Source organism: Ceratotherium simum, chromosome 19 (genome assembly GCF_057802395.1).
Source record: "Ceratotherium simum simum isolate JZ-2026a chromosome 19, ASM5780239v1, whole genome shotgun sequence".
Lineage (NCBI taxonomy): Eukaryota > Metazoa > Chordata > Mammalia > Perissodactyla > Rhinocerotidae > Ceratotherium > Ceratotherium simum.
Genome location: NC_141918.1, coordinates 12,308,119 through 12,596,476, shown reverse-complemented (window position 1 = coordinate 12,596,476; position 288,358 = coordinate 12,308,119). Strand labels below are relative to the sequence as shown.

At 38.1% G+C, this 288,358-nt stretch overlaps 5 protein-coding genes across 11 annotated transcripts; 2 read left to right on the top strand and 3 right to left on the bottom strand.

The window, feature by feature from the left end:
- The first annotated feature begins 52,369 nt into the window (after positions 1-52,369).
- AKIRIN2 (akirin 2) lies at positions 52,370-71,772 on the top strand. Its single transcript, XM_004422107.3, has 5 exons — positions 52,370-53,150; positions 67,351-67,494; positions 69,388-69,537; positions 70,754-70,825; positions 71,083-71,772. The coding sequence occupies exons 1-5, from the start codon at positions 52,916-52,918 to the stop codon at positions 71,091-71,093; spliced, it is 612 nt and encodes a 203-aa protein (XP_004422164.1). The 5' UTR covers positions 52,370-52,915; the 3' UTR covers positions 71,094-71,772.
- Positions 71,773-78,190: 6,418 nt separating this feature from the next.
- On the bottom strand, positions 78,191-137,103 carry ORC3 (origin recognition complex subunit 3). 5 transcript variants are annotated; one of them, XM_087443863.1, is made up of 21 exons: positions 137,030-137,066; positions 135,393-135,519; positions 133,677-133,731; positions 129,651-129,748; positions 127,826-127,970; positions 125,353-125,457; positions 124,283-124,434; positions 122,827-122,957; positions 120,745-120,904; positions 119,417-119,530; positions 114,892-115,025; positions 114,342-114,405; positions 103,296-103,412; positions 102,345-102,424; positions 89,584-89,717; positions 86,865-86,944; positions 85,847-85,947; positions 81,990-82,131; positions 80,411-80,527; positions 79,419-79,498; positions 78,191-78,649 (listed from the first exon to the last, which is right to left on the bottom strand). In XM_087443863.1, the coding sequence occupies exons 4-21, from the start codon at positions 129,666-129,668 to the stop codon at positions 78,544-78,546; spliced, it is 1,980 nt and encodes a 659-aa protein (XP_087299989.1). In that variant the 5' UTR covers positions 129,669-129,748; positions 133,677-133,731; positions 135,393-135,519; positions 137,030-137,066; the 3' UTR covers positions 78,191-78,543. The 5 variants fall into 5 exon arrangements, with proteins under 5 accessions (XP_087299989.1, XP_087299988.1, XP_087299985.1 ...); XM_087443862.1 differs by lacking the exon at positions 135,393-135,519 and having other exon boundaries at positions 78,191-78,656; positions 137,030-137,103; XM_087443859.1 differs by lacking the exon at positions 135,393-135,519 and having other exon boundaries at positions 137,030-137,103.
- Positions 137,104-137,199: 96 nt separating this feature from the next.
- RARS2 (arginyl-tRNA synthetase 2, mitochondrial) lies at positions 137,200-197,337 on the top strand. Of its 3 annotated transcripts, XM_087443865.1 has the most exons (21): positions 137,229-137,302; positions 143,641-143,715; positions 152,790-152,863; positions 157,741-157,843; positions 159,309-159,392; positions 163,226-163,323; positions 169,149-169,204; positions 170,667-170,750; positions 173,549-173,625; positions 184,859-185,017; positions 186,024-186,130; positions 187,325-187,420; positions 190,274-190,334; positions 192,117-192,193; positions 192,695-192,819; positions 193,421-193,488; positions 193,572-193,681; positions 194,133-194,228; positions 195,214-195,288; positions 196,688-196,751; positions 197,220-197,337. In XM_087443865.1, the coding sequence occupies exons 4-21, from the start codon at positions 157,811-157,813 to the stop codon at positions 197,304-197,306; spliced, it is 1,557 nt and encodes a 518-aa protein (XP_087299991.1). In that variant the 5' UTR covers positions 137,229-137,302; positions 143,641-143,715; positions 152,790-152,863; positions 157,741-157,810; the 3' UTR covers positions 197,307-197,337. The 3 variants fall into 3 exon arrangements, with proteins under 3 accessions (XP_004422161.2, XP_087299990.1, XP_087299991.1); XM_004422104.3 differs by lacking the exon at positions 143,641-143,715 and having other exon boundaries at positions 137,200-137,302; XM_087443864.1 differs by lacking the exons at positions 143,641-143,715; positions 195,214-195,288 and having other exon boundaries at positions 137,200-137,302.
- Positions 197,338-198,760: 1,423 nt separating this feature from the next.
- SLC35A1 (solute carrier family 35 member A1) lies at positions 198,761-230,127 on the bottom strand. The gene is made up of 8 exons (XM_004422105.3): positions 230,066-230,127; positions 225,289-225,466; positions 210,559-210,718; positions 210,215-210,367; positions 205,293-205,359; positions 202,845-203,021; positions 202,266-202,400; positions 198,761-199,683 (listed from the first exon to the last, which is right to left on the bottom strand). Exons 1-8 carry the CDS (start codon positions 230,079-230,081, stop codon positions 199,559-199,561), a joined length of 1,011 nt encoding a protein of 336 aa, XP_004422162.1. The 5' UTR covers positions 230,082-230,127; the 3' UTR covers positions 198,761-199,558.
- A 7,143-nt stretch (positions 230,128-237,270) lies between these two features.
- Positions 237,271-269,340, bottom strand: CFAP206 (cilia and flagella associated protein 206). The gene is made up of 13 exons (XM_087443739.1): positions 269,076-269,340; positions 267,796-267,987; positions 267,091-267,174; positions 263,786-263,876; positions 262,134-262,322; positions 261,204-261,362; positions 259,909-260,117; positions 253,022-253,141; positions 251,730-251,928; positions 250,026-250,166; positions 247,856-248,049; positions 241,808-241,951; positions 237,271-237,658 (listed from the first exon to the last, which is right to left on the bottom strand). Exons 2-13 carry the CDS (start codon positions 267,901-267,903, stop codon positions 237,428-237,430), a joined length of 1,869 nt encoding a protein of 622 aa, XP_087299865.1. The 5' UTR covers positions 267,904-267,987; positions 269,076-269,340; the 3' UTR covers positions 237,271-237,427.
- Positions 269,341-288,358: the final 19,018 nt, after the last annotated feature.

Genomic DNA, 288,358 nt, shown 5'->3' with positions numbered 1-288,358 from the left:
ACAGATTGGCCCAAGGCACACTTTCCAGAGCTCCAGATGGACTGAGGAATCCCTGGACTTATAGGAGATTTCCATCCACATCCAACCAGAAATTTTATCTTGAGAGAGAGCGTGCAAAGAGCAAAGCCCCACACTAATGTCTCAACTCTAATTTTCCTTTTCAAATGCTCTGAACTCCTCCAGCTAGCCCAGAAAGGTATCCTATCTCCTCTCCATCTGACTGGAAACATCTGACATCATTATGTATGTTTCCTTATACGATATGTAAATGGTATACCTTAAATAAAAATCAGGGTGGTGGGGGGACATCCCTCCCAACAAAACCTGGCTCTTGCAAACCAAAAAGATCTTTAGTTCTCAGGCTATCATCTCTGTTATAGACCTTTCATTAAATTTGGAAAGTTTTCAGAGTTTTCATCAAGTATTTTTTCTGCCCATCTCTCTCCTCTCCTTCTGGGATTCCATTATATGTATGTATTCTTGATGATATTCCACAGGTCTCTGAGGCTCTGCTAATTTTTCTTCATTCTTTTTTTCTTTCTGTCCCTCAAACCAGATAATCTCAATTGATTTATCTTCCAGTTTGCTGATTCTTTCTTCTACTTGCTCAAATCTGTTGTTGAGTCCCTCTAGTGAATTTTTCATTTCAGTTATACTTTTAAAACCCAGAATTTCTATTTAGTTCCTTTTCATAATTTTTACCTCTTTATTCATATTCTCTACTTGGTGAGCCATCATTATCCTCCTTTCCTTTAGTTCTTCAGACATGATCCCCAATAGTTCTCTGAATATATTTAAAATAGCTGATTTAATGTCTTTATCTAGTAAGCTCAATGTCTGAGCTTCTTCCGGGACAGTTTCTATTGATTTTTTTCCTATGTATGTGCCACACTTTCTTTTTATTTGAAAGTCTAGAATTCTTGTTGAAAACTAGACATTTAAAATAATATAATGTGGCAACTCTGGAAATCAAATTCTGCCCCCTGCTCAGGGTTTGTTGTTGCTGCTATTTGTTGTTGTTTGGTTGGTGACTTTTCTGAACTAATTTTGAAAAGTCTATATTATTTTCATGTGTGGCTCTGCTCAGTTAGCTTAGTGGTCAGCTAGTGATTGGACATCAGGAACCTTATATATTGAGAACCAATAAGTTTCCTAGTTTTTGCTGAAGGGCTCTGTGTGTGTGTTGGGGCATGCCTTCGATACTTAGCCAGACAACCGACAAATTTTCCTTAGCCTTCACTTTTTGTAGAGCCACAAAATTAGTCAGAGGTGAGAGCTTAAGACTTTTGTTCAGGTCTTTCCCAACTATATACACAGGTCGTGGCGTGCACAGAGCCCTACACACGCACATGGCCTTCTAAATTCCCAGGAATATGTCAGAGCTTTTCAAAGCCCCTGTAGACCTCTCATCTCTCAGTTTTTCCTTTTAACCTTTTTGGTTTGCCTATTGTTTGCCCCAAAAGTTATCTACCACCTCAGGCAGCCACAAAGTTAAACAATTGCCTCTAAATGTTTTCAACAAACACCCCGTCTCAGGGGAAAGGACCCTTTGCAGTGGCAGTGGGTAAGCTCCAAGTTAAATAAAGACAGTCTTGAAATGAGTCCTCCAGAGAACCATCATATAGTCAAATAACAGCAGTTCTCTGGGAATGAGGCTTTGAAGGAGTTACAACCCTGTTCAGCCCTCTCCAGTGGCTACTACACTGCTGGTTTTCACCTTGATTGTGGGCCACTGATTTTCAGCCTACCATGGAGCTGGAGAGTGGGGCATGGGAATAAGGCAAGTTAAAATGCCACAATGCTCAGTGTTCTTTTTGAGATTCAGCTGCTTTCTTAAATAAATACTCCCTGGAGTGCTGCAAGCCTTTGATTAATTTCCAGAGTTCTGAAAAAAGTTCATTCTGACCATCTTTTGCCAGTTTTCTTGATGCTTTCATGGAATTTTTGGAGGTCCTTGCTCTGCCATTTTTGCTGATGTCATTTTATTACAGATTTTTAAAAGCATTTTAAAATGCAAGGCTAAGCAATGACCATTTTGTTTTCAGCTGTGCCTGCTCTCTCTCGGCATGATAATAATAATAATAACATAACATTTATTGAGAACTATGTGCCAAACATCATTCTAATAATGTTACATGTTTTATCTCAATATTCAAAATAATCCTATTAAATAGGTACTATTATTATCCCAGTTTACAGACTAAGAAATTAGGGCACAGAAAGTTTAAGTAACTTGCCTAAAATCAATAAGAACTAAGTGGCGGAAACTGGATTTGACCCCAGGCCATCTGGCTCTAGAATCAAGGGCTGTGAGGCAACATGGAACAACTAGGAATTACCAGGATGAAAAATATTTCAGTATTTCAAAAACATTAACCCACTACATAGGCTTTTATTTTATTGAACTCTAGATTACTTTAGGTGTAAGAAGCTTTAATACCAGATGTTTCTTGATCGTCATAACGTCAAGTAATTTTAGTATTTTTGATAAAGACAAATTATTAAATATACAACTAAAGATTCTTTAATTTTCAGTTTTGTTATAATTTTCCTATAAGCAATTTAACAAATCAAAAACAAAATCTTTTACCAGACACAATTTTTTGCCTTTTGTTTGAGAAAATATGATCACTATACCTTTGAGGTCACTTTGGATGCTGAAATCTTTTGAGCCATTGGTTTAGTTTGTTCACTTTCAATTCAAGGAAAATTTTGGAATGTTTACTTTGTGCCAGACACTGAGGATGTGATGGTGAACAAAGCAGATTCTGCCATCCCGAGGCTCATCATGTAGTGGGAAAGAGTCATGATGTAATAACAGGTGTGATTAGTATCATGAAAGAGGAAGCACAGATACTATGGGATCATACAGTGAGAGACCCGAGCTACTCTGGAAGTTTGGAAAAGGCATCTTTGAGGATGTGACATTTAAAACGAGACAGAAAGTCTGGGGTGGGGTGATGGGAAGTCTAGGCAGAGGAAACAGACATGTGAAAGCTAGAGGTCCAGAAGGAATGTGGTTTATTCAAGAACTAAGAACAACTTAGGGTGGCCAGAAAACAGAAACTATGGGGAGTGGCAGTCATGGAGATAAAAGGACTTGGCTGAAGGATCTTGTTTGTTCGAAAGTATTTGTTTAGATGGACTAAAAGTCCCCAAAGATCAACACACTATATTTATATGTAAATATTCTTTTAGCACATCATTAAGAAGTTGCCCAACGGCAGCATATGTGGCAGGATTCTGCTTTCTGGCTAATAGTTTTCAATGAGGAATTGCCTGCATTCTCCAATAGAGCTAAAATCTATCTGAAGGTAGTGCCAGAATAGAGGGATAAAAGGTTCATGAGCAAACGGGTAAAAGAAAGCCAAAATATAAAACTTGAAAAAGAGAGAGAGAGACAAGAACAAAACATGCCTGGAGGCAGCAATACAACTGAAGTTATTTCAATGTTCTGTCTAACCAGACTGTCTTCTCTGTTTAGGTGTTTTACAATACATCATCCATTATCTTCACGACAACCCTTTGAGGTATTACGTTTCCTTCTTTAATATTAGGAAACCAAGATTCAGAAATGCAAATGAGTTCATTCAGTTAGCAAATACTTATTGAGTGCCTACTACATGCTGGTTTATCAGTGAACCTGAGCTAATAGCTCTATTGAGCTAACAGAACTTATATTCTAGCAGGAGCTTGTTTGAGTTCACACAGCTAATAAACTTAAACCAAGATTTTTCTAACTAGAAAGATTAGACTCTCCTTCTATTACACCACACTGAACAAAAAAAGGCTAATTTTTTTTCTTAAAAATGATCCTGAAGGCCCTTCAGCGGTTCGCTCACAATAAATTGTATTTTAATGTCAATTCGACTAATCTCTTCATTATTCGCTGGTAATTACAACAGGTACCTTGATTTCTAGCTGTAGAAAAAGATATTTAATGGGAGACTGATTCACCCCCTTCATCAGGTAGTTAGAACCATTCAGACCCACAAAGACTGAGAAAAATGGGCACGTCCCAGCTGTGAAGTGATGATGCAGGATTCTCCGGGCTCTACCTCGCATTTGCCTTCAGTATCTCTTATCTCCTGTTCTATTTGGAGCCCTCAAGAAAGAGACTTCAAAACCCAGGCCCTGTATCTCTTGCAAGGACATTCAACATTCCCTAGGGCCCTGTTCATCATTCTGATGTGTTCACTTTTGTGTCCTAGTTCCAGATCCCTGACTGCAGTCTCCAAAAGACAAAGCAGAGATATTTGTCTTTCCTAGTTTTTTAGAATTCCTCCCACTGCCTGGCTGCTGCCATCCCAACGCTCTGAAATAGTGAAGTATGAAATGTTATCACATAGAGCATAGCCAGAGAGACTCCCACAGAACTGCTCCTCTAGCAGTGTCTTTCTTTGAAGACATCAATTCTTTGAGAGACAGAGAAGGCATCAGGAGGAGAAAGAGAAGGTAGCCCTCTCTCCTTCTCTTCCTTTTGAAATGTTTTCCTGGATTGTAGATGGGTGAGGGAGAGGTGATTAGGAAAAAAAGGTATTTTGTTGTTGTTGCTTTATACTTTATCTACATTCTCAAAATACAGCCTCGACACAAACACATTTATAACAGAAGATTTCACCCATGAGACTTCTCTGTCCAAGTTTAACAAATTGAAATTCTTTATAGATCTCTCTTCTGTGTCTTCATTTTTAGACCCTTTAAAATCTAAGACCATCTATATATTTGTATTATTATGTTATTGTTAGCTAAATTTTGAAATAAATACCAGTAAGCTACTTTGCCAGAAAGAAAGAGTATTTTTCTAAGGAGATGCTCTTCTCAAAACACAAGTAGATTCATGCAGCATCAAGCAATCCTGGGGGGAGTACAGCCTCTGTCTGCCCTGTGCTATGTGTATTGTCTTGATATCAGCTCACATAACATCCCCACTGTCCCTTTGTGACCCTCTCACCAAGGAGACACATATCCGGTGAAATTCATCTAGCTTGCAGTCTTATACAAACAAATATAACTGGAGCAGACAAGAGATTAATGACTGCAACTAAGAGAACATTAGTAAAGCACACAACTCCGCCAGACTTGACTGCTCATAACCTAATGTGCTGACTTGCTGGGATCATCAAGAGAAGATACACAATGTGTTCTCTTTCTTAGTAGATGTTGGAAAGAGTACGAGCATATACAGCATCTTCATTGAAACTTTGGTATCAAAAGAAAAGTTTACAGTTATAGATTCTCTACGTTCCATGTCATTTTGAAGAGTTGTTTCACTTTCAGAGATTACAGGATATCATGATGTCCCGTGGATTCTACCTAGAAAATACTGTATTCCTGACATCTACTGTCATCTCTGCATCGTCACTGCCACCACTTTTTCTAGATGTGGTCGTATCTTGCCTGGACTACTGCAGTAGCCTCTGAATTGGTCTCCTCACTTTCACCTCTCCAATCCATTCTCCATACAGCATTCAGAGCTAAAATATCCACTCTATGTCAGTTCCCTCTTTAACTCTCTCTAATGGCTTCTCTTTGAATAGAAGACAAAATCTGAAATCACTAACCTGGGCTCTGAAGCCCTTCAGAGCCAGGCCGCTGCCTACTTCTCCAGCTCCCACTTCTTTGCTCCCTGAGTTCCAATAACACATTGACTTTCTTGATTTCTCTTGAAACTACAAGATGTTTGCTACCTCAAAGATCTTGCACACATTATTCTCTTGGCCTCGAATGCTTTCCCTGATTCATTCCTGCACCTCCATCAGATCTCAGCTTAATATCAGTTCCTCAGAGAGGCCTCTCCACTCATCATGACCTAAATCACATCCTCCTATCATCTCTCTCCTAGCCCTCACTTTCTATATTTACACCTTAATTTGTGTGTTTATTTGTTCCATGTCTATCTCCTCCATATAATAAATCTCCATGGATACAGGGACATTGATGTCTTGGGCCCCACAGTTCCCAGTGCCCAGAGTAGTACCTAGCACAATGTTATGTGCTCAACAGATAATTAGTCCATAAATGAACAGATGAATATTTGTGAAAGGAAGGGAATCCCAAACCCCCAAAACATCCCTCAGCCTCCATGCAGAAGCCCTCCCATAGAGAACATGAGACCCCCAGAGAATACAATGTAGCTCCTTACAGACACATTTCACTCCATAGTAACTGACACTTTTGGGGGATAGGGCATTCTACCCATATCTCTGCTGCTCCCAATGAATCAACTCTATGGAGGCCCTTAACAGATTCTCCCACCAACACTCCTGCTCTCTACCTCTATCCCCCACCCCTGACAACTTACTCTGAGGTCAGGGGGATGAGAGACCTTTTTAAAGACTCTACCCCTTAATATGATCATCTAAGATCCTTCATTATCTTCTTTTTCCAGATCCTGTACCTGTAAGCCACATAGGTCTACCCTTGCCCCTTGAAGCTATTTCAGACAAGACCCAGCCCACCGCCTCTATTCATCAAACGTGCCTTGGATCCAAGCTTTTCTCCCACACTTACTCTTGACTCTCCACTCCATTGTAGTGTCCACCTAGCTTTTGAAACTCAGCTTTGTCTCCCAGTTCTGGTTCCACTCTCAGTGCTTGAGTTCAGTGACTGAAGGAGCAGTCCAATTTGGCCTTCTCCCCTCCTAAGGGCAAAGCTTGCATTCATCCCGTAGATCTCTCACTTTGCTGTTTGGGGAAACTCTCACCCTCTGGCACCAGGCTTCTGGCCAGCACTCAGGCCAAGCTTCAACAAGTCTCCCCACAAGACAGGAGATCAGAGAGATATGGCCCTTGCCCACCTCTGAGGCCCCTACCCTCTGGTCTTCCGTGAGCATTCCGTTTGGTCTCTCATTCCTTTGTGTCCCCAGTCCGGAACACTCTGCCCACCTTACCCCCACCCAACCACCCACTAAATCTGATAACCGATTCTAATTCCTCTGTCAAACTCATCTCCAGATTTTCTAAGAAGCCCTTCCCATTCCTTCTACCTACTCACCATGACTTGTTCACATTCAGCACATGAGATTCTCTACAGAAAGGTGGAAAAAGGTTAGACTAAAATTTAAATTCCACCCTTGTCACTTACTAGCTGTGGGGCTTTGAGCACATAACTTAATACCTTAAAGTCTCATTTTTGAAAGACCTATGAAATAGGAATAATATCCACTTATAACATTTTGCTGCTGGCACAGATGTGTCACATCATAGGCATTCAATAAAGGTGCAACAAGGAACATAAAGAAAGAATGCATTAATCACTTTCAGGGACCTGGAGCTATGGCTATAGCAAAGAAATGGAAGCCTTTTGGCTATATAATTCTTCTAGATGCTGAGAGAAGTCATGAAAGCAGCATAGTAAGGAAGAAATGTATGGAGAGGAAAGCTTGTGTATTAGGCCGTAAAGGATGAGTAACATATGAAACAGAAGATGAGAAAGGGAAGCTTTCCAAGAGGGCCAACATGAGTAAAAGCTGAGCACATCATAGCCATGGGACCATGGGAAGCAGAGCTGAAGAGAATGAAAAGGGTATGTTGAGGAAAAGCAGAAAATAAAGCCTAAATAGATGGAGAAGGTCCAGCTCAGGAAAGACAAGACCAAAACGAGACCCAGGTTTCTCCTGACTTCTTGCCTTATCTGCATGGCTTTGCATTTGCCCTTCACTGTAAGTGAACACTTCAGGATGCACCATCTCAAGCGTTTGTTTATTTGTAACACAATTAACCCAGCCACCGGAGTGACATAGTGCACACCTCACCCAAGTAACTAGTTAATGTTCATAAAATCCAAATTCCACCTAAAATAATTGTTATGAGGATATTGCTGGAGATCCTGCAAATGCCTTGGCCTAACCCTGGATGTGGTGACAGAGGTGGGGACCTCCCACTCTGCTCCTTGACCTTGCGTCTCTCTGCTTGTTCCTTAAAAGTTTGCTGACATCATGTGTAGATAGTTGTGAAATATTTCCAGTGACTCCACATTTGCAAAAGTTCTTGAAATCTTGGCTCTTGTATAAAACGCCTAGTTAAAGAAAAAAAGGTAGACTCAAGGTGAACTTCTATTTGTGCTTCTTTCTCTACTTCTTTGTAGTACCTCAGTATCTCTGGTTAGATTATAATAATAATAACAACAGTAGATCCAGAAAAGTAGAACAACACTAATGCTAACGCTGATTGGGTACTGTGTGCAGGCATTTTACCTATATCATGACATGTATTCCTCACACCAGTCCTAAAAAGGAGGTACTACTGTATCCTCATTTTACAGACGAGGAAACAGGCTCAGAGGTGTGTTCAGTAACTTGCCCAAAGTCACACAGTTAGAAGTGGTGGAGTTAGAGTTCAAACAAGGCAATCTGCTTCCAGACCCATGTTCTCAACCCTCTTGCCATGCTACCTGTGTAATGAACATCAGCATGCTAATTTTACAGAGAGGGAATTTGAGTTGTGAAACAATGAAGAGAATCTCCTCAGGTCACTGAACAAGCGAATCAGCGGCAGAGTCAGAACACTCTACAATCCTGGCACTTTCTTGGCCCAATTTTCCTATCAACCAATCCGCATAAAGTTGTTTCCTCTGTCGTCATCATTCTTCCATTTTTAACGGTTCCCAAGGCAATGGGATTTGAGCACAAAGAAACAAAAATCCATCACAAAAGTAAAGCTGCCCCCTTGGCTCAAAATCCATTTTCCTAAAACTCAGGATTTCTAATAAAAATAGAAATCAGTCAACCCCAACCTTCTGGCATGCCATAGAGTGGACTCCACATGGTCCAAAGTCCAGGGAAATGGACAAGTCTTTCTTCTTGTGTAGGAGGCCAAGGAGTGTGAACATCAACAGGTGAGACCACAGCCCTCTGGAATTTCTTCAGTGCTGAGGTTACAACATGTTAAGATATAAGAATTATTACCTTTAAACACTTGAAGCTTTGTGGATTCTATTTAAATCTCAAGTAGGTCTTTTAAACTGCCTCATCCTTCCTCCTTAACCAAGAAGGAGAAAATAGGGTTTGGAGAGCAAAACCAGGCTTTCCATGTGGGAGTTGCCTAGAGAATTGATAACATTCTCCCTGGTTCTCAAATACACATTAGAAACAAGCACGGATCTTAAATGTTGTAATCCCATAGAATTTCATCTAGTTCCAACTTAAGGGCTTGTTGGTACCTTAGATTTTGACACAGTTAGTAATGACATAGTTTTAGAAAAGAAAAATCGGATTGGGCTTGATTCTCCTTCAGAAACATCAGCAGCTACAGTCTTGAGAAGTCCGTACTGGAGATGGTCTCCTCCCTAAGAAGTAATGGTCTTGAAACAGCTCTGGAGGAGGTCCCTATGTATCACTCAGTAATGACACGCTGCAGGACAAGGGACAGACGGTAGCTGGTTCTGTGCATCAGAGCCGGCCAAGACTGAAGTAATAATAGAAATTTCATATGGCCTGCTCTGTCTGTCGAAAATAGTCCAAAAATTTTCCTGCAGCAGCCAACCAGAAGCCCTACTTTAGGGCCAAAGCCAACAACTGGAAACAAAGTTGCCAAACTCGTATTTCCCAGTCTGTGTCCTATTATTTTCTGTTTTTTGTTTTTCCCTTGGCATTTTGAACTTAGATGGCAGCTCTGGTTGATATAAAAGCTCTAAGATTTCCTGCTGCAGCCTGTTCAAAAGTAATGTCATTGAAGGCAATGATCATCTGCATGGAGTGGGGGATGTGCTGTGGAAAGCAATTCTTTCCATGTCCACAAAATGAGGACTTTTTGGGAGTATGAAATAATCATTTTTAGTTTAGTTTTCAGTTCCTGTACAATCTGGCTCAGCTGCCTTAAGTTGAGGATGTACTGATGGTATTCATTTTTACCCTGTGCTTGCCACTGCAAAGGGCAGGCCTCATTTAGATTAATACTGTTTTTAGCAGGGAATGACTATATGGAAATTAATGAAATGGAACACCATGTCTTCAGGAGGACTGTCCTTCTAGGAGAAATTGACTAAATGGAGCCCTCCCTTTTAAAAACTAAGTTGTGTCTCTCACAAATACTCAGGAAACTGAAGCTTAGCTTCCCTCAGATAAGTTCTGTGATAAAAAGAGAAGCCTCTGTTCAAACAAATATATCATCAGAGTTTACAGCAGAAACATAAACATAAATTTGCTCATAAATATTTCACGTTTTCTGCCCTTCCCATAATTCTGTTTTTACTTAGATTCTTAAATCTAATACAGAGAGTATGCCAGGCACATGGGAAGTACACAAAAAATATTGAAGTGAATGACTTCATCTGTGTTGAACCAAGCTTATTATTATGCATATAATTAACAATACCACGAGTTGAATTAATAAGACAAACAGAGAAATAGCCAAAAAACCCTAGCACCATAAGCATAGCTCATTCCTGAAGGAAAGATCACCTCTGATCTGAAGAGGTCTCTGGGCTAATGGTCTCACTTTCTTAGCTCGTTGCATATATGCAATGTTTGACTGCCCTGTACATTAATGCCCTGTACATTAATGAGCCCTTACAACATCCCTCTGAGATGTTGTAGATGAGGGTATCATTAGCTCCATGTTGATGATGGGGCAGACCAAACACGTGGAAATTAAATGACTCACCTAAAGTCACTCGGAAGCCAGTGGAGGAACTGAGATTAGAACCCACAAGCCAGGGCTGGCCCCATGGCATATGGTTGAGTTTGGCAAGGTCTGCTTCAGCAGCCTGGGTTCACAGGTTTGGATCCCGGGCGCACACCTGCACCACTCATCAAACACGCTGTAGCGGCGACCCACATATAAAAAGTAGAGGAAGATTGGCTCAGCTATTGGCTCGGGACTGATCTTCCTCAAGCAAAGAAAAAAAGCAGGAAGATTAGCAACAGATGTTAGCTCAGGGCTAGTCTTCCTCAGCAAAACAAACAAAGAACCTGCAAGCTTCTGCGTTCTGTGCAACTGTCCCACAGACCCACAGTGTGAAGCCAAGGGTGACCCCAGATTGCCACCGGGAAACTGATCCTCCCTCATCACTGCTGAACAGTGTCCTTGCTCTGGGTCCCTGGGTGAAGGGAGAAGACACCAAGCCAAGGGACCCAGCCCCTCACAAAGAAAGAAGTTGAAACTCCTTAAACTTCACAGTTTATTTTTGAAGTGCCCTTCTCACTAGGTAGATAAATGATAAGTAATTTGAGAAAGAGCTTTATCTTAAAAAAAAAAACAATAAAGGATTAAAAGGGCAATTGCAATGGGCTTTTTCCAGATTAAAAGGATCTGAAACATTTCCGTTCAATGAACTTGGAATGAAGTTCAAATTCAGTTCATAAGCTTATCTCCAAATTTCATTTTTTAAAGTACCTCCAACATAAACTCCCACTCAACTTGATCAAAAGCCTCTTCTGCTTCAAGAGACAGAGCAACAATCAGCCCTCTTGTTCCTTCAGCCAAGTCAGTGTTCTTAATCAGCATAAAAAACATCAGGAGCCAAAGGCTGGTTTTTTAATGAAAAGTGGTTTGATGAGGCTCCAGGCTGGTGGCAGCATTCTCAGCCCAGAAAAATATGAGTCGACTCCTCAAATACGCAAACAGGCCCAAGAACAGGGGCAAATTCCAGTAACTAGTATTCAAGCCTCAAGCCCCCTATTGTGTATTCCACCTCATTCCCTCATCTTCCCCTGCAGCATTCCACATTTCCCACCCTTGTTTGGATCAAAGTTTTAGTGCCCTTTCTCCTTCCTAAAAATAAGCCATTTGGACTTTTCTTTCTCTTCCCTTCCCCCTCTCAACAATTTCCTCCTAAAACCATTGGGTGGGACAGAGCACCTAAGAGGGGAGCCATGATGGTCAAAGATGGCTGTTGGGGTCCCAACTGGGTGAGAAGGGTGTCCACACAAGAGGGCTGCTCAGGGTGGGGTGTCAGAGCCTGAGCTGGGTGAGGACAGTGCTCCTGCAGGGGGCAGCCTGGCTTGCGGTGGCAGAGTCTGAATGAGGTGAGGAGGGTGTCATTGTGGAAGGGCAGCCGGGTATAAAGTATCAGAGTCCAGGCAGAGTGGGAGGACATTCCTCCGTGGGTAAGAGGACAGAAGTGGAATAGGAGACCGGTCACGTGGAGGCGGTAAATCAAATAAGTAACTTATTAAGGATAATGGGAGCAGGTTTCTACTGTTGGTGAAGGGAGTTACAAATATTGAAACAGGGAAACCTAGAATGAACCCTGTAGTTGTTGGATTGGAATTGGAGGTAACCAGGTGAACTCATGGTTTTCAATATATTTATATAGATATCTAAATAAATGTGTATATATGTACATACGTACTGTGGAATATAGAATAATGCCTCCCCCCACCCCCGCAAATGACCACACCCTAAAGCTCCAAATCTGTGACTGTGTTACCTTACATGGCAAAAGCGACTTTGCAGGTGTGATTAAGTTAAGTATCTTGAGATGGGAAGATTATCCTGGATTATCTGTGTGGGCCAAAATAATAACAAAGATTCTCGTGATTATATGGGAAAGCAGAAGGGTCAGAGTCAGAGACAGAGATGTGATGACAGAAGCAGAGGTCAGAGAGGAAGAGAGAGAGAGATTTGAAGATGCTATGCTGCTGGTTTGAAAATGGAGGAAGGGGCCAGAAGCTAAGGAATTCAGGCAGCTTCTAGAAGCTGGACAAGCCAAGGAAACGGAACTCTTCCAGAGCCTCCAGAAGGAACATAGTGCTGCTGACACCTTGATTTTAGGACTTCTGACCTGTAGAGCTATAAGGTAATAATTTGTGTTGTTTTAAGCCACTAGGTTTGTGGTAATTTGTTACAGCAGCAATAGGAAAGGACTACACATATACATTGGTTAGTTCTGGCCGGGGAGAGCTCCTGGAAGTAGCCATACCCCACTAGCAAGGAGCACGCCTAGCTTATAAATGCCGTTCTCCACTGGAAGGAACAAAGGATCCTTGGAGAAATGGCTGATTCAGGGCTGGGCCTGGAAAGTACAAGATGAGTCTGGAATATATTTTGTATCAGAAAGCAAGGAAATGCTCAAGGAATGGTGGGGCCTTGTCAAAAGGAAGGCAGGAGTCAGTTTGAAGGGGCTGCCATTGGACAAATCTGGGACAATCTGAGCATCAAATAAATAATGACAGTAACAGATTATAAACCACTGAATAAAATAGAAACAGAGCCCATAATGATATAAATTAATACATGAATAAATTAAGTTTGATTAGGAATGGGACATTTACATCATTTCAAAATATCTCCCCACAAAGTACTAATTAATTACAAAAGGGAAAAGAGTAGCTTTACATCAAAGCGTCTGGGCAGGGCCAGCCCCGTGGCTTAGCAGTTAAGTGCACGTGCTCCACTGCTGGTGGCCCGGGTTCGGATCCCGGGCGCGCGCCGACACGCTGCTTCTCTGGCCATGCTGAGGCCGCGTCCCACATACAGCAACTAGAAGGATGTGCAGCTATGACATACAACTATCTACTGGGGCTTTGGGGGGAAAAAATAAATAAATCTTTAAAAAAAAAAAAAAGTCTGGGCAGATAACACCTTAATCGAATGATCAGAGTGAATATTATCAGTAGTGGAACAAATTAAAATTGTGTGCCATTTGATAGGATGCAATGAGAAGAACACAGCATCATGTCTGTGATATTCCTGCCAAAGATACACAGTCTAAAGTCTAATCATGAAGAAACATCTGACAAAATGAAACCGAGGGGCATTCCACAAAACAACTGGTGCAGAGTCTTTAAAAGTTTTAAGATCATCAAAGTCAAGTGAAGACGGAGGGATTCCTCCAGATTGGAGAAGATTAAAGAGACGTGACAACTAAAGGCAAAATGTGATTCCAAATTGAATCTTTTTGCTATAAAAGAATTTGGTAAAACTTGAAGGGGATCTGAGTGTTAGATAGTACTATGTATCAGTGTTAATTTCCTAATTTTGATGATTGTATTGTGGTTATATGGGAGATTAAAGTATTAGGGATTATGGGACATCAGTTTGGCAAATTACTCTCATATGGTTCTGGAACAAAATTCTTGGTACTATATTTATAACTTTTCTGTAAATTGGAGATAGTTTCAAAAATTTTTAATATATACCATTTTGTCCCAAATCCTTTTGTTATACTATTATTAAATCTTCCCCCTCCAACGGTTGCTTTAGTTCTCCTGGTGGAAATGGATATTTCTCATGTTCTCAGGAGTCAGAGTATCTTCAGGCCATATACCCTAACGGAGGATACCTGGTGTCTGGGGCATGGAGTCTGGCAGGACTTTTCGCAGCCCTGATTGAATCCTGGGTGGTGAGAGATGGTGAAGAGACGCGTGAGAAAACAATTTTGAAAAGCAGCCAGTACGTTCTTGCTTCACTTTATTTCCTAACATATGATTAAAATACTCAAGTTCACTGTGGAGTGTCAAGAAGAAAAGTTGAGTATCATCTGTTAGCATTTTTGCTTTTCAATCAATTTAAGCTCTCCAGAGCTCTCTGTTAGAAAAAAGCAGACCAACCTTTCTGAGAGACTTAGCCTGAAGGGACGAGGTTCTTAGAATGTCACTGTTTTCTAAATCCCAGCTCTTCTTTTCTTTAGCTTTCCTTAGCAAATTAATCCCATTTCACTTGCACATTTATGTGTACTTATACAAGCCTAAGTGATAGTTCAGGCTTCAAAGAAATCTGTCAGGGTGCAAAATACAGTCTAAAGTAGAAATTAGACTTCTCCATGTCCAAAAAGTCCAAAATTCTTATACCGCCCATTAAAAATATATATTTGCCTTGTTTAAAAAAAAGAGCTATAAAAGATAATTTGGGATAGCCAGGAAAAAATAAATATGGATGCATATTACAGATTAGGGAGTTATTGTTTATTCTGTTGGGTGTGATACTACTGTTAGGTTACATAGGAAAATGTCCTTAATTTGGGGGCATGTGTGCATGTGTTTAGAGGTATTTCGGTACAAAATATCATGGTGTTGGCAGCTTTCTTTAAAATGGTTCCAAAATATATATACAAACATATTCATATGTGAATCAAATATGGCAAATTGGAAAAAGGTTAACAATTGTTGAATCTAGGTGGTAGGTATATGAATGTTCATTGTACTGATTTTGTAGGCTTCTAAAACCCTTGGGGTAAATTATCTTCTGTGTTCTGATATCCATTCTCTTTACCTTTCTCACAAGGCTGCCTCAAAAAAGACTTTTTGGGAATTGTTGATGACATCGCATGCTACATACATTTTAGGAGGAATTGAGCTGCTTTGTGGCTATATGGGTTCTTTGGGGGACTCAAAATCATTATGCACCGGCTTTTAAGTTCAAGACTTAACATTTAAGTATCCTACACAGATATTCCCTTTACTATCAGGATACCTGATATAAATTCTTTCATCCCTGGAGGAAGGTGGGATATTAGATGGGGTTGTTCCCCATCTGCCTCCCACTACTTAAGAAAAACTTATCCTGCCCAATGGACATCGATTGTGCCCCCAACAGGCCTCAGCCCCTTTCATGGCACCTTTGCTTTTCCCCCTCCCTGCAATGCCCAGACAGACAAACACATCCACGATCACACAGAGATCTTATTTGCCATTCAACGCCCAGTTCGGTTGTCACTTCCCGGCTCCTGCAGGCACAATTAGCTGCTTTGTTCTCTGGGCTGCCACAGCATTTTGTTGATGTCCTTGAAATAGCACTCACCACTTTGGTAATTTACAAATTTGTTCATCTGTCTTCCCCACAGGCTCTGAGCTCTTCAGAAGGAGCAACCATGTATTATTTATCTTATAGTGACTGACACACAGTAAGTGCTCAATAAAAGCTTGTGAAAGAATGAATAAGTGCGTGAATAAATGCCTTTGAGATGGGGTCTAGGCAAGGGCTAATAACTTGTAAATGCGTAGGAGCCATCAGCTGCATTTCTAATATCACTCTTCAGATCCTGATACTTAATCTTCAGATCCTGATACTTAATGCCACGCAGAGGCATTAAACAGCAGCCCCTGCACATGAGATTAAAACCAAAGAACATTGGAGGTATTTAAAGCTTAAGGCTTTTTTCCTCGACAAGTTTCACTTTTTTTCAGAGCTTCAAAATTAAAGCTCTAATAGCCATACAGAACATCCATCAAACATGTCCATGGGATAATAAAAGTCACAAAATATTCACAGGGGACATATGGACACTCCAGACAGTTGGGAGTGATGACCAAGCAAAGACACTGAACTCACAAACTCCATCTGGAAAGGGAAACTTTTTTTTAAATTAAATGTCAGCTAAAATTTACACCAGACCCTGTTCTAAGGGCTTTAGGTGTATTATCACATTTAGCCCTCACAATAGCCCTATAACACAGGGCCCATTACCATCCCCATTTCATAGATGAGGAACAGGCCAGTGAACTCACTCACCCAACAATCACTCTGAACCAAGACAGTCTTGCTCCAGAGCCCGTGCTCTCCATCACATGCACGTTATGGCACCTTGACATGTACAGATGTGCCAGACTCATCAAATATCAGCTACATGTTATGAGTCATCTAGTCAACCCACTCAAGGTCTAGAGAAGGAAACTGAGACCATAGAGGTGAATGGCCTGTCCTGGTTTATAGAGACTGTTCCCAGCACAGGCTAGAACTGAGGGCCTTGGTTGCCAGCCCAATGTGCCTTCCCCCATGACACAGCACCTCTCTTCTCATCTCCTCATAGTGCAGCATCTGGTAAGTCAAACGAAGCTTATCGTGAATTCTCCTGGTGGTTCAGGGGTAGTTGCTGAAATTAGTCGGTGTTTCTTAGCAAATGAATTTCAGGCTGCTCTTCCCACCCAGATTGTTATGTTTAATGTGCTCAGGCTAAGTTAATACACCATTAATAATCACTGTGAGTGAGATAAAAACTAAAAAAAAAATAGAAGAGATGTTTATGGCTGCTTTTCCCCTCAGCAAGCTTCAGTTTTTCCACAATTTGAAGCAAAATGGGAGTCTCTGTTAGAAATGTATGTTATTAAATATCAATTTTCTAGCAACTAAACCATTGGACACTCTTGTCTAAGTGAGACAAACTCCACTTTGTGCTTCTCCGTGTGTGCAGAGCTTCAATTAAAGGCATGTGATTAAACATTTTTCAGCTGACTTAGAAAAGAGAACCACAGGGAAGAGGGTGTATTAACTGAAATGATTTTCTTTTTAAGCTCCTGATCTTCCTGCGTGTATTTTTAAATTCATTTATCATTTCATTCGTTGTCACCAAGATTTTAGATTTTCCAGATTTAATTTGAAACTCAATATAACATTAGCATGAATTCCAGATTTGTCAAAACTCGAATATTGGATAACTAACCAGCAATTTGCAGTTTTATTCTCTACCCTCCACCCTTTCAGGCAACAGTCAGACAAGGTACTAACATGTTTCAGAAGTCCGTTTAACAAAGAAAACAGTAATTTGTGCTGTCAAGTTCTACGTGAAACAAACACCCTTCTGTCTTCTATCCTGTCTTAGAAGGGTGGAGGAGTCTCTCCGTCAAGAGGCCTCCTGCGACACTTCCCCAGGGAGGAGAGGTTTCCCGGGATGCATCACTTTCAAATCTTTTAAAAGCCTAGTTCTTTCTTTGAAGTTTACTGCGCTATTTAACTGTAAAATGTGAATGTGTCTAGGCCCTTAGATACCACCTAGCAAAATCCAGATTCCTGACTCTTCCTTCAGAACCTATTTGTTCTCCCGCTGGAGAAGTCATCCAGGATCTTACTTCAGCTTAGTTGTCGCAGAACCAGAGAACCCAACCAACATTAGCGTTGTAACTGTTAAAACAACCAGCATTGTTTGAGAGCCTACTGTGTGCCAGATATCATGCTCTGGGCTTGCCATGTTATCTGATTTAGCACAAATGGATCACCTTCTTAGAAACAGGAGAGTCCGGTAAAAGCAGGCATTTTTGTCCTGTCAAGGCAGTTCTGTCTTTATGGGTCAGAGACAGAAAGGAAAGGAGTTGATATGCATTTACTTTTTCCTTTTGAGAAGAAAGTGACCCTATATTTTGCTGCATTGGCTATTTTGCTGGAGGCTTTTATTATTTTCCTTTAATTTTAATGTGCAGTAATCTTGATTCTTTAATGAGGAACCATGAGAAAGAACTTCCTTGTCATGGTGAAGAAGGGAAGAGGTGCAGACTGTGTTCCACCCTCCACATCCTCTGCCCTGGGCCTGACACAGGCTCGGGGCTGGTCAAGCCGCTTCTCCCAAACACAAAGAAATCTGCCCTAGAAGGCTTCTCTGGATGTGACAAGATTTCTAGTCATCAGAACCAAGGCCATCCAGGTCTCCAACTCAATCTAGATAAAACTACCTGAATTGATAACATTCTATAAACCAAGACCAAGGACAAGATGACACTTTGTAGCTGTAGGAGGGAATATGGCTTCTCATTTTTAGAAAGAAAATAAAAACAAGATCTTCTTGAGTTCTTTCCACTGAATGCTAAGGGGAGCCTCCCAGTGTTAGATTTTGATTCTCCCAAGCAATAAGGAAGCAAACAAAACAGAATAGAAGACCCCTTGTGCCTCAGAGGTCTTTCGCAATGCTGAGTGTTTTATGCATATTATGAACTGAGGTCATTTTTTTTTATTAGATTTTACATAGAGCTGAGGTGACCAGTAGATATTCCGATTACCAAAGAAGCTGGAAAGATTTTTGAACTCAGCAGGGCCCTCTCTTATTTAATTCTTTTTAAAACATATTTATTATTATAATGCAGAGCAATGCCTTTGGTGCTATGAGGAATTTAAAAAGAGAGATGACTAAGATAGTCTTATTTTTGGAGTTTATCATCTAGTTGAGAAGACATGTCTATATATAATACAAAGAGTAAATCAAGAAAAAAGAGAGGCAAGAAAAGTACTAAGTGTGATGGGGTCTTTTAAAATCTTCTCTCACGAGTGATGGATGGCAGTGTCCTGTGGTGGTCTGAGAATTTCATTAACGAGCAGATTGAAGATGCAAATGATGAATAAGACACATTCCCTTGGCCTGAGGAGCTTCCAGTCTAGTGAGAAAGATAGACACATAAATAAATTGATTACAATAAACAAGGCAAGAGCTATAAGAGATAGAAATGAAATTCTGTAAAAACTGAGAGAAGAGAGTCACTAGCTCTGCTCAGGAGAATCAAGGAAGGCTTCATACGGAAGATGACATTTGAATTGGGTCACTGAATGTGGTGGTTTTAAAATATGTCCACAAATTTTTGGAAACTCCTCCTTTTAAGAGGGAGAACTTAATACCCCAACCCTTGATTGTGGGCTAGATTTTAGCGACTCAGCTCTTAGTGACACTAATAGAACATAGCAGAAGTGACAGTGTGCGTTACTTTCAAGACTAGGTTATCAACAGCACTGCAGTTTCCTCCTTACTCTCTTACTCAGATCACTCACTTGAGGAAAGTCAGCTGCCATGTCATGGGGATACTCAAGTAGGTCTGTGAAGAGGACCACATGGCAAGAAAGTAAGGCCTCCTGCCAACAGCCATGTGAGTGAGCCGTCATGGAAGTGGCTCCTCCGATCCCAATCAAGCCTTCTGATGACCACAGCCTCAGCCAACATCTTAACTGTAACTGCATGAGTGACCCCCGAACCAGACCATACAGCTAAGCCACTCTTGAATTCTTAACCCCTAGAAACTGTGAGATAATACGTGTTCATTATTTATTTAAGTCACTACATTTGGGGATAACTTGTTATCTAGCAATAGATTCCTAATACACCAAATGAGTATCACTCTACCGAATTGGCAGGAGGGAGGCACCCAATTAGAACTGAAAGGGTTGAGCTGGGTGGTTGAGTGTGGCTGGAGTGTAGGACATGTGGTTGTGGTTTCTAAGCTTTTAGTGTGTTAGCAATTTCCCCAAATCTTCTTAAAAATGGAATATTTTAAAATAAATGAATATGAATATGGCTTCCCATTGCACTTAGGAAAAAATCTAAATTCCTTGCCATGGCATAAAAACTATTTCTTTAGCTCCTTTGTGCCCCAGTGCCCCTTGCTCACTACACTGACGTCACACTGGGTTTCTTCAGTTCCTCTTCCCCTATGAGGACTTTTGCACATACTTTCCTCTGCCCGGAATGCTCTTCTCTTTGCCTTTCCTTTGCTGACTCCTCCTCCTCTTACAGGACCCAGCCTGACTGTGCATCCATGGAGACCCCTTTCCTGACCCTCACACCTGTAGTTCTCTGTCACAGCCTTTGTTTGCTTCCCCCTCAAGAGAAATTGCTCTGGTTATGTTATTTGTCTGTTTGCTTGGTTTTGTCTGCCTTCCCCTCCAGAGAGAACATTCCACTGTGGCGGGGACCAAGCTGGACTTTGTTGTGGTATCTCCAACACTTGGCACGGTGCCTGGTATATGGTAGGTGCGCAGTAAATATGTGTTGTAGTTATCTTCTCTTTCCTCCTGTGTAGCAAAACCTTTGTATTAGGTATTCCCATTTTAAAACGATTTGCCTGTATTATCCCCATCTCAGAGAGAAGCAAATGAGATTAAATTCTGCAAAAAACTTTGAAAATATAGTCTGTTTAATCTTGTGTAATTTTATGTTATTTGGTTATCTCATCTCTCATGTCTTGAACAGTAATTCATTTATTATGATAGCAGAAAGCAATAGAAACATCCCATCCTGCTCCCAGTGAAAACATCTCCCTCCCCTGCCTCCACTCTGTTCCCAGAAGACCTTTTTAATGATGAAATATTTAAAATACATTGAAAAGTAGAAAGAATAGCACAATGAACACTCATCTCCAATAAATAAAAGCATTCTCGAGGGGATGGGCAAAATAGGTGAAGGGGATTAAGAGGTACAAACTTGCAGTTATAAAATAAATAAATCATGGGGATGTAATGTACAGCATAGGGAATATAGTCAATAATATTATAATAACTTTGTGTATGACAGATGGTTTCTAGACTTGTGGTGATCATTTCATAATGTATATAAATGTTGAATCACTATATTGTACATCTGAAACTAATATAATATTGTATGTCAACTATATGCCAATAAAATAATCTTTTCACATTAAAAAAAATTCTCCTTTGTAACAAACCCAACAAAATTTCAATAATTTTTATTACCATCTAATACCTACTTTTCTCCAAAATTTCTCTTATATCTGGTTTGTTCAACCCAGGATCCGAAAAAAGAACACACATTGCATTTTGCTGTTATGGATCTCAAGTCTCTTTTAATCTAAAACAGCCCTCTTTCCACCTCCTCCTGTCTTTACATGACTTTGGCTTGTTGAGAAGTCTGGACCAGTTGCCTAGTCAAACGTCCCAACTTCTAGATTTGTGTGATTATTTCTTCATGGTATCACTTAACATGTCTCTTAACCCCCTGTATTTCCTGTAAGCTGAAATATAGGTATGGAAGGCTTGAGTAGATATAGATTAAACATTTTGGCAGCAATACTTCACAGATAAAGACCTACACTTCATATGGCCTCATATCAGGAGGTACGTACTGTCTAGTGTCTCACTATATGTGATGCTGAAATTGGTCACTGGGTTTGAGTGGTGGCCTCCAGATTTCACCATTGTGAAGTTCCGTTTTCCTCTTATAACTGGCAAGTCATCTGCAGAGTAATCCTTTGGCACCACGCAACTGTACAGTGGACTTCTTTCCCACTTTGCAGGAGGAGACCTCCAGGCTGCATCTCTGCTGTGTGTGGTGGGAGGAAGATCCCAGGCTTCAGCGAGCTGTGGTTCACTTCTTTGTCCAGTCCAGCTGTGCTGCATGGGCCATGAGGCAGCCCAGAGGTGTTCAGCAAACGGTCACCTGGGCTTGATTGGCTGTGAGACAGACAGCAGGGACAGGCATGGGACGTACGAAGTTAAAAATAGCTTGCCCTTTAGTAGCACTGAAAGGAGGTGTGTTCGGAAATTTAAAGGGCTGCAAGACTCAAGATACAATGCTAAGGAAAAAAACACAGGGGACCAAATTGCACATACACCTGATTCCAGTAAAAAAAAAAAACAATATAATTTGGCAAAAAACTGAAAGAAAATACATCTCCTAATGATATTTGGGGTGGGATTATGAATTTTTCAATTTTTTGCAATATTGTTATCTTACTCATAATAAAAATAATAAATGTCTAAATAAATAAGAATGCAAGAAGGTAAGACGTTTTGAGAAGAAAAATCATGAATACAAATGTGAAGAGAAAGCACGATAGAATGAAACAAATTTTAATCTTTTAACTCACTTTACTTTTTATGTTGAAGTTTTTAAGGCAAATTAGGGACATAGTGACATCCTACCTATAAATACTCCAGCACACATCACTAAAAAGTAAGAACATTTTCCTTCATTGCTAAAATAAAATTATCTCACTGAACAAAATTAACATTAACTCCTTAATATCACCTAATATGCAGTCTATGTTCAAATTTTCCCCCAGTTATCCCAAAAATGTCTTTTTTAGCTGGTTTCGAAACCAGGATCTAAACCAGAGAAATAAATTTTTAAACAGTCATACAAAAAATGTTAAAATAGTATATCACTTAGATACAGACTTTTCCTTTTAATTTCATATCTTATGCATTAATCAAAAAACAAGATTTTATTGCTGTCATTGCATCTGGCTAGGATATTTGTAAGTTCTTTCAGTTCTAGAATTTACCACCACTGATAACATTTATATCCTCATGGTTCTCAAGTCCTTGCTATCAATAAAGAAATCTTAAAATCACCATGAGATTTAAGTATGTGTGTTTAGAATGTGGGCCCCAGAAGTCAGGCTAGCCCAGGGACTCAGAGGCAGAGGCAGAAGCAGCTCCTCAGTTGTAAGTACCATCTCAAGGGAAGAAAGCAAAGCTTGATGGCCAGGTTCAGGCTAAGATATCAGGGATGAGGGAAACAATACCTTTGTTTATTGGTTTGTTTTGTTTTTTATTTTTTTATTAAGGTAACATTGGTTTATAATATACAAAATTCAGGTGTACATCAATACATTTCTCCTTGTCAGTCAAGAGGACGTGGATCTAACAGCTTACAGAATCTCCTTTCTCTTTTAATGATGCTTCTTTTTTTTGTGTGAGGAAGAGCAGCCCTGAGCTAACATCCACGACAATCCTCCTCTTTTTTTTGCTGAGGAAGACCAGCCCTAAGCTAACATCTATTGCCAATCCTCCTCCTGTTTTTCCCCTTTTTCTCCCCAAGGCCCCAGTAGATAGTTGTATGTCATAGTTGCATTAATGATGCTTTAAACCTTCCATGCCTTTGCTCAGGATCTGTTCATTTCCTAAAAGAACAAAGAGTATTCATTTTTCAGCCACTCTCTGCCCAAGTGTGAAAATTAACAAGTCAAAGATGATATATCCAAGATATGAAACCATGGATTTTTCATCCCTCTGCACCCCAGAGTATTTAAGCTATTTAAAAATAATAAACTGTGCCTTTGTTTTTCTATTAAATATCTCTGATGAATAGGGGGGAAATTATGTTTTAAATTAGCCTTTTCATTAAATACTAGGACCTGTGTTATTCAAAAGAAGCAAAGAAACTTGTTTATAATTTTTGTTTTTGTTTTTTGGTATGAATGTTGTCACTTGCTTTATCAGTAACATGAAAATATATTTTAATATTTAATATATCATAACTCTCCTTTTATATAGAATCTTTAATCCAGAGACCTCAAAGTTCTTTATAAGCATTATCTGTTTGCAAATAATATTCGTCTCTTTGAGAATAGGAAAGTTAAAGAGAGAAAATTACCTGCACATTCAAAATTACATGAGTCAGGAGTCAAGTCAGGACTAAAGCTTTGTCTGATCGATATCAGGTTGGCCTGATCAAAGTCTCAAGGATTGACTTAAAATCTTAAAGACCATTTGCTCTTCCTAGACCCAAGGCACTGACCTGAAACATTTTGGGTGCTCTAACACTAAGGTAATGAGTCCTCACTCAGTATGGAGACCATTTTTTCTGTAACTATATAAAATACCTATATATGAATCAGTGGCATGGTTTACACAGGTGTTTGTTTTGTCTGTTTCTATTTAGTGACTAGGCACGCCCAAGAGACAAAAGAGTCTGTACAATTGGGAACATAGGAGAAATATACACTGATTATTTATTGTTCTTTTCTCAGATTATAGAGGTAATATACATTTGTTGTAGAAATCTTGAAAACCCAGAAAAAGCACAAAAAAGAAAATATAAATTACCCATTTTCCTGCTTCCATCTCCTAGATAGGTGCCTTTATCATTTTGATTTATCTTAATAAACTTCTTGTCATGCATGTACATCTCAGCTGTCATCTGGAATCTCACTATCCCTAAAGATATAAACAAATTAGACTCAAATCTCTTTCCAGGCCTGTGGAAAGTCCAATAATCTCCTGAATATTTCTACAAATTCCTCCAGGCCTGCTGGCAGGTGGGGTGAGGGGAATTTAGAGAGGGCGTTGCATGGCTGCTCTAGCTCTGAGTTCTTGCCTCTGGAATTCCTGTTTGCTGCTCAGGCAGCCCCTTTGTGGTTTACACACATACCAAATGTGAGGCCTTTCTATGCCAAACTTTACTGAAGGTTTGGGAAGGTTCGAGAAGATGGAGTGTTAAGGGCTTACCTCACTGCAGTATAAACAACTAACAATTGAATATTTAACATCTCTGTTCTTAAACTCTTTTAGCTTTTTTGACAACTTGGACTGTAGCTTCTTGCCATTTTGCTGGGCTTTTTCTATATAAAATCTTCCCTGACCTACACTGAACCCACTCTACAACTCTACTCCAAAAAGAATTCTTTCTATTTTACAATGCTAAGCTAGTCAGGTTTATCTAAACTTCTAACTTAGGGGCAGAGTGCCTAGGTTAAAATCTTAGGGTAAGTAAACTCTCTAAGCCTCAGCTGTCTCATTTGTAAAATAAGGATATTGATAGAACCTCCTTCACCGGCAATGCACTTAGCTCATTGCCTGGAAAATTTAATAAACATGAACTACTTTTATTCTCATTGAGAAATATTTCTTCTGGGCTGTATGGAACCTGGTCCTCTATTGAGTACCCCTTTCCAGTGGCCAGAAGACTCTTATAAAGGGAGATTGAAGCTTGGAGATTAAGAACACACAGTCTGATGCCAGAATGCCCATCATCTGTGATGTAATCAGGACTCTGTCACACGTGGGGTTCTCAGGAACCAGACACTGAGATGGAGTTTGGGGTACAAGATGATTATTAGGGATACTTGTGGAAGGAAGGGGAAGGAAGCTGGATTGGGCTGAAGTGACCAAGCATTCTGGTTCCTCTGGGAGAGGGTTTCTTGGGACACAGAATTTTCAGTGCTCAAACCAGGACAGTCCCTCACAAACTGGGATGATTGGTCACCCCAACAGAAGCAGAAGTTGAAATGCAATGTGGGCTCATCAAAGCTTCCATCAACTGGGCAGGGAGCTCTGTTGTGTCTATTACCCATCAGAATTGTCTTCTGTTGTGCCAAGATGGCTGGGCCTTTATACCTTGCCTCTCTTGTCACCCAATACAGGCTGCACTGGGAAGACTATGACCTTGGGCCAAATAGCTGAGGTACATTTTGAAGACACTGACAGGTGGAGGCAGCCGGGCAGAAAGTCCTTTGAAGGACAGTGCCTCTCCATGTCTACCACCTGCACTATTTTTCATCTGTTTCCTTCATCTGCAAAATGGGGATAATAATGGTAAATACCTGGTAGCTTTTTTGTGAGGATTAAATGAGTTAATATGTGTAAAGTGATTAGAACAGTGTCCAGCACACAGTAAGCCGCTAAGTATCAGCTATTTCACCAGATAAAGTGTCTTCCTAGTGTTTACTATCAGATCCCGAAATTCTTGATGTCTGGGTCTCCTTTGTCAAACCACAATACTAGTGTTCATTGTTACCTCATTCTGGTTGTAGTACACATGACCAATCTACAGCTTTCTTTGTTTAATCTGATTGGATTTGGCCACATGTTGGTTTCTTGATTACAGCCAATAAAATGGAGTATGAGGGTCTTCCATTTCTCTGCTTAATCCCTGGTTTTGGGTTGAGTTAGAAACCTCCTCAACTCCTTGTCGTTGTTGTTACCCTCCGCCAAGTCGGCTCCAACTCCTGGCGACCCTATGAATGAATGAACAATGTCCATAATATCCTGTCCCCAAGAGCCCTACTCAGCTTCTGAAGACCCATGCGTATGGCTTCCCTTATGAAGTCAATCCATCTCATATTTGGTCTTCTTCTTTTCCTGCTGCCCAACTCCTTATGCTATCCTATTTCTATTATTGGATAATGGAAAGGATTAAACAAGGAGAAAAGTGACAGAAAAGTAAGGACAGAAGGAAGAATTTTTAAGCTAAAAGTAGCCTTCATAAAGGAGAATTTAAGCCTGAGAATTTGGAAGCTAGGGGGAAAAGTATAAATGGCAGAGTGACTAAAGACCATTTTTAGCCTGGGTAATGTTTGTGATCGTGAGGCTGATGAAATAAATGATGGTCACCCTGACTTCCCTTTCCTCCAAAATAAGCCAAGTTGTGTAATTCCATCAGGTGGCCACTGGCTTGCTGGTTCCTCCATTCTGAAGAAGCTAAAGCTCCTAAAAGTCATGTGAATCACTTTATGAGTAAGAGCAGGAAACAGCACTAGGTTAAAATTTCAAGTGTGACATTCTCAGTATGAAATTACTTCTCTCCCCCAAGAGCTGGACACAAATTACTTTTTCCAGTAGCCCTTGGCTTTTCATTTACCCAGGAGGGAGGTACAAGGTAGCAGCGTTCCACACCCTCTTTTACCTGGATGACGTCCCTCTGTGTCATCTAAACACATGCTCCTCAGAACAAGAGAGTGGGTTCTTTACTCCCTCAGCACATCACCTGAGCTTAAGCAAGCACGCTAACAAAACCAAGCAAAAGAGCAATCTTAGAGGCTATTTAACAAAAAATGCCCACAAGTCCTATTTTGGCTTGTCCTTCCACTGAATTCCAAGCATTATTTGTGTTCCCTTGCCTGAACTGTTGGCACGAGAGGTGCAATTTTATCTTCAAAGCAGGGTGTTCCTTGGACACTGAGCCAATGCAGTTGGCTCATTCACTGCCTTCTCTGCTACATTTCTTCGGGGCTTTCTGTATGTCAGAAGCCTATTGTATGATGATTCGGGAGGGTATACAGGAAGTGTTGCTCCTGCTCTGGCATTGGCTACTCACCTCTTTACCTTACCAGGGAAGCCACAGAGTTTCCTTCATCTGCGTTCCTTTCCAATTGTGTAATTATCACCATGGAAATTTAAAGTAGAAGAAGGACTCCCCCGCCCGCTCTGCGAGGGAAAGTGACTGGGACTTGCACTCCTGCTGAGGAGCCTGGGCTGTCGTGCGCTGGGGCTTGTCTGGTTTCTAAGACGCGTGCTGCTGAGCCGCTTTTACGCAGGTGACCCAGCTGAACTAGGTGGACCAGCTGAGGACACACACCTTCACCTGTCTCCCTAGTGCAAGTGTTCGCCTGCGTCACTGCAACCCTCCTCACCTGCCTGGTCCCTCTCAACAACCACAGCACACATTTCCTGTTCTAAAATTTATGATTTGAGGCACCTGGCCCAGACTAGGAATGCCCGCTCTGCATCTCTTTCCAGGAATCATACCGATGACCTTGATCTCGGGGCCCAGCCAGCTACACAAACCATTCCCATTCCCAGGGAACATAAAGGTCACATTCCTTCGTGTCATAAAGTGAAGCTGAGCCAGACCTGCCTGGTTTACATCTCCACAGAGGCTCCGTGTTCTGATCCGAATGGTAGTGAGCCAAGGGGAATGGCCCACTTGCACACAGTCAAGGATGATCTGTGTGCAGAAAGGCAGCCAGAAACCAGAGAGAGGAGAAAGGGAGGGCTGCAGCTTCAGCCCCGCAATTTTCATCATGCGCCTTGGAGATCCTCTTACCAACTGGAGGGGCGCCCAGCTGAGGCTTCTTATTCGAGGATGCAGGAGATAAAATTTCTGGGCTGGTGTTTGAACAAATGACTCACCTTTTTGTCATCAGAAAGACACAAGAAAGTTTTAGTCTTTCCATAATTTTGTACTGTATCCTTACACTTTTCTGAGAAAAATGACAAAGAAAGCATAATATGTGGGAAAACTCCTTCATGTGCCCCAGACTCTAATTTTATTTTGTGGACATAAACCATAATCATATCTTATCTCAGAACCTCTTGAGCTTTATAATTAATGCATTTTAAGGTTTCAAGTTAACCATACATGTACCATGAGACTTCTTTTACAAAAATTGGATACATTCAGTATCTTTGTCCCTCATTTTCTCTTTTTTTTACTCTACACTTTCAATATAACCACGGCTAAAATGATCTGATAATCTATTTCACATACATAAAAATGTGATGCTTAGTTCACTCATGGTTAGATATTTTAAGTTAGTATTTGTATATATCCCTGTGGATGTTTTGAAAAATTGTCAGAAAATGTAAGCGAGGGTAGATAGTGCATTATAGGGCATTGATGAAAGAATCACTTCTGCCTGAAAGTCAGACTAGCCCCATATACATCCTTAGTCACATTTCTCCTCTGTGTCTCCTGCTATCCCTTCTCATGAAGCTTGCCTTCCTTCCCACCACATCCTCAAAATGTGTCTTCTTTCCCTCTAGAATTTAACTAGAAATAGGAAGAGTAAACCGAGATCCTGCGATCCTTTTTCACCAGCCAGATCTCCCAGAGTGCACCTTTAGCTTGAAAACAACGGAGGGCTTATGGCTTCCTTGGAATGTCTCTTCCCTTCAAATCCTTTTGGGCCACTTTGGCAGCTTGGGAAATCTCTCCTTCAGAACAAGGCTGGATGTCCCTCCTCACATTCACCAGTCTTTCTTTTCTTTGTCCCTTGCTGAATTTGGAAAATGTTATCGGAGTTCACTATACAGGAGCAAACTGTATTTTCCAAAGGAATCATAACACAGATCAAAAAAGCAATGGAAATCTTGTACCTTTGGATTCTGAGGCATTTTTTGTAATATTTTCTAGAGGAGAGATTTTTGAATGCTATTTGTAGGACTCAATCTGTGGGCATAATATTGCTTTATGATCTTTTATGAACCATAAGCTGGAATTCTTAAAATAACTATGGGTGGACAGATGCCAAACGGCAAAGCTGGGCTGGAAAGTAGTGGTAAGGAGGGAGTTTTACTGCTCCATTTACTCACAGAAAAACTCCACCCAATAATTTCTGTAAAGTAAGACGATAATATATTGAATCCTCTGTTGATCTCTAAAATCTTGAGCCTCTGAGTTAGGGTGAGTAAAATATCCTGATTGAAGTCATTAAAATAAACTGATACAAGTGCCCAGGGAAAACTGGCAGTGGTACTGCTGAGAAATCCCCTAATTGTTCCATTTTCCTAAGACTCATCGCTTGTGCTGACATTCCGAATCTACTTGCCAAAGAAGTTGCCTGTGTTCTGTTAATAGAAAAATACTCCAGGGTGCAAGGGATGAAGACATCTGTAAGAAAGTATCCTGGCAAATGCAGGTTGTGTCACATACATTTCACAGGACAAATTGATTGTTTCAAGTATGACTTCTCTACTTGTTGAAAAAATAGCATTATAACAACAACTTGTGAAATGTTGAAAAATAAAAATAATGCTTCAGAAGTCCACCAGTTTGGTCCTAAACTGTTCCCACATTGAGGACACAGATAGGACAAGGCATGAGTGATGAACTATAATGTTACAGCCAGTGATGTCTATTTGCAGATGTCCATTTGCATGAGTTGATTTGCATGGAGGGAGAGGGGAGGAAAGCCTGGGTGTTGGAGAAAGAGTAACGAAATGGAAAAGACGAACAGCACCCTATTGGATCCCCAGGCTCAGTCTCAGGTACTTACATCTGCCTTAGAAAGAAGGGCTGTGTGCCGCTGCTAAAGGAAGTATTTTTACGAGGGACCCCTGTAGAACAAGTAGACATAGGCTGTGGTGCTTTGGGTCCAGGGGTGACACAGAGTGAAAGCATTAGAGGCAGCACACATTTGACACGGGTATCAGTCTCGTCATGCTTGGCACTGACATAGACACTGAGCCAATATCCACAAATGGCTTCTTAGACCACAGCCAGAAACACAAGTGGTAGCGAGAAGAACATGAGAGAACTGTTCATGAGTGCATAGGAGGCAACCTTAGGGATTCTGGAAAAGACCTTGAGTGAGGCCAGAGAATCTACATTAGGCAAATGGGAGCAAGAGCCAATAAAATTTAGGATTTGTTGTTAATGTGACCCTATTCATATCTAGCAGCTGGTGAAGCGTGATGAATAAAAAAAAAAAATCACTTCTAAATCCTTCAGCCTAAAGTAAAATCATGAAAGTTATATATTATTCAAGACTTTTAGTTGCAGACAACAGAATCCACTCTTGTTAGTTTAAAAATAAAAAGAATGGGGGCTGGCCCAGTGGCGTAGTAGTTAAGTTCACACACTCCACTATGGCGGCCCAGGGTTTGCGGGTTCAGATCCCGGGCGTTGACCTACACAACGACCGTCAAGCCGTGCTGCGGTGGCATCCCACATACAAAAAATAGAGGAAGATCGGCAACAGATGTTAGCTCAGGGCCGATCTTCCTCACCAAAAAAAATAATAAAATAAAAATAAAAAGGATGTGTTAAAAGATGTTAGATAGCACATAGTCTTCTAGAAGATTCAGAGAATGGTGCTCTGAGGCTACCTTGCAAACAGTTATATCCAAATTACACTGCTGGACGGTGCAGGAGGGACTGCCACAGGCACAGACACTGGCTGCACTGACAACGCCTACAGAGGATGCCAACACTAAAGCTGCTATTGTTTCTGCCTTGGTGCCTCTGCCAACCTCCACAGCCCTCACCAGAAAACTGATTTTGCATGACACCTGCTTTCTCACAGTTTTCTCTTCTGCATTGCAGTCTTGCATGGTTGCATCTGATTGCAAAAACTAGGTCACATGCTTACTCCCTGGTTGCAAAGAAGGCTGGAATAGTGAGTTCTAGTTTTACTTTGAGAAGGCAGGACTCAAAACGTATAAGTTTCCTTGATATGGGAAAGGCTTTCAAGAGATGACACGTGGTTCCAACATAACAAATGTCATACTGTGTACTGTTATGCTGTAGTTGGCATGAGGTAATTGGGCGACCAAACCCTTGTAATGCAGCAAGAGGCCAGTGTTTAACTCCTTCTGCTTGTCAAGGAAACTTGTCATGATTGGTTCAGAAAACAGCCATAGACGAACTTTCCTCTGGAGGTATTTGGTCTATAAATTGTATTTTTCCTACCAAATGCAAGAAGAGACACAATGTCTCTGCCTCTCACCTCAGCTTTAGAGGGTAGTCTCAGAAACTGCAGAAGTTATTACCACACTGGAGCAAAGTCGCTTCTCCACCTTGTCACAGATTTGAGAAATAGTAGATAGGGAAAAACTAATAAAAGCAATCTAAATACAGTTGTTGAACTCTGTGTGGTACAAAGCAAAAGGTCACCATACAAGACTTGAAGTAATAGCAGACAGAGAGCCTGAGAACTCTCTGTAATCAGTAGGTCACCTCAGTTGGGAGTGCTTTGAATGGGCACAGAAGTCGATCAGCACAGGGCACAGAATCAGGTCAATATAAGAAAAAATTCGGGACTCGAACCAGGTCAGCAAATTTTCCTAGCCAAAATCATCTTAGGCAGAAATGCCCAACAGATTTTACCTACATACCAAGATCTATGGATTGGTTGTGCCTACCTCGATTACCTTGTTGAGGACTATCATGAAAAATTTCCAAATGTGAACCTGTTTCACAAGGTTGATACCTACAACTTTGCATTCTTCTTTTTTCCTTATTCATTAAATCATAAATATCTTCCATGTTGTTGAACATTGGTAGTTATTCTTTTTAAATATCTGTATAGTATTCCATCAGCCAAATAACTCTAACTTACTCAACCATTTCCCCATTATTTTATACTTAGATGAGTACTAAGAACTTCAGAAGGGTAAGTGGAATTTTTCAAAAGGCTCTTTCCATTAGTCAAAAGAGATTAGCACAGGAATAGTACCTGAACTTTTCATAGATATGGCCACCTCCCAGCTGGGTCAATGTTGGGCCTATGGAAATTCCATAAGTACATCTAAAGGAACAGAGGCTTCATAAGATAACAGGGTCAACCCTTGGAAACTTTAAATGGAAAGACTCTAGGAAGACCTGACATACATCCCCAAGGTGGCAGCTACATACCCCTATAAGATCTCTATTTCTGGACAGAATATCTCTAGCATACTTTGGGGGAAGATCCAAAGTGGGGCTAGCTCCCACCTGAAGTTCTGCAAACTACTCACCTGGAAAGCTTGGTCTCCAGGGTCTGGATAGCTAGTGAGGAGAATGCAGAAAATCACTCATCCTGTTGTGGGTTTTGAGATAAGACCTCCATTTCCATAATCTTCATAAAAATCAGAGCAGTCTTTCCACCCAAAAATATATTCACTATGAAGTGTAGAGTGTCTTAGACAGGAAGAATTTAGATGCAAAGAACAGAATTCCACTTAGCTCAAATAAAAAGAGGGTTGATTGAAAGGCAGAGTTTATTGTGGGGTTACAATAAGCCGGTGCAGGAGATAAAGCTGAGCATTATGGGATCAAGGGGGGGATTATGCAGATTTTTTCTCCCTCTCCATCTCTCCTCTGCCTTTTGAGGTACATGGCCTCTCTATTTGTCTTTGGGCATCTGCTCCATCCTTCTGCTCCTCTGTTTGCAGACTGGCTTTTTCTGCTGACTCATGGTTTCTCAGCTTCCCCTCACTCACTAGCATGAGGCTTGGCCTGCTGTGGCAGGCCCACTGGGCATGACCTTGCAGCTTGGCTCTGCGTAGCTAAAAGACTCAGCCTCTTTGTCCCTATTCCAAATTCTTGGGAGAGTATCCAATCAGCCCAGCTTAGGTCAGATGTCTATCCCTGGGTCCGTCACTGAGACTGGTGGGGCATAGTCACATGGGATGTAGTGCTGTCCCTCCCAGGGTTATGAGTGGGGCAGAGTCTCCAAGGTGGAATGTGGGTAGGGAGAAGGGAATGTTTGGCATCTCTGAGACAGACTTGGGTCTGAGAGAGGCATGCCTCATTATAACAAAAAGAGCATCGAATTTAGAGTGAAAAAAAAATCTCTTCCATTTCTTAGTCATAAAACCAGACGTACTCCTAATCTCTCAGAGACTCATTTCCTCATATGTAACCTGAGGGAGCTGAACAAGATGACCTTCCAGCTCTTGCTGTCCGTGATTATTATTTTCATCTTCAGAATCTCATAATGTAAGGAACGACCAACTCCAATATCAACGATTTGGCAGGTTTTATATGAACAATCATTCAAAAAGCTGTCTTTGCAATAAGCCAGTGGTGTATTATCCCCAACATTACCATTACGGTAAACATTTTTGGAAGGCCATTATATGCTTTAGCAACGTTCGAGTCTCCAGGTAGGCATTCAGCAAATGTTTCTTGCTTAGAGTGGAATTCAAAAAGAAAAGGAGAAACAGACCTTGCTCTAAAAGAGTTTGCCTGTCAAGGTATTAGAGGCTTGAAAAAGTAGTATGGTGAACTTCACTCAATTCTGATGCTGTTGGTGAACAATGTTCTAAAATGCATTATTGGTGAACTGCCTACTGCAAATAAAGACAAAAGACTGTGTTAATAGAAATTGCTTTCTGTCTATGCCAAATTAATACAGCTATCCCACAACAGGTGAAATTGAAGCATTCTTGTAAAGTTGCCCGCACAGCAAGATTAATTTTTTCCCTATTGAAATCCACTGTGGTATTGAAAGAAATGACAACTGGCTCTTCTAGTTTTTAGCATGTTCCTATCATGAAAGCAAGGGTCCAAAGGGAAACACTTAAAAAATAATAATAATCCCAGTGAGAATTTCAATTTCCCAACCTATTCAAGTTCCTTTAAAAAAGCCGCAAGCACCTCCACAAACCCATGATTAACAGTAGATAATGTGTCTCTGGAACTGACCCAGGCCACCTCCACTTTTCCCAGTTTGGCCTCTAGTTCTTCCTGTATCCAACCCCTCACTTGGCCACACACCTCAACTCTCATGATTTACCCGCCTCCACCTTCTCTTTTCATATGTAGATATATAAATGTATTATCTCTAGATTTGAGCTGAAGAGTTGAACTCAACCTCATTAAGTTCATTAATTCATGTATAGCAGAAGGGGAAAGCCCTTCGGGTTGTGGGTAAGCCACATTCTTCCAATAGGCTAGCCCTCATGTACTCTGTGGCCCCGGGAGAAGCTGACTTTTCTCCTTTCCACCCTAGACAGCTCTTGCCCTATAATCCCGGGCCCTGGGCAGGGGCAGACTTTGTTGCCACCTACTATGCCTGTTTGCCACTGGGAAAGTGGATTTTTGTTGTCCTTTAATTTTAAAGGTCAAATGTCTTTATTTTATATATAAAATCTATACTCTCTTTTCCCTCTAAAATGGAATATCTTATTGCTTTTTTCATCCAATTATAAAAGTAACTTATGCTTGTTTTTAAAAAGTTCAACAATACAGAAATCAATAAAGCAGGAAGTGAAAACTTTCCATAATTCTATTTATTCCCAGAGATGGTCACAATTATTAGTTTTATATCTATCCTTCCATATATATATACACACACACACAGATATGCAGGCAAATGCATATAGATGTGTATGTATACACACTGTAAATATAGTCTGTATAATATATATTATATACTGTGTGTGTTTAACAAAAATGAGATCATATTTACAGGTTGTTATGTATATCTTACATATGAATCTATCTCATCCTTTGTAATGGCTTCTCAGTATTCCTTTGTACCGTAATCTCCACCCTCCACTAAAGAGTATGTATGATGTTCTAAGTTTTTCTTAAATATTAAAAATGTTGCAATAAACATGTATACACATATATGCGTATATGTGTATACACGTATGCTTGTGCATGTTCTTATTATTTCCTGAGGATAAATTCCCACAACTAAAATTACTGGGTTAAATCTTACGCACATTTAAAATTTGACTACATAATGCCCAATAACACACCAGAAAAGTCATATCACCTTATAGTCTTAACAAGTTTCCTGCAATTACCTTCATTTTTTATTATTGCCAATCTGATGGTCCAAAAAGAAAAAATTAGCATGTCACGTTGTTGTGCTAATTTGCATTTCTTTGACTATTGGTGAAGATGAGTATCTTTTCAGGTGTTCCTTAGGCATTTGGTTTTCTTTTATGAGTTGTTTGAACCTGCGTGTCTGTACCACTCCCTCCTCTTTCCTCCCTCTTTGGTTGACACACTTCTGATTGAAAGTAGCAGGTCCAGATACGTGACAGGAGCTGGGCCGATAAATTTCCTCTCCTGGGAATTGGTATTTGAGAACAGGGCAACTCTAGTCTGCGGTATTTAAACCGGAAAATGATGCAAAGCCGAACTCAGTCAACCATTTTTGGTCATGGGCATCATAAAGAAGAGAAAGTAGATCTGCAGGGAGAAAAGAAAGAAGCAGGCATAACTTGAAAGGAGAGATGGGGGCCCTTGGTTTCGAGTACTTCCTGTCCTCCAGGGCTGTGAGAAAGCTTTGTCTCCTTAAGCTAATTTGAATGGATTTCTCTTAAGATAAGCAGTATCACAAATTCTTCGCCATGGGAATACTGGGGAGGAGGAGACGGTTTTGAAAGAATATTTCGATCTAAATTTTCCCCTCTCCTGGTTCCTAAGAAGCCCAAAGGAGCCCTAAGAAATCTGTGATTCCAAAATGTGAAGGAAAGCTGAAGCAAAAATTTCACAATAGGTCGAAGTGTCTTTACTATAGTGGCACTCTGATTTGTTCTTCCAGGGTCCCCCTCCAATCAGACACCTGGACCCCTGCTGCCACTCAGCTCCCTGCGAGCCCTATCTCAGTAGCGCACACCTTCCCATAGCAAGGGCTCTGTTTATTGAGCACTTATTATGTGCTTGCTAAGTGCTCTGCATATTTTATATTATTTAACTGGTAAAGTAGGCATATTATTGCTCAATTTGACAAAAGAGGAAACCATGGCTTAGGGAGGTTTAGTAAGTTGCTCAAGAACACTCAGCTAGAAAGTGGTGGAGCAGGATTCCAGTTTCTGCTGTCTGACTCTGCTATAGCTGGCCCAGCTCAGCGTCTAGAGCCTGGAACTAAGGTGGTCTCTGGGGCAGAACTGTGGTCTCCAAGATCATGGCTCCAGGCCCGCCTGACTGCCCCCTTCAGATGTTTGTCTTTCTCAGAACAAGAGCCACACTCGTATGCCAGCTGCTGGCAGCCTTTTTGGCCACATGCAGAGAAGCCTTGCTGCTCATTTCCAACATGCTGGGACCCTTTGCTGAATGAGTGAGCTCTGAGGACTCCACAGGCTGTATCCTGAGGATAGGCTAGGGTCACCAAAGGTGCCCTCACTCACTCCTCTACCCTAGGCTGGCCCCTCTGACACAGGCTTTCCACCCCCCACCCCCACGGTCCAGCTCCTCTATAATAATGATAGCCAACACTTACAAACAGTTTACCATTCAAAGCGCTTTTCATATATTAGCTCGTTTGCTCCTCACGTTAGCCCTTAGAGTTAGATGCTATTAACACCCCCATTTCACAGACGAAAAAATGGAGGCACAGACAGATTAAGTGACATACCGAAGGTCACACAGCTAGTGAACAGCGGCCAGGATTCCAACCCAGTTGTCAGTTTCCTTTGACCAGTTGATGGAAGTTAAGGCTCTCACCTCAGAAGAATGCACAGACTCACGATTCTATACAGTTTCAGGGTTTCATCCTGAGGAGTTCTCCTACTATAGGTCAAATTCTCAGTATAGCAGGGCTCAGAAAACTCAGATGCCCTCAAGGGAAGGCAGGGAGTGTTGACCAGTGAAAGGGCTGGATGAGAGTAAGGATGGTGGGCAGTGGATAGTGCGTGGACTCCTCTCAAAAGCATTCTAATGAAAACAAACAAAGCAAATCTCCTGGACCAAGAACTCTGGCTTGTGGGCTGAACTCAATGACAGTGCAATCAGTTTACAACTTCTGCTAGATCCAACACAGTCCCTTATTTGCTTGTTTGCCAGTGGGTATGTTGGTCCTCCTAATCTTCAAGAAAAGTTGTGTTGAACTGCTCTTCCAACTCAGGGCAGATCTGTAGCTGATTCCCATCAGATCCTCCAACTACAGAGTCTAGAGCTCTTATCTCTGGATTCCCATGAATCCTCCAGGGCCCCAGTCCTTCTCCCTTGGGCTTCTGATGGGCTGGGATGTTCTGAGGGTGCAGATGTCCAGGTTGGATGAATCAGATGGTGTCGCTCCTGCAGATGGTCATGGAGATGGAAAAGGTGAGCTGCCTCTCAGAGACACCAGATTTAGGCATTGGCAGTTCCCAGCTCCCACGCGGCTCCTGGACAATGGGAGATGCCCCCCTGTGGCTGAGCAGTGCCTGGTTTCTGTCTGCCTGGCCCCTTCAGCCCAGTCCTCTCCTTTCTGTTCTCTCAATCTCTCTTCTGTCTTTGTCCTTCCCCACGTCCACCATCAAGTGGTGAGAAATATTTTTCTAGCCCTGGGAAAGCTGCTCTCTCTCAATACTGCCATTACTTTTTCTCACTATCATTTGCTATATTTTGATATGACTGCTTCAAAGCACCTAGCACAGCTTCCTTAATGGGTTTAGGCTTTTTGGGAACACAAAAGCTAGACACTATTTCTGCTTTCCACTGATGTCCTTGTCCTGAAGCAATGAATCACAGGGATTACCTGCTTAAATAGAGAGGGGAGCACGAGAGGGGAGGAAAGGAAGGGTGGAAATATTGGAAGAAAAAAGTTTTCATTAATATTAAAAAATATTATCCCACCACATATTTTCCATCTTAAGACTCCTTTAAACTCTTTTTTTGTGTGTGTGAGGAAGATCGGCCCTGAGCTAACATCTGCCAATCCTCCTCTTTGGTTTTTTTTTTTTTTTTTTTTTTTGCTGAGGAAGACCGGCCCTGGGCTAACATCCATGTCCATCTTCCTCCACTTTATATGGGATGCCACCACAGCTTGGCTTGCCAAGCAGTGCGTCGGTGCGCACCCAGTATCCGAACCAGCAAACCCCGGGCCGCCGCAGCGGAGTGCACGCACTTAACTGCTTGCACCACCGGACCGGCCCCTCCTTTAAACTCTTGACAAGCCCAAAGAATTTGTTTATGTGGGTTATGTATATTGATGTTTAATGTATTAGAAATCAAGATGGATGAATATGTAAAATATTTATTTATTCATTTAAAAATAATAATAATAAACCCATTACCTGTTAACATAAATCACATTTTTTAAATTTAAACAACTATATTTTCTAAAACAAGCAAACAAAAAAATTCCATGAGAAGAATGGCATTGTTCAAATTTTTGTAAATCATTTTAATGTCTGGCTTAATAGAAGGCAGCTGGATTCTCATATCTGCTTCTGCATTCACTGTGTTGTGACATCACATGTCATGTAGTCTCTGGAAAAGCTCCCTGTACACTTGTGTGCGAGCAAGAGTGAAAGCGACAAACAATAGTATTATGATGAGAAGACATAGAGGAGGACTGCCAGGGGGACCACAATTTGAGAACTGCTGTTTTAGGTCCTGAAGTACAAGCAAAGAACACTTGAATGCTGGAAACCCGCCTGGTTGTCATCTAAGGGAGGCGGAATATACAATGGGTAAGGGCACTAATTTTGGAAGCAGACACTTCTAGGTTTGAATCCCAGCTCCTCCTCTTCCTATAGTGCCCTTGGGAAGTTTACTGAACTTTTCTAAGCCTCAGATCTCCTGCCTATAAATAGAGAACAGTAGTACCTACCTTACAAGGTTGATGAAAGAGAATGAAATATTTTCCAAACTTCATTAGTCAACTTTCGCCAAGTCCATGTAAGACCTATATATTATCCTCTTTACACTTTTCCATAGCTCACTTTTTAAACCTAAATACATTTTTTTAAAATAATTTTTTATTGATGTTTTAATGGTTTTTAACATTGTGAAATTTTGGGTTGTGCATTTTTGTTTGTCCATCACCATACATATGACTCCCTTCACCCCTTGTGCCCACCCCCCACCCCCACTGCCCCTGGTAACCACAGTCCAGTTTTCTCTGTCCATGTGTTGGTTTATATTCCACATATGAGTGAGATCATACAGTGTTTGTCTTTCTCTTTCTGGCTTATTTCACTTAACATAATACGTTCCAGGCCCATCCATGTTGTTGCAAATGGGACGATTTTGTCTTTTTTTATGGCTGAGTAGTATTCCATTGTATATATATACCACATTTTCTTAATCCAATTGTCAGTCGAGGGACACTTAGGTTGCTTCCACTTCTTGGCTATGGTGAATAATGCTGCAATGAACATAGGGGTGCATAAGCCTCTTTGGATTGTTGATTTCAGGTTCATAGGATAGATTTCCAGTAATGGTATGGCTGGGTCATAGGGCATCTCTATTTTTAATTCTTTGAGGAATCTCCATACCATTTTCCATAGAGGCTGCACCAGTTTGCATTCCCACCAGCTGTGTATGAGGGTCCTGTTTCTCCACATCCTCTCCAACACTTGTTGTTTTTTGTCTTGGTGATTATAGCCATTCTAACAGGCGTGAGGTGGTACCTTAGTGTTGTTTTGATTTGCATTTCCCTGATGATTAGTGATGTTGAACATCTTTTCATGTGCCTATTGGCCATCTGTATATCTTCTTTGGAGAAGTGTCTGTTCATTTCCTCTGCCCATTTTTTGATTGGGTTGTTTGATTTTTTGTTGTTCAGTTGTGTGCGTTCTTTATATATTATGGAGATCAACCCCTTGTCAGATGCATGTTTTGCAAATATTCTCTCCCAGCTGGTGGGTTGTCTGTTCATCTTGATTCTGGTTTCGTTTGTCTTATAGAAGCTCTTTAATCTGATAAAGTTCCACTTGTTTATTTTTTCTTTAGTTTTCCTAGTCTGAGTAGGCATGTCATCCGAAAAGATTCCTTTATAACCAATGTCAAATAGTGTGTTGCCTATATTTTGTTCTATGAATTTTATAATTTCAGGTCTCACCTTCAGGTCTTTGATCCATTTAGAGTTAATTTTTGTGAATGGCGATAGCAGATGGTCCACTTTCATTTTTTTGCATGTGGCTGTCCAGTTTTCCCAACACCATTTATTGAAGACTTTCCTTTCTCCATTGTATGTTCTTAGCACCTTTGTCGAAAATTAGCTGTCTGTATATGTGGGGTTTTATCTCTGGGCTTTCAATTCTGTTCCATTGATCTGTGTGTCTGTTTTTGTACCAGTACCATGCTGTTTTGATTACTATTGCTTTGTAGTATGTTTTGAAGTCAGGGATTGTGATGCCTCCAGCTTTGTTCTTTTTTCTTAGGATTTCTTTAGCTATTCAGGGTCTTTTGCTGCCCCATATAAATTTTAATATTCTTTTTTCTATTTCTGTGAAGAATGTCATTGGGATTCTGATTGGGATTGCATTGAATCTGTAGATTGCTCTAGGTAATATAGACATTTTAACTATGTTTATTCTTCCAATCCACGTGCATGGGATATCTTTCCATTTCTTTATGTCATCATGGATTTCTTTCAATAATGTCTTGTAGTTCTCATTGTATAGGTCCTTCACCTCCTTAGTAAGATTTATTCCTAGGTATTTTATTCTTTTTGATGCAATTGTAAATGGTATTATCTTTTTGAGCTCTCTTTCTGTTAGTTCATTATTAGCATACAGAAATGCAACTGATTTTTGTAGATTGATTTTGTACCCTGCAACTTTGCTGTAGTTGTTGATTGTTTCTAACAGTTTTCCAACAGATTCTTTAAGGTTTTCTATACATACAATCATGTCATCTGCAAATAGTGAGAGTTTCACTTCTTTGTTACCTATTTGGATTCATTTTATTCCTTTTTCTTGCCTAATTGCTCTGGCCAAAACCTCCAGTACTATGTTGAACAGGAGTGGTGAGAGTGGGCAGCCCTGCCTCGTTCCTGTTCTCAGAGGAATGGCTTTCAGTCTTTCCCCATTGAGTCTGATGTTGGCTGTGGGTTTGTCATAAATAGCCTGTATTATGTTGAGGTATTTTCCTTCTATTCCCATTTTGTTGAGAGTTTTTATCATAAATGGATGTTGTATCTTGTCAAATGCTTTCTCTGCGTCTATTGAGATGATCATGTGGTTTTTCTTCTTTGTTTTGTTGATGTGATGTATCACGTTGATTGATTTGCGGATGTTGAACCATCCCTGCATCCCTGGTATAAATCCCACTTGATCATGGTGTATGATCTTTTTAATGTATTGTTGTATTTGGTTTGCCAATATTTTGTTGAGGATTTTTGCATCAATGTTTATCAGCGATATTGGCCTATAATTTTCTTTCTTTGTATTGTCTTTGTCTGGCTTTGGTATCAGGGTGATGTTGGCCTCGTAGAATGATTTAGGAAGTGTTCCATCTTCCTCTATTTTTTGGAATAGTTTGAGAAGGATGGGTATTAAATCTTCTTTGAATGTTTGGTAAAATTCACCAGAGAAGCCATCTGGTCCTGGACTTTCATTTTTTGGGAGGTTTTTGATTACTATTTCAATCTCTTTACTTGTGATTGGTCTATTCAGATTCTCCATTTCTTCTTGGTTCAGTTTTGGGAGGTTGTATGAGTCTAAGAATTTATCCATTTCTTCTAGATTGTCCAATTTGTTGGCATATAATTTCTCACAGTAGTCTCTTATAATCCTCTGTATTTCCATGGTATCCGTTGTAATTACTCCTCTTTCATTTCTAATTTTATTTACTTGAGCCTTTTCTCTTCTTTTCTTAGTAAGCCTGGCTAAGGGTTTGTCAATTTTGTTTATCTTCTCAAAGAACCAACTCTTTGTTTCATTAATCCTTTCTACTGTTTTTTGGTCTCAATTTCATTTATTTCTGCTCTGATTTTTATTATTTCTCTCCTTCTGCTGACTTTGGGCTTTGTTTGTTCTTCTTTTTCTAGTTCTATTAGGTGTAATTTAAGGTTGCCTATTTGGGTTTTTTCTTGTTTGTTCAGGTGGGCTTGTATCGCTATGAGTTTCCCTCTCAGGACCGCTTTTGCTGCATCCCATATGGTTTGATATGGCATATTATCATTTTCGTTTGTTTCCAGATAGTTTTTGATTTCTCCTTTAATTTCATCAATGATCCATTGGTTGTTCAGTAGCATGTTGTTTAATCTCCACATTTTTGTCCTAAACACATTTTTAAAGGAAATTTTATATCCTTATTATAAATGGAAAACTTGCCCTAAATCGAAGGTGCAATAAAAATAAAAAAGACCTTGTTGCCAGCGAAACTGTTAACCTTAAGGCCTGCTCTCCTTTTGTAACAAAAGGAAATAAGTCGATGTTAGAATGTCATTCAAGACCTGCACCAAAGAAACCCTACCAGATGTGATCAGAAGGAGTTAGAGACTTGAAGAAGGAATAGCTTTCTCATTACGTGATGCAATTTCACTTCTGCCTTGCCGGTGCACCACTAAGTCATCTCCCTGACTACCTGAAACCACTTCCTGTATCACCCCACACTGAGGAGACACTGAGATCACACATGTAAAGCACTTAACTCAAAGCCTGGCACACGGGAAGGACTCTGCAGCGTAGCTTTTGTTATCTTTTCTAATTCTTCCTTTTCTTTTCCCACACAGATGGTGGAGGACTATGACTACAATGCCTGCCTTATGTGCCCTTGCAGATAAAAACATGGATGCTGCAACCAGGCTCTGCCACTTTAGAGCTGTGTGACCTTGAGCAAGAAACTCACCCTCTCTGTGCCTGTTTTCTCATCAGTAATATGGTGCTACAATAGCACCTAAGTCATAAGGTAAGAGCAAATGACTTAATACGTATAAAGCACACAGAACCTGCCTGGCAGGTAGTCAACACTTGATGCGTCTTAGCTAATAGAGTTCTTTCTTTTTCACCAGCTGGTTTGACATTTGACAGTCACTAACTACTACTATAGGGTTACTATAGAGAAGTTTTTCTCAAACTACCTGAGGTGAAGGACCAGGTTTTTTCCCCCCAATCAAAGCAGACAAATACTTTTGTAAATAGAACAAAAATGAATTACTAGAAAAAAGAAATAAAACAGAGAAAGTATAAAATACAAGCCCACATTTTTTATTAGATTCAATACATTATATTGAATATATATATATCAATAGGTTATAGTTCAATAGAGATAATCAGAGAAAAAAATGGGAAAAAATAAATTACACAAATTGTTCACTGAAAGCGTGTACAGGCAATTGATAGTCTTGCTTCAGTACTTTTTGTCATTCCACATTCGTGACGAAACAAAAAGTTATGAAGGCAATAGCAATTTTCTATACTAAATGCTGATATGCATACTTGAAACAAACATTTTGTATATTAATATGTAAAGTTTTTCCTGTGATAGTGAGCTTGCTTTTTGTCTGTTAATTTATCTAATCTAGGTTAGATAGATGATAGACCTACAAAGAGGGCACCGTGTATATCTAAACAGTTTCTGTGTTTGCTTTAATAACAATCATAGTAGAGAAACCAGTCTCACAGAGGTAGGCTGATGAGAAAAGGAAAAGAGAATTTAAAGCAATTTGCAAGCTCCAGCCATTCATTTTTTTTATCTAAAACGAAGCATGCGATGTTGTATATTCAACATTCATTTTCAATCCTTCATTAGTAGTCAGTTCCAAAATGGATCCTTTAAAGTTATAGTTAAATTTAAGTTATCTTTGATAAACAAACGTACAAAGTGAATTCTGGATTTTATACACTTTTGGGTTACAGTTGACAAATGAACCTTAAACTGTCACCTGTGGTTCTATTGGGGCTGGCTGGTATGAAGTTGTATCACATGTGACTCCCCATTCCAGTTGAACACCCAAACTATATCGTGTCTTAGTTTGTTCAGACTCCTATAACCAAATACCACAAGCTGAGTGGCTTAAAAACAACACACACTTATTTCTCAAAAGTTCAGAGGCTGGGAAGTCCAAGATCAAGGCACCAGTAGAGGGCTCACTTCTGTTTCATAGACAATGCCTTCTCTATGTGTCCTTACACGGTGGAATGGTCAAGGGAGCTCTCTGGGGCCTCTTTTACAAGGGCACTAATCCCATTCATGAGGGCTCCACCCTCATGACCTAATCACCTCCCAAAGGACCTACCTCCAAATACCATCACGTGGGGGATTAGGTTTCAACATATGAATTTTGGAGGGACATAAACATTCAATCTATAGCACCCTGTTCAACAAGACCAGTCCTATGGTGACGCCCTTGCATGTTCTGACAATGTCAAATGGCTATAAAAGTTTCTAAACCATCATTGTTGATTTCTATACTTATCTTGTTGTGACTGGGAACAAACCCACAGAGCACACTTTGAGTAGTAGTGATATGGTGCACAGTGCTAGAAGGATGAGTTGCATAATTTTAGGAGAAGTATTGTTGGATGTCAGATGATGCTGTAGTTTTTTATCAAGACCATCTCCACTTTTGAAAAAAGCAGCTGTCTCCTATTCATACACTTGCATCTCAGGTGCTAAAGAAATTCTTAAGGGGAACACCCAGGCCATGAAAGTAATGTTACAAAGTTTACAGAGGAAAGAAAACTGGGGCAGAATTAGTCCTTTCCTCCCAAACTGCAAGCCGCAGCCTTCTGTTCATACTCACAGATTTGGGTAGTAATTGTTTACATACGCCTCTGAGCTCCATGAGGCCTGGCACCATGTAGTTTTTAATCTCTAACGGGAGCACCTAGCACAGAGATGGGCATATAGCAATCACTCAGTCAACATTTGTTGAGTGAGTGGATTCTAAGAAGCTTAGCTGTCTTACATCTCTGTTGGAGTGCTGTGGAGGGATGGTTACTAGAGAAAGAACGAACAGTTTAGCAGTACAAGAGATGTATGTATCTTTCCTTTTTCTTCTTACCACTTTCCTGGGTTATGATCTCTTAAAAAGGAAACACAACATTCAGGTGTGTCATCTCCATTGAAGCCATTCTGAACTCCACTCTTTGGCAGAAAGACATTTAGATACAGGGATTCTCATTGATCCAGGTGAGCATTTTTAAATGGCCTAGATGCCTTTCCTTCATTCTACTTTCTCTCTATCACAGGGGCCATGTCTTAGTTATCTTAGTATCGCTGTGGCCTCACAGAGGGCCTGGCACACAACTGAGGACCAGGGCCTAGTGTGATTAGCACATCTGCCTAGGAGAGGCTAAGTGAACTAGCAAAGAGCTTCTCAAATTTAGTGTGCAGATGAATCACCTGAGGGATCTTGTTGAAATACAGATTTTGATTTGGTAGCTGCAGGTGTGCTCCTAGGTGATGCCAATGCTTCCAGTCCATAGGCCACATTTTGAGTAACAAGCAACCAAGAGGAATAAAAGGAACCTGAACTTCTATTTAGCTGCTTGTTAGCAAATGAAGTACAAGATGTGGTTAACATGATTTAGGAATGATTTTTAGTGATCTGTAGGTAGCTGTTTTAGAGACACAATGAAAGACCTTTTTAGGAAAGGAAAATAAGTCATGTGGGCCACATGTGATTCCACAATACTCCCTGGGAACTCACAATTGCCTTAGAACAGAAACATGATACCACAACAATCAATCATCTTTTAAAGCTTGGTGCTCAAGTATCAGGTTCCATGGGGAAACAAAACACAGCGAAGCAGTCATGGGATACATTCTTTTCTGTCTTCTGGAACATATGCTGACGCTGTCCTTAAAAAAGCTTTTTTTTTTATTGACCACTTGCTACTTATTTCCATTATGATGCTTTGTGAAATTTAAATCAATCCATCTCTTCCTTTCTGGGTTTCTTCGCTGCCCAAGTCAACAGTGTGGGGTGCCAGAACATACCTCTGCGATATTACGAACTTGGGTCATAGTCCCAACGCTGACCCATTTAAGACTGTGTGACCCATTTAAGACCGAGCCACAGGTTCAGTAAAATGGGATCAACACTACTACCTTGGATTTTTACTAGGATAAACTGAGAAAATACTTGGAATATGGTGCAATCCCTGTAAATAATACTTTTATTCCCCCCAAATATTGCCAACCTAGGCTCTAACCCATCTATCTATGTGGGATTAAAGGGAGGCACACCTTGTAGCCCAGCTACACCGATTTGGAACCTAGATCTTGTCTGAGCTCCCTCCTGGTGCGGGGGAGGGAGGAGGTTGGCTCAGAAACTGGCCCCCAGCAGCCATGACTGACCTCCGAGCAGTCTAGTGGACAAAATGGTATTCTCGAAATTCTTCCACTACCTCAGCCTTGGGGAGATTTTGGAGTTTGCCTTAGCATGATAATAGTAGCCATCGCTTTCTAAGGGTTTACTATGGGCTAGGCACTGTTTGGGAATGGACTGACTTTCAGTTTTCAGGTTAATGGTAATTGAGATGACTTACATTTTGCAGAAAATTATATTTTATTTTTCAAATAATTATGATAAATGGGATTTTTGTAAAATACTCTTCAGACAATCATATAAGGTAGAAAGTAAGCTTTTTTGAGGGTGGGAACTGTGCCCTGTTCATCTTGTTCCCATAGACACATTCCATGTCCTACTGCTCAGAGGCAAACCCTGTTAAGAGTGCAGACTGTCTCCTTTAAGATGGGGACAATTTCTTGGACTAATCGAACCACAAAGAATAATTAAATGTAGGACACAAGTTCCAGATGAAATCTAATAGTTTCTTGGGCACCCAGTAAAGCCCTAGCCTTAATACAGGCCCGGAGGGCTGGAAGTGACCAATAATTGGTTCCAGGTTGATGCTTGTTATCAGCGGGTGGGGTTGGAAAAGCTGCTCCTGGGGGAAGAGTTGGGCCTGTTTCTTTATTTCCTTCATACCACACACCTGACTGACCCGTATAACAATAGGCTTGCAGGGGAAGCCCAAAATATTGGGGAAGTGTAGGCATCACCTCATTCTCTCTACAAGCCTCATCAGGGAAGGTTCATGGTAGCATCATGGAAGCCCAGGACAACAGGCCCAAGAGGGAACGGGCGTCTGACACGGACAGTGACATCAACTCTGAGTCAGGCTTGGACCCAAGCAGGACAACACAACCGACACCTGCCATAGAAGGTGTGAAGGAATTCTAGAACTAAATGACCAGGAGGGGCTAGGGACAACCTACAGGGGCTTGAGGTGCCCCATCACTGGGGAGATGGTGTGTTAAGCTTTTCACTATTTATCTAATGTTTATTAAGTCTTTATTTTATGCCTGGCACTCTGCAATGAATAGAACATGCACGGCTCAAAATATTTCACATAAATTAAGTTTTTAGACTACTGAAAGTTTTGATTTTCTTAATCTTAAATACCATTAACGAAACATTTTCTGATATATTTGTTACACAGTTTTTGAACTGCATACTAACCATAGTTTGTGCTTTATTGATGACTTGGGATCCCCATCTTATTCAAGGTTGCCAGATAAAATACAGGACACCCAGTAAAATTTGGATTTCAGATAAACACAGGCAATATTGGGACATGCTTGTACTAATATTATTCCTTGTTTATCTAAAAATCAAATTTAGCTGGGCGTCCTATGTTTTTATTTGTTAAATCTGGCACCCTACCATCATTATACGGTGCTGTGATAATACAGGGATGCCTCAGCTGCTGTTGGGCTGATTGTCCTGACACTTCAGTGGCTCAAGGCTGTTGTGTTTTTTGAATTTTGTAGTCATTTTTGATGGTCTCTTTCTTTGCTATCCAATGATTGTACTGCTTATGGTAGTCAATGTATAGCATCTTCAATTCCTTTTTCCCTTTCCTTCTACTTGATTCTTCTAATTGGTTTGGGTTGGGAAATAAGAGCCCCAAACATGATTGACTTTTCTGTAGTAAGAGTAAACAGTTTCTGAGTAAGGATACAGGTACTTGACAAAAGTATGCAAATTTGAAAATAAGGACCTCATAAAAACTTATTTTGACTGCCCAGAGACTATCCTGTGGTTTCTTTCAAAGTCCTGCAGGATAAGTGAATCATGGCTTGCTTCCTGGAGTGCGCTGTTTTCTATAGAGCACTATACTAGTAGAAGTCAGCCTCTGATGACGGAGAAGAGTTTAAAGCTAGATATAAGAGAATTTGCAGTTGGATTTTGGATGCTGTTCCTGAAAATCTCTAGAAAGAGTCAGAGAGATACTGATTTGGCTTGAGTAGTTTACAGGTAATCATGCTTTGAGGCTAGGAACTAGACTAGGTAACTTCTTGAAATCACTCACAGATATATGGTTTAGATTACTCTGTGATCTATCCAATCAACTCAAAATAATGACCACATCCAAAATAATGAAACCAAAGTAAAATTAGCCAGCATCATATCTACAAAGGAAAATAGTAGGTATTCCATATCTGGTGCTTAGAAGAGGTTTCGGCCAGCCTGCAAAATCCTATGTGGAAGGAATTACAATGTGTGTTCTTCTCTACTGCACTCATTTACACAATTATTAAACTTTTTTTTTTCCTAGGCAGTGCTTATTCTGAATATAGATTTGAAGTGACTCCTGAATTAGAACTGCTGTTCCTAATGCTGAGCCTACGATTACTCAAACTGAGCATGCAAAGTCAGCAAACACCTCTCCACACCTTACATATTTGCACTTATCTTTATTTGACGTCAGAAAAATTGTTTGAAAAATGATTTATGTACGAACAGGATCTTCAGGCTCAGGATGATGAGATTTTGTGTCATCCAGCTATGTCTACTTTTACTGGCTTTAGTCAAAGAATGACTCATCAGAATCAGATCCTGGGGAATATTTTGGGAGGTGTTAGAAAAGTCTAATACCAAGCAAAGACCAGCATCTTGGTAGAACAGTTTGATTTTCTTCAGAGGTTTCTGAGATTATACAAATCAGAAAATAGTTGCTAGACTGTTGCAAAACTATTCTAAATATTTCAAGCCTTTAAAACTTGATATAGGCCTTTTAGTCACAACAAGAGTAATTCTGGTCTGTGTAGGTCACTAGAGCCATTAGCTGTACTATATATTTAGACGCATATGACCAGATTCAACTTATTAATGTGTTAAATATAGTTTTCTTTTGATCAACAAAATAAAAATTCACTTCTAAACTATGTTAAGACTTATCAGCTTTCAAGTATTATATTATTTTATTTTTTCCTGAGGAAGATTCACCCTGAGCTAACATCCACTGGCAATCTTCCTCTTTGTTTTTTTTTTGCTTGAGGAAGATGAGCCCTGAGCTGACATCTGTGCCAGTCTTCCTCTACTTTGTGTGTGGGTCACTGCCACAGCATGGCTGATGAGTGGTATAGGTCCATGCTCAGGAACTGAACCTGGACCGTGAAAGCGGAGCACACACAACTTAACCACTAAGTTACCAGAGCTGGCTCTATTTTTATTCTTAATTTTAGTCTAAGAAATATTTTTTTAGGTCTTTTTTTTCTTCTTCAATAGCTTTCTTCTACTCTAAAACGGTTGCTATACTATTTTGGTAGATATCTGTCTTAAAGGGCAAGCATAATGTAGGCTACTGGGAGGATAGGGTGACTTTAAAATGTGTACTTGAAACATTCAATGGGTATTTGTTGATGTGTGCAAGGTACTATACTATTGGCAAGGAGCTAATACATGGTAGGAGAGGTAGATTCATGAACAGAGCATTCTGTTACAATGTGGTGGGCGTAATGATGAAGATATGCAGGTAGGTGTCTCTTTCTCTGTGAATCTGTAAAACTAATTCAGCCTCAAATTGTTGGGGGAAGGTTTCCTATAAGAGTTAATGCCTGGGTTGAGTCTTCAAGGGTAAGCAGTCAGGCAAAAAGTGTGGAGCAGAGAGCCTGAGCAAAGACACAGAGGTGAATAGGGAAGTGTTCCTCTTATTCCTCTGAGCTTCTGAGCAGGTGCCTTAGTCATTGGTAGAAGGGGAGGCTGCTGCAGCTCTGTCACTGTTTCATCATAACAGAGAGTGTTTTGCAGATGTGCTGTGCAGTGGTGATCACATGAGCAGCCATTATGACTAAAATGTCAAGTTTACCAGATGTCCCCTACCACCTTTACATACAGCTCTTTCCCCATTTTACAGGCAGTCCAGTGTAACTCAAAGCATAACCACAACCCCCCTTCTATTAGTTTCCTAGGGCTGCCACAAGAGTACCATAAACTGGATAGCTTAAACAAGAGAAATTTATTGTCTCAGAGTCTAGAGCTCTGAGATCAAGGTGTCAGCAGGGTTGGTTCCCTCTGTGGACTGTGAGGGAGAATCTGCTCCAGGCCTCTCTCCTAGCTTCTGGTGGTTTGCTGGCAATCTTGGGCATTCCTTGGCTTGTAGACGCAGCACCTAGATTTCTCTCTTCATGTTCATGTGGTGTTCTGCCCACCCGTGTCCAAATTTCCCCTTTTTATAAGGATACTAGTCATATTGGATTAGGGGCCCACCCTACTCCAGTATGACCTCATCTCAACTAATTACATCAGAAATGACCCTATTTCCAATTCTGGTCATATTCTGAGATACCTGGGGTTAGGACTTCAACATACAAATTTTGAGGAGACAAAATTCAACTCAGAACACTCCCCTTCCAATGTAAGCTCTATAATTTAAGGTCAAATCTTAATTCCAGAAAATATTTAACAGGAACATAAATGCCTTGTGACTTGTTTTCCATGGGTTAACCTATCTTTTCCTACTTATTTACATGAAATGTGTATATTCTGTTAATTTCACCATATCATAGATTTCACAGAGTGCTTAGAACTTAGTAAAAATTTACCTACTAGGTGTCATGGTTAAGCTGCTGTTTTATTAAATGCTGATCTTTTTTGAAAGATATTTTCCAAACAGTATAATATCTTAAAATAAAACTAGCAAACTTAGTTGACACAAACAGTGTGATCAGGACTGCTTATCTTTGAGGTGTTGAACAATCCTATAAAACAAGTATTAATATATTGAACTCCTGTCCAAAAGTGGTATAAAGAATAAAAGACAAAGTGGTACAAAACCTCTTTTACTGAATACAGTTACTAAATAAATGACAGGAATAAATAAGCACTGGAAGCCAGTATTTGATATCTATGATCATTTGATAATATGGCATTCACATAGATATAGTTTTGTATTGGACTGGTGATAGCTTCCATAGGCAAAGGACTGGTGATAGTTTTTTTGCATAAATCACTCTTTTATTGCTGTATTTGATTCTTATTTTAGGTACCTGATTAAAAGCACAACTTTTAGGGACCAGCCCAGTGGTGTAGTGGTTAAGTTTGCACTCTGCAGCCCAGGGTTCACAGGTTCGGATCCCGGGCGTGGACCGATGCACTGCTTGTCAAGCCATCCTGTGGCAGTGTCCTGTATACAGTAGAGGAAGATGGGCAAAGATGGGCACGGATGTCAGCCCAGTGCCAATCTTCCTCAGCAAAAAGAGGAGGATTGGCAATGGATGTTAGCTCAGGGCTAATCTTCCTCACACACACATACACACACACACACGCACAAAGGTACAACTTTTAGAAGAAAATTTTTTCTCTGCTTTCAAAATGGGTCCAATCTACTCCCTAGAGATTTCATTACGTCTTTTGATTCAATTTTTACTGTTCACAAGATATACACCAATATTCAACAGAGATAGTACAATTCCCTATATCACTCGCTTTTTATCCAAAGCAAACAATTTCATTCTGTACGTCGTTCAAATCTTATTCATTTACAGAATAAAGCTGGCTCTGCCAAATTTAGTAAGTGGATGCAAGCAGCTGCCTGGGAAGGACAAGGATCGAGTTCAATCAAGGATCCTGTAACCTGATACTATTACTGTTGTTCTCTCTTACAGTCCTAAATAGGTTCCATAATCTCATTATTTCCTAGCCCCTCGATGTGACAGGTTTTCTTCTTGACACTCATTACCGAAATTAATCTGTCGGACTGTTAGGTTGGCTTGGTTTTCTATTTCCTGGCTGTCAAAGCACAGCGGGAGCGGTATCGGACAACTGTCTTGAATTTTAAAGGTTTTTTAAGCCTGCTTTCCCCATCGGTTCGCTTTCCCCTCTCCTACACTCTCGGAGCCTTTTATTTTTTCTCTTTTCCTTAGTTCCTTTTACACTCACACTGTGTAGGGGGATTTAAATTCTAACCCGGAACTCAGAATCACGCGCCTTGAATGACGGGAGTCGTAGTTTCCGTTACTCCTCCGTAACCGCATTTTATGCGGATTCCTTCCCACAGTGAAAAACTACAACTCCCAGAAAGAACCCTCAGGGTGGCCGCCCCTATGCGCACGCGCCCTGACGCCGCAGGATTTGAATCGGCGGCGTTGTTATTGACGCCATATTGGGGCCGGCGGCGGGTGGAAGAGTCGTACGGTGGCAGGGGAAGCGGCTGGACGTGTTAGCTTAAGCTCCGGCCGCCGCCGCCACCACCTCGCAATCCTTCCGCATCGACCGCCGCTCTCAAGCTTCTGAGCCTACGCAGGCGGCTTAGGAGCCGTGTTCGGGCGTCATACCTCACCAAGCTGGTATCGACTTCCGAAGGGAGCCGGTCTCAGCGCAGGAGCGCCTCAGGCGCGGCGCAAAGCTCGAACGGACGGCGGGGGCGGCTGGAGCCTCTCCCGGGGGAGCCGCGCCTGAGGAGGCGGAAGAGCCCCCCTGACGCGGCGGGCGTGAGCTGCCGCCACCGCCCCTCGCGCTCTCGCCCGCGCCGGCCCGGGCCACTGCCCTGCCGCGGAGGCAGCGGCGGCGGCTCTCTTCCCCACCGGCGCTCCGCCACCCGCCCTTCTGCTCCTGAGCCCGTCGGTTAGGCTCCCCTCGCGTCCCCGCTCTCCCCCTTCCCTTGCCCTCCCCGACGCCACCCGAGCCCGGCTCTCCGCGGCCCCGGCCATGGCGTGCGGAGCCACTCTGAAAAGGACTCTGGATTTCGACCCTCTGCTGAGCCCGGCGTCCCCGAAGCGGAGGCGATGTGCGCCATTGTCGGCGCCCACCTCGGCCGCAGCCTCCCCGTCGTCGGCGGCCGCGGCCACCGCCGCCTCCTTCTCGGCCGCCGCCGCCTCGCCGCAGAAGTATCTCCGAATGGAGCCGTCCCCCTTCGGCGACGTGTCCTCCCGCCTCACCACAGGTGGGACTCGGCCCCGCGGCCGCCGAGGGGGTAGGGGCGAGGGGACGGGGGTCCCGGGGCGCAGGACGCGTCCTCGTTCTTAGCGGACTAGTTGGGCGACCACATTTCTTTCAATTAGCTAGTCCAGTCTGGGAGACAATAGAAATGGCTTGAGATCAGTGGGGGGGTTGGGGGGCGGTCGGGAGGTGGGTGGGTAGGGGCCGTGCCTTGCCGGGTATTGTGGGGAAGAGGAAGATCCTTTTCTTTGGGCCAGTGACTGGAATTGAGTGTTTCCGTAGTCTGGAGAGCTCCAGCGGAAATGATCGGAGAGGGCGATATTATTCATAAATTTAGGGAAGGGAAGGGTCACAATTACCCCGAATCTCGGTGTCTTGTCTCCCTGAATCGATGGGTTGCAGCTGTTAACTCTGGGACTGGGTGGTTCGAAGCGAGGCAGCAGCCCCTTCTCCAGTTCAGACATGGCTGATTTTAGTACAGAGGGGGTGGGGGGTGGGGATGGATGTCACCGGGGCGAGATGTAGGCCTGTCATTAATCACCCACAAGAACGCCACTTTGGCTGAGTCAAGACCTGTTTCCCTAGCAGGGTCAACAACAAAGAAAATGCTCTTCCCGTGTACTGTAATATGATCACGCTATACGTCTAGACCTTGAGAAACTTGAACTTTTAATGAAAAGCAAATTGTATTGAAATTTGGGGCTAAGTAGTTGTTTTTAGTTGGAAGTGCTTTATTTCAGCCCAACAAAGTATGTCGGGAGAAAACAGCCTAGGCCTTAAGAATAATAAAGTCAACCCAAGATTCGAAGGGACTTCAGACTATTTTTGCTTTTCATTTTGAAACATTTCCTGAAAGTGACTACGGGGAAATGTCTTTTGGCTGCTTTGTACTGCATGTGTATGCCCAGTTTTTTCTGTACTTTGAAATTCCTTGTGTGCCCTTGGCACAGTCCTAAGATAGGCTTTTGTGGACTGGTAGTGTAATTCTGTTTCCTTTGTGTGTGTAGCATGCAAAGGTTTCGTGTATGTGCCTTTGGTAATAATATGACCTGTAGACAAAACTTTTTCATAGCTTGATTTAAATGTTTCATTATCGCTGGTTTAAAAAAATTTAGGCGTATATATCTCTATATTTGGTAGCTTCCACTTGGAATTGACTCGTTTTGTTTTTTCAGGTCAGATTTTTAAATATCCTTCCCCAGATATGCGGGGAGACCTTCAAATGCCTAGGCTACCATTTTTGCTATTCAATATTTGATCTAACTTAAAGATATACTATTTTAGAGTTGTGGCGAGTTTTGAGGAATTCCCAGATAATTTTATTTAATGACGATACCTAAACTGTTTTCTATATAAAGACATTCATTGATTTATTGTTAGGCTTTACATTAAAAAAGAAACAATGTTACAAATGAGCTCCTGGTGGTTAACATTATTTTTAGAGTTTGTCTTTTTTAGTGAAATAGGATCATTGAAAATTGAAATGATACCATGGAATCTGTACTTAACAACTAATAAGGCCACTTAAAAATAGCTCTAGCTAACCAGCAATAAATTTCAGTCGAGGGGGTGAATTAATACAGTGTTAGGTTTGGGAGCTGAAGTATATCTCAATGCGAAAATAGTCTTGAGCATATATGGCAAACCAGCCAGGGGCTGTAACATTTGTCCTCACTGTAAAGGAAACTTATTTGGAAAGAATTGGGATCCTTTGCAAATTTGTGATTTCATTGATATATTTGTAGCATTGGCTAAGGCAGTTGGCTCCGAATTTTCTCAAATTTACATTAAGTATATTATATGATAGTAAAACAACTGGAATCATTGGAGTTGCTTAAGCCTGCTGATTTTGAATTCATATTTTCCAAAATACTGCTGCATCTTCTGTTTTGGACGTTTACTCTGGAAGTTTGATCAGATCCTGAACTCGAAAATCACACCATAATTGATTTTTATTGTCTGCTAAAAGTTACTTAGCTATTTAACTAATTTGAATCTTAACGTAAAAAGTTAACTTCGAAAAGCATTTAAAATTGCTAACGTTTTGAATTGCAAAAATTTACTTTTTTTTTGCTGCTATTTTGAGTGACATTTTACATGTAATTTAATTTGGCTTTGTGTTTACATGGCCAGTTTTGGGCATGCTCCTGTATGGTTTTGTAATAACGTCATAATGGGAGCTGCAGTGTTGTGCAGGTATCAAAGAGCTTCCCAGTTTTCATGTCACCAAACTTGGAAATAATTTTCCCATGAACCTAATTTTTAGATTCCTATTTATCAGTGGTGATTCTTAAACTTCACAAGAGTGAATACTCGTATATCCTTAGCTGAATTAAGTAGATAAGATTAGAAATGGAAAGTGACTTACCAAATTGAGATTGACTGGGACTCTCTGGAAACTGTTTTCCTTTCATTTCCATGAGTTCAAATAGAAATTTAAATAGTTTAGAATTAGAGTACTGAAGTGATTTTTTTTTTTTTTCAGAGCATGTATATAAATTTACCATTATTTTATCATCATTCTTTTCTGGATACTTTTACAGAGTGTCTTCTGATGTGTAGCTGAAGTCACGTTTCGGCTTTACTAGTAGTTTCAGCAACTTTACTTCTCTTTTAAACTCTGGTTTATTTTAGTCATCCCAGAAAGGTAATTCCAAAGTTTGACTTGATGACTATTATTTAAATCAATATTTTTCAAACTGTTGCAACTTAATGCCAGGAAAAAGGAAAGGGCAAATAGTTTTATTGGAACACAGCTGTGCTTATTCAATTTTTTATTTATTTAAGTATTGTCCACTGCAGGCTGCAGCAGTAGAGTAGTTTTGACAAGGACTGTATTTTCCCAAAGCTCAAATATTTACTATCTGGTCCTTTACAGAAAAAGTTTGCCCACTCCTGCTCTAGGGTATCAGCAGTGAGGTTTATATACCCCTGGATGTGGAAAAGGAAAAGTGGATGATGAGTGGAGGTATGGAGGGAAAAAAGCATTGACTATGGTTGGGAAAATGAATGCCTCTGTTAGCTACATCAGTACTCATTCTGGTAAGTTAGTTGAAAACAGATTCAAAGTGTTATGTTTTTCTCTGTTGGTTTTTGAAACAGCTCAGAATATTACCATTTAGTCAAAAGATTGTCATGACATTCCCAAGAACAAGATTATTTTAATAAAACCAAAGTATTATGTAATGTTACTAGAGACTATCAGTCAAATCCAACACATTGTTTTTCGTAATTGTGTAGTGAATGAATGAATGGTCTAATGAAGAGATCCTTCTGTGGATGTCAACCTATTTGTGAGTTTGCTAGGCACTTTTATGCATGTTGTTTATATTTTGTTACTTTTGCTCTAGTCTGCCCTAGGAATTCAGTTGGATGAAGAGTTAAATTCCTTTGAAGGAACTCATTGTATTTGCTGGAAACTTGCCATTAAAAATGGAAATTGCAGCTTGTGAATGGGGAAGAGTTTACAGAACTTAGATTGTTCAGTAGACATTGATGCATGCCTGCAAACGGAGACACCAGCTGGCTTAAATGAAGTATAAATGGTTCTAGGCAAACAAATGAGATGTCTGTTGGAGGAGGCAGCGTTTCACTTCAGATGTCACTTATATTGAGCCAGAAGTGTTTTTAATATTTTGTGGTTATTTAGACAGCTGTTAAGTTGCTTCTAGTTTCTCAGTGGATTTGGCAAATAAACTGTTTTTAATGGTCTTTGTACTTTGGGTTTTAAACCTGATATTTTATTTAGGATTATGTATGTAGCTGGAGTTATTTCATAGTTTTATGAATTATGCATTTAAGAATCCTGTAAGTTTATGGCCATTAAATGCAGGGCACAGTTGTATTCATTATTGAGCTATTTTGTTTTGAAAGTAGAAAAATAAAGCCTAACTTGGGCATAGAAACACATAGGGTAAACATGGCTATATCAGAGAGATGTTAGCCCTTTAGGTATAGATGCTACTAGCTACCGTGGCTGCCGCAGAGACATAATCTGAGATGTAAAGGAGAATAATAAATTTATTCACTTCTTACCTGGCTTTATGGGGAAAAGAATATACATACTGTATTAATCAGGTAGGCCTTTCCTAAGTGTTTAGATAGACCCAGGAAGACACAATGATAGAAACGCTTTTTGTTTTGAAAGGTTGAGAATAAGAAAGTCAGTGTAAGTGCCCAGTTTTGTCTGTTTTTTCTATTTGAAAAGAAACTTGATTTTCCTTGCACTTAAAAAAAAGAATTCAGAATGATAGCATGGGTTTAATTTTGGATGTGTTGGATAGTTGGTTCATGAAACTAGATAATGTTGTTGGAGTTGGGTCTGTTCAAGTACCTATAACTGAATTAATCAGCTACTTGTGGTCCTTGCTGTCTGTGTGTTAACACTGTGCTAGTATTGTTGACCTACAGAATGTTCAGTGTTCTCTATGCCTTATGTGAAACCACAGGGAATTGCTTGCTTTGGAGAAGACTACTTACTTTCAAAGTATGAAGGGTGGAATACTTGTTCAAACCTATATGAATCATTCTGGGGTTTTACCCCTCATTATGTACCAATTTTTCTTTTTAGACTGTTTTGTAACAATATAGCCACAATATGTGACAACATCTAAAAAAAATTGTGACTGAAACAAATGAGTAGTAATAAATACAACAATTAGTTGAAGACTTTGAACCATACTTTTTCTGAGGCACTTGAAGTATACTTCTCAGTGTTCCCTCATCTTTTTGGGCAGTGATGATAAACATGGATTAAAGCATTACATATTTGAAATAGTCCCATCTGCAATACATTTTACTGTTTGCAGAGATTTGCTCATTTGAAGAAACACATTTTTGAAGAATTTACATGATTTTTAGGAGAAAATATTTTTGTAATATGAAGTTCTGATCTTTTATTTCTAGAGGAATTGAATGATTTAAGTTACAGCAAATTTCTCACATGATGGGATGATATTGCATCTACACTGAGCAGGGAGAGAATCCTTGCAGGTAAATTAAAATTCTGCCGTATGTCAAGTTGTCAGCTTTGATATTTATTTTAGGCCTTTTGATGAGTATTTTTCAGTATGCCAGATTCTGTAATCCTTCTTGGGATGTTAGCCTTTTTTGGGTGGTAGTAGTGGTTTTTAACCTTCCAGCACTAGAAAAACAGTTCATAATATGCCTGTAGTTTGTTTTGGGGCATAACTTCCTCCTTCCGCCATTTAAAAAATCGTTAAGTCATTAGTTTTTGTCTGTCACAAATGGCATAGGCAGATCATCCTGAAATGTACTACTGCTTTGCAAGTTTCATTTTATTAAAATTGTAATCTTTCCATTAGTACAATTTTTGGGTGTGACTTAATTTCTAGATCTGTTCATGTACCTAGTTTTTCTCAACATGATTAAAAAATCTAAATACTTACTCTAGAAGTCACTTGTTAAGCTTTTAGGAACCTCATTTGAGTTCCAGATACTGTGCTGCTTAGGCCAAGACAAGACATAATCTCTCAAGGGACTGATAGAGCCGCCACTGCTGATACTTTATTAGCTAACCAAACTTGAATAAAAATACTCTAATCTTTATGCTTTATCAATATACCTACAGTCATGCATCGCTTAATGACAGGGATACATTCTAAGAAACGCGTCATTAGGCTAGTGCGTTGCTGAGGGAATGTCATAGAGTGTACTTACACAAACGTCAGCTACTACCTAGGCTGTATGGTCCTAATTTTAGGGAACCACTGTTGCATTTGTGGCCCATCATTGACCAAAATGTCGTTATGAGGTGCATGACTGTATTTTAACTCCTTGTGGACATTTATCCACATTAGCATTACCTTCACCTTTGGCAGCCTAAGTATTGAAATTAGCTTACTGATTAAATAATAATTTTACTACTTTGGAAGCCTTAAAAGTGATTTTTTTAAGGTGAGTGTTGAAGCTTGTTTTTTGGCTGTTTCTGAAATTGTTTCAGTCTGTGACGTGTATTCTGACTTTGGTTTAGCATTCATTTTCATTTCCATTAACGTTGATTCTTAGAAAACTCCCTCCAAAAATCAAACTAAAGGGAAAGTTTGGAGGGAGGGACCTGGAAGAGTTGATTTTCTTTCTTTTGTTTTCTTTTTTTAAAAAATGAGATAGAATTGTTGAACTGACTTAGCAAATGAAGAATAGAATGTAGGATGAATTTGGAAGATTGCAGAAAACCGGTTTTTCAAACATTATCTTCCCTGAACTTGGCCCCTTAATTGTTATGGTGGGTTGCCTTGTTCCTAATGCTAAAATATAATTTTCTGGAAGAAAAACTTTTTGAAGTGGTGTAATTGGTTAAAAATATAGGAGGTTTTAGGTTGCTGTGACAGAACGGGGGAATCCGATGCTCACTGTAACAACCATTCATGGCCCAAGGTGAAGTAGTACATTATCAGAGGCTGGCATTGTAATCAGTCGTTTACGTGTGGCACTGCTGACCTACCAATTTAGAATATGTCCTCACTTTTAAAACACTGATAAAACATTCTGGCTAGATGCAGGTGCCTATCCTAAGAGGAGGCAGTTTAGAGGCTCTTGAAGCATCCCTTATATAAATATCTGAATGTAATATGAAGATTTCTTATAATTACTCGGTTATAGCCAGTGATCGCAGTTTCAGGGCTCTAGGTAGATGAGACTTATGCTCTGTTTTTGTTACTACCTTCTTAACAGTCATAGAGTTTGAGGTTTCAGAGTATGAAGTATCAATAGTACATGATAGTAATCCTCTATTCTGACATCCTGTTTTTTAAAAATTAGCTTTCCTCATTGTGAGCTTTCCTCATTGTGACTTTATTGTAACTTGAGGTACTTGTGGAATACCAGCTAGATGTAGTAATAGAATACTGGAGAGGGCAGTAGATGTTAAGAGCTTAGGTTCTGAGCTCAGGCTTGGCTCTGCCATGTTCCAGCTGTGTGACCTTTCAGAAGACATTGAAGCAAAGCGTCATTTTCCTCATCTATAAAATTGTGCACATGATGATAGTAGTATCTGCCTCCTGAGGTTGCTGTGAGGATTAAGAGATTTCTGTCCCTGGGTGCTGGAGACAATCACAATAGGACAACCTCAAATGAGACTTTTTACATTGTCCAGCAGTCCTGCCTTTCAGTGAATAACCTTGCCTTCTACTTCACAGAAAAAATAGAAGCCATCAAATGACAGCTTCTTTGTTTTTCCCAGTACCAACACTACCAATATTTGTGCCTGTCCTGTTTTCTCTTTTAGTATCATTGAGGAGTATTAAATGAGATAATTAAAGCACTTTATTACACAGTAAGGGAAGGATCCCACTTCTTTCCAAAGGAACCATATCCTCTTATTTTTCTCTCTCAACCGGGTCTTTACTTTTGGCTTTAAATATTGTCAGGCCTCCCGTTATAAAGTAAATAAAACATCCTCATTTTCGTCCAGATTCCTCCACTTCAAAACCAAATTCAAAGAGCTTTCAGATAGTCTGTTTGGTTCCATTTCTTCGGTTCTCACCTCACTTCTAGTCTGTTTGTGCCTCCAGCAGCTCTTGTCAAGTCACTAATGACTTCCATGGCACACAGTCAGTCCTTCTTTTCTTTGACCTTTCTTAAGCATTCACACTGCTGACCCACTCCCTTCTTTTGAAATACTTTTTTCCTCCTTCTGTGACAACACTGTTTTCTTCCACATCTCTGGCTGTTCCTTCTGTCTTCATCTGGCCATTAAATTTAGGAGTTCTTTTTTAGTTCTAGGTTCAGCTCCATTCCTATCTAGCTTAATAGCTCCCTATGCAATCGCATGCATGCTCCCAACTTCAGTTTCCATTTAAAGATGACTTTCTAATTTATATCTTTATAGTTCAGACCATTCTTCTTAGTTCCAGCCCTGGGGAATTTGCCCTTTTTATTGTCAGATCTTCCCAGTAGCCCTCCTGCCCCCAGAAGTCAGAATTTTTGTGAAATCTGTTGACTTTTAAATATTCACAGCTAATTTACAAAATGTATGGGAGAAACAAAAGATGTGTGTGGGCTTCCAATCAGTGCCTTCTGGTGTGAGAGGTAGTCTTAATTGCTCTTTTAAAGCAGACATAATAGAAAAGCAAATGCATTTGTTATCAATCACATAATGAACATGAATTTTATATTTTAAGAAAAGTATGTTAGGAAGAATGAATCAGTATATGTATGTTAATGTCATGTAGTGAGTCTCCTTAAGTAGTTCCAATCAAGTTTAAATGGACTTACAGAATATTTTCCTGCAAGGGAGGCATTTGTCTAACTTAGAACTACCAAAGCCATGCAGCTGAGGGTGGCAAAATGAATTGAGATCACCTTAAATACTTTGCACTTGTAATAATCTCTGCTGTTACTGCTTTTCTTCTCTTGCTCTCCACTTCCTTGTATGTACAGTAATAAATAAACCAACCACTTTTGTTTTTAATTGTCGCAGTAGGAGAGTTATTATTTTAAGCAGGGGATATAAACTTAAATGCCCATAGTTCCAGGCAGGTAATATGCAGGGGTAAAGTAAGCTAGGTGGGGACTAGTGAATGCTAACCTTGCTAGTGCCCAGCAGCATCGCCTGGAAACTCATTAGAAATGCAGAATCTGAGGCTCCATCCCTTAGAGTCTACAGTTTAACAAAATCGTCAGGTGATTTGTGTGTGCATTAAAGTTTCAGAAGCATTTGAGAACTTATGCCCAGAAGGTAGCAACTACTCTTCAGCTGAATTTTTCCCCAGCAGTAGCCAGAAATCTGACTTGTAAAATCACCGAACTTTTAAATGTTGGCCACAAATTCACACTTGTTTTTTAAAAAAGTATTCAGGCCAGACATGTCTTTGGGCTCAGTATAGCCTGTGAATCATCAGTTTGCGACCTCTGGTTTCCATGTATGCTATAGCTCATGTTTGTGTGTGTTTTGGGTGCCCTAATAAGATGTTATAGAAGGTGAGTTTATTCTTCAGCTTGATTGTGCTGCCTGGAGTTCTCGAGGGGTCTGCTCTCTGTATTTTCCAAACCTTACCTTGTCTTCATGGCCATGGTTAATTGGAATGGAAGCTGGACTTCTTGCCTTGGCATTAAATGTTTTCTGTAGCATGCATATTTTGGGTTTTGGATGGTTCAGTTTCTCCTTTCTCTTCCCCACTTACTGCTTTTTTTTTGGTTCTTATTACTCTGTATTTTCCTAGTTTGTAAGTTATATGAAACGGTACTTGGAGATAGTAAAAGAGCTAAACAACAAAAGCAACAGGGGTTAACATATCCCTTTAGAATCTAGAGTAATATAAAATGTGTGAAACTTCCTGAGTATCAGGGAGGAGCCACCTGCTGATTGCGCATTGCTGGACTCCTTGCATTAGTGACTTCCATTGTGTGGTTAACTTGTAAAATTTATACATTGACCCTGCAGGGTTTTAACAAATTGAATCAAATCATTTATTTCAAATAAGTAATCATTGGCTATCATGTAGTACCAGTTAAATAATAGAATTTGACCTGTAGTGATTATAGTTTTTCTTCCTCTTGTAGGAGATAAATGAATGCCTCTTATACAGTAAAATATAATGTAAATTTAGAATCTAAGCCAGTTGCTTTTAAAGTACTGTAGCTAATACTCTAATGTTTATGTAATTGTGTGCAGCTATATTATGCTTATTAGGATTCATGTTAATCCAAAAAGAAGTTAAAAAAAATGTAGATATAACTTGATAATCTTGTGTTAAAATTGGTTCCACGTCCTTTTGATGTAGCAGTAATTTTAAAGTGAATTAAAAATGACATCAGCTCATTTTTAGTTAGATAGCTTTCAGCTGGATAGGAACATTGTCCTTAAGGTGTCCCTCAAGGAGAAGATAAGAACTGTTTCAGTTTCTGAACAGATGATCCTGGGAAAATAGTCGATTTACAAAGATGGGTCTCCATAGCAACTCTAAATTGTATGTGTTTTAATTTATGTAGTAGACATGGCAATGTCTAGTATGTAGTTCAGAGCTCTAGATTTGGTCTGTTTTATGTGGAACAGTTTCTTAGTTTTAGGTCTTAGTGGCTACTACAGGTTTTCTGTACTTAATTGTTTACAGGTTTCCCATTTCATTTGTGTTCCTGCCTAGAACTTAGATTTTTAAGATTTAGTTTATTTTTAATCCCATTGTTTGAGTTATCTATCTAGATGAACTTTCACTTTGTTTTTTCAAAGATACTCCGTAGAGAAATTATCATATAAGGTGATTAAAAAAAGTGTCTTATACTCCTAAATTTAAAACTGTTAATGAAACCGTAATGTTTGATTTAATAATTCTGCCAGTAGGAAAACGTTAAGTCTGTACAGGTCTGGAGCAAAAGTTTAGTTTCACATATCACAGATTTTTAGACATCTTATGGACTCGACTCTAGAAAGATTTCCCCCACTCTCCCCAGTTTTATGGTTCTCCTTTAAACACATTTTTAGTTGCTTCTAATTCCGTATTCCTGCCTTTGCTCTTAGTCCCATCTTGATGCTGTTTGTTTTACCCTCATCAAATCAGTTATTTTTTTATTCCATCAACTAGTTTCTCCTGTTTTATACTGATCACCTTATTCATTGTCTCCAGGCTTTCTGAAGTAATCAGTGGCAACTAAGAGTGAAATATTTTGCAAGTAGGCTTAATGTTGCTTTAAGCCAGGCTTTTTCTTTTCACATTTACCTAGGTTTTTTGTTTTTTGAGTTTTTAAAAGTTCCCAAAGGAATAAGTGCTGGCTCATCGGTAATTTCTTACCTGTTAAAGAGGAGAATTTTATTAGCAATCTCAATGGCATTTACTAGATTTGGGAATGAAAACGCCATTAGTCATAGAATTTGCTAATACTGACTTGCACTTTAACCTAGTACAGTGGAAGAAAGTCTTAGTATTTTGATAAAAGAGTGATGTAGCTTTTAGGATTTTGAAAGGGAATATACAACCATTTGTGGTGTAGATTGTCATGAAGATAAGTATATATTTTGCTCTAAGTGATTTGCTGCAAATGTGCAACTGATAATGTATATGAAGCTTCATTTGTCTTTCTTTTTCTTTAATGGGCTATAAATTGTGTTGGGAACACAATGTCAGATGTTACATGTACTTGTAATAAAATGTCACTTGCTAGTTTGATAAGAGATGGCTAAAGTTAAGTAGTTTAAGACTAAGTAGACATAGATATTTTATTGATGTCCGGAAGGACTTCATCCAGCTAGTATGGAAGCAGCTTAAGTCAGCCAGATAGCTACCTTGAGCTTAAAATTTGATTTGTGGAATATTAAATCTGGGGAAATTTCTTGAGTTATCAGTTTCAAAACTGCTTATACTTCTGAACTGAGATAAACTGAGCTTGAGGCTTGCAGTTAGCTGTTTGCTGCTTGTGCTGCTGAGATGTTGGCCAAGTTAAATTGGACCATTCACTGCATAACGTTGTTGATCGCATGTTACCAGTATTAGAGCATCTGAAGGCACAGTGAGGCTTAGATGACATAGTTGCATCATATTAGATGTAAAAAGCAGTGCAAGCAATAGCATTCAAAATTCTTCAGCGTTTTACCTGACAATATCAAGTGTTGGCAAAGATGTGGAGCAGCTGGAACTGTAATACGTTATTGGTGGGAATGCAAAATGGTATGGTTCCTCTGGAAAGTGGTTTGACAGTTTCTTAGAAAGTAAAGCCATGCGCTTACCGTAGAATCAGGCCATCCATCCCACTCCTAGGTGTTTACCCAAGAAAAATGAAAATTTGTCCACTCATAGACTTATACTTGAATATTGATAATAGCCCCAAATTGGAAAGAATCCAAATATTCATTAAACAGAAATGGGTACGTTGTGGTGTGTGTACTACTCGTTAATAAAAAAAGGAATTACTGATTCATGCAACATCACGTATGAATCTCAGAAGCATTTTGCTGAGTGAAAGAAGTCAGACAAAAAAAATCTACGCTCTTTATGATTCTATTTATATGAAATTTTAGAAGAGGCAAACTGTATGGTGACAGTATATGAATGTAGTTGTGAAGGTGAAGAATAGGAGCATGAGAGAACTTTTTGGGGTTGATAAAGTTCTTTATTATGGTTGTGGTAGTTGCAAGACTTAGGTATGCACTTGTCAGAACTTACCGAATGGTCATTTAAATTGGTGAATTCGTTTGTACAAATGTATACCTTAAAATTCCTTAGGTTGTTATGATGTCTCTTAAGTATTAGATGGTGTGGAGGTTTACAAAGCTAAATTTTTAAAAGTTTTACCATATCTTAATCCTAAGCTAGATCTTGTTTGAGACTATCAGTTGAGTTTGTTACCACTATTCTTTTGGTATATCTTAGTTGTGCTTTGGTTGATTTTTGTGAAGCAAAAGGAAGACGAAAGTAATCTGAGAACAGCTGTGTGGTGGTCAAAGACTGTCACACAAAAGATGTTAAGGTCAAGTTACCCGGTGCTAATACATTTGAAGTCTCTGATTGTGAATAAACTTGAGGATGCTTTGAATTTAGGCACTTTTGATCAGAATGATGGTAGCTTTGAACAGAAAGTGATAAATGAGTGAAGCTTGCTGTGTATCAGAGATCAAAACATCATTACTTTCAAAACCTTTAGAATATTGCTACTGAAAGACTTCTGTTATTAAAAAATAAGGATATATGTCCTGGTTGGTATAGGATGTTGCACTAGTTTTATTGGACACCTGTGGATCTTAGGAAATTCATTTCTATCAAGGTGCTTAACTGTTCAGTAGACAGCCATTTTATTTCACACTGTAACTTAGTTTTTAAATTACCAGCTATTTCAAATAAATGGAAAAGGACTGAATGACCATGTTTAATATAAACAAATGTTAACATTCTGGAAAACGTTAAATACAGCTAAAGCACCCCTCACACAACCATCCTGAAGTTAATCATTCTAATGTATAATTTTGTATTTAAACTGCACATTCGTGTATATGTAAACAAGTTTGTTTATACACAAAATTTACGTAAGTGGAATCTTCAGTGGCTAAATCTTTTGCAACTTTTCTTTTTTTTTCCAGTTAAAATAATGAAATTGGCAGAATCTAAAATGTTTAATAAGAGATTGAAGGATGTCTCTTCACGTCTCTCTCTCAGAAGCCCTAAAAGTTCTTCTTAGTAGGGAAACAATATAAAGTGAGAAAAGAGACATGAGAATTTCGTACATACCTAAGAAAACCATCAGTGTTAAATTAAAAAAAAAAAGATTGTTTCATCTTACATAAATCTTTAGCCTTTGAATTTTCAATTCATTTTTAAATTAATGCATCATTGTAGACTTGATCAAGTTACACTCCATTATATTTATGAATCATTTTATTGCCTGTTGCCACCTTAACTTAGTTTTTGTTTAATTTTTGCTTTAGATTGGGACTAATAAACTTCTTGGGATTAGTTTCACATGGATAAGCTGTTAATTTAGGAGCTATGGTGGTTGTGACAAAGGCTGTTTGTAGGGGAGTGGAAACCTCAGGGAGGGATTTTCTGGAGAGGCTAAGTGGTAACTATTTTAAATTAGAAAGCCTTCTAAAGTGAATCATACTAGCCTAAAGGATATGTTGGATATAATTTTACCCGTTTCGATAGATGGTTGTGGTTGAAGATAATGGCACTGTGGTATAGTGGTTCTTGTTGAGTAACTGTTTCGTACCAATCACTTTACGTGGGTTTTTATCTCCAAGGTTCAGACAACACTTTGCTGTTTATTTAATGTATGATAATTTTTAGTTCCCATCTACTCTCATTTTGCTGATCTACTCTCACTTCTCACTAGTGTGTGCTTGAATATACCTAGTCCTCCCTGCTTCTAATTATTTATGGTCTTGGACAATCCTGTTAATTTAATAGTTATATGTGTGATGAATGATTGACCTTTGAGTTTGGGACTCTTAATAAATATGAGAAAAATACGTGTTTTAGTTCAGAGTCCCTTATCTTTACATTAAATGAAAAACTTTTAAATTTATTTTTTGCTAATCACTGCTCAAAAAGAATGGTATTGTAGAATAGCTGTATTCCAGGTAGCGTGTATGTGCTATTGCTGAATGAGTACCCCCATTAATGCTGAAACTAATTCCTCTTAGAACATCAGTTTTCTGGATATTATTTGAAGAGAATATGTTCAGTAGATATACTAAATAATTCTTGGAAACACTACCTTTTTTTCTATCTTGCCAAATTTTAACTTTTTTCTTTTAGAACAAATTCTGTACAACATAAAACAAGAGTATAAACGCATGCAGAAGAGAAGACATTTAGAAACTAGTTTCCAACAGACAGATCCATGTTGTACTTCTGATGCACAGCCACATGCATTTCTCCTCAGTGGACCAGCTTCACCAGGTAAAAATATACTTAAGTGAAAGGAAATACTGTTTAGTATGCGAAAAGGTAATCCAAGTTGCCTTAGTCACTCAAGCTCCTGTTTCTCCCCTTGATTTTAAAAAAGATTTATACAAGTAATGCATGATCTCTTAAAAGTATGGTACAAAATAGGTACAGTTGTCCCTTGGTATCCCTGCCAGGACCCCACAGATTCAACCAACCACGGATCATAAACATAGCACGTACAGGATCCGAGATTGGTTGAATCTGAGGATACGGAACCCGCACATATGGAGGGCTGACTGTAATCACCACCTGGATTCCCGCCACGCAAAGACCTGTATATAATATCCCCTAAGTGGACTTCCTCAGAAGTGCTATGATTTGTAGCCTCCATTAAAAAAAAACATACTATACCATGTGCTTTTTTGTTAGGTAATGATGTACCTTGCCATGGCTGAATGGTTTTCCTTTTTATGGATTTCCCATAATTATTAAACTAACCATTAATGATAGATAATGGGACTCAGAATTTCTGCTATTACAGTATTTACAAAAATGTTCCTGTACATACACCCTATTAGGATAGATTCCTAAAGGTGGATTATTTTTGATCTACTTCTCCCTACCTTTTGTTGGAGGGAGTAGTTTGCAAGTACACTTTTTTTTTTAAAAAAAAAAGGCAGAAAAATGAAGGCTGTTGGAAGTGAAGGGAAAGTAAAGCTTCTTACTGATAAAGAGCCATCAAAAGTGGCTCTTACCTTTAGTAAAGTTCTCAGCAAAACAGTTTTTCTTGTGACAACAGTTGCCTGCCTTCCTTCCCTTCCCTTCCTTCCCAGCAGTGGTAGGAAAACCTTGGCAGAATAAAAAAACTTAAAGGCTATGAAACAGTCAAATAAAATTAGATTAGGAGACATGAAATTGTTCAAAACATTCTGCAGTACTCCTGCCAATTTAGGGGGCCAGGTATAAGTGGGTGAAACGTGGTAAGGGGAGGTTAGGGTAGAGACTGTATATCTGCTGTATCAGCAGAAAACCAAGATGATCATCATTCCTTAGTCAGTTTGCTTCTTAGATGAGTTAACTGGCAGCCTCAACTAAGAAAGCTGGGAATTTGAAAGTAAATAAAGTTAGCCTTAGTGTAGTTATGGACTAAAGCTGGTATATTTATTCTTGTGATAGACACAGCTCTAACAAGCATAGTTAAGTTAACTGGTCCCAGCCATGCAGGTTATAAGGAGCAAGTAAAAAGAATTGGGAGTAGCAGGGGCAGATACACAGAGCAGGACCAACAATTGATGGCAGGTTTGTGTATTATATGTGTATAAAATGCTTGTAGCAGTGTTATAACGGATGGCTATCATAATCCTGAGTTCTCAAAAATATTAATTTCAGATGTTCTTTTCAAGAAAAGAGGAGTGATGTTTTTGGAAAATCAGAGTGTATTAAGTAGTACTTGAAGAAGAATGCATTCTGAAGAAATCTTTTCTATCAAGTATCACTATTTGATAATGCCTAGTGGCTGTTATCTTTAAGGACTTGGAAACATAAAATTTAATATTGAATATCAGGAATATATTCTCAGTATTTATTTTTACAAACTGCTCTCCTAGTTAATATCACTAACTAAAAAACAAAAACTTAAGTTCTGTTTGTGTCTTGTAATTTTCTCCACTCGCCTTCAGACTTTTTCCCTTATATTTGATTGCATACATCTTGCCATGTTTTTCCAGCCACATGCTGATAGGATTAAACCTGTTTTAAGACTGGTAGGGAAATAATGTGCTAAAAACTGATAGAAAATGCTTTTATATGAACGTTGATAAGATCCAAATGAAACTTCTTCAGTTAGAAGATGCTTTCTATGATGGCTCTAAATCAGGTGCTTTTTTTGGTTCATGTTATACATAGGGACTTCATCTGCAACATCCTCACCATTAAAAAAAGAACAGCCCTTATTCACTCTACGGCAGGTTGGGATGATCTGTGAACGTTTGTTGAAAGAACGTGAAGAGAAAGTTCGAGAAGAGTATGAAGAAATACTGAACACAAAACTTGCAGGTATGAGATGAGTTTATTTTAGAGTCTCCCAGAAACTCACTGTAAGAAATGCATTATTTCCCACATGTACTTCACGTCAGTTAAATTACCCTTTCCATACACTGGTACAATATGTTTTCTAAGAACCAGAGAATTATGGTTCAAGAAAGGAAATGAACCTTCCTGTAACTCATGACCCTCCTTTGTGACCTCAAGAAATAGTATTTGTTAGCCATGTAGATCAGCAGCAGTATTAGTGAACTAGATTTTTCTTTTGATGCACCCTGAGCTAAAAACGTTCTTGACTTTGGCTGTGCCACAATTTGGTTGTGGATTTTTGGAATTTATATCTTTCATGATAACTTGACCATTAGTAGACACTTGAAATATTTAACTGGCACTGTGTACATCATTTTAGACTATCAAAAGCTGCTGCATTCTTGTTCTAATTATCCAAAAAACATTTGTAGTAAAAATTTGATAATTTAAGTGCAGTAAATAAAATTTATTATGTATAGTAATGTAATCAGAATTTTCCCCGATTTTTAAAGCCACAGATTTTAGTGGGTATTGTAAGCTTTTTGATTCTTAAGGAGTTAAATCAAGGTGCTAATATAGGCAAGAGAATTTGCTTAGTTATTAACATCTTTTTCTGTGACATCTGATTAGGTTACAGGTAGATGTTTTTGGATATATCATATGTCCTGTTAAGCTACTGTTATCTCATTTCCTCTCCTTGCAGTAAATTGCCATTCATAGATGACTTAGAATAAACTTTCAGAGTGGAAAGCTGTGTTTTTATTTCAAGCCCTTTATTTTTATTTATTTATTTATTTTGGTGAGGAAGATTAGCCCTGAGCTAACATTTGTTGCTAATCCTCTTTTTGCTGAGGAAGATTGGCCTTGGGCTAACATCCATGCCCATCTTCCTCTGCTTTATATGTGGGACACCTTCCACAGCATAGCTTGATAAGCGGTACATAGGTCCGTGCCCAGGATCCGAACCTGCAAACCCCAGGCCGACATACCAGAGTGTGTGAACTTAACCACAACCGCTATGCCACCCATCTGGCCCCTATACATTATTATTATTACTGAGGTTATGTGTCTGATTAAGTCCCAGCTTAGAATTGCTTCATTATATATATTGGATTTTTCAGTGGAAACTTATCTGGCTGTAATATATTAGAGAAGGCATTTTGCAAATCATGTAATTGACATGTACCTTTATTTATAGAACAATATGATGCATTTGTGAAGTTTACGCATGATCAAATAATGCGACGATATGGAGAACAGCCTGCTAGTTGTAAGTATTTCATCTTTGAACTAAAAACAAGACAGTCTTTTAAGGAGAAGACATTTATTATAATTATCTTCATACCCAAGAAGAGAATTTAACAGAAAATCATGGAGAAAAAGCCTGGAGGAAATAGGCAGCAAAACTTGACTAAGGATTTGCTTTTGGTTACTTAAATACTTAGGACAATATTGGGGATGAAGATCTGGTATGTGTTTGAATTTTAACCTACACTTTGCACTAATTTTCCTTTTCTCCCCCTTTAGATGTTTCATGAATCACGTTTTCTGCATTTGTGGGCTGCCTTGTTCTTTGTTGAATTGTTGCAAGAGGTCCCAATTATGACATGCAGCAATGCCAATACTCCCCTATGAATACAGGTTATTTCAAGCTTTCGTCAGTGGCAACCACTCTTAGGCAGCAACTGGTTTTGGAAATTTCCCTGATGTCACTACCACCCGGATGTGGACCTTTGCTACCTGTATTAATACCAGTGGTCTCATTTGCTGTATCATTACAATTTGGCTTCTTACATTAATGTTTGAAAAGGATTAAAGCTGGTATTCTAAGAACATGCCCTTCACTGGTTGTGTAAATAAAACTGTAGAATGACACTTCAGATGAAGTTAGTGTGATTTTAATTGTGCACTACAACCAAGCTGTAACCAGTTATTAATAATTTAGAATGTAATCCCAGGACATTTAATTAAGCAAATAGCCTACAGTGCTTCCTGTGAAATAGTGGAGGAGGAGGGCATTTCTGTATTCCAGGACTTCTTGGGGGTGTTGGAATGGGTTTATATGATTTTCTTTCTTTTTTTTTTTTTGGTAGTTTTTATTTATTCCATCAGTCTTTTTAACAAATGTTTATTGCTGCATTTTTTTCCAGTGTATCATTGTTTTACTGCCCTTGTAGTACTGGAATTTAGTTGAAAGAATAAAACATTTACTTCTAATCTGCTTGTTTTTTAATGTACAGATGGGTAGTATTTGAATAAAGCCAGTGTTTTAAATGTTTAAACATTTTCCAGGGATCAATGAAGTTAACTTTCTGAAAAGATTTAAAAATCTTTTAATATACCAAATAATCTAAGATTTGAGTCCTCTTTTCAAAAACTGAGTTCTGATTCCAAAGTGCTTCTCTTATAACTGACTGCATGATAGAATGTTATAGAATAGAACAGTTTTAACAGCTGTAGAATTTTTACATCAAAGATAACAGTAGAACGCGTTTCTTTTTTTAAAGGATGGTATATGAAAGCATGATTCAGCACATTTAACTCACCTTCCGAACATAGCTTCCCTATAATGAAGTGAGCAAAAAATGCTTCAGTGAATTTTTTTTAAATTCTATTAGCATATTTCCACTAATTAAACCAACCATTAATGTACTGGGACATATATATTATTGACCTAATTAGTAGAAGAAGAAAAAAGGATTTTTTTTCCTTTTTAACTTGGGTGATTATACTTCACCAGTTCTTTGTTTAACATAAGGCCAAAAAGTGGTATAGGGCTTTCACAAGCTCCTCCAGTAATTCATATGCCCATTAAGTGTTTGAGAAATATTGGTATAGAACAAGGTGGCCATAAATAAGGTGGATAATTCTACCTGGTTTTAATGGACTAATACAGAGATTCTCAACCTCAGCTTGATTGACAGTTTGGGTCAGATCATTCTTTGTTGTGGGGTTGTCCTGAGTATTAGGATGTTTAGCAGCATCTCTGGCCTCTACCACTAGATGCCAGTAGTACTCTCCGCTCATTGTGACAACCAACAATGGACCTCCTGATATTGCCAAATGTTGGGGGTTGGGGGAGTCCCCAGGTGAGAACCACTGTATTAGGAGAATGCAAGCGGTACGTTACAATATGGAGGAGTGGGAGTAGAGTGTTTATATGTTTGTATGTAAATATGTTTTATCCCTTCTTAACCCCAGTAAGGGCAAAATAATGAACATTCTTTTTAAGTAAAGCATGTGTGAATTTTCACATAGATTAAATTTATAAAAAAGCTGGTTTTTATACTTGGAGGGCAAGATATGCTACAAGGAAAATCAGTGCTGGCAATCTGGAGCCACAAGTAGTATGGTTTTAATTCTAGATTCAATTTTGATCAAGAATAAAATTTCCTCCACAGCCAAATACTGCTTATCACCTTATCAGCAAGTCCTAGCTTATGGGCTACTTACTGATTTTAAGTAGCGTGTGAGGTGATTCCAGAAAATAAAAAAAGGGGGCAACTTCTTGGATTTAGTTATAATTAGATGCGCCCAGTACTTGATTACTCTAGTTCACATACCAACCACACTCAATCTCAATAAAAAAGATTCTATTAGCAACCTAGGGATTCTGAATTCTCCAGAATCCCTGAAATTGCTTTTAATAGGTAAATATCTACAGAATTTAGTGTGCTAACAGTCATCTCATTTCTTTTAGTAAAAGGCAGTGCTGGTAATTGTGCTGCATGCAGTTAGGTTACTGTAATGTGTTCAGTAAATCTCTGATTAATAAGGGCACATGGCCAGGTATAATTCTTTGTATTTTTGAAGAAAAATAGCTATAGGCAATCTGAGAAAAATAAATATTGGAAGTTTAAAATATCAAGGCTATTTTGGCCTATGGCAAGAACGTATATCCCTAAAGAAAATGGTTTCCAAATGAGACATTTATTGCATCAGCAGTATTAACTGGAGAGCTTTTAGGAAAGATTTCCAGGCTCTACCCCGCAAGATTGTAAGATTGGGAGGAGGGGAGGACTGCTGGAATCTATTTAATATGCTCCCTAGGTGATCCAAGCAGCAAGGGTTGGAAATGACTATTTTTGCCTTATTTGGGTTCTTTTTACTCACAAAGTGAATTATTCTGCTGAAGCACCTAAGAGCCTGTCCCTGTGTGCTCAGAGACACGGCTCCAGCAATCCTCTGCTCCTGTGTTTGCCACAGGTAAGGAGTATTAGATCCAAACCCCCATCTTGTAGACACAGTTCTAACAGGTCTCTCTCTCTTGTCTTTCTCTCTACTAGATTATTCCCATAAGCATAATAAACATGCTATTAAAAATCTTATGCTCTTATAATCCCTCTTTAGCTATTATCCTCTTTTTCTGCTCTGTAATCTTTATAGCAAAACTCAAGAATTTTCTAAACTTCTAATCTTCCTGCTCCCCTTTTTTTCCAACTTCTATTAGGAAAAAATTCAGACAGAAAAGCTGAAAGAACAGTCCAGTGATCCACTTAAAGTGAACAATTATGTTGCCATACTTGCTTTATGGGTATTTATTTTTTAACTTTCAAAAAATGTACAGTAGTTCCCCCCTTTTCTGCAGGGGATATGTTCCAAGAGCCCCAATGCCTGAAACCACGGATAGTACTGAATCCTAAATATACTTTGTTTTTTCCTATACATACCTATGATAAAGTTTAATTTATAGATTAGGCACAGTAAGAGAATAGCTGAATTGCCACCATCACTACTCTTGTGCTTTGTGGTCATTAAGTAAAATAAGGGTTACTTGAACACAAGCACTGACAGTTGATCTGATAACTGAGATGGCTACTGACTAATGGGCGGGTAGCCTATACAGCTTGGATACCCTGGTCAAAGGGATGATTCAAGTCATCGGTGGGGCAGAACAGGATGATGAGAGATTTCACCACGTCGTCAGAATGGTGTGGCAATTTAAAATTTCTGAATTGTCTTATTTCTGGAATTTTCCACTTTATTTTCAGACTGGGGTTGACTGCGGGTAACTGAAAGCAAAACTGAAAGCAAAACCATGGATAAGGGGAGACTACTGTATACATGACGCATCTCCTAATAAGGTGGTTCTATATAAATATACTTCAATACCATTATGTCATTTAAAATAATACTTCCCTAATTTAACATCTAGTCTATATTCACATTTTCCCATTTGTCCCCAAAATGTCTTTTGCAGCTTTTTTTCTTGCTAAAGTAGGATTCAATCAAGATTCTGACTTCCTAGAACTAGGCCCGCTGTCTTGTTGAATGTTTCTCTGTGGTGTCATTAATTTAACCTCTTCTATGCTTTCGAACTTCCTGTAAATTGGAAGCTAGGTCTATAGTTTTATTAGTTTCAGCTTAAACATTTTGTGTAAGAATGCAAGATTATGTTATGTTCTCCATATTATATCACACAATGTATGGCTGTCCCAGACTAGTGATAAGTTTGGACACTTGTTAGGTCATCTGATAGGTGATGCCTATCAGGCTTTGTCTTCACTACTCTACTCCTCTTATTAGTCACCAATGATTTCCACATTGCTACATCTAATCAACATTTGACTTTGAAACCCTTTCTTCAGTTGGCTTGCAAGATACCACACTTGCCTGATTTTCCTCCTACTTTACTGCCTGCTCCTGTTTATCTGGTTCCTTTGTAAAACTGTTTTGTTTTGTTTCGCTGCTAGTCCAGTCTTCATTTCTCTGACCATTAAAACATAGGTATGCCCCAGAGTTTGACCTTGGACTTCTTGCCTTCTCTGTTCATACTCACTTTGGTGATCTAATCTAATCGTAAAGACATCAGATTATATTCACTTCCCTATGTGACATTTCCATTTGGGTATCTAATAGAGGTCTTAAAACTTATGCCCAAAACCAAACTCCTTGTTTTTGCCTCTTAAACTTTTCCTCCTAATCATACCCAATCAGTTAATGGTATTTCCCTTCTTCTAGATTCTCAGCCAAAAAAGTTCTGAATTTCTCATGGATGAATCTTGGTTCCATCTAAAGTCTCACCATCTCTATTCTTACTGTCATCCAAGACATTATCATGTCTTGCCTGAATTTCAGGGATCTAGTTGGTCTTTGTTTTGCCTCATTTGTGTCTCCTCACCCATCCAAGTCTATCCTCATAGCAGTCAGTGATCCTTTAAAGGGGCTAGGTCTTTTACTTAGATGGCTTCCTACCTGAGTAAAAGTCAAAAACCTTACAGTGGTCTACAGGGCCCTAAATTACCTGCACTCCATCCTACCTCATTCAGTTCCTAGTCTTCCTCTTGCTCACTCTGCCTATCCCACACTGGCCACCCCTGCTGTTCCTCCAGTGCAGCTTGGATACTCCTGCCTTAGGACCTTTGTTATTGCTGTTCTCTACCTACAATGCACTTCTCCCATAAAACTTCATGGGTAAATGTTGTACCAACTTTGAGTTTTTGTTCAAATGTAATCTCAATGAGGCCTGCTCTGACTACTGTTTAAATCTGCAGCCTGGTATTCCGGTTCTTTTATTCTATAACATACAATATAATTGTCTGTTCTACTCCCTCTGCTAGAATGTAGTAAGGGCAAAGATCTTTGTTTACTGAAGAATCACAAGTGCCTGGTACAGTGCCTGGCACATGGAATGTGCTCAGTAAATGTTTTTTGGGTGAACTTCAAACTATACTTCAGGTTTTCAGATTAGTATTTCATTGAACAAAAGATTTAGTGAATCAGAATATCCCATTGGTAAGGTATTTTGGTTGAGGATTTATTGTATTTATTAAGGAATGGACACAGAATTGAGCTGACATCTCATAGGCTGGCTTGAGGGTTTGGTGCTCCATTAATGATAACTACAAATGAGCTTCATGTTTTAATTTTATAGCTTTTTTGGGTATTCGCTATGAAAATAGGACAGTTTCCATCCTGCTATTCTCTTACCTAATATCTTTAGGTGGTAAGAAAAATCAAAGTGGTTCAGTGCATGACATGCTTATTAGGTAGCATGAATTCAACTGAGTGCCCAGCAAAATTTAAAAAAAGTAAAGCAGGGCTACTTCTACTCAGGGCAGGTCAGACAGACATGAGTCTGCTGCACTGTGTGAGGCCGGTTCCTTGGTACTTTGCAGTACTGTAAGCATTTTGCTGTGTCAGTCCGTCGTTGAAAGAAATGGTTTCTCAACACAATTTTTTATGGTGCTCATCTGTACCATTTGAAAGCTGGAGGAAATCACATTGTAGATATTGACAGTGTGTTCATATTAACAAGATATTGGAAAACCTTTCCCACTGCTGACTGCCTCACTTAAATAGGCAATAAATGAAAAAATCCTTAAAATCATTCACACATTCTTTTCCTAGATTTTACCAACCGTTGTCAAAAATGCAACACATGGTTGAGGGCACATTTGACTGGCCAGGAATGACTATAGAATCCTGAGAAAAAATATTGAGCTAGTTGCTGTGAAGATGAATCATGGAGCCTTCACATAATTAATAGAAATTGATGCTTTGATCATATCCATTTGGCAGAGGCTCTGCTCCATGCCTTATTCAGGGACCCCTGAGATGAAAGAGACTCTGCCTTTAACACATGGATTCCAAGGTGTCAAAAGCCTCTTATTTGTCCAGTTTCTTCCTTGTGGTGGTTGTGTTTGCATATCATAAATTTCCTTAATTTCCAAGTTGACAGCCCTTTGTGCATACGTATATGTGTTTAAATTCTGCTGAATAAGAAATCCTGGCATCTTTTAGATGAAGAAGATAAGACATATTTAATTTACCTTAACTAATGCTATCTGGTGATTGTCTTTCTCAAAGCTCTGTAGGGCTAGAGACTTTCTGCTCTGGCTCACAGTTGATTATTTCTGGTACCTTGCGATGTCCCTTTCTTTTTAACTCTGGCAACACTGTGACATTCGTTTTTGGAGCAGGAAGAGCGGCAAGGGAGCAGTTATCCAATAATGTCATCTCAGCCCATCATGTTTGTCAGAGGGCTAAGATACTTTTTATACTCATACCTCCTTTATACTCCAGAATTAATGAGGTTTGTTACTTACTAAATTTGTTTATATTAAATTTAAAAATAATGTTATACATTAAAGTTGTCCTCAAAGCACAAACAAAGGCCTGCAATTACATGGTTGGTTCTAAGTTTTGCAAACCCAAACAGTTTTTACTGAGTTTGGACTTCTTGTCTCCTGGTCATATTTGCATGGTAATTTTAGTATGTTAGTGAGTAGTCTTAAAGACATGTCCCAGAATTCTCTTGGGAGTAGAATATTAAATAATGAACTTGAGGTATCTTTGTTTCATTGTCTTCATATGTTCTTGTCATGGAAGAGATCTAGATGTCATTTCCTCTGGGCCTTATAAAGCTGAGATGCCATTTGTAAAGGCCTAACAGGCTCTAAGACTCAATGATGGGTCATCCTCAAGTAGAATATTTACTGCCTTTAAGCATAAAGCCAAACAACTTGGGAATTTTTAAGCTGTAAGACTAAAGGAAATGGGGCAGCAGAGGCAGTTGTAGAACCTATGTAGTCACTAGGAGAAATAAGGCCTATAGGATATTCATCTTATTACACAGTTTACTAAAGTGAGGAATGCCAGTACAAGAAACTGGGGGAGCAGGAATGAGTACTATTCAATCAAATGCAAATAATTTATACTCCTGGATAAGGGGATTTATTACATTTATACATTATTTTGTTCAAGAACAATTTATTCGTAATTTAGTAATGACTGAAAATTACAGTGGCAATGTGAGAGAGGTTTTAGTTACAATATAAGTGCATTTATTAGATTCTGAAGTACTCAAAAGGTGTTTCGATATATTCCTATTTGGAGTTAGCAGTCTACTTACTGGTCACACATCACACAGGGATTACACATTTCATTTCTCGCCAAAACAGTCTTCCTCTAGTGGTATGTAAATATGACTGGTCTCCTTTTTCTCTTAAGCTAAATGTGATCCTTCTAATTTCATTCATTTGCTTTCTAGCAGCCTCCCCATGTTAGCCTTGCCACATGGTCAGTCTTCTGTCTGGTAGGTTTTATAAATCCTAAAAGTTCCAATTCAGAAACAGCTCTAATAAACCGAGCACTGGGGGCTATAGCTAAGGAAATTAACCATGTTGTATTTTTGATAAAAAGAAGTTAAAATCTCAATGTTAAAACATTAGTTGGTAAAGTGAAGTATAGTTCAAATATATACTTCCTTTTTTTGTGTGTGAGGAAGATTAGCCCTGAGCTAACATCCGTGCCCATCTTCCTCTACTTTATATGGGACGCTGCCACAGCATGGCTTGACAAGTGATACGTCGGTCCGTGCCCGGGATCCGAACCTGTGAACCCTGGGCCGCCGAAGTGGAGCATGCGAACTTTGCTACGCCACTGGGCCAGCTCCCAAATATATACTCCTAAATTAAACTATAACCCCTACTGGAAAACATTAAATGTAATTAGAATCCATTGTCAAGAAGACACAAATGGAAAAGTGCTTAATGCTTACCTAATTCTAATTTTTCACATAGTATGAAAATTGCTCCCCCCTGCCCCCCCCAAGTCTATAAGTACATAAATAACCTTAGAAAAATAGAGAATTTAATAAGGACAGTTTTGGACATTTTTTTATGAATTTTGGAACGTGACCTTGATAAAAGTTTTAGACCAAGTATTTCAGATTTGGTCTCATTTTAGATTAAATTCAGAATGAATATTTAGAAACAAGTTATTCTGCGATGGTATGGTTAATATTAATAAGTAATAAGGTTGTCTGGAGCATGTCTTTATAAATCTCTAATGCAGATCTGGAGAAACTATAATATTCATATGTATACTTGGACATGATAGAATTGGTTTTAAAAGGATACTGGATAATTTCATTCCTTTCTTCTGAGGTTATAGAATTTGCATCCAGTTTTTCAGCAGCTGTCACAACTGTTGCAAAAGCCTTTTGAGAGAGACAACACAGAAGAAAATAAAAATCTCTACTGTTGCCAGACATCTTTTATTGCACTTGATAGCTCTATATTAAGCCAGGTGAAGCACTGCTGCTGCTGATAGCTGGCACATTTTTTTTTATTACACCAAATTTCAGATTCTCAAAATGACACTGATGATTACTTTAAATCAGATACACATTAAAAGAGAATGGAGTGGTTCCTGAATAGTCTTTATGTTTCAGAGAACTAAGAAGTGTGCAGCAAAAAACAAGAAAACTAGTCAAAGTTGAAAAGCAAAGGATGCCCTGTATCCTCTACTCCCCAACCTCCATTACCCCAGGAAAATGCCTATTTTTTCTTGGAAGTAGCCAATTATGCGTATTTTATATGGTGACAAGACATCTGTCCAATAGGGCCTTCAACAGAGTTAACTTTGTAATAGTCTTCTGAGAAGGGAAAGAATAGTTACTTAATAACAACAGTTATCCATTGCCTTGCCAAGTATTCCTTGTGCTTCCTGATTACAGCTTAAATCTACACAACTTAAATCTGTTGTGTAATTATTCCAATGTTTTTTTCTTTTGTGCAATAAGAGAAATACTAGTTAATATACTTTTTTATTCTGTTGAATAACAGAACCAACTGTGGGGTTAGATCACATACTTATTTTGACCTGGCATGAATGCAGAATTGGCTTGGTTGAGGGATCCGGGTGCGGGGGATTAGGAGTGGGACTGTTGAGCAGTTAGCTGCTTTTCTGGAGGAAATTTGAAGTATGAGGTGATTTATGCTTTCCAAACAAAAGATAGGGCATTAAAAAAAATAAGAGTTTCAAAGTACCAAAAGTATAAACACATCCCAGGAAAGTTGTCATGGATGGTTAGACAAATAAACAGCTTACTCTTTTCTCCCTGACCTACCTCTGACCAGTCCACAAGGTTGATCAACCTGCTACACTCCAGGTGCAGTTTATATGCTATGCAGATGTCGGGGGCAACATTGGGAATGCAGCCTTCTTCACTCTGCAGTGCTTCATTCTAAAAATAACAGTAAATGAAGACGACTACATTTTAGAAATGATTAGGAACAAAATTGGACGTTAATGAACCCCTAACCTAAATTTAGTAATCCAGTCAGTGGAGTCTTTGGTTTCCTTTATTTAGTGAGTTGCATTTACTCTCCAAAATTTAGCTAGTTCTTGTTAAGGATTAGGTCTTCGTTATAATCCCCCTAGCTCCTAGTCACTAGAAGAAAACTCCCAGGATCAAAAGACAAGCATATTTTTCATTTTAATCATAAATTGTTAATTTCTTCTCATTTTAATCATACATTATTTATTTCTGACATCCTAATGCATATCTGGTTTCCAAAAAAAAGTTTATGGAATTCTTTGTGGATTTTCAATAAAATGCCACTTCTAATATTTATAATTACCTGAATTCTAGCAGTTACTATACTCTATTAATAAATACCAACACACCACTACCAAGGCTATAAGTTATCTCTCAAAGAAAAGACTGTTCACAGCACTGCAGATCCTAACCCCTACAAAGACAGTGTTTTTTCTTCCTATTTGAAATCCATGGTTCTTACTGAGAGAGAAAATCTCTCTCACACATATGCACAGAGATTATAATGTATTCTCCCAAAGACTGCTGAAATTGCACCAGGTCTCTTCTGTAACCTACCACTAGCCAAAAAACCAGCTGGCACATTCTTCATACATGGAGTCACTTCTTAAGTATTCTTCGTGGCAAGATTTCTAGGTGCCTGAGTCGATAACTTATTAACAAATTTAACTTATTAGCAAAATATCAACAAATTATTTCATGTATATATAACTTACTGAAATATAGCTTGCTGAAATGTTTAAAGTGATCATTTTACTTGGTCATAAGAAAGTTTGTAAAATTCTGAACTGTCTTGAACTCTCTGTGTAAAGAACAGTTTCTTGGAACTAGCAAATGTGTCTGGATTTTAGGAGTTCTATCCCTGGCAGATTGCTGGCCCTCCTCTACACTCAGCTCTGGAGATACGTCTCAGAGTAGATCTTTCTTTGGTTTAAAATCCAAGAGGAAGTCCCAAAGTATTTCTTTTTTCCCTCAGAAACAACCATTTGGATCTTTTAAGTAATTTCACTAAGCTATACTGTTTGACCCATTGTCTACTGTTATGTCTGCAGGAAACATTTCCTTTATTTTCACAATAGTAGTAGCATTATACTCTCGAGTCTTAATGTGTATGATCTGATTTTATCACATGAAGGAGAAGACATGTACACATGATCAAAAGTTGGCAGCATTAGTTGTCTACTGATTGGTGTCTTCACTGGCTTAGAAAACACCCTCAAGTCTAAAGAATTTTTAAAAATATCTGAAAGAGGTACAACCCTGAGCTGCCAACTCCTTACTCATGAGAACTGCAAATTTACAAGATTTTTGTGATAAATAAAGTCTGGGGTCTGAACTAAACTGTCAGAGAAATCAATCTGCTTCTTACCTTGAGATAATAGTAAGGATTGTTGAGTGCAGTGTGGAGGGCGATTCGCGGAGCAGCATTCAGGTGCTCACGAAGGGTGTGGGCAGCACTGAAGTACACCACCTCGTGCAGAGGCTGTGTCTCTGGAGGCAGAAGATATTCTCTGAAACAGCCAAAGTTAGGTGTCAGCTTTTAGATAAGCACAAGTTTATTTTCAATATATTATTTTTGTCAATCCGCGGTGGAAGACTGAGCAATTAATTTACTTAAAGAGCAAAATGAACAATGACCAAAACCAAATGAAACAAAACCCAAATATCAAATCCAGTGTAGATTAACTTAGAATTGTACCTCTTCCATATATTTTTAAACACTTACAGACGCTTTAGAGTACAAGAAAGTATATATTTCAGTTCTGATTTAAACCTTTAGGAACAAGTGTGCATAAATTGCTTTTCTGCTCAAAATCTTTAAGGTAGAATTTCTTAAAGTATTAATGAATACTTTCTTAAAGTAAATTATTTAGAAAACTGAGATATCCACATTCTTTACCATAGCAAACATTTAACTCTTGGCAGTTTTGAACATAGGCCTCAGACCTGGAATGAGTTTAGGAAATTCTTTTTGGATCACAGAAAATGTTTTAATTGATATCTCTCACAGAAATGATACCTTGAAAGCTTTTGATATGTTAGAATTACTTTTTACTTAAGAAGGCAGAGAAGGCTAAATTTTAGCTTCAGAGTATTGAAAAACAAGCACATTGTTATCATTAAAATTTCAATTTTTAAAAAAACCACCGTAATGGGATTTTTCTGTCTTATTTATGAGCTAGATGACAAACCAATTTTAATGAAATCTGAACTTAAAAAATAAATCATTAAAAAGTTCACTTTAAATGTATAATGAGCCCATCAGCTGCTCTGTGCCATGACAGTAACATTGCCCTTGAGTGGCCTGGAAGGTAGTAAACTGGAAGGCAGAAGCTTTGGCACACACAACCCAAAGACAGAGTAATAAGTCACTAACTCGATTAAAGTAGTTAACTCACATGCCTTCATAAAGATTCCTAGGGCTTAGTCCAGTCCTGGGCTTAAAGTATTTTGGTCACATGACAGATTTGTTACAGCTCCTTTTCCCACCAGTGCAGGCAGAACAAAGCAACTACCTCAGCCCAGCCACCAGGAAAATCCCTCTCTTCCTGGTGTCCTGGGTTTCTCCCTTCTGGAGAGGATACCACTGCCTAGAAAATCCTGCTACACCTGCTTCACCTGTGTGGTCAGGGGCTTTGAGGAAGAGAGGAAGTGAAGAGGGTATTAACCATGTACATCACTCATTCACTATCTCCCTTCTCCCTGTCTCAAGAGCTCCTGGCCCCCTGCTCATTCCACTTCTGGATGCTGCTCCTTCTCTCGAGTCAATGGGAATAAAACTCATTTGCAAAGAGTGTATGATTTTGACTTGCCCCGAAGACCAGCATTCTACACCTCAAGTACTACTAACATCTTACTCAAGATTAAGTTAATTTAGCTGTAACTTCGGGAATGGGTGATGCTGACTGCCTCCCTGGACAGGTGAACTACCCCTTTGTAATTTCTGACCATAAACTCTTCCTATACCAACCTCAGGCTGTTTCTCCCCAATCATTACAAGACCCTGTTGAAGTCCTTGCTCTCTAATAAGGACTGGAAATCCAACAAGGCAACCAGAGTCAATTTCAGAGAAACTACTGTCTCATGTTTGTACTCCTCTCCCTTTTAAACATCTTTATTTTGTTTAGAAATTCAGTTAATTCCCAAGGCAAAAAGCCTTTGGATATCCTCAAAGAACCTCCATTAGAGGCAAAATAAAATATTTGCCTATACTTCGTTTCCACTGGGCTGTTAGTTGAACAACAGTAACCAAACATCATCATATATTAGAATTTTTGTCTAACTGCACTTGGAGATTGGCATAAAAATAGACTTCTGCATCTTATTTGCTGTGAGAAGAAATAAGCAGTGAGTTTGGCACTAGAGCATTGGACGATGCTGATTTTGGATTCAGATCAGAGTTCACAAGCAAAAGAAAGGTGGTTTTGAGGGAACTGGTAGCACCACTTAATAACAACAAGGCTACAAAGTTGAAGCTTGTATTTTGGTGAAAACAGTAACTTAGGAAGTGACAACTTACTCTCTGCTCTCACTAGTTTCAGCAAGAGCTGCTCATGGTATACTGGGAATCCTGCCTCCTGGAGTCTACTGCTTATATTTATCTTGATAGGACATCCTTTCTCCAGAACGCCAAGCTGTGGTCAAATATCTGTGATGTGGTCCTTGGGGACAGTCTGGAGAAATGGAGAGGGCCTTCTGACAGATGTCAGCAGACTGGGACTGTGTGACTTTCCACAAGTCACAGCCTCTCTCTAGACTTTAGCTGCCACATGACTCCTCAGGTCCCTTTTAGCTCTAACATGCTATAATCCTAATCTCTTCCCTCCTGGGATAGTCGATCTTGGTAAAGACAGTAAATCCTAGTATGGCAAATTTTATGATTTCACAACACATTTCAGTCATGCTCAGCTTTGTTTCATTAACTGCTCAGAAAGGTAAAAAGTCAGACATGTTAGGTCAAAGATCACAAAAGGGGAATGGTTTGTTTGGTTTCAGAGCCTACAATTTGGGATTTGTGGGAACTCAGAAAGGAACCTGACATTTGGCCTATAAATTATGCTAAATTACATGGCAAAATTATTTTTTAGCAACTACACAAGTCACAACTTGGTAAAAGGGAAGAGCCAGGAACTTGGGGCTAGAAACTACAAGAGCAGGAAAGCCCAGAAGGGCAAGGTTAACTATATGAGTTCTAAAAGGGCATTTCTGGCCAATAGGTCAGTTCAATATTGCATTGCATCACTTTTATATGACACATTTCCCTCACTTTAACCTTCCCTTTGTCACACTTGGTTGATCATTTGGATCTCTTTCATGACATTAGTAATTTCTCCCTAATGACTCGAACAATCACTCTGCCCCTACATTGTCCTGGAAAATGTTCACTTTGAAGAAATATAGGTAATTTATCAGAAAACCACTCTTTGTCTTCAATAACTGAGCTGCTATTTTCTTAGTACTAGTGCCTAGCCTGCTGTTGAGTTTGAATTGCCATTAAAAAACAGAATAAGCAATGATAAGTAAGTTATTTCCTACTTTTTAACTATTAAATCATTTTATTTTTCACACCTCTTATTTTTTTCGATGGCATGTCCCAATTGCCTGAAAGGCAGCTCAGGTGGGTGATTTTACACAGCTACATAAAGCTGGCTTTTGGGATATCCATGAATCAGAATGACATAGGTGTCCCAAAAAGGAATCATCTTAAAATACACGTGGATTTCTAAATTTACTATGAGTACATTTCTCAACATGAATTTAATGCTGATAATGAGTTGCACTGGTATTCTTTAGAATTACAAGTCCTTTACTCAGGATAAAATAGGGCATTACAGCTAGTCTGCTCTGTCTGTTTTCTGGGCTTGGCCCAGATCCAGCAATTCTTAGCAAAGATAAAGGGCACTGCAAACACTTTGTTATTAGAAAGGAGACACTCAGTTTCTGTTTCCACCCCCAGCGCCACCCCTGCCCTACCTAATGAACTAGATTAAATTTAAACCTGTGTTCTTGAACTGGCAGTAAAAGAATGAACTAAGTCATTTGATTAGACATCCTAATAAGGATGGAAAAGGAATCAAAATTACAATTCTAAACTGGATGGAGGAACCTGAAAAGCATAAAGCCTAATCTAGGAGAAGGTGTCCTAGATTGGCTAGGGACAGCTATCACACCAGTGTTATTTGGGAAAATAGCCTGGGTTTTAGCTCTTAAGAGCAACAGACTCACCTCACCAGACTGTCAATGAAGTTCACAACTTTTTCTCTGAGTACTTCAAACTTGGTCTGCTTCTTACTGGTTCTTCTTAACTCCTTCATTTCCAGTAAGGACTATGGATGAAAGAACCTTTTCTGGTGATTCTCAGACAGAACACCCCTAAGAGGGCAGCTCTGTTGCTTAGGCAGAGGCGGCTGATGCCCTTTCCATAAAACAAAATGTGCAAAGCAAGAACCAGATCAAAATAGATTGTGTTTATTTATTTTTAAAGCCTGGAAAGAATCTCTCCTTGTAGGTATTTTGCTTCAAATATATATCAAGTGAATTTTCAGAGAAAGAGGAAAAGGGCAGTTCACCTCGTTATTAAGTCACTGTCCACAACCTGCTACTTCATTTAAGTAAAGGACTTAGAAGAAAAAGAAAAAAACCCCTTGCCCTTTTGCCATACCAACAGAACAGACTCATGTGTTTTGTTTTGCTTAAATTGAAATTTTACTCTACGTTTATCATAATTTGGTATGAGGGTACAAAGAAGGTTCTTTACTTTGACAACCAAGATCCTAAAGTTAGAACTACCTGAAAAAGATTATATTAGACATACACTGTGGCTCAATTTCTGCTCTACACTGAATATGCATTAAAAAAAATCAAGAAAAGTATCTAAAACTAATAAGTTTTGGATCTCTCTGTTTGATCAAACTTGAAGACAAATACATCAGATAAATAATCAGATTACTTTTTTTGCAACCATGTTCCCATTTTCCCTTATTGCTAGTTAATTCTTTTTCTCTCTCTGAGGCTACAGTAACAGTTTTCACCTATTTTAGCTAGTAAATTAGCTAGCATACATGGAGAATGGGAATGGCAGTGGGATAAACAGGACGTTCAATTTATAAGTGAGTTGCAAAGTCTGCTTTGTTTCTGGCTGTAGTTTAAAAATGAAAACAGTATCCACGTAGAACTAATCTAGAGCACACACCAAAAAAAGGGAACATCACAGGATGTTGGAAGGAAAAGAAAGTAACCTGACCTTCTGAAGATGATAGAGGTCTGTCTTCTGAAGCCCCTTTGACTGTGACCCAGAAGTATCTTCTTCATCTTTGGCTTCTGCTTTTAATACAAAACCAATATCCATTTACTAGGGTATATCCATTCAAATCAAGAGAACAAACATTTCTACTACTGGAGGAAAATAAAGTTTCATTTTTTTTTAATGTGTCAAGGGATCAAGCTTCCATCAGATAAATGATTTCTTCCAGAAGCTGAAGGTCAATAAATATTACATAAATTATGCTACAGAGAAGTCTTCAAAAAACCAGCTACTGTATTTTTTAAAATGTGACCACAAGGACAACAAAACAAAATACAAACAAAACCCCCAAACCAACAGCAAAAAGCTCCAAATCTTTGTGCTGCTATAAATAGCTTTTAAAAAACAAACAAACCAATTTATACTGTATTCCTTTGATTATGTCAAGATTGTAAAAAATACAAACCTACACTCTGGCAAACTTGGCCTCAATCTTCCAGTTCACTATTTTTGATACAACGTTATTTGAGTACGAAGAGGGTAGTGCATAAAAGTTCTCAAATATTCTACTAAAACGCAAAGTGCATCATGGTTCTTTAGCAAAGGGAACAGAAAATCACACCTGGCAAAAGGTGTAGGTGTGCTTCTAGAGAGCATGAGGCCCTAATACCCACCCTCCTCCTAGTGCAGGGCAGATTTTAGGAACCTCACACTCACATGCCTGATTTGTCCTAAATCTAAGACAGGAGGATGATGCTGGAGAATCTGCATTGTTCTCAAAGAACAAATTTCCTTTTAGCCATGGATAATTCTTGGTTCAACAAAGATATAATTTAAAGTTAAAATATCTAATAAATTATTTGTCCCATTTCATTACCATGTAGCAGAGCCTTAAAAATAAATCTGATATGACACTGTGACCTACTTAACCCTCCAAATGTAATTTTAAACCCAGACTGTAATATGTAATAATTGTTAAGGAACCAGAGATAGCATATAGCAAATATTTCTACTTGTCCAACGTGGGGGGTTTAATTTCACTTATTATTATTAACAATGTGTCCCTTACTCTCCACCTTCCCATTTCTAAAAGCTGCATTCCTTTATTTAGTATTAGCACATCACAGAATTTGTTCACTAGCTTATGTTACATAAACTTTAATTAAAATTATAATATCTGCAATTTCATTTTATAAAAATCCCTATGAGTCTAATTTTGTAAAAGATTGAAATTTACCTAATTTATCTTATATTCTTCTAAGTCTTTTACCCTATTTATGTCCTTAAGGGTGGCCCCTTACTGTCCCAGTGACCATAATTCGGGGGACATTTAAATTGTGAATCAGTGAAAAAAAAAACAATGAGCTGGTGGTTAAGAGAGGCGGGCTCTAGTCCGGGTGCTACCAATGGCTAGCTGTGGCATCTTGAGCAAGTTACTTTCTCTTCCTGGGCTTTAGTTTCTGTTTGTAGCTGTACTCAATGATCTCTGTGATACCAATTTCCAGCCCTTTAAAATTTTTATGATTTGAAAAATGGTTCAGCTCAGGCTGTAGTGCAAAAGAGCAATGCCTACACATAACTTGGAAGGAACCGCCTCAGTACTGTCGAGTACTTCATCCTAGCTGCTCATGCCACTGAGAGTCAAGCAAACTTTCTCTTTCACTTTCCATTGACTAAGCACTCATCAGGTACATAGCATTGCAGCTATGGAGAGACATGGAGGGATTTCAGCAAAAGCAGTTTCCTAAATCCAAAGGATTTTCAAGACAAAGAAACACTTGCCAAACAAAGAAATGATACAGACATTCCAAGTGAAATATTTTCACCATGCCATGTCCAATCTATGTGCTTATACACCCAACTGCCTCTTTTTCCCAAACTCCGTTAAAAATTTCCCTAACTAGGGGAAAATAAAAGGTGCACACTCATTTTGTTTGTTTTACCAAAAAGAATATCATACTTTGGTGCTAGAAGTAGGGCAAGAGAAGAGCCCATGAAGTTAATGATCAGTATCAATCCATGGTACCCCATTACAACAAAGAAGTCCTGAAGCATTAGAGAACAGAACATGGCTACCTGTACACAATCAGGCGCCCCGAGCATTGAGCAAATACAAATGACTGTGTGGAGGTCAAAACCAAGGCAACTGTAACCCTCCAACACTGAGGAATGCCAAGCTTCCTCAGTTCATTTAGGACTGAAAGACTAAAGATTTTGTAAATCTGATTAAAGCAAACCTCATGCATATTTTGGTAATCAGCATACCAATGAGCCTCATTGCTATGAAAGCAGTTCACAGCTATTCATTTTTCAGGCTTACAAATGATTTATGCAGTGTTTTTGAAATCTATAAAGAACTTAATGAAATGCTTAAGAAAAAACATCTAAAAGGAGTCCTTAATTATGATACCATGCTACTCTCTCCAATCTTTTTGATTCCTGTTGTTGCCATTATTTTTTTTAAGGTAAGTCCTCCAGACTTTCCATCTGGAAAAAGAATTTTTTTTTTCTGCCCATTTGATGCTTTTCATCATTTAAACCAAATCTAAAAGAGAACCATTTAGCCTATTTGTGATTGTGGTTGAGGCTGGGTATACTGACTGCTCATGAACTACTTTATCTCTTCATCTCTCAACACATCAGAATGTGGGGTTTTCCATGCTATTTTAGTTAAATGACTGTCATGGCCAGTAGAATTGGCAAGATATTATGTTCTCACCATCAAGGCTCTGAAACTGGGCCAGGAGCTCCTCTATTCTCTTTGCTGTGCTGCCAAGCTGCTTTTCAGAAGAGGACTTAAAAACCTTGAAACATTTCTCAAGTATGGTCATCAGTTCATCCTTTGCCAACATCCTAGAACAGAATCAGTGACAGATGTAATATAACTGGAAAATTAATATACTTAAAAAACATTGTCTACATATTAAATGTTTCTGGTCAGAAGACAATGGTGTAAATTCTTCATTAGTAGCTACCAACTTTTTTTGGAGAGATTTTCCTCAGTGTATGTGACAGTCAGAAGTATTCAGAAGAGTTCTCACATAAAACTCAACTGAGAAAATTTACAAAGATCTGGGTTCACAGCCTGGCTCTGGCACTTACTATGTCTGTAACACAGAAGAAGTTACTAAACATCTCTCTCTGATCCTTGGTTTCCTTGTCTGTAAAATGAAAATAAGAACTCATATATTTCATAGGTTAGATGGAGGCTTAAAAATTAAATGAGAAGACACATTTGAAGAATATAGCACAGAGCTTACCACACAGCAGGCATTTAAGGTTAGTTTCCCTCTCCTTCAGATCTAAATGTAAATATGAGACAAGAAATGTCCTCTGACGATAGAACACTTAGGCTAAATGAAAGCTTATTTGAAATGACCAAAAGAGTAGCACAATCATTTCTCTAATTGTTACCATTTTAGCCAAGCTTTACATCTTCCACGGGCTTTATAAACATCAGTCAGTAAATCCACTGAACTTTAAACAAGGTAGGCAATTCTGCACACGTAGAATGGTTGTGTAACTCATTCAAAGCTATAGAGGAAATCTTTGTTAGAAATGGAGAACACAGATATTCTAAAATTAGGATCCTGTTCTCAGAGCCATTACTTATAGGATCTCTCCACTAAGATCATATTCAGTAACAGAATGAAAAGGAACCAGGTCAGTATTAGTAATTATTAATTGCCATGACACAAGTATACAAATTAGTCTCAGCAAACAGACCTAAATCGTCAAGAGTACAGTGATTAAAAGTTTTTATATTAATCATCAAGAAACATCAGACAAATCCAGAATGTGGGCCATTTTGCAAGATAACTATCTTATGTTTGACATTTTTCATAATAAAAAATTGGGGAAAAATACTAATACTCCTAAGTTAGGAAAAAGAGATATAAAGCTAGGTAGATTATAACTACTGAGAAATTAAGCTGGTTACTTCAACTAAAACTTAAATCAAAAAATTAAAAAATGTCAACCAATAAATACAGAAACTGGTAGGGATGGGCAAAAAGTAAACTTTTCCCTAGTTTTAAGAAAAAGTATAAACTCTTCTCTTCCTCTTTCTACAACAGTGAAATAATTATCCAAAGTGTTTTCTTTATCTGTGAATGAAAGGCCGCTAACAGGTCGAAGAAAACTAAACCGACACATTTAATTCTTGATTACATTTGAGATTATTTACAACCTCTGGCTTTCTATTGCGCAGATGGAGTTAAACTGTTAAGAGAAGAGAGTTAATCACTCAGTCTTGATGCACTTGAACAATCTGTTATACCTGACCTACAGCCCTACTCAAATGGACAAGATCAGCATTTCCAGGGTCCAAGGAATCACTGGCACTGGCTTGCTGGGAAGGGCAAAGAGGCTGCAAGAATGGTGGCGAAGGGCGAACCCACATCAGCAGCACCCTAAGGACTAGCTTCCTAGGCTACAGGCAGCCACACCTCACATCTATTTGCAGCTTGCAAAATTGAATATCAAGGAAGGCAAAGCGTAGACTATTATTCATTTTCAAGGTGCAAGAAAAAATGGCATTATGTCATAAAATTTTTAAATCAAACTTTATTAGTCATAACTTTTAATATGACATTTGATTGGAAGGGGTAGATCTTTCACCTTAGATGTAAACTTCCAGGGATTCAGATAATTATTACTCTTTTTATTCTTAGCCAAAAATTTTGTTCTTATTGTTTCCAGAGTAGCAAAAGATCTTAAACTTTTCAAAGTACTCTCTGGTTTAAAATAAAAGAAGACTTGAAGTAAGGCTGATTAGAGCTAATAATGTGATCAACCCAATAAAGTCATTAATTAAGATTTTTTCAATTAAATTATATATACTCACAAAGAATCAACAAAGATGCCTGCTATCATCACTATTATTCAACATCATTCTAGAGTTTAGTCACTACAACAAATTAAGAAAAAAGAAGCAAGTGGTATAAACATCAGCAGGAAGATGAAATTTATTATGTGCATATGATATGACTATAAGGTTAGAAAATCTAACTGTGGAAGTATTAGAGTGTAAAAAGGTGTGTGGATATAAGACAAATATATATGTGTGTGTATATACACAGACGTGTGTTAATACTTTGCATATACATGTAATCAATATTGTAGTTTAAACCTATTTAAGAAAAAAGAGCATGTTCAAAATGGCAACACAAACTATAGAATACACAGTAATATACTTTATAACAAATGTGTAAGACATAAAAAATGAAAGCCCTGAATAAATGAATAGACATTTTTAAGTTCTAACCCTCAATATTGTAAAGATACAAATTCATTCCAAATTAATCTATATATTTAACACTTTTTGAAAGAAAATTCCAGTGGGTATTTTTTTAAAACCTCATAAAATTATTCTAAAATTTATCTGGAAAAATAATTGTTCCTAAAAAAGAGGAACAATGTATGTATACTTGAGTGTGTGTAGTGGGGCTATCGATATATCAAAAGGTACAGTGATTAAAATCAGATGGTACTTGTATAGGAACAGACAGGCCAATAGAAGAGAATAAGAGTCTAGAAAGAGATCAAGGTATATATCGGAATTTGATACATGACATAAAGGTAGCATTACAAATCAGTGGGGAACAGATGGGAGTTTCTGGAAATAACTAGTTTGAAAAAAAACAGATCACTACCTCAATGCATTTCAGATAAAATAAAAATGAGAGTATGGTGTGGGAGTCGGGGAAAGAACCAGTCCATCAACCATAAAATACTAGAAGAAAACAAAGAAAGATACTTAAGCCTGATAATAGCCAGCATGGGCAAGAGTGTGGGGAGCAAATACTGATATATTGTTGGCACAAGTGTACCTTGGTACAATAGTGTTTATATTTTAGACTCGGAAAGTCTGTTTATGTATATATTTTGTGGAAATAACTATACAAATGTGCAAAAACACACTCACTCTCAGCGATTACTGTTTGTAACAGAGAAGAATTAGAAACAATCCAGAGACCAGCCTAGTGGCGCAAGCGGCTAAGTGCACCTGCTCCGCTGTGGTGGCCTGGGAATCGCCGGTTCGGATTCCGGGCGTGCACCGACACACTGCTTGGCAAGCCATGCTGTGGTGGCGTCCCATATAAAGTGGAGGAAGATGGGCACAGATGTTAGCCCAGGGCCAGTCTTCCTCAGCAAAAAAAAAAAAAAAAAAGAAGGAGGACTGGCAGATGTTAGCACAGGGCTGATCTCACAAAAAAAATAAACAAAAAGAAACAATCTAAATATATATCAAACAAGGAACTAGTTAAATAAAATGTTACAATTGCAAAACACAGGGTATTACATAGCAGTGATAAATGATGACGTAATACTAGAGATGACAGCTAACATTTATATGCACACATATGTACCAGGCATCATTTGATCTCCACAACACTGTATGATGTAGGTACTATTATTATTCCCATGCTAAGAGATGAGAAAACAGAGGCACAGAAAACTTTAGTAACTTGTCCAGAGTTTGGTAATTGGCACAGCTGGAATTTGAACCCAGTCTGGCTTGGCATCTATGCTTTTACGGACCATACTATACTGTATATCAAGACACAGTGTCTATGGTAGAATATCAGGTGCAAAACAAATAACTACCACTACAAAAACCAACCAAACAAATACAAAAAACAAAAAAATGCAAGCTGTAGAACACTGTATATAGTATGATTTAATATATGTTCGTGCTTGGAAAAAATCTGTAAGTACAAATTGCTAACAGTGGATAACTGGCTTTCAAAGTTATGTAACACCAGGGGTAATATCAGAAAAGTGCTGTTATGTTTTCATTTAGATTACTACTAGAGTGACTCCAACAAGCACTTTGGATAAACCAAACCTAACTGAACAAAATTAATAGAAAACAAAACTTAATTGAAAACTAAAAAATGAAAAATTTAATTTATCCCAAAAGGTTTGTTATATATAGCACCCCAAATCGAAAAGTAAGGACTGAGTCTAGCCACTAGACGAGCATTTTTCAAACTGGGTTTTCAAAATGGGTTTCAACCATTAGTAGTCATGAAACCATTCATTCATTCAATAAATATTTATTGAATGCCTAGTACCTACCAGGCACTGTTCTGGGCATTTGGGATACACCTCAGTGAATCAAAACCCCCTGTCTTCATAAAACTTACACTCTAGCAGGGGTGGGGAAGTGGTGTACAGACCACAAACATTACCTATCTCATGTTACTATATGTTAAAAATTAGTATTATGGAAAAATATTGAGCAGAGTAAGGGGGGATGGTTTGGGGTGGGCAGGTAGGTTTCAATTTTAAAATGGTTATTAGGCCTCATTGAGAAGATGACATTGACCAAACATGTGTGGGAGGTAAGAGACTTAGCCACACAAATATCTAGAAGAGATTTTCCTGACCGAGAGAACAATGCATGCAAAGGCCTATGGTGGGTGTGCGTCTGGCATGTTAAGGAAGAACAAGGATGCCAAGGTGACTGAAGTAGAAAGAGAGACCAAGTAGTAGGAGATGAAATCAGAGAGGCAATGGGGGGCTAGATCATGTTGGGTCATTGTATAGACTGGGGCTTTTACTCTGAGTGAAAAGGGGAGTTAATGGGTTTTGAACAAAGGAATGACATTATCTGACATATTTTAAAAGGATTATTCTGACTGTTGTTTTGAGAAAAATCTGTAGGGGAACAAGTGTGGAAGCAAGGAAACCAGTTAGGAGGCTCTTGCAATAAGCCAGGTGAGAGATGATGGTGACTTGGTCAATGAGAGAAGGCGGCAAGAAGAGGTTTGATTCTTGATATATTTGGAAGGCAAAACTCAGGTTTTTGGCTTTGACCACAGGAAGATTCTAGGTTTCAGGGGGAAGATCAAGCATTCAGTTTTGAACACGTTAACTTTGAGATGTGTATCAGATGTCCAAGTGGAGGTGTTAAATAGGTAGACGGACGTTAACAGTCTGGCACTCAGGAGAAAAGTGTGGGCTTTTGACTAAGCCCTGGGGGCACTGTTATGTTAGGCTGTCAGGGAGAAGAGAAACCACCAAAGAAGACTGAGAAGGAGCATGCACTGCGCAGGAGGAAAACCAAGAGAGGCTGGGTCCTGGAAGTCATTAAGGAAGGAGTGATGAACTGTGTTAAATGCTGCAAATAGGTTAACGCAAATGAAGACGGAGAATGGATCATTAGATTTAGGAACATGGATGTTACTGATGACCTTGATCAAAGTAGTTTTGATAGAGTGCAAAAACCATCAGTTAAAGAGAGAATGAGAGGAGGAATGGGAGACTGTGACAAGGCTTTTGAATTTTGGTGGATTCCATCTAGCATTTTGCTTTAAAAGAAACAGAATAAAACTGAAAAGAAAATATCAGAATTTAAAAGTTTGAAAGCCACCACACTAGATTACTTTAAAGAGAAAGGAAAAAACACATCTAAGATAGGTCACATTAATGCCAAAAAAGAGCTATATCTTTAACGAACTTGATTAAGTGATTATATCGCTATCAGGTAAATGGTTCAAAAAAGGCTTGTGATACTTAATGTGTGAAAAGCTTCATAGGTTGTCATAAAAAAATGTTTCCTTAACTAAGATAGAATGAGAATCATTTAGCAATCATTAAAAGCAATCATCCTGCAGGGCAATGGAGTGTTCTGCTTCAACATGAAGAAAGCCAATAATTTTTGGTTAAGTAGGTACTGATTATGTAAACGTCTGATTGAGAACAGGCTACAAGGAGAAACTGGTCAATCCATGGCTAATGCAAAGATCTTCTGAATAATAACTTCTGAAGTTCTAAAACAGCTTCAAAAAATATTCAAAAACTCAAACCTGCAAATATATCAGTGAAGACTAGAAGAAAACAAAACAAAAAAAGCTTACAAAAATCACATTCACAGGGGCCAGCCTGGTGGCGTAGTGGTTAAGTTCACGCTTTCCACGTCGGTGGCTCACGGTTCACCAGTTCGGATCCTGGGTGCGGACCTACTCGCTGCTCATCAAGCCATGCTGAGGTGGCATCCCACATAGAAGAACTAGAAGGACCTACGACTAGTTGTTTCTAAAAACTATATGTGTTTTTATATTTTTCTAAGTATATATATATTTTATTGATGCACTATAAAAGTATACCCCTTAGTTCATGAGAAAGAAAAAAAAGTTGTCAAACTAAGTTTCATCCACTATTTGAATTTTTAAAATTAGTATTTCTTAGCTACTTGTTCATTTTACTAGCAGAAAAGTGGTAGCAGGAACTAAATGTTTAATAAAAATAAAACTTAAAATACAAATTCAGATCTTTTTTCTGTTTATTGAGATAAAAAACCACTGCTCACTACTGGCAGTGGAATACTTTAGTCCAGTTTTGAAACAAATTTGAGATCAACTGCCCAAAGCCATCCAGCTTCTCTATAGATAAGGACTTTTCTTTTCCTTTGATGGCTTCATTTTTTCCTCAATCTTTGGTGCCCCCTCTCATTCTCCTTTATTTTCTAGAACAGTGTTTCTCAAAGTGTGGTCCCCGGACCATCTGTCCAAATGTGGTGGTGTGCTTGTTAAATGCAGATTTAAATGGTCCTGCTGACCACCACAGCCAGGTTCCCAACAGTCAGATTCAGAATCTTTGGGGAGAAGGTGGAAATCTACATGTTTAATATACCTCAGCTGATTCTTATGCACACTAAAGCCTAAAAATCATTACTCTAAAAACAGTGACTCTCAATATCTTTTGCTTTAAAATGAGCTTCAACAATTCAGCTGTTTGTCTGATTTTACCACAAGCCCACAGATAATTGTGGAGGACCTGATGTGATGCAAATTCAGGATTGGCAATCCCTGTTCTGAAAAAAAGAAATTATATTTTAATGGTGCAGTGTCATATAGCTTCTTCATGGACAAATCTAGATCATCAAAAGTTACATTATTGCTATTTAGGAAGGATCTCATAGACTGTGGAGCTGTGTCATTTTTCATAACTAGATCTTTAAATATCATCTAAAGTTGATCTGCAAAGTCAGGAAACAATGTGTTATTTAGATTCCAAATCTCTAATCTCTTTGAACTAAGCTCAAGTGATCCAATGTTAATATTATTACTTGGGTCATGTTTTTTTAATTCAATGAAAGCTGAGCTGACCTGCTAATATATTACTGTTTAACTCAAAAGCGTTACTCAGAAATTAGAGTAATTTCTTTCAGCCTAAAGTAAATTCCTTCAGCTATCAATCAACTTCAATTTACAAATCTGTTTCTGTAGCAAGCTCATAAGGTTACACTTGGGATAAGCAGCCTAGACACTGTGGCTCCTTTCATTTATATGTCTGTATCCTGTGCCAAGATGACTAGTGTCAGGATTGACGGGGGGCAGATTGAGTCCACAAAAGCTTGCTCTGCTGGCTCATTTTAAAATTTTGGGTACACTCTGAACATGGACTATTGGCCACAAACCCATATAAATTTCCTTTTATATCACCTCTCAAATAATTGGAATAGGGCTGAAAAATGGACTGAACTTTGAAGATTCATATTTAAATTCCAGCTCTGCCAACTGCAGAAAAGTCACTCAATATTTCTGGCTTTGGTTTCCTTATTTGGAAGAAAATGGGATAACTCTAGATGAGTAAGTCTCTATTAACAGGGTGGAGGGCACAGTAAATTCCCCAAAGAAGAGGGGCACACTTTTCATTTTCCCCAATCCAAGAACTGTTGTAGCGATCTACTGCTACTGATGTGAGAGGGTAGTATGCTTAGGTCCAGCTGATCCATTATGTTCCTATAAGTTGAGGACACTATGATTTATATCAACCCTTAAAACCTTATTATTGAAGCAAAGTTTTTCGAATTTCAAAAGTTTGAAAAATTCTTGGTCTAGTGTTTGATTTCTAGATGGCTATTTTGAAATTCTTTCCAATAGAGAGGTAAGTTTTTCTTCGTAAGATCTTTCATAGCTGATGAGGAAAAGCCAGTGTACTCACCTAGCTCACTGCTAGGTTAGCATCCTTTTTACCACTTCCTATTCCAAAACTTAAATATATCCTTATGGAATGATACATGGTTGCATGAAAAATTAACCAACTCATATCTTGCATAATAAGTCTTCATGCTCTAAGAGTTGACTGAGAGAGGAAAGATTATGGAAGACACGCAGAACCATTGCACTCATGTCAAATTATGACATATTATAAAGACATATTTGCATGCTCTCCCCACACACATAAATGTTTGTTGCATACATTTTAAAAATAACTCTAGTATAAAATTCTCTAGGTCTTTTTCCACTCACGAATGTATGACAAACATTTCCCACATTATTACAAATTCCTTGTAAATACTTTTTTTAATTGAGATATAATTGATATATAACATATTAGTTTCAGGTGTACAACATAATGATGCGATATAGGTATATACTGCAAAATGATCACCACAATAAGTCTAGTTAACATCCATTACCATACAGTTACAAATTTTTTTCTTGTGGTGAGAACTTTTAAGATCTATTCTCTAAGGAACTTTCAAACATACAATACAATATTATTAACTATAGTCACCATGCTGTACATTATATCCCCAGGACTTATTTATTTTATATCTGGAAGTTTGTACCTTTTGACTACCTTCAACCATTTTGCCCACTTCCCATCCCCTACCTCTGGCAACCACCAGCCTGTTCTCTGTATCTATGAGTTCAGTGTTATGGCAGGACTTCCTTCTTTTTATGGCTTAATAATATTCCGTTGTATGTATATACATTTTCTCTATCCATTCATCTATTGACGGACACTTACGTTGTTTCCATGTCTTAGCTGTTGTAAATAACGCTGCAGTGAACATGGGGGTGCAGATATTTTTTTGAGCTAGTGTTTTCATTTCTTTAGGATAAATACCCAGAAGTGGAATTGCTGGATCATATGGTAGTTCTATTTTTTAATTTTTTGAGGAACTCCATACTGTTTTCCATAGTGGCTGCACCAATTTACATTCCCACCAACAGTGCACAAGGGTTCCCTTTTCTCCATGTCCTCACCAACACTTCTTATTTCTTGCCTCTTTGACAATAGCCATTCTATTCTGATTTGTATTTCCCTGATGATTAGTGATGTTGAGCACCTTTTCATGTACCTGTTGGCCATCTGTATGCCTTCTTTGGAATAATGTCTATTCAGCTCCTCTAACCATTTTTAAATCAGATTGTTTGGGGTTTTTTTGCTATTGAGTTGTATAAGTTCTTTATATATTTTGGATATTAACCCCTTATCAGATACATGATTTGCAAATATTTTCTCCCATTTGGTAGGTTGCCTTTTCATTTTGTTGATGGTTTTCTTTGTTGTGCGGAAGCTTTTTAGTTTGATGCAGGTCCACTTGTGTTTTGTTGCTTTTGTTGCCTTTGCTTTTGGTGTCAAAGCCAAAAAACTATTGCCAAGACCAACATCAAGGAACTTATCACATATGTTTTCTTCTAGTTTTATGGTTTCAAGTCTACGTTCAAAGTCTTTAATCCATTTTGAGTTGATTTTTGTGAATGGTGTAAGATAGTGGTTGAGTTTCATTCTTTTGCAGATGGCTATCCAGTTTTTTCAACACTATTTATTGAAGAGACTGTTCTTTCCCCATCGTATATTCTTGGCTCCTATGTCATAAATTAATTGCCCATATATGCATGGGTCTATTTCTGGGCTCTCTATTCTGTTCCATTGACCTATGTGTCTTTTTATGCCAATACTATACTGTTTTAATTACTACAGCTTTGTAATATAGTTTGAAATCAGGAAGCATGATGCCTCCACCTGTGTGTTCTTCTTTCTCTGGCTATTTAGGGTCTTTTGTGGTTCCATACAAATGTTAGGAATCAAATACCTTTTAGGTGTCACAAAATATTTCATCAAGTAGTTCTATGGTTACTTAAACATGCCAGTTTCCAGATAAAAGGGATTTTTCAAGAGACATACTGCCTTTAAGGTGCTTCTTAACAAAAAAATTCACATGGGAGGGGCCGGCTCCATGGCTTAGCGGTTAAGTGCACGTGCCCCGCTACTGGCGGCCCAGGTTCGGATCCCAGGCGTGCACCAACGCACCGCTTGTCCGGCCATGTTGAGGCGGCGTCCCACATACAGCAACTAGAAGGATATGTAACTATGACATACAGCTATCTACTGGGGCTTTGGGGAGAAAAAGGAGGAGGACTGGCAATAGATGTTAGCTCAGGGCCAGTCTTCCTCAGCAAAAAAAAGAAGAGGACTGGCAGGAATGTTAGCTCAGGGCTGATCTTCCTCACACACACACAAAAAATTCATATTGGAAATGTTACTAGACTATGTTTCTAACAGTGCCTAGTTTTTCTTTCCAAAGTAACATTCAGTGATCATTTTAATCTTATTTTCTCTCACGACTTGAATTGTTTGAAGACAAGTGATAAGAATGTCTGGTTTCCTAAATTCAGATGATTCCTACTTAAAATGCCTCAATTGATAAGTGTCCCTGACTTCTTGTCCACATCTACTCTATACAAAGGGGAAAAGAAGAATTCCAGTCTGGAAGTTCCCAGATTCCTCTTCTCTCTTGCAGTGCCCAGACTCTTGCCTGTCCTTGCTTTAGCTGCTATATTTGATCCTTACTGCTTTTTATATTTCTGTTTCTGACCTCAGCTTAGCAAAATGACTTTCTATTTATTGCTTCTGCTTTACTCAGATCCCCAAATCCATATTTTAGATCTTAGCAAAGGAGGGTGGAAGATACAACAGCTTTTAAGTCAACTTAGATTAGAATCCTGGTTCCATCAACAGCTAAGAGATCTCAGGCAAATCACTTACACCCTATATGAGCTTCAGTTTCCTCAGCTGTAAAGTGCGGCTAATAGTATCTGCCACTAAGGTGTACTTGAGTATTAGACTGGAAGATATACTGGAAGTACAAACACAGTGGCTGGCACACTGCAAGCCTTCATAAACCATAGTTACTAATGTCACAGTTACTATTATTGCTCATGATTCCTTACCCTAGTTTGGAATTGACATTCTTGATCCTTGACTTGTACCCCAAGATTGCTAGCACCAGGGAGATGCAGAAGGAAAAGAACAAGTCCCTTCCTGACAAAGGAATCTATGAGTTTGGAAATACCCAACTGAAGAAGGAAGACAATTACTAATAACGAAGGTTAAAGAGAAACCCCAGCAAGAATCAAGTGGGTGTTTGAGATAGTATGATGAGTTGAATAGAAAACAAAAGAAGTCTCAGAAATATTCCAGTTGAAGAATGTAAATACAGAGAAATCTCTTATTGGCATTTAAAAAAATGAAATAAAACATTCAGTGGCAATCTAGTTTCCATGGGGGAGTTATTTTTCCAGAGAGCATAAAATTAGTTTCCTATCTTAAGCTGCACCTGCTAGATCACTAACATTTGTATTATTAAGTCTCTGGACTTAAAGTGCTTTCAATGTCAATTTTCCTCCTACTGTGCCCATCTGTTCTTTTCTTGTGAGCCCAGAGGAAGCCAAGACTTAATAAATTTTCAGTTCTCAGACTTCTTTATGATATTTTCATATAAGCATTTGTATCCACTAAGGAAAATTATAAGACTACAGAAACTTAAGTCACACTTGATTTTCCTTTTCTCACTATCCACGTGGTCATTATTTTTATGGAAGACTAAAAAGTCACCATACATATAACAAAGCCAAGGAAAACAAATTATTATAACTTTAAAAGGTAAATTTGTCAGGGATGATAAATGACCTTTGATGTATGATAATAACACTAAAATACCTTATTTATTCATATAACAGTAGGTAAATTATTTATGAATTATCCATTATTAATGTGAACGGAGCTGGGTCAGGTGGGGGAAGGTATCAACGCCACGGCCTACTCGTGGTTGTCCCTCAGCAAGGTCAGCAGTGGCCTCTTTCACAGGGTGCATTTCACCCAGTGATGCTGCTCCTCCAACCCACCAGGTCAGGCCATGGTGAGCTCACTTTCCATCACTACTCTCCCTGCCATGATGTCAAGCTGGCTGGATGAAAATGATCCATACCTAAGCTTTCCTCATGTGGTGTCAATATTTGACTAAACAAATACTTGTTTTACTTTAAAAACCACAAGTTCAAGGGGCCGACGCTGTGGCCTAGTGGTTAAGTTTGGCACACTCTGCTTCGGTGGCCTGGGTTCGGTTCCTGGGTGCAGACTACACCACTCATCGGCAGCCATGCCGTGACAGCAACCCACATACAAAATAGAGGAAGATTGGCACAGGGCGAATATTTCTCCGCAAAAAAAAAAAAAAAAAAAATTCACAAATTCAAAAAGAAGGTAAAACTAGCAAAGAAATAGATGTGTGCCACATTAAAAACAATATAAGCTACAAACATAAATTCAAGATATATACAAATATTAGACATAACGTGGCTACTTATGAAACTCCTTGGCAGGTAGAGTTCTGCAGGAAGGTGTTACTTATTGGCAGGCTTAGAGTAGACAAAAAACCCCCAAAAAAACTACCTCAGCAGCTGCAGAGCCGATGCATACTCCTCTGAATCCCATACACTCTTTTCTAAACATGTGCAGTACAGCTCTCTGATCTGTAAGTGAACAGCACACTTGTAAGGAACCAAAAGTGATGTACTAAGTTTGCACACTGCTGGTTTGGCAAAATCATAAATGGTCAAGACAAAACATTAATGTTATTAAAAACAACATTTTCTTTAGATGACAACAGTCTTGGCATTTATCACATGCATCAGGCTTTATAAGAACACCATCTACATAAAAGCAAAATGAGACTATATTGGGATTGCCTGATATCACTGGTCACTTTGCAATAAGAAAATGATAAAATAAAAAGATAATGTGATTATTAAAAAGAAAGCTTAATGGCAGAAATCATCTTATAAACAAGTCATTCTTACGTATTCATAATTGTTCTCTAAACCTCTAAGTTAAGGATGCAGAGATTTAAGAATACAGAATTCTTCCATTAAAGATCCACTCTATGGATGGTCCACAGGTATATGTATGACACAAAGGCCAGAGGGGCATAATTTTGCAAGGAGCAGAAGTACTGCTTCCCTTTTAGTTCTTGGCACAATGCAAGGTTAACCATTAAGCATTCTTAAACAGATTCCTTTTTCTATTTCACTAAGGTGGAGGATTAGCTCTCTCAGTGTAAATGACAAAGAGGTGTTAAAGAAAGTTAAAATGGCTTAGCACAAATACATTGTAGGGGAAGCAATACCACCAGGATTCATGTGGTTGTTTCTAGTTGTGGCCATTAGAACAAAAAATACTATTTCAATTACCAGTCATGTGTATAGCTGGAACTGATTTAGACTGTGCACACACTGTAAGATTTGGATCCATTTCAAATTTTGATGCCTGAATGCAACTGAAATCAAAGGAAAAAACTACTAATATTCCTACTTTATAGATTCCAAATGAAGAAGTTCTGATTACCTGTCGACCCATTGGGTACTTGGGAAGAGAAGAGGTGAATTGATGAAGACATCTCAAAACCAGGAAATAATTTGTATGGTAAACATACAGGTTTCCTAGTAATGATTGTGTTTCTTCCTAAAAATCACAGAACATATTACAAATACGTAAGTCAGTAATTAAAACAATACAATAATAAAATCTACTTCATGGATATACATAATTTACGAAAAAATTATGATATAAGATTCAGAATTATAAATTAACCTCCTTAATTCCGAGAATTTATAATACACACAAAATCCAGGATAAAGGCTGGGTATTTTTGATTTAGTATCAAGTCTGGGATATTGTATACAAACTAAAATTAATACTGTAATTTAATTTCCTCCTATTTACAGCATTGCCACAGTAACTTGGTCCCCAAAAATACAACTGTGCAAAAGAGCACCTTGCTGGATGCCTGCCTGTGCCTGTAGTGTGTGTCACAGCAAAGTGGGCCCATTACCTTCTCCTCTCCCTCACTGGCATCAGAAGGGTGAGATCACCAGAGAGCCCAGTACCAATGGACTTAACAGTTACTGAGGTTCCACCTATGATGTACGCTTTTCTTAAAGTATTGGTAGAATTGTGTTTGAAAAGGAAATAGGAAAGACGATAGAAGAAACTACCACAGATGATTCTGATAAATCCCTGCCTTTTGTTGTGAATCTCCAACACGAGTTTTTTTTTTTTTTTTTTGAGGAAGATCAGCCCTGAACTAACATCTGCCAATCCTTCTCTTTTTGCTGAGGAAGACTGGCCCTGGGCTAACATCTATGCCCATCTTCCTCCACTTTATATGGGACGCCACCACAGCATGGCTTGCCAAGTGGTGCATCGGTGCGCACCCGGGATCCAAACCAGTGAACCCCGGGCCACCGCAGCAGAGCACACGCACTTAACCGCTTGTGCCACCGGGCCGCCCCCCTCCAATACTAGTTTTATTCACTTTACCAATTAAGAAAAAAGAAGTGAAAAAGAGAAATCTGAAGCCAACAAACTTTATAATGTAGAATCCAGCAAGTATGATATGGGAAATAGTGTCTTAAGAAACCTACGGGCTGACTAATCTCACAAATCAGTTTCAAAATTTTTTTTTTTGTGTGAAGAAGATCAGCCCTGAGCTAACATCTGCCAATCCTTCTCTTTTTGCTGAGGAAGACTGGCCCTGGGCTAACATCTGTGCCCATCTTCCTCCACTTTATATGGGACGCCACCACAGCATGGCTTGACAAGCAGTGTGTCGGTGTGCACCCAGGATCCGAACCAGCGCACACTGGGCCGCCGCAGCAGAGCGTGCACACTTAACCGCTTGTGCCAATGGGCCGGCCCCTCAAAATATTTTTTTTGAGGAGGCAGTATTATGTTTTCTAGAACCTTCTGAAATAGTTTAGTAATGATTTTAAAACACGATGTCCTATCAAGTGTTTTTCAGGCCTCAAATACTTTTATAACTGCTTACTTCTGTAATGTTTTCTTAAGAGGATTATGATCTGTGACATGGTCTTCAAATTTTTTTCTCCTCTAAGAAGTCAAATAAAGGACTTTAACTACTGTGCTGTCCTTTTTTCAGTAATATCTTGCAGATACCCATTATTTTTAGCAGTCAATCATGCAGAAAATAACACCTCAGATATCAATAAATTCAAGCTATTCTAACCTATATAAAGCAATGAATCTGATATATTTTCTTCAACTCTAACTCACTTAGAAATCAATTCCTTGGTCAGCAATCTATGGGTCATTACCTGAAAGCATAGGGCAAATGAAAGAAAACCTTTTAGTACCAAAATGTTTTTCCTCCCAGTATTTGAGTTAGCTGGTAATTTCAAAAATCTAGGTCTCCTATCGAAACAAAGGATACTTTAACCACTACTGGGAGAGTATAATTTAATTCTGTTTATACTGTAAGCTATAACACAAAGATTGTATAAAGCCACTAATTGTTTGCCTTGATGTGTACTTAAATAGCTTTTAAACAGGGGGACTATTCTGGAGAAAAAGGAATCTATTACTGAATAATAATCATATTTCATGCTACTTACACTACCTATTACTTTTGCTTTGTGGAGTAACTGTATGTTCAAATAACTGGGTGATACAGAACTGAATGACATCTTCATTGAATCTACTTGGATGAGGAGAGAAAAGAAATACTTTACACGGTTCAGGCAATGTTACACAGTCAAGGAACTATACCCTGGAGTAAGTGTGAGAGGAGGGATATGAACATGTTTTTCTCCCAGCTTAGTCCCTTCATACTTCTCACTGTGTGATTACATCCCTGTGCTGAGTGGAATTCTAGTGTTTAAAAAATGTTTTGGGGCCGGCTCCGTGGCGTAGCGGTTAAGTGCGTGTGCTCCGCTGCTGGCGGCCCAGGTTAGGATCCCAGCTCACGCTGACGTACCGCTTGTCAGGCCATGCTGTGGTGGCATCCCACATAAAGTAGAGGAAGATCGGCATGGATGTTAGCTCAGGGCCAGTCTTCCTCAGCAAAAACAGGAGGATTTGGCATGGATGTTAGCTCAAGGCTGATCTTCCTCACCAAAAAAAAATGTTTTGTTTTGTTTTGTTCATATAACATGGCAGACTATTTCATCTGATGCTCAACTGAGGAAATGGAGTTCTGGGTTCCAACACTGGAAATAAAACTGGCTATGCTAGACTTAGCCAGCCTGATGGTCTAGTGGTTAAGATTCAGTGCTCTCACCCCTGCAGCCCAGGGTTCATTTCCCAGTCAGGGAACCACACCACCCATTTGTCAGTTGTTGTACTGTGGCGGCTGCATGTTGCTGTGATGCTGAAAGCTAGGCCACCGGTATTTCAAACACCAGCAGGGTCGCCCATGGTGGACAGGTTTCAGCAGAGCTTCCAGACTAAGACAGACCAGGAAGAAGGACCTGGCCACACACTTCTGAAAAAATTGGCCATGAAAAGCAGTGGAGCACTGTCTGACATAGCGCCAGAAGGTGAGAGGAAGGTGCAAAAAGACTGGGCAGGGTTCCACTCTGCTACACACAGTGTTGCCAGGAGTCAGAATCAACTTGATGCCACTAACAACAATAATGCTGGACTTAATGACAGAAGATCTGTTATATCTTTCTAAGGGATTTTCAAGAGTAATTCTGATCATCCCAGATCTTTGCCTTTTGTGCTGACTTAGAACCTAATCTCCACATGAGAAAGAGTCTACTGTTATTTATATCTGCATTCTTATCAACTGCAACAGAAAACAACACAAATGATTAACTTAACTTTTTTCATGTAACCTGTTCTCTAAGTTCTTTGTCTCACTGAGGTATAGTCTTACCTCTATATCCGAGGGTTTCTGCATCCTTGGATTTAAACCCGCAGATACAGAGAGCCTACTGTATTCATTGTACTACGCCATTTTATAAAGGATTTGAGCATCTGCAGATTTTGGTATCCGCAGGAGTTCCTGGAACCAATCCCCTGCAGATACCAAGGGGTGACGGTACGTATCTGCAAATGCCTTCACCTGTCCAGCAACAATTCCTAATGTACTTTATGAACACTATTTTATAAACTCAAACTTGTAAAGGGTTTTTATGTACGGGAAAATTTCCCACTTACTACATTACAGCAGCACCACACTACGCACATGCAAAAACAAAGCCTGTTGAAGTAGTAATCCTATTTTCCATTCATTAAATTTTTCCTCCAGCATCTTTTCTGTACACTAGTCATAGTTGCCACTGTTTTATTTCATAATTGTGTTTAGGATGATTCTTTTCTACAGAGATACACTTTACCTAGGGATATTCATTATTTCCCAAAGAGATACGCTTTCCTCTGTTCTTGAAATATGAGGACCTCTTGGTCTTTACCGATCTTTGATACAGACATGGGAACAGAAATATTTCTCTGCTATGAGAAAAACAGAGCAAATACATAGCAGCCTCTTTGCTCTTCCCTAAACAAGCCAGACACGTTCCAACCTCAGGTCCTTTCCTCTTGCTGTCGCTCTGCTTGGAATTCTCTTCCTCTAGATTCCTGCATGGCAAGCTCTGTCACTTCCTTTAGGTCTTTACTCAGAATTCACCTTCTCAGTAAGGCCCTGATTTAAAATATCAATCCTACTCCTCATGCACACCAATCATATTCCCTTTCTCTCCGTCACTGTTTTCTCCTTAGCAATTAATAGGTAACATATCTTGATAGCACATAAGCTCCACGAAGGCAGGGCTTTTGTCTGTTTTGTTCACTCCTGTATTCTCAGCATCTAGATTAATACCTGGCACACAGTAGGCACTCAAAAAAATATCTGTTGAATGAGGAAGTGCATTAATGAATGGAGGCCAACACTCAGTCTCTCTTCTAAATAAGAGCAACTGCTTGTTGTATTGCTGGATGTGGGCCAGATTTACTAATTTTTCAAAAGAAGACAAAAGTCTGAAATTTTAATGTAAAATTTCTCAATTTGTAAATGTTGGCTCAGATTCTTTAAAAAAAACCACAGACCTAAAAAAACCACATTTATATTGCGCTGTGGGTTGCCAATCAGTGTGTAATACACCCTTTTAAATCAGCCGTCTCCAATCCCATCAATCCTGTCGGTCACTCATTAAAAATAATTCATGTGTTATTGTTTACTTATATGACAGGGCCTCTATCATCACTGAGCTAGTTACTTTCTTTGGAGGAGAAGCCAATGGCTATGTAAAACTTAAATATATATAGGTAAAGAAAATATGATCAGGCAAGATTACATTTGCCATGATCTTAGTTTTTGCATTTATTTCTCTTCTAATTTCCATAATATTTATCACTTTTGTGTGTAGAATTGTATGTATAGGGGTGAAGAGTGACCTCAAGATTATTTAAGAAAGTACATAAAAATGACTAAATTTTTGTGATTTGTTCCTTTTAATCAATTCACTGATATTAAAAGCTGGTAAAACAGACTTACATTGAATTTTAAAATTAAGAGGTATTAGCTGTCCAAGAACACAGCATTTTCTCATTTATCATCCTGCTCGAACTAAGCATTATTGTTCTCATTAGACAGAAATTTTGGTGGCAGTTTTTCCCAGATTTGACTTATCATATTACAGCTACCACAGCTTTCCCCCAGCTCTCACGTGGCACGAGTGCTGGTCTTCGCATCCGTCTCAGCCATTTGTTCTCCCTATTCCTAACGGGCACTTGAGACCAGAAGCACTTGATGGAGGGTTTGGATTTAAACTGCCCATTCCTGACACTCTGTGAGGCTCATGCCTCACTCATCCTATCACATGTGGTATTTGTTTTGCACTTGTGTTCTTTTCTCCTGTTATTATTTTTTCTAATAGATTTTTTCCCCTCCTCCTGCCCTTTAGGTCTGTCAAAAGAAAAAGAAAGAAGAGGTGGGGGCAAAGGTGAAAGGCAGGTCTCCCCAAACTCATGAACTAGTTTTGTGCCTTCTGTTCACGAATCACCATGATGAACAAACTAAATGGTGAAAGGAAGTCCTTGCTCTCCCACTAACTCGCTCTGTGACCTCAGATACTTCACTGCCTTTCTCTTGGCTGTAGTTCTTCATTTGTAAAATAGCATGATGAATCAGGGTATCTTTCTAATAGTAATACATTACAATTCTAAGAAATTCAAGACTTTTTTCCCACTTTCGATAGATTTAAAGCTAGCTGGGCACATAGGCATAAAGACATGAAAACATTAACAAGTCAGAATAATAAAACTTCAACTGTCACCTGTAAGGGATTGAATCTGAGTTTTCTACATAGTACGAAGTTTAAACCTTTAAGGGTTGAAACCATGCCAAATAGCTTTAAGGAAGATTTGAATAAAAATATATAAATTGGTTTTCTTAAAAGAGGTATATGCAATTAGTCATTCACTAAATATACTGAGCATAATGTAACTTCTTGACAAGACAGGATCAACATGAATAGCAATCATTACTGGTAACAGAGACAACATGGTTGGTGTGGCAAGCACAGGATTAAAATGAACCTAATCTTTGCTATGGTGTTGGGACTTATTTTTAAAAAGTATCTTGAAAATAAAGTGTGTGTGTGTGTGTGTGTGTGTGTGTACGTAAATGACACTGGTGTGCGTGCGTGTGTGTGTGTGTGTGTGTATATATATATATAAAATACATAACTATATAATGACCTAACAACAAATATTCGGTGGGGCGAAGGGGGCTGTTTCCCTTTCTTTCTTTAACTCAACAGCAGCATGCAGTGCTGCATGACACCTGGCTACCTGACTACCAAGGCTGAAGCTGTCTCATACCAAGTGGTTTTCTAAGCCTCCTACAAATTATGTTCATTATTAACTTGCCACAGTATTTGAAAACCCCATTTCTGATTTCTCGAACACAAATAAAGAACCTTAGGCACCTTCTCATCAGTTTATACTAATTCTTCAAAAAAAGTGTCATGGAAAATATGTGGGCTTTGACATCAGGCCTGGGTATTAATGCCAGATATTCCATTTGCTAAATGTGACACTTTAGATAGGCAAGTTGCTTAATCATTTGGTGACCCTCTTCATCTATACAAAGGGATAAAAACATCTGTCTTATGTGGTGGCTGTGACTCACAATGAGACAGTGCATAAAAACTATCTACTAATTGGGAAAATCTGTTAATATTCCTCCATTTCCCCAAAACATTTGCTTATGGAAAGGAAGAGAATTTTTCACTATTTAAAAAACCTTTCCAGTATTTCAAGGCCTAGTGTTTTTTATTATCAGATAATGATGACAATTATGCAAATATGACATAAACCCACAATCATCTTCAAAGCTCTCCTTAATATCTGACTTGAAACAAAACTTCAGGCACAAGCAATAATAAAAATTGTATCTTGGGGCTGGCCCCATGGCTTAGCGGTTAAGTGCGTGTGCTCTGCTGCTGGTGGCCCGGGTTCGGATCCCGGGCGCGCACTGACGCACTGCTTCTCCGGTCATGCTGAGGCGGCATCCCACATACAGCAACTAGAAGGCTGTGCAACTATGACATACAACTATCTACTGGGGCTTTGGGGAGAAAAAGGAGGAGGACTGGCAAGAGATGTTAGCTCAGAGCCAGTCTTCCTCAGCAAAAAAAGAGGAGGATTGGCATGGATGTTAGCTCAGGGCTGATCTTCCTCATAAAAAAAAAAAAAAAAATTCAAAAAAAAATTGTATGTTTATAATCATGGTGTGTTTGAAAGTTCGGTTTAAGGCACTTTTGACAACTCAATTTCTCGTGAAACATAGTTTCATAAATTAACGGTTTAAATTTAAAAAAATAGAAGGCTCAATTACTACAGCAACACTATGGGGCAAAAACATAGTAAAAATACATGCAGTCACTGTTCCTGCTATTTCATCTAAAACCCACAGTTGTCTAACATAATAATTTACCTATCTTCAATTAAACCTATGCACTAAAATTTTAATGAGGAATCAATGACTTAACCAGTCAGAAAAAAATTTATTACTAATTGTTTAATGGACAAGTAAATACAATCATAGCTCTAGAGCCAAAAGAAACTTTAAAGATTATTTGGTTAAACTCCTACTACAGGCTTTGAAAGCTATCGAGTCATCAGAAGTTTACATTAATGGGAGCTTGTGCAAACTTATTTTGCTTAAAGTTAGAAGAATTTGATAGTTAAATGTCAGAGTACACCTTTTGGCCATTGTACTCAGCGGCACTGTACAATTGTTCAAGGGTCAGACTACTCAAAAATGAGAAAATGCACAGAATCTTTAGTCTTTCATCAGCTGTATATGGCCTTCTAATGTCCCACCTTAGTTTGAACTTCCTAGTGAATCTTCTACAAATGTACATGATTTAGTTAGCTGAATTTTTAAATTTAAAAGTACATTCTCAAAAAACCCATTCATTCCTTAAGTTTAGGAAATACAAAGCAGGCATATAGTTTTAAAGCAATATCTATGAAACTAAGCGTCCATAATTTTAAGGGAGTTGAAGGATTTTTTTAACATCTTGAGTCCAGTGAGAGCATAATTGAGATGAATCATTTAAGCTGGGATTTTGTAGATTACTTCTACGCTTAAGAAAACAACATAAGGAAAACAATAAACAATATTCCCTTCTAGGGAGTCAGTCTAGTTCAGTGGTTGTCAAAGAATGGTCTCCAGACCAGCGACATCAGCATTAACCTGGGACCTTGCTAGAAATGCAAATTCTTTGGCCTTACCTCAGAGCTACAAAATCAGAAACTCTGGGGATAGAGAGTAGAGAGCAAAGTAGATTTTTAGGGCAGAAACAGTCTAGATATAAAAAGCATAAATTTCTTTCGAGTATGCTTTGAGGTCTATGTCTTAGAAATCTGAGTGTAGAAAATGGGTACAAAATGATAAACTCTAATGATACGCATGTCTATATAACTATTTAATCTATATGACTATATAGGATAGAGTATTATATGTAATATTATATATAGTATGTATATTATAATACAGAATATTATAATATATAAAACTATGTATTTATATTAATTTTTTATCATAGTGAAAAATACATAGTAACAATATTTATGAGATACATTTATTAAAGTTTTATTGTTATATCTGTTTTAAACTCTCACTTGCTGAACAGACTCTGATTATCACTAACCCTATGAGGAAATTATACTAGGAATTACTATTCGATTTTATAGAAAGGAAATTGGGTAAGTGATTTTTTTAAGTCCACATGGCTAATGAGTAGCTGGAGTTCAAATGCAAGATTTCTGAAGTCAAGATCAGGATCCTCCCCCATATCATGCAGTACCGTATTACTGATTATCATGTGGAGTTTTTTCCAATTTTTTTATTATGATAAAATACACATAAAATTGATTATTATGTGTTTTAAAATAAAACTATAAAAAGAGAAAAAGAGGGGCCAGCCCAGTGGCACAGCAGTTAAGTGCATGCATTCCGCTTCAGCAGCCCAGGGTTCACAAGGTCAGATCCTAGGCGCGCACCGATGCACCGCGTGTTAAGCCATGCTGTGGTGGTGTCCCACATAAAGTAGAGGAAGATGGGCACGGATGTTAGCCCAGGGCCAATCTTCCTCAGCAAAAAAGAGGAAGATTGGCATCAGATGTTAGCTCAGGGCTGATCTTCCTCACCAAAAAAAAAAAAGAGAAAAAGAGCAGCATATTATAAGAAGAATAAAATATTCAAAGATACTTTCACTCTACACTAGAAAAAATCAACAGACAATTGATTAATATTTTTCACAGACATCTTCTGTCCTTTGAATTTAGCAGGTAGTCTGCAGATAACTTTTTCAGGGTAAGGATACAAATCTTTGTGCTCCTTCATATTTCTTACCATGTGAGTCTCAAGAAAATATGCCTTTAAATGACAAAATATACAATCCTAAAATGAATACAGCAAAGATAATAACAAACGGGACTGATTAAGTGCAATAAGAACAAGAACAGTATAAATAAAAGCATAGATAAATGTCAGGCTATTTCTATAACAGACTAGCCTAGACATTCTCTCCCTTTGTCATCTCAATGGTTAAAGGTATTCATTAAAAATCTGTTCCTGGCTTCTGAAAATACACTCTTGACAGAAAGTTCTAGCAGGAAATGTGCTTGGCAACTAGCTGACTCTGCAGAGAGCTAATCTATCTAATCTTAAAGACGCAGTAAACAGGCACACATCCTTTTCCACTGGTTCTTAAATTTCCTTTCTACCAAAATAACCTGCATTACAGTTTGAGGACTTCCGATACTGCTCTGAAAAGGTTACAGAGTTTATTAAAATGACTATTAAACTCAATCTAGAAGTCATTTTAGACTATGGACCAGAGTGGAGTCTGCATTAGAAATAATGTTTAATAAAAGCCATTCTCCATTGTAATGTTGTATGTCAATTACACCTCAATTAAAAAAAAACCATTCTTAATATTTTTTGAGAATTTGCAAAAAGGAGGTAAATTAGTATTTAGAACTATATAGAACACATGACCTCTAGGAACTAACATTCTTTTATTCAAAATTTGAAAATAGTATGTATCAGCAAAACCACACATAGCACTAGGGTTTAACTTCAATCTCATCTTCATTTTATTACAATTTTCTAACAACTTTTTCCCAAAAAAGGCATGAAGAGTATGAAAATAAGTGTGACATTATACATTTCTAATTGTCCATCAGTGAGGGGCTTGTTAAATAAAATGAAGGTATATTCATTGAATAATATACGACGCCACTCTTTGGTACTGATATGGAATGATTTCCAAGATTAAGTGCAAAACAAAAGACGGTGCTGAACAGTGTATATAATATACTTATCTTCTGTAAGAAAGGGGAGGAAACCCCCAAAATACATACAATTACTTGTCTGTGTGGAGAATATCTCTAGAATGATATATGTAAGAAACTAATAACACTGGCCGTATCCAGGGAGGGGAAGTGGGTAGCTGGAGGATAAAAGTGGGAGGGAGTCTTTTCACCGTATATTATCTTTGCCTTTTGAATCATGTACCACGTCCAAGTATTATTTATTCAAGAAAGCAAAAAAAAAAACTCCTTTTGATATTCCCTATGTTGTATGGCTAACTCATAATTTTCTAAGCTCATTACTTTTTCCTAGCATTATATTATCAATATATAATGATATTTTTTCAAATGAAATCAATACTCAGCAGTGGGTCCCTAAGCTGCATGGCTTCCACGTGCTTTTATTTATGACAGCCTTTAACAGAGCATTAAAATGAGATTGACTGCAGCTTCCAAAACTGCTATAAGGAAAGAAAATTGAGATCTAGAAGTGTTTTCAAAATAGACCACAGGAGAAACCCAGTGATATAGTTAAATTTCTTCTCAATTGAAAAAGTCTTATCTTTTAGAACTAAGGTTTTGTGTCATCTTTAATAGTCACATTCCTATATGATCATCAAAACCCACTACTTCATTGTGCAAAGCATATGAGGATGTACAGATATGTTTTATAAAATTAACTCAATAAATATTATGTGCATATTCTTTTTCATGAAGAAAAAAAAGAGAATAAAACTGAAAGAAATACATCCACATCCCTACCTTCAAAAATCTCTCATCCGTCAATAGCGCAACTTGCTTTTCTGAAGCTTGCTTTTCCACATGCCTAAAATTTTTACCATCCCACACACAAAGAGAAAATTAGACATTGTAAATATTTGAATGGCATAAGAGGAAAAAGAACTACCTAGACTGGTGGCTACATTTTTTATTTCTTCTCAAAAATAAATTCAAGATGACAGTCATGGTTTAATGGTAATTTTTAACTCCTTAAATCAGCTGTACTTCATAGTCTAAAGGTCTAATCACAAACAAAGGCCATAAACTCCAGAAATAGGAAATGTTATTTACAAAAAGTAACTCTAGAGAACCTGCAAATTATGTCCCCTTGTAAAAATATTTTTCTTTATGCCAGATTTTCACATCTAACAAAGATATCTCACGATTAAAAACGGAAGGGTTTTATTTTGCTCTGAACAAAATAAGAAGGTTACTTTTCCTTTCCCCACTTCAAAAATACCTGGATCTGAGATCCCTTATTTTACCCTAAACTCTACTACAAGATGCGTTAAATATGTACTTCTCCTTTTACCTCCTAAACGATGGAAGACGTCGGATGTTTTCACACTGGTTAGCTGATAAAAAATGTACTCTTCTCCTGGCTTCTGGGAGATTGCAGCACAGAACACTGAGAGGCTGGGAATAGAAATGCTCTAATAGAGAAAGCTAAAAGAAATGGGAAGATTAAATATATTTGTTATGCTTTGGCAGTAAATAATTTGCCCTAAGTCTGCTCCATTTTAAGGTTTCTTTTTTTTAAACAGCAAAAGTATTTATGGCACTTATTTAATAATGTCACAATAACACTGCAAACAATGCATACATAGCTATATACCTTTAATATTTTAAGGCTCCAATTTTGTGGACAAAGTGAGAAAATTGTAATCTCTGATGTATAGACTAAAAGAAACTAATATAAATGGACAGATAAGCTATCTGCAGAAGCAATTTACAATAACAGTGAATGCTGTGGGGATGAGACTGGGGTGTGATCTAAGAGTCTAATAGCTGCCCAAGTACTCATAAGAAAATACTGATCTAAAATCACTGTAAAAACTGGTCTGCTAAATAAATAAAAATACTACAATGGTAGAAGCTTTGCCTACTGATAAAAGAGAATAATGAAAAATGAGGGATGGCTAAAGAAAATGTATCTTTTTAAATTGAATTTTATTTCATGGAGGAAAACAAAGTACAGTATCTGGTAGATATAAGTATTCTAGTAACTAGAATGCTATGGTCTCCAGAGTACAAGGGGGGATTTTCCAGATTCTACCATAGCTTGTAAGATATATCTCACAAAACCATCCAAATGTTAAAAACTCTGACTCTAAGCAACGTTCTCATGACCAGTTTGGTTATTCCAAATACCTTGATACTGGAGAGAGTTCCCTAGACAGCGGACAAAACACATTCTGGTCACTGGAAAATGGCATTTCCCATCACAAATTAATAAGTTAACATACTAGCTTATATATCAATCTTAAGGTATTTGAGCTTGATCCTGCCCAAGTAAACTGATAATGAATTTCTGAGCCCATAGAGCTGAGGATCAGATATCCAAGGCTAGACAAAATCCTCCAAAATAGTCCATTCTGGAAGAATTATAAAGCTGTAAGGCAAAAAGGCCAGCGTAACTTAGAAACAAGTACAAAATAGAAAGTAACTGTTCATGTCAGGTGCTAAATTATTTTTGCACATATTAATAATCTTGTTTCTTACTTATATTTTCCAATTATATTAATGTGATAATCTTTATTCTAATGTTAACACCACTTTTTAAACATGAGAAAAGTAAAAACCAAATATGCTAAGGGATTTGCTGAGGAGGAGGAATGGAAGGAAGTCACATGTATTATAGTAGAGCTATAAATAGGATACGGAGCCAGTATTACCTAACTATTTTTTCCAATTGTGTTCTCACTATCTGGGTCAATTAATAAGTTAGCATATCCACCTAATGATGGAAGGACTTAAACATATACAGAATGATTATATACCCTATTACACCTCCTACAGAAATCAGGACTTACACGTATTTCCCACTGATGACTAGAAACACTGGATGAATGGAGTCTAAAGGCTCTGCCACTTACTAGCTATGTAACCCTGGCCAAGCTACTTAACCCAAGCCTCTGTTTCTTCATGTGCAAAACTGAGGATAATAATACATATTAATGAAACAATGTAAATACTTAGTAAAGTGCCCAGCACAAAGGAGGTGCTTAGTCAATTATCAGGAACCTATAAAATCATATAATCTGATCCCTTTTTTTTTTTGCCAAGGAAGATTCGCCCGGAGCCAACATCTGTTGCCAATCTTCCTCTTTTTTTTTTTTTTTTTTTTTTTGGTTTGAGGAAGATTGTCCCTGAGCTAACGTCTGTGCCAATCTTCCTCTATTTTGTATGTGGGTCACCACCACAGCATGGCTGATGAGTGGTGTAGGTCCATGCCTGGGATCCAAGCCCACAAACCTGGGCCGCCAAAGCAGAGTGCACTGAACTTAACCACTATGCCATGGGGCTGGCCCCCTAATCCCTATTTACAGATGAGAAAACTGAGACCCAGAGAGATAAAGTAATTTGGTTAATGTCTTTTTCTTCACTCACTTTCTCAATGGTATTTGAGACTACAGTTTATATTTCTTAAAACTCCTTCTTCCCTCGACTTCAGTGATACTCTACTTTCCACTGGCTTTCTTTCCTGTGCTTAGTCTCCTTTTCTATTGCTCACTCTTCTATGTCAGCGTGCCTTAGGGTTATACCCTCAGTCCTTTCCTCTCTCCTCTGGGTGATGCCTCATCCTCATTACATGACTTCAACTACCACCTTTTAATGATAAATCCTAAATATTTCTAGTCCAGATCTTTCTCCTGAGTGCCAAATCTTTATATCCAACACACCCCAAATTAACCATATATAAAAAGAAACTCATCCTTTTCTAACAAACTGGCTCTTCACTTGATATTAACCTGTACTCTTAATAAATGATACCAACCTCGCATCCATCTGCCAAGCTAGAACCTGTGTCTGTCTCTATGCTCCTCTCTTACACACCCTATGATCCACTTAGTCACCAGGTTTTGTCAATTCTATCTCATCCTCAAATTTGCTTCCTCCTCTCCAGTCCCACTATCATTAGCTTAGCCCTTGTCATATCTTGTCTACATTACTGCAATAGCCCTCTAATAGATCTCTCTCCCTTTACTGATGCCTTTGCCTGGAATGTTCTTCCAGGTTTGACCCAGCTAGCTCCTGTTCCTTACGATACACTTGCGCTCTCCTATGGAATCCCCAGGCAGGTTTCCTTCATAGTGGGGACTACTCAGAACTGTAACCGTGGGTTTACTCTTCCGCTTCCTTCACTAAACAATGAGCAATTTGAGGGCAGAGATTTCTTTGTTCTCTGTATCTCCAGGGCTCAGCATAGTGCTTGGCTCATAGGAGGCTCTTGATGATACTTATGAATAAATAAATGAATGAATGAAATAAATGAGAGAAGTAAATTAGAAAGTTATTATATCTCAGTATCATTTAATTTCACATATTGCTAAGGTAAACAATATTTTCTTGCTTTAAAATACATTTTTAAATTTTTTTTCCTTTTTTTTTTTGGTGAGGAAGATTGGCGCTGAGCTAACATGTGCTGCCCATCTTCCTTTTTTTGCTTGAGGAAGATTGTCCCTGAGCTAACATCCGTACCAATCTTCCTCTATTTTTTTGTATATGGGATGCTGCCACAGCATGGCTTGATGAGCGGTGTGTAGGTCTGTGCCCAGGATCTGAACTTGTGAACTCCAGGCTGCCCAAGTGGAGTGCACAAACTTAACCACTATACCACTGGACCAGCCCCTAAAATACTCTTTTTAAAAAGTATAATTTGAAAAAAAACACAAACACATATTAGCCATAAGAGACCACTACAGTGTTTTATGTGGAGGAAGAATACATATGAGAAATAATTTATAATCTTCAAGGCACTACACAAACATGAGGTACTATCATACTGCACTTTTGTTGTGAAGGTTACTAACACATGGGTTTCAATGAACTTGACAACTGGCATGTGTTCACAATGACTACACTTTGCTAAGGTATTTCAGGTAGTTGCCAAGAGAATGGAATAATATTAACTTTTAAACAACTGGGGAATGGGGTCTTTTTTTAGATTAGAAGAGATGTTATGAAGCTAAGTTCACGAATTTTCTTCTGGCAATTCAAGAAACCTTAGTGAAAATGTATTTCCAATATATAAGAATAAATATAAATGAACAAGCATATATATATATGTGCAGGAGACAGCAAACTATAGCTCATAGCCTACTTTTGTATGGCCCAGGAACTAAGAATGATTTTTACATCTTTAAAGCGTTATTTAAAAAAAGAAGCAAATGCAACAGAGACCATATGTAGCATGCAAAGCCAAAAATATTTAATATCTGGTCCTTTACAGAAAAAGTTTGCTGACCCCTCATGTATAGCATTTCCTAGGTAGAGAGTCCATAAGCTTTCATCAGACTTTCAAAAAAAGGCCCCTTCCTCCTCACCCACAAAATGGTTAAGAATCACTAGAATGGAGGGGGGGTCTTTTTCCATGTTTTTTTTCCTGAGGAAGATTCACCCTGAGCTAACATCTGTTGCCAACCTTCCTCTTTTTTTGCTTGAGGAAGAACAGCTCTGAGCTAACATCTGTGCCAATCTTCCTCTATTTTGTATGTGGGTCGCTGCCTCAGCATGGCTGACAAGTGGTGTAGGTCCACATCCAGGATCCAAACCCGTGAACCCAGGCCGCCAAAGTGGAGCGCGCCGAACTCAACCACCAAGCCACGGGGCCAGCCCCATCATTTTCCATTTTTGACACCTGAATCAATGTATTCTCTATATTTTGCTGCAAGGTAACAAACGAATGGTAGAACCTAGAATAATACAACTTGACTTTACTTATTCTAGATTTTGCCATTTAAAATGCCTTAATTATCAGAATAAATAGTTTGAAACAACATGCAAATTATTTAGAATCAGCTTGTAAATTTTCAAACCCATTAGTGTCTTCTTACCTGAAGTCCTTTTATAAAGTTCTGAATTGAGAAATCATGATACAAAAAGATGTTGGTCAGAATCTGTAACACTTTTTCACTTAGCTTAAAGGGAAATTGAGTTGTAAGAAGCAGCTGTAAGAGAGAAAAGGGGGTCAAGGACATACGCCTTGTTAGTCTTCACTCTTCATACATATCAAGTATAAAGAATGAGGCAAAGAATGATACTATGACAGTAACTATGAAAGCTATAATGGTAGCTAGGTTTTTTATGTCAAATATCAATCAAAATTTTAAATTAATTTACACAACAGTAACAACAACAAAAAGAAGCTATTCATACTACATCTTCAGAATCAAAGATGTCCATCATCCCCCATCCAAGTCCTATAACTATATAATCCCTTTTCTCCCACCAGAAGCCACTGAAGAAGCTGCAGGCTTTGGCAATTCTTGTTATCAGATAAGATTTCTTTTTCACCCCTACTGATACACATTAATGAAGAGTAACACATTATGTACTGTCAAATGAGAAACCCAAAATTAAAAGATATCTATTTTAAAAACATAAAATAGCTAAATTTGTATCATTCAGCTAGTTTTCAATGGCCTATAGTGAAGATTTTACATCCGAAAATGAAAAGTCATACTAAGCTTTTTAAACGGAAGCATAGTTACAGAAGGCCAACTGAATTTGGCCACAAACAAGCAATTTTAAATACTGTAGCTGGGTCAGTAAACCAATGGATACCACCTTTACGGGAAAAAAATGTAGAAGTGGCTAGTAAATAAATGGAAGGTTGTCATTAGTTCACCTTACACAAGCAGCATAAAGCACACCTTAAAGAAGCTGAGTCTAGTAACAATTTGTGGAAGGTCAATACTAAAGAATCGCATTTCTATTTAGGTAGAAACAGAACTAAGGTCTGGGAAAACATTAGTATTTATTTTTTTGTCAAGAGCAGCATAACAGGAAGGAGTCCACTAAAAACTTTAAATCATTTTATATACAATGTAAGAGTCAAAACATTGTTATTGTTACTAGGAAGCCATTAAATTCTATAAAACTTTATTTTAAAAACCTACAATTTTCTATTGAGTAATTACTGATTGATTGGTAGATAGATATGGAAAGATATGATCATTCTTTTCATAAGCTTATATTTTATCTGAAGAGGCAATACCCTAACACTATAAAAATCATTAATAAAAATATTAAAATATGTGAAGGAATATGTTTAATATCATACTCTGAGAGATGTAGAAATTTATTACTAACATTTACATTTATATTCTATTCTTGGCAGTTTTCTTATCATCCTATTTCACTGGTAAAATTTTTTTTTTACCTTATCAAGTACTGTAGTCAGGTGCTCCTTGCAAGACAAAGATTGGAAAAGTTCTATACACAACAGAGATGATACTGCATGAGGAAGCAACCGATGGATGATAATAGGAGATGTGGCAATTCCAAAAATGAGTATTAGTGGAAATTCATGTAGATGTTGACTAGTTTTCAAAGGAAGACACAAAAGTGGAATTTCTTCAGCAAATATATTTCAATACATCATATTTCAAAATAAGACAACTTTTATTTTAATGCCTACTTGATAAGACACTGCCAAGCAGTATCATTCTAAATACTAAAATGTTCTAGGTCACTCATTTTCCTCTGTTAAAGTAACATAGAAATAGTTATTTCCCAGACATGCTAGCTCTGAAATCAATCTTTTAATGGATCTTCTCATTTTATAAATAAGAACACAGAGGTCCAGGGAGATCAAGTGCCTTCCTGTAAGGTTATACACAATCTCAAATGTTAGAAGAGGTAGGTGTTAGATACCATTCAATTTAACCTCTCACCCAAAGTTTGAGCCCTACTTACATTAGACATCCAGCCTATGCTTTAAGAGTTCAGTGACATGAAGTTCACTAATTTTCAAGGTAACTTACTCTATTTACGGACATTTCTAACAAACACTATGTCATCCAGTCATGACAGCTAAGAATTAGAAAACTTCTCTTACACATATGTAAGACATATTTTTAATGGACATCATTAAAAAATGTTCTATCCTTTCCTCACATTCTTAACTCAAACTTATTGAACATGATTTATTCTTAGCATTACCAGTATGAACACAAATGACTTCCACAGCGTAAAACAGCACTATCTTTGAAAGCTATTGCAGGTCAGAGCCCTCTGTATCATGGCTAATGACTTTGCTTGCTCCCTCCTGTTAGTTATTGCTTTTCAGTATTCTAGCTGTATGCAGTTCTTTTTTTTTTTTTTTTTTTTTTTTTTTTTAAAGATTTTATTTATTTTATTTTTTCCCCCCAAAGCCCCAGTGGATAGTTGTGTGTCGTAGCTGCACATCCTTCTAGTTGCTGCATGTGGGACTCGGCCTCAGGATGAACGGAGAAGTGGTGCCTCGATGCGCACCCGGGATCCGAACCCGGGCCGCCAGCATCGCAGCGCGCGCACTTAACCACCAAGCCAGAGGGCCGGCCCCTGCAGTTCTATCTTCATAGGAGTAAAGTGCCTGGACTCTGTTACTGTTCTAAGTTCTTCTTTACTTTTGATAGTAAAATTAGTCACAAGTCTGAGCTCCAAAAGAAGTAAAGCTTTTCTGTCACTATTCTGTACTGTGTGTTTTTCTAGCATGTTAAGCAGTTTAGCGTTAGCATTAAGAAAAGTCTTAGGATTAGTTTAGTTGCAGTGGGAAAATAAAGACACTATCAAGATAGGAATTATAAATATAATAGTAAATTATAACACAATATAGCTTTAGGCAAATGTAGCCATAACTATTAAGCAACATACAGTAGAAGCCAAAATAAATTTTATCCTAAAAAATGTACCATGGGAAATGCATGTCACTGGATTTTTAAAAATATGGTTAGTTACTTCAATTCTGAGTCAAACAGGATTGCTTTGAAGATCCAATGAGATCATGAAAGTAATTTCTCATAGAAATATTATATAAGATAATGTTATTTAGAAAACCTTCTGGCTCAGTAGAGCTGTACGTAACTCAGAGCTTCTAAGGTGGGATAGGTATTAGAAAATAAGACCTGACAAAAATATCTCAACCTGGAGCAGTTTATCCATTTAATGGGCAAGTAAGAGACAGACAACCTAGGTGAGAGAAACTATTTTTTACTGCCTTATCATGATCATTGAAAACTGGCTAACTTTCATCTTTTGATTCTCATTCTTAGCTCAAAAAAGCAAAGGAAAATCTGATAGGAGGTCTTTGAACATTCAATTATAAGGAATTTGAAATCATCTTGGTTTCCATCCAGTTGGTATTAAAATGAAGGTTAAATTGCCATTCATTTTATCCAAAAAAGGTTGCTTTTTAAGTTAGAAGTTATATGTTTTCTTAAAAAAAAGACTTCTGGCAAAAGCCAGATGATATACCATCTACCTGCTGATAATTATGAAGTCTTGGAGTACTTTTGTGGTGAAGCTTTCCATATCCTTTAAGATAAGCACAACAGGAGGAGACTGCCATTGGCTAGAAGTCCTCTTTTTCCTTGGCATTTTTGGGTCTGTCTTCTTTGAAGCCATTGTGGAAAGAAGGAATCAAAAGTAAGCCTTACTCCCAGACAATGCTATAATGCCACATGCTGATATATCTCCCTTTACATTCCACAGTAACATTGTTTCTTTTATTTCTCCCACATATTAAATAGAAACTCATTCCAACAGTTATTAGCAGAATCTTTCTGTGTCTGACATGGGACTAATAACCAAGAAGAAAAAGTAATAACCAAATAATAGAAAAAGTAATAACCAATAACCAAAAGTAAAATCTATAACTCATATGAAATATTTATATTTTCTGCTATCTGAGAAAATGACAGGAAAAGCATGGAGAGAAGAGAACATTTTCTGTAAATTTGATTTATCTGTTGGTAGAATGTTATGTTTTGCTTTGCTTTAAGGTAAGAACTAGTATTTTCAATTAAAAAGCATAATGAATAACACTACTTGCTGCTCTGCTACTGTGAAATTTCAAGTTGAAAAGCATCTTAAATATCATCTGGTCCAATCCCAATCTTTTAAAGATACCTGACATAAATTACATGTAGCGTTTGATTTCTAGAAAGTCTAAAATTATGGATCAACTTAGATATTATGGTAAGCATTAAACCCAGTTTAATCCCTATATAAAACAAAATGAAACTTTACTTATGATGACTTCAGCAAATATGTTCATCAGAAAATGTCACCACAGTATTTTTTCCCATACTACTTGGCTACACAGCATCATAAACTACGGCTGTGGTTTTATGGGACAGTTACCCATGAATCACGTAGGTTATTCGTTTTCACCAGAGACTGTCATGGTAGAATGGAACTTCTTTTTATTTATCTGCTTGTTGAACACACTTTACTTACAGAGCATTTATTTTCCAAGTATTCTAAACATGGAACAAATTAGATATTTTTTTTAAAAAAAATATGACTTCCTCATTGGACTAAGCTGACAAGGGGTATTGGCAGCACGGTTCTACTGCACAAAAGCAAATACCAAAGAACCTAAGAGATAGCATATTAAAGTTATAGCCATTGTCACAGAGATAGAACCTGTGGCAGAACCAATTTCTGAGCTGTTTTTGTCACTAGATGACATTCTCCCACAAATAAAATGGCCTTGTAAGCACCTAAACATTTAACAGGAATTAGGCTGCACACTGATAAAAGAATACTTTTAAACTCTAGTAGCCTTAGGAAAATAAGTAGCTACTATTAAATTAACAGCTAGTGCTGCGTAAGCATATTCTTATTAGAACAAAACAGTACTATGTTTAATATAATTCCAAGCCTCTTCAATCATATGTCAATTTTCTGGGAGAAAACTGTCAGTTTACATTTACCTGTGTGACATTCATATACCAACTGGAAAGAGAATCCATTGAACAATGTGTCTTTTTCTGGGTGACCTGAACACTTTCCTCCTCTTTGGATTCAACATCTACACAGCACTCCATCAACTGTGAGACCAGCTTTTGCAAAAAATGTTTCATATCTGCAGAATATACAAGGTAAGAAAAGTTATCTCCTCTAGAGAATGTAGAATGTGTTTTTCTATACTTAACATTAATATAACTAACATAATATTTAATATATTAACTATTAATGTTCATAAGTATCCTCTCTGTAATAAATTTCATTAATTCAGACTTAACACTAGGCCAAAGTTTATGTGCATTATCTATTATAAAAGTATTACTTAAGCAAATGTGTAAACATGAAAACTATAAATTATATTAGGAATAATATGTATTTAAATTACACTGGACAATAAAAGTTTTTTAAGCCCCCTATAAAAAGACAAAAGTTTTATTTACATAAGTTATTTTACTGATTATAAACCTTCCTTATAGTCATTTTTAAAGATGTCCTAAGGGCTTTACTTAATTCCAATCAGTTTATGAATATGAAAGTAACATAAGCACAGAAAGCCCTTATATCAGTCCAAATCTAAGCACATTTTACTCTATTAGTGTCCACATCCTTTATGATTTAATGGCTTCAGATACCCAAGATTACCTCTGGCAATGGACTATTTCTACTATGGTGGCCTTTCAAAATGCAACAATAAGATGATTTGAGGCTGTAAATATGAGCCTATGTAGTCGACTCTCTGTTGGGCTAAATAAGAGCTCCCTATTCCTCAATTCTCAGCCCTCTGTCCCAAACCTTCCTACCTACTAAAATTTCACTGGGTTAAGGAACACATCTTACAAAATGCTTGGACTATTACTGGCAGTGAGGCTGATATGACAGGGATGGGGTTGAAACTAACGAAGCAAAAGGTGGCAGAGTTCTGCAACAGTCAAGATTACTCTGGGAGGCACTAAACTTCACCCTGCCAAAAATAAAGGGAGAAGGACAAAGAGATTTGTAACATCTCACCAAGGTGATTATGGCATTTATACTTTACCTGGACAATCTTTAGCTTGCAATGAGACTACATATGGTGTGACATTATTCTGAAGGGCTTCTGTTAGACTTCTGAATGTTAAATCATGATCTGTTACATTCACACCTGTGGGGTAATATATCAATATTATACCATCATTTTTATTATTAATAATAACAAAAGCTATTTAATATGTCAAGTGAATTACTAAGTAAAAATATTTTTAAAACATGATTAATAACAGAAATTAAGAAAATATATGAAGAGATCTCCATTAACAATAGATATCTAAAGGCACATGCTATACTTATTTGTCAGGAAAGGTATTCAGCACAATTTCTCTTTTACAAAATTACTGAGGATGTGTAGTTGACCCCAGAAAACATTGTAGGAGTAATTTCATTACTTTGTCAAATTCATAAAGAGCTCTCTAAAATAATCATTCAAAAATAAGGGGCTATGGATTCCAGCTTTACTGTGACTCTGACTTACCAACTTAACACTATTAATGATCAAAGTAGTAGATACAGTAGGTAAAATGTACACTAAGCTGATTTCTGAGGGAGGAGCCTAAAAACAAATAAAAACTTTAGAGTCCTTTTGATACTTACTGAACCCCTGGTTCTCATTTCCACAAATCAGAGTTTTAGTGCTCTGCATGCAGTTAACATGAGTGGAAATTTCCTCACTATTTTGGAAAAACTTCTATTAACTGATACCTTCCTTAATGTCACAATCTATGATTTCTAGAAAGTGCTTTGGTGCTTAGGCAGGTGCCAGCAGTAGACATCTTGAAATTGTTTGAGACTTGCTACTATAAAACTTCCATTGCTTGGAAGAAAAAGAAAAGGTTCAGAATCATCCATGACATCAATAAGCAACATTTTTTTTTTCTAAGAGAGCCAACAAATAACAATGTTGGCAGGGTATTTTTAAATGGATATACCTTTTTGAAAATAAAAAATGTGCAACTGTGCTTAAGCATTCTTTGAGTACAGATTTTTTTTTTATAGTATCAAAACGATGTTCCTAGCATGCATCATGGTCTATGACTGTGATACTACATCTCTGAACAAATTTGGGAGTTTAGTAAAACACTGGCTTATCCTGTCTTTCACTGACTGACTTTATAAGCTATTTAACACTATGTTCCTTAAAACAATGAACTCGTTTACTACAAACAAGATAATCAACAATGTCTGTAACTGGAAAAATGTTCTCCTCAGACCACTGACTTTGAAACATATGATTTCCATTAGCTTCTTTTCTCCTTTTGGCAGTAGGCAGAGCAAGGATTCAAACAGTGCTCTCACACAATCTATCAGGTCATCCCTCTTGATTGTGTTTTCCCCACTCCACGCCAACTGCTGTAACCTGGCAGTAGAGAAAGAAAGCACCCAACAGGATAGGCTGGCCATCGCTGGGCCTCTGTCTCTCCTCCATAAATGGAAGGGGTTTTGAAATTAAGGGGCAGGCTGCAAAGTAAAGCTGGTTCACAGCATTGTAAAAATTATTCCCTGGAGTCTTGTTACTCAGAGAGGTTTTGGGATTAGCAATATGGGCATCAGCTGGAAGCCTGTTAGAAATGCAGAATTTTAGGTCCCACCCCAGACCTATTAACAAAAATTTGCATTTTAATAAGATCCTCTGGAAGTTACTTGTAGGTACATTAAATTTTGAGAAGTATTGCCCTGAATATCAGGAACAAGATTTAGGTAATGAACAGTATTAGAGGTAGTATTACGCAAGAGAATTAATTTCTTATCTCAGAGCCCACTAGTATAACAAAACCTGAATAAATAACAAATTGGAAGTGAAATGAAGAGTATGTTTGGAATCCAAATAAACTCAACTCTCTTTTCAACAAAGAATGAAAGAAATTTGCTAATATTCTAAATAAATTTTTTCCATTATCTTGCAATCCAGATGTTTGGTAAAAATGGGATATTAATGATAGATATTTAAGTACCTAAGAAATTTACAACCTGTAGTCTGAAGGCAATTTATATATAATTCATCCAAATCCCCTTTGAAATAATTCATTTTAATGCAATATTATAAAACAATCCAAGACTGAAAAACTAAGCACAAGGAAATAAAACTAAGGTCATAGAGTAATTCCACTGAAGATATGATTAAAAAGTATAAAAATCAAATTTATTAACCTACTGGTGGTTTCTTTATTACCAAATTCAAATCTCATATATTCTCCTAACATAACCAAGGAAGAAAGAGTAACAAATATATTTCCCCTTCATTTTTCTGACAAAAAGTTGAAGAGGGAAGTAGCTAAATTTAGATCAATTTCTTTTAATTTACAGATGTATGATCAATATATGGAACTTTTACTGGTTCTGAAAGTACGCAAAGCAAACTATAATTGGTTTAATTCTGTAAATGAAAGAGACAAAACAGGTTTATCAGAACAGATTATTCCCCACTATTCTCAACAACAAAACCGGCAATTTAAAAAAAACCAAACACGTGTACATACCTAGAACAAGAGCAGCAGCTGGAATTTCTCTGAGTTTTATTTGACTACCCCAGTCTTTTAAATTCTTCTGGAATCCAGAATGAGACTTTTGCAGAAATTCGATTAGACTGTCAAACAGGTTTTTATTTAATTCCTCTTGTAGTCGCTATAAAGAAAACACAAAACTTTATGAATTATTATTAGTAGTAATCTGATGAGTCTTTCCAAGTTTGGGAAAGAAAACTGTCACGAATTCAACTGCAAAGACTACAGGTAAAATGATTATAAAATGGATAAAATAAAAAATGTTTTTTTCCTTAAATCCAGTGATTAGTGCTTTGGATTCCCTCATTAAAGAATCCCATTTATTCATTCAACAAATATCTACTATCCACCTTACAAAGGAAAGATAGGCTCTACCCTAAAAAAGTGAAGAAACTGAGCAAGAACACTTACAATTAAAACACACTGTGTAGAGTGCTATGATAATATGGTCATGCACTGCATAACGTTTCAGTCAACGACGACCACATATACAACGGTGGTCCCATAAGAATAGTACCATATAACCCAGGTGTGTAGTAGGCTATACCATCGAGGTTTGTGTAAGTACACTCTATGATGTTCGCACCTAACGATGAATTTCTCAGAACATATCCCCCTCGTTAGGCAACGCACGACTGTATAGGAACAAAGAGTAGGATCACCCAGCTTAAGCTGAGGATGTGATATAGCTGAGCCAAAGCATTAGAGCAGGTTATGGAGGAGGTGATGGTAGGTAAAAGAAAGCTAGAAGGAATGGAGAGTGAAGGAGGCAAGGAAGGAAGCAAGCACCAAACATCTGGGGAACCACAGATATAGCTAAACATGAAGAATTTGAGAAGTGGTAGGGAAGGAGACCAGATAAATAAGCAAGGTCAGATGAAGAAAATACATATATGATGTTAAAGGCTTTGGATTTTATCCTGTGGGGAGAACCACTGAAGGGATTTGAAGCAGAGATATGATTAAATCAGGGTAAAGAAGGGTTAATCTGGCAGCACTGTAAAGGCCAGATTAGAAGGGATCTGAGAGGCTGCACTGGTAGAGGGGCTGGAAAAATCCCTGCAGCCTGGCATAGGGCTGTATCTGCCTGAAGGGAAGACTTTCCTAATTTGGCCAATGGTGCCACTAGGGCTAGTGACAGACCTGAAGGGTTTGACATCACAGGCAGGGACGTGAGGAGGATATGACAATCCAGGTTAAGAAATGAAGGGGGTCTAAACGGGAAACCACGAACTCAAATAACTTCAAGGGTCACATGGAATTCACGAATAAGCAAAGTCAGTAGGTGTAAAGCAATAAGAGTGGTGGGAAGCAGTAATAAACTGGAGAGTGCATCATAATCCTCCAAAAGGCATTAAAAAACAAAAAAAATACAACACTGTTGGGCAAGATGTTGGCCCTAGAGCTACGACTTTGCTATGGCGGTAAAATTTTTCAAAGATCGAATATAAAGAACATGGTAACTGGGTATGAGGATGAGGGAGTCAAGTAGTTTAGAAATAGCTTGATTTCTTAATATGTATAACTGAATGGACAATTTAGTGTCACCACTTAAAAGCTGTGAGGATATGTAAAAGGCCACTTGCCTTAGCAGCTATCATTATAAACATATGTTCTGGTACCTGAAGCTATGCTTAATACTTGGAATGTGAAGGTTTTTTTTACCATATACAGATACGGTTAACAAATACTATTTACATTTCATAAATACTCTTGTAAATTGATGGAAGGGAAGATGGGAAGAAACAAACATTAGATTTACATATTAGAGAAATGTTAAGTTATTAAAAAAAGTATTCACCTCAGTTTCAGATTTCATCTGCTGCCATATCAAATGATAAGTTTCGAATCGAAGCTTACTGTCCTCAGACTCATCTTTCCCTTTATTAAAATAGTCCTCTAAGAACACAGAAAGAAATAAGTCAGCTTCTTTTTCATAAAAGTGAGAAAATCTCTGTGCAAAGTCACACAGTAAGTGATGGGGTTGAATTTTTTTACATATATCAAAAATATATCTATTTGGAGAGAGGTAACATTCAATATCCTTAATTTTCTTTATATAGCTTATATTTTTACTATATTAATTGTATGTATAAAATTAAAAATATCTTCTTTAATTTTTAGATTGTATTTCTACTATTTACTTTTGAATTTCTAACAGTTTTTATTTATTTAAATGGCTTTGGTTTGACATACATTTAACATTAACTTATTTTCATTATTTGTTCTTGTTCTAAGGCCTTATATACTTTACTTCACATATTTGCTTTGAATTCACCTTTATTAAATGATTCTTACTACAATTTTTGTTCTTTTGTTTGATTGACATAGTTTAGCCTAACCTTTTATTTAGTCTGCATTATTTAATATCCTTTTTGAATGTTTTCCTCCAAATAGCCATTTTTCATAATACCATTTACTGCAGTGGTTTTCAAAATTTTTAAACCATGATCCACATTAAGAAATACACTTTACATCATAATCCAACACAAATACATATAACAGAAACAAAAACAAAAGGCCCACAAACAATACTTATCCTTATCATGTGATAGCAAATGTTTTCTATTGTTTTTTAAAACTATCATGACCCACTAAACTGATTTCATGACTCACACTTGAGTTATAACCTTCAGTTTGAAAAACAATCAATTATTGAATAATCCATCCTTTCTCCCACTGATTTGAGATGCCCTTATTGTCTAAATACTTACTGAGTTGGGGAGAAATGACATTTTTAATATGTTAAAAAATTCACATCCAAAAACATTACAAGTCTCTTCATTTAATCAAATATTTTACCTTTTCCTTATAGTTTTCTACTTTCGTTCATATTTCTTGTTGTTTACTGCTAGGTATTTTATTCTAACAGCTAGAACTTTCACAGTATTAAAAAATATTTGTGAAAGTACCTATTTTGTTCCTGACTTTACTGAGATGCTGCTAGTATTCTATCATCAAGTTTTAATGTTAACTGATAATTTGGCATAGAAATTCTCTTTCATGTTAAGGAAGCTGCCTTCTAGTCCCACAGTTGACTCAGAGGTTTTAGCAAATATTGATTTTCTAATTTTGTCAAACCTTAGAATATACTGAAGTCATCATATGGTAAAATGGTAGACAAGGTTATAGCATAAAAACGCAAACAAAAAAAGCAAGGAGATACAATATTACTAAGAGACAGAACAGAATAACAAGGTAACCTCATATAGAACAAAAATAGTCATTTCCTTTTGATAATGAATAAAATCATAGTAAAATGTTAAAGCGGCAAATCAAGACATGAACTTTTTATGTGCTGAATAACACTGCATCAAAACAGGTAACTGTTTTGAAAAAACTGTTAGAAATTGGGAAACAACAGCACTAGGGCACTTGAACCTGTTACCATGACTTCTCTCAGTCATTCTAGATCAGGTAAGTAAAATACAAACAAGCACTGAGAGGACCTGAAGAATGTAAGTGGTCACTGTTGTCGTCAGGTTCCCTCCAGCTCCCACTCACAGTGCTTCACTTCAGTGTGAACATCTCCTACAGGGCCTGTGCTGCCGCCAGTATCTCTCTGTCTTGCCCCGCCCGCCAGTTCCTGCCCAGTTGTTTTCTAGGATTCTCTTAGGTATACGCCCAAGCATCAAGTCAGGGGACAGACGGTCGGCAAAACGCAGAGCATATTCCTACTACGTCAGGCAATCTGTTTCAAGAATTGAAGCCAGTGAAGGCAAGTGCTAAAATCTGGATATGTTTTCCTTGTTACTGCTCCATCTGTCTATAATCAAGGTCAATACCTCTAAGATTCTTATATTATAATGGTATCTGTTGTTCTTAGATCACCACAATGAAAAAAAAACAAACTTAATGTACTTCTAAAGCAAAGTTCAAATTATATGATTATACACATTAGGTTTACCAATACTAAAAACTTTAAACAAATTTTAATAAATTGTAGTTGAAATTCAATACAAAAAGTTCTAAGCAAAAACTTGCCTCATATTATGAGAGGCAGTATCAAGTAACTGTTAGACCACGGGCTCTGGAATCAGACAACTTAGGTTCAAATCCCAGCTCTGCTACTTATTTATTAGCACCATCACTGAGAAAGTTCTATGTCTATATATGAAGTATCCTCATACATTTTAGTGGAGATAAAAAGAACACATTCCTCATAGTTTGCTGAGAGGCTTAAACAAATTAACACATATAACGTGATCAGAAATAGTCTGGCACATAATAAACACTCAATAAATGTTAGCAATTTGATTAGTTACAATTACATTGCTGATGATATCAGATGTCATTTCATGCTATGTATCCTTCATGGATAATGGGGGAAGAAGTCCTGAATTTTCTCTGAAAATGAACTATTTCTAGTCAAGTTTAGCAATCTCCAACATTAAAGAAACTTGTTCATAAGTCAATCACTTAAAAATAAATTAATTTTAATGTAGCTATTCTTCACTATTTAAGAGTCCATCATTGACACTTTTCATTTTTGGGGGGGAGGAGGGCAAGGAATACAGACAGCTTCAGGTTTCCTTGAGACTAAGTTTACAAGGGTATAAAGCTCAAGATCACTCTTTATTCCTCTATTAATGAGAAACTAGATTCTTATCCTAAGTCATACTTTCTACCCTCTGTTCCCCTCAGTATGAACCATTATTTTATTACGAGCACAGGTCATATCCTTGAGCAGAGGCCTCTTATCTAGCTAGTCTCAAACTGAAGGATTAATACCCTATGGTCTGCATCATGTCATGATTTGGAAAAATCCTATTCTATATATTCAAGTTATTTATTTCCTTAGTCAAACAATGGTATAGTTCAGCTTTTCCTTGTTAATTCAAAACTAGTGCATGAGTATGCGTAATTCCCTGTCATAATTTTTCCACTGGAATTAATCTTCGCAGTGCTGAATATAGAGTGTAAATACTCAATAAGCCCGTGGGGAGCTTTTAAAAAATACCAACACCTGGGTCCCACTCACAGAGATTCTGATTCAGTTGGTCTAGGTTGGGGTCTGGGCATTGGTGTCTTTAAAAAGTTCCCCAAATTGAAATCTGAGTAAGGTCGGTGGATTGTACCAATGTCAGTTTCCTGGTTGTGATGCTATACTATAGTAATGCAAAATATTACCACTGGGGACAACTGGGTGAAGGGTACAGAAAAATAAAAAAAACTTTCTTTTTTAAAAAGTTCCCCAAGTGATTCTAGTGTGCAGCCACAATTGAGAACCAGTGCAATAAACACTTTCTGACTGACAGTAATATTGTGATTTGTTTGAAGAAGTCAAGTCTTCTTAACTTGATCACTAAATAGATACCTGGAGATAAATAAAGTGAAGACAGTATCTTCTTTTTTAATAATTTAATTTTATTGAGGTATAATGTACAAACAGTATGCCCATTTTAATAGTCTGATATGTCCTAACAAAAGTATACACTCATATAACCACCCCCTCAATCTAAGGAACATTTCCATCACTCCAAAAAGACCCTCTTGCCCTTTTGCAGTCAATTCCCCCTACCTCACCCCAGGAAACCACTGAGATTTTTAAGACAATCTCTTTTAAAACATAGTGACATATCCTTTGAAGGAAATTTACATTACCATTTGCCTTTTGAAGGTATATTTGGATTCCCTTTTAGATTAGAACGCTGGGGTGTACCCTTATCCCTTTGACCTACACCTCAGAACACAACTGCTACATCAACATGATAAGTAAGCCAAGCTTAGACAAGAGAATTACTAAATTCAATTAGGGTTAGGTTAGTTCTTAAAGTTTAAGACTTGGGGGAGGAAAACCAACAAATATGATAATAAGACATCTTACCTATTGGCACAGAGATCTTTCTCTTCTTGAAGTTTGGCTTAAACACAAAGCAGCCCTATAAAAAAGAAAGCAAGCATAAAGTCAAAGCCAAAGAGCAGACAAATCTGATTAACTAAGTATTTTATGGATAAGCAGATTTAAAAAAAAAAGAAGATGTTTCTTTAAAGTGCTAAGAAATCACATCTCTTCTATCTGAATTATAGAAAGAAAAATCTTAAACAGGGGGACTACCCATTTCTTTCTCCTCCTTCCCATGGGATGTTCATCTTTGATTTTGCTCTTTGGGACCTGATCTAAGAGACAAAGAAAATAAAAGCTGATGAAATTTAAACCCAGAACGGTTCCATTTTTTATAAAACTTAGATTAAAATGAAGTGCTATATAGATTAAAATGAAGATCAAGAAGACTGAAAATAGATCTCCCATCTCAAAGAAGTATTTATTATTTAATTAAACTCCAAGTATCTAGATCCTTGACAGGAAATAGATAATTTTGGCTATTGTTTCACTTTACATACCTTTCTTCATCTGATAAACCCTTATTCATTTATCCATTAAAGTTCCACTCAAACTCATCTGCTCTGGGAAACCTTCCCCAATTCTGTAGTCAGAATTACTCCTCCTGAGATATCAGAGTACATGAATATCTTTATTTTGCTTTGTTTTAAATCACTCTCATCGTGTATCATAGTTATTTATGGGTCTGTCTCCCGAAGTAGCTTGTAAGCACCTTCAGAGCAGACTGCATTTAATTCGTAATTGTTTCCCCCATGTTTAGGATAGTGTTAACATTTACATTAGGCCATCAGTATATGGAATGAATGAATGCTTGCCAAGTAATTTTCCTGTTAATTTTCTAGCTACATTTATTTTCATATTATTATTTGACTAGTGATACACAGCCCCCAAGCTACTGGCTCTATGTTAATTCAATCCTAAAGCCATGCATCATGGATAGCTTCTTAAAGATTGCCATTTCTACGGAAAATGAAAGAAATATACCTAGAAAAAGTCATCTCAGGATAGTGCTAAAGACAGCTGTGCAAATATAAAGGGGCCATTTATAAGAATTGTGCCTTATACTCTTGTATCTACAAACTAGTGGAACTATCTGAAATATGCATACATATTTAGAAAAATCATAGTACCACGACAAGCTTGTCATTGCCTCTTTTCTATATCCACCTGCAATTCAGTAAAGGAAAAGGAGCTATGAAGGAGTGAGAGATGAAGAGTGCCAGGAATGGAGCCTCATATGGCAGTGGTAGTAATATGGTTAACCACTGTGAACAGCTGATCAAGTGATGGTGTTTGAGATGGAGGAAGAAGTCTAGGAGGAGAGCCAACAGCCAGAAAATATGGCAAGGAAAGGGAAGTTGAGATAGGTTATTTAAAAAAAAAAAAAAAAGCTGGCAGTTCCATGAACTCCTGAAATAGTCCTTAAAGATTTTTATTTATGTAAGTTTCCTTCATAATCATCTCAATACAAGCATTTCTGTTATAATACCATAAATGCTTTCCTAAAAAAAAGAAAAATCTCACAATTCTGCAAGATATACAAAAATAAGAGAGGCTTATGCAACAAAAAAGATTAGGGGAGAGATCACTCAAAACCTATGGAACTTTATAACCAGGGCAAAATAAAAACAGTACCAAGCCTAATAAAAATACTAGCATAGTTAAATCTAGCATCACAGTCAGTCAATCCTTTCTAACCTTAAACCCTATGGCTTGTAGTTCCTCCTTGATACGTAGTCTTGGAAGGCACTGCCATTAAGATAGTCTTCATGATTTCACAAACCCTTTCAGATGGATTATCTCATGTGATCCTCACAGTAATCCTCTGAAAGAATAAAAGCTAATATTTATGAATGCTTAAAAAAAATTTAATTTCATTGAAATTAAAAATTGGATCCATGGTATAGCCTTCTTCATTAATCCACTGTTTTAACATAGGGAGAAATGTCTTTGCAGCTTCTTCACCTGCATTCTCAGATTAACAGCCAGCTTAACTTCAGGGGTTTCGTGTTGCACTCATAATATTACTAAAGGTCTTACTTTACTTGGTCTATAGTAGCACTGTCCAATTGAACTTTCGATAATGATGGAAATGTCATATAGCTGAGCTGTCTAATATGGCAGCCATGACCAGATGTGGTTATTGAGCACTTGAAATGTGGCTAGTGTGACTGAGGAACTGAATTTTCAATTTTATTTTATTTTATTTTGATTCAAATTTAAATACCATGTGGGTAGTGGCTGTCACATTGGATAATAAAAGCTCTAGCGTTATCTTCTTAGCAACTACAATATCATGTCTTGCAATTCCTGGCCATCTAGGCAGCCCAAATGAGAAGGTCTATATGATCTCATCACACACAGACATCTACACCATTTTTTCATTCTCATTTTTCATAATGCTCCCTCTCTATCTCTACTCTGATTATACTGCTTTTTCAATTCCTTTAATATGCCATTTTATTTCTATTTTCTGGGCCAAAGAACATGCCATTCTCTCTGCTAGAACAGTGCCCCTGCCCCCCAATCTTCTGCCTGACTACCTTCTACTCATTTTTCAGGTCTCAGCTAAAATGTCACTTTCTCCAAAAGGACTACGCTGACCCCCGGCAATCTATATTAGGTTTATATCGCTCTTCTGTTCTCTCACTTAGAACTTTCTGGCTAACACTTATCACAATTCGTGATCATCAGTTTATCTGTGTTTAGTGTCTTTGAGCGCAGAAACAATCTATTTTTGTTTACTATATCAGTACCTAAGAGTGCTTAGCGCACAGTACATATTTATGAGAAGGAAAAAGGAGAGAAGACTGGGGCACATCTTCGTAGCATCCGACCTCTACAAACTAGAACTCAAATATCCTCCTAGCCACTGGGGCCACCCGGTGGCAGAGTGGTAGGTTAAGTTCCGCGCTCCCCTTCAGCAGCCCAGGGTGTGCAGGTTCAGATTCCCGGTGGGGACCTGTGCACCGCCTGTCAAGCCATGCTGTGGCAGGCGTCCCACATATGAAGTGGAGGAAGATGGGCATGGATGTTAGCCCAGGGCCAATGTTCCTCCGCAAAAAGATGAGGACTGCCAACAGATGTTAGCTCAAGGCTAATCTTCCTCACCAAAAAAAAATCCTCCTAGCCAGACCACTAAAGCAGATCGGCGTCTTTGCTCCAGACCTCCAGTTGAGGCCAACTTTGCTTGGGGACCCAAGAAGCCTCAGCTCGGCCCGCCATTGCCTCCCCTCGAGCCGGTACACCGAGGCCTATGCAACCTCCGGTTTATCCCTTCTTCGAAAGGGAGTGAGGCGGCGGCGGAGCCCTGGTGGGCGCCTCCCCCCACGTACCTTGGACACCGAAGAGGTGGCCATGGCCCCAACGGCCCGCCGGATTCCAGACGCACTCAGGATTTCCCGAGTGCCCTCGCGGCAGCAGGGCAGAGGTTAGTGGCGGGCCACGCGGCTCCGTGATTGGCTGGCAGCACCTTCCGGGGCGGGCTTCCTGCGCGCGGAGGCGGGGCGTGCAGAGGAGGGCAGGGCGAAGCAACAGAGTAGTGTGCTAGGACGCTTTTCGTGGAGTGGGCTATGGCGTGTGGCTTCCGCAGGTCTATCGCCTGTCAGGTACGGACCCGGGAGTTGGCAGAAGGAGGGCCCTCGCGGAGCGCGGCACGCGGAAGCCCTTTCACCGCTGCGGGCCAGTCCTCAGTCAGCGGGAAGGCGGGTTCCGCGGAAACCCGGGTTCTGCCGCCGCCTCCCACTTCTTTGGAGCTGATGAGGCATACCCGTGGAGGGTCGGGCGTGCGGCCCAGATCAGTTTCTGAGGGTGAAAAGTAAATCTTGAAAGGCACGTGTTCTTCCCTAACTCCTTCCCACCCTACAGCTTTGTGTGCTTTACCTGGGTGGAAAATCACTGGGCCGTGTTTAGACCCTATAGAAATTAGTGTTCCTTACTCTTAGTGAAGTTGATGATAGATCTGAATTTTTATTCGAAAAGATATAATTTAAAAACTGGTGATTTCTCTTGCAATCACTTTGGCTGCCTGTCCTAACACTATTTTTGGTAACCCCAAAGATAACATGAGACTGTTTTTCTTGATACAGAGTCAAATTTGAATAGCTCTGTAATGAGGAATGGAATAAAACACTGCAACATAAGTTTAAATAATTCCTTAAAAATAATTTTTAGGACGCATCGGCCACCTATGGAATTTTGCAGCAAAACTTTCTATTGTAGTCTTGACAAATCCATTTCCTCTTTATTAATGGATATATTAGTGGACATATTTTGGTGGCTTTTTTGTTTTTTTTTTTTTTTTGCTGAGGAAGATTCGCCCTGAGCTAACATCTTTTGCCAATCTTCCTCTTTTTGCTAAAGAAGAGTCCCCGTGAGCTAATATCTGTGCCAGTCTTCCTCTATTTTGTTTGTGGGTTGCTACCACAGCATGGCTGACAAGTGGTGTAGGTTGGCGCCCCGGAACTGAACCCCCAGGCCACCGAAGCGGGGTGCGCCAAACTTAACCACTAGGCCATGGGGCCGGCCCGGTATTTTGGTGTGTGATTTCCCTTAGTTCATTTTTACAGTATTTCTGGACTTTTGTGGGGAAATCCCTCTGCCTTGTCTTTATGCCTGTAGATGTACTGCCCTATCCAATGCTGGCTTCCCAAATATAACTGCTGGATCTTTTGATAAGACAAAGCTGAGTTGATGACTTACTGGGGTAGCGAAGAACACCAGCTCGATAGAGTTTTGGTAGTGTCTCTGACTGAGAAGGCAAGGTTCGATTTTACTGAGAATTTGAAGTGTGGTTTAAGGCTGGTCTTTCAGTGACAGAAGGTAAGAGGGCAGAGGAGTGGAGGAGATGGCTGGATTAGCATTGCATATTGATCTTAGCAGCTTTAAGATTGATGGCAAGTGCAAGGCGAGGAGCACAAGGACTCTTAGGGCATAAACTGTTGATGCTTTCTATTGAAGAATCGATAGATTTTTCAGGAAGTCCCTGTAATGAACAATGAAGTTATTTGTCTGAGCAGGAGTCTCCTAGAATAATAAAGTTATGCTAATGAAGACAAAGAAATAATAAAGTCATTTTAATGTAGACAGTCAACTATGTGCAGGGTAGGTAGTTTTGGACCTCAGTGTCCAGGCACTGTGTGTGTGGAGAGATAAGATGGTTTCCATTCTTAGCCCTTAGGTCAACATAGTGCCTTGACCAGAAACATTTTGTGTTTAGTTTTGCAAGGGCTATATTCTTCCTTGTAAAGAAGGTGAGTTGGAGAAACCGGAACTAATATGTGTTGAGTGTATGTTTGTGCTAGTTACTTTACGTTGACGTTTAAGCCCCATGACAACCCTATGACATAGAAGTATTAACCTTATTACACAATTGAGCAAATTGAGATCCACAGAGATTAAATAACCTACCAAGGCCACATGGTCAATAAATTGAAGAGTTGGTTTATGAACAGAATCTAACTTCAAAATCAGCTCTTTCTTATTCACTATGCTGTTTAGTTTGTGAAGGCAAGGAGCACAATCTGATCGTTAAACAGAATCTAATAGATTTGTATAGCAACATAAACTAAGCAAATACGTTTCTCCGAATGTGGAGTCATTGAGGGATGATCTGAAATAAGGATAAGTAAAAGTATGTGCAATACATACTTTACGAATGAGGATCCCTTTGCTAGTTTAGGAGTGAAGTATTACATGAAATGGCACTTTCGTTCAGCAAACTTTGATTAGTGGGTCTGCAGTTTTCTAAGCACTGTCATCAGTCCCAAGGTTGAAAGTGAATAAAATACGGTTTCTGCCCTGGAATGGCTCCAGACTAACTTGTGAAGCAGTTATGTCAACAGGTAATTGCAGTGCAGCCTGTAACCACTGTATTAGAAGCATGTGTGAAGTGCTAAGGGAACATGGAGAAGACAGCTGCTAAGTGTCAGGGAAGGCTTTTTGGAAAAGGTGATGTTGGGGAGGATGGGTAGGAGTGGACCAAGTGAATGGGGTGAGAGCTTGGGGAGGGGTAGTGTATTCCAAGAAGAGCATGTGCATAGACACACACATGGAAGAACATAGTATGTTCATGGAGCCACAATATTTGGATGTGACTGAAATTTAGAGTATGCCTCTGATGCCTCACTTTAGGAAGTCCTGTTGATTCAATCTTCAATATAGTATCTTGAATCCATCCATTCTTTTTCCTCGCTGCTGCCCCTCTATTCTCCCACCCCAAACCAAGCTACTATTATCACCTACATCACCTGTTTACAGCAGCCTTCTGATGGGTCTTTCTGTTTCCATTCTTGCCCTCCCTCCAATCCATACTCCTGGTACAGGAAAGGGACTTCTAAAATGTCACTCAAATCATGTCACTTATCTGTTTAAAACTACATTGCACAAACTGCAGCAGAACTGTAATGTCTTTCTCTGCCATCTCAATTCACGCCACTCTATCCCTTCTTTCTGTAGGATCCTAGCCACAGTTATTTTCTGTTTTTCCAACACAGCAAGGTCTTTCCATTCCCATTACATTCCTGTTGCATAGATTATTCCCCATGCCTAAAGGAAATGCATTTTATATCAGGACCCTTTATGCAAGATGGAAGTTTCACAAAACAGTGCTTACCTCATAATGTGTGTGCATTCTCTGCTATTCTATACTACTTCATTTTTCAAAAAATGCTGATTGGGACTCACTCAATTTATTCCCAACTGACAACCTGTAGTTTGAAAAGTATGTCCTCCGGTTATTCTCTATCTCAGTCCCTTGTTTGCTTTCGTCATAATGCTTATAAGAGTTAGTAATTATTTTATTTATTTATTTATTTACTTTTACTTGTTTTGGTGTATGTGTCCACTATAAGTTTCATAAAGACAGAGAACATGTTTTATTCACTATTATTTCCCCAGAATCAGCAAAGTGCCTGAAACATAGAAGGTATTTAATACATATTTGAAGAATGAATAGCTGTTGTGATATAACCAAGTTTTTAGTTTCACCAACTGAGGTCATAATTTTAAAGCTATGAGATGACGTGGTAATAGTGGAAAGGATTAAATCCCAGCCCCTGCCATTTATGTGACTGACTGACTCTTGGCAGCTTAGTTAACCTGTCAGCTATAAGATGATGGTATTGATTCTAAGTGTACAGGATTGTTGCAAGAATTAATAATGAAGATGATGAAGATAATAATAACTACTATTTGTGGAATACCTTACTTGTACCATGCAGTGTTTTGCTGAACTTTACAGGGCTATTGATGAGATTTAATGAGATAATGTTAATAGAAAGTGCTTAGTGTCAGGAACTGTGAGGGGTTTGTGATTTTACCCTACAAGTTAGTCTCCCACAGTTCCATGGATGGTGGCAGAAAATGTGAGACCCCGGGATGAGAGAAAAGGATTTTATTATTCACAGCAAGAGCATTAGCCAGGGTATCAACATTTTCTTGTGTCAGTTCCCAAGCCTCTCTCCTTCTCACAGGGCCATTTGAAGAGGGTCACACTATACCTGCTCAGGCAGTATGCTGTGTTATATAGGTGACAAGAGATTTTCACATATTGAGGTATATGGGGTAGCTATTCTGGTTCAAAATGGATTCTGCTTGAACCAAAGAAGCCTGACTTATGGCCTATCAAACATACATTGTACATCTGCTTTAATGATTAAAGTAAAGAATGCACTCTGTGAAGATAAGAATGCATGCTTCTCCTACAGTGCCCGATCGAGAACACCCTATGGGGAATGCCCAGTATTAGTACTCCTGAAGATAAGTTCCCTTTCCCGGACATGAGGGTCATGTTGCCCTCCTTATTTGCAACTGAATACCTCTTTGAAACTATGATGAATGTGTATCCTGGGTGTGTTTAATGTATGTTCTTTGTTCTAAAAAGGTATAAGACTGTACTGAAAACCATGCTTCTCTAGAATGCTTTCTTTCTTTGTGAAAACTGCCTTCCCGGGTTATAATCCTCACCCTGGCACGAATAAAACTCACCTTGTCTCTCTTATTTATAGAATGGTTACTGGTTATTTTGTGTCAGCATAGGAGAGGAACCCTGAGTCTTTTATAATGGGCAATAAGCATGTTCCCCTTTGCTCTGGAGTGGGACACTATTTCTGTCTTACAAATCTGTTGACTATACAAACATCCTTGAAAAGACAGTCCAGAAATAAAGGCAGTTTCTGCCTTACAAGACAGGCAGAAACTAAGGGTCCCGTAGAGATTTGTCTCCCAACACTTAGTGTGGTGGTATGCTCATAAAATGTACATACTTGATATTATCATCTCGTTTACTCCTCTCAGTCATCCTATGATGTTTGTATTGTTATCTCCATTTTATAGAGGAGGACACTGAGACTCAGAAAGATGAAAAGAATAACCTAAAGTCACCCAGCTACAAAATCATAGAGTTGAACTACTAACCTGTTTGACTCAAAGCAGGAATTCTTTGTATTCTGTAGAATAACCTTTGTAAAATGTTCAGCACTATGGCTAGCTCAGAAATACGAAGGAATGTAGATTTGTTTCCCACTTCCTTTTCATTTAGGTTTTGATAGTAAGTTTAAAACAAATTCAGCTGGTTCATTTTAATTCTTTTTTTTACTTTTAATTTTGAAGTAATTTGAAACTTACAGAAAAGTTGTGATAATAGCAGAACTCCATATCCCTTTTATCCAGATTCGCCAAGTATTTAACATTTTGCCACATTCACTTCATTATTCTCTCTATATCTATCTATATAATTTATTTTTCCTGTATCATTTGTATCATGTTTCATACATCATGCTCCTTAACCTCTTAATACTTAATTGTTTACTTCCTAAGAACCAGGCTTATCTCACATAACCACAGTATAGTTACTAGATTCACATAACATTGATAAATACTTTTATCTAATTTATAGTCCATGCCAGTTTTGTTGATGTTTTTCAGTAATGCCTTTTTTCTAGTATAGAGTCACAAACTGCATTTAGTTGTTATGTAATTAGTACATTTCAAATGGTGTAAGCTCTCCTCATTAACTTATATCTACCTAACTTGATAGAGGAGATGTATGCTAACAGTGACCAGAAGACAGGCCTCCTTGACTGCGGATGAGTTTTATTGTCAGATTTCAGGTATGGCCCCTAGGAGCAATTAAACTTGTTGACCAATTATTGTCATCTAATCCTAAGCTGAAATATTTATGCTGAGAAGATACTCATCCACATTCAAGTGAACAACAGGACCGACTTAATTATCTATGTGAGTACTTTGCTTCTAACCAATTCTCACAGGCCCATCAGCATTCAGTTCCTCGTGAAAACCACAACATCTACAAGCCTGTGCTAACTTTCTTTCATTGGTAAAGATAATTGGTAATAACTTGCCCTCCAAATCATTTGGGAAGTTCTCTTCTGAACCCTGAAATTTCACCTTGTTTGCTTCTTGTTTGAGTCTTTGAGCTAATCCAGACCTGTACCTGAAGGAAGTCTCTGCAAATGTTGGAGTGGTTGTGCATTGGCTGTTGGTGCCAAACACAGAGGTTATATTAGAGTCAGAAGTGAGGAATAACCAGGGGTGATTGACAGGTTGAGTAATTTAAGATCTGGAAGAGTGATTGATAACCTTTTAAGAATTTTAAGACTCATGGTTTGTAGACTGTATTATATGGATAAAAATAAGATGTCAGTTCCGCCACCTATGTGTCTGGTTGCTAAAGCATATAGATCTCTTTTTCATTAGCAAAATCAGGATTTTTATGAAATTACCAGAGACTTTGATCTTGAACCTGGCAAGTTTAGCTCCTAATTGAATTTAGCACCTGTCTAGAGCCAGATTGATAGGATATTTTTTGGTTTTGTGTTCACTACCTGGGTACTAGGGGTAGGAATCATGTGTGCCTATGTGCTGGGGAAAGGAATGGTTGAGGACTCCCCACAAGCTGATTAATTAATGTGCTTTCTCCTACCAGGTACCCTGGGAGCCAAAGATAGAATCTCTGATCTTAGGTACCCAAATCTAAGGCTTGGTACATTGTAAGCACTCGGTACGCATTAGCCGTTATTATATTATGTCTTAGAATCTCTAATCTTAGTTTCTCAAACCAGATCTGGCATATGTGGATTTTTTTTTTAATTACCATTTTATTTTATTTTTTATTTTATCTTTTTTGTGAGGAAGATCAGCCCTGAGGTAACATCCATGCTAATCCTCCTCTTTTTGCTGAGGAAGACCGGCTCTGAGCTAACATCTGTTGCCAATTCTCCTCCTTTTATTCCCCAAAGCCCCAGTAGATAGTTGTATGTCATAGCTGCACATCCTTCTAGTTGCTGTACGTGGGACGCAGCCTCAGCATGGCTGGAGAAGCGGTGTGCCAATACGCACCCGGGACCCGAACCCGGGCCGCCAGCAGCGGAGCGCGCGCACTTAACCGATAAGCCACAGGGCCGACCCTGTGGATTTTTATTTTTGTTACTCCCTTAAGAAATGCTCCCTGCTTTCAACCTCAGATTTCCTCCTCATTCAATTGTATTAAGTCGTTTAGTTTATTTCTCAAGGACTGTGCCTAATTTTGTGATTTTACTTCTTTGAGCTTTACTGTTGTAGTCTTCTTTTATTAATTCATTTTCATTGAGTAACTTTTAGCATATTTTATTCTATAAAACTTTTTTCTTTCAACAATCTGAGGTCACAAGCAAATAGTTATCAATAGACCCTTGTATATACCTGTGGTGTCCTAGATGAAGCCCAATGCCAAGAGAAACACCTTTACCTGAAGGGGAAAAAAGAAAAATCCTAAGGTAGCTAAGGAAACACATAGGTCACGTTCCCATCAGAGAAAGCACCGAATCCAATCTCAGAGACAGTCTTCTTATTTGCAGAATAGTTCTGAACCTATGAGAATGTAGGTGAATTAAAAACCATGCTCTCTGACATTTGACCACTTGACAGTGGTTCTTAACTTTTTTCTTTTTTTTTTTGCCTCACCCATTTGAAAGATACACCTCTAATTAAAAACCTTCACTACCCTGGGCACTGATTGTTAAGTGGGAGGCAGCTGGTGTCTCCCTAAGCAGTGGTCCACAAGCCTTGTCTACAGACTGGAATCACCTGAGAAGCATTAATAATACCTAAGCCCAGGCCCATGGACCTGGGGTGGAGTAGGGGCCTTGAAGTTCTAAATATCATCAGATGATTCTGATGTTCATTGAGGCTTGATAACCACTAACCAGGGACAATCTGGAGGCAGAATAGTGTAAGTGCAGTGGTCCTAACACTTTATTACACATTAGAATCAACTCGGGAACTTTTTAACATCCTGCTGTCCAGGTCACACCCTGTACTAATTAAATCAGAATGTTTGCACGTGAGAGCCAGGCATCAGTGTTTTCTAAAGATCCCTGGGTCATTCCAATGTGCAGCAGAGTGTGGGAACCACTGGTATAGTGATTAAGAACGTTGACGGTGGAAGACGAGTGGATTTACCAGCCTGTCTCCTGATAGGTGTGTAAGTTCTCTGTACCTCATCTGTAAAATCTGAAAAATTATTTACCTTATAGGCTTGCATTATAATTCAGTGAATTAATATATATATAGTGCTTAGGATTGATACATTTTATACATTCAATAAATATTGGTCATTGTTATTAGAATCTCTGAGGACGGGGTATTTTGAACGCCCTCTCCACACCACTACCACCCCAGGGGCTTCCTGGTGTGGTGGACCTAATTATTATCCATTACCCTAGGTGAATGCTTTAGCCCCACATGAAGTTAGGTAACCAAAAAACTATGTATCTGAACCATACTGCTTAATTTTCAGTAGGAATTCCTTAACAGTACTTTTATAAAGTTGTGCTTTGGTAAAGAAAAAATCTTTCTGATTTTGCAAAAATGATACCTGTTCACTGTAAAGAATTAAGCGATACAAAAAGGTGCAAAGAATAAATAAAAAACCTGCCCCATAAATAATCATCATTTTTAACATTGGTTGACCTTTATTTTAGATGTATTTCATTGCAGATATACAGGCAGAAAAAAATAAGGAAGACTGGATAGATTGGATAGATAATGCCTTTTATCAAAATTGGGCTGTATGTAATGAGTTTTTATTTTGAGGCGTTTTTCTTTTTAAGTTTTACAGTGGAAAATGTCCAACTACTAAAAATATGATAGTATTATGATTCCCCATGTACCCATAACCGAATTGCTATTTTAAATAAAAACTATTAAACATAGTTTTGCTTGAATTTAATGAAAGAAAAAGAAATCAAAGTGCAATTCAAAGAATTATTGATGTATTTCCTAAATAAGTCCTCTACCATTAAGAAAAGAGATTATGAAGAATGTTACAATTTGGAGTGTTTTTTAAAAATCCTGATGTTTCAAATTTAAACAGTATCAACCCCTGCCATGAGAGATGAGGACACTCTTGTAGTTGGTATAAGTTTCCTCTACCTTTCCTAATTTGTTTGGGTAACTTTCTCACTCAAAGTTTGTAATACTTATAGTCTGTTTATTAATCACAGCTGCACAACTTGTCTTCTATTCCTTTTATATTGAATTGGATAAGATGCTTACCAGAAATCCTTTTCCTGATGTATGGCTTAATTGGCTGAATTTCTTTATAAGTAGATTTTTCAAGAAGGGCTCGTGGTGCTTTATTTTTTTTAACTTTATTTTTGTTTTTTTCAAGAAATTATGACAAAATAATCCTACAAGTATCAAAAGGAAGTTTAATTAGTACAAAATTAACATGTTTAGAAATAATATCAAAATAATAGATTGAGAAATAATATCAAAAATCTTCACTTTAGAAATAAAAGAATAACACCAGATTGTTTAAGTTCTGATTTTAAATTTTCAGAAGACTGATGCCACAGATGCATATGCATACAACGATCTAATGTTATCGTAAAATTTCCTGTTTTCATACATTGGCAACTCATTCAAGTTAAAAAACAACAGAGCAAGTGAAACAAAAATACCAGTTTGCAACTTCTCCAGTGGATGAATCTAGTCCTATATACTATCATTGCTAAATTATTTGCTTTAAACAGATCATGCTCTTTGTGATTAAGTAACATGGCTACAAAGTAAAGTATGTTTCATTCCTGGAGTTTTCTTGATTGGGTGCTTTATTTTTGGAATTTAGTAACTTAAGCAGGATGTATCTCAGTGTTGAATTTTATGTATTATATTTTCCTGACATAATAATTTATTTTGATCTGTAGACTCTGTTTGTCTTTTTTCATAAAGTATTTAATTGAGGAGAAGAATATAGTTAATATCCATGTACCCATCACCCAGCTTGAAAAATAAACTATTACAAATACTATTAAAATCTCTTGGGTACCCATCCCTGGTTGCACACTCTCTTTACTCACATAGGAGATTTTGTGTTTATCATATCTGTGCATGTCGATTACTACCTATCAGTGTATCCCTAAATACTATTGTTTTGCAAGTCATTAAACTTTTATAAGTGATAATCAAACTGTAATTATCCTTCTGTAACTTGGGTTTTCTTGTTTGTTTGCTTCAATTTTTAAAAAAGATTTATCCGTAATGATGCATGGAGGTCTAATTCTTTCATTTCCTTGCTGAATGGTATGCCCTTGCAACAGGATTTAGATTTGTTTCTTTATTTCAGGGATGATTTTCCTTTTATTGACTATTATGCCCTGTTTCCCATCACCTTGATCACACCTCTGATTCCAGCTGCCACTTGCGTGAATGGTTTCACGTGTGTTTCCATTCACTTATTGCCAGCAGCACCTCATCCTCTCTGAAGCTTGCTGGTCCCTGCCCATACTCACCTCAAGTGTTGGTGGAGTTAATACCCTCAAGGACAGCCCTCTTTCAGTGGGGGATGGAAGCTCCTGCTTCCTGTTTTGGGATAGACAATTTTGGTAGACATTGTGTATGCTTCTTAGGAAGGACCATGGAAATTAAGTCCCCGTTGCCTATAGCAGTGACCTTGATAGCACAGTCTTCTTTGTAACTTTTTCTCCTTCTCTCTCCTCAGTCTGTCGCTTCTGCCCTCAGGAGTCACCTCCCAAATAAACTACCTGCACACAGTCCCTTTCTCAGGCCCTGCTTTTAGGGGGAGCCAAGATATATATCTAGGAATACTTTTTATTTTTCTTGGCTTTTGTTGATTCATCTCTATGGCTTCTGTTAAGTGAGACCAAGGCAAGAGCACTGCTAAACAAGGCTGCTCCATTCCGCTTCAGAATCTTTTGTGTCTTTCTTTGGCTGTCCCTTTTTGAAGAGTGTGGCTTTGGGCTTTGTCTCTCTGTCCTTATGTATTTGCCACTGGAGAACGAATTTACCTATCTTCCTGTCTGCTTGCTGCTTTGCTGCTCTTCTTTTTGTATTTTAGGGACACCAGTTATCCTAAGGCTGGATTATCTTGTACCCAGTTTTATTTATTTTACTATGATTGATTTAATCCCCGGTTTTAAAAATCTGTGTTCTCTGATTATCTTAGCCCTTCTGTGTCACACTTTTATTTTCAGTTATGGCTATTGTCTTCCTTTATGTTTCTTAATTATTAGTTCTATAATAAAAAATGTTTGATCATCAATTTATTTATTTATTTATTTATTTATTTTTTTTGGTGAGGAAGATTAGCCTTGAGTGAACATCTGTTGCCAGTCCTCTTAATTTTGCTGAGGAACATTGGCCCTGGGCTAACATCCGTGCCCACCTTCCTCTACTTGATATGTGGGATGCCTGCCACAGCATGGCTTGATAAGCGGTGCATAGGTCCATGCCTGGGATCCGAACCTGTGAACCCCAGGCCGCCAAAGTGGAGCACGCGATCTTAACCACTATGCCACAAGGCTGGCCCCTATTTATTTTATTTTTAAACTCCCTTTCTATCTCACTCTGTTGTTTTTCCATCTCGTCTTTTAGCTCTTGTTTATTATATTCACATTCCTAAAAATTCCAAATCTTGAAGCTCTTGTGAAGAATGTCTTTGCACTCATTAGGTTATGTTTTTTCTTTTAGACAGAGTTCTTTGATCTCCTGTATGCCACATTCTTTCCATTCTGTCTTTTTCTCTTTCACTTTGTCCCTTGATCTCTCTTTCAGTTTCTTTGTCTCTTTGTCATGCTTGTTCTTTTTCATCTTGCTCATGCTTGACAGCTCTGCCCTGATTTCCTATTTGCTGACACGTTGTATGAGTGACTTCTTTACTCTCCATATCAGGTTTGTTCTTGGCTCCCCTCGCTTTTGCGTTGGAAACATGTAAACTCTGCAGCTTTCCACTCCTCTTTTGTCTCTCCGGTAGGTCATGGTGACCTGTACACATTACTCCTGGACTTTGACTTGGCTTATTAAATTTTTGCTAGCCAGCCCTGATATTTTTTCATCTTCCTATAAAAGTTCCTCCTCTCATTCTTACTGCCCATCAACACCATGTCAAGATTTGCTCCCTGTAACTGGAGAATGTATTGTGTTTTCCGTTGGGGAGGCCCTTGGTGTGCTGCCCTAGAATCTTCACTTCTGCTAGAAAGTCCTGGAATTTCCTTCTCACTTTTAATCATTCTTTCCCACAGGTGTGTAGCATCTCCCAGTCATAGATGGAAAAAATAATGGAATTCATTCAATTTTTTTCTCTCCAGATTTGGGATATTAATGAGAATTGTTAATTCAAGTTAGGAGCCTTGCCAAACAGGCCTTCCCCATTCCTCTCCAGAATCTGCTATATCTTTCCTTGGCTATCGCTTTTGAAGTTTGTAAGTTTGGGCTATGCTTTTCCTGTGTATTTGCTGCTGGAGAACCAACCAACCTATCTATTTACTACTTACATTCCTTCCTTTCTCCTCTCCCTCTTTTCTTTCTTCCTTTTCATTTTAATTTGATATTGAGTGGGAGTTGGGAAGTAGGCGATTATGTAAAGAAGGCTTCATTCCACTATTTTATCCCAGAGTTCTTTCTCTTTGGGTTTTGTTTTGTTGTTAATTGTGGGAAGATACACATAACGTGAAATTGACCATCTTAACCATTTTTAATAGTACAGTTCAGTGGCATTAAGAACGTTCACATTGTTGTGTAACTGTCGCCACCAACCATCTCCAGAACTCTTCATCTTGCAAAACAGAAACTCTGTACCCATTAAACAATAACTCCGGGCCGGCCCTGTGGCTTGGTGGTTAAGTGCACGCGCTGCGATGCTGGTGGCCCGGGTTCGGATCCCGGGTGCGCATCGAGGCACCACTTCTCCGTTCATCCTGAGGCCGGGTCCCGCATACAGCAACTAGAAGGATGTGCAGCTACGACATACAACTATCCACTGGGGCTTTGGGGGGAAAAAATAAAATAAATAAAATCTTTAAACAATAACTCCTCATTCCTTCTGTCCCCCTAGTCCCTTTCTTTTTGATTTTTTAATTTATATCATGTAAGAATGCTTCTGTGCCTTTGTAAAACTACTATTGAAGATATTTTCTATTTTGGTATTCAGATCTTCATGTGAATATAACTTGGTCTTAGAATTTACTTGTAGGAAGAGTGTATTCCTGCTGACTTGCTGGATCTATTACTAGGTGAAGCATGCTGTGTAGTTAGAGGCCCTTTGTACCCTGGTTGCCAAGAAGCATACTAACTATCTTTAGCTTGGGTTTTCTGGTATAATTTTGTATCTTCATTTTATTTTTATATGTTTAAGCTCCCTCAGAGTCCATTTGGAGCAAATGAGATATAATAATAAAAGAAATAAAGAATTTTTAAGTAGCTTTTAGTTTATATCAGAAAGATAATTTTTTCTGTGTTGTTCCTTTGATGTAAACATTTTATTACCTAGGTCACAACTTATTTGTCAGCTGAAATGCTTTAAAATTGACCTTCATCACTAAGTTTTTTTCAGGAGAGTTTTATTTAAGTTAGGCAGAAAATCTTAGTGGTTATGGGTAAGTCTGGGAGATGTTATGTCAAAATAAAACCTTTTAAAGGAAGAAGGAAATACTATTTATTACATGCTTGTGTGACATATTTTTCTTAATCCTCACAAGAGCCCTAGTTTATTATTTAATAGATTTATTATCTCCATTTTTCAGATGTGAAAACTTAAGCTCATTCATGTTAAATGACTTCCTTTTTTTTTTTTTGTGAGGAAGATCTGCCCTGAGCTGACATCCATGCCAATCCTCCTCTTTTTGCTGAGGAAGACTGGCCCTGGGCTAACATCTGTGCCCGTCTTCCTCCACTTTATATGGGACGCCGCCACAGCATGGCCTGACAAACGGTGCATGGGTGCACGCCTGGGATCCGAACCCAGGCCGCCAGCAGCGGAGCGTGCGCACTTAACTGCTACGCCACGGGACCGGCCCCCCATGTTAAATGACTGTCACAAGGACACATAGCTAGTAAAAGTGGAACTGGAATTTGAATCCTTGTTTTTTTTTCTGAGAGAGATTATAATAGAACCTTTTTTACTGATGTATCTATTGGCAGGAACAATTTGTAGTATAAACATGAACTGTTACAGCCTTTATTCTGTAAATACTTTGGAAATATTTATTTATCCACTCCTGGGAAAATGTCCTAAGGAAATAACCTTTTCTTAGGGGATGTAGCAATGCACTTCCTAAAGACTAGAAGTAAAAAATTATGATTGTACTCTGAGATTTAAATTTAAAAATCAACACATACTAGATCAAAGTGGAAATGTACAGAGCATCTTAAAGATAGATGACAGCTCCAGGTCTGCAAGTTTTGACCTTTTTTTTTTTTTTGCATTTATGATATTCAACAAATGATTTCTTCTGACAGTGGGAGAAGAAATATTATTACTAATCAGGAGACAATTATGTTAGTTTTATTCCTCTCCTTCTGAACAGTTTCTAATACCTCTGAAGAGTTCTCCTTAATCTCTTCTTACATTCTTTACTTTTCCTATTTACCCCATCAGTCCCTTTGCTTTCTCCCAACTCAACAACCATGGCTTGTCTGTTGCAGTGGCTGCATAAAGATGGAGGAGATGGGGAAGAAAAATGAAGACTTTTTTTTTTGTGTGTGAGGAAGATCAGCCCTGAGCTAACATCCATGCTAATCCTCCTCTTTTTGCTGAGGAAGACCGGCTCTGAGCTAACATCTATTGCCAATCCTCCTCCTTTTTTTTCCCCAAAGCCCCAGTAGATAGTTGTATGTCATAGTTCCACATCCTTCTAGTTGTGTGTGGGACGCAGCCTCAGCATGGCCGGAGAAGCGGTGCATTGGTGCGCGCCTGGGATCCGAACCCGGGCCGCCAGTAGCAGAGTGCGCACACCTAACCGCCAAGCTACGGGGCCGGCCCAAAATGAAGACATTTTTAAATTCATTATGGCTATACTGTTATTTCACTATTTTGTTTTATGCATTTCTTGTTGAAAGGATGTAGATAGGAATTGGGTGTAGGTTCTGGTTTTAGATAGCTTATGTTCAAGATGTTAGTTTGGGGACCATCTTCCTCGGGCAAAAGAGGAAGATTGGCGACAGATGTTAGCTCAGGGCCAGTGTTCCTCACCAGAAAAAAAATACAAGCGCATCCAACCCTGCTATTCTGATGAGTAAACCTTTAATAGGGCTTGGGGATCAGATTTCCCCCCCCATTATTTGTTTGCTTGTTTGTTTATTTTTAAGTGCCATGAGATTTTTGTGTGTTTTGTTCACCACTATATCTCCAACACCCAGAGCAGTGCCTTGCAGAAAGTAGGTACTCACTCAATAAATACTTTTTGAATGAATAAAAAATGTATTATCTTTGGTCCCTTAGTGATTCATCCTCTCTCTTTTTATAAAACATTTTTTAAATTTTATTTTAAACTTACAAATGTAAAATTCATCCTTTTTGGTGAACAATTCTGATTGCTGTTTTATGGTCAAACCCTCTCCTCACCCTCAACTTCTGGCTACCACTGATTTATTCTTCATCTTTACAGTTTTGGGTTTTCTAGAATGTCAAATAAATTGAATCATAAATTGAGTCTAGCTTCTGTCACTTAGCATAATGCATTTGAGGTTCATTCATATTATCAATAGTTTATTCTTTTTGTTGCTAAGTAGGATTCCATTGAATCTGGAACAAATGTATTAACAATCTTGCCCTGTTTTGTTCTTTTTGATTTTTAGCTTTCCAGAGTGTTGGATCTTCCTCCAGAAAACTTGATCAAGTCAATATCTGCAGTTCCAATTTCAAAAAAAGAGTTAAGTATAATATATTTGTAACAACAAAAAATTATTACTCTTCAATTTGTAGAATAGTCCTTGGAATTAACCATATGATATGGTTCATTATTTTCAACTTATTATTCCCATTGACTTAAATAATAAAATTAGTCTGTATGTTAGGTACTCTGACATGGCAGAATATATTAGTATTGTCATGTTGATTGTTTTGGTGTTTGTTTATGCTAATAACTATAATTATGTCAAAGTCTTTAAGAAAAATTAGGAATGAGGTTTGAGGTTAATTCTGTAACAGCAAATAAAAGAACTAAGATTGTGTTTAGAATCTTTTTTTTTGTTTTTGTGAGGAAGCTCAACCCTGAGCTAATATCCGCTGCCAATCTTCCTGTTTTTGCTGAGGAAGATGAGCCCTGACCTAACATCTGTTGCCGTCTTCCTCTATTTTGTATATGGTACAGCATAGCTTGATGAGTGGTGCAGTCTGCACTGGGAGCAAACCCCGGGGCCGCCAAAGCGGAGAGCACAAACTTAACCACTATGCCACTAGGCTGGCCCCAAGAATCTCAGGGTTTTTGAAGGCATCTTACAGATCCCTTCATTCATCTGATGCTTGAATACTATTGTACCATATTTACCTGCTAGATTTTTTGTGTTTTGGGTTGTTGTTTTGTTGTTTTTTTGAGTTTCCATTTGAGGACTCCCAGTGATAGAGAACTATTGGTTAAAACTACCTATAATCCATAGTTGCTCTCTTGGATGCAGGGAGATGTCTGTCTCTTTGTGAGTTTGGTCATCCTAATTGATACTTATTTACCATTTGGGTGGAAAACTTCAATACTTGGATAAAATACCCTCTCAGTCAATTAATAATGACAAGAAATTAGCTATATAATAGGCCTTTAAGCCCTAAACTTTAGAAAGATGTAAAGATATAATTATCAGTACCATATGTCTTTACGTCATTTTGTCCTCTTAACTTTGTCAGGACTTTAAGATAGAGTAGGATGAATATTCTTGTTCTCAGAATGGGACAAAGAGATAAGTAGAAAAGGAAGAGAAAGGCTACATATGGCCTTATAAAAGAGAGCACCTCTAAAATGGCCTGCTGCAACTTCCTCTGTATTGAGTTCCAAGAACAGTGCAACCACTGACCAAGGGACCTCATAATTATATGTAAACTGAGGTAATGTTCTAGACCAGTTACCTATTTCATAGAATCTGTAAATGACGTTCTGCATAATGGAATGTCTCAGTTTTTATTTGATGTTTCAAAGGTCTTTATTAAGCTGAACTATCTTGGCCCACCTTTTGAATAGGATTTCCTTGACCTGCCTGGAGCTCCTTTGGGCAGCTCTACCTTAACAATCTGAAATACTAAGACTTTGGTTTGTAGAAAATAAATATTAGGAAGGGCCTCAGAATTTTTCTAGACTACAAGTCTAAAATTCTTCATGTTAAACTTATTTAAAACAAAGGGAATCTCTACTGCTTTGCCATAATAAACCCAGGTATCCTTTACAGTACCAAGACGAAGCCTAACTGCTCTGTATTTCTAACTTCATTCTAAAATGCTATTAAGTGCCAGGAGAATTAAGAAATATTATTTTTGTTAATGTGGTTTATTTTATGTAATATGAATCAGTTTGCTCAATTCTCCTAATTCTCTCAATTATATTTTCAACTATGATGGAATTCCTATATAATGTTGATTGTAGTGAACAGGATTAATAACTTTGTTATAAGCCGGTAGTACTCATGTTTATGGATTTCACTCTAACACCACAACAACTCCTCAGAAGTAGTGGGAAAGTATCTATTGCTTTTTAAACTGTTTTTTAATTATAAACAATATGAAAGTAGAGGGAATAGTTTAGTGAACCCCTGTGTGCCCATCACTCACTAGCATTGGCACACAGCCAGTTCTGTTTCATCCATAACCCTATCCCTCTCCTTCACACTGGATTATTTTGATAACTACTTCTTTTCATAGTCTAGATGTTATGTCTTTTTAAAAGTTTTTTTTTTTCACTGAGGAAGATTCGCCCTGGGCTAACATCTGTGCCAGTCTTGCACCATTTTGTATGTGGGTCGCTGCCACAGCATGGCCGCCAATGAGTGGTGTAGGTCTGTGCCCAGGAACCGAACCCAGGCCGATGAAGTGGAGCCCGCCGAACTTACCACTAGGCCACAGGTGCGGAGCCCAAAAGGTTTTTTTTTTAATTAGCTTGTTTTTCTATCACAAAAGCAGAACAGATAATCTCCTTCAGGAAATTGAAGAAAATATAGAAGAATAAGAAGAGAAAAAAATTCCCAGTAATCTTACTATAGTAAGACAGCTGATGTTAGCAAGTTGGTATATTTTTTATATTTTTCTCTTTGAATATGTCTTGCAGCCTTTTAAAATAGTAGCTATAAAACCACTGTATTTATAATTTTTGAACCCTTTTGCCTTAACATGATTCTTTTTTTGTGAATATAGCTTGTAATAATGGCTTAATAATACTCTCCTGTTGATGGACATTTAGATTGTTTTCAGTTCTGACTTTAAACATAATTCTCATTCAATAATTATCTCTTTAAATAGGCAAAGCAAAAGTTTCTTGTGGGTATATAATTAAAAGCTCCCCAAAGGGAACACTAGGAAGTAGGTCAAGTCTGGCTGATCCCTTCCCACCTCCCTGAAGCATTTACTTCTCTTTTGGGTCTTTCTTACTGGCAAATAATCCTTCATATAATTTCAGAATTCATGTTTTAAATATTCCTAGTTTAATAAGTTGGTGTTAATTGTTGTTAATAGACTAAAAGGGTGATTTTTTTATTTGTCCTTCTAACACTAAACTAATTGGAAATATTTGGGATTCTAATGAGATAATAAAATTTTAAAATTGAATTGAATTAGTTTATTATTCATGTCTAGAGTAAAATTATCAATGCCTCCTACTATTCATAATCTTGTTAGAACTATCTACAGAAAATCACGTGATATCTTTATGTTTCCTGGATGTTCAAGAGCCATCCTATAGGTTTATGGTCATATTAAATCTTTTATAAAGTATCCTAGCTGTGTATTGCAAGTCATAATTTAGTCTTTGATATATTCAAATCTGTATAATTTCAATTAATATTGTTACTTACTTTTAATTTAATTTTTTAAAAATCTTTGTCTGTTTGTGAGTTTATTCCTGTCCTGCTTTGTATGTTATTCCCATTTTGTTAAACTGCTTTCTTCCATTTCCCATATTATTGGCACAAATACTTGACTAAGCTATCAGAATCCTTTGGTAAGAATAAATACAGTAAATACATTGAAACCTCATATGAGTTTCCACAACTGAAGTTCATCTTTAGACAACTGAATTGTAATTTAATCATTAGAGAATAGTCTTAGAAAAGAAACAGAGTACAGTTCCACAACCAAGCCAGTATATGAAGAACTACAGACAGAATAATTTTCCAGGGCTCAGTACTGGTACTATTTAATACTTTTATCTAACATAAGAACTGGAACTAGTATTATTTTACCAGGACTTAATTTCTTAGGAACACTGGGAAGTAGGTGCCATTATCATCACCATTTTACTGAAGTACAAGAGAGGTTAAGCAGCATGCCCAAGATCACACAGGCACTGCTTGACAGATGAACTTGGGTCTGCAGTTACAGCTCACATATCAGTAGATGAGTTTGGGTTGGTAAATGTAATCCACACTGGGCTGCTTGGATAATGGATTAAGGCTCAGGAAAATTCTTAATGGTCATTGTTGACTAAGTTCTTTAATGTGATGTTAATCAGAAGTCACACAGGATTTTTTAGGCATGTCCCCGAATATCAAAAGTGATGAAAAGGAAGTCGTTTGTGCTGCTCTAACATATGTCCTTTTGTGTCAGTGACAGATGGGCTAGACAGACAATGGTTCAACCCACTTACTCTGCCCATAGAGTCACATTCTCTAGTTCCTTATTAAACATCAGAAGATATTCAGTGGGTAATTGTGTAGATGTTTGTATATTGATTAAATTTTTTTTACACTCTGAACTATTTCAAACTACAGAAAAGTTTATAGAGAATAGTGTAATGAACACTTGTGCTCACTTTCTAACATGTCAAGTCTTAACTTTTTTCCAAATTTGTCCTTTTTGTGTGGCGTGGGTAAGGGGACACTCTTGATTTTTGTTTTCATAAATCAAACATTGTAGATACTGTAGAAGCCATTTATATATACTTCTTTGATTCTACTCCCTACCACCCTTCCCTAGAGATAACTGCTCTCATGAAGCGGATGGTTCTTTTTACTAATCACTTTCCTTTGTGTTTGTTTCTTGGTTCCTTTGTTTTTGCAGTTTCATCACTAATCCAGTGAAAAGGACGAATGGCAATGTCTGTCTCTTTAATGAACTACTGAGTGTTAAGAATAATATTCTTTTTTCATGTTGAAATTCAGATTACAACATTTTAAAAATATTTTTGCTTTGGTCATTTAGAGGTCATTGGAGGGGCTTAAAAGAAGCCAGCGTTTGGAATAGTGGAGGAAGAAACCTGAGCTTTTTTCTGAGTCTACTTATTCATTGCAGTAGGATTTTAAGGGAGACATTGAACTTGTCAATTTTCACATCTATAAAATAAGGTGGTTGCTCTACCTCTCTCACAGAGATATCATAAAGCTAAAACTAGGTAATAGAAGAGGAGGAATTTAGTAAGATGATACAAGATAAAGTTCTAAATAAATACAAGGTGATGATATTTCCAGTTTCTTTGCCTTATATTTTGAATGTAACACCTTTTCTGATAAAATTGTGTCAATGTGGAGAACCCATAGTGATTAGTCTTTTTTTGTTACACTGGTAATGTTTTTTAAGGTAACAACAGCCTTTTCCTATTTCAATGTCTGTCTTTAGAGAAGTAGCTGATTTTCAGCTTTCTGTGGAATCTCTATTGGAGAACAACAATGACCATTCAAGACCAGATATGCAAGTTGAAGCCACAAGACTAGCAGAGAAGGTACTTTAGCACTATTATCGCTTTTTGGCATTATAATAAATGTATTATTTTAAAGAAAAAAATACTCTGCAGGCTATCTCAGCCATAATAATGAATTTAGTAGTGTTTCTTTGTTCAAGGCACCTTGGAAAGTATAAATTCATTTTAGCCATGTACTATAAGGTTAGGATGATTTTTGAAATTAGTTGTAAAGCATTCCTCTTGAGCTGACATTGTTCAATTTTTTGATTAACTACCTACAGGAGGACTGAAGTGTTAATTAAATTTACAGATTGAAGCTGGATAGACTTCTGAATTTAGGAGAACAAGCTTGATAAATTAGAGCAGTGGGTTACAATTTTTAAAATGAGTTTCTGAGAAGATGAACATTAAAATATGAGCAGAAATGATTAGATGTAAATAGAATCATGATTGCAGAGAAGAGGTGGTTAGATGATTTAATAAACCTCTTTCATTTCTAATTTCTCTGATGGCTTTGGTATCTAAAAGAGGAATTGAAAGGATTGTAGAGAATGACCAAGTCTAAATTGTTACTATAATACTATCAGAAAACATAGGTGTTGGACAAGGTTTTTTTTTTTAATAGAGTTATTACCTGTGACACAGAGGAGGTGTCTGGGCATGCTCAAGAATTGGAACAATGAAAGTCACTATCATAGAAAAAGATGTTTAAAGAATGAGTATGTACACAATGTTATAAGCCAATATGACCTCAATAAAATAATTTAAAAAAGCAAAACACATAACATTAAAAAGAAAGAATGAATATCATAAAGGAGCTTTGATAGCTGAATAAATATTTATTTGATCACAAAATCACCGCAGATTTTATCAGGAAGTACACCAAGAGTAGAATTATTCTAATTACAATATTTAGCCTCTTTCCCCCCGTCTCCTGTGAGTTCTCAAAAAGTAAAGACTACTGTGTCTTCAGTGACAGCAGGTATCTCCTCAAGTTCCATGGGTATATCAGGTGCTTTGAACATCTAGTTGGTTAAAAATTTAAAGCATATTCATTGAATACGAAGTATTTAAATTATTTACATTTTATGTGTTGGTGCAACTTTTTTAGTGTGAGCCCTGATAGAATGTCGTATTCGATCACTGTCATGAAAGGTGGGTGAAATAAAGAGAGTTCATTGCACAACAGGGTATGTAGGGTTGGGAAAAGTGGTGCTCTTTCTCTCCCATGTTAGATGGAGAATTTGAAGTGAGAGAATGGGAAAGAGGAAGAGAGAGACTCTGAAGACAAAATAGCGTTCTAGTCAGGAAGAGAAGAAAACCTGTTTACCTAAATAGAATGATGGGACTGAAGAGAGTGGCTAAGGCCTAGGTTCGGATATAACGACTGTGAGAGATGACACACTTGCTGCCTTTGGAAGCCAATTCGATAGTATTAGAACTACAAATCTCATTGGGCCTGTTTTATAACCTACCTGTTTTACTTGATTCGTTATCTTTTCAGCTAAAATGTGATACAGTGGTGAGTGAAATCAGCACTGGTCAAGGGACTGTAAATTTCAAAATAAACAGAGAACTATTAACAAAGGTAAGAATGTGTTATGTTCTAGCTACTGCACCTTCGCACACTCTCTCTGCTTTAGTTACAGTGCTTTTCCTCCAGTTCTTAAACTTATTGTGCTTCCTGTTACCGCAACACCTTTGCACATTCTGATCCCTCTGCCTGGAGTGCCATCCCAAGTTAACTCCTGCTTATCCTTCAAATCTTGATATTTCCTGGGCAGTACCTTTCTGACTCCTTTATTTATATGCTGTTATAGCACTGTATACCTCTCCTTTGCAGAACTTATCATAGTTGCTATTTTATATTCTTTTTATTTGATTAATGCCTGTTGCCCTTTAAACTCTAATTTCCATTAGGGCTTATAGCATTTGTTTTTCTCCCTATTGGATCCCCAGTTCCTAGCACAGTGCCTGGCATGTAGTAGGTGTGAGAGAACCATTGTTGAGTGAATTATGGACTCTTTATTGGATACAAAAAAGGTACTACTGGTTTCTGCTCTCTGGTAGCCTATAATCTGTTGGGAGCATAAGATTTATACGGAAGAAACCATAAGACAGCTTCTTCTTTTAATAAAACAATAAATATTAAAACAAAAAAAAGGTGATTGATACATCACACATAAGAAAGATCAGAGATGGAGAAATCAGGATGGCCTAGAGGGAAATCTCCTAGAGGAATTGGGTCTCACTTGAGTGAAACCATAGAGAACAGGTAATCCTGGAAAGATGGTTTGGAAGGAGACCTTTTGTTGAGAGTGTCATTTCAATTGAAATTTAAAATTTATCATAATGTATGCTTTGGTCTGTTATTTTAAGAAAACAAATACACACCAGTGTCGGTTTGGTCAGGCTTAGTGAATGCTGCAGTCTTGAATTGAAAATAACTGTAAGACCAAAATTTCTAATAATATAGTTTCTTACCAAGGTTATATAGTGTACAGACATTTGCCCATCAGCCCTATAATTCTTCTGAGGGAAAGTTAGTGTTTCATGCTTGTCTCTAAATCTTTGAACTTTTTTCTTTTATCTTTTTTTCATTCTTACTTCAGGGTAGACTGGTTAACCAAAATCAGTCACAAGGACAAGAAGGAAATTTGTTTTGAGCTTGTTAAAAAATGTCTACAACCTGCTGAGTTCTTGATAAATTTCATGTCAACTTAGCAAACCAGTGAGTCTAATTTACCGTTTATAAATAAGTTACTCGATCTTCTAGTTGCTGTCTCAATTTTTATGAAAGTAGAAATGCAGCTCACCAAAGTGCCCTTCAAACTTCAGGTCACTTGATAGGCAGCAATATTTTACTTTTTTTCTTTTCCCAGAGATGGGAAAATGTGCTGTAGTAGATGGGGTTTGCCTTTACAGTCAGGTTAGCTGAAAGAGATGTGGTTTATATTTTGATGCAAGGCGTATATTTACTTAATAATTTAAAATTTCAGTGACTATGAATTTTCTTGCTTTATTACAATTAACACACTATGAGATTTTCTCCTGTATAAGGAGTCCCACTAGCTCGCTTATTAAAAATATTCCTAAACCTTCTCAATTGACAACGAAGGGACAGGAGTCATGGCTTTGAGATTCAGCTACTCTTTCTCACGTGGACATCCTCTCTTCATTGCAGCTTTGAGGATCTGGATCTTAGTGTGATTTTCATTAAAGGAACAAACAGATTGCTCACAGTAGCCTTGCTCAGTCTCACAGTAAAGATACATCCTAGAGCAGTGAACACCCATCCTCTGAAAAAGAAGTATTGAATGTGCCAGTGTTATAAGTTGTAATTTTTTAGTGATAATTCTTGTTTGCTCAAAGCCTAATTTCTTCTACATGTGGCTTCATTATTTTCAGACCTTAACCAGTGGTCATTTGCATATCTAATGAATTTTTCAGATTGCATCAAGAAAAAAGTTTAGCCCTTTTTTTTTTCTGAGGAAGAGTCACCCTGAACTGACATCGCTGCCAATCTTCCTCTTTTTGCTTGAGGAAGATTTGCCCTGAGCTAACATCTCTGCCAGTCTTCCTCTATTTTGTACGTGGGTCACCTCCCCAGCTTGGCTGCTGACAAGTGGTGTAGGTCTGCACCCAGGAACGAACCTGGGCTGCTGAAGCGGAGCACGCCGAACTTAACCACTAGGCCGTGGGGCCAGCCCCCAAATTCAGCCCTGCTTAGGACTATTATGAAACTTTTTTTTTTTTTTTTGAGGAAGATCAGCCCTGAGCTAACATCTGCCAATTCTCCTCTTTTTTTTGCTGAGGAAGACTGGCCGTGGGCTAATATCCATGCCCATCTTCTTCCACTTTACATGGGATGCCGCCACAGCATGGCTTGCCAAGCGGTGCATCGGTGCACGCCCGGGATCTGAACCAGCGAACCCCAGGCCACCGCAGCAGAGCACGCGCACTTAACGGCTTGTGCCACCGGGCCAGCCCCAAAACTTTTTTTTTTTTTTTTTACATTTTAAAGTTATCAAAACTGAAATGTAGCCAATGATCTATGTCTAAAACTTATTCCTCAAGCAGAGAATTTTGAATTTGTCATTCCTTACACATGTACAAACTTAGACTTGCATAAAATGTATCTGTTCATGCATTGCAATTAAATTATTAGCACTGGCAGCACCAGAGATGATTAAATGTTAGCTTAAGTCTGGATCACTAATGATGGCTTAAAACGTCTTCATATAAATCATCCTGAAAGGTAGGAGGCTAAAATGTGAAATTAAAGTCAGTAGGAACTGCCAAATCTCTGGAACTAGATAATAAATTTTTCAAAGCTGGAAGATGGTGTGACCAATTCATACATTGTGAAGAACTGTGATTTTGATACCAAACTTCTACCTGTCAGTAGCTTACAGATGACTTTCAAGAGAAACTATAACTTCGAGTAATAGTTAATTCAGTTTAGCAGGAGAAAAAAAAAAATATGAGTTTAACCAAATAGAGAAAAGGCAAACAATATCCTGTATTTTTAAGTATGCCTTGGAAATACACAGTGGATAAGATCATTTTTATTTCATATGCACACATGCATTTTTTGTTTGCCAAATTCAAGTTTGCATGCTCTACCAAAACTTAAGAAAAAAAGACAGAAAAAGAGATACTAATTTAAATGGCTCTAATTCTACTCATTGTTTCACTAATTGAGTTTCTATCAATTGGCAGTGGATGCATTCAAGTCACAAGTAGTGCCAGTTGGCCCAATGCATGGAAAGAATGAATGATTAAGCAGTTTTCAACTATTGACCAAAGAATTAACTAGATAGATAGGTAATGGTAGCTTCCTTCGAAGTCCTGATGAGAGCTCTAGAGAAATATCAACCAAAAAACGGTTACATAAAGTGACAGAAATCATCCACAGAAAATGTGATGGTCACAGACAAACAGAAAGTACCAGCCAAATGGAATGTTCGTTAATTTGCTAAAGCATTCCAAAAAGTGAAACTTTTGAAAGATTTAATTTCTGATTATAAACTTTTTATGCAGCTATATGTACACTACTAAGTATGTCTTGCATTTAAACATATTGATGAATAGATGAGTCTCTAGCTTATTCATCTATTGGAATATCAGGAAACTTTGCTAGCTCACTGACATTCTGTAGTTAAAAGCTCCTCTATCTTCTACATTCTCCATTTCCATGAGCTCCACTCCCACTCACTTAGCTAACCAAGTCTGAAACCTTGGAGCTCCTAAGAGTTCCTAAGATTTCTCTTTTCCCTCACAGAATCTGTCCTGTGCTACAGACTGATATGTCCATAAATTAGAATGAGCACATTAGGAATATTTAGTTTCTAGTAACAAAGTGATTAAGAAAATTGCAATATTTTTCTCTCATTAAATCCCACACCTTTTATTTTTCAGATAGTGCTACAACAAGTAATCGAAGATGGTTCAAAATACGGATTAAAAAGTGAACTTTTCTCTGGTCTTCCCCAGAAGAAGATTGTGGTTGAATTCAGGTGAGTACCTGCCCATCTTTTGTGTCGGTAATCAACTAGCTGGGCCAGGGGAGCATTTCACCATTATCTGGGGTCTCACAAAATTACACAAGGAAAAATTGAAAACCCGTGAGATTATATTTTCTTAAAATCACAGTGAATTGATCATTAAACCATGAATAAAAGTGTTTGGACTCCAATCAAAAAAATGTCTAGTGATTATTGTGGGTTTTTTTTCTTTCTTTATTGTTTAATAGTTATCTTTTTGGAAGAACTACTTTTTCATCTTAGTCGACTCTTAAGGCAGAGATAATGGTTACTACCATATTAAGAATTTTAAAACAATGTGATTACTAGAGAACAAAGCCTTGGAGTGGTTGTAATACATATTTTTAAAAATTACCAGAAAAATAGCTTGAAGTTTTAATATGCCTCTAAATAGTCTTTATAATAACTTTCTGATGTGCTATCAGTACAACCATCTAACATTTGAACTGTTTTTAGGTAACCAAAAAAGAAAAGGGAACACTGTCAGCGTACAACTGACAGGTTGACAGTCCATGAAAATTATCAGAGATATTGTATTTGCCTTCCTAAAAGCTGGAGAAGAGTCTTTTTTTCGTGTGAGGAAGATTGGCCTTGAACTAACATCTGCCAATCCTCCTCTTTTTGCTGAGGAAGACTGGCCCTGGGCTAACATCCATGCCCATCTTCCTCCACTTTATATGGGATGCCGCCACAGCATGGCTTGACACGTGGTCAGTCAGTGCGCGCCAGGGATCCGAACTGGCGAACCCTGGGCCACCGCAGCGGAGCGTGCGCACTTAACCTCTTGCACCCTGGCTGGCCCCTGGAGAAGAGTCTTGATGAACTATTTTCCACTTAGAAAGATAGAACTTGCTAGAGTCTTTTGTCTTCTTAAGTATATATTTTTGTGGAGGATTTTTAAAAATTGATATGGGAAATATGATTTCAGGTTTCCTAACTCATTATAATTTATAAGTTTTATGAAATTATAACTTAGTTGTGATTAGCACCTGGATAATCAGAGGTGAGTGGGTTTTATGGATTCCACATTTGTACTGTCTCTACCACTCACTCATGTTCTAAAGGAAAGCAGACCCTCTAAGATTCAGTAAACTCACCTGTTTTTGATAAGGACTGATTGTTGAGTAAGCTAATGCTCCTGTGAAGCAGACAGATACTATGAATAAAGCTTATGCTACCAGTGCACCCCAATCGTGCTATTTAAAGTTTAGTGTAATAATTGCATGAAAGAGAGGAGAAGGACTTCCTGCAGTCATCCTCACTCCACAGAGGAACTACACTAAGGCCATCTATCCCCTAAAGAAAGTTGCCTGTCATTTTAGTTATCTCTTTTTGCATAACAAGTCACTCCAAAACTTAATACAGGAATTGGCAAACTTCAGCTATGAGCAAAATCCAATCTGCCACCTGTTTTTGTAAATCAAGTTTTATTGGAACACAGGCTTACACATTCATTTACATATTGTCACAGTGCCTTGTTTCATACTTTAGTGGCATAGAGTTGAGTTGAATAGTTGAGATAGAGACTGGACGGCCTGAAAACCTAAAATATTTACTATCTGGCTCTTTAAGAAAAAAGTTTGCCAACTGTTGATTAGTGCAACAACCATTTTAATGTTAATGACTCCATAGATCAGGAAATCAGGGAGAGCTTACCTCAATGGTTCTTTTACTTGCCTGTGGTCACTTATGCAGCTCTGGTCATCTAGAGACTGCTGGAGCTAGAAGTCCAGGTGATGTATTTACTTATCTGGCGTCTGACCTGAGAGCTGGCCAGGCATCTCTCCCTGTCCACGTTCTCTCTCCAGCAGAGTAGCCAGACCTCTTTACAAAGGTGTTCAGGGCTCCAAAATAGTAAAAACATCTGGTCCTGTAACAGGCACAGCATCTCTTCTGTCACTTTCTGCTAGTAAAGAAAGTCACAAGATCAGCCCAGCTTCAACAGCGGGGAAAATAGACTTCATCTCTTAATGGCAAGAGTGGCAAAGAATTTGTGGCCATCTTTAATTCTTTTCATTCATGTCTTTAAATTGATGCAGTACGCCTACCCTTCTTCTCTGGGGAGGCACCTCAGTTCTGTATTCCTCTCACACTCCTTGCTGTTCCCTAACCAGCGGTAGAGGAAAATCAGTAGGGAGGTGGCATAGTATCTGTTACCACACATTCACCCTTGACATAATGCCATCCTAAGTTTCTTGAAACTTGAAAAGTTGCTCACTTTTAACACCTTCCTCCCCATTTTCACTTCACCTTCACCATCCCTCCTCCCCAACCAAGCTCAAACTACTAAGACCTCAGTGTTCCTTACTCATTGATTCTCTGGCTTTCCCTCAAAGTTTTTGTTTCCCGTATAGTGCTCTTTTTTGTTTGTGCTTGTAAGAAATGCCTAAAAATAACCTGCTCTATTTGAGTTGTCTTCTGTAGGCTTTTTGTATGGCGGTTTATTTGCTTGTCGATTCGCCCCTCTCAACTTTTTTCTGAAGCAGTTAAGGAAGGCTGGAACTTAAATGAGCATCTGAATGCTGTTGTAGGCAAAGTCCATTTCCAGCGGCCATCTTTGCTCTGTTATTTTCCATCTGTGGGACCATAGCTGCTCCCTCTCTTAGAGTTTTCCAGATGCTGTGATGCTTTTCATTGTGGTTTCAAAGTGGAGACAAACAGGTGGGAGACAGGGTCAAAATTGATAGAAAACTTTGTTCTTGAATTTTTTCTGAAAATGAGAGAAGTGAGAGAAGAACAATTTTTAAATATATAATGTCTTAAATAGACCAGGCAACTTTCCCCCAAAAAGCAAGAGATATAATCACTGTGTTCAAGAAACTTGTCCCCTAAATTGAGACGATGGTGATGATAACAGGTCAGGTAACTTGCTCAGAGTCGTAGAGCTAACTGGGACTCTGACTGTTGTATACTTAACCTTTACTGCCTCCTTGATGCACAGTGTTGCTTGGCATATATATTGTCAGATCTAGGAGTACTGTGATAAAGTGCCAGCGTAGATGACTGTCCATCACGGACCTGGGCTCTCATTTTCAGAAATGGGTAGGTGGAGTGAGACTTGAAGCTACTACTATTGCCTCTCCCCTCTCTGCGAAGGCAGCCTTTCCTGTTTTGTTCAGATCAAATCTGCAGGAGCACAGTCAGTAGTGGTATACTTTCCTATTCTTAGCACAATCTTCCCCACCCCCTGCTGTTCCCCAGTGTAAAGTGTTCTCCTCACAAACAGATTGGTGACCTCTGATTGGTAAAATGGGAATCCAGGGGATCAGGGTACCAATTCTCAGTAACTGATTCAGTGATCATGGATGGCAGTTTATTTCTCTAGTCTCTTTTCTTATCTGGAAAACAAGAGTAAAAATATCTGTCTTTTCTTACAAGATTGAGGAAATTATATGAAATAATTTTTTTAAAGCCCCAGTGAAGTGTCCAAATTGTAATTCATAGTGGCTACTTTGGTTGCCAAAGGAATTAAATTTATGTTTTCCATTTCATTGTATTCCTTTCCCAGTAGGAATATGGTGCCAGAGAATGGCAAATTGATGATTTCAAGGGACCTTTTGTGAAGACCTAGATAGATTCAATTCTTCTAATCCTAGAGAAAAAAAAGTTATGGGAAAGCTTTTTTTTTTTTCCTCTGGTGAGGAAGATCAGGCCTGAGCTAACATCCATGCCAATCCTTCTCTTTTTGCTGAGGAATGCTGGCCCTGGGCTAACGTCTGTGCCCATCTTCCTCCATTTTTTATATGGGACGCTGCCACAGCATGGCCTGACAAGCGGTGCATCGGTGTGCGCCCAGGATCTGAACCCTGGGCCGCCAGCAGCGGAGCATGTGCACCTAGCCGCGACGCCACGGGGCCGGCCCCAGCGAAAGCTTTTTTTTAAATAATATAAATACCTAGTTTTTAAAAATTCAAAGATTACAAAAGGATATTCAGTGAAAAGGAAGTCTCCCCCCCATCCCAGTTTTCTGCTTCTTTCAGAATGGGCATTCACTGATGCCAGTTTCTTGTTTACCCACCTAGAAATATTCTGTGCTTTTTCTGTGCTTTTATAAACAGATCACACATGTTATATACATTGTTCTAGTCCTTGCTTTTTTCCACTAAACAATGTATCTTATGTTCCTTTAGTATCAGTACATCCAGCACTGGCTTATTATTTTTATTGTATCTTAGTATTTTGTTGTCTGGAGTTTTTTTTTTTTTTTTTTTTTTTTTAGTCAGCATGATTGAGTTACAATTACATACAATATGGTTCACCAAATTTCAACATAATTTGACGAGTTTTGGCAAAAGTGTATGGGTCACATAACCACCAATACAATTATGATATAGAACAGTTTCTCTGTCATTTTTTCCTATTTCATTGATTTCTGCTTTCATCTATATTATTCACTTTTATTCTGCTTACTTTGGATTTTGTTTGCTCTTCCCCATCTAGTTTCTTAAAAGAGAACCTTAGATTCTTCATTTGAAATCTTTCTTCTTTTCTAATATAAACATTCATGCTATAGATTTTTCTGCTTTAGCTACAAGTTCCACAAATTTGCTAGTTAGGCAGTCCTAAGGGTCACCTTGTTTGCTGTCATTCTCTCAGGAGCACTGTCCTGTTGTCTGGTGTCATAAAACTAGTGTTTCATATCTTTTTCTGGTTTTCTGGTTGTTTAAGGCAGAATAGTAAATCCAGTCTCTTCTTGGGTAGAAGTAGAAGATTCCTTATTTTTTAATCCTATAGAAGAACGTTTACTTTCTTTCTAAATAATGATTAAATCAACATCCTTATAGTTGCATGATTTCTCAATTGTGTGCAGGTATCTGTAGGATCAGGTTTTTAAATCATAATGTCCTTAAAAAAGATATATAACAAGGCTTTAGAGATAGAAGACCAAAATTAAGCTCTATTTTTACCACTTTTTAACCAGCTGTATTCAAGTTAATGTGTCTTTTTTTTTTAGTATTGAAAAACTTATGAAATTTTCAAACATACACAAAACAGAGAGAACATTATAATCAAGTCCTATATGCTCATCACCCAGATTCAGGAGTCCAAGATATTGCCACATTTGCTTTATTATCTCTTTTCCTTGTCTCAGTTCCCTCGTCTGTAAAATAAGAGATGAGAGTACCTTACCTCACAGCTCCTCTGAGTGTTGAATGAGTTAATGCATGTAAATTGTGTGAAGCTGTGCCTGTCAAGTAGCGAGTGCTCTAGAAACATATGCTATTGTTAAATTATTGATTACAACTTCTCAAGCACACACAGGAGTGATAAATGTATTGACTGAGAATTTGGAGTGGTGAATCAGATTTCTGGTTATTCTGGGAAGTTTTATACATAAATATTTTTATATTTTTTATATTAATTTCTGATAACAGTAAATATTGATAGATCTTACTCATATAAATAAAATTTATTTAGGGTCTTCAATAATTTTTAAGAGGATAAAGGATTTGAGAACTGGTGTGCTAAACTTAATTCTCAGTAATCTACATTGTTTGTGTCAAAACAATATCTCTGAATTTCTTCATCTTTTTATCAGTCCTTAAATGTATTTGCTTCCTCAGTGAGCCACTTCTGTATATGGTACTACCTTATAAGTCACAAGATCAATTCACTAAGGATGATTCTTTCTGAGTTCTAATTTATTTTTGCTCTAAATTTCTAATTTTTAACTTATCTTTGCCCTAAATTACCAAAGGCCTTAGTCCCCATTTGTGTTAAACTATGGAGGCATGACCTAGTTCAATTTAGAACTCTTGTTCTGAGGACAGAAAAATAACTTTTGCAATTATTTGCAGTTCACCTAATGTTGCCAAAAAATTTCACGTTGGACATTTGCGTTCCACCATCATAGGTAAGTGTTGCTAGTTTCATAGAAAATACTAAACATGCCATCACTTTCACTGCTCTGGAACCACACTGCTACTGTCTCAGTCAGGAAACTGCCACCACTCCTGCTGTGTCTTCTAGAATTCATAATAGCAAAGAGGCAGCCCTATACCCTGTCTTTCACTTCCTTTGGAGCTTACGTGGCAGGATGTTAGGACTTCTAGTACTGATGTCACTAAAAAACAAGGCCTCTACAGCTGTGCTTGTCAGAAAAAATAGAAGTAGCTCCCCTTCCGCCTCATTTTCACCTTTTAAATCTCGTGCAAAATGTATCTCATTGCCCAAACCTAAGTGACTTCTGGAACTCTAACTGCAAGAGATTCTAGGAAATGTAATTTTTAGGTTTCCAGCCTCTGCAGTATGTGAAGGCACACTAGAAGGACAGTGGAATAAATGTTGATTATCAAACCAGCATCAGCAGTACAGGAAGGTGAAGGTCTTGGACTACTATGTGCTGTTAGGGATCAGGCACGAGAGGATGGACTTAAGTGATTACAAGAAGGTAGAGTGAGCTATTTAGGGAAAAAAAAATAGTATGAGCCTGGCCTGGTGGCGTAGTGGTTAAGTTTGTGCGCTCTGCTTTAGCGGCCCGGGGTTCGCAGGTTCAGATCCTGGGTGCGGACCTACGCACCACTTATCAAGCCATGCTGAGGCAGGCGTCCCACATATAGAGGAGGATGCTAGCCCAGGGCCAATCTTCCTCAACGAAAAGAGGATTGGGGGCCGGCCCGGTGGCACAAGTGGTTAAGTGCGCACGCTCCTCTGTGGCTGCCCTGGGTTCGCCGGTTCAGATCCTGGGCGTGCACCGATGCACTGCTTGGCAAGCCATGCTGTGGTGGCATCCCATATAAAGTGGAGGAAGATGGGCACGGATGTTAGCCCAGGGCCAGTCTCCCTCAGCCAAAAAAAAAAAGAGGAGGATTGGCAGATGTTAGCACAGGGCTGATCTCCTCACAAAAAAAACCAAAAAACAAAAGAGAAGGATTGGTGACAGATGTTAGCTCAGGGCTAATCTTCCTCACCAAAAAGACAAAAAACAAAAAACAGTATGGCTCAGGTTCTTTAGGGCACAGCCAAATTATATATTTCTTGTTAATTACTAAGATTTTGTTATTTTCTGTCCTTGGAATTGATTTGGAATAACAATTACTCTAGCATGTTTTCCTAACTCCCATTAACATTGATGAAAATTCTGTTCTTGTGAAAATTGTGAGATTCTTTGAAATAACTGCCCCCAAAATAATTCCTTATTCCCATTCCAAAAAAATGATGAAAACACAATAATGAATGTTTTAGTAAAAAAAATTGAGTTGGTAAATTTTGCCAAAAGAATTTTCTATGTTATGCTTTGATAATAGAGAAGCACTTGGTTTTTATGCCAAAATGGATAACAAGAATGAGAAACTGTATATTTTATTGATTACTAGGAAATTTTATAGCAAATCTCAAAGAAGCTTTAGGACATCAAGTAACAAGAATAAATTACCTTGGAGATTGGGGCATGCAGTTTGGTAAGTAAGTTTGAGATTTTATTTTTTATTTCCTTATTAAATTTAATTTCTTTTAATATCATGTCACTTGGTCATCTGGACAGAATATAGGCAGAATCCCACTGGATGAAGTACTGCCTCCTACTTCTTTTTTTTCCTAATAGCTCTTTTGCATGAATCTTATTTTTTATTTATTAGAGTAAGTCTCACCACACAAATAAGTTTTCAGGGATGAAACTTAACACATTCAGAGCAAGACCTGATAAATACAGACTTTTGTGGTTTTATTAAAGAAAAGTAGCTTAAATTTGTTAGTTAAATGGAGAAGTGAGTATATAAGGAAAAAGTAAATAGCTGTATACACGCTTCTCAACCACAGCCCTGCTATTTTTAAAACTAGTGAGGTCCAGCCTGCCTAGGCTATCCTACATGAAGTGGGAGCTGAGGTCATACCCTGGCCAGTGGCCTAGAGGAAAAACAAACTGGGAGACTTTGACATCTCCTTAAATTCTATAGTGGCAGGGGTTCGAAAAGAAAAGAGAGGAAGAGAGGAGTGAGACCCAAATAGTTGAGTGCCACAAATTATCTCTAATGTCGTGAGTTTGCTCAGAACCATCCCTCGCTCATACATGCCAGTAATCAGGGTGTGGAAGGGTAAGATAGATGAAGTTGCTAAGGTAGTGAAGGACCGGTAGCATGTGAAATGCAAACTTTTAAAAATCTCTGGCAACTACTATGTGTATTTTAAGATCCAACCCTAGTGTCACCTCTGTAAAGCGTTCTCTGACACATGATACCCCCTTACCCACCTTCGCCCATCACCAAGTTCCTGGGACCCAGCTCTTCTCAGGTAGGCTTCTCTCACTGTATTCTGATTTGTGTGCTTCTCTCCCCTGCTAGATGTGGTGTTCCAGGAAGGCATGGACTGTGTCTTAATTACTTTTGTATCCATAGTGCTTGGCACATAAGAGGCACTCATAATGATGAATGAATCTGTTTTGGGAAGTATTTTACAGTACTAATCCAAAATAAAGATAGTAAAGCTTCTGTAAAGTGCATTGTGCACTGCCAGTTCTAAAGTTTACTGATACTATTATATTCCGTATCTTGTGAAATGAAATCAGTTTCAAAAAGACAGATTTATCATGACCTTCTCTTATGAAGATTATCATCTCAGTTAATAATTTTTTTTAGACCCTAAAAAGGATAGCAACTTGAACCTGTTAACAGTGTCTTTACTATTCACTGTGAAGGAATCAGAAAACATGCCCTGCATTTTAAAAATCCACCTGCAGTTCACAACAGCTGGTACTCGGAGGTTTAGGCTCTAGGCTCAACAGTCAGATTTAATAGATGGCATCCACTTTATATTACTTTGACAGATTCGGCATTTCATAGGCGTTAGCAAATGTGTGATTATGGTATTCATTAAATTTTAGCTGCAGGATTTTATTATAGCAGTTTTTCTCCAAAGGACTGCTATGGTTAATGATCTGTCAACATTTCCATCATCACCATCATTGTTGAAGAGTTTAATTTGGGCTGTTTTAGCTATCTGCTATGGAAAGTTGGCAGACAGTTCCTAAGCACAGAATTAGTTTCTGAAAATATGTTAGGTGGAATGTTAAATGGAATTGGCCTTTACTTTTCCTATTTCTGTTTTTTAGAACACTCTAGGCATCTTTCCACATCCTGTTCCCAAGACCCTGAATCATAATCACATTTGCTTTTGCTTGAAAGTGAATAGAGCTGGTACATATTTCAGTCATCCTTCTAGTTCCTGTCTAAGCTCCAAAGTAGTGTCTAGCCCTGTGTTCAGTAGCATCCTACTTTCTGCCAAGCCTATCTAGAAAAATGTGCATCAGCAAGGCCCAGTGGCAATAGTTCCTTTGGATCTGAGGCTTGGTAATTGATAGGGTTGTAGAAACAGATTGGTTTTTAAAATAATTAAACTACCTATTATTGCTCTTGGCCCCAGGCTGCATATATCTTTTGAAACTGAAATTATGATCACCTTTTAGCAAAATATCTTAAGAGAATAAATATTCACAGTCCATACTAGGAATTTTCGTTGCTAGTTTACAAACCTCAATTACTATTTTCTTTTAAAAAAAAAAAAGGTTCAAATTAACACTATCCCTGAACTCTGAACTTATTTTCGGAGACTAAGAAAATATCATTGGCAAATAAAAGACAAGTATATATGGCCAGATAAAAGAATTTTGTTGCTTGGTCACCTTGAATGGGGGAAGTAATCAGGGATGTTTCAAGTTTTATCTTTTCTTGTTTTCCTTGGTTATTTGTTTAAGAACTAATATTATAACACCAAGCCAATTCCTACCTTTGTTTTATTTTAACATCTACAAGTTTAAAAAGAAAGTTTTGAAATCACTTTCCATCAGTTTGTTTTCACAGATTTTGAGTATCCAGTGTCTAGCATCGTGATGTCCTTCCACAGAGTAGCTGCTCAATAAATGCTTGTTTTATTGATGTCTGCTAGGGATAAAGATAGCTTAACAGCTAACAGTGCAAAGATAAATTAGCCCTAAACTCTTCCTTTGGGGAGCTCACAGTCTGTTGGTTTCTGTGAAATTAATTTCAGTGATCTATTCAGTAGATTGAACTTGTAATTCAATATATTGAATTTGACTTGTGTCAGTTTATGGGGTAGCAGAAGGTGACAGTGTGTCTTTTGCAATATTCTCAGGATATATAACTCTGAGAGATTGATCTTTTTATAGAACTATACCTGTTCCCTGCCAGGATTGTTCTCTGCTGTTCCATTTTATAATTTTTTCATTTATGGATTGTTGTGATAGGTCTTCTGGGAACTGGCTTCCAACTGTTTGGCTATGAAGAAAAACTCCAGTCCAATCCTTTACAGCATCTCTTTGAAGTAAGTTGGCAAGAAACAATATTAGCAAATGCTTCAACTTTTTTCTCTGAGTACTATGCAGTTTGGCAACCCCTTCTTTAATCCCAGAGGTTTTTAAAAAATGTTCCTTAAAGCAAGGAACCAAAACGATTGAAAATGTTGCTTTTATTTTACTAGGGAGTTCTTTTCATTTTCAAATCCAAGTGTTTCTTTTATTACTATTTTAGTTGATTTGGGACAGTATTTCTTCAGACACACAATAAACACATAGGCTAAAAGATTCGACACGGAGAGAAATTTCTCAATTTTTTGTCAGTTGATATGTACTGCACCTTTCTTCATGGTAATAACTATCATCCATTTAGACTTGAAAAACATGAGTATATTACTTTTTTGCTCTGGTTCTAGTGTGGGGGAAGGCAAGTGTGTTTCTCTCTGAATTTGTGTGTGCTTTTTCCATTTCTGCCTTTCAGCTCCTTTTCCTGACTTTTGCCCAGTGTGAACTCCTTTCTAGTCTATTCCATTTAGTCCCTTGGATACTGTGCTTCTCTGTCCTCACTCTTCCTGGAGTTCATTAATAAAGCTCTTCCTGTCCAATTAATCTCCAGGGATGTGTTTCCTTTTCATTGTCCCAGTTTTATCTCTGCCATTTCTGGGCCTCACAAGGAGAAACACAGATGCGACGTCAGCCATGTTGGTGACATACCGGGGAGTCGGACTAAAGATGTGCCTGTGTGTGAAGAAGAGCATTTACCAAAACAATGCTTTACTTTGCTAGACAGAGCCACAGAGGGCGCTTCGTCATTTTCTTTTGTTGTAAAATGATTTTTCTCCTGCAGCTGGCTTTGTAGTTAAATTTAACAAAAATACATTCTAAATCTTAAAGACCTTTAACGGTTTGTAATTTTCCGAGTCCATGGCTGCACTGCACTTTAAATGCCTACGTTTTGATTTATAATATTAACCAAAAGATTTTTTTCTCTCTCTTTCCTATTAAGAGTTTTTTTGATGGACAAGAGTTTAAAAATTAATAATTCTTTATGGTTGTCTGTAAATAAAGCATCCACCTTAGTGCCTGGAATTTTTACTATATTCCTATTATTAGTATTATTTTTTTTTGGTGAGGAAGATTGGCCTTGAGCTAACATCTGTTACCAATCTTCCTCTTTTTGCTTGAGGAAGATTGTCCCTGAGCTAACATCTGTGCCAGTCTTCCTCCACTTTGTACGTGGGACGCTGCCACAGCATGGCTTTATGAGTGGTGTGTAGGTCTGTGCCAAGATCCGAACCCACAAAGCCTGTGCCACCAAGACTACACCACAGGGCCAGCCCCTACTGTATCATTTTTTAAAACTTTGCAAAATAGCAAGTATACTTTATCACAAGATTAGTGAACCTTTCATCAGACCCAGGCCCACAGAGACAACCCACAGCACAGAAAATACAGATGCCTGCTTGGAGACCTCGTGTCATTGAGAGAACCTTTTTAAAAATTTAGAGTACAGTTTCACATTTGAGAGTTACTACTCTCATCTTTCTCTCACCCCACTCAAAAGTTTTTATTTAATCCTGAAAATAGTAAATCTTTGTTGCCCATAAAGTTTAAGTGTTTTAGTAAAATCTGTTCTCAAACTCCATAGAAACCTAAACATATTTCTTTCTATGCGGTTTAATACAATTTCCTGCCTCTTGAGACTCATAAAAAGTAGGAGATCACACATCTATGTTTGAGGTTGTTAATTGAATATACATAAGGAAGAAACAAGGGCAGAGAGTGCTTCTATGAATAACTAAAAACTCAAGGAACAATGGTGTTGCTTTCAGATGTTCTTTTGCCTGATAGCTTCATAGGGAAGCAGCGTTTATAGACAAAAGAGGGCACATACACCCACCGTGCTGTTTGTAATGGAAGGTGGAAATCCATTAGAGCACTCACCTGCTCTGTTCCTCCTTCCTTTGCAGGATAGAGAAAATGCAGAGCTTAAAATGGCAGGCTCCAGGTTATTTTATCTTGGTGCTAATTTTTGCAGACCCAGTTTTCATTTTAAAATTACAGTTGTCACTGTAGATTACTTTCAACAGTAACTTTTAGCATAAATGAGGATTATTTCCTTATTAAGTTTTCTGAACTTTAAGCAAATACTAATAAATGATTTTATCCTGTACCTAAAAGAACACCTGAAAGTCATACCAGCAACTGAATGTGTTTAATAGTTGAAAGGTGCCCTTGCGTGTGTCATGCCTCTACAGTGTGCGATATAGCATAAGTGGCAATACAGATTATCCCCATCATCTTTCCAGGAGTCCAGAGAGGTGGGGATAGTGATTCTAAGCTTGGTAAGTGTTTGGTGTATTGATAAATAATGTTGGTACTGGCTGATGGGAAACGAAACTTTAGAACAGTCTGTGTTTACCTTTCTTGTTTGTGAAAATCTGTTTCTCAAAGCTTTGGTTGAACCCCTGGTTTTTTCCTTGACAAATTATAGTTGGTTGTAAGCTCTTTGAGGGGAAGGACCACCTCTTCCTGATCTTTTATTCCCAGCCCCAGACACTGTGCCTGGCAGTAAATGTTTGAATAAATTTGATCTGGTAGTTTTCTTTTGCCACTTGGCCTTTCATTTAAGTTGTGGAATATAAAACTTATTGTATAGCTCCAGGGAAAGGCTATTGGTTGTAGCATACACTAATTAGCATTTGTCAGAATCTAACTTACTTTATTGACGCAGTTGACCGATGTAGAGTCCAAGGGCCAGACCCAGGATTCCAACACAGTCCATCTGGCTCCTGAGTGCTCTGTGCACTGCGCTGCCCCCGCTCACCCCACCCCCCCTCCACTGGCCTGACAAAATGTTTTCTGAGCTGTTCATTTCCATTAGTTGTAATTACTTACATAGCATTTTCCTCCTTCATCCTTGAATTGCTGTACCAGAGACACAATTAGTAGTTCAGTTTTGGCAGTTTCAACCTTCTAGCATATTTATTTTGTATTTGGCTTAGGCCATGCAATAACAGATTTTGTGGCCTACCTCCCTCTAAATTGCACCATGATTAGTATCCCCAAGTTTTCAGTCTCTCAACCAGATCATTAGAAATGATATTATATGATAGTTTTAGTATTTTTTTCTGTGATAATATTTAACAACTACAGTCATTTCTCTACTGTATTTCCCTTTTTGTGCTTTGCTTCATTACTGGTTTTCTCTGTACCTGTAGTCATTCTTTTCCCATGACATCTGGCTTTGTTGTGCATGGACTTAGGACTTTTGTTGGCCAACATTTGAAACTTTTTCTTTAATTTGTCTAATTCCTGTCACAAAACAGGGAAGTGGTTTTGTGATAGTTCCTCCCTCCTGATTTGGCTGACGAGTTAAATAACTAATATATTTGCTGTTTAAAATTCACACTATTCATTCAAGGAAAACATTTATAATATGCTTTGGAACATTTATCAAAAAGCCCTTCCTCTTATATTGAAAAGTAATTTCTACAGTAAAAAGTTAACAAATGTTAAATCTAAATTATGGATATATGGGTGTCATCATTTACTTTTATCTGTTTTAATAGTTTTTAAAAGTAATTTCTCAGGGTTCCTCTTAGATTTAAACTACTTGACTGGAGCTTGATAACATCTAACACTGTTCCTTTAAGAATATATAACCCAGCTTTTTTTTTTTTTTTTGCTACAGAAGGTTTTAGAACTGACTCATTACATGTAGTTTATTAATATGGATTTTGATAACTATAGAAATTCCTCTGAAATATGAGCAGCCTCTCGTAAGAGATAAATACCATGCCAATAAGGTGTGCATGACCCCTGCACCCTAGCGCTGGCATTTATAAAGGTAACATGATATATTAACACAAATAGTATAAATTTTTTCTTAAGTTCAAAGTGACCCCCATAGAATTTCATTAGTTTTACCCTGCCTCTTTCTAAAAGGATTTGAGGTAATTACAGTGATGAACATTTAATAAAAAACACATAGAAAGTCAGAGGATAATCTGTTACTGGGTAATATTATATAAGAGATTTAACCCTGAGCTTCCCTGTATCAGTAGCAAAAAAACAAAAAAGTAATAAGTAGAAAACAGGAAAAGATCAAAGCACCAATTTGATGAGTGATAATGTTTACTTGCTCTCATTTTTTAAAAATGTGGAAGAAGTCATCTATTCCTCAAGAGACCACGTTTTTCCTGGCTTGAGGGTCTCAAACAGTTTCTCAAACTGAAGTAAAGGAAAAAATTCAAGACTAAATCGATTCTAGACATATATAGGATTATTTATGCAGTTAGACATTTTTATTTTATATAGAATTCAATTCAAGAGTTTTTTACTGGTTGGGTCATGCTGCTTTTTTCAGGGAAAGTTATTGTAATGGTTGATATAAATTTTATTTGTTCTAACAGTTATATGGAAGAAATAGCTCTTAAATTATAAGCCTGATTAAATCTGAACCCAGCCATCCATTTTGAGACTGGTGAGAGTCAGCTTAAGTCATTGCTAGGGATTCCGCACCTCCCAAATCACACAGAGTTCCCCAAGCTCTTAGGTGCATCCCAGGACGGGCGTGTACGCCTTCTCTTTCTTCAGTCCACACTGGGCCTGACTGATATGCCCAGTATCCAAGCCTTCATGATGTCTTGCAGGCAAACACCCCTGCTTGTGTGACAAGCTCACCGAGGAGGTTCTTGCTGTGGCCGAGTTGCACAGGCCTAGAGAGCAGCCTCCCTGTGTAGGGACACGGTGAACTGTTTTCCTCTGAGGGACCGCTACCGCCCCAGCTTCTGCTACTTCTGAAAGTGTTCCCTGATCCCCTCCCAGTCTAGGCAGTTCTCCTTTCCTCTCTCCTGGGAGCTTCTCTGCCTCGCCATTGCTCTTGACTGTCCTCCCCAAAGCTGCTTGCCTTTCTCCCTAACCCCTACTCTTCTGGGACAGCGCTACAGTGTCTCATTGTCCTCTGAGTGTTCTTAGAACAAGGTTGGAAATACCGAGCAAGGCCAGAGTACATGTGACTAGCTCAGTCATTATCCCACCCCACTGAACTGTGCAAAAAACACTTTTTTCAACATGAGAAATGTATTTATTAGGCACTAGTGCGTGGTGATCTACAAGAGTAAGTAGTTGGCAACCTTGAATAAAGGTGTAAGATATCATGGATGTTATTATATATGTACGGAGAATAAAAATAGGATATTCCAGATATTAAAAGAAGATGAATGGATGGTAAAATGCTGTTTACATGCTGCTAATGATATACTAAGGAGGAAGAATTTGATAATTAATGAAATAATTACTTCAAATGATTTTTTACCTAGCAAGTTTTGACTTTTTTGTTAACTCTTTGATGTATTGATATATTAAATTGTATTAATTTGTTTGAATTTCTTTAATATTTCATTTAACACTAGGAATCTCTTAACCAGCAGTTCTCTAAGCAATTTTTGATCAAGACATGAAACATTAAACTAAAAATGAACTTGTTTGTTTGAATTAAGATCATGAATTTGTTAATATGTTCTTTTCCCAAAAATGAGATAAAAATTAAATGCATTTTAAGATAGATAAATATAAATAAATTTACACATAACAGGATCTTTAATATCCAAGTTATGCTAACCATTCTTAGCAGTTTCTCTCAGTTTTAAGACAAAAATCACCAGGGATGGAGTTAGAGCCCTGCACCAAGGGATTAAATGGTGCCTTTGTGGCTAATGGAATCTAGAATCAAATTCAAGGAATTAAAAGGGAGTAAGAAGCCATATCTACTTCTTTTATTTTTCACACTTATTTACATCTGGGCAAATCATCCCAAGAGCTGACTCTATCTTAATCATTTAAATTAGAAATAAAATGTAATAATGCTTTTTGGCAATCCCAACATAATGAAAAGAAAAGATTAATATTCTTTTAAGGAAATCTCAGACATTTAGTTTATTCTGTAATGAAAATACAGCTGGCTTTTGCATTTTAGTAACTTAAAGCAAAATTATGCTTCCGTCCTCAAAAACTCTTTGCTTAAGCCACATTGTCTTATTATCAAACCCAAATTTAAAATTTCCTTTTTATTCCCTTTGTCTAGATCTAGCCTCAAGAGGAAGCTGTCTTCAAAATGCCTGCTTTGAAAAGGTTTATAGTAACTGTAAATTAAAACTGTCTATAATTTCAGAAGTACATAATACTAAATTTGTTTTATGATGGGAAAAGCATTTTTTCTAAAATGGTGATGAATGTTAACAGTTATAGTTTTATATTGTGCATTTGCAGGCAGATTGTTAAGTGCTAATTAAGGCCCTTCTATTGTTCTATTTGATAGTGTCTGTTGATTTTCATTAATGTTTGGTTTATAACTACAAATTGCTGAAATGCCAAGATTTTTCAAGCTTTAGGAAGGGTTTTTTTGTTTTAATTATTTCTATTTTAAATTTTAAGAAAAGGAAAAGATTCTGTGAAGTTTTTTCTAAAAATATTCTTCTCAATGATTTGAATGCATATTACATTTTTAAATGTTTGGCTATTTGAATTTAAAGTCCTAGACTTAAAAAAAAAATAAAACTAAAACATTTTCTCTTCTGAAAATAAGAACATTTTGTATATATTTGCTCTTAAATTGTGTGCCCACACACGTGTATATGTGTGTGTGTGAGAGAGATTTTGAATCGCAAACCGTTTATGGACACATATGTACAGGCGTACCTTGTTTTATTGTACTTTGCTATTGCGCTTTGCAGATGTTGCAATTTTTACGAATTGAAGCTTTGTGGCAACCCTGCATCGAGCAAGTTTTTTCGTTTCATTTTTCCAACAGCGTTTGCTCACTTCATGTCTCTGTGTCACATTTTAGTAATTCTCACAATATTTCAAACTTTTTATACTTGTTATAGTCATCTGTGATCAGTGATCTTTGTTACTGTTGTCATTGTTTTGGGGGCGCCACGAACTGCACCCATATACAATGGCAAACTTAATTGATCAATGTTGTGTATGTTCTGACTGCTCCACCTACTGGCTGTTCCCCCACCTATCTCCCTCTCCTCAGGCCTCCCTATTCCCTGAGACACAAGAATATTGAAATTAGGCCAATTAATAACCCTCCAGTGACCTCTAAATGTTCAAGTGAAAGGAAGAGTCACATGTCTCGCTTTAAATCAAAAGCTAGAAATGATTAAGCTTAGTGAGGAAGGCCTGTTGAAAGCTGAGATAGGCTGAAAGCTAGACCTCTTGTACTAGTTAGCCAAGTTGTGAATGCAAAGGAAAAGTTCTTGAAGGAAATTAAAAGTGCTACCCCAGTGAACACACGAATGATAAGAAAGCAAAACAGCCTTAGTCCTGATATGGAGAAAGTTTTAGTGGTCTGGATAGAAGATCAAACCAGCCACAACGTTCCCTTAAGCCAAAGCCTAATCCAGAGCAAGGCTGTAACTCTCCTCAATTCTGTGAGGCTGAGAGAGGTGAGGAAGCTGCAGAAGCAAAGTTTGAAGCTAGCAGAGGTTGGTTCATGAGATTTAAGGAAAGAAGCCGTCTCCGTAACAAAAGTGCAGGGTGAAGCAGCAAATGCTAAGGTAGAAGCTGCAGCAAGTTATCCAGAAGATCCAGCTAAGGTGGTGAAAGTGGCTACATTGAGCAACATATTTTCAGTGTAGACAAAACAGCTTTATAGTGGAAGAAAGTGCCATCTAGGACTTTCATAGCTGGAGAGGAGAAGTCAATGCCTGGCTTCAAAGCTGCAAAGGACAGGCTGACTCTCTTGTTAGAGGCTAATGCAGCTAGTGACTTTAAGTTGAAGCCACTGCTCATTTATCCTTCCAAAAATCCTAGGGCCCTTAGGAATTATGCTAAATCTACTCTGCCTGTGCTCTCTAAATGAAACAACAAAGCCTGGATGACAGCACATCTCTTTGCAACATGGTTTACTGAATATTGTAAGCCCACTGTTGAGAACTACTGCTCAGAAAAAAAGATTTCAAAGTATTATTGTTCATTGACAATACACCTGGTCACCCAAGAGCTCTGATGGAGATGTACAATGAGATTAATGTTGTTTTTGTGCCTGCTAACACAACATTCTGCAGCCCATGGGTCAAGGGGTAATCTCAACTTTCAAGTCTTATTATTTAAGAAATACATTTTGTAAGGCTATAGCTGTCATAGTGATTCCTCTGATGGATGTGGGCAAAGTAAATTGAAAACCTTCTGGAAAGGATTCACCATTCTAGACGCCATTAAAAACATTTGTGCTTCCACTTTGTGTTTAGTTGTGATGTCTCTTTGATCTCCTTTAATCTACAATAGTTCTCCACCTTTTTTTTTTTTGTCTTTCATAACATTGACATTTTTTAAGAATCAGGACAATTATTTTGCCAAATGTCAATCAAGCTAGATATCTCTGATGGTTTCTTCATGAATACATCTAGGTTAAAAAGTTGGCAGGATACTACAGTGTTAATCTGTGTCCTTTCCTATCAGGGGATCTGCCATAAAGGGGGAACTCAACAGGCTTGGTTGCTCAAACTCTGCACATTCTAAAGAAAGGATTAGACCTTGACCTGCTCCTGAGAGAGAACTTCTGAGCCCTGGGAATATCCTGCCTGAAAAGGTGTTTTTGTTTGCCTTAGGCCTTGGAGTATCCTGTATCAGTTTGAGCAGATAATTTATGCTAACAGTTCAAGTGAATACCTGTTTTTATAAGTCTGAGGCCCTGGAACATGCTACTATACCAGTGTGACCTCCAGGGGCTGGAGACTGGGAACCTAAGGTCAGTCACATGGTGCTACCTGCCTGTGTGACTGACCCCTAATAAAACCCTGGACACCATGGCTTGGGTCAGCTTCTTCAGTTGGCAACACTTCACACGTATTGACCCACATAGTTACCGTGAGAATTAAGCACTGTCATGTGACTCCACTGGGAGGACAACTGGAAACTTACTCCTAGTTTCTCCTGGGCCTCACCCCATGCTCATTCTCAGTCTGCTGACTTTAATCTATATCCTTTTGCTACAATAAACTGTAGCTGTGAGAACAACAACAAAAAACATTTGTGCTTCATAGGAAGAGGTCAAAATATCAACATTAACAGAAGTTTGGAAGAAGTTGATTCCAACCCTCGTGGATGACTTTGAGGAGTTCAAGACTTCAGTGGAGGAAGTAACTGCAGATGTGTGGAAATAGCAAGAGAATTAGAATTAGAAGTGGAACCTGAAGATGTAATTGAATTGCTGCAATCTCTTGATAAAACTTTAATGGATGAGGAGTTACTTCTTATGGATAAGCAAAGAAAGTGGTTTCTTGAGATGGAATCTACTCCTGGTGAAGTTGCTGTGAAGACTGTTGGAATGACAACAAAGGATTTAGAATATTACATAAACTTAGCTTATAAAGCAGCGACAAGGTTTGAGAGGATTGACTCAAATTTTGAAAGAAGTTCTCTTGTAGGTAAAATGCTATCAAACAGCACTGCATGCCATAGAGAAATCCGTGAAAGGTTACAAAGCAAAGTTAGCAAAGGGAAAAGGCACATGAGGTGACACCCAGAAGAAACCAGGCCAAGCTTCCAAGAGTGCTTTCCGAGAAGAGTCATCCAGGATGTGCTTAATTACTCCAGCAACAAATTGTGACAACACGTATGAAATGTCTACCAGGGAAGCTCATTAGATGCTCCATGCCCAAGGTTTCTATTGGAGGTTGATCATGTAGGTATCCTCTGCTTAGCATGTACTAAAATTCCAAACTCCCAGAAGGAAAGCAAGTGTTCACCATAAACCATATTGTTTATAATATGGTTTATAACAGTTTAGGCCCAGTGAGCCACTCATCAATTAGGTTGTTGGGAACATACCCGAAATCCAAGTTGCCAGATGCCAGCCAAGGGCTAACCTTGCGAACAGGACATTTTAAGGATAGCAGTCTCAGGCCTGCTATGTTAACTCTTTTTTGCACAATATTCTTTAAAGAGGAAAAAAAGATGTTAGGTAGTTTTAACCTTTATTTAGGAGTAGTTATTCATTCAAGCCTGCCATTCTAGTAATTAATACAAACCCTCTGTGAAAGTTGAGACATTTTTACCTTGAGATAGATGTGTAATGCCCTGTCCATTTTATTGGTAGTATCTAGTGGCTATAAGCCACATTAGGGCTTACCCAATTACCCAATGTATTTTCCAGCAATAAAATTGCTTTTTTCTACCCAAATGCTGCTGCCATGATATTTTGATGATATTACTGTACGAGTTTAGAGGCCTCATATTTTTTTGGTAATTTGTTTGCCAATTTTTATTACTTTCATGCTACTTTAATAGCTTTCTAGAAAACACATGAGGATAGTAAATTTGTCGTTCATGTTTCAACCTGGAAGTGAGTTACAGCTTGTAAGTAAAATCTTTATAGTCCATATCCATAACTTCAATACTACTTGAGCTTTTGATGTTGATATTTTAATGTTATTTATTAACCTTGCACTTTGGAGCCTGGAAAATGGTTAACAACTGTGTTGTGAACACAGACTCCTAGAGCTGGTAGAGCCTTTAATAAGCCATCCACCTCTGGTCCTGCCTCTAGTGGGTGTAGAGCTAAACCAGCCAAGATGGATGGTGCAAAAACACTCCAGAAGTGAGTGCTCCACACAGTTCTCAGGAGCCCAGGTTGGAGTGCAATTAAGCAAACTATCCAGAAGGTCTTTCTAGATCACCTATTTTACAGTCGTCTTTTGCAGATTTAGAGAACAGTTTAAAAAATCTTTCATTTAAACAACTGCTAAATCGTCCTTTGGCCTTTTCTTTGCCAGACTGAACCATCCTACTTTGTTCAACCTTTCTCAGAGAAGTTGCAGGAATAATAATTTGACATTTTTTTAAAAAAGAGGAAATGCTAGCTTAGTCTAAACCAGGCATTCTTAACCTAAGGGTCTGTGAACTTGGATGGAAGAAAAAATTACTCATTATTTTCTCTAACCTCTACCAGAAATTCAGCATTTTCCTCCATTACTATATCACAAATTAATTTTTAAAAAATATTTGGATACCTATTTCAATGTAATACTTTCTTTTGTAATCCCATGTATTTATTTTACTTTGTGCATTTAGAAACATTTTGAGAAGGGGCCTGAGGCAAAAAAAGAAAAGAAAATTTACACTCTGATGAGGCCAGCTGGTTAACCTTTAAGTGAGAATTCTGGGGATTGTGTTTTGTTTCTTCTCCTCCTTATTGAAGGTAACAGTGACTAGTGACGTAGTTCGTTTAATGTACTGTTGTGCTTTTAGGTTTATGTACAAGTTAACAAAGAAGCAGCAGATGATAAGAGTGTAGCAAGATCAGCGCGTGAGTTCTTCCAGCGACTGGAACTGGGAGACACGCAAGCACTTGCACTATGGCAAAAGTTTCGGGACTTGAGCATAGAAGAGTACATTCGGATTTACAAGGTACCTGTCCACTCTCCCTTCTGCTCTCCTGCCACGTGGTGAGCTCTTGACTGGTACTAGTGGGTAGTAAAGCTGCTTATTCAGCTCATGTTTTTAGAACAGATTTGTTATTAAGTTGAAAATTAGGACTCAAATATTGTTCTTTGGGCTGAAAGAGCTATAAAATAATCCTGAATCCTGTGGATTTCACAGGCTATCGGGACATTCTGATACTTCATTTCGGTCTGGCTTTTCTATCATTCCTTCACTTTTTCTAAATCCTTTTTTCTTTCGCTTCCTTGGGCCTATGTGTGATGTGTATAAATTCATTCACTTAATGAATATTTTAGGGGGTCGGGGGGAATACAACAGAATAAAAGATAAAAGTCTTACTCTCATGGACTTTGCATTCTAGCATGGAGACAGGGAGTGAATTAAAGACAGAGAAAATTAAATAAGAACATATGTAGGCTGTTAGATGGTGATGATGCTATGGAGAAAAATGAAGCTGGGAAGGGGAGATCAGATGTGCTGTCTGTGAGTAGAATGAGGAGAGTTTCAGTCAAGAAGCCCATGCAGCTGGAGTAGGTAAGCAAGAGGAGGAACAGTAGGAGAGGTTGAAGAGGTTGTGGGGTGGGGTGTTCTTCAGGGCTCTGAAGAACCCTGCTTCCTGCTCTGATGGAAATGTTCTGTAGCTTGTTGACCAATATGGTAGCCACCAGTCACATGTAGCTATTGAGCACTTGAAGTGAGTAGTGTGGCTGAGAAACTAAATTTTCAGTTTTATTTAATTTGAATTTGAACAGCCACATGTGCCTGGCAACCACTATATTATACAGCACAGTACCATTGTGAGGACTTGACGGTTGTGGGGGGAGCTGTTGGAAGGTTAAACAGAGGAGTGACTTGATCTAATTTTTATTTATCCTATCTATGTGACAGACTGTAGAACATTCTGTTTTGCCTTAGGGTTAGATAATAGGACATTTAAATAACCTTTTTTTCTTTTGTTTCTGAACCCTTTTAGCGTCTAGGAGTCCACTTTGATGAATACTCAGGGGAATCACTTTATCGTGAAAAATCTCAAGAAGTCTTAAAATTGCTGGACAGTAAAGGACTCCTACAGAAAACAATGTACGATCAGGTTACTATACTTTAGTAAAGTTATTTGTTCTTCTTTGAAATTGCTATTGATGTCTTTTCTCAGTAAGGACGACAGAATGTGGTATGCAGCCTTCCTGGCATTTTTTATGGCACTTTTTGCTGTTCAAAGTACTTTCCCACATGCTGTCTCTTGCTGCCATAGCAAAATCCTGGTTTGGTTGGGAGAAAGGATGTCATCTGCTGTTTATACATGAGGAAACTGAAGCACAGAAAGTGTAAGTGACCTGCCTAAGGTCACACAGCTGATAATGGTATAACTGGTAAAAGGAAATAGAACTCACATCTTCTTACTCAGCCCTGCCTTTTTGAAAAATCCCATTCTGTTCAAAAAGGCAGCTTATGAAAATAACTATAATACGATAAGCTTTTGAAAGAGTAAAATGAAGAAATGAGGAAATATGAGGGGAAGAAAAAATAATATGAAGTCAGGGATGATGTTAGTGCACCATATAATAATGCACACGGGGATTCTGCTTCCTTGCTTGAGGTATATTTCTAATTTAGCTTTGAGCTTCCTGTCAGCCAACCAAACAGAGAAATAGTACCAGTCATAGGAGCCCAGGCATCTGTAATATAGAAGCAAACCAGTTGCTTAGAGCTGGCAGTTTTCATAGTACCGAAGAGCAATTTTTCTCATCATTCTTATAAGGAAGACATGGAGAATGTGGTAACATAACTTCCCCAATAATGTCCTTAAGGAAAATTTTTAGATCGCCATTTACAGATTCTAATTTTTGGTCAGGCAGGAAAGACAAGAACAGAATTCCGTGGTTTTACTGCTCAAGGGTACTTTCTAGCAAGTTAAAAATTAGTCCAATATTGAATGTTATAATAACTTGAATTAGAAGACAACTATATTTCATGGTTAGAGTGCAGTTGAAATCTCATTTTCCAAATGGGTATATTAAAGATTTTATCTAAGTACTTTATCTAGAGCTACAGATTTAAAAATATAGGATAACCAAATATTAATTACATCATACCCACTTTTAATACATTTAGGTTGTATTCCTTCTTGTTTTTCTTCATTGTTGGTTACACTGCCCATTGCTATTTAAATAATAAAAATATCTTCTGGTTTGCCAAAGATAATGTTATAGAGATTATACTTTTAAAGATCTTAATTTATTATATTGCTTCAGAGTTACTTCTTTGCATTTCCAGAAAAGGAACAGCTGTAGTGGATCTTTCTGGGAATGGTGACCCCTCCTCAATTTGTACTGTAATGCGAAGTGATGGGACTTCTCTCTATACAACCAGGTTTGTATCTTCTATGAAAGTCAACATTAGAATGTGTATATGACTTCATGTTCTTTGTTCTAGGATTAATGCTAAGACAATCATTTTATCCTCAAAACTGTTACCAAATCCTAATTTCTAAATCTCTTGTTCTTATCATTCAAAAATATTCTATTTAGTTTCTATTTTTTGCCAGTTATAGTTCCTGGAAAGGTTTAATATCATGAGAAAAGTGACTGGAAAACTGTTTACAATGAGTTAAACATCATAGAATTTCCACAGCTGAATACATTGTTCTACAACTATAAAATGGAGGTACCTCATAATCAACTAGAAGTATTTTACAATTGCACATTGGCAGGAAGCCTGTACTGGAAGGTGGCCATATTGGCTCAGTGGTGTCGTCACTCTGTAAAGACCATCTTAACATGGACATAAGTTCTAGACCTCATTCTGATTGTGGTAAGATAGGCCGAGGGAGAAGTAGGCCATATCGCTTATATTTTTTTATTTATCTCCATGACTGACACCTGTGGAAAGGAGCAGTCTCTATTAATCAGTAAGAGCTGATAAAATGTGTTTTATCAAACACATTTACTTCCGGGACAAAGCTAATAGGAAGAAGATGATAGGACAATAAAAAAGCCACACAAGTAAATGCGGCCATACGCAAGCACTGCTGGCAAACGGCTCTAGTGTCTCCCAGGCCAGAGTTTTAGATTAGATCAGAAACCACTTTTGTGGCACAAAATAATGGTGTTTTATTGTTGTTGTTAATTACTATCACTTGTTCCAAACAACTTTAAACAACCATCTGACTCTCTTACTGTCCCTTAGAAAATTAATCTCTTACTTTCTGTTACTCTTTGACATTTCTCTTTATCAATTCCATACCATTGGGGTTAGGAAGTGAGAAGAACCTATATATCTAAGGGGTACATTTCTTTTTCTAGATACAAAAAAAATCTACAGTAGAAAAATTTTTGTGCCAGCTTATCATTGCTGGACAGATTAAATAAAGAAACCCAGAGCTGGCCCCATGGCTTAGCAGTTAAGTGGCGCGCTCCGCTACTGGCGGCCTGGGTTCAGATCCCAGGCACGCACCGACGCACTGCTTCTCCGGCCATGCTGAGGCCGCATCCCACATACAGCAACTAGAAGCATGTGCAACTGTGACATACAACTATCTACTGGGGCTTTGGGGAGAAAAAGGGAAAAAAAAAAGGAGGAGGATTGGCAATAGATGTTAGCTCAGGGCCGGTCTTCCTCAGCAAAAAGAGGAGGATTGGCATGGATGTTAGCTCAGGGCTGATCTTCCTCACAAAAAAAAAAAAAAAGAAAAGAAACCCTGGAGCAGTGGTTATAAGAAGTGTGTCCACTCAGCATAGAGGCTCCCTGTCATAAAGAGTCTGTAACTATCCTGATGTGCTGTCTTTTTTGAGCTATCACTAGGTCTAGATTTTTCTGTGTATTTACTTTAACAACTATACTTTCTCTTTTTTCTTTGGGAGAATAATTGTCTTTTTGCCACTTGTTGGATTCTTCACCTTGCTTTAACTTTAGTTGTTTCTGCTCTTTCAGTGGGTTCCTTATAGAATGCGTCTATGTGTGTGGATGTGAATTAAAGGAGTTGTTAGAAAAGACAAAGAAAAGTGCAGGCGAATACTAATGAGCGCAGGGGGAGGCTGGAGACCTGGCTTTTTGTTCTGAGACCATGACCATCTCTTAACCTCTCTGGCCCATGGTTCTCTACTTGGTGAAATGAGAAACCTGAACTATTTGACCTGGCATTTCTTTGGCGTTCAAATTCAGGTTCTACAAATTCAACCTAGAACTTTTTCTTACATTCTTCTCTTTTATTCTTTCATTGGATCAAAAAGTTTCTCTTCTTTTTGTCCTTGCCTCAAAACAAAAAATATAATGGGGGGGAGGTATATTTATGACTTCATTTTGGGGATAATCTTCTATACCAGTGTTTCACAGTTTTTTTTATTATTATTATTATGCTGTCTCTCAGGAGCCAAAAAGGCTGAAAAAGCCATATTTTTGCTATTTGCCCACCCTCATGAAAATTTTAATATTAATTAAAATGATTTAATTTTAATGAGGTGGATACAAATGACATTTTGATGATGCTGAACATTTCAAAAGATCTAGGAACTTTTTAAATCCTCCCAGTGTCATGTATTGTTAACCAAAAATGGCTTTAATTTTAAACTTTGATATTTTCATAATATTGACTTGAAATTTCATAGTTTATGGTTTATTTTTCATTATTTCATACTACATACAAACTGAATATTTTATACTTAATCAGAGAGAAAAGAGAGAAGTGGAATTTTTGTCAAAGGACTTTATGGTCTTTTAAAATACCTTAGGAGGAATTGCTTATGACTGATCTAAGACTTGGAAAGTCCTTGATAGTATAGTACTAATAGAAGAGTAGCTAGAGGATACTCATTTAGCTACCACATCACCTATGTTTTAAATGTGTTCTTTAAGAGAGTATATTGCAGAAAAATGACAGATGATTCTTTCCAGTAGAGGCTTAATTAACAAATCATAAAATATTTACCTATAGACACTCTGCCCAGAACTATTTTAGTTATTATTACTACTTGTCCCAGAGCTTTATTTATTTTTGGTTTTATTGCTTTTCACAGCACTTTTATTGCTATTGCTTTTCCTGAAGCTATTTTTGTTATTACTTTGTATCAAAGCATGGTATTGGGATTATGTAAGCGTGGATAGTGAACCCCTAGCTGTGGGATAATAGTAGTTCTTAATTAGAAAAGCCTCATTACTATTAAATAGATAAAACAAATTATTACCCAGATCTGCTTAGTAACTCTTGATTTATGGCCATTTTTTTAGAGATCTTGCAGCTGCTATAGATCGAATGGACAAGTATAATTTTGATACAATGATTTATGTGGTAAGTAATCACAATAAAGAACAAAAGGTTATGATCCCTACCTCATGAAAACTGCAGAGAGAGAAATTGGATGCCATGCTGAAAAACTATGGAAAAATAATTTTGTCAAACTATAGAAAGAATTCAATGTTAAGTATATTTAAAGTGGTAACCACTATTAAAAAAAACACTTAAAAATGAAAAAGTTCACATTGCTTCATAATAAAAAAAAATTACCCAAATCAGGAATATGGCTATGTAAAATGAATGTGTACAGTCACTATAATGCACTTTTTAAAAAATAACTTATTTAAAATATTTTAGGACTCACAAGAATGTCACCGCCAAATAGGTGTCCTCTACTCGTCTCAGAGATAACCCAACAGTCCAGAGGCAAGGTGGTGGGAGAGAAAGGGTCTTTTATTATTATTACAGCCTGCTAGCAAGGGGGAAGATGGTGGACTAGTGTTCATAAATAACCATCTTAAAACTACAAACTTTTGAAACAGTTATATAGGGCAAATGGGCTGAAAGGGGGTGGTTTTGGAATGTGACCATCTGGTGTTGTAGTCCTTGAGACTACACCCCTTTTTTTTGTCACCGGTGATGGATACCAGCATAGGGGCTCCTCTCTGAAGGTCATTACATTCCTGGGAAAACTTAAAGACCAAAAAGTTACTGTCTTATCACAATAGGCAGGTTTCTGTGTAAACTAAGGCTGAGAAAGTAGCAGAGCATGCATATTGCTCACAAGCAGGTGTGGACTTATGCAGGCTACGTGTAAACTAAAGCATTGCAGATTCAACAAAGGGGTGCCTTGTGGATCAGGGTTATTTATAGCTCCAACATGGTTCCCTTCTACAAGATGGCTTCCCTTTCGCTAACTATGCTAACCTGTGACTACATATCTATCATAGCTATTTAAGCAGCTCTAACAAGTAGTTTGAAAATAGTACAGAGTTTCCTTCATTCAGCTTTCCCCAAGGATAGTATCTTACATAACCATAGTACTTTGTCAATACCAGGAAATTGACATTGGTAGAGACCTTATTTAAATTTCGCCAGTTTTTACATGCACTTGAGAGGCCATGGATGTTGGTATGTGCGGTCTTAGGAAATTTTATCACGTGTAGATTTGTGTAACCATCACCACATTCAGAATATAGAACTGTTCCATCACAAAACAAACACCATTGTGGCAACCACTTAATAGTCACACCTTCCCCCCAACCCTAACCCCTTGCAACCGCTGCTGTGATCTCAATCACTACAATTTTGTCACTTTGAGAATGTTATATAAATGAAATCATAGAGTAGGTAACCTTTTGAGATTGACTAGTTTCACTCAGCATAACAAATGCCCTTGAGATCCACCCAAGCTGTTTCGTGTATCAATAGTTTGTTCCTTTTATTGCTGAGTAGTATTCTGCTTTCCTTCCTTTCCATATGCAACCTTCTTTTCCCCTAAGAAAAAAAGTTGCCATTAAATATCTTTTTAGAGCTTAACTTTGGCCTTCTTGGAGATAAAGGTCATAGCAGCTGAGAGAGAAGGAATTTAAATAGAATAATCAGAAGATATGTTCGGATTTCCTCCTGACTCAGTGGAATGCTGCAGCTCTTATTTCCTCTTACAGAGTGCTCAGCTGAGACATTCTTCTAGTGCCGTCCTCTTTGTGTGTTTAAAATGTATCAATTGACAATAACTCTGGTCTGTCAAAACATGTTAATTTGATTCATGTCCAACCTATTTATGTATATTAACTTATCACTGTTCTTTTATTGTAAATACATTTTCTTCCCAAGACAGATAAAGGGCAAAAAAAGCATTTTCAACAAGTGTTCCAGATACTGCAGATCATGGGATATGACTGGGCGGAAAGGTAATGTCTGCATGGTTCTTAATTGCCTGCTCGGGATCATTAAAGCCTTGTTAGGTCTGCCAGTCCAAAAATGTACAAGTTGTTGAAGATTTTCATTCACATGTCACTTCTTTGTCTCAAGATGTTAGTGTAAAAAAGCAGATTTGTTTTTTGCATTAACTTATGTCCTGGTTATTTTAATTTCTAGCTTATAAACATTTAATAAATGTGTTATTAGACAGCTGCTCTCAGTGGCTTGATTTTCAAAATTCTTAATCACCACCTCTCATTTTTTTCATTAAGGCAACTAGTAATTTCATCATGTGCTAGTGATTATCTCTATAAAATGAAGCTGTGTTTAACATCTTTTGTAACATACAACAAAACACATTGTATTTCAACTTATTAATTTTTAAAATCCCCTCTAGGAGAGAAAAGTTATCTCTGAAAGGATATTATTATATATTTTGATTACCAGCTTCTTTTTAGTTTCCAGTTAACTAAATGCCCACTCCATTTCAGGTGCCGGCACGTGCCCTTTGGAGTAGTACAGGGAATGAAGACTCGAAGAGGAGATGTTACTTTTCTGGAAGATGTTTTAAATGAGATCCAATTAAGGATGCTACAGAACATGGCTTCTGTTAAGAGTGAATTCACTTTTTTGTTGTTACAGTCATAACTTATGTACCACTTTTATGTTTTGCTGGACTTTTGTGCAGTGTCATTTATTATGACCGTTCCTCCACTGAAATTTCACTAACCTTGTCAAAAGTAGTTTGCACGAATTAGAGGTGCCAAAATTTTTAGAGTTACTGCTCAGGTGTTGTTCAGTTCAATAATCTGAATTGGTATAACCCTGGGCCTCCATTCATGGACAGCTTCAGCACTGTCATTCCCTTGTTGGAGTGGTTGTGCAAAGCTCCTGCCTTATATAACTGGATACAAGTCACAAGTCCTTTTGGCTTTGTTTAACCTTCACCCTTGGAAAAATAAGAACCAGCTATGTCTAATGTCTTACAAGGGATATTGATAAGAAAAACAAATTTGTATTTCTTCCCCTTTAATGTTGGCAGGGGAAGTGTCATTATCAAAGGTAAATTAGCCTAAATTAGCAAAGTAAATTGCCCGCTGTGAACCTGTTTGTTCTTGACACTGTCAGCATATATGTTTGGCAGATTTTATCTCCACTTCAATCCCTGATTCTGTAGATTCACACAAGTTAAAGATAGTTGCCTTTGTCTGTTTCAGCAACTAAAGAACTCGAGAACCCACAGGAGACCGCAGAGAGGGTCGGGCTGGCAGCGCTCATCATTCAGGTCTGTTCATACTGCTTCCTATGAGCCCTTTTGTTCGGTACTAGAACAAACCCCAGCGCTGAAGCTTGACTCTGTCGTTTTAGGACTTCAAAGGTTTACTCTTATCTGACTATCAGTTCAGCTGGGATCGTGTTTTCCAGAGTCGTGGGGACACAGGAGTCTTCCTACAGTACACGCACGCCCGCCTCCACAGGTACAAGGAGGCTGCAGGGAAACGCTGGGCCCCGTGGGCCTTCCCCAAGGTGGGGCTTGGCTGGTGTGGTCCTAAGACCAAAGGCCCTGTTTTCTGGGCTTCTCCAACATCCATATTCAAAACTAGTTAAAGCACAGTGGACCTCCTGGTATGTTTGGTTTTTGTGGCATTTTAGAATATTTATTTATTGAGCGCCTATGTAAGAAATGCTTTTATGTATATTACCTCATTTAGTCCTCAGAATAACCCTGCCAAAGAATATACTCCATTTTCAGATGAAGAAACGATTTAGGAGAAATTGAGGCATCAGGTCAAACAATGTTAGCTTCAAAGTCTAGGGCTGTATTAGGGAGAGCAGGACTGTGTATATGACATGGTGTTCGTCACTTGCAATTATGTGTCCTTGGATGACTTGTTCAATCCTTTCTTGTTTTTAAACTTTTGGTAACAGTTTGGAAGAGACTTTTGGATGTGGTTATCTAAATGACTTCAACACTGCTTGTTTACAAGAGCCACAGTCTATTTCAATTCTCCAGCATCTTCTCAGGTATGATTTTCTAGTATTATCAAGTCAGCTTCTGCTTAGTGAAATGACTGTTGATAGTTTGTTGACCACTGGAGTGAACAGGCCTCCTTGTCTTCTGTCTCTGTGGACAGCATTTTCCTGAAGGTATGACCCAAAAGTGATTGTCTGCCCTTTGAGGGCAGACAGAGGGCATGCTCAAGGTCACTCCTCAGGTCTTAAAAATATCACTGCTGAATTAGCCCAGGTGCCTAACATCCTCTAGGTCATGGTATGAGAATGTAAAGCCTGGTAAAAGCATAACCTTTTAGTTTTGGAAAGGATCCACCTCTTACTCTCTGTGATAAGTGAAGAAAAATCCCTGCCTTTGTACAACTTCCCTAAGTCCTTCATTTGCTTCTTGGTTTCAGTTCACAGTCTCAAATACATATCTGTGTATGTGATGCCCCCACACTAGGCAAGAGACTACACCTTTGAGTTCTCACAAGCATTACTGGTGAAGCCAGACTCGTCAGGAGAGATTAGCCTCTGGAAGGGATGTGGGTGGTTAACAAGGCAATTTTCTCTGATTGCCACACAATGGTCAGTGGTTCTTTCCTGGGATCAGAAGGAATTCGTTTATTCACATTTGGCTAATTTGTGAGGAAAAATAAGCCAACCTGGTTTTCTTGCCACTGAGGGTAGACTGTATTTGCTAGTTTCTAGATTACATTCCTAAATACGGCTAGAGGCTTTTCACATTCAATTTAACAGCCATGATTTGAGTCTTTGCTATGGGCTCAGCCTAAGGGATATCAAGATGTTTTAGAAAGTAGCTGCCATCAAGGAATTTGTAAGAACGAAAAACATGCCTTTACCTTCAAAGGTACACAACGTCTTTTTTTCATATACCTTCTACCCTTAATGTTGTCAAGTCAACTTTACATCCTAGATCTTTGTCTTAACACCTTAGCTCAGTGTAATATGTGCAGTCTTCCCCTGCCAACTGCTCCTGTCATCTTTCTTTTAGGTTTGATGAGGTGCTTTATAGGTCATCTCAGGACCTTCAACCCAGGCACATTGTCAGTTACCTTCTAACTCTAAGGTACTTTATTATCCTGCTATTTCCAGGTGTTAAAAGACATTTGAGACCTGATCTGACAAATGACCTTTCATTCATCTAAAAGTTTGCTATAAACAAACCCCTTGGCCTAAAAAATTATGTGCTTTAAGTTACAGGAATTCTTGCTTCATGTTTGCAAATTGGCAATTAATGTTCATTCATTCCTTCAGTGATATAAGGTACGGTCACTACAGTCCAGTGAATGGGAAGCAACAGCTTCATCAAAGATGGTTACAGAACAGCACATATGTGTTATAATAGAGTGGACGTAAGAGACGACGTTAGGGCACTCAGCCCAGCCTGGAAGGATCAGAGAGAGCTTCTCAGAGGAAAGAAGTAGCTATTAATCAGGAGAAGCAAGGTGGCAGAGAAGGAGGGAAAAGCCCCAAGTTGAGCAAAAACATTATACTTTATAAAGGAACTACAAGCATAGTCCTGGGAGGGATGAGAAATGAAGCATATATAGGCCTTTTTGCCATGTACTAAGGCATTTTGACTTATTTTCAGGGCAGTGGCAACCACAGAAAGGTTTTAAGCAGAGGCACAGAAAAATCAGTCACCTAGAGGGTAGAGAATGAATTGGGAGGTGAGTCAGTGACACTGGGTGGAAATTTCATGGTAGCTGTTTTAGGAACTCTGATTAAGTTGAGTCTGTTCTTCAATAGCAACAGCTGTATCTTCCCATAAAGCTAGTTAAGAAAGGAAATATTTGCTTTTACTTAAGGTTTACTGAAATCAGAGATTTGTTGGGACTGTTTTCCTGATTGTGCTTTTACCTTGTCTTCCCCAGATTTAAATAAGATTCTTTTTTCCTTTAAATTCCACTTAGACATGTAGAGTTGAAGAAGCCAGAAAGTCTTATTAAAGGTCACTTAATCATTGAAATGAATGTCATAAGCATCACTTCTCTGGCACACTGTTCTACTTACCATACCTAAAGAGAAAAGATGCTTTAAAGAAGAGTGGCCGTGTGGTGTGCAGAGTAAAGTGATAACTACCCCACCTCCTCACCGTAAGAGGGGGAAAGGCCAGGCTGTGTTATACCTTCCATCTTTGTAAAGGATGCCTAACTGAGGAAAACTAATTATGAGAAAGGAATCCTTTATACTTGTAAAACTGACAATGAAATCATAATCTTAAGAATTTGCCACCTGGTATTAGTAGAACCAGGACCAAAATCTAAAGCTCGAGTTTAGGGTGTTTTACTTTGCCTGTTATACCAAAGCAGTGAATTCCAGTCTCAGCTTTCCAACTTTGGATACATCCTTTAGTGGTTCTAGGCTTTGATTTCTTTGAGGGAGTAAGATCAGATATCAAGCTTATATGTTACAACAGGAAATTACTGCTGTTCTTAACCATGATTTCTCTCTTCCCGGGTCAGTCATCTTGCAGCTGTGGCACACAAAACACTGCACGTAAAAGACAGTCCTCCTGAAGTGGCCGGGGTAGGTTGGGTGTTTATTCTGTATCTCTCTCACATCCTCGGACTAATATTACTGACTCAGTCTTGTAAATGTTTCTAAAATAGCATCCTGTTCAACTACAGCAATGTACTTATAGACTCAGGTAATAATTAGAATTGGGCTATAACAATCAGTGTTTATGTACTTTCCAACATACTAGGCTCTGAAACACATTCTCCTGCATCAAGTGTTAGAATGATGAGTCCCCTTATCTGAGGCTGTACTATCTGATGACCCTGTCACTCCTACTCCCCAGTCTGTGGGTACCAGTCTTATTACAAGGGATGCTAGGAATTTGTCTTCCCTTGCCCACAGCAAACCCCAGGGCACTGCGATATTGTTGCTACTTTAATTATGTTAGAATTACTTTTAAAAACATTCTTATTTATTCACTTATAGTTAGCCTCTTGTTTAATTGAACATTTAATAATGCTTTGATTTATTTTGTAGGCCAGACTTCATCTTTTCAGAGCTGTCCGTTCTGTCCTAGCCAATGGAATGAAACTTCTCGGAATAACACCTGTATGTAGGATGTAATTTCTAATTAAAATGGCTTTTTAAATACTAAGTGAATTCTACTTATCTATTCTTATATACCTTGCTGTTTAGAATAGAATTTAAACTATTATTCTGTGACAGAATCTATATTTTATTAAATCTAAGTGATTTATCAAACTTTTTAAATCTTTACCCCTAAAAAAGAAATCTGAGTTCCCTCATGGTCAATAAGTACTAAATAGACTTTTGTAAAACTAAGTCAAATCTTTCAATATTCATTGTGGTCTAATGAGGGTAAAGGGTTAGAGTTTAAACTCTAGCTTGAGTTTTCTTACAATGTCATTCTTCCAGAAACTGTACTTATAACTGAGATTATCTAATGTTTTCATCAAATGAAATTGATGAGGAAAAAAAATCTCAATATTCTTATAATTATGGCTAGTTCTGAATAAATTTAGGGGGGCTGAAATCAAGCCTTTTTGCCAATACAGCTGACAACTACTTCCAGAGAACAGATCTTGTTGCTTATCTTTTTCGTTGATATAGATACAGGTAACTCTTACTATGTGCACTCAGGAACTGAGTACATTTGAATAGCAAGGAATTACTTTTACAAGTATTGTAGTAGTATCTTTTTGTAAAAATTAGTCCATTAGTTAAAACCATAATTTGAAATGGAGTTTCTTAAAGCGTTTCCTCCATGTATCTGCATATTGGTAAAGTATATCTTGTATGACTCTTTAGGTAACATGAGTCGGCTGTGATCTGTTTGATCAGTACAGCCCTTCTCATCTGCCAGCATTTCCATTCAGGTTTGCTAAAATGTGGCTACAAGAAGTCATCTGAATACCAATGACAATCTATTTTTACAAATAGAGAAGCAGATTAGCATGAACCAAAGCTTCTCTGGTTGAATGAACATAGCTTCATATTGGCAAGTATGGTAAACCTTCTTAGTCCTAGAAAAGACTCATCCATGCAGTCTCAATTTTAAGTGAATTAGTTTTCAGACTGCTGATTTTCTACTTAAACTATCGTTAAAATTTCCTTAGCATAAACCAGCCATGTAATAAAAATGTACAGTTGGGACATGTTTCGTGTGTCCAGTACCCCTCTCCACTTCTTTGGAGAAGTGTTCCCCTTCCCAAATCTGAGGTAGCTTCCTCAGTATTTGAATCTTGAGTGAAATGACACAGGGACAGTGAAGGGTAGAGCCAAGTCTTTCCAAAAGTAAAGTAACTCCCTGAACAGACTGTTCATTAATTCCTACAACCTAGAGCCCTACAGCCCTGACTGCAGTCCTTCTGATAAACTCTTTTTTTTTGCTTAAGGCGAGCTGGAGGTGGGTTATAGCTATCATTTGCAACCAAAGAAGCCTAGTTGATATAATTCCAACATAGGGAAAATTAAAAATTTAATGTTTTGGGTTTTTTGTTTATGTTTTTACATTACCTTAATGGTCATATCTACAGTGCTGAAAGTGAGCAAACAGATTTCATATAAATATATTAAGTTTATTGCTGAATTTCCCCATTAACATTCTATAGAAATTTTTTTAAAAACACTGAAATTTCACAAATTATTGAGAGCCTAACAGTTAAACATACTTTATAAAAAAAAGTACAAAAGTGACATTAGAAATATTTTTTGAAGAAAAGTATATCATCTAACAGCAAAGAAATATGAATCCAGACAATGACTGGCACAAATACAGCAGTTAAAGGAGTACTCAGTCACACCCAGAAATCACTGTCTGAGTTATAAAATAGATTCAGTTTGGGAAGTTACACATTCAGTTTGTTTCTGAACTATCCTGTCTTGTTTTGCCTCTCTTTTGTAAGAAAAGAGCTAGGTCTTTACTGATGCTGGGACAAAATACTATACATGAATTGGAGAACAAGGAGGGGTCGTCCTTCTCCCCTGGTACCTGAACAAGAGAACAGTTAGTACAGAAATGGCTTTGGCACTTTAACCCTTAACATTGTCCCAAACCTTGTGACTTTGACTATTGTAGCCTCACGTGATTTTTATTAACACGATATCCTCTCCATACTTTGTATGTACATTATATATACAATAATATAATTCCTTCATTCAAAAACAAAACAGGTTGACCCCAAACAGGTCATGTTAAATATTTGTAGCAATTCACTCAGACAGCTTTCTTCTTAATTCTTATGCCACTCAGCTAATTTGTTGTTTTTGTTTAAGCTACCTTCTGGCATTGACTTAAGGCTCTAGTTTAATGCAAATAGTTTAGTCTTAGTAGAAATCTCTTTTGAGGCTTGAAATCACACACCAACTCTCTCTTTAGAAGCTGTTTCTCCTTGTTGGATGGATGTAGTGTCTTGTCTGGGTAATCCATAGAGATATATAGAAACACATACGAGAAGAGCACCCAGAGCAAAGGTGAGTGCTGAAAAGAAAAAATAAAAAAAAAAGCTTAATCTGTATTTGTCTTTAAAACTATATAACAACGATCAACGTAAAATTTTGAAAACTTTTAACTGTACGTTTATATCTGATCTTATGGAAAATAAATCTAAATGTTCTATTTTTATGATATAAGGTTTAGAAAGGTTGTCAATTCTAGTCCCCCCTACCCCCTCAAAAAAAGTGGTAAAGTCAAGGGAGTGACAGTCACTGACTACACACTGTTCAAGAACACAAGTATGCTTGTCCTGGACCACTCTGACAAAGAACACACTACTATACACTGATTTTTTTAAGGCAGTGGAATGTGGCTTTTCCATGATACTAGAAACCTGTGAAAATTTAGAGTAAGAGGTAGTTGAGCAAAATTCAAAGAGATAAGTGACCAATGATTCAACCATTGAAGATTTCTGAATAGGAGATGAGGTGGTGATTTACTGAATAAAATCCAATTTTCTGCTAGCCTTGTCTTTTTTCCATCTTAATCCTGAAAATCAGGACACAACAAACTAAATTACAACTTGTCAAACTTGACAAGTAGGCATTATATAAATAAATGCTTATGTCAAAATCTCTTTCAAAACTGTATATCCTGTTCAAAACTACACCATATTCTATATGGAGGACAATGGCACAGTCTTAACAGCTTTAAAAATAGCGTGCAGAGAAATGACATCAAGCTGTGATCCTGACTAGAAAAGACCAGCTTTGCCTTCAGAGGGGAAGGAGGTAAATTAAATTTAAATAGGAAACTGGAAGATTGCTAAGACATTCTAATTAATTTCCCTGACCATCAGTAAGACAGAACATTGACCAAAAGCATTTTACACCGTTCCCAAATATTCCTTAGGAAGAAAAGCATAAGGATTTGTTGAGCATAAGGATGGACCAGAACTACAATTAAAAGTTCACCCTAGGGGGGCCAGCCCAGTGGCATAGTGGTTAAGTTCACATGCTCCACTTCGGCAGCCCTGGGTTCATGGGTTCGGATCCCAGGCATAGACTTACGCACTGCTTATCAAGCCATGCTGTGGCAGGCATCCCACATATAAAGTAGAGGTAGATGGGCACAAATGTTGGCCCAGGGCCAGACTTCCTCAGCAAAAGGAGGAGGATTGGCAACGGATGTTAGCTCAGGGCTAATCTTCCTTACCAAAAAAGGAAAAAAAGTTCACCCTAGGGCTGGCCCGGTGGCATAGTGGTTAAGTTCGGTGCGCTCTACTTCAGTGGCCTAGGTTCATGGGTTTAGATCCTGGGTGCAGACCTACACCACTTATCAGCCATGCTGTGGCGGCATCCCACATACAAAATAGAGAAAGGCTGGCACAGATATTAGCTCAGGGCTAATCTTCTTCAGCAAAAAAAGAGCAAGATTGGCAACGGAAAAAAAAAAGTTCACCCAAATCAGGTCAGAAAAACATCTAGAGGAGGGCCTATGAATACCTGACACTGAAATGGTACATGGTTGGTTTTATACAGAGTACTTACTCTGTGCCGGGCACTATTCTAAGCACTTCACCTGAAACAGCCCTAGGAAATAGGTGGTACTATCATTCCCATTTTACAGATGAAGAAACTGAGACATAGGTTAAATAACTTGCCCAAGACTGCGCAGCTAATCAATGGAACAGGCAAGATTTTAACCATACTATAAAATGGTTTTCTAAGATTTCTACAAGGTTGGCATTCCTCTATTTGCATTTATAACAAGGGTCAATTTTAAAATGAAATATAAATATAGGCCAGGTCTATTTCTTTTACTTAATATGGATATTTGACAGGTTTTCCTCAAGTATTAGTTTATGGTATAATTTATTGGTAAAGAAAATGATTATTAAGCACAAAAGCACCCTGAAATGTTCAGTCAACATCACTGCTTAAATAATTCAGAAGCCAACTTAATGCTGGATGTGGGCTAGGGGAAATTCTATTAGAAGGAATAATATAGGAGTGATGCCAGAATGCCAGCTATAGTAATGAATTTTGTATTAATTACATATTAAATGAAACAAAGATAAAAGAGAAAAGAAAATTTAGATTTGGATTGTAGTTTCAAAACCAATTCACACCCAACTCCAAAACAGAAGGTACAAACTAAGGGGGAAATGAAAGATGTTTTCTGCTCTTTCCTCAAAATAAAACTAGATAATTTACTCTAATTCTACTGCTGAAAGTCATCATTTCCTAAAGTCCTTATACTTATTTGTTTGCATACCTAATCCGGTATTCATCCTGAAGCGCTTAAGTTCTCGTGTGTCTAACACCTGGGGAATGGGAAGGCCTTGACTGCAAAAAAGCTCTTCCTAGTAACTGAGTAGCACCCTCACTTTCACTCAGAACCAGCACCCCTCAGCTTAAGCTCTAGGATCATTTAAACAACTTAAGTACTGCTGACCCACATACCACACAGCTATGAACTGCTTTCCTTGTAGAATAAATTGTAACAAAACTAGGAATTTCTGTTAACACTTAGAGCAACTGCCATATTTAATACAAGATAAAATGAATCAAGGACGCGAGAAGCTCTTCCATGTTCAAAACTTAACACTACAAACTAAGACATACTTATCTGTAATCCAAACAGCATCACTGAAGCAATGGTAGAAAGGACAATGGCGGCTGCTGCAGAAAAGCCCTTCATGATGTTGTCTGTGTACTTGACCACAACAGAAGTGTAGAGGCCTCCAACACTCGCAAGAACTTGTATACAGAAAGAAAGAAAATCTTAGCACCCAAATAAATGAAACATTCTATGATGGTGAGGCAGTTTTCATCCCCAGAGATGCCATACTAATTTACCTAGGAAATACTATTTTCCTTAGAAGCAGCCATCTGAGGGAGTTTGCACTAAAATTGAATAGTAGTTCCTACAAAACAACATTGTTTTTCAGAGGCCCAAAGGGCTATGTGGTCTACTACTAAATGGTACACATTTATTGCTAACACATTAGATGCTTTTGATTGTGAAGGCAAAAGTGCTTTGGGATAGCTATGCCACAAAACAAAGTCAATAAAACCAAAATTGCATTTTCAAACTGGTGTTCAGTGTCAAAGGAACAATTTCAAAATGCTATAAAGGCTTAAAACAGACATCTAACTTTAAAAAAAAGATCTACCCAGAACCTTTAATTCCTGGATACTTACAGATGACAAACCAGACATAATATGTGTAACCATAGAAAAATCCTTTTTCTTTAATTTCAGCTCCATCTGACAAGTAGACGCCAGCTAATGTCACAACAATCCCTGATAGATACATTTGAATGTTTCTCACCCAAAGGGAAGTGTCTGAACTCTTTAAAACTTTTTCAAAATATACTCCTGAAAGAAAATTAGACATGCAAATATGAAATAAAGATATTATTAGAAATTAATTTAAAATGTCTTTCATTTAGAACAATAACCTAGAGATACGATAATATAAAGTATATGATTTGGGGACCAAACATTTTACATTAATTAAATGCACATTTATTATATTGGTTTGACACATGGCATACTGAACATTACCAATTTGTATTTTTACAGAGCATATAGAATTAATAGCTAAGAGGGAACTTTCTAACCTGCATTTAACAAGAGATTCAAATTATTAAGAACAGCTTCTGCCTTTATTATAGCAGTGAGATAGATCACAAAAGCTCTCTGTTAATGCCAATAAAAGACTTGCTTTGGTCAGCTGGAAAACTATACTATTAGAGTCAATTATCTTAATCATACCCCTATAATATCTGCCTGGTAATGAATACTCCAACTTTGCAAAATAACCTGTATAATCACCACTTGGGATTTTTTTCAAAGTAACAAAACCAAAATAAAATTTAAATGGAACTTGCTGAGTGAAGCCATTTTTCTATAAAGCAGGGTTCCACAAGCCAAGTTCATAGACAATGTCAGAAGGACCATGATCTCCCTAACTAGCTAATACATTTTGTGTGTGTGCGCATTTTTCTGGGGTTGAGAGTCCATAGCTTTTTTCAGATACTCCAAAAGAGCAGATGACTGCCCCCCCACCGCCCCCAAAATCACATACCACTGCTGTAAGTTTTATACGTAAAATGAATGCATATTTCTAACAAGGACATTAAAGATCTTAGTTATAAATACCATGTTAATTAGAGACTTAGGAATTGCCACTAAAGTACTAATAAACTAAACATTCTAATGAAAAACAAGATTCTTTTTGATGAATTTTTGTTGAAAAGAGCCAGAGAATGGGAACAAACATACAACAGCTATTCCTATTTCCACCTTCGATTTTCCTATCTGGGAAAACCATTTAACTATTCAGTGCTTAGTTACTCCAGAGTTTCCTCAATTGTGTATTGAGACACTGAACTACACAGAATGTTGGACACATTTAATTGTTCAAAATAGTGCTAAAAATCAAATAGTATATTATTTTTTGGGTAACTCAATTTTTCTTTCTCATTTACTGGTTCCTAAAAATAAAAATTTAGCATGTTAAGTATCTTCCTATGTTTATATTTTCCCCTCTTATCAAACTTTTTTTTACAAGAAATATTTCACTTCTATATCCAGCCTACCTTCCTAGTAAAGAATAAAAACAGTCCTAACTCTTGAAACAGCACCAATAAAGATAAATAATAAATTCATATAGCTGTAACTAATATACTCTTGACTAAAAAGAACCTTCAGTTTCTTCTCTGTTGGCACTATTTCTAAAACACATTTCTTTTGTTTTTTTTTTTTTTTTTTTTAATTTATTTTTTTCCCTCAAAGCCCCAGTAGATAGTTGTATGTCATAGCTGCACATCCTTCTAGTTGCTGTATGTGGGACGCGGCCCCAGCATGGCCAGAGAAGCGGCGCGTAGGTGCGCACCCGGGATCCAAACCCGGGCAGCCAGCGTCGGAGCACACGCACTTAACCGCTAAGCCACAGGGCCGGCCCTCTAAAACACATTTCAATTTCTTATGTTACACTTAACATTCTTACTTTCTCTCTTCTTGATTCAATAGAGGATTGCTTGTCCCTACACAGAAGATTCCAGACTTTCATGTTTATTTGATGTTAGTGATTTTGGCTCTTGTCCCTCCCTTTTTGCTGTGACTTTTTATGTGTTAAGCTTTCTAAGGAATTCTCTACCCCACCCCTCTTTCCCCCCACGCCATAGTTCCTAATCTGTTGAAGCAGAGGAAGAACTTGAGGTTACAAGAGGAAAACAGATACTGAGCTGGTAACTAACACCTTAAAGCAGCAGAATCCAGCTTGAGGATAGTGCCAGTTCCAAGAAAACGGAACTTGAGCTTTCTGATGGCTAACTTCCTCCATTTTTAGAGGTCTTTTTTCATTTACTTTGGGTTCTTGGCTGGACCGAGAATGGTCAAGGATGACAGAAGTATATTCTCAGATAACTGCAAGTATGAATAAGGATTGAGGTCTGAACTGACTTAAACACTACCATGCATTTACTGGAAAAACAGTTGACACAAAACTAAACCTAAGAAGATAAGCTTTAATGGAAATAAAACTTGTTAGTTATGATAAGGCAAGATAAACTAGATCCCTATTTAAAGTTTGATTTTTTTAAAAATTTGACAACAGAATAAAATGATGCTTTTATGATTTACCTGCAAATCCTGAGCACAATACAGCAATAGCTATAGCACCAAACCCTAACAGTGGATTCTGTTCCACCTGCAATAGTAATGTTTTAAAAGTTATTTTTAGTGACTAATAAATAGAATTTATTCAAGAGACCAAATAAATGAATACAAAAATCTGTGTTACAGTTATACTGAAAGTATGTGCCATATCAGACACAGCTATTCTATAGAGTAAGATGGGACCATCCCAGATATTATCCAAAGCACTTAAGTTAACAATGTGTCCCTCAAATTGCAACCATAGTAAATGCTTAATATAACATGTGTACCTATTTCCTAATAACCAGTAGCACCCTAGTATAGAATTTGCATAGTCAGCCTGCCTCTTAATTTTAACTTCTGCCACCATTCTAACTCAACCCTTACAGCATCAATCATGGAAACGGTAACAGTTTAACTTTTACTTATTCCCTATCACTTACAGGATGAAGTAATGACTTTTAAGATTTCCTACTTTACTGAATTTTTATCAAATATTAATAGCATACCTGCTATGTACCAAATATACTGTGTTATATACTAAATAAATAAAGATGAAGATGATACACAGCTCTGGTTCTTAAATAGTTCATGGATGGGAGAGATTGACGGGTATATATAATCATAATACTGTGCTAACAGATGCATGTATATGGGCCCCAACCTACTGTTTCAACTTTATGTCCTTTTTCTTCCCTCAAGTAACCCTCAGGAGCTTTCATCAGTCTTTCCTCAAAGATAAATAGTATCTCAGTAGTAACAGTGAAACTAAAGGGTTGAGATGCATGACTGTAATGTTTGACAAGCACATACCTTGTTCAAAATAAATAAACCTGATATAAGTACCTGAGAAAGAAAGTGTGGTCTAAAACATTTGCATGAAGATAAAAGGAGAAATAGAAGATATTATGGACTAGTGGTTCTCAAAGTATGGTCCTTGGAACAACAGCAGCATCATCACCTGGGAACTTGTTAGAAATGAAAATTGACAGCCCCCACCCCAGACCTACTACATCATAAACTATGGGGATGGGGCCCAGCAATCTCTTTCAACCTTCCAGTTGATTCTGCTATACACTGAAGTTTGAGAACCACTATTATAGACTACAGTTGATAAACACGGATACTTTCCTAATACAATCTATAAGAGTGGCTAGATATGAGAAGAAAATAACGGTCTGAGAGTTCTCCTATCCCAACAACAGCTAGAAAGCTCAAGCTACCAAAAATAGTATATGATAAATTCTTGTCTTGCTTTTCTGCCAGTTTAATCTCTCTACAGTTAGGAAAAACAGTGATAGATAGTGCTTCTCTGGGCTTAATTCTAATAAACTGCTGGGTGATGAAGTAGAAGTGACAGAAACTTTGGAAAACAGCAACCATGTCATTTTAGCAGGAGTAACAGCCAAACACAGCACAGTTAAGAAACAGAGGCTCCGGTCTTGATAAATCAAAATTCAAAAAAATAAAACTTCAAGTTAGAATTCCATAGCTAGCAGGAATATGGTTCAAGAAGGATACGAGGTTTTAAAGAATGAAATTCTGGTGAAGAGTAAAACAAGAATATGTAAAGAAATCAAGGTGACTAATTAAGGGTATCTGCAATGAATTCTGATTTTATAAAAAGAACTGCAGTACACATAACCAAGAGGAATCTAACCAGGAATTTTAGTATCAAGAAATTGAAAACTCAGAATAAGTGGAGGCTTGCAAAAATACTTTACAACATTTAAGAATGCTTTTGAAAGTCTGTTTAATTCAGGAAGAAAAGAGTATGCTTCTTGGGTGAGATGACAGACTGTTATATGGCAATAAAATAAGAGTTACCCGAATCTAGTTTCCATTTTCTCTGTGAATAATAATTTTTAAATAATACATAAATAAGTAAACATATTTAAAAGGAAACAAGTCCAAGATACCTGATTTGCTATTATAAGAATACTTAGCTAAAGAAAATAAATTGAAAAGTATCTTGACCAAGAATAGTAGCAAATCAAGATACTGATCACTATATCTAGGAATAATGGAGAATGGAAGCTATGCCAGAAAATTTGAATTGGGCAAATACTGGCCTGATTTTCAAAAAGGCAGAGAGAAAGAAAAACTGCAGAAATTACAGATGGCTTCTTGAGACCTATAGGGCAGCCCAGTGCATTCAGCACAGGCTCTGGAGCCACGCTACCTGGGTTCAAGCAGTGTGACTGTGGACACATTACTAATCTCTTTGCCTATCAGCTTCCTCATCTGAAAATGGAAATAAAAACAATATGAGCCTCATATGTTTGTTGTAGGCCTAAGTGAGTTGTTATATGTAAAGCACTTAGAATACTGATGGTATTTAGTGCTGTATAAATGATTGCAGCCGTAACTGTAATTACTGATTACTAGCAAAATGCTAGAACAGATGACTTGAGGAACTTAAAAATTTTAATGGTCATCACTAGAAAACAGTGTGGCTTCCCTAAGAGGGAGACATACCAAATTTCCTTACTGAAGGGTTCCTGGTGTAAGTGGTAAGGGAAATTCCATAGAGATAATGTTTAGCAAGAAATCTCAACAGATTTGCATAATATTTTTGTGAACAAGCCAGAGAACGAAGTGAGGATAACAGTACGATTCTATTCATAGCTGAGTGAACGCTCATACAGCAAAGTGCTAATTAATAGAATAAAATCGAGCCAGATCAACAACCAATACCAACTCGCGATGCATATGAATGAGCCACCCACGGAACAGATCCTCAGGCCCAGTCAAGCCTTCAGTTGGCTGCAGCCCTAGGCAACATCTCCACTGCAACCCGATGAGAGACTGCAAGCCAGAACTACTTAGCCAAGGCACCCTCAAATTCCTGACCCATAAAAACTGAGAGAGAGTGTTTACTAAGCAAGAAAAAAACTCAAGCTAAAACTCAGTCTAAAGGTATAACAACTCTGGTCCTGTCCTGTCTAAAATTTTCAGTGAAGACCCAGAAGACATATTTGTTGAATCTGTAGAAAGCATAATACTCAAAAAAAAAAAGCTAATAATGGATAGGACTGAAAAGAATTCAAAGGCCTGAACAATGACCCAAAGCTAATGAGATAAGCTTAATAAATACAAACATATCCTGCGTTTTGGTTTAGAAGAAGCCACTGCACAAGACACATTTGAGACAAACTGTATTTTATGTGAAACAGCTACATGTGGTTGTATATAATCAATTATAGAATGGATATCCTCCTCTACCCCCCCAAAAAACTAATATAATCTTATGCTGATTTACCAAGTCCCTAGTATTCAGAACAAAGGAGGTAATTAGCAAGCTATACTTCACACTGCTCAGTCAACACATGGAGACAGTGTGAAGTTTTAGGATATAGTCACATGTTGCTTAATGACAGGGATACATCCTGACAAATGCATTGATAGGCAATTTTGTCGTGAACATCATAGAGTGTACTTACACAAACCTAGGCACCTACGCTATATGGTACTAATCTTAGGGGACCACTGTCATATACTCGGTCTGTCATTGACCGAAATGTCATGCAGAGCATGACTGTACTAAGGAACAATAACAGATGAATGCATCTAGAAGAGAAATACAAGGCAGTATTGGGGCAAGAGGCAGGGACCGGAAAGCCTCTAGAAATCATATTATAGAAAGAATCGACGGGGTTGTCTCAATGGGGGAGGGAAAAAGTCTTGGATGGTGGGGATGTGACGTCCTCAAACATTCAAAGGATCATCATATGGAGTTAGTAGGGATTTGAGTTATTCTCACAAGAACAAAGAACAATGAGAGGCAGTTCCAGGAAGCTGCATTCTGTTTAAAACATGAAAGAATTTTCCAAAGTGTTCTAAAAGTAAGATAAGCTGCCCTATACTCTGCTTTAGCTTACTAAGCTTTTCACATACATTACCTACGTGAGGTGGACCTAATATCTTTTCTAATGGAGTGAGGAGTTACTTAAAGCTCATATTTAACTTCTATGTGTTTGCCTTCCCAAACAAATTATTTCTCTGCAGGTCTACAACTGAGTTAAATGTGCAGTGCATATTTGATCAGTGTTTTGAAATGTCACCAAGAATATGAGCATGTGTAAACATCATGTGAAGACAATAAATATTAATCTAAAACTCATTTTCTGGAAAAAAAAATTTTCCCCACCAGGCTAGAAAGTAACTACAATAAAAAGGAACTGGCTTTCTCCTTTCACAGGCTCTCCATACATGCCCTAAGAGAACCATGGTCTTTCATTTGCTCAAAGTTGAAGAAGGGTATTCAGTTGTAGAGGAAAGCTCCTGACTTTCAGAAGGTCATTCACTAGAGTTCCCCTTCCCACTTTGCTTTGGGAAAATAACCAATTAAAGCATAGAACATTAAAAAAACATCAAGTATGTACCTTAACATTTAACTCTTAACAAACTAAGAGGGAGAAGTAAAGGGCACTTTTTGCCCTAGTTTAGTTATCAATTATCAGTAAAAACACTACTCCCTTGTAATCCGTATCACTGACAATGGGAGTATGTGCAAAAGGATAAAAAACTTTGTGAGTTGAGGGAGAAGATGAAAATTAGACAGAGAAAACCTTGCTCATTGCTTCTGAGAAAATGTCTAAAAGAGGTCCAGAAATTCTGAACATTTTGTCATCTATAAAATGAAGGAGGTGGATTACATTAAGTTTAAGGTACCTTCCATCTCTAACATTTTGTATGCATATTCCCCTCAAAAAAAAAAAGGAAGCCAATAGGGATTATTATCCTTAATAATAACATTATCCTAAGGGGAAAAAAGCCATCTATAGGGCAAAGACGATTTTCAGTCAAAGGAATATAGTTGTGCTCCATTCAGCAGTGTGACTATCTGACATTATAAAACCTAGGAAGTTCCCTATTTCAGTTATGGTAAGCATTTTCTTTCTCACCATAACTTTCGTAGCTTGGGCTGGTTTCCACTGTACAAGTGTGACTCCACCACACAGCATAAAAACTGAAATCCACTGTAATTTGCTAAGTGTCCGGTTTAACATTAAAACAGTACATAAAGCAGTACAGGGAATCTTCAATTGGTAGGTCACCTAGAAACAAAACAATGAATTAATGAACTCAGTTAACATTAGTCTCTGACACAAATATATTATTTCTGATATCATTAATAGTATTATCAAGAAAAATGTTTGATAATGTGATAAAGGGTTAATAACAATCTTTTCACCATGAAAACATTTTTTAAGAGTCTATGCTTTTCGTTATCATTTCCTCCACTTACCTGGTACACTGCTGCATCCAAATTGCTAAGAGCTAGGAAAGCCATGTTGTTCTGAACAGCATACACTAATGATGGCACGCTTAACTTCATCAGTTCCCTGGGGCTTCCCAAGACATTTTCTCTTAAAGATGCCTTGAATCTACCCAGACTAGCAGTTTCTCTTTGAAAACAAAAGGGGAAAATGAGAAGTGGGTAAGGAAGAAAATTAAAGAGCATTCTTTGGATAAGATCCCTTCACACATAGGATAGCTATATTGTGTTAAGTACATTGATGTAATTTAGCAAACTTATTTTGTTTCAATAATTTTCAACTAATTCTAGCTATATTAAAGAAACATACCAATAATGTATCCTCATAAAGGAAAAACAATTACAAGTTCTGTTTGGGAAAATAGAACAACAATTAGGTTTACCATCAACCTCTGGTCAAAGCTCCAGGAATTTTTGAGTATATTAAATAATGAGATAATAGGAAATAAGAATTGCTAATATCACCTATAAAATATTAATTTAATTCCCTGCCACTTTAACTGCCATTACATCAAGTTCACCCTGATTTTTTTTGTGTGTGTGTGAGGGACATTAGCCCTGAGCTAACATCTGTCACCAATCCTCCTCTTTTTGCTGAGGAGGACTGGCCCTGGGCTAACATCTGTGCCCATCTTCCTCCACCATAGATGGGACACCGCCACAGCATGGCTTGACAAGCGATGCGTCGGTGCGCGCCCGGGATCCAAACCTGCAAACCCGTGGCCACCGCAGCAGAGCGCATGCACTCAACCACTACACCACCGGGCCAGCCCCTATTTTTTTAATTAATCAGGTTGCATATCCATTTTTTAAAGCTTTTTCTTTTATTACAATAGATTTAAATTGCAAACAAAAGACAAAGGCTTTGGTAGTTAGAGAAGTTACTTGGGATATGAATTGAGCGATTCAGGTCAATGTTATTTGCAAATTAGGTCAGTTCTTAAGAAATACAGTAGACAATAATCTTTAAATAACCATCCTCATAAAACTCAAGCACATATATGTATAATTTTGCAGCAAATCTGAATAACTTTCTAATAACAACAAAAGTAAACTATATCTGTAATGTACGTAAAGCTTACTACTTGACTGCATATTAATTATACATGCTGTTAATGATTCTTATTTTTCCTCAGGAGGAACTAGCTAATCTGGCTCATATTTCTCCCTGTTGTAAATCAGCTCATTTATTTCCTGAAAATAAAAACAAAACAGTATTTTATAATAAGCATGAACACCAAAAAAGTGCTTTATCAAACGAGTCTAACTGCAACTCACAATATCCTTAAAGAACACCATAACACTTTGTTGGGGAGATGGATCTATTTCAACTCAAAGTTTATGATAATCACAATGAGCCTCTATATTTTTAGTTAACATATTAGAATCAACAGTCATTAACTGAATTTTTTTCATATTTAAATAGTGTAAAACTAATTACCCAAGTTCTGAGGGGGAGCAAAAATTCCATAATCTCGAGTTGACTTCCTCTGCCTATCCACTGTAGAACACTCCAGCCCCAGAAAATGCTTAAGTAACACAGGAAATTTGGCCTAGGCCACAGAAACAAAACATATCTTTCTTAGTTACTGATCTTCTGTTGCCAAACAACACGCTCCATACCACAATGGTAAATGTATATGCTGAAAAGTAATGCACACAGCCTGGTGGGAGACTACAAACTCCACCCAGAAGAGGGAAAGAATACCAAAAAGATCACTCTACTGAGAAATGCTATGTAGTCGAGTTTTCCAGCTATCTGAAGAATGGCACTTTAAACTTCAGACATTCTCTTTTAAACTACTTTTGAATGCAAATCTAAGATGTCCTATATACTTTCTCGACATCTTAAACAGTATAAAGAATAATTTTTCAAAGTATGTTTTCCTTCAGTTATAAAATTGAAGAAAAAAATTAAAGAGAAAGAGAGAGATTAAAATAAAAAAGAAGAGGGGCCGGCACGGTGGCACGCGGTTAAGTGCGCGTGCTCTGCTTCGGCGCGGGGTTCAAGGGTTGGATCCCGGGAACAGACTGACGCACTGCTTGTCAAGCCATGCTGTGGCGGCATCCCATATAAAGTAGAGGAAGATGGGCACAGATGTTAGCCCAGGGCCAATCTTCCTCAGCAAAAAGAGGAGGATTGGCATCGGATGTTAGCTCAGGGCCAATCTTCCTCACAAAAAAAATAAAAATAAACAAGAAGAATCACAGGGGTCCAACTCAAAGAACCACCTTAATAAAGTGATGCATTAGAAAACATAACTGAACATTTTCTTTAATGTCCTAATTCTCACTAGTAAGCATGATAGCAGAGATATAAATCTTACAGATTTTGTTAAGTACAGGACACTGCTTTCACTGTACTATTACTTGTAATGCCCTTCTAAAGTACTGATATATATTGATATATCTTCAGAGTGGTACCCTAAGGAACTACTGAGAGGTACCTGCTTGTATCGGTCTCCCATTTTCCACCTCCTTTCATATATCCATTTATCTCCCACATAAGATTCCTCAAGCTCTAGTAGAGTGGCTATTTCTCCTTTCCCTAATCCCCTGCTATGGGCAATGCCATCTTACCTCCGCCCCTTAGAGATACTCTAAGGCTTCAATGGTATCAAATGAATTTCTGGCTATCTAGAGAATAGCGTTGGTCTCTTTATCACTGGTTCTCTTTGCCCTGTGGGAATATGGGCTACTTAAGGAACTAATTGCTACTCCTTATAACCACCATGTCTGCACCAATAATCAAAGTTACTGTAGTTCCCTTTTCACTCCATCACTTTTCTCCTTTCTTATCTCTTCTCTCACACTTTTCAGCTTTCACATAAAAAGAAGGGCCTATGACAAGAAAAAGGAATAAAAGGAATCCAAATAGGTAACGAAGAAGTGAAACTCTCACTATTTGCAGATGACATGATTGTATATATAGAAAACCATAAAGAATCTGTTGGAAAACTATTAGAAACAAAGTTGCAGGGTACAAAATCAATCTACAAAAATCAGTTGCATTTCTGTATGCTAATAATGAACCAACAGAAAGAGAGTTCAAAAAGATAATACCATTTACAATTGCATCAAAAAGAATAAAATACCTAGGAATAAATCTTACCAAGGAGGTGAAGGACCTATACAATGAGAACTACAAGACATTATTGAAAGAAATCCATGATGACATAAAGAAATGGAAAGATATCCCATGCATGTGGATTGGAAGAATAAACATAGTTAAAATGTCTATATTACCTAAAGCAATCTACAGATTCAATGCAATCCCAATCAGAATCCCAATGACATTCTTCACAGAAATAGAAAAAAGAATACTAAAATTTATATGGGGCAACAAAAGACCCTGAATAGCTAAAGAAATCCTAAGAAAAAAGAACAAAGCAGGAGGCATCACAATCCCTGACTTCAAAACATACTATAAAGCAATAGTAATCAAAACAGCATGGTACTGGTACAGAAACAGACACACAGATCAATGGAACAGAATTGAAAGCCCAGAAATAAAACCACACATATACAGACAGCTAATTTTCAACAAAGGTGCTAAGAACATGCAATGGAGAAAGGAAAGTCTCTTCAATAAATGGTGTTGGGAAAACTGGACAGCCACATGCAAAAGAATGAAAGTGGACCATGTGCTATCGCCATTCACAAAAATTAACTCAAAATGGATCAAAGACCTGAAGGTGAGACCTGAAACTATAAAACTCATAGAAGAAAATAGAGGCAACACACTATTTGACATTGGTTTTAAAGGAATCTTTTCGGATGACATACCTACCCAGACTAGGGAAACTAAAGAAAAAATAAACAAGTGGGACTTTATCAGATTAAAGAGCTTTTATAAGACTAATGAAACCAGAATCAAGATGAACAGACAACCAACCAGCTGGGAGAGCATATTTGCAAAACATACATCTGACAAGGGGTTGATCTCCATAATATATAAAGAACTCACACAACTGAACAACAAAAAAACAAACAACCCGATCAAAAAATGGGCAGAGGAAATGAAGAGACACTTCTCCAAGGAAGATATACAGATGGCCAATAGGCACATGAAAAGATGCTCAACATCACTAATCATCAGGGAAATGCAAATCAAAACAACACTAAGATACCACCTCACGCCCGTTAGAATGGCTATAATCACCAAGACAAAAAACAACAAATGTTGGAGAGGATGTGGAGAAACAGGAACCCTCATACACAGCTGGTGGGAATGCAAATTGGTGCAGCCTCTATGGAAAACGGTATGGAGATTCCTCAAAGAATTAAAAATAGAGATGCCCTATGATCCAGCCATCGCACTACTGGGAATCTATCCAACGAACCTGAAATCAACAATCCAAAGAGGCTTATGCACCCCTATGTTCATTGCAGCATTATTCACCATAGCCAAGAAGTGGAAGCAACATAAGTGTCCCTCGACTGATGATTGGATTAGGAAAATGTGGTATATATATACAATGGAATACTACTCAGCCATAAAAAAAGACAAAATCATCCCATTTGCAACAACATGGATGGGCCTGGAGCATATTATGTTAAGTGAAATAAGCCAGAAAGAGAAAGACAAACACTGTATGATCTCACTCATATGTGGAATATAAACCAACACATGGACAGAGAAAACTGGACTGTGGTTACCAGGGGCAGCGGGGGTGGGGGGTGGGCACAAGGGGTGAAGGGAGTCATATATATGGTGATGGACAAACAAAAATGTACAACCCAAAAATTTCACAATGTTAGAAACCATTAAAACATCAATTAAAAAAAAAAAAAAAAAGAAGGGCCTATGAGACATCACCAGCCAATCTGAGTACTCCTTTCCTTCAGTGTGGCAAACAAGTAGAATACAGCGTGTCAGGATTAACCTTCAGGTCTTTGGCTCTTCTGGCTACATCCTTTTTGTTGGAGGCTTAGGAATGACTCTTTCTTCACTGCTAGGAAGGCTTTAGTATCTTTTTCTGGTTCCTTCTCTAATGCAGATATTAGAGAAGCCAAAGTATACCAGAATGCTAACTACTGGAAAGCTCAAGTTTCACTGGAGTACCTTAGAATTTTATAGAAATACTGTATAATTATAATACATAAGATATTTTGAAATAAGTTACAAAAAGTAGCAGAGGATGCTAAAACAACTTGTAAAAGAAAACAAAAGCTCAAGAATAGAAAAAGATCAGAAAGTAGAATAAAGAGATTTAGGAGGTATAGGAAAGAAGAATATGTGGGAATCTTACCACACAGAAAGTTTTTAAGAAGGAGGTCAGTGATTTCAGTATTAATCAGATTAAATCCTGCTTAATTTAACCTATTTATTAAGAATACAGCTCTTAAAGCTTGTAGTTAGCTTTACTCACTAAAATTTTTTTTAAAAGTAATAACAGCATTATATCTTCCAGAAAACACTGGCAATCATCTATCCTTTTGTTTTACCATTGAGTAGACAAAAATAAATGATCAATTCTAAATATACTACAGCCTTGAATTATACTATAAAAAGGAACACATAAAAACCAAAGGCATTTTTTCTTCCATTTTCCTGCCCTGATATTTTCTTGGAAATCAAATCCCAAGCACTTTAATGAGTACCTTTTGCTAAAAATAAATTTATTAAATTCTATAACTATCATTGCTAGATAAGAGATAGAGCAGGTATAATCAAAAAGCATGTACTAATTTTTTTTAGATATAGTCTTTCCCATTAAATTTCCTATTTGAACAATTCATTTGATTTTTATCACTGGAATAGAATCTATGTAACCTTTTATTACCTGAAGAAATTCTGAAGCTCCATGTTGATTGCATAGAGATTCCACTGTCACCTCCCCTCCCGCCTGACCCCCTCGCCCCGCCTCACCCCACCCAATTTCCTATCAACCAGCTGAAACCAATTCTTTCTGACCTATTTTTGGTCAAAAGTAGGCCTCATTCTTCCAGCTCCTCATCTAAGGAGAACTACTAGGAGGCATAAAATCCTTGGCTAGGTTACCAAAGCACTATGCAAAATAGAACACAGCAGAAGTTACTCAGGAGCTTAAGAAATTTAAATCTTGTTTACAAATTTCTTATCATCTGCCAAGTTAAGTATAATTAACTCACATAGAGTACGTTGGGGGGCTAGGTATAAAAACCAATAGTGAGGTCATCTGAGGACAAAAATAGCCCTCATACAAGGTATGTGACTTTTACTTCCTCCTCATGACCCTAAACCCATCACAGCATGGGTACAAAGAGGCAGTCAAAATGTAAACCCAGCAAGAGAAACTGAATAGGGCTGGATAATGTATAACCTAAGTATTTGACAGCTAAATGAATTATTCTAGATAATACTACAAAGTAGTAAAATAATTTTCTCCAGTTTTATATGGATAAGTAGTTTGAAGATTTAAGATTCATTTGGTTTATTACTAAACACACCCAAAGAATATACTTACACATCCACCTGGTTTACTTAGTCTTTAGAGACTGTGCTGGATAGCAAACAATAAAAAGCTGACTTTGTTCTAAGACAATGTGAAAGTGTTTTCACTTCCTTTTCTTCATATCATGAATGACCAATTTAAATCTAAACTGTAGTTTTTATAGCTATGACAGGGTTTAGTACAGCACACAGCTAACCAGCAATTTTCCTGTGAATTGTAGCAGTAATTAGTTTTATGAAAAACCAAAATATTCTTAAATGTTGTATTTTTTTTTAATCAGATTATAATTTAGAAACTGGTAACATACAATTCAAATATTTAAAAAATAAACTTAGGGGCCGGCCCCGTGGCTTAGCGGTTAAGTGCGCACGCTCCACTACTGGCAGCTCAGGTTCAAATCCCAGGCACACACCTATGCACCACTTCTCCAGCCATGCTGAGGCCTCGTCCCACATACAGCAACTAGAAGGATGTGCAACTATGACATACAACTATCTACTGGGGCTTTGGGGAAAAAAAAAAAAGGAGGAGGATTGGCAATAGATGTTAGCTCAGAGCCGGTTTTCCTCAGCAAAAAGAGGAGGATTAGCATGCATGTTAGCTCAGGGCTGATCTTCCTCAAAAAAATAAATAAATAAATAAACTTAGGGCCGGCCCGGTGGCGCAAGCGGTTAAGTGCTCGCGTTCCACTGCAGGAACCCAGGGTTCACCAGTTCGGATCCCAGGCGAGCACCGACGCACTCCTTGGCAAGCCATGCTGTGGCGGCATTCCATATAAAGTGGAGGAAGATGGGTACAGATGTTAGCCCAGGGCCAGTCTTCCTCAGCAAAAAAAGAGCAGGATTGGCAGATGTTAGCATAGGGCCGATCTCCTCACAAAAAAATAAATAAACAAACTTATTCATATAGAGAACTTTTGCAACATCAAATTGCTAATCCATTCCCATCCCCAAAAATAGGATTTAGTAATTTCCTTTTCAATTTAAGTGATCTGATATAATCATACATGTGCATAATACAGTATGTACAAAGATAATTATTACATCTTTCTTTTGTAGCAGAAGACTGTAAACAACCCAAATGCCCATTAATAGAGAGTGGTATATATAATACGTCCACATAATGGAATACCATGCCGCTCTTAAAAAGAATGAGACAGATTTCTATGTACTGACATGGAACCATCTCTAAGATAAAACATTAAGTGAAAATAAAGTAAAGCAGAGCAGAGCAGTGTATACCGTGTATATACACACAGTGCCCCAGAGTCTCGTGCACGTAACTAAAACTCACCAATTAATTAGACCACATAAACTCAAACCTTATTTATCAAAGTAAAGTAGCCATCCATTAATTCTTCCCCACTCCTCTTTTCTTACAGTTCTAACTTAACTTCTGATTGAAACAAGTATAATTTCATATTCCAAAAATTACTGGAAATGATAAGTAAAATCAACAAGGATGGGTAGAAAACCCAAAATTAATTACAAACAAACACCAAAAAGAACTTTGTTTTTAAAATGAGTAACAAAGTTACACTGAAGGAGAAAAAGAGAACTAACCCAAGTATTCTAAAACAAAAAGAACTATATACAAATACTGAACTTTAGTCAGTAGGTGTGTTTTTTCACAGCTGTATGTTAGAAATTCTGAAACTACTTATTATATATTCCAGGATTGAGCAAATAAGTAGATTTATCTTGAGAATAATGGGAGCCAGACTCATCACCATTGGAGAAGGGAAGAAATATGGAAAAGGGAAAGGTTATAATGAACTCTGTGGTGTTGGATCAGAACTGTAGGTATCAAACAATATGTGATCCATTGTTATACACACATACACGTATATCTACACATACAGAAATAGATATTTATTGATTTCCTAGCTTTGTCTGCTGAAAGGTCCTAGAAGCAATGATACCCCAGTAGCAATGTGCATACCTAGTGTCTAGATTCTGATTTCTAAATACTATTCTGGGGGGGGGGGGGGAAGGAACAAGTCTTAGAGAAATATATGATTTTAGGACTGGGGCAGAGAAGTACAAAATAAGCCTTGAACATCTTGCTATGCTAAAAAGAAGCTGCTAAAAACTGATGAAAATATGTAAAAAAGAAACAGGAGGAAGCTTGAAGATTCCACCGTCCAAATCTGGGACAATTTGAGCATCAAAATAAATAATGATAATAATGGATTCCAGCCCATACAACAAAATAATCCACGAATCCATGCTGAGAGGGACAGGAAGAGGGAGAAGGAGAGAGAAGGGAACTCGTCTTAGAGTAGAATGCCAGCTAATAAATGTACAGGGAAGGATGGAATTAGGAAATTACCATTTGGCAACATCAATGGACAATAAAACTATCCAGTAAGAATATGATGAGAAACAGGATATTTACTTGGTTTCAAAGTATCTCTCCACAACTTACTTATTAATTCAAAGAGAAAATTGCTAACTTTATGTGGAGAAATGCAGCAGGCACAACCTTAATCAAGAAATTAAAGTTTAATCACCAGTAATGGAGCAAATAGACATTATGTGCCTCAGGATATGCTGCACTGAGAAGGACACATCATTTGTGTGATCTTTCTGGGGGGGGACAGGACACGGGGACTCTTGATTTAGTAAGAAAGCATTCAGCCAACATAAATTGAGGGACACTCGACAAAAACAAATGGACTATGCTCTTCCACAATGTCAAAGACGTGAAACACAGAGAGATGCAGGAGCTGCTCCCAATTCAAGGAAGCGAGAGAGATGACACCTAAATGTAAAGTGTGATTATTTTACTATTCAAGGACATTAGTGGACAACTGGTATGATTTATCTAAGGCCTGTGAATTACAAAATAGTATTGTATCAGTATTCATGTTTCAATTTTGATATTTTGTAATTATGTAAGAGAATGTCCTTGATTTTAGGAAATATGCATTAAAGAATTTAGAGACAAAGGGACACCTTGTGTAAAAGTTACTCTTAGACAGTTCAGAAAAAAATTATACACACACACAGAAATACATACATAAAAAGAACATGATGAAACCTACACGGTAAAATGTTAACATTTGGAAATAAAACCTTAAAATAAGAGAAAAAACAAAAAATAAAATCATTGAAAATTACTGAAATGTCTATCAATGCTACTAGCAATGCTTATCTTTGTCTTAGCTAATTAAAAAACTGCTCAATTATTTCATTGTTCTGAAAGCCGCATGATTTGAAAATTAGAGACCAGGGAACTTGTCTTCTAATCCTATCACTGCCAGTCACTTTCTAGGTACCTTTGGCAAATTAAAACTTCCCTCAGCCTAAGATTTCTCATCACAGAAGATGAGATGATACCTATGGCTAAAACAGAGGTATGAGAATGAAATGAAAATTAGCTGTATTTACCTGCATGTTTCCCTTACCTGTTTCTAAGGGGAGACGGGAAACAATGTTTCCTTAATACCATCACTCTCTGGCAGCCTGCCATTCTCAATAGCAACAATCCTGAATGTCTGAAGGCAGCCAATTTAGTTGCTGCAATCTTAAAAGAGTATGTTTGGTGCTTTACATAACACATTTTGACAGTGATTAACAATTGGTATTCTGAAGTGTGGTTACTTGCTTTCTAAAGAAAAGAAGTTAGATATCTGCTCATTAGGTTTTCAAAAATTCGTATTTCACAATAGTCCCCAAAAAAGGCATTATCGTTTGGTTTTTCTAAGGCAATTTTAACATAACTTTATATATTATGGCAATAATATATTTTAAGTATTTTCCTCATATTTATTGCCCGGTTTCCTTGGAGACCACATCAAGGTACGCATTTCTCTGCCTTCTGTTCTTTTACCACAACCTGAAAGATGTTTTTCCTTTTTTCTTTTTTTTTGTGAGGAAGACCAGCCCTGAGCTAACATCCGATGCCAATCCTCCTCTTTTTTGCTGAGGAAGATTGGCCCTGGGCTAACCTCCATGCCCATCTTTCTCTACTTTATATGGGACACCACCACAGCGTGGCTTGACAAGCGGTGCATTGGTGCACGCCTGGGATCCGAACCTTCGAACCCCGGGCTGCCAAAGCGGAGTACACACACTTCAACGCTGCACCACCGGGCCAGCCCCCCTGTTTTTACTTTTTTCTGAAGAAATGTAAATGAAATCCATGATTTTTGTTGCCCCAATATATATTAGGCACTCCTCAGTGAAGCAAGTCTGTGTCTTCTAAGAAGTTAAATATCCTAAACACATCAGGGAGAAAAATTTCAAGTGGATTCCATGTATAATTTTTTAATTAGTTCTTTTTAAAATATAAATAAGTAGGGCAAAGAAAAAAATCTGGGATTAAAATTAAGCTATTGCCTTCCAGTGTTTTAGCAAGCCAGCGATATACCCTTCAGCCTACAAAGCTTTTTCCATACTAACAAACCCATGCCTCGGGGGATGCAACCCATACTCCTACCCCAGGGAAGGGGGTCTCAGCCATTTTACCTAGATTGCCATCATGGTTTCTGTCCAAATAGGATTCCCTAGGTATAGAAATTCCCTGCCACCTCAAATCCTGACAGAGACTGGCCTTTCATTTAAAACGGGGGTCTGGAGCCAGCCCTGATGGCCTAGTGGTTAAAGTTTGATGCACTCCACTTCGGTGGCCCCAGGGTTCAGTTCCTGGGCGTGGAACCACACCACTCGTCTGTCAGTAGCCATGCTGTGGCGGCTCACATAGAAGAACTAGAAGGACCTATAACTAGAATATACAACTATGTACTGGGGCTCTGGGGAGGGGAAAAAAAAAAAAAGAGGAAGATTGGCAACAGATGTTAGCTCAGGGCAACTCTTTCCCAGCAAAAAAAAAAAAAAAAAACACACATGGGTCTGGAACCTTGCTGAACCATTTGGTCAGGTCAGATTCATTAGACAGAGATTACATTAATTAGTCCCTTTCCAGGCTCGAAGTTCTCACACAAGAGATGAGTGACTCGACTTCAGATCTCCAAAGGTCACCATGAACTATCCCTGGAGCTACAACTGCCTCTGCTTAAATTCTTGGAAGATGAAGATTCTAATTTGCCCAGTTTGGGCTCTTGATTGAAGTTATGCTTCCCCTAGCCTGCTTAATACAGCTGTAACATAAAATTCTAGGATGCTGCCTCAGAGCAGACTGACTCTTGTTATTTCTTAAACATACTGTACCTATTATTGTGTTCCTCTTTATATTAGTTCTGTGGTTTCTGGCTATATTGTTACATATATTTTATATATATATATGTATTACCTCATAGGTTGAAATCTCCTTTATCCTTCACTCTTTTACCATTCCAAGAAATTAACATTTTCACAGATGCCCTCTAAATGTAAACCCTTTGTTCCGAGAAATAAAATATTTTCTTGTTATGAATAGCAGGTATGCGGTTTCTGCCAATGTGTTTTGAATAAGCACATGATAATTTGCCAACATATTTCTCCATGAAAATTATATTCACTTTAAAATCCAGTAGTTTCAAATGCATTTCACTTCTTTCATGTTTTGTACATTTTTTTTCCAGTGCTTTTTCCACTTAGAAACTCTTTGTATTTTATTTATTTTATTTGCTGAGGAAGAATTGCCCTGAGCTAACATTTGTTGCCAATCTTCCTCTTTTTGTATGTGAGCCGCCACCACAGCATGGCTACTGAGACAAGTAGTGTAGGTCCACGCCCAGGAACCGAACCTAGGCCACCAAAGTGGAAAGCGCTGAACTTAACCACTAGGCCACTAGGGCTGGCCCTCTTTGTGTTTTAAATGATTCTTCTTCACAGCCAAATTCTTGTTAGCCATATAATATCAAATGCCAACCACCAAAACTGAGTACATCATAATTCTTTACCTTTTCCTTATTATCCCTGGTCCTTGTGTACTCTGCAGGTAAATGCTCACAAAATAGCCCTTTTTGTGAGCCTCTACACTATGCTGGTGACAGACACAGCAACTACTTAGTGATGACGATGATGATGTTGATGAAGTACAGTATTTGGTTTTCCGCACTGTTGTTATTTCAACACCATTATTTGACTTGTCTGGTGAATTTTTAGATATTTTTCTGCTTTTAATTGATGTAATTTCCAAAAAAGTTTCCACAAAACAAACTACAACTGACCATACCCATAATAATGAACAGCTGAAGAATAATAAATACTATACACCAAGCAATGCAAAGCTGGAAAAGCATTGAAATAAAACAAGTCTATGCAGGTGGCTTGGCAGAACATAAGCCCAACTGTGAGTTACACCAAAGGGCTGACTGTTTTTTGCACATTGGTTTTTAAAAATTCTTAATGGTTACAAAACAACTGAACCATGATTTGATCTTACAGTTTAAAATAAGTGATTTCATGCTTGACAGTCCTATTTCATTCCTGAGTCACAATCTGTTCTCCTTATGGACGTCAGGGAATAAGGAGAAGAAATGTGTTTCCCTGTCCCTCTTCTTCCAGTACCCCTATATCTGTCTTAAAAGCAGCTAAGCCTTGGGCCGGCCCCGTGGCTTAGCAGTTAAGTGCGCGCGCTCTGCTGCTGGCGGCCCGGGTTCGGATCCCGGGCGCGCACCGACGGACTGCTTCTCCGGCCATGCTGAGGCCGCGTCCCACATACAGCAACTAGAAGAATGTGCAGCTATGACATACAACAATCTACTGGGGCTTTGGGGAAATAAATAAATAAATAATTATTTTAAAAAAAAAGGTAGCTAAGCCTTAAATGTTATTAATTTATTAACTAAGGTTGTTACATGGAAGTTGTTCTGGGGTTTTAAACAGAGACATTGTTGCCTTTGGAACATTGCCTTTTAAAGCATCTCATTTATCTGACATTATCCAGAATGAAGAATCCCCTAAAGAAAGCCAAATTTCCATAAAAATGAATCTTAAGTAAGAAACTGTGAAAGGCCTGAGATTTTACCCTACTTGCAACCTAACAAGATAGGCTGCCATAGTATCTCAGCCTACAACGTAAATTTTAAACTCAAATATATTAAAGCTTTCCACCATCTAGCCTCAAGTTATTTTTCTGTTCTTTTTTCCCTCCTCAAACCATTTTTAGAGTATTTTTTTTCACATGATTATTTGTAATCATGTGTGTGTTTACTGGTTTATTTTCTGTCTCTTCCACTAAATCTAAGTTGCAAGCAAGCAGGATTTCATTCATACCTGTATATCCAGCACCTATTATAAAACTGTCACATAGAAATCACTTAATAAATATTTGTTAAATGAAGTTTAAAAGTGTTTAGGTATAATTTGTTTCTACCTAAAAGCCTACACACATGCTAGTCCTCACTGGTTCCCCACTCTCACCAACTCACATCTTGAAACCTGTATGAATTCTCACCTGTCCACACAACCCAGATGGGTCCCCATCTCATTAAATCTTTCCCCAAGTAATTTCTTACAGGATTTTACTTAATTTTCACACCCCTATATTATTTCCTCCAATTAAAAAATGAAGAAACTAAAGCTTAGAGAGGTTAAGAAATGTGTGCAGAGTCATAATTAAAGTGAGTCTAGGATTAAAATTAGGTCTGTGTCACTCCAAAGGCCCTCGTCTGAACCCCCTCTCATACTCCATCCTGAGCTAAAACAATTCCCATATGATGTTGCAAAGCCCAGTGCTACCACATGTTCAGAGGGTAATACTGAAGAACCTCAGATACTATGTAAAATAAGAGTAATTATAGTACTTACCTAAAAAATGAATGAAGATGAAATGAGATAATTAGTGAAAAGCACTTAGCACAGTGCTACCACTTAACACCGGAAACACTCAAGAAATGTTAACTATTATCATTATATCCCTCTAGAACAGAGGCCAGCAAATTTGTTCTGTAAAGGCCAAATGGTAAATAGTTTAGGCTCTGTGAGCTGTACAGTCTCTGCTGCAAACAAACAGGCACAAGCTGGATTTGGCCCATGAGCCATAATTTGCCAACCTCTGCTTTAGAGCAGGGTTCTTCAATCTCAGCACTACTGACATTTGGGGCTGGAGAATTCTTCATTGTGGAAGGCTGTCTTGTACACTGTAGGATGTTTAGCAGCATCCTTGGCCTCTACCCACTGGATGCCAATGGCATCCTCCAAGTTGGAACAACCAAAAGTATCTCCTAGTGTGTAAAATCGCCCAGAGTTGAGAAACACCGCTATAGAGCAATCAAACATATAAAGATGCAGCTCGAACTTTCCAATAAAGAAAATACCTTAACTAAGTGGAAAAATAATAACTTAATACACTAAAAAGTATTTATACTCACTTAGCTAAAATTCCCACACTTAGCAATAACTTTATAACTTCTGTGATACACACGGCTGTGGATGAAAAGTAGAGTTCTTTGTCTGATGTCCTTGTGTATCTTAAAGCTATGGTATAAGTTGCAGCCACCAGGGTCATCACTGTCAAGCAGTATAACTTGAATAATAAACTGACATTTTCTGGAAAATATGTGTAACAAAGATATTATTTAGTAGACAATATTATGTATATAAAAGTTAATCAATGTTATACTTCAAAATGCTTTCCAATTTCAAGCACAAAATATTTTAAATTCCATAATATTTAAAAATTTATTTCAAAACAATACTTTCCAATTACATGAACACAAACAAACATACATATACAAAATATAAGTGACTTTAAATATCCACTGGTTAGGGACAGATTTTGTTCCTGGGGAATGCCTCAATGGCAAGATTATGTGGCATACTGACTCTAGTTTGGGATGTTATAAATTACATATTTTATATTTCCTTATAATTCAAACTTATGAAAGCAAAGCACAAAAGCAGGATGAACCCAATTACAGCAATATACATTCTAAATTTAAAGACAGCAGAAAGAAAACAAAAGGAGTAATTGAGTGATAAAAGTGAGGCTTAATATAGAACTTTATCATAATAAAAAACAAATCATCTGGCCTCTCATTTCATAGCATTATACAGAAAATATTTCATAACACAAAAGAGTATTAAGAATGAAGCTCTCTAAAACTTGAAATGTAGGAAATACATACAACTTATAGACACTCAATTTAAGAACTGCTGGCAAGTATATCTGAGCAGCAGTCATCACAGGCAGGGCCGGCCCAGCACTTTCAATAAAACCGCGAGCACCAGGGTACAGGTCTCCCTCATACTTCTGTCCTCCCAGCCCTGCTCTGCCACTGCCATCACCCAAGGCTCAGATGATTTCTACTTTCTTTACCCACCTCCCACCTCTCATCCCCCAGCACTCCTTAACCTTCTTTCAAATCTTCAGGCTCAGGTTAAATAGGAATCAGCAAATTTTTTCTGTAAAGGGCTAACAGTAAATATTTTAGGCTTTTCAGACCAGAAGGCAAAATCAAGGATATCATATAGGTATTTAGGTAACAAGAGAGAAAAGAAAGTTTCACAATTTTTTTGACAAATTGAAAATATAATAATAACTGAGTACAATGCTTTATAATATATGTCTACTATTGAGAAGAATGGAATTTTTGGGGGGGTAACATTTCACTTCTTGGTCTTCCAAGTTAGTGTTCCATCAAATCAATCGAAAATGTCCATCTGTAAAAACCATTTTTAGCTCTGGGCCGTACAGAAACAAGTGACAGACTGGATTTGGACAGCAGGCCATACTTTGACAACTCAAGTTAAGAATCGGAGGGACACAGGGTGACTCTGGACTGCTACTGTAACTGTGTTAATGCGTTAAGCATGCCTCTTTTCACTGCTTTGGGAGCCTAACCACAATTCAAAGATGACTTTTATAGGGAAATAAAATAGGAGTTTCAAAGAGATTATCTTTAGATATGGTAAGGTAGGAACTTACAAGAAAATAGGTGGTTCTTCTTAAAAGAAAATAGACATAAATATTTTCCCCTGGGTGAATTAAAGAATTATTTGTAAATTGTAGGCAAATTTTAAAAATTATATCAGGTTTCAACTAAAAAGTAATATGGTATAACAGAAGAAATAGAGCTTCTATCTGCCTAAACTTTCTTTCCAAAAGGTCTGAGGAGCCAAAAAGCAATGTTGATGTAAAAGGAAGTGAAGGAGACCACTACAGTACTTCCTTTGTTTTAAAACTTTCCTACACAAGGAAAAAAATGTATGTCTTCAAAAATAAACAGCAATAACAACTTTACTGGACAGGAGAAGCACTTCCCATCTTCTAGATAAGGGGTAAGCAAACTATAGCTCACGGTTCGTTTTTTATATGGCCTGCAAGCTCAGAATAGTTTTACATTTTTAAGTGGTTGGGGAAAAAAAGGTTTTCAATAACCAAATAACCTTTTGTGACACATGAAAATTATATGAAATTCAAATTTCAGTGTCCATAAATAAAGTTTTATTGGAACACAGCCATGCTCATTTGTTTCCTAATTGTCTATGGCTACTTTCTGCCCTGCAACAGCACAGTTGAGTAGTTATGATAGAGACCATCCAGCCCTTTACAGAAAAAGTTTGCCAACCCATGTCCCAGGTTATCAACACTTTCATAAATAAGAGAGGCAACACTGCCAAACTAAAACTACTTCATTTTAGCTATTTTTTAGATTCCTGATTCCAAAAACAACATACTGAATATTTAACACTAAAGCAAATATTTATAGCCTACAAACATACTCTGACCTATAATTGTTATTGTCGTCAACTTTGAAAGTATAACTACTTGCATAGTGATTCTATGGGCATATATATTATATTCTTGAACGTAACTACTGATCTAAATGGAAGAGTAATCAAATAAGTTTGGATATCTGTAAAACATACAGGGCTTGGTATGGAATACCACTTAAAAAACATATAAACTTTTAAAAAATACTTAATGCTTTTAAGTATTATTTTCTCTAATTTCAGTCTTAACATTAGATCAAAATATTTCTTCTTCACTGTATTCACCAATTCTCTAGTAAAGAAACTTCACTTATTAGCAATTTCGATCTTTTCAGGGTAATAGCAAAAGTTCATGACACGTAATCACTGTAAATTTTGCTGAGTATTCAATCATGCCTGGGGCCAGTAACTGTAAACCCAGCCCTCAACTCAACTGCACTGTTGAACTGGCTCTTCTGCATTGTTTTCTGCTTCTCACAAAGTTCTCATTAGCTCCCACGAATTATTTCTGTGTAGAAAATGCCCCCCAAAAGAAATTTACAGTCTGAAGCTATGTATTTTTTTCAGTTATATTTTACTGTATTTTAGAGGAGATGTTGGGGCCTAGAGCAGGCCACCCCAAAATATCCCATAATAGCATATTGATTATTTTGAATTAAAGTTACTTGAGAAGCACAAAGGGCATTCTGACCCTCCTGTTTCCCCTGAATGCAGGAAATAAATCTGCCACGTGAAAAGTGCTCTCTCTACATCCTTACTGCCAGAGCTAGGGAATTCAGGCAAGAAGCCAGCATAAACAAACCTTGCTAATTTACTACCTCAAGCCTAAACTCCGCTTAAATTCTTCACTAATTACATACCTCACATCTAAGTTTCTTTGTTCTGTCACTCTTCACAAATTTATTGTTTCTTTGTGTAAAAGATATATATGCTGCCTGCTTTGTTCACTCTCTGAGCATTTCTGTATGATCTCTCATCTGTACTTATCAAACTGGGTTTTTCTCCTGTTAATCTGGTCTTGTATCAATTTTATTATTAGTCCAACCATAAGACCACAAGAAGGGAAGAAAGGGGATTTTCCCCACCCCAACAGGGACACTATTTGTAACACCTGAGAACCCGGAAATTCAGGAGGTCCCAGATAAATAAATCCTTTGGGAATATGGGGAAGCTATGGAAACTGCAGTTTTGTTCGTATAATACATTTCCAGCGGGCATATAAGATTTATAACATGACTAAAGCACAGCAACTATGTATTGGCAACAAGCCTAAACCTAAATTGTTGCAACTATTTCAGATAATGATTTGACTTATGTAGTTCTGCTCATCATTAATCTTGCTGGTCCCCATTCTATGTTAGTTATCAAAACAATTCTATTTTTTTCCTGTACTTCCTGCGTTGCTACAAAACGACTCTTAAGGTTGGACTTACTTGAAATGGGAGAATGCATAAGAGAAGCAGACGCAGCTGCAGACAAGGCCCCTGGGCAGGGCTTGAAGGATAAACGTGGGCTCTCTAACCAAGAAAATAACTCAGCACCCATGCAAAAAGATATTCTTTAAATATTTGTTCAACATTTATTCAGAGGTGAAGCCAAGAGCTCCATGGGAGAGGGCAGGTAAAGAATCCGGTTGTGGCCCAGCCTCTCCTAGCTACGCCTCTACGGTCCAGAAATGCAGCTCTGGTCCTAACTTAGTCCACCCAGCAAAACAAAAGTGCTGCGGAGTTATTCAGACTCACTCTCACGAAACGGCAATTAGTCATCAAACATTATTACTCTAATGTGCCATCCCTGGGGGAAGGAGGATGTAGCTCACCCTCCACCCAAAATATGAAAGCGTTCCTTCTAACTACAGACAACATTCCCCTGGGAGGCACTCTGTTATAACGACTGCTTTCTCCGTCCCGTTACGGGGTCAGTGCTGTTTAACTGCCCCGCGAGGTCTTTAGCGGCTGTTACAGGGACCAGCCGCTGCTCAGGCTCTGCCCCCGGAGCATCCCCAGGGCAGGAGGCGCAGCGGAGGCCGAGGGCGGGGACCCGGCCGGGACCGAGAACGCTCTGCCTCCCGCGGCGCGATGCGGGTCCAGCCCGGGACCTGCGCCCCGGCCCCTCTCCGGTCCGCCGCAGCCCGGGCCTGTCGGGATTCGGTTCCCACCCACCGCCAGCACCCGGAGGCAGGCGGTCTCGGGCCGCCGACCTGCCCCGCGCGGAGCCGGCCTCGGGGAAGACAGTCGCAGTGGGAGAGCAGCTGCCCCCCGCTCCCTGACCGGCGGCGGCTCCACACCAACTCCTGCAGCCCGACGCCTCAGCCTGGCCCCGGGGCCCCGTGGGCGCGGAGGGGGCTCGGCCGCCGACAGGCGCGGACAAGCGCTGACGCTAGCCGGCCACTGCCCCCCGCGGGCTCCCCCGTCCCGGCGGCCCCGGCCTCACCTCTTGCGGCAGCCATCGTCCCCCGACAGCCCCGCGCGGAACTGACGCGCGCCCCCTCCGCGCGCCCCGCGCCGGACACCAGGGCCCGCCTCCCGCGGTCATAGAGACGAAACCGCTTGGCCTAGAGCGCCTTGCCGGCCGCCGGCCTGCCGCCCAGCCAAGCACAAAAATTAGGCTCGGGAATCCCAGCTACTCCCCAAAATGGGAAGACCCGGATGGAGGAGAGGCCTTTACGGCCGAGTCCTTGCACACAAGTGCGCAAAACTCGATTAGAAGGCGTTGTTCTGTAAACTACACCTCCCGGCCGGCTGAGGAAGCCAAGTCAAGGGAGGGAGCTTTGCCTTCTGGGAATCGTAGTCCACACTGAGGTGATTTGGCGGCAAATAAGGATTTGGGGTTAGACAGTGATTCATGCCTGTCAAAGCTGTTGTAGAAGCTCCCAGAGCTCTTAAAGTAACAGAAACTACTTTCGGCAACTTTTGTAACTTCCATCTCGCTCATTATCTTCCATTACTTTACCTCTTATTTAAACTTAATATAATTTATATTACATATTGTTCAGAAGTCTTGTGCCTGTGTCCTTAATTGTCAGCCCTGTCATTGATTATATTTACCTAGCCAGACATTCTAACTACATGATCTTCGCACAACAAAAAAACTTCAAAAATATTAGACGTGTCAACAGGCATTTACTTCAACCGCTCTGATCTCCAATTTCACTAGAGGATATTAATTAGCAAAAACGATGTTAGAAATAATTCATTGGCAAAATGAATGGCTTTCAAGATATGTGGATTGGTTAAAAATACTATAAAGGTAACTCAGCCTTTACAGGTACAGGGGTACAAGATTCTGAGATGCCCAGCAGCCCACATCTTCTACAGCATGATCTTTCCCCAAAAAGACTTTTAGAGTTTTGGGTGGTTAATGTTATATACCATTGTCTTATCATTAGACATACATATAGATATATCTAGTCTATTAACATTATTGGAAAATTTTGCATGCCTTATTAGCATCACATTAATATTAGGAGAGGTTCCTAGGAGACCACAATTGACTTTGTAGAGTTAGATGTTTGATTAATCTCATTTTGGAACAGTGTTGGACCTTCCCTCTACCTGGTTGTATGTATGGTGCTCACTGGTGCCAATCATCTCTTCCTGTAATTGGCACAGTTCCCACTTGGGGAATTATTCAGTTCCCTACTGTGTATGCTCTTATACATACACTTAAACAAAAAATGCATATGTGTACTTGAAATTAATTTTAAAAATTAAAAATATTCTATCACAATGAACAGACACTTCTCCAAGGAAGATATACAGATGGCCAATAGGCACATGAAAAGATGCTCAACATCACTAATCATCAGGGAAATGCAAATCAAAACAACACTAAGATACCACCTCACGCCCGTTAGAATGGCTATAATCACCAAGACAAAAAACAACAAATGTTGGAGAGGATGTGGAGAAACAGGAACCCTCATACACAGCTGGTGGGAATGCAAATTGGTGCAGCCTCTATGGAAAACGGTATGGAGATTCCTCAGAGAATTAAAAATAGAGATCCCCTATGATCCAGCCATCCCACTACTGGGAATCTATCCAACGAACCTGAAATCAACAATCCAAAGAGGCTTATGCACCCCTATGTTCATTGCAGCATTATTCACCATAGCCAAGAAGTGGAAGCAACATAAGTGTCCCTCGACTGACGACTGGATTAAGAAAATGTGGTATATATATACAATGGAATACTACTCAGCCATCAAAAAAGACAAAATCGTCCCGTTTGCAACAACATGGATGGGCCTGGAGCGTAGTATGTTAAGTGAAATAAGCCAGAAAGAGAAAGACAAACATTGTATGATCTCACTCATATGTGGAATATAAACCAACACATGGACAGAGAAAACTGGACTGTGGTTACCAGGGGCAGTGGGGATGGGGGGAGGGGGGTGGGAACAAGGGGTGAAGGGAGTCATATATATGGTGATGGACAAACAAAAATGTACAACCCAAAATTTCACAATGTTAGAAACCATTAAAACATCAATAAAAAAAAAAGTTAAAAAAATATATTCTATCATACATTCCTTCTTTTGTTTTACAACTACTACTTTGTACAGTTAATTTATTTCTTCCCATTTTGGAGTATCATTATAGTCTCAACTTACTTCAATGAACTATAATTATTCTCCTTTTGATGCTCAAATTGTCCCAGTATGGGCCTTGTAAGCCTACTTCTTTCTTTAATTTTGCCCAAGATTTTTGAAGCATTTTTGATTTCTGGCAACAGCAAGAGGTTCCAGGCCAATCTTGATTTTTCCCTGTCCGAGGTAGAGGAATCGACTACACCTAAAGGAACTATGGTTCCTTCTGGTGGAGAACAGTATTATACACACACACACACACACACACACAAACTAAGCACGATTAGGGTGGTGGGTAAAATTCTGTTGGGCCATTTTTGTGGCGTTTCTGGTTCACATAACAAACATATCATGCTGCTGAACCCTACTTTTCGTATAAATTTTCATTGCTCACAAAGACTTTCTACTCCATTGGCATGAACCTTGACTAGATTTTGATGCCTCTTGTACTAACCTGATCAGCCCAAGACCGCCAGGGACAAACCTATAGTCAGATAGAGTCAGAACTATTGACCCATTTCAGTGAGGGAAAATGCACACCAGAGGAACCGTGGGATGTCTTAGGAAACAAAGGAAAAGATTGAGTTATAGAATCTGGGGGAAGGATGGACTTAGGTGAAATTTAAAGGAAGCAGTGTTTTGACAGATTCAAAGCAGGGCTGTGAGTAAAGAGGTCAACATCAGGTCTGGACTGCAGAATAGTCTCAGGATCCTGTTTCTTGGAAACTACAAAGTTACTATAGATGTGGACTGTGGTATTCAGGAGCCGCTTAAATGAAGGCTTTGCACCTAGGTTGGAAATTGAGGCTGCTTCTTTGCGTCAAAGTGACTTCAATCCTCCCAGCAAGAGTGGGGTGTTTCATTCTTACTGATATAATTTCAACAGCAAGTTTCCTAATAGTGTATGATTTTAGAGGACAAAATTTTTCAGTGAATTAGAAAGTAGACACTCAAAAGAGGGGTGGTTGTTATACTTTACAGCTGCAGCATATCCTTGGGAGAATTATTATTTCCTGTTACCTTTGCAGCTGGTGTTTCTTCTTGTTATCCCAGCCCAATGAATGGCCAAGTGGATATTTACACTCTTAGTTGGAGCTAATTTCTACTTTCTCATTCTGAATTATCGCAAGTCCCAGAGGAAAAAATATTGGCTTAATGTGTTTCTTTTATGTATGCCTAGCTCAATATACAACCCTGGTTAGTGCAAGCAGCAGCGATCTTCAGCATGTGGACCACAAGGCCATTTGCCTGATAATGAGCTAACTTTTCAGTGCCTCAAGCAGCTATTGCTATGGCCATTTGAGACCCTAATGATATGCCTGATTGTCACCATCAAGCTGCAGTGTTTGCCCTGCTCACTTCTATCTCTGCTCAGTCATCAGAGCTACCCTAGTCTCAGTGAATTGTATAAAAGGAAGCCCAGTACTATATCCATTGGAAATAAAGTAAAAGTGTAAACTTAATTAAACAAAAAGGCTGTGCAGTAAGCAAATACCAAAAAGCTTAAGGAGGTTATAGTTTAACTCAAATATTGTAGCTATATAATAGATTATTAAAAGTGGTAAGGTTTAAAGTATAGTAAACCATTAACCATAAGAACATTATTAATAAATGCAAGTACCTCAACACAATTGTTTCCATGACAGTTTAAGCATTTTACTCTCATTCGGCCATTAAGAAAACTATCCAAAACCAATTTATTGTTATTTTAAAACAATTGTTTCCTATGGTGTAATATTACTAAAGACAAGCCAGATGAATTGTTGCATTTTATAACCGAGAAAATAAAAAACACAAGGGGATGATGTAAATTCAGTGTCTGCACTAGGAGAGTTAAACATAAGTAATAATCATCAATATCTAAACATTCCTTATTTGGGCTTAACTCTTCCTTGCCTCTGTTTCCTTTTTAAGTTACCATAAGCTCATTTTTCTTTTCCTGCCAAACAGTCACTGATATGTAGTCTGTACTTATTTATACTATTTTCTGCAATCTTATTTCTACTCAAGCCAACTCTTAAAACAGAGCTCGGCAGTTGCCTACTCCATTGACCTTTTCTGATTCTTCATCCTCTTTTGTTTATTCATCAGACATTTATTGAGAGCCATAATGTGCTAAGCATTATTCTAGGCACTGAGAGCTAGAAAACAGAAAGTGGGAAAAATGAGGATGAGACTGCAATAGAATGAGACATCAGAGATTCTTGCCTCCTTTTGCTGACATTGACAAAGCTCCTACCATAAGTGTTTATGTGTGTTAACCCATCTAGTCCTCTTGACAACCCACTGAGTTGGGAACTATTATTATCCCAATTCTTATGATAAAGAGACTGCAGCAGAGAGATATTAAGTAACAGCTAGTAAGTAGTAGACCTAGACTTTACTTCCATGAAACAAAGATTCCTTTATGTATTTTTCTACTCTTCTGACTGCTCCTCTGTCTTATTTTTGTCTCTTCCTCCTCAGGTCATCCCCACTCCCTTGGAGCTGAACTCCCAAATTATCTTTGTCCAGCTCAAATTCCAGCTCTGCTTTACTATTTTTGTCATCCCTTAAGCTCCAGTTTTCCTAGTACTGAACACGTTATCTTTTATCAACCAGTTCCTCTTCCCAATTATCCTTGGTCTCCTAGGGTAGAGACTCTAAGGTCAAATGTTCCCTTTCTGAGATTTTATATCCCCTTCATTAAATCTCACATTTGCCCCTTCACATCATCCATTACCACATGCCTTAATTCTTGCAACAGCTTCCTAGCCACCTCCCTCACTCCAGAATCCTCTTCCACAATCCACCTTCTTTCAAGAATCTGCAGCTTTTTTCTAATGTCCTACTATGGAAGTCAACACAGTTCTCTGCCTGGCTTTCAAAGTCCTACAAAAGCTATACCAACCCTGCTTATCCAATTTTATTTCCCACCACTTTCCAAAAAAAAAAAATGTCCTTTTTCCTGTTTTTCTCTCTCTTCTTTTCCACTAACTACTTTGCTGCTGAACTCTTTATCAACTCCCACCTTAACTGTTAAAATAACCACTCAGCCAAAACCTTGCTTCCAGTTTGTCCTTTCATTCATTCCCCCCTTTTTTTCATTCATCCAACAAGATACTGTACAAATGCCAGTGATATAAAAATGACTAAAACACAGTTCAAATCTCAAGAAATTCATAATCTAACAGGGAGAATATAGACAAATACATATACACCTATTTACTTTAAGTGCTATGTAATAAGAGTATAAATAAAATCCAGTGAAAATCCAAAGGAAGAAGCAATGAATGCTCTCAAAAGTGATGGGGAAAACCTTCCCTGGAAAGGTAAGACCTGATCAGGCTGTTTGAGGACAAACAGAATTTCATGGGGGTGTCTGTGAAGCACATTCCAGGTGACAGAGTGAAAAGCAAGAGCAGAGAGTGGTGGTATTAAAGACCATGACATATTTGAAGAGTTGTGGTTCAATCTGCCTAATACGTATAGTGTGTGGAGAGAGCATGAGAGGGGCAGAAAATGAAACTGGAAGATAAATAGATATATTTTGAAAAGTCTTACATAATACGTGACGGAGTTTTTACTTTATCCCCTGGGTAATGGAAAAGAGTCTTGTTAGGTTTTTAAGGGAAGTGAAGGTCGGGGGGAGGGGGCCGGGTGACATGATCAGATTCATGTGTTAGAAAAATTATGCTGATGACTGAGGTAACAGGACTAAGTCCTAAACTCCAGCAGTGGTGGTGAGAATAGGAAGATAGGATCCCAAAGACAAGTCAAGCCAGATCAACCGGGCTTGATGACTAAGCCAGATCAACTGGGTTAGATATAGGGGCTGAGAAAAAGACAATCAGGAAGTTTTTAATTTATGCTACTGAGTAGGTGGTGATGCCTTTGACCACAGAAGGAAATTCAGAGGGAGAAACAAGTTTGGCAGAGAAAATGAGTTCAGCCTGTGACCTGCAGAAATGGGAGTGACCCTCCGACACTGGGTTCAGCATGTGGTTGGAAATCCTTAGAGAGCATGGGGCTTGGGTATTTGGTGGCGGTTCTGGGAGAGGATGAGTTTACCATTTGATCCAGCTCCCTTTACTCTGACTCTGTTGTACTTACCAGGTGACTTTCTCATACTAAGTTTAGCTTTTCAAATTGGATTTGGCATTTCATTCACTTGGCAATTTTACTTTCAGCCTTAACTTGATAACCCTGAATTATGGCTTATCAGCCATTCTTTTCCGTGTTTAGGAATCTTGCAGAATCAAATGAAGGTTGATGGAACAGATAAAATCAAATTCCTGAATTTTGCAAACTTTAGTGTTAGCTCTAACCATCCCAGCTCCTTCAGGTACAGATCCCCACCCTGCCTCAACAGCCAGCCAGCCTATCTTGAACATCATTTTTAAACTACAGGGGTGAAAATCATGAAAACTTAGAAGTAGGTCTGTTTGAAGTTTACCTTTATAAGATCTGCCAAAAATGGGTTTTGAAACATATTCACATTATAAGTAACATTTAACCTACATAGAAAACAAATTATATACAAACACCTTAGTAAAAGTCACTTGGGCAGAAAAAATATGCAAAATACAAATAACCCCCCAGTTAGTAAAGCAGGTTTAACAGTCCCTCCACCTCGGAGCTTTTATTACCTATGAGTTGGTATTAGAAGTATGTAAGACAGTAATAAAAACACAGCTCTAAAATTTAGCTGTCAGTCATTCACAAGGTCCCTAAACACAACTGCCTATGGGGTCAGGCAAATAAGGCGCAGGAGAGGAGTGGGGGCCTGTAAGGCAGCAGGACTTGGAACTGGGAGTGCCTGTCCTATTAAAGGGCACAGCTGCTACATACAGGAATGCTAGCCAAGTGTTGCCAGGTATTCTGATTTTTTTCAAGGGGCCAGAAATCCAGATTTTATGTAAAATTTCCAGATAGCGTCATAATTTCAGCCTTAATGCTGCCCAACTCTTTGTAACAAATAAAAGATGAATGGACAGAGTTTTATTTTTCAATTTTAATAGAATGAAAAATGTGTTACAGAAAACAATTTTTAGTTTTTTGTAGCAGTTTGACGGTGAATATAAGTGAGAATCCAAAAAACAGTCACACAACCAATGACTGTGCCAGCCCCACAAAGTTAACATTTTCATGGATGCAAAGATACTTTTAACTACTTGCCATTGTTCATAATGTGGTGACACTACTTTAAAAATTATGGTCTCTAATTAGGTTTCATCAACAGCTCTAGTTAAGTTCACCTTGACCCCATGGGTGGTTTTAGTCGGGCCCCCCCGGAGACCAGCTATGTAAATCTGGGGCCTGGGCACTCTGGTGCTGCCTTCCCTTGTAGACTGCGTGCTGGCATCCTTTGAAGAGTACACCTGTGAACAATTTTCTCTTCTCATGTGACTAAGATCAGTTTGTACCGAGTGAGTAACTTTCTGACGCAAATTGGCCTAAGCAGAAAGAGAATACACAGGAATTAACATTTTTCTAAAGAATAAATCATGTCTGCCTAACCTTTTTTCCTGATCCACAAATAAATTAGTCCTACAGCATAGCATTTTCCTACAAAACATTAGAACATTAGAAAATCTAGAACATAATAGAAAATGAATATCCTTTGCCAAAAAGTAGGAAAATATATAAAATGTTGAAAATGGATCCAAAGAAAGAACATACAGATTCAGACTTACAGTGAGCTCAATTATTTGTTAATCTAATCTTCTAATTCCTCCACTGTTATACTTTGACATTCATACAACTTGGATTTTTCAACCATACTTGGTTTGTTGTTGTTGTTGTTGTTGTTGTTGTTGTTGTTGTTGTTGAAGATCAGCCCTGAGCTAACATCTGATGCCAATCCTCCTCTTTTTTCTGAGGAAGATTGGCCCTGGGCTAACATCCGTGCCCGTCTTCCTCCACTTTATATGGGATGCCGCCACAGCATGGCCTGACAAGCGGGGCGTCCCTACGCGCCCAGGATCCAAACCGGCGAACCCCGGGCTGCCGCATCGGAGCACGCGCACTTAACCACTTGCGCCACCCGGCCGGCCCCTGGTTTGTTTTTTTAAAAGACAAAAATTTAAGATTTCCATTGTCTTTTTTAAAAGGGCTTCACCCAAAACTTTTAATATAAAAAGTTCTAATGTTTTCAGATTATATTTTACATTATTCTACATTTTGCTGACTTCTTTTATGGACTGCTAGTGAACATGAAGTTAAACAGATTACTCAGGCTGGGAAGCAAGGAGGAGCTGATAAAAAGAAGAGGAGTTACTGAAGTTATGGTGAAGTCCAAGAAAAAACTCAGAAGGCGTTAGAGCATGTGAATTACGAAGGAGAGATCTGAGATTTGAGGAAACATTTCAGATTTTGAGATACTAGGTGACTGAGAACCGAAACTACTTCCCCCCACCACCCCTCCCACAACTTACTGTCTACACTGACAGGACTTTACTACTCCCTTGTCTTCATTAGCATCATTTTACTATTCCAAGAGACTCTTGCCAAAGCAAATAACTTGATTGCTCATTACAGAACATCCTAAAAGATGCATCAACTCTTCAGTAGTAAGCATCAACACACAGGTTAAGCCCTAAGATTCTTGGCATCTCTTGCCTCCTAAATCTTCACCTTTTTATTCCTATCAGTGCTGGACTGCTTTTTCATGATTTTTACCCAATCCAATTCAAGCCTCCATCTCACTCCCTGACCTACCCCTGGCATTGAAAGACCTGCCTTCAACCAAACTTCAAATTCTCAATAAACTCTGACCTTGCCGTTCCTCCTCTGAGACACTTTCAAAGCAGCAGGTTGTGTTGGTAACAGGTGGGGAGTTGGCATTCAACATGAGGCAATTCCAGGGGATAATTAGGTCTCAGGTGGGAATCAGAATGAAGTTAAGGTTGAGGAATGAGAAGAGAGGGCTCAGTCAGTATGAAGTGCAGCCCCACAGAATACCCCATTCTCTTAACATTTCCAGTCCAGACTGATGCTGTCACCTTCCCCTCTCACATCCTATCCAAGCATCAGTCCCCTCTTCTCCTTTGCCTATTTGTATCTCAAGAGCAACTTAAAACGTCACCTAAGTCAACTGCTATATACCACTTACCAAGAGGTACTGAAATATTTTTAGTGTATCAATGTCACTTGCTAGACTATTAATTCCTGAAGAACAAAGTACCAGTCACTGTCACTTAATGACAGGGATACGTTCTGAGAAATGCATCGTTAGGTGATTTCATTGTTGTGCGAACATCAGAGAGTGTACTTACACAAACCTATATGGTATAGCCGACTACACACCTAGCCTATATGATGGTCTAGCCTATTGCTCCTAAGCTACAGACCTGTACAGCATGTTACTGTACTGAGTACCACAGGCAACTGTAACACAGTGGTAGGTATTTGTATATCTAAACATATCTATACATAGAAAAGGTACAGTAAAAATATGGTATAGAAGATAAGAAGATGGTACACCTGTATAGGGCACTTACCATGAATGGAGCCTGCAGGACTGGGAGTTGCTCCGGGTGAGTCAGTGAGTGAGTGGTGAGTGAATGTGAAGGTCTAGGAGAGGACTGTACACTCCTGTAGACTTTATAAACACTGGACACTTAGGCTACACTAAATTTATAAGAAAATATTTTTCTTTCTTCAATAATAAATTAACCTTAGCTTACTATAACTTTTTTACTTTATAAACTTTTTAATTTTTTTAACTTGTTGACTCTTTTGTAATGACACTTAGCTTAAAACACAAACACATTGTACAGCTGTACAAAAATATTTTTTCTTTATATCCTTATTCTATGATCTTTTTCTATTTTTAAAATTTTACTTTTTTACTTTTAAACGTTTTAAAGCATTTTTTTGGTAAAAACTAAGACACAAACACATATTAGCCTAGGCCTGCACAGGGTCAGGATCATCAATATCACTGTCTTCCACCTCCACATCTTGTCCCACTGGAAGGTCTTCAGGGGCAGTAACACGCATGGAGCTGTCATCTCCTATGATGACAATGCTTTCTTCTGGAACACCTCCTGAAGAACTTGAAGGTTTGCTGACACCAGCATCACCACGAACACGTGAGTAATGCATTGTGCTATGACATTACAATGGCTACAACATCACTAGGCAAGAGGAATTTTTCATTTCCTTTATAATCTTATGGGACCACCACTGTATATGCGGTCTGTCATTGACCGAAACATTGTTATGTGGCACATGACTGTGGTGGGATGTATATGTTACCCAGTACGTATCCGAGGAGCTCAAGTGAGTTTAGTAGATAATAGAAAAGAATATGGGGATGGAGCTTCAGGAAATATAGAAGAGTAACTGATAGGAATGTTAATGGAACAATGGTCTGGAAGATATACTGGGAAGCTGAAGCTTCCTCATCCCAGGAAATCAGGGGGCTGAAGAGCTGCCATCAGAGAGAGTGGCAGGGCAATGATGTGGTTAGTAAAAAGCCTGTGAGAGACTGAATATACAAATGGACAAAGGATAGACCTAATATGACAACAGAACTCGGATCCACAGCCTCTAGCTATAGCAATCGGCCCAGAACAGTCAGGAATTGGCCGGCTTCCCTATTTTTTTGCTGCCCCACCTTCCAACTCAGGACCAACCAGAGCAAGTCAAATATGCTCATCAAACCGATCACATAAGATGCCCTGGTTCAAGTTAGCCCGCCTCCAGTTTCTCCAGGTCAACAGCCTCCCATCAGAGGACACCTGAAGCCTTCCCCTTTTCACTGTAAAGCTTTCCCACTCCCCTGTCTGCCTCTGAGTCTCTGCCAAACGCAAGTGATGGTGGCTAACTCCCCTGCTATAGCAAGCTCTGAATAAACAGCCTCTGTTCTCATTTGGGTAGTCTTCGTTTATTTCCACACCTGATTTCAGTTAAAGAGATGGATAAAACATACTAAGAAAAGGCTATAGCTATAAAAAGAGTTTGTTTCCTTCATACTACAAATATTTGTTGTTTAAAATGACAAGATACTATAAAAAGGATGAGTGAGGGGAATTCCACTGAGTTGGACAGGAAAGAGAATTTCAAAGACAGCCTCTAAGGGTAGGCACCTATTGTGATCAAGGTGACTGAGAATCAGAAGGACAAGAGATCCAAGTGTCTGGGGAGAACATATTGACAATAAGAGGGGACAGTATGTGTGATATAACAAAGGTAACATTCTTTTCCTCAAAAAAAGTCCAAAAAACAAAGGTATACTTTAAATGATTAGAAATAGTTGCGAGTGCTTTAAATATTAGCACGTCAGATTAGCACAATAGATTAAAACTGTTATATAGATCAATAGAGATAGAGTGTGCACAACTATCATTGTTCTATACTGGCTGGTATAATTTGAGAATAGTTTCATGCTTCTGTATTTCTACATATGCTTAAAATTAGAAGACAATCTTACAATGTAAAGCTGGCAAATTATAAATTATACGAATTATTTATATGTTAGCAAAGAACTCTGTACAATTCATTATTTTATATAAATAATTTAACTTACCAACTCTATGAGTAACAACACATTAAAATTTCCAAACCTATAAATAATTTTAGAAAATACTGTTACAAACCAATTTTATAGCTTTTCTTCTTAATTCCCATTCATTCCACTCATATGATCTCACAATTGTTGGTGGCAATATGTGTGTATCCGTCTGTGTGCCACTTTCACACTTTGTAATTGGTTTTATATAATGTTTGTCAACATCTTTCATCTAAAGAAATGGAGTTTTGTAATTAATATTTGTAAAAAATAAAAATTATTTACAGATAACTAAAATATTTAGCTAAAACTGACAAAAGATTAGAAAAACAAGAATTTTTGAACACGGAATACACCTATAAATACCAGCAGAGAAAATAAGCTCATAGTTAGCGAGATAAATCTAACTATTTTCCTGGGCATTATAGCTTTGTGCCTGATTTTGTGAACTTAGTGTAGGAAGTGTATTTTGAAAGGGGAAAATCTAACATCACTCATGCCCAAGTCAAATGCCCCTCTCCGATTTTCACAATTGGTAGCACAAGTGAATACTTTGTTGGAAATAGATTGAAGTTTAAAATAGCTATTAAATATCAGGTATAAGTCACATTTGTTTAAAGTATTGGAACATCTTTAGGATACATCTTAAACTCAAACTATGCATACACAGCAAATTATTATCCAAAGTGATTTTGTTTTAGTTTAATATGTTGACTTTCTGCTGGGTCACCCAGAAGCCCCACTATTCAAATATTAAGTATTCAGTAATTCCATGCTAAACAAGATATAATTATGCTGGATATGAATTTGCTGGAGGGGGTGGTAGAGGTTTAAGGAACTCGGGGTCGTAGAAAGAGAAGGGAGAAGAGATTAACTTCTTCCCCCAAATCAAGCAATAGATAATCAGTGAGTGCCTACCATTTAACATAAGACATCACTGTTGCCTTCAGAATGATCTCATGATATAGTTGGCTAGATAAAAACATGCTGAAAAGATAATTAACAATATTATACAATACATGTAAATGGCAAGTAAATAATTATAAGGACTATAGCATTGAAATGTGGAGGGAGAAAACTGGCTTCCATAGGTATTGAAGGTCACTGAAGAACAGCTGAGGATTAAATACACAGAAAGAAAGGGAAAAACAAGACCAGATATGTTGTGGTACATTCATACTATGAAATACTACTAAGCAGTAAAAAGCAACAAACTATTGATACACTCAGACGTATGCTGAGTTCAAAAAGCCAATCTCAAAAGGTTACGTATTGCATGATTCCATTTATATAACATTCTAGAAATGACAAAATTCTAGAAATGGAGAACAGATTAGTAGTTGCCAGGGGAGAGGGTGGGGTGGGAGAGAAATGGGTGTGGCTATAAAGGGGCAACATGAGGGATCTTTGTGGTGATGGAAATGTTCTATATCTTGATTGTATCAATATTCTGTTTGTGATGTTTCTATTGTTGGAAACTGAATAAAGGGTATAAGGCTTCAAAAAAAAAAAAAAAGACCAGATATGTAGGGGAAAATTGTTCTTTAATGGAAAACTATGCATTGCCTAGACACCTTTCTGCTTATCTGATTTTAGCCTTTCATTGTCTTTTTTTTTTGTGTGTGAGGAAGATCAGCCCTGAGCTAACATCTGTGCTAATCCTCCTCTTTTTGCTGAGGAAGACCGGCTCTGAGCTAACATCTATTGCCAATCCTCCTCCTTTTTTTCCCCCCCCCCCCAAAGCCCTAGTAGATAGTTGTATGTCATAGTTGCACATCCTTCTAGTTGCTGTATGTGGGACGCGGCCTCAGCATGGCCGGAGAAGCGGTGCGTCGGTGTGCCCCCGGGATCCGAACCGGGCCGCCAGTAGTGGAGCGCACGCACTTAACCGCTAAGCCACAGGGCCGGGCCTCATTGTATTTGAACTCTGTTACAGCTCTATAAATAAGTGGTAGCAAAGCCAAACAATTCTTGTCTATAGACATGCAAATTCATAATCCCTTCAAGATTTTTTATGGAATTTGACAACGTAATTCTCAAATTTATATGGAAAGCAGAGAGTCAAGTATAGTCAAGATTCTTTAGAGAAGGGTGGGAGAACTTACTCTACCAGATAGCAAGACTTACTATAAAGCTTATTTATCTTATTTATCTTACCATAGCTTTATAAAGACTTATTTATCTTACTATAGCTTTATAAGATAAAGGTACAGGAATTTTGTAAAAATTGAATAATTTAACAGAATAGAGAGCCTGGAAAATAAGCCCATGCATGTAAGACACTGTAGCTCAGTAAGGAAAGGAGAGACTATTGAACAAATGGTCTGGGACAATTTGCTACTCAAATGGGAAAAAATTAAAATTGGATCTTCACTCCCACCAGACACAAAAATCAAATCCAAGTGGACTAAAGACTCGAGTGTGAAAGGCAAATCCATATTTTTAAAAAAACAACATAGGAGAATATTTTTATGATCTAAGGATACATGAGGATTTCTTAAACAAGACATAAAAGTTCAAGACATGAAGAAAAAGAATGATGTGACACATTAAAATGAAAAACTTTTGTTTGTCAAGACACCACAAAAAGAATGAAAAGATAAGCCACAAACTGGGGGAACATATCTGTAAAATATATATCTGACAAAGAATTAATATCAAAAGTGTGTTTTTGAAAAAACACCTCCTACAAATCAATAAGAAAAAGACATATAATCCAATAGAAAATTTGGCAAAAGATATAGTCATTTCACAGAAACATATTGTTCAGGAATACATACATGAATGGCAAAAACTAAGAAGACAAGGAATGAATAACAACAAATTCATAAAGTAGTTACTGCTGTGGGGAAGAGAAAAGAGTGAGATTGGAAAAGGGTCCAGAGGGAGAGTTAAGAGATAATTTTCTTGTTATAAGAGATAGACACATGGGTGTTTGTTTTTTGTTATTTTTATACAGTGACACATCTTATATACCCTTTGGCTTGTATAAATATTTTACAATTAAAAGTTACATTTATTTATTTAAAATGAGTGGGACATACTTCCCCCATTTAGTTTTTTCTTTTCAGCCTTTTAGTTTTATTTTATCAGAATTGATATATAAGTGCTTTTTAAAAAAAAGCCATCTTGGGGCTGGCCTGGTGGCGCAAGCAGTTACGTGCGCGCGCTCCGCTGCGGCGGCCGGGGGTTCGCCGGTTCGGATCCTGGGTGCGCACTGACGCACTGCTTGTCAAGCCGTGCTGTGGCAGCGTCCCATATAAAGTAGAGAAAGATGGGCATGGATGTTAGCCCAGGGCCAGTCTTCCTCAGAAAAAAGAAGAGGATTGGCAGATGTTAGCTCGGGGCTATCTCCTCACAAAAAAAAAAAAAAAAAAAAAGCCATCTCACATACTGCTTTAGAAGTAAGCAGAATATAAAATATAACTAAAACTATTAAGTTTTATTAAGGCATAATTAATGAAACTACTAATGGTAAAAAAAAAAAAAACCTAAGCAATTGGTACTTTTTATGGATGGGACAACCCAATATAATAAACATTTAAATTCCCCCACAAATTATTTTATTATTTTAATGCATCCAGCTAAAGTCTTAGGAAGATTTTTTGGGGAATTTGGCAAAGTTATTAAGAAATTTACATGGACATATAAAGATTCATACATGAATATCTAAGACAATTTTGAAAAAATAAAAAGCAAAGGGAAGGGCTTGCCCTATCAGATAATAAAATATATTACAAAGCAATAGTATTAAAACAGTATGGTGTCGGGGCTGGCCTGGTGGCGTAGTGGTCAAGTTTGCGCCTTCCATTTCAGCAGGCGAGGGTTCACAGGTTCAGATCCTGGGTGCGGATGTACGCACCACTCATCAAGCCATGCTGTGGCAGCATCCCATGTACAAAATAGAAGAGGATGGGCATGGATGTTATCTCAGGGCCAATCTTCCTCAGCAAAAAGAGGAAGATTCGCAACAGACGTTAGCTCAGGGCCAATCTTCCTCACCAAAAAAAAAAAAGACCAAACAAAACAAAAAAACAGTATGGTGTCAGCGTAGAGACAGACAAATAGGCCAGTAGAACAGAATCAACAGCTTAGAAACAAACCCATTTCATATGAGAACTGTTAATACAATGGAGGTGGCATCATATTTAGTAGAAAAATCATACATTATTAGTAAATGATGTTAGGAAAACTGACTCACTACATGAAGAAAAATAAAATTAGAACTCTTTGTTATCTCCAGTGGACTAATGACCTAAATGTGAATAATAAATTAAAACAAAAGAAAATGTAAATGAACAACCTTAAGACAGTGAAGGATTTCTAAAACAAAACTTCCTAATCTTTAAAGGGAAAAATTAATAGCTATGACTACTTAAATTAAAGATATGTCTTCAATGAAGGATTCAACTGACAAAGCTGAGAGAGAGGTGACAGACTGGGAAAAGACATTTGCACATTTTATAATTGATAAAGGATTAATACTCATAAATTGATAAGGAACTCCTGCCAATCAACAAGTTAAAGACTGAAAGAGTAGCTCAGGAAACAAAACTGGCAAAAGTTATGAGCAGCCAATGTATCGAAAGGTAAACTTGAATGAGTAATAAATGTAAGAAGACATGCTGAACTTCACTATCAGAAAAATGTACACCAAAACAATCATGAGATTCCATTTTAAATTCATCACATTGACAAAAATTATAAACCCAGGGAACAGCAAGTGCTAGCAGGATTATGAGTAAGTGACAAGTCTCAAGGACTGGAGTTAAATTGGTCCAACCATTTTGACAGTAACCTGTCAGTTGAGCCAGAAGTTTTAGGCCTACCATTGGCCCACATACTAAACAGACCAATCTCTCTCCACAACAGGAGGAACCTAGAACGCTCTGGAGAATTGCCTCATCCAACAGGGCAGCTAGAGCGTGACATCAGCAGACGGGTGGCACCATGTCAGAACAAGAGCACTGGCTGAGCTGTCCAGGGTGCTGACTGCCCCAGCTGTCCCCTCCAACCACTCTGTCCTTCACTTGATCCCAGTCTTCCTGCCCAAGTGTTCAGACTACCTCTGTGCCTCACTGTCACCAGACAGACCGTCCTCTTACCAGTCACTGCTTGGATCCCTGCCGACCTGGTCAGTCATACTCAAACCCACCTGCTTCATGGTCAAAGTGTTGATAAAAGTAACAAAACACAAACATTTAAACCATGTATTTCAGGGTTTTATTTTAGTGAGTTTGAAAGAGAGGAACTGAACAAGAGAGAGAAGAGACAGAAAGAGCAATTAAAAGGTGAACAATAAAAATGAGAGACAAAGAGGAAGAAAACAAAAAGGATATACAGCAGTAGAATGTGAGCCCCATGCAAGCAGGGATTTTTATCTATTTTGTTCACTGCTAAATCCTCCATGCCAAGAATGGTGCCTGGCACACAGGAAGTGGTTCTGTAAATATCTGCTCAATGAATTAATGAATAGGCACACCTTCAGATCCATTCTGAGGCCTTTCAGACTATTGCAATTTAAACTTGTTAAATTATTTTACAACTCTGAGTATAAGTTATCACCTGTGTTATCTGTGCTAAGTGCCTTCAATTTTAGATAAGGAAAATACTGGAGTTTCAATTATTTATCTAAATGTAGTCTTTCTCTTTCAGATTTTTCCAGCCTAATTCATCAATTTGACTCCTTATCTTGTTTTCATTATTCTTTGTGGATTTCATTAGTTTCCATCTTCAGATGTGAATCCCTTTCAGATAACCTCAAAAGGCCTCCTCTGACCCTGTCTCTGCCTGGACTTGGGAACCGTTCTACAACAAAATACAATTTTAATTAACTATACTTTTTGTGTTTTGAGGAAGATTAGCCCTGAGCTAACATCTGTTGCCTATCCTCCTCTTTTTTGCTGAGAAAGATTGGCCCTGGGCTAACATCCGTGCCCATCTTTCTCTTCTTTATATGGGATGCTGCCACAGCATGGCTTGATAAGCGGTATGCAGGTCCGTGCCCAGGATCTGAACCTGTGAACCCTGGGCTGCCGAAGCGGAGCATGCAAATTTAACTGCTATGCCACTTGTTTGGCCCCTAATTAACTATCTTTTAAATGTCATAAATTCTTAAAATCCCAACCCTGCTTACCTGAGAATACGGAATGAGGGTTTCCAACTGTTGATGAAGTTCCAGTAGCTGAATTAATTCTGCATTTTTTTTGGCTTTTTCTCTAATTAAATCAATGTAATTTTCAGGATTTTCTGCAAATGAATATGCAGCATCTCTGGAATTGAAAGTGTAATACTTTTCTTTATATTTCAAAATTCCAATTGCTGGATTTCCTGAAAATTAAGAAAAGGAATTGAATTAGATATGAAATATTAAGTGAGTCTATGTTTGTAATATATCCATAGAACCATTCCCTATATATACTCCATTTTTAACATATCACTTTTTAAATTTGGCTAAAATGTTACAATTAACAATTTTAAATTATATATTTTCTTAAATTATATTTTATGTGAAATTCATATTAAATTAATTTTATATATTTTTAAATTTTAAAGTATGATTTTATATAAAAATATTTCACTATCCAGATGTTTACAAATACAAAAAAAAAGGTGTTTACAAATCTTTTATGAGAAACCACTTAGTTATCAGGCTGGTTTTTCAAATCTCTTTGAACTAAACCAACTACCATAAGCATTGTTTTAAAAATAATTCTGTAGGAACTACAAAACTGGGACGTCTTTTCCAAAATGCATATTTGCACGTTAGAAAGTATTTCCCACTGTGAAAAGATACTACATAAAATATGGATTATTAAATATATACGTAGTTTGTGGGAATTATATAGGAAATAGTAATACTGTCTTATTTATTTATTCAACAAATATTTATTGACTCTCTTCTTGGCACTGAGGATATAGAAGAAAACAAAGTCCCTGCTCTCAACAAATCAACAAATATACCACAGGCCAGAAAGCGATCAGCGCTCCAGAAAAAATATTAAAAATAAAGCAGGTTAAACACACAGTAAAAGGAAGAAGGGTGAGGCTGATATTTAAATTCATTGACCAGGGAAGGCTGAATAACATGAGGGAGCAGGGTATGTAGCTGTCTAGGGGACAGAACTTCCCAAGGGAAGGGAAGAGCAAGCGAAAAAGCTCTGAGGTGAAAATGGGCTTGGAATGTTCAAGAACAGCAAGAAGGCCAGCAGGGCTGGAGTAGTGAGCAAGGGAAAGAGTGACAGGCAATATGGTCAGGGAAGTCGTCTGGAAAGGACCCTGACTGGTAAGGCACAGTATCACCATGGGATTTAAGCCATGTGGTCTGCTGTCCCACGTGGAAGGAGGGATGTCCTACAGAATTCCTCTGAGGTAGTCCAGGTTGCTGCTGCCCAGAAAATGATGTAGTAAGTGGAAATAATGTAGGAAACAGAAATAAAAGTAGTCAGGACGAGCTTATTCAGAGAAGATTCTGAAACCCATAGCCCCACAAGCCCTTCTACTTTTCTATTTCTCTCTTTTTCTTAGAATCATAGTTAGAGGAAGCTGGAAGGGACCAAACAGACCTCCTGGTTGGTCCTTCTCCTTTTCCTGACACGGAAACTGAGGTCCACAGAAGGCATGAGATTTGCTGAAGGTTACTAAGTTCACTCAGTTCCCAGGTACAACTGGGACTGGAAACAAGGCTCTCCTGAATCTTAGCCCAAAGCTTTTTCACCACATCATGCTACCTCCCATGCTACCTTCATCTCAATTTCTGATTTACTTTTTGTTTTGGAGACACTCTAGTAATATATGCATCATAGAAAAATTGTACTTGATAAAATATTGGCCATTTCCTTAGAGGTATCTGACTTACACAGAAACCCTGATCTATGTTCATGGAATGTAACCATAAAGTGACAAAGATATTTTTTAATAAAAATATCAGTCAAATTAGTGTTGCTCTTTCAAGTAATTACTTTGGAAGATGATATATTTTAGTAATGCCATGTAACATTTCTGGAATCCTTCACTGGGCATATGAGTCATCCTTCTTTTATGAATTGTACCATCCATATTTCATTATACACACATTCCATCACTTATCACTTGTGCTATAATTTCTTGTTTATGTCAGTCTACCAGATTATACTGTGAGCACTTCAAACATGAAGACTTTGTCTGGATCATCTTTGTAGCTCCTTTCTTTGTTCACCATCAGATCCCATAAAGTTGTAAAAAGTGAATAAGTAAGTGATAATGACAGCACTTCATTTAAAGAAAAAATTGGGGAAGGGGGGGTAATATTATTTCCAATCCTATACCTGGAAGGAGAAGACCATCTGTTGCAGCAAATGTGTAAGCACAAAATCCCCGATACTGAATTAACAACTTGTCAAAATTTGCTGTTGTTTCTGGGAAAAGCCATTCTACTTTTCTGAAATCCGCCGGATGTACTCTATCTTCTGAAATGAAAGAGGAGAACAAGACAAACTTTATTCAATGAGACGAGTAAACAACCCAAGGAGATAAGCAGAAGAGACTGGCTGTTATATAACTAAAATAAATACAGATCAAGTTCATTCAAGATGGCGTAGCTCTTTATACTAGGTGGCAAAATACTTTGAATATGTTGCTTATATACTAACACTATTGCTTCTTGAAACAGTTGAGAATGTTCTGAGCAGAAAGAGTCACGGAAATATCTCTTAGTAACCTAATTTTAATAACAATATGTACAATTTTTGCGCTTCACACTTTAAAAAAATTCTTAGAAGTGTTGGTTCGTTTACCTATTTACATTTGATGATCAAATTGACTAAATTTTTTTACACAAATAAAACATGTATTTATAAAACATTGATCCCTGAGGTTCTCAGTTTTTGCAATCCTACCTACATTTCTTTGCCTGGCTCTATATCCAAAAAGCAGATACACAATGACTTTGTGGCCACAACTAGAAGTAAATGCATAATTTGGAGAAGACAAACCTTCCTTCTTTTTAACTGATACGCCTGAAAGCCCCAAACAGTGATGAGATGTGGCAAGTATAAATTAAATTATTTCAAAAGAACATTGGGTCTCCCAATTCACTGGAGCAGTAACTTGATAAACAGTGTTCTAGTGAATAAAAAATTTTGACGTATGGTGGGAAATGACACGTCTAAATTGGGTGCAAGTAAGCTGTCTTGCCGATATGGTTGAGTTTACTATCTATTTAGATATGCTGTTTTAATAAAATAAAATGAGTAGGAAAAACTTTAACTGGAAGGATGTTTTTGAGTCTCTTTGATTTGTTTCAGATTTTATGTATGCTACTAGTCTAAGAATGGAAATTAAAGCTACATTTTTGTTTTCCACTTTTATAAAAATCAAATTTGAAAAGGAAATTTAGAAAGTAAACTATCTAATTTCATTTTCTGGAAAAACTTTGTTTTTTAGGCAACAACTCAAGACCCAACCTGTATTTTGGCATTTCTCATGAATTTTAAGTTCTTTAAAACCGAAAAGACCAAAAAAGTAAAAAGAAGGTTATTGATAAAGACAGCCTTTCTATAAGAATCAATGCATCTCTTAAAGAGCCTAAAATAAGCTCAATTTTACAGGCATAAAATTTATTTATTTATAAATTTCAACCTCAGTCTGAGGTAGATACACGGCAAATATAATTTCAAAGAAATGGAGCTTTATTTATTTGCAAAAAACATAGCAAGGATTAATATCCTTTTTTACTAAAAGTCAATAATAAAATCATTAAGACTATAACAGAAACACAAAACCACAGAAAATCATTGTTAACCAAAACACTAACAATAACATTAAAAATGGTTATTGCTGGATAGGAAAATATTCAGTTTATATATTTTTTGTTTCCCACATTTTCTATAATGAACATTAGTACTCATAATCAAAAAAGATGTTCAATACTTGATCAGAAAGATATAACATGAAAACATTAAAACAAAAGAGTGACTTTATTCTAAATGTAATTTTAAAAGGAAGAAGAAATAGTGGATGATTTCTGTTACCCATATGTTCTTTCATTCTACACACATCAGTTTTCACAGTCACACCATCAAGAAGATCTTGCAGTACTTTCTCAGGAAAGAGTAGCTCATGAGCACCCAGAAATGGCTCAAGGTGAGTAGTTAAATTACTGAGGACACTAATCAAAACAGTTTCATCCTGAAAGCTGGTCCACAGATTGGAAAGTGCAATGAAGATGGGCTGAGGAAGAGAAAAAAAAAGTTCAAACTGTAACTTTAATAAAACTATAAGTCATTGTACTCTTAAAAATAAATACAACTTTTCATTTGTAAAGAAATTAATTCTTCCTTAAGACAAGTGCAAGTCTCATGAAGTTAGACAATAGAATCCAGATAGAAATTGGACTCATAAATTATGAGAAAATAAACTTGTATCTGAAACAAAGCATTTTATTTTGGTATGATTGTCATAAAGTTAATTTACTCAAAAAAGCCAAACACACTTGATCACCTAAAGTGAAAGATTTATGGATGCTCCACCTCAAAAGGTCAAGGAGAAAATACCTTCATTTTTAAAAAAAGCTAATATGACTCATTATAATTAGATTTGCTTGGCTCAATCTTGATTCAAAAGAATCTGGAAAGTGTAGAGACATATCTTGGGGCATGTCTTGTGAGCTGCAGGTTAAAGACTTTTGGTCAGTGAGATAAATGTTTTTTATTCATATTAAAGGTGACTGACTTATAGAACAAACAAAAAAAATTAATCAGGCCCTACTTATAAATGAAACAACTTAGCCTTTTGTTTCTCGGTTTTTAAAACGAAATATTTGGAATGGTTACAGAAAATTATCAGAGCCTCAAAATGCCCTATAAAATACTGCATGTGCATCTTATACCTCTTCGGGGCTACCAGATTTGCCCATAAAGTGGTGCAGATAATAAGAAAGTCAGTATAAGTATAGGCCTGGTAAACAAAGTGATTATTATCTATCTTTGCAGAAAGGTCACAAGTTATATCACCTTTTTGCTGGAGGTAATTTCTAACTGGCTACTGTGAACACATTTTCAACACTGCACTATGGATTATTTTTGCTGCCAATAGCCAACATTTTAGTAGCAATCGCTTACCAAAGGAATCCTCTCATCCAACTTATAGCATACTATTACTATAAAATAAGCATAAAGAACAGGATCAGCTTGTATAAAACTAATACTACATTTTTAGTAAGTAATAATTAATTAATAAATAATTCTAATTACTTCCTATTCCATTTTATAGAACTCAAAAGTATACTTTCCCTTAAAAAAGGTCAAAGTTGACAAATACTTACAAAGACTTGTGATGTTGGGACAGCCGTCTTTGATTTCACAGTCATTTTTAATTGTTCCAGCTGGGCTCCTAACTGCTTTACCATTATTTCCACTTCTTGAGCACAAGTAATTATATCCGACTGTGAAGATAACATAATTTGCATTAATATTTTTATAATTTCACTACAAAAATCATATGTGTTGTAACTCTACCTGCCCCCCCACATCCCCTTAAGGTCAGCTCAGTGAGAGCAGAGATTCTGCTCTGCATGGTATCCCCAGCACCAAGAACAGTACCGACATATGGATGGTGCTTGAAGTATTTGTTGGATGGATGAATCTTTTGAAATACAATGGCTATAATTTTTCTCAAATGTTTACAGGTATTCTTTGATATCCAGTATAATTGCATTCCCAAGAAGTGGATCCTATGACACAGCTTTGTATAGCTGTTATTTTCCCATTCCTCAATGATAAAATTAATGAAGTGTTCCTTTGAAAACTATTTTGATACCAAGATTTTTAAAAATTACATTCAAAAATGAAGAAAATCTAATGTACGACTAAAATTTCGCTATGTTACAAACTATTATATCAACAAAAAAATGAAGAAAATCTTAAAAACAAAGCATTGGAAAAAGCATATTTCTGATACAACAATTGTAATCTGAAAGTAAAGTGCTAAATGCCAAATCTGAAATAATTACTAATATTTATTCTATGTGCTAAGCACCATACGAAATACAAGTATAAAAAGGGATAAGTACAAATAAGAAAACCAAGGTATAGAAGGTAAGTAAATTGCCCAAGGATATACAGCTAATAAGGGGTAGAATGGTTCTACCCCAGACCATCTGAGCCCAGAGCCCTGCTCTTACCTACTATATGCACTGCCTAAGATGTGGCCAGAAATGGCAGTGGTACAGGTTTATTGGTACAGTATAAAAGAGTGACATTTATTTGAAGAGAAAAAAAGTGCCTTTGAGTTCTCAGATATCTGTGTGCTTTACTAGACTACTTTTAAATGACAAAAATAATTAATTTATAAGAACTAGAAAATATTATTACTGTATTTCAATTAAAAAATTTTTTATTCAATGTGCATCCTGTTTTAATCTTACCCATTCTACTCTTTAAGCATCTTCCCTCCTCTTGCTTTACTCTTCCATACAATATTATCTATCCTATCTAGTAGGTCTCTTGTCTACCCACAGACTATTTTTCCCTCTTGTTAGTTTTATTTTAGGAATCAAATATGAAAATGCAGTCTTTTTAGATTTGTGCAACAGCAAGAAACAGAAATAAATCTGCATATGTTCTCCAAAGTAAAAGTTACATTCAACACATAACACTTATTAAAACCTATAACTGAAGATACTCTAGACCTCTTCCCCCAAGCTATGTTTGCAGGGGCCATTCACAGATAGGCATGCAGAACTTCTTGATTTTTTTCTGATAATGTCCTAGAGTAATCACTCTGTTTACACTTTATCAAAAAGAACTTGTTTACAACTATGTAGAATTTAAGTTGTAAAGTTAGTCCTCACAAACGAATGGCAAGATATGCCCTGCTCACGGGTTGGAAGAATTAATATTGTTAAAAAGTCCATACTAGGCAAAGCAATCTGGATTCAGTGCAACCCCTATCAAAACTGCAATGGCATTTTTCAAAGAAATAGAACAAACAATCCTAAAATTTGTATGGAACTACAAAAGACCCAGAAAAGCCAAAGCAATCCTGAGAAAGAAGAACAAAGCTGATGACTTCACACTTCCTGTTTTCAAATGATATTACAAAGCTACAGTAATCAAAACAGTATGGTATTGGCATAAAAACAGACACATAGACCAATGAAATAGAATAGAGAGCCCAGAAATAAACCCACACATATAAGGTCAATTAATTTATGACAAAGGAGTAAAGAATATATAATGGGGAAAAGGACAGTCTCTTCAATAAATGGTGTTGGAAAAAACTGGACAGGCACATGTAAAAGAATGAAACTGGATCACTATCTTACACCATACACAAAAATCAACTCAAAATGGATTAAAGACTTGAACATAAGACCTGAAACCATAAAACTCCTAGAAGAAAACTAGGCAGTCACCTCCTTGACATCAGTCTTGGTGATGATTTTTTCGATTTGACACCAAAAGCAAAGGCAACAAAAGCAAAAATAAACAAATGAGATTACATTAAACTAGAAAGCTTCTGCACAGCAAAGGAAACATTCAACAAAATAAAAAGGCAACCTACTGAACGGAAGAAAATATTTGCAAATCATATAGTATTTGATAAGGGGTTAATGTCCAAAATATATAAAGAACCCATACAATTCAATGGCAAAAAAACACAAACAATCTAAAAGTGGACAGAGGATCTGAATAGATATTTTTCCAAAGAAGACAAACAGATAGCCAAGAGGTACATGAAAAAGTGCTCAACATCACTAATCATCAGGGAAATGCAAAGCAAAACCATAATGAGATATCACTTCACACCTGTGAGAATGGCTAATATCAAAAAGACAAGAGGGGCCGGCCTGGTGGCATAGTGGTTAAGTTCTCGTGCTCCTCTTCAGTGGCCCGGGGTTCACAGGTTTGGATCCCAGGCACAGACCTACACACCGCTTATCAAGCCATGCTGTGGCAAGTGTCCCACATATAAAGTAGAGGAAGATGGGCACGGATGTTAGCCCAGGGCCAATCTTCCTCAGCAAAAAGAGGAGGATTGGCAACAGATGTTAGCTCAGGGCTAATCTTCCTCACACACATACACAAAAAGACAAGAAATAACAAGTTTTGGCGAGGAAGTGGAGAAAAGGGAACACTTGTGCACTGTTGGTGGGAATGGAAACTGGTGCAGCCACTATAGAAAACAGTATGGAGGTTCCTCAAAAAATTAAAAATGGTACTACCATATGACCCAGAAATTCCACTTCTGGGTATTTATCCAAAGGAAATGAAAACACTAATGAGAAAAGATATCTGCACCCCCATGTTCATTGCAGCGTTATTTACAATAGCCAAGACATGGAAACAACCTAAGTATCCATCAATAGATGAATGGATAAAGAAAATGTGGTATATACATATAATGGAATATTATTCAGCCATAAAAAAGAAGGAAATCCTGCCATTTCCAACAACATGAATGCACCTTGAGGGCATTATGCTAAGTGAAACAAGTCAGAGAGAGAAGACAAACATCATATGATCTTACTTACATAAGGAATCTAAAAACAGTTTTTAAAAACCGAGCTCATAGATACAGAGAACAGATTGGTAGTTGAAATAGGCAGGGGATGGGGGTGTGTGAAACAGGTGAAGGCGGTCAAAATGTACAAACTTCAAGTTATAAGACAAGTCCTTGGGATGTAATGTACAGCATGGTGACTATAGTTAACAATACTGCATTGTATATTTGAAAGTTGCTAAGAAAGTAGATCTTAAAAGTCTCATTACAAGAAAAAAAAATTTGTAACTATGTGTGGTGAAGGATGTTAACTAGACTTACTGTAGTGATCATTTTGCAATATATACATATACCAAATCATTATATTGTACACCTGAAACTAATTAACGTTATATGTCAATTATATCTCAATTTTTAAAAAGGCAGTTTCACTTAAGAGTAGCTGTGATGATGCAGTAAAAGGTATTAGTTTTATTAAATCTTGATCCTTAAGTACACAGCTTTTTAATACTCAGTGTGATAAAATGGAAAAGTACATATAAAACACTTCTACTACATATTAAAATGGGTAGTTCTCTCGAGGAAAACATTTATATGATTGAATTGCAAACTGAACTAGCCTCTCCTCCACAACAGTAGAACATCATTTTTACTTGAAGGAACAACTGACAAACTATGATTTTTGAGTCTTAGCTATTTGGCAGATATTTTCTTTAAAGTGAACGAAATGAGTCTGCCACTCCACGAAAACAATAGTTTTTGTTGCCAACGATAAAATTCACATTTTGAAAAACTTGTATCTGCTACCATGAACTTGACAGCATCCTGACACTTAAAAAGATATTTCTTATGAGATTGTTGGTAAAAAAAAATAATAAAGTTAGTCCTCTAGGAATGCTTGCTATCACTTAAAAAATTCCTTTTCAGCAGTCAAAAAATACTTGGGGAAAGCATGTGATCCCAGCGTGCTGCTTCTCCTCCCCCTCTCCCTTTTTAATTTATAAGTTCCTCGTATTTTGTTCCATGGATGTTTTTCGATAAGTCTAAAAAAAAGACACAAATTCCACCTAACTGATTTTTCACTTGCATTATCAGGAAAAATCAAGAAGTCCTGTGTTGTCTCTTCTGTGAATGAGCCCTGCAAATATCACTTGGGGAAGAAAGTCTACAAAAGCCTTTCTTAAACATTTTAGGAAATGTTACGCGTCGACTATTCCTTGCATAATGACAGTAAGCAGCTTTCTGTCTTTGGTGACTGCCTTGCTCTTCAGAAGCCCACAAAGGATGGAATTCTGTTTTCTCAGCTAACCCAGTCAACAAGACTGTGATCGCCCCTCCCTTTTCTCTTCCAGAATATCTGAATTTGTTCACTGCAGCCGATAAAGTCCTGAACAAAATAAAATAAAATAATTCACTATCTTATCTAGGCTATAAGTGGATTTTTAAAATGTTTGCATAAACAGAATGTAGCATTGGCAAAAGAAAAAAATTTTTAATTAAAAGCAATACTTCAAGAAATTATATAATTAATAGACTAGATAATTAGATTTAATAGATTAACAGATTATTAGATTTAGGAATCTAAATTCAAATAATGTGACTTTAAAAAAGATAGCCCTAGATCTCATAGATAGGAAAAAGTCTCAGCTAAACACAAATTAACATATTTTATAACCTAGAGACAATACTGGTTAAACCAATATCCATTCTGTAATACTCAACCTTAACTGTAACCAAGGTAGACTGATGGGAGAAGACTGAATAGTTAAAAAACACAACAAAAAGACACACTGATTAAGCAGCCAAGAGTCAGAAGATTACGAGAGCTCATCCAGACCCTGACTGAAGTTAGTATGAAATAGTCATGAAGAGTCCTAAGATCAGAGTGTTAACTTTCTCAATATGAGCAGCAAAGGGCTTGGAAATGAGATATTATCTAGAAAAATAAGAGCTCTTCAGCTTGTGCCCCTACCGAAACGAAATCAGAGCTGTTGTGCTAAAGCCCTAACAACGATGATGGCAATAATAAACATCACTGGTGGCAGCGTCGTCATCGCCATCATCATCAATTTATTGAGCTCTTACTATGTGCCAAGCACTGTTCTACCTTATTTACATAGTAGAGACTACCAATAACCCCATTTTACAGATGTGGAAACCAAGGCACACAGAAGTTAAGCAACTTCCTCAAAGACAGATTTAGTAAGTGGCAAAGTCAGGATTGGAACCCATGCAGTCTGGCTGCAGAGCCCGCACTCATCACTTATACACTCTACTCACTGTCCCTCTAGCTCTGAGAGTGAGAATTCCAATGAGAACTTCAGACTGTAAGTTAGTTGGTTGAATATAATTCACAATTAAAAGCTGTGAGAAGATACTATATAATGATATCTCTTCTGAACACAGATAACAAAAGTAAATGTGAGGTTCTATTCCTGTGGACCTGTATGCACTTCAAGATAAACTGACTGTAAAATCTCTTAGTATCTAACTAGTTACATAAGGCTGAGAGCCACAAGTCAATGTTAGGGGAACATCGACCCTAAAGAATGATTTGGTTTGGAAGAGCTGATTTAGAGCCCTCTCTTCTGAAGGCAATTACATAGTGGGTCAGTTGTGAGGATCACTCCTCATTTGCTGCAATGAAGTCATGTCATCTGGATATTTATCTTTCTACTCTCGGCAGTGGAGGTAAGAAGAGAAGACAGACCAAGTACACCAAAAGTAATATCAAGTCATTAAGATACGAGTCAAAAAGAAAGAGGACCAGAATACATCCTGTTCTACCCCTTAAGACATTAGTATTCACTCATACAAAAGACAGCTCCACTGATCCTGAGTATTATGGGTATTGGAAAGTAGAGGCTGTGTAAAGTAAACAGTGATCCATGGGATGGATGTGTTAACTCAATGGGGGAATCCTGTCACTATGTGTACATATACCAAACCATCATGTTGTACATTTTAGACATCTTACAACTTTATTTGTGACTTACATCTCAATAAGGCTGGGAGGAAAAAACAAAAAAAAAAACAGTGGGAACACAGCTTTCTGTCAAGATGTAGTTAACAAACTGTGTTCCCTGGAACCCTAGGGTGGCATGGGGATGTTCTTTGGTGAGAAGCTCTTCCAATCCTTTCATCTAAATACCTGTTTTATACTTTTAGGATTCTGAGTAAGCTTCCATCTGAAAGAAAGTGCTCTCTGCTCAAAAAAAGTTTAAAATCACCACTTCACCATATGTTCCAACTCTTTGGGGATATTGTTTGGCTTGTTCATTATATCTAAAAACATCAGAAATAAAAATCTTTTCTACCAATTTTTACAGTAAGAATAATTACATAAAAATTATTTGAGTGCCAACTACCCGCCAAACAACACGTTAGACACTTGCTCTGAATTAAAACAAACAGTGCAGTATTACCTACACACACATCCCACTGCTTAACTATAGCATGGTAACAATCATGCTACTGAGCACCAACGAGAATAGACAACTATATAAAATCAATATATTTTCATTAAAATCGAAATCCAACTTCCCCATTTCTATTTCAGTTCCTGGTCCTACAGATGCAATATAAACCGTGCAGTTATTAAGGTCACCTTCTTTATCAGTGACCTCGTCCTACCTTTTGTTTTAGCCCCATAATATATAAAGAGGCTGTATTCTATGGAAAAGGCCAGATCTTACGACATTAACTCACCAAAATGATCTGAAGGAAGATCTCGTATTGCCGCACATTATATAGTGCTTCTTTTAGCATATACGGCTGAAGTTCCTTACTCATGAGCGGGTTCTTGCTTACTTTCTCAAGGATGGCCGTGTAGCGGTATGCCTGGTCCTGGGCAATCTGAAGTTGGGAGTCAATATGCTGAGTGGTGGCTGGGATTGCTTCACGTAGAATAGCTGGCACTGTTTTAAAAGGTATATTAAGAAAGACATGAAGGAATCTAAAAAGAATTAAGAAGAAAGAGCCTAGAAAGTGGTCATATTTTGAACATTAGGTAGGTATTTTTCTCAACCAAATTAATAATAATAAGGCACATATTTCACGGGTCCTGCACCATGAAGGAAAGAATCAAAAAAAACCTGTCCAAACAAAAGATATTGTCAGAATGACAACAGTTAGAACAGATCAGCTCTTGTCACTAAAATATAGAAGAGTTGAAAGAATAGGTAGGCTCTGGTATCACATGTGGCTGACCGCGGGCCTCTAAAAAAAGCCACTCTCTCTCCCCTTCTGTATATCTTCTTTTCTATTTGTAAAAAAGAAAAAAAGGTGTATGACTTAAGAAACTCATCGGGCTACTGAAAAATAATAGAATAGTCTAGCAAGATAGGAAACTTTATGAAGAATGGGAATTTGACTTTTTAGAACAATTTTTAAAATGCAAAAAATTACTGTATTGTACCAGATCAGTGATCTGGTAAAAGACGCTAACCCCTTATCAGGGGGCCTATATGCGTACCCAATTCATAAGGAAGTTACTGCTACTGGTAGGCCCTTGATCAAATATTTCATGAGTACTTTCGCACTATAGATAAGGAATGCACTAAGTATGTAACAGCAGAGTAAATGTTCCCGAATTTACAGATTTGCAGATGTCTCCTCTTGGACCTCTCATTCCATTAACTGCATCAGCAACTGTTCTTGGGATGATTTTTATGTTTTAAATCACTGAGTTTTACTCCGTTTGGTTATCTGACTTGGAGTAAAGCACACAAAGCCCCACTGAACTGGGAGGCTGGCCTCTGGGCAGCCCCTCACTCCTTTCACTGGTTCACTCTCCCATACTAGCTTCACTGAACACAAAACTTAAAGTCTTACCCCAGCAAAATTAAAAATTACTCTACATTATGAACAGTAACTAAGGTACAGTCAAAGCTATAAACCTTAAATCTAAGAATGCCAGCGGTGTATTGGGTATTATTTTCCTCTTGTGCAAGTTAAATTTTAAACCTGCATAACCTATAGGATTAACCTAATGATACACCTACAGTCATCAACGCCTCCTCCTCCCTTTCCACAGTCGCGGTTAAATAAACGAATTCCAGTGACAATCATGGTGAGTTCTTTCAGCTGGCGCTCTTTGTCCTTCTTAGAAAGAGTTAGAAATGTCCCAAGCTCAGCCTGAGGAAACACACTCTGCAGGGCAGCTAAAAGAAACCATAAAAAGGACAACAAAATAGTAGAATAAAGGTAGAATTTAAATCACAAGTTTCTTTCAGCAGAAAGTTAAGAGGCCTGTCTTCACAGGGTTACTTATAGGATTTTTTACATTTCTGATACCTGATTCTAGAATACACAGCAAAATGTATCATATACCAAAGCTGGGCTACTGAAATTAATTTCAATAAATTAATAATTATAATTAACTAATAAATTAATTTCAATAATTAAGCACCCATCAGTAATTTTTTGGCAATGGGCATTAAAACAAACTAATTAGGGCTCCGAGTAGAAAACTCGATGCTTTAAAATAATTATGAGAGAAATCCACAGGAAGGTTAGAGATCTTGCCTATTCCTTATCCTAAAGTATGAAAGCAGCAAGTATCTCCTGAGGATAAAACAGTGTCCTTTTCCAACATCCATTAGGTGAGACTCAATTCCTTTCACCAGTATGAAATCTCCCTTTCCAGCAGTCCTCATCACCCAATCAGCCTGGTACTCTTAATCATACTGCCAATGTTTCTCTAATGAGGAGTAACACGTCCCTAGATACATACAGCTCTAAGAAAGTTAACAATATCCACATTCCAGAGGTGCTACTCGAGTTTTAGATTTGATACTAAAAGGAGTCTGGGTAAGTTTTAACCTCTTATTTGTGCTGATATTTTTTTCAGATAAAAAGGAAACTTCATATTTTATAAGATACGATGTTCATATATTTGCACTTATGGAATGGAAATTGTGTCTATTTTTTACCTGTTGCCTCTCTGACAACCTTGATATCTGTAGGGGATCCGAGCCCAGAGCGCAGTAACACGTAGCTGACAATCTTTCGGTAGAGGCTTTCCAATTCTTCTCTGGCACATGCTCTGTTATCTGTAATTTCTCTGCTAACAGAGCCTAATCTAGACTCCAGGACCCGGTGATGTTCTTCAAGAAATTCCTCTAAAATTGGCAAAGGACAATATTCCATATATTTGATACTTAGGATTCTTCTCACATAAGAAAGTAGGACCAGACAAAAAAATGGCGTGGGTATGGTAATTCTACTGCACAAAAACAAATATTTTCTTAACATGTAGTAATCAAAATAAAAAATAAACAGTGGCCAGAACGTAACTTCAAGAAAAAAATTTAGTAGGAAAGATTTATTACAGTGATATAAATGGCATACTTTGTCAAAACACATATGACTTTAAGCAGACAATCCAAACAGTAATATCAGGGCTAAAATATCCCAATTAAGCAGAAAATATACACGATAAGTTATAACTTATAGTTAACATATAGTTAAACACATAAATACATGTACTATAAACATGTACGCTATACGTAAGTATATGTAGTATACTATACAGAAGCACATATAAATATACATATATAGTGTATAGTCCCGTTCAATTGTATGTATTTCTGTTTTAGTTCTAGATAAATTTCCTTTGAATAGCATTACTGATAATATGATGGATCAAGAAGTGTATCCTTCTCCCTTCTTCCTGTGATACGACGAGGTCTAGGCTTAATTGTGGCAGAAGCCACAATTCATAAGCAGTACAATTCTTGCAACTAACTCAATAAGACACCCTATTTTACTATTACAAGGGCAATAATTAACATATCAACCACGCACAGTTCATATCTATAATATTACCACAAAAACAACTCAAACTTTTTGCAAATTAAGAAAATCTGAATCACAATGTCATCATCAATTCCATGATTATTTATTGCTTTAAAATTTCATCATTATTAAGCCAAAAAGCAAGATACATGATTTTACATGTGTAGCATAACTGAAAGTTCAATACACAGAGGGAAAAAAAGAAAAGACAACAAAAATCACCAAATGGTTAAAAATGGTTTCAATACAGTGAGGTAGATGCAGTCTAGTCTATACAGGAATTTATTTCCTTTTTCTCTTGTTTCCAGTTTGTCTTTAATGTATGCATCAAAAAACTATTCACATAAGGAAATACGTTCTAAACTTAAATTTCCCATCATTCACTTCATTTTTGGGTAGTTACATAATTTACGTAGGTATTATAAGACAATAATATAAACCCGGAACAAAAAAAATCAACGAATTAAAAACATTTAACTTCAATGGGCTGGTTGTTTTAATTTCTAATTATTACATATTAGTGGTGTAACAGTTAAAACTCAATAGACTTGGAAACATAATTATTCTGGGCATAATAATTAGAATTTACTTTTAACACTCACAAAGGCCTTTGGTGTTTTTCTCATTTAGCATTTCCAACATTATCATATTCTTTAAAGTTGGAAATAATTTCAAAAGATAGACAAAAAAATTAAATTTTTCATTGTCAACTAAATGAAGTCCTTATTACTAAAATATAATATGAATCTTTTTAAAAAAGCTATCAAAATAGGTAGATATATGTTACCTCGACTTGTATAATTCATGTCAAAGTAGACTTGCATCTTAATGGTGTCCAGGGATGGATTTTTACTATCCAATAGCCGAGTCACACAAAGCTAGAAAAGAATACCCCATGAATGCTTCTAGTTACATATTCCAAAACAATTAGAAGTATTTCCTAAAGCCATTTTGAAAAATAAAGGGAAACATCAAAGCAATAGTTTCTGATATTTATCTACCAATAACCCCTTTTATTATTATTTTTCCCTTTGAGGACTTCATGCTTTATACCTTACCCAACCAATACCATTTATTAAGTAATAAGTTATTTCCCCTGAGTTAACCAATGTCACCATACCCAGGTGGCTAATAGTCTAGTTGAAGGCAAGAAACTTGACATTTTGGTTGGTCTATGCGATCTGAATGTGAGTAAATGTTCCACGAAGCTTATGCTCCTATCTAGAGCTCTTCTGGAGTTCCTCATTACTATTTATTCGAGCCTTGAACAACACTCCTTCTTTGCTGTATGCCAGAGGTCACATGCATTTTATAAAAAACTGCTGCAGCTACCCTCCTCTGCTCACAAAATTTCTCTGCCTCTGCCTTCTGTTTCAAAATTTCTTCCCCTGGTCTGTTTTCTCCTATTTGCCTCCCACCCCCCTAAATGGCTCATTCTCCTTCTCGGCTTTACCCCTTTAGATTAGATGATCACCCTGGATCTTTCTTTTCTTCTCTCTTCTCTTTTCCATCACCCCACCCCTCTCGTTCCCGTCTCACTCCCTAGGCTTTATATCTGTAGCTGGCAGACACATGGGCAGCATTACCCTCAACCACCTCCCGAGAGCACCAACCCTGCTTTCCTGGGAAGAGGGAGAAGAGAATGCAAGAGTGAGGACTGGACACTCTGTTTTTACGGAATCTGTGCACCTGGATCCCTCCAGATAGAGAAGTACTGTTCTAAACACAGACTTTACAAAGATCAGCTCATCCACGTGATTTTCAATTGAGAAAGGAAATAATCTTTGTCACTTGAATTATGATACATATTGACAGTAAATGTACCTGTCACATTAAAAGTATATTGAGCTAGATTCTTTCCAATTTAGTTGAGTTAGAGGAGAAAAGAAAAACTCTTTTTGAGCCACAAAAGGAGAAAAACGTATTCTGCCCCTCCTTGGTTATCCTCCACGGCTTTCCAATAAAATTTCTGACTGATCATAGTCGTTTTCCCTACTGCTAAGAATAGGCTTTATGCCACATTTAAACTCAGCAAAGAAAGACCCAGCTCTAGGCTGCCCTGGAGAAGCACCAAGTCTCTACCGCATAGTCACCCTAACAACACACTCCCCAGCGGCAGCTTCAGAAGCTCTTCCTGACCCCTCCAGCACCTGCAGACAGGCCTGTGCTCCACTAATCGCTGGCTGTGAGAGAAGATGGGGATGATCAAAATTTTCTCTGCCATTTATTTGAGCCCAGAAAATATCCATGTACAAGTTTGGGGGAGCTTGCTTCAAGTCCTTTGTGTGAAGGAGGGAATTCAAATCATTAACCCCAGGAGAAAAAAAATTAATGTTGAATTTTTAGGAAATACATTTAGGAATACTTAGAAAATAAATATTTAAACACCTATATTCAGTGAGTCAAACTTAAAACATACGAAAAGGGCCGGCCCCATGGCTTAGTGGGTAAGTGCGCGCGCTCCGCTGCTGGCGGCCCAGGTTCGGATCCCAGGCGCACACCGACGCACTGCTTGTCCAGCCATGCTGAGGCCGCGTCCCACATACAGCAACTAGAAGGATGTGCAACTATGACATACAACTATCTACTGGTGCTTTGGGCAGAAAAAGGGAAAAAAAGGAGGAGGATTGGCAATGGATGTTAGCTCAGGGCTGATCTTCCTCACCAAAAAAAAAAAAAAAATTAATGATGTCTGAAGTTACTGCCTTTTTAGTTCTTAAAACTGGTTTCCAGGCACATCTACTTGATTTCTAACTATGAAGTATTTTGCTTTGGCTTCACTTTTTCCTTTAGAATTGAAAAACACAGGGCCGGCCCCCTGGCTTAGTGGTTAAGTGCGTGCGCTCCGATGCAGGCGGCCGGGGTTCGGATCCCGGGCGCGCACAGACGCACTGCTTCTCCAGCCATGCTGAGGCCACGTCCCACATACAGCAGCTAGAAGAATGCGCAACTATGACATACAACTATCTACTGGGGCTTTGGGGGAAAAATAAATTAAAAAAAAAAAAAAGAATTGAAAAACACAAATTACATTGAATCAAAAATTATATGAATTTCAATTTAGTACTGTATAATTTTACAGCATATGACAAGTCAGTTAATAATGTTTTCAATGTAATATTAGATTAATAACAAGATGTCTCGAAAATACGGTGGCAGACACTAATACCTACCAGTATTCATACCCCTCCTTCCTGACTAACAGAGCCCCAATTTGGATTGGGGCAAAGATTTGTCCAGCTAAAAAAGAAGGAAAAACTCAATGTCCCAGGCTCACTTGCAATATCATTCTGGTCAATAAATGTAAGCAGACAGGAAGGATTCTGGGAAAGCTATTTGTAGGGGCACTAGCCTACGTGCTCTATAACAACCATGTGTCCTTCTGGCTTCCCTCTGGGCAGGATGCCCACCGACTGGGAATTGTAACAATCGAGGGCCTGGCCAACTGGGATCTTAACTTATCTCACTCAAACAACATCATGTCGTAAAGGAACACAGAGCCCTTCCACAGGAGCTACTCTTCCTGGGAACGCTGGTGGTACCAAGGACAGTCCCTCTTGGCAAGCACACAGTCTTTGTCCCCTTGCCTATATAAGCAGCTGTAGCAGATGCAGGTGCACAATTCAGTCCATCCAGCCATCACTGGACATTCCCTGTAAGTCCCAATAAACCTATATGTCTCTTATACTGTCTCCGGGTCTTTACTTCAGTCGCTCCGCAACCTATCCCGATTGCTCATGCAACAGGGTGTGTGGCCAGACACTATTATTTTCTGGAGAGACAGTGACAGACCCAATTGGCACACACATTTTGCCTTTTATCCTCTCCTCCTTATACCTGCCTAGAGGTGGAGAGCTATCTTGTGACCATGGGATGAAAGCCATATGCCCAATGGTGACGCAGGAAGCCAGGAAAAACAGCCCATGTACCTTCAGACTTTGTGTTATGAGAAAAGATAAATCCCTCATTTGTTTGCACTACTATTTGGTGGGTTTTTGTTTCATGGAGCTGAAGGCAATAATGTCTAACACAAACACTGTATTTAGAACTACAAATAAATAATTCAAAATTTGAGAATTGTTAGATAATCACCTTAACAAGTTTCTGCACATCACTTTTTATGAGGGTCCTATCCACGTTAAAGCCATTACTTGGATCCAGGACCACAGCTTTCACCTGAGAGTAGGAAAGAGTTCATTAAATAATTATATTTCATATTATTATGAAATTAGTTTAATACATTTCCATTTTTAAAACACTGCCTCTTGATTACTCAAGGGTTGATTATTCAGCTGATTTTCTTATTACCCAACTCATCAGCACTTTTGTTAGAGTCTGAAGAAAGAAAACAATAAACATCAAATTTGAATATGAGCTAAAAAAATTATATGGAGAAGTAAGTTGAAAGCAACGGCTAGGTTTTAGATTGGGAAACTATTTGAATATTTTAGCATATTTTTATTGTGTACTGTTAAACCAAAACAAGAATAGAGAGACCAAAGCAACGAATAATTTTTACAACATCGAACAAAAATACATGTAAAAAAAACCCTCTAACACAGGACATTACTGATGTTTCTAAAGCTCATTAAGCTTCTAAATCAGTCTTTATAAATCTAGAACTGACATGCTTTATAGACCTCTAAAAAATATTTTTTACTAACTTGTCTGATGATTTCAATATACTTTCAACTGAATAACATTTAGGAAAGCTTCACAAAATTTTAGGAGGAAAATAGGCACCACTTAAAAACATTTTTTAATAAAGCAGTAATTCACAAAAATATTCATTCTTACCATAAAAGCAACCAGAGTTTCAGAAACAATCTCTCCATGGGCTGCACATTCTTGTCCTATTTCTCGAATGATATTCTTTATAACACTTTCTGCCTGAGTGGGAGGCATTTTGGCTAAATAAACCAATGATTGGTTTTTAAAAATTGTATTTATATATTATTCTTCCCTCTGCAGATTTCTCCACTATTATATCTGTAAAGAGTCATAATATTATTAACTTATTAGTATTTATTTATTAGCATCTAGGCCCCTCCTGTTTTTCATTAGTTAGTTCTGTATTTATAAAAATGAGACTCAGAGAGAGAGCAACTGGGACTTCAAATGATTGAGACATTTCCTCTTTATTTAAATAATGGTGGTCACCAACAGTACGCTAATATCGAGATATTTTTAAACTTAAAAAAAAAAGCTAAATAGTAGGTGGGCAGAATTAATGCGAAAGCCCAACCCCATCTGCGTAGGCGGCAGAGTACAGCTTGAAAGAGGAAATGCTTATCCTACCACGTTCACTAAATAACCTTTTATAATAGACTCTTGGAAGACAATTCTTGCTCAGATCATCTAAATTCTCTTTCCTGCACACCCAAGTTGGAGTCTAGACTTAATCAAAAACATAAAAGCAAGAAATCAAAACATATTATGAGGGTTATGCATGCTGGAAAAAAATGAACTCCTGCTTATTAATTCCTTTTACTATAAACCAGGAAAAGCTGGTAGGTTTTAATGGTCACTGAGTTTCCTGATTTTCCTGAGCACAGAGAAACAGCATGTAGAGAGTAACAAAGGCTATCGCAGGTAGATAAAGCTAACTCGCAGCATTATTAGTGGTCAGGTCAGGTAGCACTTGGCATTCTGTCCAGTAGAACCACACTGCCTGGGTTCCATCGTGACCGGACCATTGTCTAGCTGAGACCTTGGGCGTTTGCTTCATCTCTGTGAGGCGGTTTCTTCATCTGAAAAATATAGATACGACACCACCCTCTTCCCAGAGTCGTCGCGAGGACTAAGCGAGTTCTGTACATTGAGTGGTTACAACAGTGTGAGATACAAGGTACGCGCTTAAAACAGCAGCTTGTACCAAGAACGCTAGCGCCGCGCATCCGTGTCTGCGTGCCAGCACGAGCGCGGTCGGGCACCCTGCAGGCAGTCCCCTCAGTACCCACCCCGCCCCACTCGCCGGAGCTCTAAATCTCCCGAGGTCTGCCCGTCGGGGGCGCGAGCCGGGCGCAGCAGACACGAGACGACTGCGGCGCCGGCGCAGTGCAGGTTTGAAGTCAGACCTGAGGACCCGAGCGCCTCCGGCCGGAAGTGACTGCGGTTTCCGCTCGGCGGCTGCGCCGCGCAAGTGCTGGCTGACAGTTAAATCGCAGCGAGAGTGGACGGGACGCTCCGGCGGCACCGGCTCTCCCCGCTGCCCGACGCTCGCCTCCTGGCAGGGCACACCGCCGGCTCAAGGGCGCGGAGGAGCCCCGAGTGGGCTGACCTTGACCGGAATCGAGAGCTAGAGCCGTGTCTCTCCGATTCTTCCCCGGGGTCTTTGCCGGGGCCTTCTGGGCAGCTGGGCGCTCTCCGCGTCTGCCGTGTAACCATGGAGAGCGAACGCTAGGGCCGAGGGGGCGGGGCCAGGGCGTGGCAGGGTCAAGGGGGAGGCGTGGCTGGTCCCAACCTGGAAAGTCTTTCCCGTGAGGATGGGTGAGACGATCTTTAAAAAACAAGAACAAAAATACAATACAGAAGGACCCAAACCCCAGGCAGAAGAAACCTCAGTGGTTAACGGTGTCACACACAAGATTTCTTAAACAAGAGTATTAACTTGCTAGCGTGGGAAATTATACAGCGTTTAAAAAAGGAGGCGTGGAGGGGGGCCCGGAGACAGAAGCCAGTTCGGAGAGGATGGGAAAACGGAGGGGTTTTATCGTTGAGAAATGGAGTTCATATAAAAGCATCTAGTTTTTAAAAAGGTCGCAGTTTAATTTCATGTCCCGTTGTTTAAAGAAAGTAACAGGATGGACATTCAAGAAGCACGTGGTGACACATCCCTGTCTGGAGCTGAGACGAGAGGTTTTGTCTCTTAACAATAATGTTCCTTAGGCCCGCCTGCTGACATGAAATTATGAAACAGGATTAAACTGACGTTAGAAACAGAGCATCAAACAACAAGGTTTTTTTTTTAACAGGCTACTGCCAGTAATGTTTCTCAAATTACAAACAAATATACAGAATACACTTGGCTTAAGGGCATTCCCAGATTACTAGGAAATGAATCAACACAAAAATACACAAGTGATAGTATAAAAGGATTTTATTTTCCCCTTCTAGAAAGCTTTCCTGGAATGTGGATGAAACATGTGCAAAAATAGATGTTTAGAGTAGCAAGATACATAATAGCAAAACATGGGAAATCTAAACACCTGATATTTAAGGAACGTTGATAAAGTGAAATATTAGGCAGGCATTAAAAATAATGTGAACAAAAACCTTGTTTGTCTTATATTTTTAAAAAGCCAAATGCAAAATTTATATACAGTATGACCTCAACCAAATTCACATACACACATACATAGTATATAAAAAGTGTATAAGTCAATTCACCAATATGATTAGCAGAGTTTGGATCTGAGTAAGGATAAGTTATTATTTATTTTATTTATTACTTTTCTGAGTATGGCTAAGTTATTATTTTCATTTCTTTATACTTTTCTGGTCTTTCTAGATTTTCTATAATGAGTATATATTGTCTTATGATCCATAAAACAAAATAAAGAAAAAAATAATGGGGAGAGGGGACTAGCTGTTTGTAGAGACTGAGCCCAATTTGGAAACTGTAAATAGACAAGGTAAAACAACCAAAAGGAAAGTGATATAGCAAAATTTTCACAGTGGTTATATCTAGGCAATGAGATCATCGCTGTTTTCTTCTTTGTACTTTAAGATATCTAGCAAAATGTCTTTCATGAGCATATGTTACTTATAAATTAGAATATTAAATATTTTTTAAGATGGTGAGAGTAATGCCATCAGGTTAAGTATAATTTTAAACTAATGGGCAGATCCTGGCACAAATACTTCCTGGGTGTGTCTGATACTGCTGATTGCCCACCTAGTATCAATTTTCTTCTTTCTTACTAACCCCTGATTATGCTGTGAATGACAATATTCTGTGCTGGGGGAAAAAAAAGATATCTCAACCCCTCTTTCAGCTAGGTATGGCCCGTGACATGGTCTTGGCTGATGAGATGTAAGTAGAATCACTGGATGTGGTGTCAGAGAAAGCCCTTTTAGTTTATGTCTATCTCCTTCCCTTCTTTTTGTTCTTGAAATGAAAATGTACAGGCTGAAGTTCCAACAGCCTTACTGTGAACATGAAGATGAGGACCACACCTCAAGGATGATGGAACAAAAATCTAAAAAGGAGAGTTCCTGGTGATATCACAGAGCAGCCATATCAGTCTTCATGACTGGCTACCTCCAAACTTCCCATAACATCAGAGAAAATAAAACTCTCTCTCATTAAGCCATTGTTATTTAGGTTTTCTGCTACATTCAGCCAAATTCAGTCCCTAACTGCTACCTATAATAGGTGTGACTTTGGAAATGTTATATAGCCTTTTGTGCTACACTGAATTATTGGCCGTAATTCTTCACTCCTCCCTGCATATACACCCTTGCCATGGACTTGTGTGGAGTATCCTTCCTTGACTTTTGACTTTGAGTTTAGCTTTATGACTTGCTTTGGCCAGGGGATGTGTGGAAGTGACAGTGTGCCAAGCGCAGAGCCAAGGCCTTAAGAGACCCCACATTTCTGCTTTCCCTCTTGAGCCTGTATTATTGCCATGAGAAGAACATACCCTGGCTAGCTAAAAGTATGAAATCTATTTCATACTCCCATGACTTATTGGACTTCTAGTCTTCATAGAACTAATTTTTCCTAGTTTTAACATGGCATCAATTTAAAAAGAAACATGGAGGAATTAGAGTGCCTCCAGAGAATAAGAAGAATCTTGTCAGAAAAAAAATGGAAAGAATTGGATATATTTACCTTGAGAAAAAGCTGGCAGGAGAAATATTTTCAGTTTTGTTAGATGACAAAGAGGACTTTATATTGTTTCAGAACACCAGATTACAAATCTACATATGGTAGTGGATTTAATTTAAAATAAAATAAATAGAGCTGACCAATTGTGATGGAAGTCATACTAAAGGAACTGAGCTCCATTTTACTGAATGTTTTTATCTCAAAGCTAAAGGATTACCTTCAAGAATGTTGTAGACTTAATTCCTATGACTAAGTGACTTTAAGATGTCAGGGACTATCACACTTTTAAAGAGGGGGGTATATATTTTTCTTTTTCCTGAACTCTTAAGAGCAAATGAGTTGAGCATTTTAGCATGTTTACTAATTTTTTGTTGAATGTTGGACAGTGTGAATATTATCCTTGTTGAGTGTCTGAATTTTGTAGTCTCCCTTTAAGGAGTGGTAACTCTGTTTTTTTCAGGCAGTTAAATTATTTGTGGATCAGTGTAATTCTTTCGAGGACTGTGTGTTTTTTTTTTTTTTAATGGAATCAAATAATACATAGCCTTTTATTTTTTAATTTTTATTTATTTATTTTTTTCCCCCAAAGCCCCAGTAGATAGTTGTATGTCATAGCTGCACATCCTTCTAGTTGCTGTATGTGGGACGTGGCCTCAGCATGGCCGGAGAAGCGGTGCGTTGGTGCGCTCCCGGGATCCGAACTTGGGCCGCCAGCAGCGGAGCGCGTGCACTTAACCGCTAAGCCACGGGGGCCGGCCCTGAGGACTGTGTTTAAGCTTTACTAGGTTGAGTCTGGAGTAGTTTTCACTCCAGGGATAATTTGGCCCTACTACTAAGTAATGATTGCTCAGAGATTTTCACTGAGGACTTTCCACTTGGCTGGTCAGAGCTGGAATGTCTACCTGTCTTCTGTGAGCTCTGGGAATTATTTAGCTTACAACTCCCTGGTTGGTCTTTGCTAGGCTGTGTGGATTTTCAGTCTTTGCATGCACAGCCAACTACTTAGCAAAGACTCAGATTTATGGAGCTCTTTTTTTGCACAGTTTCCTCCTTTCCAAAACTCTGCTCTCTAAATTCCAGCTCCCTCAGCCTCTGGGAATGCTGATCTCTGTCTCCTGAATTCAACTAGGTCTCTGAACTCTATTTAGGTTGATTTTCCTGTGATCTGGAAATTGCCTCCAGGCAGAAAGCTGGAGCAATCAACCTTAGATGTTTCCTTTCTCTCAGGTATCACAGTCTTGTGCTATTTTACAATGTCTGAGAACAGTTGGTTTATGTATTTTGTCCAGTGTTCTGGTTGTTTTTGGCAGGAAGCTAAATCTAGTCTTTGTTATTCCATCTCGGTCAGAAGTCGAACCGTGGGTAATCTGGTCGAGAGGATAACAGGAAATAGTCATCTAGGAGAGTAGAAAAGTGTACTTAATAGACATTTTCAGTTCATTGCTGGGAAGCAAGAATGCTCATCTGAAGGTTATGTTCATGAATATGAAGTGAAAGCAATCTGCCAAGTTAAGTGATTTTCTTCGGGCATTGTTCAGTAGCTCAGGAGCAGCATGGGAAGAGGAGATGGTTGGCCTGGTCTGGAACTGGGGTGTTGCCAGACTAGCAGTTATAATGATAGACTAGGGCTTTTAAACCAGCCTTCATCAACGAAAGCAATTTAGCAGTTCTTTACTAACGTGAGAGATCAAAATTGGCCACCCTGAAATATATCTCTTTACTTTGATTATTTTCTCTGACCGACATTTGACCTCCCCCAAACTACCTAAAGGAATTTAACTCAGAGTATGGACAGACTAGCAGGGTCCTTGCTAAGCCCATTCTTAACAAAGTTCTGTTTACCAAATATTTACAGTTGTAAAGGTATCTCCCTCTGTGTAGTGGGAAGAGGGGGGGATGACCTTATCTGTGAAAATTCTTTTTTTTTTTTTGTGAGGAAGATCAACCCTGTGCTAACATCTACCAATCGTCCTCTTTTTTTTTTTGCTGAGGAAGACTGGCCCTGGGCTAACATCCGTGCCCATCTTCCTCCACTTTCTATGGGATGCCGCCACAGCATGGCTTGCCAAGTGGTGCGTCGGTGCATGCCCGGGATCCGAACCAGCGAAACCTGGGCTGCCACAGCGGAATGTGCGCACTTAACCTCTTGCACCACCAGGCCAGCCCATGTGAAAATTCTTATCAGGACAGAAGAAGAAGACTTAAATCTACATACTCTTGATTACTACAATTCCTGTCTCTCTGGCCACATTCTCTATAGGTGGCCCTGCAAAGCATTGTCTGACAAACATTTACATTTCCCTCTTCATATAAATTGTCTTCTTCCCCTCTGAAATCCCAAAGCACCACCCACCCCCAACATCCTCCTTTGTCTTTAGCTGAAGATGGTATTTAAGACAAGAATCTCTGGATTGTGTTGAGAAACTCAGTGTCCCTGGTTTCTCCCATGTATACATGTTATTAAACTTGGTATTATTTTCTCCTGCTAACCTGTCTTGTTAATTATTTGGCCAGCCATAAGAACCCTAAGGGAAAGGGCAAAGGGGGATTCTCCCTTTTCCCCCACACTAAGAAAGTTTCCATTTACTAACAGAGATTTATAATTACCATTTGGAAGAATAGAGTTTACATTCACAGATAATAACAAATGAGCTGTTCCTTACAACAGCTTCACAAGAGAATGAACTATTACTATTTCATTCTACAGATTCAAGATTCAGAGAACATAAGAGACCAGCCTAAGACTACACAGCTACTAAGTCACAGAGCCGTCTTAGTCCTATTGTTCTAATCAGTTTTTACAATTTGAAGGGAACTCTTTCAAGGTTCTAAGAAAAGTTCTAGACTCTTTCCCCCAGAAAAACACATAAAGTCCCTATTTTTGCATATAATTTCAGAGAATTCACAGATTCCCTGAAGCTCATGCAAGCATCAGTAGACTTTTGATCAAGAATCTCTAATGTACCTGGACAGGGGTTATATGGATGTTCACTTGATAATTATTTATTCAATGGTACATATATGTTACATTGACCCTTTCTGTATGTTATATATCATAATAAAAAGTAAAGAAAAGGCACAATAATGTAGAACTTCTCTACTTTTAGTTTTGCTTTTTGGCTTTAGATCACTAAAATGGAGCTGCATCTTGGTTTTCAAAGAAATCCTCAAAAGTTAAAAAAAAAAATACAAATCTTATGCTTTTCACTCTTTCTTACTTCTTGTTCTCCATTAAAATCCATATGCTTAGCTACATTTTTTTTAAAACACAGCCATCATGTTAGTCTATACCTGTAGCATATCAATTTTGAAACTGTGGAAGTCATAGAGTCTTGGAATTAGCTGACAATTTCCTTTTCCAGTTTAACTTTCTTTCTCCACAAAAATGCTTGATAATGGAGAGGGAAGCTGAATTTTCAGGGTAATGATGAGAAAAACTGTGGAACAAGCAGGACAATGTAAGTCACCCTTACTCCAGTTTCTCTTAGAATAAGCATGAACTATTTTTAGTCTACTTTCCCACATCCTTTCAGTCAGGAAGATCATGAGATCATTTCTTAATCATCTTCCTTACAGAGATTCCTTTTTTTTTTTTTTTTAATTTATTTTATTTTTTCCCCCCAAAGCCCCAGTGGATAGTTGTGTGTCGTAGCTGCACATCCTTCTAGTTGCTGCATGTGGGACTCGGCCTCAGGATGAACGGAGAAGTGGTGCCTCGATGCGCACCCGGGATCCGAACCGGGGCCGCCAGCATCGCAGCGCGCACACTTAACCACCAAGCCACAGGGCCGGCCCTCAGAGATTCCTTTTAAGAGGTAAGTTACATGGGCACCGATATGAAGACGTAGAAAAAAGAAGATAGTGGAGTTTCCTGACACAAAATAGCATTGCTTCTTAAGTTCATTAGTCTGACCCTTAAAAATCTACTTTTCTTTATGATTGTCAACCATCTTTAAAGGTAAGATGAATGATGAACGAAAGCATTAATCATTTCCCATCTTTTTCTCCATGACGTAAATCAGTTAGTGGAGAGACAACAGATCTTAGGATCAGATTTTCACAACCTAAATCAGGGAGAAAATTGAAACATTTGCTGCAGATACCCAAGCATGGGGTCCTGCTCCTTCACATATTATGAAAGAATCAAAATTATAAGAAAAAAAATGAAAAAAAATTAAATCATTAAATTTTGTTATAATCTAATTCAAGCCTCTAAAGAAAAGTGGAACCAATAGTGATTCTTTCTTAAAATTATTTTTCCCCCAAACTAGGTAAATTTCATACACATAGCCGTAATCAGGAAAACAGGAGCTAAAGCCTTTGCTTTATAGCCTCTGTGGCAGTGATTCTCAACTCTGGAGAGTGAGGGGGAGCATATCAGAAACACCTTGGGAGTCCCCCCGGATGAACTCTGATAGGCCCCACTTGTCTTTTTTGTATCTGTGGATAATGTTACTGTGTAGCTTGTTTAAAAGGTTTTTCCCACACGCATCTCCCCAATCCTTAACTAACAACTAAGTCTTCATTAATGTCTCTTGAATCAATTCAATTCTCTCATTCCCACTTCTCCTGAATTAATTAAAGCAACTACCTTTTCTTGCCTAGATTACTGCAACAGCCAACTAATTGAGCTCCCTGCCCCCAGTCTGGTACCCATCCAAATCTTTGCCTATACTAAAAAGATATTTCAAAAATATAAATCTGATCATGTCATTCCCCTGCTTAAGGGGTGCTTGGGCTAAAGTCCAAACTCCTTGGCATGACATATGAGGCCCTTCATGATCGATCTGCTCACCATCCAACACCAGCTCCCACAACTACCTCCCTCCTCCCCCTAGACCACTTTCTTCATTCTTGGGCCATGTTGAATTACTTGCTGGCCTCCAGACCTTTGCATAGAGGTTAACCCCTCTATATGAATATCCCTTTTCCCTCTTCACCTGGTTAATTCCTCCATGTTTCCAGAAGCCATCTCTCCTATGAAACTTTCTCTGACCTGTCAATATGGGCTTTGGGTTTAGGTGCCAGGGCTTCTGCAGGTGAGCGCTGGGCTCTTGGGCCCCTAGGTTTACAGGGAGTGCAGGTGTTGGAGGCAGGCAGGGGGCTGGGCATTGGGCTCCCACACCTTCCCCTCTGTCTAATTCCAAAACATTTTCACCACCTGAAAAGAAATCTCCATACCCATTAAGCAGTCACTCCCCACTCCCCCTCCCCACAGTACTTACACCTGACAGAGCTCTCAATACTCCAGGGAAGTCTATTTACTTGTCTGTCTCCCCCACTAGACCATAAGCTCCTTGAAGGCAGGGAACATATTTTGTAGAATTCCCAGAGCCTGAGATGTAACAGTCACGCCAGACTATTTGGGTTAGTATAGGAGTGGGTGAGTGAAAGAAGGGGAAAAGTTTTAGATATCTTTTTGTTGTGTGAAGAGGATTAGCCCTGAGCTAACATCTGTTGCCAATCCTCTTTTTGCTGAGGAAGAATTGGCCCCGGACTAACATGTGTGCCCATCTTCCTCTACTTTATATGGGACACCGCCACAGCATGGCTTGACAGGCAGTGCATTGGCGCACCTGGGATCCCAACCTGGGAGCCCTCGGGCCGCCCAAGCAGGGCGCGTGCACTTAACTGCTACACCACCAGGCTGGCCCCAATTCTAGATGTCTTTACTAAAAGATTAGGGTGATCTCAGAAGGAAATTACAATTTAGGAAGGAAAGGAGGAGGCATTTAAATGACGGGTCTTCAGAAGAAGAACTTCCTCTGACTCTCCCTTTGGCTCTTCTGCCTTAGAATCCCCTACCTACCCACAAGCACCCCTTTCTGCATCCCCAGGAAGAGAGATTGCTCTCAGTCTTCTTCCCTTCCCTCCATGCCTCAAGCTAGAGTCGAGCAGTTTCCGATGGTGCCAGGGCTTCTGGAGGTGAGCGCTGGGCTCTTGGGCCCCCAGGCTGACAGGCTTCCTGGGAGAGCAGGTGTTGGAGGTGGGCAGGGGAGCTGGGCATTGGGCTCCAGATTGAATTTCATCTTTGTGATTCCCTCCCAGTACGGGGGGCACTAAGGCACCGCTCCCAAGGACAAACTTTAATTTGGTACAGTCTAAACCCTTATTAAAGAAAGAATATTTTCTCAATTATTAAGGGACCCACCTTGCTCTGTAGTCCGTAAGTCCTCATTTTTGTGAGGAGGAATGTTTTTGATCCTCTTCCAGCTTTGCTGAAATTATAAAAGAGCTGCATTCCACTTTCAGCAGCTGTTTTCTTATGCCTGAATAAAGGCCAAAGTTTCCATCAGATTATTTCAGTTCACTCGTCCCTCTGATAGGGAGGGCTGGACTGCCAATTCCTCCTGGCACACAGCAAGTAGGAAGGTAGTAATATATCCCCTGAATCTCCTACTTGCACTCCAAACTCGTTATCTCTAACACTAATCTTCTCTCTAAACCCATCCCACTCTCTGCATTTTTTATTGGGATGAATTGTCATTGATTTAATAGTAGGCCCAACGATTTAAGCTGCCCCAAACCTGTTTCAGGTAATCCTGCTTCTCTTCCTCCCTTACCCTTCACACTCAGACCTGTCACCGAGCCTGCCCACTCTACCTTCTTAGTACATCTCATATCCATTTCCTTCCCTAATTACCATGCTTTACAGGGATCCCTTAAATGTGTCATCTGCTTCTAGTCTGCCCCATTCCCAAATGCAAAACTGAACATGTAATTCCCTATTACAGCCCTTTGAAGACTTCCCACTACCTACAGAAGACAATTCAGTTCTCCTTGCATAGAAGGCAAGTTCCTCCTTGATCTGGCATCTTTATCTCTAGACCTGCACTGTGCAATATGGTAGCCACTAGCCACATGAGGCTATTGAAGTTTAAATTAGTTAAAATTACATGAAATTTAAAATTCAATTCCTCAGTTGCACTAGCCACAATTGGCTAGTGGCTACCATATTGGATAGTGAAGATATGGAACATTTCCATCATTGCAGAAAGTTCTATTGGACACTTATCTCCTCGCTGCTACACCTGAACTCAAACTTCCCAGTGATCCTCACCTTTGAGGGTTCTGTGCTTTAGCCGAGGCAGCTTCCTGTAATTGTATTACTACCCAGCTGTCATTTCAAGATACAGCTCAAATGTTACCCTATTCAGTGAGGTCTTTCCCAACCAAATCTCCCACCGTCATACAACTGGTCACTTCCCCAGTTGGGTCCCCATTGCACTCTATGCAGACCTCCACCACAGCACCCCCAACACTCTACGTCACTATTGCTGTTCACGTCTGTTTCCCTTTACTGTAGTCTGAGCTTGGGAGGTGGGGGCAAGGACCCAATCATATTCATCTTTGTATTCCTAGCTCCTAGACTAATGTCTGACTTGTAATACACACTAAATAACTATTTTTGTGAATGAATAAATACTACAAATATATATTGATAAGGTCAAGATTCTATCAGTCTTCAGAAACAAACACCCCAATTTAAATCCTTCACTGACAGGTAAAAACCTTGAAGAAGAAATATATTTTCAGTCAGGTCATCAACATACCATATAACCTCTCTTAAATCATAGTCTCATGCTAGAGTTGTGTTCTGTCTAAAATTAATCCACAAGAGGCGTGACAGTTTGAGTGGATAATTGAGGTGGTTTGACAGGTGTGGCAAGATGAGGCTGACTGCACATGGAAGCAATTCTGGCTTCAGCAAGTGGATACACACCTACAATATTATAATTTTATTTATTTATTTTTTCCCCCAAGGCCCCAGCAGATAGTTGTAGGTCACAGCTGCACATCCTTCTAGTTGCTGTATGTGGGACGCGGCCTCAGCGTGGCCGGAGAAGCGGTGCGTCGGTGGGCACGGGATCCGAACCCAGGCCGCCAGCAGCGGAGCGCGCACGCTTAACCACTAAGCCACGGGGCCAGTCCCCACACCTACAATATTAAAAGCATGAAAATTCGGCTAGCATTCAAATGTTTATTCATGTATGTTTGTTTACATTCTTATCACTCCTTATGTTACTCTTTTACACTTACTGTCCAACACAAATATTTATACATCTTATTATAGACTGTATACGTTATTTTTATTACCTGTACAATACACAGTTGAATGGATGCGTCATAATTTACTGAAGTATTCCTGTTATTGATTATTTAGCATCTTTTCAAGTTTTCACCATTATAAATAACACTGGGACAAATACTTTTGAGTATAAAAATTGTTTGCATTGCATATAATTTTTTCAGGAAAGATTTCCAGATATGAAATGTCTGAATCTTTTTTTATGTATGAATAACCAATTGTCCCAACATCATTTAGTGAATACCCTTATTTTCCCACACTCTGCAATGCCAGATCTGTCATTAATCAAACGTTCTTAAATAAATGGGCCAATTTTTAGGATCTCTTTTCTATTCCATTGGTCTGTTTGGTGATCCCTAAACCAATCCCACGCTGTTGTCATTAAAATGTTTGCATAATAATGCTGTATGTCTGATAGGCATTGCCTCCTGCCTGATCTTCTTCAGGAGTATCTTGGTGTTGTAGAATGGATTAAAGAAGGCCCCTGACTGTTGGCCCCTATGTTGTTTACTTCTTCACAATATGCTTGGATTGTTAGCTCAAAGCCTGCCAATGCCAAAGTCAAAATCTTACACATCCAGTTGCGTTAAATATAGCTCAAATGAGCATATTTTTTTTCAGCCATTTAGAGCCTGCCTGCTTTGTATACCCCACGAAACTGCATCCAACATCTGCTAGCCATAGATAAGACAAACCCCATAGCTGTAAAAGACTCCAAACCATTGCTGCCTGTCTTAGTTAGCTTGGGCTGCTGTAACAAAATACCACAAGCTGGGTGGCTTAAACAACAGGCATTTATTTCTCACAGCTCTAGAGGCTGGGAAGTCCAAGATCAAGGTACCGGCATTGTCAGGTTCTGGTGAGAGCTCCCTTCCTGGTTTAGAGAAAGCCACCTTCTCTCTGTGTGCTCACATGGGGCCGGGGAGGAGAGGGGGTGGAATTGGGAATGAGTGAGTAGTAGAGAGCTCTCCGGTGTCTCTTATTTTTTGTATTTTTATTTTTTTGTGAGGAAGATCAGCCCTGAGCTAACATCCATGCCAATCCTCCTCTTTTTGCTGAGGAAGACCGGCTCTGAGCTAACATCTATTGCCAATCCTCCTCCTTTTTTTTCCCCAAAGCCCCAGTAGATAGTTGTATGTCATAGTTGCACATCCTTCTAGTTGCTGTATGTGGGACACGGCCTCAGCATGGCCAGAGAAGCCGTGCGTCAGTGCGCGCCCGGGATCCAAATCCGGGCCGCCAGTAGCAGAGCGCGCGCACTTAACCGCTAAGCCACGGGGCCGGCCCAGTCTCTTATTAGAAGGACACTAATTCCATCACCGGAGCTCCACCCTCATGACCTCATCTAAACCTAATTACCTCCCAAAAACTCCACCTGCTAATATAATCAACATATGAATTTGGGGGGAACACGAACATTCAGTCCATAACACCACCCTCCAGAATTCTCTGACCAGAGACTGCCCACTTTGCTGCTGAGGGACATCACCTACACTTGTAATTCCCTTTCCAACTTCCTTCTGCCCCTGGACTTCCCTTGGTCTCCTCCTTCTTCTATTCTTGGCACTTTGCCTTCCATATAAATTTTAGGATCATCTTTTCATGTCCCAGAAACAACCTGTTGGGATAGTTATTGGAATTGTTTTGAATCTATGGATCAATTTGGGGAGCGTTGGCATGTTTAAATCTTTTTATCCTTTAAGGGCATTTTTTAAAATTGATGAGCCCATATTGATGCAATATTATCTAAAGTCCATAGTTTATATTAATTTACACGGTTCACTGTTTCTGCTGTATAGTCTAGAAGTTTTGACAAATGTATAATGACATGTATCCACCATTACAGTATCATACAGCATAGTTTCATTGCCCTAAAACTCCCCTGTGTTCCACCTAGTCATCTTCCCTTCCCCATCCCCCACAGTTCATTCCTCTTCCTCCCTCCCCCAGCCCCTGGCAACCATTGATCTTTTTACTGTCTTCCTCCTTAGTTTTACCTTTTCCAGAATGTCACATAGTTGGAATCTTATAGTATGTGGGCTTTTCAGATTGGCTTCTTTCATTTAATAATATGCATTTAAGTTTCTTCCATGTCTTTCCTTGGCTTGATAGTTTGATTTCTTTTTGGCACTGAAGAATATTTCATTGCTGGATGTAGCATAGTTTGTTTACCCATTCACCTATTGAAGGACATCTTGGTTGCTCCCAAATTTTTGCAATTACGAATACAGCTGTTATAAACATTCATGTGCAGATTTTTGTGTAAATATAAGTTTTCAACTCCTTTAGGTAAATACTAAGGAGAGCAATTGCTGACTCATGTGGTAAGAATATGTTTAGTTTTGTAAAACACCGCCAAACTGTCTTCCAAGGTGGCTGTACCTTTTTGCATTCTCACCAGCAATGAATAAGAGTTCCATTTGCTCCACATCTTCACCTGCACCTGGTATTGTCAGTGTTTTGGATTTTGGCCATTCTAATAGGTGTGTAGTGGTATCTCATTGTTGCCTTAATTTTGCAATTCCTTAATGACATAGGATGTTAAGCATCCTTTCAAATGCTATTTCTCATCTGCATATCTGCTTTGGTGACGTGTCTGTTCAGATTTTTTGTGCATTTTAAAAATTGAGTTGTTTATTTTCTTTATGTTGAGTTTTAAGAGTTCTTTGTATATTTTGGCTAACAGTCCTCTATCAGATATGTGCTTTGCAAAGATTTTCTCCCAGTCTGTGGCTTGTTTTTTCATTCTGTTAACCAGCTCTTTCACAGAACAGAGTTTTTAATTTTAATTAAGTCCAACTTATCACATTTTTCTTTCATGGACCGTGCTTTTGATGTTTTATTTAAAAATTCATTGCCAAACTCAGGGACACTTAGATTTTTTTTCCTCTGTTATCTTCTAGGGTTCTTATAGTTTTGCATTTTACATTAGGTCTATGACCCATTTTGAGTTAATTTTTGTGAAGAGTGTAAGGTCTGTATCTATATATATTTTTCCTGGTTCTGGACGTCCAGTTGTTCCAGCACCATTTGTTGAAGAGATTATCCTTTCTTCTTTGAATTGCCTTTGCTCCTTTGTCAAAGATCAGTTGACTATATTTTGTGCAGGTCTGTTTCTGGGCTCTCTATTCTATTCCACTGATCTACATGTCTATTCTTTGGCCAGTATCACACTGTCTTGATTACTGTCACTTTGTAGTAAGTCTTGAAGTCAGGTAGTGTCAGTCCTTCCATTTACTTTTCATGTCTTTTCCATCTTTTACTATTCTAATTTGGACTTAGTTCAATGTTGAATAGTAGTAATACTAAGCTCCGTTATTTTCAAAGAAATGCTTATATTATCCCATTAAGTATGGTGTTTGCTGAAAATAAATACCACTTTTTTTTGGTCAAGGAAGTTCACTGCTATGCCTGGCATGGGAATTTGAATTTTTTTTTTTTTTTTTTGGCTTATAATAGAAATTTATTTCTCACAGTTCTAGAGGCTTTGAGAGTACAAGGTCAGGGTGCCAGCATGGTGAAAGCCCTCTTCTGGATTGCAGACTGCCGGCTTCCCATTGTATCTTCACATGGTAGGGAGCAGAGGGAGGAAACAAGGTCTTTGGTGACTCTTTTTTGCCCCCCGCTGTGGCCATTATGTCTTTTCCTACTCCTTGAAAAGAGTAGATTAGCTATGTTGACAGCTTAGTAATAAAAGTGACTTGAAATACCAAAAATGTTGTCATAATTTATTGATAATTATAAATTTTTTACCAATATTAGAAGTGCTGCAGACCTCTAATACGATAAACTGTGCATGTTTAAAGTGTACAGTTTGATACATTTTGACATATGTATCCACCCACGAAACCATAACCACAATGAAAATAATGAACATATCATCAACTCCCAAGATCCCTCCTGTCCCAGTATAATTTCTCTCTTCCATTCCTCCTTTATACTCCCATCCCCAGGCAACCACTGATCTGCTTTCTGTCTCAATGGATAAGTTTGCATTTTCTAGAATTTTATATGTATGAACTCACACTATGTATTTTTTTGTCTAGCTTCTTTCAGACGACATAATTATTCTGAGATTCATCCATGTTGTGTATATCAATAGTTCATTTCATTGTATGGGTATACCAAATTTCCTTATCACAAATAGTAAATCCAAGTTTTTAATGTAGTAAAAATAAAGTTATTTGGCTCAAAATCAGAAAGTAGAACAGATTAGAAATTCCTTAACATTAAAGAAATTCCTCAGCCAGGAAGGATATGAAGAATAAATTACGAAAAGAGACTATTTGTTTTGATAAAGGTCGGAAACTTGTGATAAGAACAAAGTCTGCAAGAGATAGTTAGAGAGAGCAACGGAGGGTGAGGAATTTGGAAAACAAAACTAGAATTTTAACTGAGAAATCTAGTTATCAAAAGTTGGTAGCAGGTGTAAGAGTAAATTTCAAAACACTTAAATTTTTTTGTGTGTGTGTGAGGAAGATCAGCCCTGAGCTAACATCCATGCTAATCCTCCTCTTTTTGCTGAGGAAGACCGGCTCTGAGCTAACATCTATTGCCAATCTTCCTCCTTTTTTTTCCCCCAAAGCCCCAGTAGATAGTTGTATGTCATAGTTGTACATCCTTCTAGTTGCTGTATGTGGGACGCGGCCTCAGCATGGCCAGAGAAGCGTTGCGTCGGTGCGCACCCGGAATCCGAACCTGGGCCGCCAGTAGTGGAGTGCGCGCACTTAACCACTAAGCCACAGGGCCGGCCCGAAAACATTTAAATTTAATGAAGTCTAATTTATTAATCTTTTTCTTTATGGTAGTACATTTTGTGTCCTAAGAAACCTTTGCCTACCCCCAAAGTTATGAAGTTATTCTAAGTTGTCTTCTAGAAGCTTTATTGTTTTGCCTTTCACATTTAGATCTACAACACACTGGGAATTGATTTTGGTGTTTGGTGTGAAGTAGAAGTGAATATTCATTTTTTTGTATGAATATCCAATTTGTCCAGCACCATTTATTAAAAAAAGCATTCTTTCCCCACCACATTTTAGTTTCTCCTTTGTCATAAGTCAAGTAAATATGTGGTATGTTGGCCTGTTTGGATAATGTATTCTATTCTTTTAGTCCATCCTTTGCAACAATTCTATGCTGTACTGATTATTGTAGCTTTTAATAAATCTTGATAAGAGCAAAGTAATCTAATTTTGTTCTTCTTTAAGATTATATTGGTTATTTTTGGCCCTTTGCCTTTCCATATAAAACTTAAAATCATCTTGCTAATTTCCACAAAAATACTTGCTAGATTTCTATTGATATCTATAGATCAATTTGAATTTATGGATTAATGTTTAACATCTTTAATAATGTTGAGTCTTCCAATGTATAACATGGTATACCTTTCTTTTTACTTATTTCTTTAATTTCCCTCAGTAACGTTTTATAGTTTTCTGTGTAGACGTCATCCATATCTTTTGTTATTTGGGGACCATTGAAAAAATGCTGATGTTCAAGCCCCTCTCCCAGAGATTCTGAATCAATTGATCTGGTCTAGGTCCCAGGCATTGTTATTTTTCTAAGATGCCCAGGTGGTTATCGTGTGCAGCCACAGTTCAGAAACGCTGCTCTGGACCCTTTCTCAGTGTTTTTGAGGTGTTATCATTCATCCAGTTAAAAATTGTTTACGTATATTACCATCTAGTCCTGGCTTTTATCTCCGGAACTGTCAATGTCTTTATTTGGGAAAAGAGTCTTTGCAGATGTAATTAAGTTAAGAATCTTGAGATAAGGAGGTTACCTTGGATTATCCAGGTGGGCCCTAAATGTCATTACAAGTGTCCTTCTCAGGGAGAGGCTGGGGGAGATAACACAGACACACAGAGGAGAAGGCAATGTGAAGATGGGGCAGAGAGAGCTGTAGCTGCAGGCCAGCAATGCCAACACTCTCTAGAAGCTGGAAGAGGCAAGGAACAGATTTCCCCCTAGGGCTTCCAGAGAGAGCACGGCCCTGTCAGTACCTTCATTTCAGACTTCTAACCTCCAGAAGCTGTAAGAGAATAACTTTCTGTTGTTTTAAGCCATTGTTTTAAGTAGTTTGTGTTAATCTGTTACGGCAGCCCTAGGAAATTCATACACAATCTTTTCAGATAATATCTGTTCATCTAAATGTACAAGTTAAATATGCTGGAAAAGAAACATATAAATAGAGTGGAGTGATTAAACATCTAGGCTTTGAACATAAACAGCCTTTCTGGAAGGGCAATCTTAGGAAAGTTACTGAAACTTCGTGGTTCTTACTCTTCTAATCTGTACATCAGTACCTACCAACCATATGGTCCTTGTGATGATTAAATCACTTAATGTACAGACAGCTCTTAGGAGAGAAGCCTGGAACAAGGTAAACACTCAAGAAGTGCTAGCAGTTATTATTAGAAAAAAAATCTCATAAAGAGAGAAAGAATGTAATATAGCAGCTAGGGTGGTTAGGTTTTTTGTTTTTGTTTTTGTTCTTTAAGGAAAAACATTCTTTCTCTAAGACAGATTTTCAATCAAAGGTGCATAGAGGAGCTTCAAAGGCTGTGTGGACCTGCTGACACTGTATTCAAACTTTTGTGTACATGGGCGTTTTTTTTTCTGGAGTGAGGAGTCACAGTTTCATCAGATTCTCAAAGGATTTTATGATTCAGTAAAAGCTAAGAATGATTGTAAAGACTGAGAGGGTGAGAACAGGTGTGCTGTGGTGGGGTGACACCTGTTCAACAACACTCTGACCTCATATTCTCCATCTTCTCATTGAAACAAACTTCACAATTATCATGTTGGGCAGGAGGGCCAAGGAGCACAGCACAGTGGTGGCACCAAGGGGTCGCTTGGGGACAAGTGCTTTAGATTCATCTTACTTCCCCAATAAATACATCTAAGTAGAAAGAACAGTGTGCTATGTGAACATAGCTTCTAGAGAAATCCTCAGCTCCTTCTAGTGGGTTCCTATATGGAACATTCTAGGTGTGGCCAATGGAGCAAGTGAGACAGTCCATAGAGTGTGTAGGGAAGGGCGAGTAAGACTGGCCTACAGATGCAAAGGTGGAATTGATAGACCAGGTAACCTTTCTGGTTTCCTCATTTTAGAAAACTGTAAAAGGAGGAGTTTGAACCAGAGGAGCCCTAAGTAACCTCCCAGCCCTGTAATCCTGTTGTTTTAAATCTGCAATGCCCAGATTTGCTCCACTTCAATAGCAGTACCCTAGAATGAAGGACTCTAGCAAAGCTCAAGTTGATGTGGAGAGATGGTATGGGACTATGGGCCAAGCTGACCAGGATGGAGCTGAGTTCACCAACTGAGGATTTCAGGAGGTCCATTGGTGGAAAGAGAGGCTAGTCCTATTACTTCCGATACTGAGTGAGATGAAGCTGAGGTCTGTGGAGTCTCAATATCAAGGAATGGTGAAAAGAAATGTTCCTGGTGGGTCATCGTGCTGTTGCTAAAATTGTACTTTAGTGTTGGAATGGTTAGAAGTCCAAATCTGTGATGTCTACAGCATGTAGGAGCGAGGTTGTTAAAGCTGAATGAGAGAATTAGTGGGAACATCTACTGCCAAGTGTCTAACTTTCATTCCCAGAAAGAACAATAATCAGATTGTTATCCTCAGAGGTAAGTATGGCTCCTAAGAGGGAAGAAATTCCCTCCTGCTGCATTAATGTCATCTTTCATACAAAAATCAATGCAAAGACTTGCTTCCAAATTCACCCTTAATGATACACAACATGTGACAACTACTCAAATGCCTTAAATGATCCCTACATAGACCACAGTCCCACTTTTCTTACGTGTATGTAAGGGAGCCACCTGCTGTCAAAACAGGAGCCTACAGCTACAAATTCTTCCATTTTTTTCCTGCCAACTGCATAACTGCATAAGCTTAGCTCCAACAATCTAGACCAAGAATTTTATAGAATTCAAGAAGCTGACATAAAGTAACTTTTAAGGAGAAGTAACTCACAATAACCTGTTTCTTTTGCAAGTCAGAAAATATTCATTCAGCCTTTATATCTGTCTATTACACATCGCAATTCTCAAAGAGGGTTCTGGTGTGCTGGAATTAATAGGGCAGTCTGTAACAACAAATGTCCCTGACAATTTCCTTCTTGGTGTTTTTGGTGATATTGTTCCTTCCCGAACTTGTGTTTGCCTGTCTCAATATTGCCCAAGCTGCAACCTCAGCTCAAGCCTTATCTCTTCCATGAAGACTCTATCACTGTCCAGCCCCAGTGGCCCCCCCTGCTCGGCCCTCCGCTCTGTCCTGGAGGCGCCACTCTTGTTGACACTTCATTATACGCGCACTGCTTCGTGGTGATATACACCAAGACCTAGCATTCGCCATGTGCCAGCTCTGTTGCAAGCACTCTACTTTCATTGACTTATTTAGTTCTCATATTAGCCCTATGAGGTAGTT

Bases quoted from the DNA above. Each gene is read 5' to 3' on its own strand.
- RARS2 (XM_004422104.3), top strand. From the start codon at position 137,267: ATGGCGTGTGGCTTCCGCAGGTCTATCGCCTGTCAG. The intron at 137,303-152,789 runs GTACGGACCCGG...TTTGATTTTTAG, and splicing joins GCAGGTCTATCGCCTGTCAG to CTTTCCAGAGTGTTGGATCT. The intron at 157,844-159,308 runs GTACTTTAGCAC...TTATCTTTTCAG, and splicing joins CCACAAGACTAGCAGAGAAG to CTAAAATGTGATACAGTGGT.
- ORC3 (XM_087443859.1), bottom strand. From the start codon at position 137,053: ATGGCCACCTCTTCGGTGTCCAAG. The intron at 127,971-129,650 runs GTGAATACTTTT...TTTTCTTTATAG, and splicing joins AGATGAAATCTGAAACTGAG to CGACTACAAGAGGAATTAAA. The intron at 85,948-86,864 runs GTCAGGTTACTT...TTTCATCCATAG, and splicing joins ACCTCTATCATCTTCAGAAG to TCCTTACTGGAAATGAAGGA.
- CFAP206 (XM_087443739.1), bottom strand. From the start codon at position 267,903: ATGCCTCCCACTCAGGCAGAAAGTGTTATAAAGAATATCATTCGAGAA. The intron at 263,877-267,090 runs GTGATTATCTAA...ATTCTTTTCTAG, and splicing joins ATGTGCAGAAACTTGTTAAG to CTTTGTGTGACTCGGCTATT. The intron at 261,363-262,133 runs GTAAAAAATAGA...GGTTTCTTTTAG, and splicing joins GGTTGTCAGAGAGGCAACAG to CTGCCCTGCAGAGTGTGTTT.
- AKIRIN2 (XM_004422107.3), top strand. From the start codon at position 52,916: ATGGCGTGCGGAGCCACTCTGAAAAGGACTCTGGATTTCGACCCTCTG. The intron at 67,495-69,387 runs GTAAAAATATAC...TGTTATACATAG, and splicing joins CAGTGGACCAGCTTCACCAG to GGACTTCATCTGCAACATCC. The intron at 69,538-70,753 runs GTATGAGATGAG...CTTTATTTATAG, and splicing joins ACTGAACACAAAACTTGCAG to AACAATATGATGCATTTGTG.
- SLC35A1 (XM_004422105.3), bottom strand. The intron at 210,368-210,558 runs GTAAGTGGAGGA...TTTTGTTTCTAG, and splicing joins TGGATGCAGCAGTGTACCAG to GTGACCTACCAATTGAAGAT. The intron at 202,401-202,844 runs GTAAGTATCCAG...TCTGTATACAAG, and splicing joins TTATGTCTGGTTTGTCATCT to TTCTTGCGAGTGTTGGAGGC.